This window comes from Anomaloglossus baeobatrachus, chromosome 1 (assembly GCF_048569485.1).
Source record: "Anomaloglossus baeobatrachus isolate aAnoBae1 chromosome 1, aAnoBae1.hap1, whole genome shotgun sequence".
Classification (NCBI taxonomy): Eukaryota; Metazoa; Chordata; class Amphibia; order Anura; family Aromobatidae; genus Anomaloglossus; species Anomaloglossus baeobatrachus.
The window spans coordinates 199,484,731-199,773,088 of NC_134353.1; the positions used below are offsets into that span (position 1 = coordinate 199,484,731).

The 288,358-nt window shown below is 47.0% G+C and overlaps 1 protein-coding gene and 2 long non-coding RNA genes across 4 annotated transcripts; 2 read left to right on the forward strand and 1 right to left on the reverse strand.

Moving 5' to 3' along the window:
* Positions 1–530: 530 nt before the first annotated feature.
* LOC142291136 (uncharacterized) lies at positions 531–43,267 on the forward strand. Its single transcript, XR_012750444.1, has 3 exons — positions 531–566; positions 32,343–32,435; positions 39,960–43,267. It is a non-coding gene; the product is annotated as an uncharacterized LOC142291136 (long non-coding RNA).
* Positions 43,268–82,982: 39,715 nt separating this feature from the next.
* RBM46 (RNA binding motif protein 46) lies at positions 82,983–203,425 on the reverse strand. 2 transcript variants are annotated; one of them, XM_075347653.1, is made up of 5 exons: positions 203,311–203,425; positions 162,415–162,579; positions 160,378–160,845; positions 100,052–100,822; positions 82,983–84,646 (listed from the first exon to the last, which is right to left on the reverse strand). In XM_075347653.1, exons 1-5 carry the CDS (start codon positions 203,336–203,338, stop codon positions 84,456–84,458), a joined length of 1,623 nt encoding a protein of 540 aa, XP_075203768.1. In that variant the 5' UTR covers positions 203,339–203,425; the 3' UTR covers positions 82,983–84,455. The 2 variants fall into 2 exon arrangements, with proteins under 2 accessions (XP_075203768.1, XP_075203774.1); XM_075347659.1 differs by lacking the exon at positions 203,311–203,425 and adding an exon at positions 177,450–177,476.
* Positions 203,426–245,512: 42,087 nt separating this feature from the next.
* LOC142291140 (uncharacterized) lies at positions 245,513–249,345 on the forward strand. The gene is made up of 3 exons (XR_012750445.1): positions 245,513–245,591; positions 248,217–249,035; positions 249,118–249,345. It is a non-coding gene; the product is annotated as an uncharacterized LOC142291140 (long non-coding RNA).
* Positions 249,346–288,358: the final 39,013 nt, after the last annotated feature.

The window sequence follows — 288,358 nt, forward strand, 5'->3', positions numbered from 1 at the left end:
GCTGGAGAAACCATGTGTGCCCGCTGCTTAAAATAAGTGAATATTCATTAGCTGCTCCCCGCCCACCTCTCTCTGCAGTCAGCGGGTGTGAGGAGCAGCTAATGAATACTTGTTTAATGTAAACAACAGACACGTGAGAGCTCCAGACGCCGGCTTCAGGCAGCGGCTGCGGAGACTGTGTGTCAGCTGTTTAGGAGGCAGGAGCACGGTGTCGCTGCAGTTATGTCTGGCCCGGGGGAAGTGCACATCACTGCAGTGTCAGGGCCAGAGCACGGCATACCTTCACAGCACAGCCGCAGTCTCTGTGCTGAGTGCTCACATTAGGCTATGTGCGCACGTTGCGTAAATACATGCATTTACGCTGCGCTTTGTAGCACAGCGTAACTGCATGCGTCCTGCGTCCCCTGCACAGTCTATGGAGATTGTGCAGGGGTCGTGCGCACGTGGCGTCTTGGAGCGCAGCGCTTCGGCTCTTCATTACATCACTGCAGGTCCTTGAGATATGTGAGACTTTGTTTGCAATTCTAGGACCAAACTGAAGCATGGTGAGCAGCACATCAGTACAAGTAAGGCAATAAATAATATAGTATAGGCATTACTGTACACCTGGATGGGGTTGGATCATATATATATTTATACACACACACAGTTTATATCTCTATATATATACACACACACACACAGTATATAACTATATATACACACATACACACACACACACACACAGTATATAACTATATATACACAAGCACACAGTATATACACCTCTATATATACACACACACAGTTTATATCTCTATATATATATACACACACACACACACACACACATATACACACAGTATATAACTCTATATATATACACACACACACACAGTATATAACTATATATACACACACACAGTATATAACTATATATACACAAGCACACAGTATATAACTCTATATATACACACACACACACAATATAACTATATATATACACACACACACACACACAGTTTATATCTCTATATATACACACACACATACACACAGTATATAACTCTATATATATATATATACACACACACACACAGTATATAACTATACATACACAAGCACACAGTATATAACTCTATATATACACACACACAATATAACTATATATACACACACACCAGGTTGGAGGATCACACATATAATGATGGGGAACATACATTTTCCACGATGGGGGCCATATATACCTGGAAGGTACCCAGAATGGGGGATATGAGGACAGAATTTGGGGATATTATTACCTCAATAACACTGTCAGCAGTAAAATAACAGTGTGTTATGACCACATTCTTTTACTTTAATTTTTTTTTTTCTATTTTTTCCTCCTCTAAAACAAGGGTGCGTCTTATAGTCCGAAAAATACGGTAATTATCCACGAAGCAGACAAATGGAGTATTATTGTTGTTTTAAATGCAGGAATTAATCAAAAACTTAAAAGGAGTTGTCCGACATAAACTCAAAAAATTTTGCTAAGCTAATATGTGCTGTATTGTTATATAAAACACCCCTACATTGTTATTTTTTGTTTTCTAATTTTTGTTCCTCTTGAATTATCCCTTTATTCTCTGCAGCTCTTTGTTTACATTCAGCTCCAAACATGATAACTTCCTGTGCTAAACCTCACAGTCAGAGATGGCCCCGCCCCCCGCCCTCTGCACACGCATTCCCTGTCAGTATTCTGCCCCAGCACCTGACCTGTTATTACTACAGCATTGGAAATAACTGCCCACACACACACATAGGGCTATGCACCTCACACCACAAAGGGCTCTGCACCCCCACACACACACATCAGGCTCTGCAACCCCCCACCCCACACACACACATCAGGCTTTGCAATCCCCCACCCCACACACACAAACACACACACACGGTGCTCTGTACCGACCCCCACCACCATCGCTGTGTACCGACCCCTACCCCCATATGGAACACATGTAGGCTACATTCACATGATCGTTCCGTTTTTGCGGTCCACAAAAAACGGTCCATTTTTTTCATGGATGCATCCATGTGGCATCAGTGTGACATCCGTTCCGTTCCGTATACAGTCCATGTGTCATCCGTGTGCCTTCCATTTTTTTTGCGGACCGCAAAAAACGGAAGCAGCAAGAAAGATAAATAGATGAGTAGATATAGAGATGGATAAATAGATATAGACAGAGAGATAGAGGAATGAATGAATGAATAAATAGAGGGATAGATAGATGAGAAAGACATATATAATGTCCTACCCCCCCGCATATTCTAAGCTGGCACCCTTTAGTGACTTTCATGTGGCACTAAAGGGTACTTAGCCTTGTATTTAGCCAAAAACTAAATACATAAATAATTTAAAAAAAACGACGTGGGGTCTCCCATATCTTTTGTAACCAGCTTGGGTAAAGCAGACGGCTGCAGCCTTCAGACCACAGCTGGTAGCTTCACCTTGGCTGGTAATCCAAAACAGAGGGCACCCCACGCTGTTATTTTAAATTAAATAAATAATTTAAAACAAAAAACACGGGGTCCCCCCAATTTGGATCACCAGGCATGGTAAAGCAGACAGCTGTGGTCTGTTATTCTGAGACTAGGCGGTCCACTGTTATTGGACACTCCCCAGCCTAAAAATAGCAGGCTACATCCGCCCCAGAAGTGGCGCATCCATTAGATGTGCCAATCCTGGCGCTTTGACCCAACTCATCCCATTGCCCTGGTGTGGTGGCAAACGGGGTAATATATGGGGGTGATGCCAGATGTGTAATGTCACCTGGCATCAGGCCCTGGGGTTAGTGATGTCAAGCATCTATCAGATACCCGACATCGCAAACCCAAAGTAATATAGTAATAAAAAAAGAAAAAAAATTTGAAAACAAAAAATGTTTTATTTGAAAAAACACTCCCAAACACATTTCCTCTTTCACCAATTTATTGAAAAGAACAATCAAATCCGGGGCTGGCGTAATCCAATAAAGGGGTCCCATGACGATCCATATCATAGTCAATGTCCCAGTCAATGAAGAACAGAATGTTCCCCATTGGCTGAGAGAGCAGTGCAGTGACCTGAGCTAACATCAATAGGTCAGCCCAGGTCACTGCAGGGGATGACGAGCACTGCTGTCAGGAGGTTAGATGAGATCATTACCTGCTGTGATGATCTCCTGCTCTCCTGACGTCAGCGCTGTCACTGACTTCCATTGCCCGCCGCATTCTCAGCAATACCCATGAGCCCGTGACATTACCGCTAGTAACAGTCTCGGGCTGCCCGCGAGACATGCTGTGAGAATGCAGCGGACATAGAAGGCAGTGTCAGCACTGACGTCAGGAGATCATCACAGCAGGTAATAATCTCATCTAACCTCCTGACAGCAGTGCTCGTTATCCCCACGGCTGCTCGCACTGCAGTGTGAGAAGCTGCTGATACTGCAGTGTAGGCAGCCACGGGGCTGGCAGGGAGCGGGACACAGACTGCACGGGCAGTGATGAGAAGCAGAGCTGCGCTCCCTCTCATCAGTGCTTTCTAATGTGTTGGCATCTGTGATGCCGATACATTTGAATGTGCGATCCTGAGCAGGGGGCCCGGTGCTGGCGGTGACACCGTGGGCAGCCGCCGCCAGGCCCCTCCCCTTAGCTCACGGGTCCCAAAGCAGTGCCGGGGGAGGTTGCGGGGACACTACAAGTCGGGGGAATGTGTGGGAGGGTGCAGGGAAGGGGGCGGGGACTCACGCACTGTACCCGCCCAGCAGGACGGCAACATGCTGTTCCCAGATTTGCATGTCAACATGGTCCTGCCCATGTTAACATGAAATGACCGGAAGCAGCAAAATCACGGCAGGATCGGTCACATGCCCGCTCTGAGCCAGGGGAGAGGGGCTGACAGCAGGGCAGGTAGGTAGTTACTATCTTCTTAATCACCAAAGTCCACTTACTTATATACACTTCAATAGAGTCTGACTAAACACAAGCTTGACGCCGGATTACCGGCCAAGAATGAAGTGAATTAATACAATATTATTATGAAATATTTTATTATCAATAAACTCACAAATATACACTTTCAAACAAGAGAGCCACCTGGGGGCACATGGTTCCAGAATATCTGCATATCAACTCCATCCTATATGTAATGTATCAACATTAAATCTAAACACAGGGTAATTACATCCAGTATTTATAGATAGACACTAATCAGATCAAAATTAATTACATCCAGTGTCTATTCACATTATGACATACGGTGTATGACCTCATAATAATTCCGCATCAGCATCTAATCATAAATAAATGCCCAAGAGAGCAACCCTTAATTAGTCATCCAGACATACAAGGTTAATCTCAATGGGCATATCACTGCTTCTGCCCAATATGTCGCCACCTACTCCCTTTTCTTTGCCTTCATCAGCGCGGTATATTAAAGTGGACATATATATGGTCCAATAACCTTTTAATCATTCACTGGTATGCTGAGGCAGATCACACGCACGGCTAAATCAATTTACCATCTATTAATATATCTTTCAGCAACTGCTAATTTACATATGTGATAAGACACAATTCAGCCACTGAGTGCGCCACCCCACCACCACCTGCTGACGACTAGTCCCCATACACCACACTGATAGCGCAACAAAGGGTATTCAATGCCTGAATATACATGATATAGAATACACGTTTAGGAATTAGATGTTAGAATGGATACTCACATTGTTAACTGACTCGTCTGGCCATGCGTCCCACCACCCCTGACGTACGTTTCGCCGCTGCTTTATCAAAAGGGGCGCCCCCTAAACGTGTATTCTAAATACTTTATCTGTAACGCATATCTCTGCTGTATTGCCCTATCTTTACATCATGTATATTCAGGCATTGAATACCCTTTGTTGCGTTATCAGTGTGGTGTATGGGGACTAGTCGTCAGCAGGTGGTGGTGGGGTGGCGTACGGAGTGGCTGAATCGTGTCTTATCACATATGTAAATCAGCAGTTGCTGAAAGATATATTAATAGATGGTAAATTGATTTAGCCGTGCGTGTGATCTGCCTCAGCATACCAGTGAATGATTAAAAGGTTATTGGACCATATATATGTCCACTTTAATATATCGCGCTGATGAAGGCAAAGAAAAGGGAGTAGGTGGCGACATATTGGGCAGAAGCAGTGATATGCCCATTGAGATTAACCTTGTATGTCTGGATGACTAATTAAGGGTTGCTCTCTTGGGCATTTATTTATGATTAGATGCTGATGCGGAATTATTATGAGGTCATACACCATATGTCATAATGTGAATAGACACTGGATGTAATTAATTTTGATCTGATTAGTGTCTATCTATAAATACTGGATGTAATTACCCTGTGTTTAGATTTAATGTTGATACATTACATATAGGATGGAGTTGATATGCAGATACTCTGGAACCATGTGCCCCCCAGGTGGCTCTCTTGTTTGAAAGTGTATATTTGTGAGTTTATTGATAATAAAATAATATTTCATAATAATATTGTATTAATTCACTTCATTCTTGGCCGGTAATCCGGCGTCAAGCTTGTGTTTAGTTACTATCTTCTTACCTGTCCCAATGGGAAATAATAAAAAAAAGTCAAAATAAGCCGGTTAACCCCTTTAATTTATATTATTTAGAAAATAATATAGTGGATACTTATGTTAAATTACATAAAGATCATACAAAAGAATTCAATAATAAACCTAAATCATTGCTACAGGAGTTTCTACACACAGGAGTTGACCATCCCATAATATCAGTTTACCAGTAATTGCCAAAACATACATAACTGTATCTTTCCAACCCCTGCAGATGCATAGTGGTGAGGATTGGTTATTTGGAAGTTAAATTAGAATAAAGGGCGCTTTACACGCTACAATATATCTTACAATGTGTTGGCGGGGTCACGTCAAAAGTGACGCACATCCGACATCGTAAGTTACATTGTAGTATTTAACAGCAACGTGCGATTGCAATTGAATGGTAAAACGTTCATCGCATGCACGTCGTTCAATTCCTAAAAATTGAACGTCAGGTTGTTCATCGTACCCGGGGTAGCACACATCGCAGTGTGTGACACCCCGGGAACGATGAACAGATCTTACCTACGTCCTGCGGCTCCCGCCAGCAATGCAGAAGGAGGTGGGCGGGATGTTTACATCCCGCTCATCTCCGCCCCTCCGCTTCTATTGGCCGGCTGCCGCGTGACGTCGATGTGACGCCGAACATCCCTCCCACTCCAGGAAGTGGATGTTCGCCGCCCACATCGAGGTCGTATGGACGGTTAAGTACGTGTGACGGGGGGTTATTCGTTTGTGCGACACGTTCAACAAATTGAACGTGCCGCACATACCATGGGGGCAGGTATGATCGCATACGATATCGTATGCTGGATCGTATGGTGTAAAGCAGGCTTTAGTCGACCACTGTTTACAGAAATTGGTTCAAAAAAAGTGATGGGTGAACCCGGACTGTAAAATTCAAGATCTGTACCGGATGCCTAGTATCCATGCACTGACCCCATACACTGAGTTCTTAGGCAAAAAAAAAAAAAATAGAGAATAAAATGACTTCTGTATGTAGCAAAGCCGGAATCGTCGTAGGACCTTGTATGGATTATGTTGCAACTGTGTGTTTGGGTTTAATAAATTGGAGAGTGTTTTTTTGTATTTTATTTCAAATAAAGGATTTTTTCAGGGACTGTGTTTATTTCTTTTCACTTATAGATTAGTTTTGGAGGGCTGGTGTTTCATCTTGGGCTTAGTGGCAGATGTGATGTCATTAACGCCTAAAGCCTGCCTTACACGGGACGACTGATTGTGCGTTTTCACAATCGATCGTACCCGCCCCCATCGTTTTTGTGTCACGGGCAAATCGTAAAGCGCACAAACTCGTTTAACCTCCGTCACACGCACTTACTTTCTGGACAACCTCGCTGTGGGCGACGAAGTCCACTTCCTGAAGTGGGAGGGACGTTCGGCGTCACAGCGACGTCACACAGCCGCCGGCCAATAGAAGCGGAGAGGCGGAGATGAGCGGGACGTAAACATCCCGCCCACCTCCTTCCTTCCTCATAGCCGGCGGGTGCCGAAGGAGGTAAGCTGCTGTTCATCGTTCCCGGGGTGTCACACGGAGCGGCGTGTGCTACCCCGGGAACGATGAGCAACCGGCGCCATTTTAATTAAATGAGATTATGAAACCGAGCGACGAGTACACGACTCACAATTTGTGAGCAATACTGCGTTGCTCGGAGGTGTCACACAGCCCGACGTCGCAAGCGATGCCGGATGTGCGTCACAAAACCGTGACCCCGACAATCTATCGCACGATAGATCGTCTCGTGTAAAGCAAACTTTATATTACCCTGATTGTCACCGTACAAGGAAAATCGAGATGAGCTGAGTAAAGCGCCAGGATTGTCGCATCTAATGGATATCATTGAGGCGTGAAAAGTAAAAAAAATAATTTTTACCAAATAAAATGTTGCTTTAAACTGAAATCTTTCATTTTCACAAGGGTAACGAGAGAAAATGCACCATATAATTTGTTGTGCAATTTCTCCTGGCAATACCCTATATGTGGTAGAAAACTACTGTTTGGGCATATGGCAAAGCTCGGAAGGGAAAGAGCACCATATGACTTTTTTGAATTCAAAATTGGATATAATCATTAGTGGATGCCATGTTGCATTTGGAGAGCTGCTAATGTGCCTAAGTAGTAGAAAATGTAACCTCAAATCTTTCATTTTGACAAGGGTAAAGGGCCCGTTACGTGCGTCGATTTATTGTGCGTTCGCATGAGCGATCACACCCGCCCCCATCGTTTATGCGTTACGGGCAATTTGTTGCCCGTGTCGCACAAAGTCGGTAACCCCCGTCACACGTACTTACCTCCCGAACGACCTCGCTGTGGGCGGCGAACATCCTCTTCCTGAAGGGGGAAGAACGTTCGGCGTCACAGCAGTGGACACAGAAGTGGACGGGCGGAGATGAGCGGTACGTACCATCCCGCCGACCTCCTTCCTTCCGCATTGCCGGCGGGACGCAAGTAAGCTGCAGTTCATCATTCCCGGGTTGTCACACGGAGCAATGTGTGCTGCCTTGGGAACAATGAACAACCGGCGCAGAAGGACGATCGATTTTTTGAAAATGAGCGACATGTCAACGAGCAACGATAAGGTGATTATTTTTGCTCGCTCACAGTCGCTCGTAGCTGTCACACGCCACGATATGTCAAACGATGCCAGATGTGCATCACTAACAACGTGACCCCGACGACATATCGTTAGATATATCGTAGCGTGTAACGGGCCCTTTACAGGAGAAAATGAACTGTACAATTTGAGTACACTGATACTCCATATATGATGGAAAAACTACTTTTGAGGCACAGCACAAAGTGAAGAAGGGTAGAGTCTCCATATTTGATTTCAGATTTTGTTGGACTGGTTTGCGGGTGCCGTGTCAAATTGGCAAAGCCCCTGAGGAACTTACACAGTGGAAACCACTACAATTGACCTTATTTTGGAAATTAGACCTCTCAAGGAATTACCTGGATGATTGGTGAGTACCTTGAGCCCCCAGCTGCTTCCCAGAATTTTATAACGTTGAGCAGTAAAAATTAAAAAATGAACTTTTAACCACAAAAATGTTGCTTAACTCCAAAATGTTCATTTTCACTAGGGCAACAGGGGATAGTGAACCATACAATTTGTTGTGAAATTTCTGCTCAGTATGCCATTACCAAAATGTGGTTGAAAACTACTTTTGTGGCACAGTACAGGGTGGGCCATTTATATGAATACACCTAAATAAAATGGCAATGGTTTGTGATATCCACTTCCTGTTTGTGGCTCATTAGTATATGATAGGGGGGGAAACTTTTTAAAATGGGTGGTGACCATGGCGGCCATTTTGAAGTCGGCCATTTTGGATCCAACTTTATTTTTTTCAATGGGAAGAGGGTCGTGTAACACATCAAACTTATTGAGAATTTCACAAGAGAAGGGATGGTGTGCTTGGTTTTAACGTAACTTTATTCATTCATTAGTTATTTACAATTTTATTACCACTTATAAAATGTGTTCAAAGTGCTGCCCATTGTGTTGGATTGTCAATGCAACCCTCTTCTCCCACTCTTAACACACTGATAGCAGCACTGCAGAAGAAATGTTAGCACAGGCTTCCAGTATCCGTTGTTTCAGATGCTGCACATCTTGCATCTTCACAGCATAGACAATTGCCTTCAGATGACCCCAAAGATAGAAGTCTAAGGGGGTAAGATCGGGAGACCTTGGTGGCCATTCAACTGGCCCACAATGACCAATCCACTTTCCGGGACACTGATCGTGTAGGAATGCTCAAAGCTGACACCCATAATGTGATGGTGCACCACCACAGTACTTTTTGGCAACACAGAAGGGCTGGGGAGGGAAGGAGCGCCATTTGATTTTTGGAGCACGGATTTTCCTAGAATACTTTGTGGACTCCATCTGCAGAGCCCCTAAGTACCAGGACAGCAGAAACACCATCAAGTGACCACATTTTAGAAATTACACCACACTTGGCATTCACCTACTGGTGTAGTGATGATTTAGTCTCTGGAAAACAAAACACGTGTGGAGTCAAAAGCAATAAATGTTACAGAATTAAAAATTGAAAATAATCCCTTAAAAAAATTGTTTAAAAGAACTGAGAGTCCTCATTGGTTGATACCTTTTAATGGCTAACTGAAAAGATGGCAGTATATAGCAAGCTTTTGAGACTAGTTTTGAAAGCTTGCTATATACAGTCAGGGCCAGAAATATTTGGACAGTGACACAAGTTTTGTTATTTTAGCTGTTTACAAAAACATGTTCAGAAATACAATTATATATATAATATGGGCTGAAAGTGCACACTCCCAGCTGCAATATGAGAGTTTTCACATCCAAATCGGAGAAAGGGTTTAGGAATCATAGCTCTGTAATGCATAGCCTCCTCTTATTCAAGGGACCAAAAGTAATTGGACAAGGGACTCTAAGGGCTGCAATTAACTCTGAAGGCGTCTCCCTCGTTAACCTGTAATCAATGAAGTAGTTAAAAGGTCTGGGGTTGATTACAGGTGTCTGGTTTTGCATTTGGAAGCTGTTGCTGTGACCAGACAACATGCGGTCTAAGGAACTCTCAACTGAGGTGAAGCAGAACATCCTGAGGCTGAAAAAAAAGAAAAAATCCATCAGAGAGATAGCAGACATGCTTGGAGTAGCAAAATCAACAGTCGGGTACATTCTGAGAAAAAAGGAATTGACTGGTGAGCTTGGGAACTCAAAAAGGCCTGGGCGTCCACGGATGACAACAGTGGTGGATGATCGCCGCATACTTTCTTTGGTGAAGAAGAACCCGTTTACAACATCAACTGAAGTCCAGAACACTCTCAGTGAAGTAGGTGTATCTGTCTCTAAGTCAACAGTAAAGAGAAGACTCCATGAAAGTAAATACAAAGGGTTCACATCTAGATGCAAACCATTCATCAATTCCAAAAATAGACAGGCCAGAGTTAAATTTGCTGAAAAACACCTCATGAAGCCAGCTCAGTTCTGGAAAAGTATTCTATGGACAGATGAGACAAAGATCAACCTGTACCAGAATGATGGGAAGAAAAAAGTTTGGAGAAGAAAGGGAACGGCACATGATCCAAGGCACACCACATCCTCTGTAAAACATGGTGGAGGCAACGTGATGGCATGGGCATGCATGGCTTTCAATGGCACTGGGTCACTTGTGTTTATTGATGACATAACAGCAGACAAGAGTAGCCGGATGAATTCTGAAGTGTACCGGGATATACTTTCAGCCCAGATTCAGCCAAATGCCGCAAAGTTGATCGGACGGTGCTTCATAGTACAGATGGACAATGACCCCAAGCGTACAGCCAAAGCTACCCAGGAGTTCATGAGTGCAAAAAAGTGGAACATTCTGCAATGGCCAAGTCAATCACCAGATCTTAACCCAATTGAGCATGCATTTCACTTGCTCAAATCCAGACTTAAGACGGAAAGACCCACAAACAAGCAAGACCTGAAGGCTGCGGCTGTAAAGGCCTGGCAAAGCATTAAGAAGGAGGAAACCCAGCGTTTGGTGATGTCCATGGGTTCCAGACTTAAGGCAGTGATTGCCTCCAAAGGATTCGCAACAAAATATTGAAAATAAAAATATTTTGTTTGGGTTTGGTTTATTTGTCCAATTACTTTTGACCTCCTAAAATGTGGAGTGTTTGTAAAGAAATGTGTACAATTCCTACAATTTCTATCAGATATTTTTGTTCAAACCTTCAAATTAAACGTTACAATCTGCACTTGAATTCTGTTGTAGAGGTTTCATTTCAAATCCAATGTGGTGGCATGCAGAGCCCAACTCGCGAAAATTGTGTCACTGTCCAAATATTTCTGAACCTAACTGTATTACCATCTTTCAGTTCTTTTAAACAATTTTTTATCTCTACTGGCTAACACGGTACAAAGATATATTTTACCTGTATCAAATAAGCCCTTATCATTCCCAGTACATTGTCGTTCCCGTACATTGTGCCCAGCTCGTGCTTGAGGAGACACGCACCCTGTAAATTAAGTGGGTTCTCCTCACTACAATACCAAACATGTGGATATTAAATGTGGGAGGTTTTTTTTGGGGGGGGGAGGGGAAGCCATAGCATTTTCCTTTGTGCTACCAGTAACATGGAAACTACCAATATTTGTGTTAAGAGACATTAGGGTTTTCATCTACATCTCCGAAACCCTGATGGATCAATTCACTATAATGAGGCAGCAGAGTTACACAAGACTCCGTTTGGCCTCTGTTCATGTTCAGCAGTGTCCATGTTTTCAAAGGTGAACAGAACTGTTGATGATCACACTTTTGTGCATGCCTTAAAAGGACATATAAAAAGATGGACACCGCTGGACCACATGCCAGATAGGAGTTCAAAGTGACTTCCACTGCCTCATTACAGTGAATTTTCCATTTGGAATTTTGTCTGAATCATGTTTTTGATTTACATGTAATCCCTGGTATAAGCACTCAGCGTAGAGTGCAGGATAAATGTGCGCTGAGCCTTAAGGGGGCTTTACATGCAGCGACATCGCTAGCGATGTCGCTGGTGAAAGCACCCGCCCCTGTCGGTTGTGCATCATGGGCAAATTGCTGCCCGTGGCACACAGCATCGCTTGGACCCGTCACACATACTTACCTGCCTAGCAACGTCGCTGTGGCCGGCAAACCGCCTCCTTTCTAAGGGGGCGGTTTGTGCGGCGTCACAGCGATGTCACACGGCAGCCGTCCAATCCAAGCGGAGGGGCGGAGAGCAGCCAAAAGAAAGTGACGCCCATTTCGTTGGCGGAGGACGCAGGTACAGTGTTGTTCGTCGTTCCTGTGGTGTCACACGTAGCGATGTGTGCTGCCTCAGGAATGCCGAACAACCTGCGTCCTGTAACAGCAACAATATTTGGGATTAGAACGACATTTCAACAATCAACGATTAGGTGAGTAATTTTGATGGTTAGCGGTCGTTCGTATGTTTCACACGCAACGTCGTCGCTAACGAGGTCGGATGTGCGTCACGAATTCCGTGACCCCCAACGACATCTCGTTAGCGATGTCGTTGCGTGTAAAGCCCCCTTTACTGTGATCTTTGGGAGGCAGAAGGAAAACAACAACAGCTGAAAAATTGGCTTTATTTATTTTTTTAGGTATGAGTGATTAGGTAGCTTTATTCTTCTGGTAAGTACAATTACAGCAATACCACATTTATATAGCTTTTTATATGTTTTGATACTTATATAGCTTTTTGTTTCTGTTTTTTATACAAAAAAATAACATTTTGCATTCTTGTGTTCTGAGAGGTCTAGCTTTTTTATTTTTTGTTGACGGAGCTGTATGGCGGCTTGTTTTTGCAGGACAAGATAACGTTTTCAGTGGTACTATATTAATTTTTTTATCGCGTTTTATTCTACTATTTCGTCTGCTATATGATGAACAGATAGCTTTTGCCACTTTTTTATTTAACGTATTTTTTGTTTTATTAGACACACCGGATTACAAGACACACCCCAAATTTAGAGATAAGAAAAGGTAAAAAAAAAATTAAAAATGGGCTCCGTCTTATACTCCGGTGTTGTCTTACCGGAGCGGGGCGGCAGCAGTGGGGGAGCGGGGTCACAGGAGGCAGAGACTGTGTTGGCAGCAACGTCGGGTCAGTGGTGTCAGCGGCGGGTCAGTGACAGCAGCAGGTCAGTGACAGCGGCGGGTCAGTGACAGCGGCGGCTCAGTGACAGTGGCAGCGGCGGGTGGGCGGGTGGCTGTGCGGTAAGTGTCCCAGTCTGTCCGTGGTCCCGGTTTCAAATGATGGCGCCCGGAGCGGCGCGTGCGCAGATTGAGCTCTCATCCAGGAGCTCCATTTGCGCACACACTGACTCCTGGCGCCATCATTTGAAACTGGAACCACGGACACTCACCGCACAGCCACCGGCCCACCCGCACAGAGTGGCAGCCAGCAGGCTGCCCACCCGCACAGAATGGCAGCCGGGACAGAGAGGCACCTGGCGGCCGTCACCGACAGGTGCCCGGCCGCCCTCACGCAGCAACACGCACCAGTCCACCCGAACACAGAGACATGCACCCGGCCACCCACACACAGCGACACGCACCTGGCCGCCACATGCAGCGACACGCACTTGGACTCCGCAAGCAGCGACACACACCTGGCCGACGCACGCACGCACACGGCTGCCCGCACACAGAGCTGCACAGACAGCTTCCCCCCGGTAAGGTATATTCAGATTTTAAGATGCATCACTCCAAATCACCCATCCAATCTTCTACTGTCCACTTTGAAAACTCAAGCCGATGAATCTTATGACAATATTGAAGTCAAGGCTTCTTCACCTTTTTTCAGGCCACCATTCCAGATTTGTGTAATGTGCATTACATGGTGCTTGCATGGACAACTTTGATCTCAGTATTACGAACCATACAAGCCACCTCCACTGCCGTGTTTGCCACACCAGAACTGATAGACCTTGTAATGAATCGACTTATTTACTCAGATATTTTTTTTTCCTGGACGTCTACCTCTTGGCTTTGAGTAGATGGACAGACTTTATTTCATATTCTTCCAATTGTCATGGCACTCTCATGAGTTCTTGGCTGAGAGATCGCTATTGATGAACTGGATGATGAAGTTTCTTTTTTCTTGGGAAACCTTCTTCATAGCTGCTCCTTGATTCAAACCAGTGATTTTTTTTTTTGATAATCAACCTAATAAAACACTGAACAATTAGAGAATGTGAGAACAGCTTGTAATTTGTAGTATACAGGAAGATTTTTTTTAAAAAAACACCAGGAGCAAAACAGTAACAATGCAGTAACAGGACAAGAATCTGCATAACTAATCTTATGCTAAATAGTTGCAAGTCAAATTTGAGTATTAGATAGCAAAGATAATTAGCTATAAATTGAAGGCAGACTCACACTCATAGATGTAGTGGATGGTAAGACACGGAGCCTGAAAGTCAAAAGTTCAAAACATTTTTAACGTTTTGCTTGTCACAGTATATACAACATATAGGAGACGCTGTGACTGCTGCATACATCTCACAGGTAACAGAGTGCTAACTCTACCCACAAGCATACTAATGTTGGAAATGGCAAGATTTGGACGTAATTCAGCATTAGTGAACACTATTTGACTAGGGACTGTATGCTATCATGTCCCTAATTTGACCCAAATTGAATTTGGAAAGTAGAATCATTCCAGGAGGTCTCCACTGTCCAAAGTCTAAACATTGAGCAGTAGTTCTCCACTCTATAGTCTCGATGAACCAGTTTGCGGATCTTGGATTCTGGAGAACCCTCAGGCAATGAAAATGCCAAAGCCTGAATATCTCCACGAAGCAAGGACAAAACAATGCCCACCCGTTGATTCTCACCCGCAGAAGAGACAGGATGGAGGTGAAAATATTACATGTGGCAAAAAAAAAATTGAGAACTTACTTCTATCTCCATCAAATCAATCCAGTAATTTTACCTTGGGTTCCACTGTGCCAATAGGATTAGCTAGTATTTGACGCCTGATGTCCGCAATTTCCAAGGACAAAGTTTGAATTTGTGCTGGCAAAACGTTCATGGAGGCCATGATGATGCCTCAGCACAAACTATGGTGTGTGGGGTGGGCTGGCTTTAGTGTTATGCACATACGTAATCCAAAAGAAATAAAAGGCAAAAAAAAGTCTATCTCACTGCTGACGCACCTGCGCCCTACTGGTTCCTGTACAGCATCCCTAGCTGCGCAGCACCCTAATGGTTCCTACACAGAATGGAATATCCCTAGCCGCACAACTAGAAAATCACAAAGTGGACCTGGTTGCCTGAAAGGCCATCGAGTTGTCTCATGTACCTCCTGAAGAACGATAGGGAAGTATGCAAAGCATTTCAAACAACGATAAGGCAAGCATGCAGAAATGGGTAAAGGAGAAATAATGAATACAAACAATGGTAAACTCCTAACACCCTAACAGAAAACAACAGGTGGGTGTAGCAGAGGCAAAACAGAATACACAGAAAAAACAACATTTGTCTCTGGCTAAATCCCTTAGCTGTAGGGCCAAAACTCGATAGCAGATATCCACAAGGAAATGTAGCCAGCTGAAATAGGAGAGTATAAATACCCAGGATGTGATAGGACACAAACAAATAAGCACGTAAGAACAGCTACGGCCCACCATGAAAGGAAACTGACTACACAGCAAAAGGTCCCAAGATCAAGTCCTGAGGCATGAAAGTAACTCAGTGGTTAGCACTGTTACTTTGCTTCACTGTCTCCTGGATTCACTTATTGCTGCACAAAGGGGGTCAAAACTAATAACGAAAGTACGGGTTCACATACTTTGTGCTCACATACATGATATTGGATCATTTCGATCAATCAGAAAATCCATCTGTTTGATTTGTTTCTTTGTAATTATTAAGACTTTTGTGATCTAGTTTTAAGTCAAAGTTACGCAGAAATATGAAACATTTTGAAGGGTCCACAAACTTTCAAGCACCGCTGTATATATGGAGTGAAATTGACCGATTTTCCTTTTAATTTCTTGTAACTACCTAAAATGTCTTATTCTTGCAACGTTTTCTTCTTCTACAAACAAGCAAATATAAAAGCTTTTTACCTTGTGTTGTTAGTGTCCTTTATAAATGTTAGAACACTTCTCCACATATATTTAGTTTATGTACTTGTACTTGACTAGTACAGTAGCCACAGTAGAATACGTACAATGAAATGGAAATAGCAAACTTTTACTAAAAGCTATTAGTGCTACTCTATTATATATGTCACAATAAGCAAATTACACATGGTTCATAAAAAAAGTGAATTCACCCAGTGTGATATATGTCAAATTCCATTATGCTGTACATTTTCTCAGTATAAGTCGAGATTTTTTTTCACGTTTTTGTGCAAATACTGAAAAGGAAAATCAACAGTGCTGTGAATAACTTAAAATGATGTACAACGCATAATAAAATGTTGGAAATTAAGTACAAAACAGTGTGAGATGCATTCATTTTATACGATAAAGAAAAACTATTATAACTTTACCTGTCTTCTGTTCCACTAACAGTCCATTACAACTTTTTAATGGACCGAAACAAGATTATGTTGGTTGTGCTTTTTTTTGCTGTAATATGTTTTATTTTAATCGCTATTCTAGTCGTAAGGAGAAATGGTGGACTTTTTGCTGACTGAGGCCTGAAACACACATCCGTGAAACACGTGCGTGTTTGGTCCGTTTCCGTGTATACTGGAGACACGGCCAAACGTGCACCAATGTTATTGTATGATAAAAAAAGCTCCATGTGCGTTTTTGAGGCATGTCCGTTTGTCCGTGTCCGTGACCCGTACCTGTGTGCGTTTTGCATGGAAGCATGGCCGTTTTCTGCACGCAACACGCAGCACGGACCCAATGAAAGTCAATGGGTCTGTGTTACGAGGGGGACCCGGGGAAGCGTGCCAAGATGGGAAATGGACTGCTTCCGCCGGTCAAGGTCCACTGTGCGGTGTAAGGGACCGCCGCTATGGTGGGTGAAGAGTGAGCGGGTTGCTGCTAGCGATCGTCTGGAATGTCACAGACGATCTATGTACACCGATCTGCCCTAACCCGTGAGGGTTGTATGGCACAGATCTCACGGCTCGGTGTACCTGTTGCACGGGGAAGCACAGAGGTGCCCACGCACGTGTGCCAGTGGAAGTCACGAGAATATGGCACGAGGGTAGCACAGAGGTGCCCACGCACGTGTGCTTTCAATAACCAGGTGAGTCCAATGGAGACTTGAGGAGCTCACCTGGGACAGGAACACGGCCTGTTGACGGGGGTACTGCCGGAGCAGCAAGGCAGGAACACAGCCTGCAAACGAGGTACTGCCGGAGCAGCAAGGGCCAAGCCCACAAGAGACAGTAATGCCTGAGCAGTGGCGTGGCAGCACGCTGCCAGACATCCAAACATAGAAGGACGGTCGCGCGCCGCCATGATGGCAGGGGGAGCTTTTAAGGAGGTGCAGCTCCACCCGAGGGCGGGCGCGAGGCGGAGATGACGGACTTGACCCAATCAGGGTCCACGACGTCCCAGCCTGGCCAGTCAGGATTCACCACGTCACCAGCCTTGTCATCAAGCCGTATGACGTCAGTGAGCGAATCAGGACCCACCACGCATTGCACATGCTCACCCTCCTGCCTCTGGGAAATAGATGCGGGATCCTCGGTCTCACAATGTGCAGAGATAACGGGAATCTCACTGCTTCCCTGAGCAGTAAACCTCTGCACATTGCGCAGCCTCGCAGACCTTCGGGGCCGCTGAGCAGGAGAGTCTGCGGCAGGCCAGGAATGGGAGACCGCTTCACTCCTTGTAACAGGAGAACCACTAGGTGTCACCCTTCTGCTGCCTCTCTGAGAAGGTATCTCCAGCGCAGTCTGGCAGACCTTCGGTGCTGCTGAGCAGGAATGCTCGTGGCAGGCAAGGAATGGGAGACTGCCTCAGTCCTTGCCTCAGGAGAGCCACGAGATGTAACATTAACCCCCCCGTCTAGGCCCCCCCCCCTGTCCGTGCTCGAAGGCCGCTATCAAACCCGGGGCGCGGATATGATCCTCCAACTCCCAGGATCTATGCTCCGGACCACGGCCGGCCCACTCCACGAGGTAGTACCTCTTGCTCTGTATGACTTTTGTCTCCACAAGTTTTGCCACCTCAGGGTCGTCGGACGGGGAGTCGGTTTGAGCCGGCAGGGACCCCGAGAATTTATTAAGTCCTACGGGTTTCAGGAGGGACACGTGAAAGGTGTTGGCTATAGCCCAGCGTGGAGGGAGCTGGAGTCGATATGCCACTGGGTTTACCTGCTGTAGTACTTTAAACGGACCCAGATACCTAGGGGCGAATTTGGCTGCCTGTACCCGTAGGTTAACATTCTTAGAGGACAGCCATACTAGGTCACCAGGGGTGAAGGATGGTGCAGGGCGGCGGCGAACATCAGCCGTTGTCACCATCCGGTCTTTAGCCCTTTTAAGAGCCTCTTGGGTGTCATCCCAGATCTCCCGGGCCTTGGTCGCCCAATCCTCCACTCTAGTATCGGGTGACGTAATGGGCATCGGAACCGGGATTCTGGGATGTTGTCCGTTATTGAGTAGGAACGGAGTCTGGCCAGAGGATTCATGGACCGAATTGTTAATGGCAAATTCGGCCCAAGGAAGGAGGTTAGCCCAGTTGTCGTGGTGCGCGGATATAAAATGGCGGAGGTAAGTTACCAAGGTCTGATTAGTCCTCTCCACTAGTCCATTGGTCTCGGGATGGTATGCGGAGATGTTCAGCTCTATCTGCAGGAGCTTACAGAGCTCTCTCCAGAAGCGAGACGCGAACTGGGGACCCCGGTCGCTCACCACCTTGTCAGGCATGCCATGCAACCTAAATACATGCCGAATGAACAAGGTGGCGAGAGCACGTGACGTCGGGAGTCGTGGGAGAGGCACCAAGTGGACCATTTTAGAGAAGTGGTCCGTGATGACCCATACGACCCTGTGCCCTGCTGACTTGGGCAGATCTCCCAGGAAGTCCATCCCTACCACTTCCCAGGGACGATCCGGCACTGGCAGTGGGTGAAGAAGACCTGCCGGTCTCTGCCGGGATGGCTTATTCCGAGCACACGACATACAGGCTCCCACATATTCCTGTATGTCCTGGGGTAGTCTCGGCCACCAATAATGCCTGGTCACCAGGTCTCTGGTCCTTTTGACCCCGAAGTGACCCCCGACCTTGGAGGCATGGGCCCACGATAGCACCTCGTTCCGTAGTTCAGGGGGAACGAGGGTTTTGCCAGGTCGCACCTGGTCCAAAGAAGTGGGAGTGACCATCCTCAAGCTGTCCGGGGGTAGTATAAGATGAGGCTCCTCCTCGTCCTCCTCCAACACAAGCATACAACGTGACAAGGCATCGGCCCATACGTTCTTCTCACCGGCCAGGTGGCGGATAATAAAGCGGAACCGGGAGAAGAATAAAGACCAACGGGCCTGCCTTGGGTTCAGGCGTTGTGCTGTCTGGAGGTATGTGAGGTTTTTGTGGTCAGAAAAAACCTCAAATGGATGCTTCGCACCCTCCAGGAGATGCCGCCATTCCTGGAATGCTAGTTTCATCGCCAGTACCTCCCTATCCCCTATGGAGTAGTTCCTCTCGGCCGGAGAAAAGGTCTTGGAGAAAAAAAACACACGGATGTTTCCTTCCTCGTTCGTTTTTCTGGTACAGGACTGCACCTGCACCGACCGAAGAGGCGTCTACCTCCAGTAGGAAGGGTTTGGAGATGTCTGGACGATGAAGGATGGGAGCTCTGGAGAAGTGAGTTTTGAGAGTGTGAAATGCCTCTACCGTTTCCCGTGTCCATGCTTTGGGATTAGCGCCCTTGCGGGTAAGGGCAATGATGGGTGCTGCCACCGTCGAGAAGTTGGGAATGAACTGGCGATAATAATTGATAAACCCCAAGAATCGCTGGATCGCCTTCAGCGAGCGGGGCTCAGGCCAGTTCATCACTGTCTCCAACTTCCCCGGATCCATTGCTAACCCCTGACTGGACACTATGTACCCCAGGAACGGCAAGGATTCCTGTTCAAAAACGCACTTTTCCAGCTTAGCATATAACGAATGGGTGCGGAGCCTCTTAAGTACTCGGATGACATCCCTCCGATGGGTGGTAAGATCGGGGGAGAAGATAAGAATGTCATCCAGGTATGCAACCACGGAAAGATACAAATCCCGGAAAATGTCATTCACAAAGTCTTGAAATACGGCGGGGGCATTGCAGAGTCCGAAGGGCATTACTAGATACTCGTAGTGACCGTCCCTGGTGTTAAAGGCGGTCTTCCACTCATCGCCCTTTCGGACTCGCACTAGATTATACGCCCCGCGTAGATCCAGCTTTGTGAAGACTTTTGCCCCGCGGAATCGATCAAATAGCTCAGTAATGAGGGGCAAAGGGTATTTGTTCTTGATTGTGATTGCATTTAATCCCCTGTAATCGATACAGGGGTGCAGATCCCCTTCCTTCTTCTGCACAAAAAAGAACCCTGCACCAGCCGGTGAAATAGACTTGCGAATGAACCCCTTCGCCAGGCTGTCCTGAATATATTTGGACATAGCCTCCGTCTCTGGAGCAGAGAGTGGATACACTCTGCCCCTGGGGGGCTCGGAGCCTGGCTTCAGGTCTATTCGGGAATCATATGGCCGGTGTGGAGGAAGAGTATCTGCGACCCTTTTGGAAAAGACATCCCTGTAGGCCTCATAAGGTGTCGGTAAACCCGGCCCCTCAGTATTCCCTGAGGACCCAACCGACCTAATGGTAGCGGGTGGTTCGGTAGTCACGAGGTGCTCTCTACAGGATCCTGCCCAGGATGAGATCTCCCCTGTTGCCCAGTTGAGTATAGGAGCATGCTGTCTCAACCAGGGAAGGCCCAGTAGGATCTCATCCGTCCCCCCTGGAAGCACCAGGAAGGACACCTGCTCATGGTGTCCCGGTGGTACATCCATCCTGAGAGGGATGGTGATCTGGGTGATAGGATCGAGTAGTATGGACCCGTCGACTACCCGGACCCTGAGTGGCTTGGGCAACAGAACCAGGGGAACTGAGTATCGGGTTGCCAGGGAGGTCGAGATGAAATTGCCTTCAGCGCCTGAGTCCAAGCAAGCCAGGGCAGAGAAGAGAGTAGTGCCGAACTGCAACTGGGCGCTGATAGTCAACCTAGAGGGAGAAGTAACGTCTAGAGTCCCCCCTCTGATAGAAACTAGACGCTGTCTTTTCCCGACGGTTTGGGACATCGGGTAGCTATGTGTCCCCTCTGCCCACAGGAAAAGCAGATGACACAAGACCGAGAACCTGGGGCAGAGGAGACCACCTTGGACACCTCCATTGACTCCACGGAGTCGCCTACAGGACTGGCTGGGGGACCTGTCTGATGGAAGACGGGAGTCAGACGCTTTTTAGGCCGAGAAGACGTGGGTGCTGAAGAGACCTCGAGCCTTCGCTCCGCCTGGCGGATGTCTATGCGAGAGGCAACCTGAATCAAGGACTCTAAAGTGGCAGGCACCTCACGTGTGGCCAGTGCATCTTTGACAAACCCTGCCAGGCCCTCCCAAAACACAGGGACAAGGACCTTATCCGGCCAGTCCAGCTCTGCGGCCAGTGTCCTAAAGTGTACAGCAAAGTCCCCGACTGAAGCAGACCCTTGCCGAAGTCGTAGGAGGCGCAGCGCGGAATCGTGGGTGACTTGAGGCCCGAGGAACACCATTCTCATGGCCCCAAGATAAGCTGCTAAGTTATTCACCACACGATCTCCGCGCTCCCACAACGGCGTGGACCACTTCAGCGCTCTCCCTGTGAACAGGGACTGGACGAAGGCTACCTTCGCCTTCTCGGTAGCGTAAAGAGTCGCGGACAGCTCTAAGTAGGTGGTAACCTGGTTTATAAAACCACGGCACTCAGAGCTGTTGCCGCTAAAGCGCTCTGGAAGCGCAAGGCGAGGAGACCTTCCGTCCAATAGCACAGCCTGGGTAGCCGCCTGGGTGGCGACTGTCGTCAGAGTAGTCTTATCGGAGGAAGACTGCTCCACTGCTGCCAATCGTGACTCCAACTGCTGCACATAACGCAGCAACTGCTGCTGCTCTTCAGCCATAGCCAGACCTTTGGCGCGACCGTAATGTTACGAGGGGGACCCGGGGAAGCGTGCCAAGATGGGAAATGGACTGCTTCCGCCGGTCAAGGTCCACTGTGCGGTGTAAGGGACCGCCGCTATGGTGGGTGAAGAGTGAGCGGGTTGATGCTAGCGATCGTCTGGAATGTCACAGACGATCTATGTACACCGATCTGCGCTAACCCGTGAGGGTTGTATGGCACAGATCTCATGGCTCGGTGTACCTGTTGCACGGGGAAGCACAGAGGTGCCCACGCACGTGTGCCAGTGGAAGTCACGAGAATATGGCACGAGAGTAGCACAGAGGTGCCCACGCACGTGTGCTTTCAATAACCAGGTGAGTCCAATGGAGACTTGAGGAGCTCACCTGGGACAGGAACACTGCCTGTTGACGGGGGTACTGCCGGAGCAGCAAGGCAGGAACACGGCCTGCAAACGAGGTACTGCCGGAGCAGCAAGGGCCAAGCCCACAAGAGACAGTAATGCCTGAGCAGTGGCGTGGCAGCACGCTGCCAGACATCCAAACATAGAAGGACGGTCGCGCGCCACCATGATGGCAGGGGGAGCTTTTAAGGAGGTGCAGCTCCACCCGAGGGCGGGCGCGAGGCGGAGATGACGGACTTGACCCAATCAGGGTCCACGACGTCCCAGCCTGGCCAGTCAGGATTCACCACGTCACCAGCCTTGTCATCAAGCCGTGTGACGTCAGTGAGCGAATCAGGACCCACCACGCATTGCACATGCTCACCCTCCTGCCTCTGGGAAATAGATGCGGGATCCTCGGTCTCACAATGTGCAGAGATAACGGGAATCTCACTGCTTCCCTGAGCAGTAAACCTCTGCACATTGCGCAGCCTCGCAGACCTTCGGGGCCGCTGAGCAGGAGAGTCTGCGGCAGGCCAGGAATGGGAGACCGCTTCACTCCTTGTAACAGGAGAACCACTAGGTGTCACCCTTCTGCTGCCTCTCTGAGAAGGTATCTCCGGCACACTGCGCAGTCTGGCAGACCTTTGGCGCTGCTGAGCAGGAATGCTCGTGGCAGGCAAGGAATGGGAGACTGCCTCAGTCCTTGCCTCAGGAGAGCCACGAGATGTAACAGGTCTGTGCGCACGTCCGAGTGACACGGACACATCTGTTTGCTCCCTGTACGTTTTGTGCTTTTTTCATGTGATGTCGGTCTTCTTTTTTCTTTTTCTGTTTCGTTCTCTCCTTCAGTCCGTCGGTCGGTCTCTCTGTCTTATCTGTCCCTCTCACTGTCTGTCGGTCAGTTCCCCCCCTCTCTCATACTTACCGTTCCCCGATCTCCGGCGCGGCGCTTAACGGCTGTTATAAAAACTCCGGCGGCTTTTACTATTTTGAAAAAGCCGGCCGCCCATTAATCAATCTCGTATTCCCTGCTTTACCCGCCCACCGGCGCCTGTGATTGGTTGCAGTCACTGCACCCAATCACAGCAGCCGGTGGGCGTGTCTATATTGTGCAGTAAAATAAATAAATAATTAAAAAAAACGGCGTGCGGTCCCCCCCATTTTAATACCAGCCAGATAAAGCCATACGGCTGAATGCTGGTATTCTCAGGATGGGGAGCTCCACGTTATGGGGAGCCCCCCAGCCTAACAATATCAGTCAGCAGCCGCCCAGAATTGCCACATACATTATATGCGACAGTTCTGGGACTGTACCCGGCTCTTCCCGATTTGCCCTGGTGCGTTGGCAAATCGGGGTAATAAGGAGTTATTGGCAGCCCATAGCTGCCAATAAGTCCTAGATTAATCATGTCAGGCGTCTCCCCGAGATACCTTCCATGATTAATCTGTAAGTGACAGTTAAAAAACACACACACACACACCCGAAAAAATAATTTATTAGAAATAAAAAACACTAACAAAGTCCCTCATCACCAATTTATTAACCCCGACAAAGCCCTCCATGTCCGGCGTAATCCACGGACCTCCAGCGTCGCTTCCAGCTCTGCTGCATGCAGGTGACAGGAGCAGCAGAATACACCGCCGCTCTTGTCACCTCCACACAGCAACTGAGTTGAGTAGCGCGATCCATAACGTGGAGCTCCCCATCCTGAGAATACCAGCCTTCAGCCGTATGGCTTTATCTGGCTGGTATTAAAATGGGGGGGGACCGCACGCCGGTTTTTTTAATTATTTATTTATTTCTATACTCCATAGTGGCACGCCCACCGGCTGCTGTGATTGGGTGCAGTGAGACACCTGTCACTCAGCGTGGGGGCGTGTCTCACTGCAACCAATCATAGGCGCGGTGGGGGGAGAAAGCAGGGAATACGAGATTGTTTAATGAGCGGCCGGCTTTTTCAAATTAGAAAAAGCCACCGGAGCAGTGTGAACGCCGTGCAGCGCCGGTGATCGGGGATCGGTGAGTATGAGAGAGGGGGGGACACTTCAGTCACTCGGGGGATTAGCGGTCAACGGTGAATCCTTCACAGGTGACCGCTAATCAGTACACGGCACACAGACAGAGCCGCAGCATGACAATGAAGTCGGGTGAAGTTCACCCGAGTTCATTCTCATCCCGCTACTCTGTCTTCCGACATGTAGTAACAACATTTTGCATCACACACGTACATTTCACACGGACAACACACACACGTCAGTTATTTCACTCACGCACACACGGACATTCCACACGCACATACGGCTAGCATACGGGATACACATGCAGGCCACACATACCATATAAACGGACCTAAAAAAACGGAAAACGGACCCGAAAAACAGCCCGTATCACACGTGCATGGTTTTCACGGATGTGTGTTTTAGGCCTAAGGAAGGCTAAAAAGGATCTGCTATACTGTAAAGTCTAAAAATAACCTCCTATGGTGGGGTAAATTGTCTCACTTCTGTGAAAGCTATTCTTCTGAAATGTCAACCAAAAATTCTGACATTTCAATAGAAATAGTGGGCCTATGAAAACACTGTTTTGTCATTGATTTCTTTAAATTAAACTATACTATGGAGGGTTTATTTGGAAAAAATGTAAAGAAAATTAATTATTGCATTGGAGTAGTGCATCGACAGGGGTGCAACTTGCTATTGGGCAAATTGACAACTGATTTGATTTCTTGTTGAGCGTCTACATTTCATTGTGAATAAACATGTTGCGTGACTTTATAAATGTGTCAATGGCCCCTTTCACACGTTAGTGAAAAACCCACACTTTTTCACTGACGTGTTAAAGGTACGTTATGTCCCTCCATTTGCCGTGATTTTGGCACACGTGTGATCTCTGTGTGCTATCTGTGATAATACACGGAGATCAGGCAATTATACTCACCTATTCACGCCTCTGCTCTCCGTGGTGCTGAAATCTCCCGCAATGCTGTGTCCGGCCGCCGCTGTTTCCCCTCTGCAGCTACTTCCAGGTCGGCTGTGCAGTGCATATGTATAGCCAGCCTGGAAGCAGAGACAGCAGCGCCAAAGAGAGCAGCGCTGGAGACGAGTGAGTTTAAAAAACTTTTTATTTTAAATGTACGTGTTTTTCTGGTACGTGTTTCATGGACCACACCATTATGTGGTCCGTGGGACATGAGTGATGCAAGGAAAATTCGACTTATTTCCATGCGGAGCACATGGACACGCGTGTATGCTGCAATGAAACACGTCATTAAGAAATCACTGATGTGTGCAGACCCGTTGATTTTAATGGGTCTTTGTATGTCCGTGATTCTGGTACGTATAAAAACAGTAACATACGTACCAGAATCACTGATGTGTGAAAAGGGCCTAAAACGTGAAAATCCACCAAAAGTCTGGGGCAAGACATATAAAAATTCCCCCCAATTGTGTATGTTACACAATATGTATCAAACTCCAAAGTTATTTCAGGATATCAATGGATTGGGTACATGATGTGATATTATAAGACTTTACTATTTAGGTTGAAGTATTTATCTTAAAAAAAGACTAGGGGTGACAAGATAAGTTTTTTTTATCCTATTCTCACCTGTAAATTAAAGTGCTATGATATTTAACGTGATGTATCCAATTTTTATTTAGATAAGTGCTTATTAAAAATGAAGGGTACAAAGCTTATGCCACAAAGCAAAGCAAAATTTGTATGACAATGACAATTAAAAAGAACGTGTCAGATCATTTTTCTATAGCAAACTGCCCTCAATGTCTTGTAGCGTTTCAGTCACGGTCAGTCCCAATGAATGCATAGATGAAATGAAGCTGGGGACATGCACCCAGATTTGGTACACATGCCCAGGGTTATGATAGTCCGTGCGCAGGCATGGGATTTACTAGGCAATTGTCATGACGTCAGGCAATTAATCAGACTGCGATGGGTGTATAATTTGAAGAGGACCGTGACTGAAAAGCTAAAACACGCCACCCTAATGACTGAAAGTGAAGGTCTCTGATGCCTTCACCTAATGATAAAAAGTGGGGGCGTTTAGATAAATTCTGGGACCTTTTGTTTGAGAGCAGCATGTAGTGATGCATAATTCATCACTAGCAAGACATTGGGGCAGTTTAATATAGAAAAATAATGTGACACGTTCTCTTTAAATATAAAGAGATTACCGCACTCTAAAAGAATTTCATGCAATGGAGTTAGTTTATTTATATAGACAGATGGTGGTCAGTTGAGGGTATAGGGAATAGTAACACAGGGACGCTTCGACCTGTTCGGTCTTTTTCAAAAACGTCGCTCTATTGTGTTGTAGCAAGGGCGCTCCCGTGCCTGTGTCCCAGCTTATCTGTCAGTGACACAAATACAGAAACCACCCAAAATGGAACCAAATACTACAAACATATATTTTCTATTACATTAACCACTGTGAAAATAGGGGCCAATGGCCGAAGAAAGAATTCATGAGTCTTTTAAGAAATGTAACTAATGATGAAGCTTCTCTCTAGGTTAGTTTGGCCTACTGACACCAAGACCTCTCTCCAATACACAAGGGCCCCTTTTTGTTATTATTCATGATGTAGCATTCTAAATCCACAAAACGTTACAAAAGCCAGTTAGAGATTGAAATTTAAATGTAGCAGAAAATCTTATGTAAAGTATGTCTAAAGTGATAATAAATTAGCCTAAAAACATGAATGTACAGTGGAACCTTGCTTAACGGGAACAATCCGTTCTGGGACTGTGCTTGTTAATCAAGGTACTCGTTCAGCAGAGCAAGATTTCCCATAGGAAATCATTGCAATGCTGACGATCCGTTCCACAACTTCTAAAATGTCCCATCCTGGTCCCCTATTCTATCATTCCACACATGCACAAACATGCACAACCACACACACAAACACACACAAACTCACACAAACACACATGCACGCATGCACACACACATATTATATGCTCACCTTACCTTCCGTTCCATCACCGGTCTGCTGGGACTTGCTGTTCTCTGGTACCGGGCCGGGGTGTGTAATGCGTTACCATAACGACGAGGCAGGAACTTCCCGGCCAGAGCGCTGACGTCAAAGGCAGAGCCGCTTGCCTCTGATTGGCCAGCGCTCTGCCTTTCATTAGCGGTGACAGGAAGTTCCTCCCTCGTCGCTATGGATGCAGATACACAGCGTGGACTGGAGCGCAGCAGCGCACTACAGCACCCAGGAGGCCGGCGATGAAACAAAAGGTAAACATATTATGTTATATTATATGCTCCAGTACACTAATTGGACAAACCGTCCCAGGAATATTATTAAATAGTAATTAGTTCAATTATTCCAATTTTTTAAGATTTTTATTTTGTATAAATCAAGACTACATACCACCAACGTGCAGATATATCCATAAGTACTAGACCAGTGGTCGCATATATAAAATACACAGACAATATGTACAATAACCATATACAGTTGTCAAAAAAGTGAAGGTTCACAGAAAATGGGAATAGAGTCAGAGCCCAACTTATCCTTGGGACCATACAGACTGGTTCAGGCAGCGCCACATAGTATGGAAGTAAGGAAGATTTCAATCCTTATAAGTCCAAGGAAGTATATGGGGGAACTCTCCAGCAATTTCCTTTGTATTAATAGAGGTGAGCCTTCAATTTCATAGATTGGATAATCTCCACCTCAAACAGGTTATCTCCACCTCAACGCGTTTCCCCATACAGCACAAACGTATGGTTCATCAGGAGGCTACAAGATAAACACACTAAATCAGCAACCAAGACTTACAATAAGACAGACATTCATTAAACATAAACACCACATGTGGTATGGAGCGTTTGATAGAGTATAATAAAGTACTTGCCCAACGAGATATAGTTGTTAGATATGCAGGTTCATGGCGCCATCAGCAGGGATCCATAGTAGACAGACAATGCTGAAGATGTAACACTACCATAGTCCATAAACATGTGGTGTTTATGTTTAATGAATGTCTGTCTTATTGTAAGTCTTGGTTGCTGATTTAGTGTGTTTATCTTGTAGCCTCCTGATGAACCATACGTTTGTGCTGTATGGGGAAACGCGTTGAGGTGGAGATAACCTGTTTGAGGTGGAGATTATCCAATCTATGAAATTGAAGGCTCACCTCTATTAATACAAAGGAAATTGCTGGAGAGTTCCCCCATATACTTCCTTGGACTTATAAGGATTGAAATCTTCCTTACTTCCATACTATGTGGCGCTGCCTGAACCAGTCTGTATGGTCCCAAGGATAAGTTGGGCTCTGACTCTATTCCCATTTTCTGTGAACCTTCACTTTTTTGACAACTGTATATGGTTATTGTACATATTGTCTGTGTATTTTATATATGCGACCACTGGTCTAGTACTTATGGATATATCTGCACGTTGGTGGTATGTAGTCTTGATTTATACAAAATAAAAATCTTAAAAAATTGGAATAATTGAACTAATTACTATATTATATGCTCACCTTACCTTCCGTTCCATCGCAGGCCTCCTGGGTCTTGTAGTTGGCCGCGAGGACGTCGCGATGTACCCGGGAACTACAAGAACCATGAGGCCGGCGGTGGAACGGAAGGTAAGGTGAGCATAATACTGTATGTGCGTGCGTGTGTGTTTGTGCGTACATGTGTGTGTTTGTGTGGACTGCAAGAGCGGGTAGGAGTGTGGTGGATGGACGAAACCGGAAGTGTGTGCGGTGAGAATTTCGCTCGTACAGCAAAGCTTTCTCGTAAACCGGGTTACAAATTTACAGAAAGCTTTGCTTGTTAAGCGAAATTCTCGTTAAGAGGGTTACTCGTTAAGCGAGGTACCACTGTATTATATATCTGGTTTATAGTTTCTCTTTCTTTTATAATTTCTCTGTCAATATCAGCCAAACCATTAAAACACCTACAAATTACAAATTCAGAAGCTTTTATGACATCTCATTATCTCATTCTAATTCCATACACATTAACCCCTTCAACCCTGGGCAATTTTCTGTTTTGTTTTTTATTCCTTTCTTCCAAGAACCATAACTTTTTTACTTTTCCGTCAATATTGCCATATGAGGGCTTGTTTTTACCCCACAATTTGTGCTTTTGAATTTTACCATGTAATGTACTGGAAAACAGGAAAAACAATTCTGACTGCGGTGAAACTGCAAAAAAAAGTGCAATTCCATAACAGTTTTTTATTTACCATGTTCACGATATGGTTAAACCAACCTGGCATACCGACCTGGCATTATGACTCCCCAGGTCAGTACTATTTCGCAGATACCAAACATGTATAGTTTTATTTTTAAGTGGTAAAAAGAATTCAGAAATTTAAAAAAATAAATAAATAATTTACTTATGACGCCATTTTCCAAGCCCCATAGCGTTCTCATTTTTCAGGATCTGGGGCTCAGTGATGGCTTATTTTTTGCGTCTTGAGTTGGCGGTTTCAGGAAATGTTTTGGTGGCCTGTTAATGCATTTTAATGCAATGTTGTGGCAACCAAAGAAACCCATATTTTTTTCCTTTACTGATCAGATTGATTTAATATTTTGATAGATCGGGCATTTCTGAATGCGACGATACCAAATATGTGTATATTTTTTTTAATTGTTTTATTTTCAATGGGGCAAAAGGGGGGTGATGTGAACTTTTAGATTTTTTTTCCCCATATTTCTAAAATTTTTTTTACATTTTTTATTGATTTTATTAGTCCCCTTAGGAGCCTTGAAGCTTGCACTGTCTGATTGCTTCTGCTGTTCAGAGCGATGCTTCAGCAGCCCTCTCAACAGCAGAAATGCTGATGATCTATGAATGCCGGGTGAATCCACCCACACCTGTTAGCGACATGTGTGGGGAATATTGTGCATTATAGGGACAAACACGACCAAGGGATGTATAGGTACATACTTAGGAAGGGAGTAATTTGGAGCTGGTTCTCTATTTACAATTAAAATAGCTTCCACTCTTGTATGAAATCCTTTTACAAGATTTTGGACATTGACTGTGGGAATTTTTTCCTATTTATCTAACAGTACATTTGTGAGGAAAACCAAAGACAAAAATAATATGGACGTATACTCTGCTGTAACTGAATAAAAGCATAGTGCATATAAATAAAATAGGGTACTTAGTAAACACTGTTTTTGATGAAAAAAAGCAAAAAACAGCAACAAGGTGTACCAAGTTGGGACAGTACCTACACTCTCTAATATTAAAACCTTACCATGGGTCAAAGTAGACCACAATGTGAATAAGGGCTGAGAGTGACTGGATCCAGTTCACTTTTTTATTTTTAGTACATTTGTGAGGGTAGACACTGATATTGAATAAAAGGACCTGGCTCGTAATCTCTGTTCTAGTTCATCCAAAATGTTTTTGATGGTTTTCATGTGAAGTTATTTCACACCAAACTCAACCAACCATGCCGTTATGTACTGAGAACAGTAGTGTAGCAACCGGGGCTACTGAGTGGGTAGTCGCCCCTGGCCCACTTACACTGTGGTGCCCACCCGGAATAACAGCCACTCTTACCTGTATCAGTATGCACAGAAAGCAGATACGGTTAAATTCTGCAGTAGAACATGGAACCATGTCCATCATACTGTGTCAGGGATCTCTGGGGGCATCATACTGTATGGGGGGGGGAGCACTCAGGATAAAATTAAATGTTAAATGGCACTTAAATGCATTATTACATTACATATATTCAGTGTATTGTAAATGTCAAAGGGGCATATGATGAAATATTACTTTCTAGAGAGCAAAATGTGAGTAGTATTACTTTCTACGCCACTTTCTTCAGGCATTATTATCTTCTATGGGGCAAATTTAACATCTAGGGTATTTAAAAGGGGAATTTTATTATGTAATGAGCATTATTACCATGCTATTTCTAGCAGCAGGTCCAGTTATAGGGACAAACCTGGCAAAAGCAGGCTCAGCACTGGTGTGACAGTAAGATGAGTTTTTGTTGGTTGCAAATAGATGGGGACGGTGCTGGAAATGTGAGAAGTCAAATGTGCCTTAGTTGTAAACTGCAGAAAAGTCATGGCTGGAAATGTTGTCACAATGGTCTGGGCTTGACAGAAAAGACGGCAAATGAACAACCTCATTAGAATGAACGTCACCTGGGGGTATACACGTTTATGGGTTGCTTTAATTTTTATAAAAATAAATAACTGTGTAATTGACTTGCTTTTTTCTGAGAACTTTAATCTCAGTCATGCAGGAACAGAAAAGGGACTGCCCCAAACTGTTTCCACATATTCAATTGTCTAAAATGTATTGGTAGGCTAAAACATCTCACTATGACGCCCACAGAGCTGAAAGAAATGAAATGCCCAGTTGAAATGATAAAATCATTTTAAACACATTAAATAGTAATTTTGGTGCAGTGTATCTTCATAATAAAGGGGAAAATATAAACAGAAAACCCCCCAAAACATTTGTATCTGTTATGCACACAAATCAATAGTTGATAAGATCAAAACTTAAATTCCTGAAAGATCTAAGTTCCCTAATAATATTTCTGGGTTCACTTGTGATTGTAGAATAAGGTGAGATAACTTTTCAATGTACAAGAAAACTTTACATATTTACTTTACATATTTTAATAGGTTCAAATTTCCAAAGTAAATGACATGAAATGTTACATAAAATCCCTCTATGTTTACAATGTTCAAGGTTCAAAACTCAAGTACAATTAACTTAGAGCCAATGAAGAATACAGCGCACTCAACATGCTCCTCTATACAAATGGACACCTGATGATTGAAGGTCAGTTCTAATGCACTGTGCTGCTTAGATGACCTCTTGGCTCGTCAATTTATTTTGGACTAATTTAAATGTATGAACAAGAAAGCTGTGGACTATATTTTGAAGGTCAAGATGTATTTTAGTTCATCTCTGACAGTAATAAAACATCCACATTTTAGCTGAAATAATTATGGTTAAAAGCGCACTATATTACATGTACTTAAGAATGAAAAGTAGTACTTACGTATCCACCTATTTGACCTCTGAGACAATTTCATCTAAGTAACTAAAAAGTTTATACGGAATAAAAAAAAACTTTTTTCTGTTAAGTGGATTTTGGAACATAAACATGTCCACTTATGCTATAGTTTAGTATCTCCGGAATAAAAGAAAGGAGGTGGCACTCACCAAGTACAAATCTGCGTTTATTCTTTAAAAAATAGACATTAAAAAGCAGGGAGTCTGGACCCGACGAAGTGGACGTGAGCGCCAAACTGCCGTTGTTGTCTCTGACACCCCCCGCATCCCTCCCTGCTTTTTGATGTCTATTTTTAAAAGAATAAACAAAGATTTTTACTTGATGAGTGCCACCTCCTTTCTTCTTCTATTCCGGAGTTATTACATGTCTTCTAATAGAGTGTTGCATCACAGGTGCTTTTTTTCAGTCTCTATCGTGCCTATTTGTTGCACTGCGTTACTTAAAAATGGATGAGAAGCAGTGAATGTGGTTTTAGTGCCGGACTTTCCTTTCTTTGGATGAACTATAGTTTACGTAGTATACAAATGTCTTACAATTTTCTTGTATTATTAGCATCATAATATCCCACATTGCAATACATAGAAAGTGTATTATTTATGGGACCAGACCACCTTCCTAAATATTCATAGATTTATCTTATAATATAATAATGAACCCCTTTTCATATTTGTGTTTTGTTTTTCCAAGAGCCATAGCTTTTTATTTTTCAGACAATACAGTGGTACAAGGGCTTGCTTTTTTCGGGATGAACTGTAGTTCTGAATAACACCCTTCATTTTACCATATCATGAGCTTAAAAATGGGGGAAAAAAATCCAAGTGGGGTGAAATTGTGAAAAAGAACTGCAATTCTGTCATTGTGAAGAGTGGGGCGGACGCCGGGCCAATGGGACTCCTCCAGAAAGAACGTGAATTTGTGGCCCGCTTCAGACGGGGTGTGCAACACTTACTTGGGTCTTCAGGATAGTGTCCATAACCTCGTATGCTGGTCTTTGTCATAGACGTAGCAAAACCACATGATGTACACAGTCTCTTTACAACATAACAACAAACTCTTTATTTGTTCTTCACCCTTCATGACAGTCATGGCACAGTTCATTTCTGCTTGTTCTCTTCAGGGAGTACTACTTAATGGCCAATCCCTCTACCTGGGACCTAGTCTACCAACTGCCGGGCCTATGTCGCTCTTCTCCGTTCCTTCCTGCTTCCTCGGCAACCCTGGTCCACTCCACTATCTTAAATGGCTTCCAGCCATTCAACCTGTATACGGGCCTGTCAGCGGTACTCTTTACCCCAACGCCCGATGGTTCCTGGACTTTTCCAAGCCCTTTCCGAGGTGAACTGTAGGCTCCGGCCTTCTGGAGTATACCCAGGTTCTGCAACGGACCCTAGTATAGAGCACGTCCTCACTCTAGCAACTCTTCTGCAGAACTCCCTTCCTAGAGACCTGTCTCTAGAACCAACCCTCTGGCCATCTCTTACTTCTCCCTCCTGTGTTCTAAGCTCCCTCTGTAACCTAGAGAACCTAGCTGCACTGTTACATATTTTCACTTACTCTAATACCTATTTTACTAACATTCCTACTTAGTATTCCTCTACTTTACCTTACAATACATCCTATGTCCTAAGCTTGCCTGCCTCATCACACATTGCTAACACATTAATCACACGTAACAGCTTATACTTTACGTTACTATAAAATGCCCATTATCCCTTAGTACCATATAAACATACATTTGTCTTACCAGGCCTCCGCACTAGGTGGCGCCAGGAAAAGAATGGCTACATGATTCTTTAGAGTATGAGCACAGTGATACCGAAGGTTACTAGTTTTTTTATTTTTTTATATATAATATATATATAATAGTGATTTTTTTTTCCTCACAATAGAGCTATGTGAAGATGTTTTATTTTGTATACTGAAATGTAGTTTTCGGTTTTTCCTGCATCGGTTGGGGGACCTGAAGTGACTGAAAAAATGCAAATCTGTTTGTTTGTTTTTTTCATTCAAAGCAGCATTTAAATAGTTAGGGCTGCTTCTCCCTTGCGAATTTCTCGCAGTAGAGCAATGCGAGAAAATCTCGAATTGGAATCGGACACATGTTAGTGAATGATTCAGCTCGCATTTGCGATTTTTTTCTCAGTCCAAATCGGACTGAGAAAAAAATTGCAGCATGTTGCTTTTTTGCGAGTTTCTACTGCGAGTCTCTCCAATGCAAGTCTATGGGAGCGTGTAAATAATCGGATGTCACGGGACGGCACTCACACCATCCTAGTGACATCCGATTTTCTAAATACATTTCTCGCATGTTTCCTAAAACACTGGAAACGAGTGAGGTCTCACAATGTCTGTCAATCACTATTCTCTGTCAGTCGGTCTCTCCATCTCGGTCTCTCTCTCTCTGTCGGTCAGTCTCTCTCTCTGTTGGTCTCTCTCTCTCTGTCCATGTCAGTCTATCCCTCTCCCCCCCCTCTCTCATACTCACCGATCCCCAATCACCAGCGCGGCGCTGCACGGCGTTCACACTGCTCCGGCGGCTTCTCCTCTTTTGAAAAAGCCGGCCGCTCATTATTCAATCTCGTATTCCCTGCTTTACCCGCCCACCGGCACCTATGATTAGTTGCAGTCAGACACACCCCCACGCTGAGTGACAGCTGTCTAACTGCAACCAATCACAGCAGCCGGTGGGCGTGTCTATGGTGTGCAGTAAAATAAATAAATAAATAAAAAAAACGGTGTGCGGTTCCCCCAATTTTAATACCAGCCAGATAAAGCGATACGGCTGAAGGCTGGTATTCTCAGGATGGTGACCGCTAATCTCCTAAGTGACTGAAGTTAGCAGCCCTCTCTCATATACTCACCAATCCCCGATCCCCGGCGCTGCACGGCGTTCACACTGCTCCGGCGGCTTTTACTGTTTTGAAAAACACTGCACCCAATCACAGCAGCCGGTGGGCGTGTCTATACTGTGTAGTGAAATAAATAATTAAATAATTAAAAAAAACGGCGTGCGGTCCCCCCCAATTTTAAAACCAGCCAGATAAAGCCATACGGCTGAAGGCTGGTTTTCTCAGGATGGGGAGCTCCACGTTATGGGGAGCCCCCCAGCCTAACAATATCAGCCAGCAGCCGCCCAGAATGGCCGCTTCTATTAGATGCGACTGTTCTGGGACTGTACCCGGCTCTTCCCGATTTGCCCTGGTGCGTTGGCAATCGGGGTAATAAGGAGTTAATTGCAGCCCATAGCTGCCACTAAATCCTAGATTAATCATTGCAGGCATCTATGAGACACCCCCAATGATTAACCTGTAAATTAAAGTTAATAAATACACACAGTGAAAAAATCCTTTATTTGAAATAATAAACAATAACAAAGACCCTCGTTCACCACTTTATTAAGTACGCAAAAAACCCATCCTTGTCCGACGTAATCCACGGAGGTCCTGCGTCGCTTTCAGCTCTGCTACATGAAGGTGACAGGAGCCGCAGAAGACACCGCCGCTCCTGTCAGCTCCACGCAGCAACTGAGGTGAGTAGCGCGATCAGCTGATGATGTCAGTCAGGTAACTCGCGGACACCGCTGGATCCTCCAACTGTGACAGCAAGTCACCCGAGTGACAGAGATGAAGTCACAGGTGAGTTGCAGTCACGGGGGGAGGTTCCAACTGGCCGCGGGTAACCTGAGTGACAGCAGCGCTAATCGCGCTGCTCACTTCAGTCACTCAGGGGATTAGCGGTCACCGGTGAGTCCTTCACGAGTGACCGCTAATCAGTACGCGACACCCAGACAGAGCCGCGGTATGACAATGAAGTCGGGTGAAGTTCACCCGAGTTCATTCTGATCGTGCAGCTCTGTCTGTGTCTGCTGTCAGTGGCCATTGAGCTCTGCTACATGGCTGTCTGTAGCTGCTGTCAGCGGCCATGTAGCAGAACTGAATGGCAGATGACAGCTGCTGAGAAAAAACAGGATCACACACAGATCACACACGCATTGCACACGCACTGCAATCTTGAGAAAAATCTCAGGATCGCAGTGCAGTTGCATTGCACTCTGACCTAACGTGAACTAAAATCAGCCGAGTTTTTTTCAGCCAACTTGGACCGATTTTACTCGCATAGATGTGTTTCCAGCCTTAAAGGGGTATTCCCGTCTCCAAGATCCTATTACAATATATAATAGGTATAATAATAATATTAGCAAATACCGCCAATTAGAACTGTAGTATAGTTCTTTTGATTCACTTTATCGCTTACTTCATGTTCAGGGCATTGCAGGACCTTAGGGATCCATGGTTATGTCCACACATATAGTCACATTTAGTTAGTTAGTTAGTTAGTTGATAGTGGTTGTAACCATGGATACCTAAGGTCCTGCAATGCCTTGAACATGAGGTAAGCGACATAGAAAATCAGAAGAACTATCCTAGATTTCTAATTGGAGGTATTTGCTAATATTATTATTATTATTACACCTGTAAGAAGGGGGCATAGCTTCATATCTCCTAAATATCAAATTATTTCATCTTTTCCTGACAAGGACAATTTTCTTTTTTGAGTTTTCAATTTTCCTCCCTTTCTTGTAAGAGCTATAAGTTTCTTATTTTTCTCTTCTCATAGACGTATGAGGTCTTGTTTTTTGGAGTTGTTATTTTGTAGGACAATGTTTATTTCTTCATGTCATGCATGGGAAAGTGGGGAAAAAATTCCAAGTGCGCCAATGGGGCCCTTGACTATAATGAAACAGAGTCACAATGTTCTGTTGTGCACCATTTTTGCGCACATACACCTACTGAAGGCGGACACCCAGATGCAGTGTACTATGAAGAGATAACCCATTTTTATATATATATATATATATATATATATATATATATATAACTCTTAAGCCCACTTTACACGTTGCAATTAGTTGTACAATCGCATTTGCGATGTGACACACCCAGGTTGCATACGGGATCTTATGAGATTGCACGTAGGTCGTTCATTTGCTGTCACACGTGCGTTAGTAGTCTATGTTAAATTGATCAATTTTGTGTGCGATCCTTTAGATCATGTGTTCTGTGACGTATGCATTGGGAACCTTTTTTTTTTTTTTTTTTTTTAATTGACTTGCCAAGCGTGTGTAATGTGTAGGGATGCGTTTTTACTATGTCATCTGCCATTCAGCTCTGCTACATGGCCGCTGACAGCAGACACAGACAGCCATGCAGCAGAGCTGAATGGCAGATGACAGCAGACACAGACAGAGCCGCACTGTCAGAATGAACTCGGGTGAACTTCACCCGACTTCATGGTCATGCTGCGGCTCTGTCTGTGTCGCGCCCTGATTAGCGGTCACCTGTGAAGGGCTCACCGGTGACCGCTAATCTCCTAAGTGACTGAAGTTAGCAGCCCTCTCTCATATACTCACCAATCCCCGATCCCCGGCGCTGCACGGCGTTCACACTGCTCCGGCGGCTTTTACTGTTTTGAAAAACACTGCACCCAATCACAGCAGCCGGTGGGCGTGTCTATACTGTGTAGTGAAATAAATAATTAAATAATTAAAAAAAACGGCGTGCGGTCCCCCCCAATTTTAAAACCAGCCAGATAAAGCCATACGGCTGAAGGCTGGTATTCTCAGGATGGGGAGCGCCACGTTATGGGGAGCCCCCCAGCCTAACAATATCAGCCAGCAGCCGCCCAGAATGGCCGCTTCTATTAGATGCGACTGTTCTGGGACTGTACCCGGCTCTTCCCGATTTGCCCTGGTGTGTTGGCAATCGGGGTAATAAGGAGTTAATTGCAGCCCATAGCTGCCACTAAATCCTAGATTAATCATTGCAGGCATCTATGAGACACCCCCAATGATTAACCTGTAAATTAAAGTTAATAAATACACACAGTGAAAAAATCCTTTATTTGAAATAATAAACAATAACAAAGACCCTCGTTCACCACTTTATTAAGTACGCAAAAAACCCATCCTTGTCCGACGTAATCCACGGAGGTCCTGCGTCGCTTTCAGCTCTGCTACATGAAGGTGACAGGAGCAGCAGAAGACACCGCCGCTCCTGTCAGCTCCACGCAGCAACTGAGGTGAGTAGCCAGCTCTTTCCGATTTGCCCTGGTGCGTTGGCAAATCGGGGTAATAAGGAGTTATTGGCAGCCTATAGCTGCCAATAACTCCTAGATTAATCATGTCAGGCGTCTATGAGACACCTTCCATGATTAATCTCTAAATTACAGTAAATAAACACACACACGCCCGAAAAAATACTTTATTAGAAATAAAAAACACAAACATATACCCTGGTTAACCACTTTAATCAGCCCCAAAAAGCCCTCCATGTCCGGCGTAATCCAGGATGCTTCAGCGTCGCTTCCAGCGCTGCTGCATGGAGGTGACCGGAGCTGCAGCAGACACAGCCGCTCCGGTCACCTCCACGCAGCTAATGAAGACAGCCGTGCGATCAGCTGAGCTGTCAGTGAGGTTACCCGCTGTCACTGGATCCAGCGGTGGCCGCCCGAGTCGAGGGTTACTCCAAGGCAACGGGCTTACGAGACTGGGGAGAGTGAGCAGCCATCAAGTTTGATGGAAAGGCTTCTTGGAGGAGTTGAGTGAGGAGGAGGAAAGACAATGAACTCTGTTTTGTCCATGTTAAGATTTACATGGTTAAATGAATGGCGGCATTCACAGCTTCATTTTGTGTTGCCAAAAAGAAAGTGCCTTCAAACAACTCTGTAGATGGAAAAATAAAAAACAAAGTTATGGCTCTTAGGGTATATGCACATGCTCAGATTTTGGTGCAGAAATTTTCTGCACCACAAAACGCACCTTGTGGCAGAAAAATGCACCAAAAAATGCATGCCTTTTTTAGTGCATTTTTGTGCCATGTGTTTTTTTTGGTGTGAAATCAATACCTGGAAGGGCTAAAAAAAACGCAACAACAATTGACATGCTGCAGATTTTTTTCTGCACCCAAAACTGAAAGTAAAAATTAAGCATCATGCGTACAGCATCTCAGAATTCTCATTGGTTTTTCTGGCATAAGGATAGACATGCAGATTTGGGCCACAAAATGCACCAAAAAAATTCATCAAAAACGTCACCGTTCGCACAAGGTCTTAAATACAGGGATGAAAAAAAGGCATAAAAACAAAACACTGGCCAGACATGAAGGGGTTATAAATATATGCAGTTTATATTTGGTAACAGATGGCTTTTAATGTGGCGCTGCATTTCTGCACAGGTAAGTCATTTTTGTCATTTACTGTACTTTTTGTTTGTGTCTTTGTATCTTTAGGACATTGGAGAAACAAAAAGTAAAACAGAAACAAAAAAAAACTGGCTTTCAAAATCATGAGTGCCTGTAGCTGGAGGTTACTGCCAAAAAAATGCAAAAGAGGGGGGTGGAGCTAGCCGATGGAGTGATAAGAAGCAGGGAGACAGAGCTCCCACTTACCTGACAAGATAAGGAGACACAGAGACCGACCTTCAGGAGCAGGAGACAGGCGATGGTGCGCAGGAGAGGGCGGACAGCGGAGGCAGCGGCAGCGGAGACAGAAGAAGCGGGAATTCTCCGTTATTTCAGCTCCCAGACTGGCAGACCAGCAGTCACCTAATCAAGATGGCGGCGGCAGGGAGACACACGCGGCTGCAGGAGGATATGGAGGCCTCACAGGACCTGGATGCCAATACTGGTAGGGATACTGTGCCCCCGACCACTGAGCCCCAAATTCACCAAACGGAGACCCACAGGGAGACCAGCAAACAGGCAAGACAAGCTCCACAAAACACTCCAGACAGGGAAGGCCAGATTCCCAGCACAAAGGCCCTAGAGGCTGCAAATGCAGGAGGGGGGGGAGTGTCACTGTCACTGCCACTGCTGCTGCTGTTGCAGAACTTTCTCATAAGCAATCACATAATAGCATGGCACAGCAGAGTCCTGGAGGGGGGCCCCAACCTCAGCGACATGTCAAACGAGGGAATGGGAGCCCAGCTCTGAATGCAACTCAGAGAGAGGATGACCCTTGGGACTGGAAGGAACACATAAGAGCTATACCAACAAGGGGGAGATGGATTCCCTGCTGGGGGAGCTGAAAGCCTCACACAAACAGGATATGTACAAACTGCAGTCAGAAATTAAGCAAGTGGGTCAGAGGATGACTGAAATAGAAGAAGCACAAGAGCAAATATTCTCCCAAATAGACACTCATCACCAAGTGTTGTCCGATCATTCCTTACAAATACAGGACATTCTAACCCACTTGGATGACATAGAAAATCGTCACCGTCGTAACAATCTTCGCATAAGGGGGCTGAAGGAATCCGTGGAAGCAGCACAGCTGGAGGAATGGGCTTAAAAATACTTCAACAATCTCCTCCAGAGAGATCCAGGGCAGCACATTGATATAGACCTGATTCACGGGGCACTGGGCCCTAAACCGTCAGACCCTGCACGCCCAAGAGATGTAATTTGTAGAATCCATTTCTATACAGAGAAAGAAGCTATCCTCAAGAGCTGCAGGGATAATGGGGCGGGCTCATACCAAGGGACTCCCCTGCTGGTTCTCCCAGATCTGGATGCAGAACCTTACAGCTGCACAGGGCCCTGAGACCATTGCTTTCTGCTCTACGAGACAAAGATATCCCATACAGATGGGGGTACCCTTTCCAGTTGTCAGCAAGGAAAAAGGGGGAAACGGCAACTCTCAAGGGCCTAGGAGATCTTCCATTTTTTTTGGGGACTTTTGAGCTGCCCATGATTAATCTACCAGACTGGCCAACACCGAAAACACTGGCACCTCTTCCTCCAAGAGAGCAGTGGAATCAAGTTCAAACCAAGAGAGGCAGAAGATCCTCACAGTCTGGCTATCGCTGATGTGACTTGTGTGGCCAAGTTTGGTTGATGGAGTTGAAAAGGTGGATCAGGGTCATCCCCTTATATTTTTTTTTTCCCGCAATATGCTCACCGATGTTGACCTTACACTTGTTATTTGTCTCTCCAACAGAGAGATAACACTTAATACACTTGTCTTCTCCTGTTTATTGAGAGCTCATATTATATCAGAATTTCGTTCCAATCATTACTTGAGCTCCTATTTTCAAGATGCTGTTTCCTGACTGATATGTTGTTATATAAGGATGTTCTATTAGTCTCTGTGTCCGATATAATTTCAAATTGGGGTGTCTCTGGCCTTCCCATTCACAATGTGCCTGGGTGGGAGGAATTTTAGATACCCCATAGTATGTGCGCTGGTCCGGGAGGCGGGGGCTCCAACCTGTTGCTGGAGGTTTCTCTCACCTCTTCTAGGGTTGCAGCATTTTGCTGTACTTGACAAAAGTCAATATAGTTGTTTGAGAATTTTTTTCTTGAACTAATCCACGGGTTAACATTTCTCTTCCTTTGTTAACCTCTACTTTCTCTTCTTTCACTACCTTTTTTTCTCCTCTTCTTCCTCTTCACACTTTTACTAAATATTCTCTATACCATGGTGTCACACGTAACCTTCTGCACGTATAATGCTAAGGGCTTAAACAAGCCGGAAAAAAGGAGCCAGATCATGTACCGTTTTCATAAACAGAATATTAAAATTGTTATGTTACAGGAGACACACTTCAGATCAGGTGGTGTTCCCAGCTGTAAAACAAAAAAACTATCCAACATGGTTCCATTGCCCCCACCCAGACCGTAAGGCATGTGGGGTCTCGGTGGCTTTCCATTGGTCCTTTCAACCTGAAGTAGTTAATTCTTGCTTCGGCTTGGATGGACGCTATCTCTTACTTAAGATATCTCTTTTAGGCAGTATTTATACCATCGCTAATGTTTATTTTCCAAACCAGGGACAGGTGGCGTTCGCTTTAGAGGTATTTGAGAAACTCTCAGAATTTGCCGGCGGTTCCCGTATCATCCTAGGTGGGGACTTCAACATAATCCTGGACCCAGCAGTGGACTCGTCTTCGGGTAGGTCAGCTGTCCCTCACTCTGCGATACGTAGACTTAAAAAGGAGTTGGTGTCTCTTAGACTGGTAGATCTTTGGAGGATCCTGCACCCTGGAGTCAGGGACTATAGTTTTCATTCACTAGCACATAATAGTTACACGAGAATAGATTATTTATTTATTTCCCATGATCTATTAGACAATACCCCAAAATGTTCATTGGACACCTTTTTGTGGTCAGATCATGCGCCAGTATATGGAGAGGTGGGAATGTTAGATAGAAGTGGTTCGGGATATACTTGGAGACTTAATGACAACTTACTGAAAAATGATGCGTGCCTGGAAGAGATCCACACAGCAATTGCAAACTTCAGGGCCGACCATGCGATGGACCCGACACCTGACCCAATAAAGTGGGAATCCCTGAAGTGTGTAATTAGAGGCATTTGTATCTCTCATGGTTCCAGACTTAAGAGGGAAAGGGCGATAGAGTTAAAGGAATTATTATCACAACTGGGTCTGAAAGAAACATTAAATAAAAATACACCAAATGATGTCCTCAAAGCGGAGATATCTACTTTGCAACACCAAATCCTATACATCTTAGAACAAAAATCCTTGTGCTCCAGAGACAAAGCTCGGAAAAATTTCTTTGAATTTGGAGACAAAAGTGGAAGACTGCTTGCCCAGACTCTATATCCCAGACAGGCTCAGCCTCCAATCCTTACTCTCAACACAAAGTCGGGGACCCAGATCCATTCCACATCTGACATCCTAGATGAATTCAAGAAATACTATGCATCATTATATAACATACCATCACAACATACGTCAGATGCTGTAAATTTTGACCGGGACACGCGAGATTACATACGAGAAAATAACCCAGGTAGGTTAGGGGTGGAAGATGCACAGGAGTTGGATGCTGACTTTACGGAATCCGAACTTAAATAAGTCATCAGTGCTCTCAAAGTAGGGAAGAGTCCAGGTCCAGATGGTCTCACTCCTCAGTTTTATAAACTATGTGGTGAGGCATGTGGATATCTGATGCTGAAAGCCTATAATTCTATATCTAAAACATGTGGCTTTCCTAAACAATCTCTCCAAGCCCGGATATCGGTTATTCCCAAGCCAGGGAGGGATCCCTTAATATGTGCAAACTACAGACCAATATCGCTTATTAACATTGATGTTAAACTATACTGCAAAATGATTACACTTTGCCTACACCCATACATCCCAAAACTAATTCACAAGGATCAGGTGGGTTTTTTCCCCGGGAGGGAGGCTTGGGACAACACCATTAGAACCATGTCTTTGATTTTATGGACTAGAAAGCAAAAAATCCCTGCTTGCCTTTTAACGGTAGATGCTGAAAAAGCATTCGATAGGGTTCGTTGGGGTTTCCTTGATGCCTCACTCCAGGGGATAGGGATTCGCTCTCGGCTGAGAAATTGGATAATGGCACTATACCAAGTTCCCACAGCTCAGGTGAGCATAAATGGTCGCTTGTCCAGCCCACTTGAGATTAGAAACGGCACCAGACAGGGGTGCCCATTGTCCCCATACTTATACATCATAGTGATGGAGTTTTTAGCAAACGCCATTAGGAGAAATCCTTCTATCAGTGGAGTACAAGTGGGTCCCTGTTCCCATAAGATGGCTGTGTTTGCAGACGATCTACTGCTCTATGTTACTCAACCCAGGATAAGCTTACAGGCTGTTCTGGTGGAGTTTGAGAAATTTGGTAGACTATCCAATTTTAAGGTCAACCTCCAGAAAACGGAGATATTAAATGTGTCACTCTCTACTGAAGAAGAGAGAACACTTAAACCTTCCTTCCCATTTAAATGGAGTAGTAGCTTTATTAAATACCTAGGGATTAAAATAGCAGCAGACCCCCAAAACATATATGATCTAAATTTTACAGACCTTTTGCAATCCATCCAGAGGGATCTCACAAATTGGCACAACCTCCCAATCTCTTGGTTCGGTAGAATTAACACTATAAAAATGGATATTTTACCCAGAGTTTTATATTTATTTCAGACGATCCCGTACAATTTGGGAGAGCCCTTCTTCCTTAAATTAAAAAGGATGATACGGCATTTTGCCTGGCAGGTATCAAATCTCGCCTGAAACATTCTCTAGTAATATGCTCCCAGTGGGAGGGAGGGACGGGACTACCTGACTTTAAAGCATACCATGTGGCGGCAGTTGGAAACTGCATTCTAGATCTACTACATAATAAAGAGAATAAACTATGGGTAGAAATGGAACATACTTTGGCTCCAGCTAGCGCATTAGGAATTTATTGGTTGTCCTCCGGTGATCATTTATCGAACATAGAACTGACTCCATTACTCCTCTCCCTAACTTGCGCATGGCGCACCATCAATAGAAGATACGGCTTGACCAAAAATCCGGGACCTCTGACGCCTCTGGTGGGTAATCCTCAGTTCCCCTGTTGGCTGCACGAGCTCCACCCCAGTCAAATTTCTGTTTACAAAATGGGAATTCCCCGTGTTAGAGATGTAGTGTCCTCCACAGCTTGTAGAACATTGAACTCCCTATTGGGCGATAGAAGGACGGAACCGTGACACTGGTTTCTTTATCTTCAACTTCGAATCTACGTGGATTCCTTGACACCGGGGTTGAGATGTGACGAGGAAATGACCCATTTTGAAAGGTTATGTATTGCTCAGGAGACACCAACTCATGTTATCTCTACAATCTATAAAATAGTGTCGCTACAGAGTGGGGGAGGGGGCCTGCCTGGATACGTAGACCAGTGGCATAGAGAGTTGGGTCGTGTTTTACCTGAAAAAATTTGGAACAAAACTTTTACTTTAACACACAAATTAACAGTATCTAGTGGGATACAAGAACTAAATTATAAAATTTTATCCAGATGGTATAGAACGCCAGACAAACTCAATAAGATTTTTCCAGAGGTTGCCGACGAGTGTTGGAGGTGTCGGGGATCATCAGGGACAGTGCTACACATTTGGTGGACATGCATAGTGATTAGAAAACTGTGGGATGGGGGGGCGTGTCCTTGACATGGCGGCGTGAGGACGCTGGTTTACAGAGCTCCTGCGCCCGCAGCTAATCTTCTTCAGATCCCGCTTACCCAGGATGGCCCCTAAGAAGAGACTGGGTGCCGGGCCCGCTCCCGCTCCTTTCCCGGTGGCAAGTCTGAGGCCCCAGGGAAGCTTGACAAAGTTTCTGACGGCGGCGGGACCCGAGCCTCCACTGTCGGCCCGGAGGAAGATGGGCAAGCCCGCAGCGTCCTCCAGCAGGGGATCTCCCAGGAACTGCTCGGCACTCCCCTACAGCTCGCGACGCAGCACGCGAGATCAGCACTGGTGAGCAATGGGGGACAGAGTCGGCGGTGAGACCAGAGGGAGTGGGCCCAGGCATGGAGGGCTGGAGGAGGGGGGGGAACAGCTCAGTCTGCCTCACAGCACGCAGCTGTAGATGAAGCAGGGACCCCGGGCATGGAGGGAGCACTGGACCCGGGTGTGCCTGCCATACTCCGCACGCAGGGGACCCCTCCATCCCCGGGGCACACAGAATCCCTATCCTTATCACATGCCCTGCCCTCGGGCCCTCCACAGGAGGACATACATGCCCTGAGAGAACTCATTCTGGCCCTCCCCAGCAAGAAAGACCTGGAGGAAGTGGTAGCCAGAATTGAATCTTCCCAGCAGATGGCGCTGTCTACCCTAACGGAGGAGATGGGAGTGCTGGAGGACAGAATTGAGGCTACGGAACAGGCTTAGGCGTCCCTGGAGAGTAGAATGGAGAGGATTGAAAGAGACTGTGAATCTTCCAATGCCCGTTTCAGAGATATTGCCTTGCTTCTGGACGATCAGGAGAACAGAAGCAGAAGAAACAATATCAGGCTGAAGGGTATACCTGAGGACTGGCCCCAGGATCTCCTGCGCACTAATGTCCTAACCATCTTCAATCGGGTCACCGATCGACCTCGGGAGGCTACCTACCTCTTTGATAGAATTCACAGAGTCGCAAGGCCGGGCCCCAGATCTGCCTCCTCCTCTAGGGATGTGTTATGTCGCTTGCGTTATTATGGAGACAGAGAAAGGATCCTACAGGGAGCTTGGGCACACGGCCCGGTGGAGCTGGATGGGGTCATGGTGAAGCTTTTTCCAGATGTCTCCAGTCGTACACTATACATGAGACGCCTGCTTCACCCTCTCCTGCTCAGCATCAAAGAAGCACATGCCTCATACAGATGGGGCCACCCCTTTCACTTGATTGTACGCAAGGGGGACTCTGTGTTCTTGTTAAGGAGGCACTCGGAGCTTCCGGATCTCTTTGCCTTCCTGGGAATACCAGACTGATCAATTCCAGATTGGATGGAGTGGGAACCCCAGGCACCCATGGGGCAGCGGAGGAGGAGTGTTGCCCGTTGTACCCAGGGTGGGGAAACTTGAGAGGCAAGGCACACAGCGGGAGTTGCCGGGCTGGAGGCGAGCCTCCGGAGGAGGTGCTGTTGGCGTGAGACGGAGTTAAGGAGCTGGGAGTTGGGAGGTTCGTCCACGCCTCCACGTCCTCGAAGCAAGTGCCCTAGCCATGAAACCAGGTTGTTCGGACATAGTATATTGACTTATATATATGAACACAGTGTATTGCCTTAAGTATATGCCAATTTCATTTTCATGGTAATGGCTTGCAAGAGGTGGGGTGGGGGTAATGCTCCCTTTTATTTTGCTTGTCCTGGGTGGGGGGGTTCGGGGGAGGATAGTTGGTTGACCCTCCCCGGTTGTTGGGGAATGGGGTCACTTAGTATCAATAAGTGGGGCGCGGGCCAGCGCTCTGGCCACGTCAGTTCTTGTCCCTACTTTTTCCTAAGCAGTCCCTGGGCTGGTTCCCGGTATTGCGTGCGGCAGTCTTGCTGTTTTTCCACTTTCTTGTGCTCTTTTCTGAACTTTCTTTTTTCTTTCTCCCTTTCCCCTTCTAAAGGTTCTCCACTTCTCCCCGTCTCTCACATACCTTCTCCCCTCTCTCCCTCCCCACCAACCTCCCCCCAATCTCTCTTTTTCTTTCCCCCTCCCTGATTGGTTCTCTGGGGTCTCACAACGGAGAATGGCGAAGCAGAGGCAGGCTACACTACGGGTGGGCTCCCTAAACGTTAAGGGACTTCATAGTCCGGAGAAACGGTCTATCCTTTTGAACTTACTGTGGAAAAATCGAGTTCAGGTTGCTTTCCTCCAAGAAACACACCACTGTGAAGCCAAACCCTATAAACTCTCGGACAGAAGGTACTCCGTAGTGCATCACTCACCCTCCCCTGATCCTAGATCTCGGGGCACGAGCATCATATTATCTAGCATGCTCCCCTGGGAATTGTTAGATTCTCGGTCAGACGATCAGGGAAGGCTTCTGATGCTCAAGAGTCGTATTGCAACTCAGACATTTACATTTGCGGCAGTCTACTTACCTAATACGGGTCAATGCCCCACCTTGCTGCGATACCTTGAGCAGATAGAGGAATGCACTGAGGGCACTTTGGTTCTCGGGGGGGACTTTAATGTTGCGTTAGAGCCAGCAAGGGACAGTTCAAAAGGGGTGTTCAGCCTGCCACACTTGACGCTGCGGCGGATGAGACGGGGATTACATGATCACCAATTGGTGGACACTTGGCGATTGATGCATCCATTAGATAAAGACTTCTTTTATTCTGCTGTCCATAACTGTTACTCCAGGTTGGACCTCTTTTTTCTCAAACATGGGGACTAAAGGGGGCTTTACATGCTACGATATTGTTAATGTTTTGTCGTCGGGGTCAAGTTGTTAGTGACGCACATCCGGCGTCATTAACGATATCGCAGCGTGTGACACTGACCAGCGACCTTAAGCAACCTCAAAAATGGTGAAAATCGTTCACCATGGAGAGGTCGTCCCAAACTCAAAAATCGGTAAGGGTTGTTTATCCAAGTGGTTCATCGCTCATGCGGCAGCACACATCGCTATGTGTGACACCACAGGAGCGAGGAACGTCTCCTTACCTGCCGCCGGCCACAATGCGGAAGGAAGGAGGTGGGCGGGATGTTACATCCTGCTCATCTCCGCCCCTCAGCTTTGATTGGCCGGCCGCTTAGTGACGTTGCGGTGACGTCGCTGTGATGCCGAACGTCCCTCCCCCTTGAAAGAGGAATTGTTCGGCAGTCACAGCGACGCCGCCGACCAGGTAAGTATGTGTGACGCTGCCGTAGCGATAATGTTCGCTACGGCAGCGATCACAAACAATCGCATGCGCAACGGGGGCGGGTACTTACATGCTCGCTATCGCTACAAATTGCTAGCGATATCGCTACCGTGTAAAGCCCCCTTTACATTCTCTGGTGGATGCTTCAATTGAGTGCATATCATTTTCTGATCACGCCCTGATTACAATCACTCTGTCTCTTGGCTGCCCTATTGAGTGGAAGAGTCAGTGGATTCTGAACACCTCACTACTTAATGAGCCCGTGACAATGCAGAAAGCGAGGGAGGCTTTGACTGAATATTTTGACCGTAAAGGGGGGAGGAGATGTCTTTTAACATTGTGTGGGAAGCTCACAAATGTGTTGTGAGGGGACTGTTCATCAAACATGGGGCCCGGTTGAAAAGGAAACGGGAGGCGGCGGCTACATCTCTCCTGGCAGACATAAGAGAGCTGGAAGCGGTACATAAGGGGTCTCTGGATGGGGAAGTGGGTGTTAACTTGGCTAGGAAGGAGGAATTACGGGCTTTATTATACCATAAGGCTAAAGGAGCACTGGCTAAGTGTAGGCGACACTTTTACGAATTCGGCAATAAAAATGGCAGGACCCTGGCTAGAGCCTTGTGGACACAACGAGCGCGGGGCTATGTCTCTAGAGTACACACTTCTGGGGATAGGTGGGCTACTTTTCCGAAGGATATAGCCTCCGCTTTTAAAGATTTCTATTCCTCCCTCTACTCAATAGATGAGGGGCGGTCTGAGAGGCCCAGGACGGAATTGCGCGAACGGATCCAGAAGTACATTTCGGACTCGGGCTTTAAACATCTCAAACCCGAGGACGCGGCCGCCTTGGAAAGACCTATCTCGGAGGAGGATTATTGGGCAGCAATTAAAAACTCTCCCTCTGGTAAGGCCCCCGGCCCAGATGGGTTCCCCTTGCTTTATTACAAGAAGATGAACTCCCTACTGCTCTCCCCATTTCTTTCAGCCTTTAATAATATCTCACTTTCCGAAAAGGCCCCCTTGCCGAGGGACTCTCTGGCTGCTAACATAGTAGTTATCCACAAAGAGGGTAAAGACCCTACCTCCTGTTCCAGCTACCGACCCATTTCCCTTCTTAACACAGATTTGAAGCTCTTTACCAAAATCCTTTCAGATAGGCTCTCTCCTCTGCTGGGGGGGGATCGTTCACCCTGACCAGGCTGGGTTCATGATGGGAAGGGAAGCGAGAGACAACACTACTAAGGCATTGAACTTAATACACAAGGCTAAATCTGATGGGTTGCCTTTGATGCTCCTGTCGACCGACGCAGAAAAAGCGTTCAACAGAGTTAATTGGGTATTTATGGAAAAGGTTCTGTGGGCGGTGGGACTGGGGAGGATGATGCTCAAGTGGATATGCTCGTTGTACAGTAATCCCTCGCCCGCAGTTAGGGTGAACGGTCTTTCCTCAGATAGCTTCCCCATTCTTAATGGTACCAGGCAGGGTTGCCCTCTCTCGCCCTTGATCTTCATTCTGACTCTGGAACCTCTGCTTATCCGAATTAGAGGTAACATTAACATCTCTGGCCCTAAAGCTGCTGACTCCACCTACAAAATCGCGGCGTATGCTGATGACTTACTTTTCTTTTTAACTAACCCTCGGGTCTCCCTCCCCAATCTTCTGAGAGAACTAGAACATACTCCCTCCTCTCTAATTTTACAATTAACATGTCAAAATCGGAGGCTCTGAATGTATCGCTCCCCCAGGAACAGGTTATCTCGTTGCAATCTGCGTTCGGGTTTAGGTGGGCCAGTCAATCTTTGAAGTACCTAGGGGTCCAGCTGGCCGCGGACAACAGTCAACTATATAAGCTGAACTATCTCCCACTCCTGCAGTCCATTAGAATAGACTGCGCAAATTGGGGCAGGGGCCATGCAGTTAAGGCACTTTATGTGTTCCCTTCCCTGCTTCACTCGGTATGCCGGGCCTCTTACGAGATTCGAGAAGTTGTGTCTGGGGGAGGGGGCCCTGCGGCACTCACTTTCCCTGACGTACAACTTATCGGATCCGGAAACTTGCCCCCCCGGCCTACTTACTGCAGTGGGAAAGGGACCTAGGGATCGCGCTATCTGACTCGCAAAGAAATAACATCTTACTGTTGGCGCATAAAACTTCAATTAGTTCCAGACAGCTGGAGGCCAATTTCAAATTACTGACTAGATGGTACAGAGTCCCGACTAGACATCATAGGATGTTCCCCTCAGTTGACCCCATCTGCTGGAGATGTGGCTCATGGGAGGGTGATTATGTGCACATCTTCTTGTCCTGTCCTTCTCTACAGCGGTTCTGGTCAGAGGTGGGGGATGTCATTGGACTGGTGACCGGCACGAAAGTTACATTGGGCCCGGAATTGATTCTATTACAGTTATCGGAACTTCCGGCCCCTAAGTACAAGCGCTCCTTGCTGAGATTTCTGGTCATGGCTGCCAGGTCTTGCATTCCGCTTGGCTGGAAGTCCACTACCCCCCCCCACACTGACACAGTGGGTCTCTAGGATGAACGATCTCATGCATATGGAGGACCTGACATCCTCTATCAATGACCATCAGGGCAAGTTCCATAGGACTTGGTTTCCCTGGTTGGAGTTCACCTATTCGGCTGATTACACTAGACTGTTCTCTGTTCCGCGGCAGTCGTGAGGCTCCGGAGAAACACTCCCCCCGCCTCCTTTCCCCCCCTTCCTCCCCTCTCCGCAACTCCTTCTACCCCACCCCCTCTTTACTTTTATCCTTTTCCTTCTCTCTTTCTTCGCTTTAAGCTTTTTTCTGGATTTGCTATCTTTTTTCAGCTTGCTAGCTTTTTTCAGCTTGTGTATTCTATCTTCTTTTTGTTGGGTTGGATTATAAAAAGTTTAAAATGGGTCAGACTCGAGCAGGTGCGGAGTAGCGAGTTGTGTTTGCGAGCAGACTGATACTATGCATGTCATTGTTAAATGTTAATTTTTCTATAATGATTATTTGCTGCCCGGTGTGGAGCAGGAGATACTCTGTACTGATTTGAGTTTGGCTTTAAAATAAAGAATTTAAAAAAAAAAAAGAAAACTGTGGGATTAAATTTTCTCCCTATATAACCATCTTACAAACTCGGAAGTGATCCCTACGCCAAAAATAGCATTACTTTCTATGTTTAATGGATCAGTCTCCAAAATACGTAAAGATCTTCTATCTTACTTCGTAATCTCAATGAGACAGATTATTCCCAGACACTGGAGAACATCTTATGAGTTGAAGAGAGTGGATTGGGTTGAAGCTTTAGATACTTTACGTTGTATGGAGGAGCTGAGGGCATCCGACACAAACACAATTCAGGCTTGGTTCACAATCTGGTATCCCTGGATTGAATTCAGAGAATCTCAACAATTTCAGATCTGGCTTACTCAAGGTATTTTAGAATAGAAGGGACTTACGATGAGTGGGTCTTGTGACCGAGGTGACTGGTGGGGTGGCATCATGGTGATATCTTTCTCTTTTCTTCTTTTCTTCTCCTTATTCTCTCTTCATGCTTTACGTCTTACTTCTATCTCTTTTTATTTAATCTTGCTTGTATTCTATCTTAAAGAATCCTAGAGTGGGAATTCCTGAACCTGTCTCTTATAGTTAAGTAGTATAAGACAATCACATGTTATAGTGTATGAACGACAATTAATACGAGGGGCTTTCTTATTGTTGTGTTATGTTTGTTTTTTCTCTTGGAAAAGTGACGTTCCCATAGGGTTTCAGGGATCAGTAAAACATCAATTGGATCCCGATGAGACCCCGAAAACCTTATTTCCTATATGCAGAGGAAGCCATAAGCGTCGAAACTTATTATTGTTGGACTGCCCATCAGTATAAACATACACTAAAAGAGTTGTAACTGTTCATTGGAAATTATACTTTCTGTAACCTTGTTTGACACAAATAGATAATAATAATAATAATAATAAAAAAGATATATTAAACATAAAAAATGCATAAGAGTTGCAATCAGCAGTTTGCAGGCACACTTTGTAACTAGGACAGGGGTGGGGACCTCTTTTCTAGAAGAGGTTGTTTAGATGTTTACAGTATATCCTGACTTGGGGTTGTACAAAACATACTACTTGAAATTTTTCCTGCTATATTTGGTCAAATATTTAATCCCTTCACCCCTGAGCCTGACCAGGTCAATTTTTTCAATTCTGAGCAATGTCACTTTGAGATACTAATTCCGGAACGTTTCAACGGATCTCAGTGACTCTGACATTGTTTTTTCGTTAGTGCTAAATTTAGGACATTTTTTGCATTTATTTGTGAAAATACTGGGAATTTAGCAAACATTTCACAATTGTCAAATTTAATTTTTTATGCTCTTAAACCAGAGTTATGTCACACACAATCTAATATATAAAGCTGAGTGTATGTATGTTTGTATGTATATGTGCCGCCCCCCGTGCCAGCAGCCGACGCTGCTCGGTTCCGGATCCGCGGTGTGGCTCGAGGGGTTCTGTCGGACCCGAGGGTCACGCGGACACTCCGACAAAAAGGGGACGTATTTGTACGGGGATGGAAATAAACTGTTTGTGACGCCACCCACGGTGTGCGGTGAGATGTGGCACCACAGCTGCTGTTGTAGGACACCCAGGGCGATGGGATGGCAGCTTGTTGTTAACCCCTCCGTGGATAGGCATGGTAGCCCCGGGACCCGGTGACTTGGTACAGGGGACGGTGATGGCAGGGACCGGTGCGCTTGGTCAGACCAGGGAGTCTCAGCCTACTCACGATTAAAGAAGTCAGATAAGTCCATTGGTTAACCAAGGTGATGGTGGCCAGCCGCCGCGGCCGGGTGTATTATGGTTCCCCACCCGGGCTGGTGGTCCATATTTCTTCCCTCTGCACTGTGCTGTAATGTTGTGGACTTCCCGGTCTGGAACTCTGGAGTCCGCTCCTGGTAATACTGTTGGGAGCCGTGCCCGCTGACGCTGATCCGTGGGATCTACAGGCTCTGACGGATGCCCTATCCCTCTCTGTGGGTGGTTGTCTCTTTTCGGGACTTAGGTTGGGACAGGACCTGTAATCCTGCCCTCAATCGGTTGATTAGCTAGGCCGTTGGTTCCGGTCCTGGCTTCAGGGTCCGAGTACCCCCTTCTGTGCACGGTTTCCAGTCGGGTCTCCGGTGTCGGTACCAGCGGGCTCCAACCCTGTCCCGGTCCACCTCGGATCTGCCAAGGCCGTCTTCCCGTCTCCTGCTAGCTACAGGCCCACCGTCTGCCACCTAGCCAATGTGTCCGGGCTCCGACCCTGACACCTGTCAGTTCAGCCTCAGGTCTAAAGCAGAGGCCTGGACTCCACTCCTTACTCCTCACTCCACAACTCCCCTTAAAAACAACTGACTCCTTTTTCCTGCCCCGGGCTCTCCAGACCCCTAGGTGGGCGTTTCCTTCCGTCTGGTCCTGCCCACTGGTGTGCCTGTCTTTCCCTGGGGAAGGTGACTAGGGTTTTCTGGTTGACTGTGTGTGACCTAGGTGAGGGAAGGTGTTATGCGGGGGCCTATGTGTGACTACCTGCAGTGTCAGGGCGTCACATATGTATGTGTGTATGTCCGCTAAAGGAATCCGCACCGTCGCATTTACAAACACAAAATTTTGCACAGACACCTCATGTGACTCAGGGAACGTCGTAGACTATGTTTTGAGTAGAAATCTGTGGAAAAGAAGCGCAATAGGGTTTCACCCCAATAACACAGGGGGTAAAGACAGGTAGCAGTAATACTCACCAAATGAAGTTGTGAAAGTCACAACTACTATATAGGCATGGAAAACTGGGATCACGGCAGCAGCAACCCAAACGGCAGATAACAGAGAACAATAGAAGAAAATCGGGTTTTTATCAGACGCGCCAATGATCACTTCTCAGGTATTCAGATTAATGGATCTTTTATTTTGCACAGGTCTACGCGTTCCTGGAGTCTCAGCTCCCTTCCTCAGGACCATCAGGCATAAGAACATATCAAATCTACCATAATGGAGACGAACACAGTTTAAATACATTTGATGACATCACAGGATCGCCCCTGATAGAAAAAAACGGCGGGAAAAGGGTGCATTGCAGTGAAGCATGACACAATACAATTAGTTTCATGAATGATGTGAAAAATAAAGTCAGTTATAGTAGACATGACCCACATCTCAAATCGTGATATAATAAATTAATCGAAAATGAAAAACAATAGAACATATATATGTGTAATCATGATTATCTCTCAAAAAAAAAAATGATATACATCTGTGCAAGAAGGACATATGAAATGAGCCTAGAACTCACTTAAACATGTCAGCGCTGGGAACCACGAAAATATAAAAGATAGGTCAGTGAGAGCATGAAACCACACATCCAGCCAGGTATATAGTGTTTCAGTGTGAAGAAACTCACTGAGAGCAATCAATCACGGTAAAGAAAGAAACTCAAAATCCCCTGAATCAGTGAAAAAATGAACCACAACCAATGTTCCAGATAGAGAATCATAATAAAGATGAGAAATAAAATCCAAGAATCAAGGAACCGCTCAATACCATGATATAGTGAGTGAGTTCAAGAGAGTTCATGAGTGTGGGAAAAAAACCCACTCCGCATGCGTAGAAAGCAAGTGCCAGACCCAGAGAGGGGAAATGAGTTCAGGACCGTGAGAAAAAAAAAGTTACGGCGCTTGCATAATTCAGATACCAAGAGCAAGTGTAGAATATTTGAACCGAGTAAATAAAAAACAGATATATAATGACCAACAGTGAATGTGCATTATCAGACTTTATAAACCTGACCATATATAATAGTCGGGGGAAAAAACATTTTTTAGAAAGGACACCTAAAGAAAGAGCAAAGAGACCTCCTACAGAACGTCAGATCAAAAATAGTATATATTAAAACGTGGGATTAGTGTAGGTGGGAAAGATGGAGACTGGGGAACAGAAAACCCGTATGTCCCGAGGGTAAGGATGCGATCCCCTGTGTAGAAATCCCGGTGACAACGGGGATCAACGAGATGTACCGCTGTCACAAAGAAAAACCGGAGTATAACAAAAATGACAACCAAAGGGTGGGTGATGCAATAATCATACAATCTGTATGCCAATGACATCACAAATGGAAATATATATCAATATTAGAATTTATAATTAAAACAGAGAAGGGGAGGAGGGAAAAGGTATTAAGTGTTTGAGACAATTACTGTTAATCAAAGACCAGATAAATTCTGTGTCCCAGAAAAACTTATAAATATGGTACATGATGATAATAAAAGCATAAAAACAGTATTAGACCTGGCATAAAACATAGCTAAAAACCTATAAAAAAACACAATAGATAAAACTAAACACAATGTTGCAAGAATAATATTAAAAATAATAATAAATAGCATTTAGACACTAAAAACATATATGAATATAAATATAAGAACAACCAGAAACATTTAATAAAATAGATCAGTGACCTCATTGAGGCCACGGGGTTTTAACGTGTTGAGCTTATAAATCCAATAAGTTTCTTTCTTATTGAGAACCTCTATCCGATTTGATATGTATGGGGGTATATGTTCAATAGGAGTGACCTTTAATTTAATTTTTTTGTCATGATATAGAGTAGTGTGTCGGGATAGTCCATGAAGCATAAAACCCACTTTAATATTGTGTCTGTGGGAGTTGATCCTATTATGTAGTGCCTGGGTGGTTCTCCCAATATAACGCTTATCACAATCACACTCTATCAGGTAAATAACAAAATCGGATTGGCAAGTGAGGTGTCCTTTTATCAAAAAATACCCCCCACCAGGGGCAAAACCGAAACTGACCCTCTCATGCTGGATGGTTTTACAACACAGGCAGTTTTTAGCATAACATTTATAGGAACCCATAGGTTTATTCGGAATGGAGGGCTTAAAGACGTCCCTAAGCCTGCTGGGGGCCAATTGGTTTTTTAGGCTGGAGGCCCTTCGGTAAGTGATACCTGGATGGGTAGGTAGTACCTCTTTCAAATATGGATCATTGTGGAGTATATTCCAATGTTTCCTTAAGATGCTTTTGATAGTGTCCCCATCACAGCTGAAGGTAGTAAAAAAATGGGCAGAGAACCTATTATTGGAGTCAACCTCATCAGCAAGGGTGTCAAAGTTTTTTTCAGTAGTAAGATCTGTTACGAGGGGGACCCGGGGAAGCGTGCCAAGATGGGGAATGGACAGCTTCCGCCGGTCAAGGTCCACTGTGCGGTGTAAGGGACCGCTGCTATGGTGGGTGAAGAGTGAGCGGGTTGCTGCTAGCGATCGTCTGGAATGTCACAGACGATCTATGTACACCGGTCTGCCCTAACCCGAGTGGGTTGTATGGCAGGGATCACACGGCTCGGTGTACCTGTTGCACGGGGAAGCACAGAGGTGCCCACGCACGTGTGCCAGTGGAAGTCACGAGAATATGGCACGAGGGTAGCACAGAGGTGCCCACGCACGTGTGCTTTTAATAACCAGGTGAGTCCAGTGGAGACTCGAGGAGCTCACCTGGGACAGGAACACGGCCTGTAGAAGGAGCTACTGCCGGAGCAGCAAGGCAGGGACACGGCCTGCAAACCAGGTGCTGCCTAAGCAGCAAGGGCCAAGCCCACAGAAGATAATGCCTGAGCAGTGGCGTGGCAGCACGCTGCCAGACATCCAAACATAGAAGGACGGTCGCGCGCCGCCATGATGGCAGGAGGAGCTTTTAAGGAGGTGTAGCTCCAGCCAAGGGCGGGCGCGAGGCGGAGATGACGGACTTGACCCAATCAGGATCCACGACATCCCAGCCTGGCCAGTCAGGATTCACCACGTCACCAGCCTTGTCATCAAGCCGTGTGACGTCAGTGGGCGAATCAGGATCCACCAAGCATAGCACATGCTCACCCTCCTGCCTCTGGGAAATAGAGGCGGGATCCTCGGTCTCACAATGTGTAGAGATAACGGGAGTCTCACTGCTTCCCTGAGCAGCAAACCTCTGCACATTGCGCAACCTCACAGACCTTCGAGGCTGCTGAGCAGGAGGAGCTGCGGCAGGCAAGGAATGGGAGACCGCCTCATTTCTTGCAACAGGAGTACCACTAGGTGTCACCCTTTTGCTGCCTCTCTGAGGAGGTTTCTCCTGCACTCTGCGCAGTCTGGCAGACCTTCGGCGCTGCTGACCAGGAGCGCTCGTGGCAGGCAAGGAGACTGTCTCATTCCTTGCCACAGGAGAGCCACGAGGTGTAACATTACCCCCCCGTCTAGGCCCCCCCCCCTGCCCATGCTCGAAGGCCGCTATCAAACCCGGGGCGTGGATATGATCCTCCAATTCCCAGGATCTATGCTCCGGACCACGGCCGACCCACTCCACAAGGTAGTACCTCCTGCCCCGTATAACTTTTGTCTCCACAAGCTTCGCCACCTCAGAGTCGTCGGGCGGGGGGTCAGTTTGAGGCGTCAGGGACCCCGAGAACTTATTAAGTCGTACGGGTTTCAGGAGGGACACGTGAAAGGTGTTGGCTATAGCCCAGCGTGGAGGGAGCTGGAGTCGGTATGCCACCGGGTTCACCTGCTCTAGCACTTTAAACGGACCCAGGTACCTAGGGGCGAACTTGGCTGCCTGTACCCGTAGGTTAACATTCTTAGAGGACAGCCACACTAGGTCACCAGGGGCGAAGGATGGTGCAGGGCGGCGGCGCTCATCAGCCGTTGTCACCATCCGGTCTTTAGCCCTCTTAAGGGCCTCTTGGGTGTTATCCCAGATCTACCGGGCCTCGGTCGCCCAATCCTCCACTCTAGGATCGGGTGACGTAATGGGCATCGGAACCGGGATTCTGGGATGTTGTCCGTTATTGAGCAGGAACGGAGTCTGACCAGAGGATTCATGGACCGAATTATTAATGGCAAATTCGGCCCAAGGAAGGAGGTTAGCCCAGTTGTCGTGGTGCGCGGAGATAAAATGGCGGAGGTAAGTTACCAAGGTCTGATTGGTCCTCTCTACCAGTCCATTGGTTTCGGGATGGTATGCGGAGGAGATGTTCAGCTCTATCTGCAGGAGCTTACAGAGCTCTCTCCAGAAGCGAGACGCGAACTGGGGACCCCGGTCGCTCACCACCTTGTCAGGCATGCCATGCAGCCTAAATACATGCCTAATGAATAAGGTGGCGAGAGCACGTGACGTCGGGAGTCGTGGGAGAGGCACCAAGTGGACCATTTTAGAGAAGTGATCCGTGATGACCCATACGACCTTGTGACCTGCTGACTTGGGCAGATCTCCCAGGAAGTCCATTCCCACCACTTCCCAGGGACGATCCGGCACTGGCAGTGGGTGAAGAAGACCTGCCGGTCTTTGCCGGGACGGCTTATTCCGTGCACACGACATACAGGCTCCCACATACTCCTGCATGTCCTGGGGTAGTCTCGGCCACCAATAGTGCCTAGTCACAAGGTCTCTGGTCCTTTTGACCCCAAAGTGACCCCCGACCTTGGAGGCATGGGCCCACGACAGCACCTCATTCCGTAGTTCAGGGGGAACGAGGGTCTTGCCAGGTGGCACCTGGTCCAAAGAAGTGGGAGTGACCATCCTCAAGCTGTCCGGGGGTAGTATAAGACGAGGCTCCTCCTCGTCCTCCTCCAACACAACCATACAACGTGACAAGGCTTCGGCCCGTACGTTCTTCTCACCGGCCAGGTGGCGGATAATAAAGCGGAACCGGGAGAAGAACAAGGACCAACGGGCCTGCCTTGGGTTCAGGCGTTGTGCTGTCTGGAGGTATGTGAGATTTTTATGGTCGGAAAATACTTCAAATGGATGCTTCGCACCATCCAGGAGATGCCGCCATTCCTGGAATGCTAGTTTCATCGCCAGTAACTCCCTATCCTCTATGGAGTAGTTCCTCTCGGCCGGAGAAAAGGTTTTGGAAAAAAAGAAACATGGATGCTTCCTTCCTCGTTCGTCTTTCTGGTACAGGACTGCACCAGCACCGACCGAAGAGGCGTCTACCTCTAGTAGAAAGGGTTTGGAGATGTCTGGACGATGAAGGATGGGAGCTCTGGAGAAGTAAGTTTTGAGAGTGTGAAATGCCTCTACCGTTTCCCGTGTCCATGCTTTGGGATTAGCGCCCTTGCGGGTAAGGGCAATGATGGGTGCTGCCACCGTCGAGAAGTTGGGAATGAACTGGCGATAATAATTGATAAACCCCAAGAATCGCTGGATCGCTTTCAGCGAGCGGGGCTCAGGCCATTTCATCACTGTCTCCAACTTCCCCGGATCCATTGCTAACCCCTGACTGGACACGATATACCCCAGGAACGGCAAGGATTCACGTTCAAAAACGCACTTTTCTAGCTTAGCATATAACGAATGAGTGCGGAGCCTCTTAAGTACTCGGATGACATCCCTCCGATGGGTGGCAAGATCGGGGGAGAAGATAAGGATATCATCCAGGTATGCAACCACGGAAAGATATAAATCCCGGAAAACATCATTCACAAAGTCTTGAAATACGGCGGGGGCATTGCAGAGTCCGAAGGGCATTACTAGATACTCGTAGTGACCGTCCCTGGTGTTGAAGGCGGTCTTCCACTCATCGCCCTCTCGGACTCGCACTAGATTATACGCCCCGCGTAGATCCAGCTTCGTGAAGATCTTTGCCCCGCGGAATCGATCAAATAACTCCGTAATGAGGGGCAAAGGGTATTTGTTTTTGATCGTGATTGCATTTAATCCCCTGTAATCGATACAGGGGCGTAGATCCCCTTCCTTCTTTTGCACGAAGAAGAACCCCGCACCGGCCGGTGAAATAGACTTGTGAATGAACCCTTTTGCCAGGCTGTCCTGAATATATTTGGACATAGCCTCCGTCTCTGGAGCAGAGAGGGGATACACTCTGCCCCTAGGGGGCTCGGAGCCTGGCTTCAGGTCTATTCGGCAATCGTATGGCCGGTGGGGAGGAAGGGTATCTGCGGCCCTCTTGGAGAAGACGTCCCTGTAGGCCTCATAAGGTGTCGGTAAACCTGGCTCCCCTGTATTCCCTGAGGACCCAACCGACCTAATGTTAGCGGGTGGTTCGGTAGTCATGAGGTGCTCCCTACAGGATCCTGCCCATGATGAGATCTCCCCTGTTGCCCAGTTGAGTATAGGAGCATGCTGTCTCAACCAGGGGAGGCCCAGTAGGATCTCATCCGTCCCCCCTGGAAGCACCAGGAAGGACACCTGCTCATGGTGTCCTGGTGGTACTTCCATCCTGAGAGGGATGGTGATCTGGGTGATGGGATCGACTAGTAGGGACCCGTTGACTACCCGAACCCTGAGTGGCTTGGGCAAGAGAACCAGGGGAACTGAGTATCGGGTTGCCAGGGAGGTCGAAATGAAATTGCCATCAGCGCCTGAGTCCAGGCAGGCCAGAGCAGAGAAGAGAGTAGTGCCAAACTGCAACTGGGCGCTGATAGTCAACCTAGAGGGAGAAGCAGCGTCTAGGAACCCCCCTCTGATGGAAACTAGACGCTGTCTTTTCCCGACGGTTTGGGACATCGGGTAGCTATGTGTCCCCTCTGCCCACAGGAAAAGCAGATGACACCAGACCGAGAACCTGGGGTAGAGGAGACCGCTTTGGACACCTCCATTGACTCCACGGAGTCGCCTACAGAGCTGGCTGGGAGACCTGTCTGGTGGAAGACGGGAGCCAGACGCTTTTTAGGCCGTGAGGACGTGGGTGCTGAAGAGACCTCGAGCCTCCGCTCCGCCTGGCGGATGTCTATGCGAGAGGCAACCACAATCAAGGACTCTAAAGTAGCAGGCACCTCACGCGTGGCCAGTGCGTCTTTGACGAACCCTGCCAGGCCCTACCAGAACACAGGGACAAGGACCTTATCGGGCCAGTCCAGCTCTGCGGCAAGTGTCCTAAAGTGTACGGCAAAGTCCCCGACTGAAGCGGACCCTTGCCAAAGTCGTAGGAGGCGCAGCGCGGAGTCGTGGGTGACTTGAGGCCCGAGGAACACCATTCTCATGGCCCCAAGATAAGATGCTAAGATATTCACCACCCGATCTCCGCGCTCCCACAACGGCGTAGACCACTTCAGCGCTCTCCCTGTGAGCAGGGACTGGACGAAGGCTACCTTCGCCTTCTCGGTAGCGTAAAGAGTCGCGGACAGCTCTAAGTAGGTGATAACTTGGTTTATAAACCCACGGCACTCGGAGCTGTCCCCGCTAAAGCGCTCTGGAAGCGCAAGGCGAGGAGACCTTCCGCCCAATAGCACAGCCTGGGTAGCCGCCTGGGTGGCGACTGTCGTCAGAGCAGTCTTGTCGGAGGAAGACTGCTCCACTGCTGCCAAACGTGATTCCAACTGCTGCACATAACGCAACTGCTGCTGCTCTTCAGCCATAGCCAGACCTTTGGCGCGACCGTAATGTTACGAGGGGGACCCGGGGAAGCGTGCCAAGATGGGGAATGGACAGCTTCCGCCGGTCAAGGTCCACTGTGCGGTGTAAGGGACCGCTGCTATGGTGGGTGAAGAGTGAGCGGGTTGCTGCTAGCGATCGTCTGGAATGTCACAGACGATCTATGTACACCGGTCTGCCCTAACCCGTGTGGGTTGTATGGCAGGGATCACACGGCTCGGTGTACCTGTTGCACGTGGAAGCACAGAGGTGCCCACGCATGTGTGCCAGTGGAAGTCACGAGAATATGGCACGAGGGTAGCACAGAGGTGCCCACGCACGTGTGCTTTTAATAACCAGGTGAGTCCAGTGGAGACTCGAGGAGCTCACCTGGGACAGGAACACGGCCTGTAGAAGGAGCTACTGCCGGAGCAGCAAGGCAGGGACACGGCCTGCAAACCAGGTGCTGCCTAAGCAGCAAGGGCCAAGCCCACAGAAGATAATGCCTGAGCAGTGGCGTGGCAGCACGCTGCCAGACATCCAAACATAGAAGGACGGTCGCGCGCCGCCATGATGGCAGGAGGAGCTTTTAAGGAGGTGTAGCTCCAGCCAAGGGCGGGCGCGAGGCGGAGATGACGGACTTGACCCAATAAGGATCCACGACATCCCAGCCTGGCCAGTCAGGATTCACCACGTCACCAGCCTTGTCATCAAGCCGTGTGACGTCAGTGGGCGAATCAGGATCCACCAAGCATAGCACATGCTCACCCTCCTGCCTCTGGGAAATAGAGGCGGGATCCTCGGTCTCACAATGTGTAGAGATAACGGGAGTCTCACTGCTTCCCTGAGCAGCAAACCTCTGCACATTGCGCAACATCACAGACCTTCGAGGCTGCTGAGCAGGAGGAGCTGCGGCAGGCAAGGAATGGGAGACCGCCTCATTTCTTGCAACAGGAGTACCACTAGGTGTCACCCTTGTGCTGCCTCTCTGAGGAGGTTTCTCCTGCACTCTGCGCAGTCTGGCAGACCTTCGGCGCTGCTGACCAGGAGCGCTTGTGGCAGGCAAGGAGACTGTCTCATTCCTTGCCACAGGAGAGCCACGAGGTGTAACAAAGATCAATTTGTTTCAGACCCCTAGTGGCCTGATACGCCCTCTTAATAGTGGTGAGGGGATAATTTTTATCCAAAAAACTCTCATTTAGGATTGAGGCCTGATCCTCAAAATCCTTGTCCAATGTACAATTTTTCCTGATCCTCTGAAACTGGTTTCTCGGTACATTCAGCAACCATTTGTCATAGTGGTTACTAGATGCAAGTGCCAAGACTGAACTTAAAGTACAATTTGAAGGCCAATCTGTTAAACACAATTTCAATCCTAAGTACTTAGGTGTAACCCTTGATGGAAGTCTAACTTTTAAATCCCATCTGGATAAATTGGCACAGAAACTGAAAGCACGTAATAATATTATTCAGAAACTTTGTGGATCCTCATGGGGCTCGGCAACATCTGTTTTGAGAACATCTACTCTTGCCCTGGTGTACTCTGCTGCAGAATACTGTGCTCCAGCATGGTTAAATAGCTGTCATGTAAACTTAATTGACACTCAGCTGAACAACTCTTTGCGTATAATATCTGGTGCTATTAGACCTACACCTGTTCACTGGTTACCTGTGCTGGGTCATATCGCACCCGCAAATCTAAGAAGACAAAAGCTCCTACTTAAAGAGTACACTAAAGTAGTGAATAATGAAAAACTTCTAATACACCAAAATATCAGAGATGTTACAATACAACAATTGAAATCAAGACATCCACCCATCCGAACTGCAATCACCTTGCATGAACAAAACTTCAATTTAGAAGAGAAATGGCGAGAACTTTGGGTCAATGTAGTAGAAGGTGATCCCCAAATGTTCCCTAATTTACAAAACCCTCCACCAGGCTTCAATCTACCAAGGAAAACATGGGTTACTCTAAATCGTATCAGAACAAACTTTGGCGTCTGTGCAGATTTTATGTATAAGTGGGGAAAATATGACTCTCCGACCTGTGACTGTGGAGCAGATCGTCAAACTATCCAGCACATTGTTGAGGAGTGCCCCCTGAGATCCTACCATGGTGACAAGAAGGATTTCTATATTGTAACTGATAACGCTATTGCATATATAGAAAATCTTGATATTCAAATTTGATTTTTATCCTTTTGATATTTTTCAATCACTGTCTATTGTCTGGTGTTTATTTTTATATGATGGTAAGATATACGTTCATACGATTAAATAAAAGTGGTTACTAGAGAAATCAATATATCCATTGCTGTCCACTTTCTTAAAAAAGGTTTTAGTGTGGATTGTACCATTCAAGTGCGTGATGGTTAAGTCCAGGAAGTCAATGGATAAATTAGACACAGTGGGTGAAAATGTTAAGCCCCAATTGTTCTTATCTATATCCCCCAAAAAGGAGGAATAGTTGCTATCAACATCATCCCAAATAATGAAAAGGTCATCGATGTATCTCTTATACACAATGACATGCTTGAATAATTCAGAGAAATAAATAAATTGTAGTTCAAACAACCACATCACCAGATTTGCAAAAGTTGGTGCTACCTTCGAGCCCATGGCAACACCACAGCATTGAAGATATAAAACTTCCTGGAAAGTGAAAAAATTGTTGTTTAAAATGAACCCCATACCCTCAAGAATGAAGTCTTTTTGTAGTGTAGGTAGACGATCATCAATCTCAAGATATTGTTTGAAACATTCAAGACCTAACATGTGTGAGATATTGGTATATAGTGAGGCAATATCTAAGGTGATAAAAATAAAGGAATCTTTCCATACAATGTCTTTCAGGATATTAATGAGATGCGTGGAGTCCCTTAAATAGCTCTTGAGGTTGGTAACGTGTACCCTCATGATGTGATCAACATAGGCTGCCAAATTTTCAGTTAGAGACCCAATTCCAGAGATAATGGGTCTTCCGGGGGGGTTTGAGAGACACTTGTGTATTTTGGGAAGGTGATAGTAAAAAGCTAATTTGGGATTCTTAATGTCTAGACACACGACACACTACTCTATATCATGACAAAAAAATTAAATTAAAGGTCACCCCTATTGAACATATACCCCCATACATATCAAATCGGATAGAGGTTCTCAATAAGAAAGAAAATTATTGGATTTATAAGCTCAACACGTTAAAGCCCCATGGCCTCAATGAGGTCACTGATCTATTTTATTAAATGTTTCTGGTTGTTCTTATATTTATATTCATATATGTTTTTAGTGTCTAAATGCTATTTATTATTATTTTTAATATTATTCCTGCAACATTGTGTTTAGTTTTATCTATTGTGTTTTTTTATAGGTTTTTAGCTATGTTTTATGCCAGGTCTACTACTGTTTTTATGCTTTTATTATCATCATGTATCATATTTATAAGTTTTTCTGGGACACAGAATTTATCTGGTCTTTGATTAACAGTAATTGTCTTGAACACTTAATACCTGTTCCTTCCTCCCCTTCTCTGTTTTAATTATAAATTCTAATATTGATATATATTTTCATTTGTGATGTCATTGGCATACAGATTGTATGGTTATTGCATCACCCACCCTTTGGTTGTCCTTTTTGTTATACTCCGGTTTTTCTTTGTGACGGCAGTACATCTCCTTGATCCCCGTTGTCACCAGGATTTCTACACGGGGGATCGCATCCTTACCCTCGGGACATACGGGTTTTCTGTTCCCCAGTCTCCATCTTTCCCACCTACACTAATCCCACGTTTTAATATATACTATTTTTGATCTGACGTTCTGTAGGAGGTCTCTTTGCTTTCTTTAGGTGTCCTTTCTAAAAAATGTTTTTTCCCCCGACTATTATATATGGTCAGGTTTATAAAGTCTGATAATGCACATTCACTGTTGGTCGTTATATATCTGTTTTTTTTACTCGGTTCAAATATTCTAAACTTGCTCTTGGTCTCTGAATAACGCAAGCGCCGTAACTTTTTTTTTTTTTCTCACGGTCCTGAACTCATTTCACCTCTCTGGGTCTGGCACTTGCATTCTACGCATGCGGAGTGGTTTTTATTCCCACGCTCATGAACTCTCTTGAACTCACTCACTATATCATGGTATTGAGCGGTTCCTTGATTCTTGGATTTTATTTCTCATCTTTATTATGATTCTCTATCTGGAACATTGGTTGTGGTTCATTTTTTCAATGATTCAGGGGATTTTGAGTTTCTTTCTTCACCCTAAAACACTATACACCTGGCTGGATGTGTGATTTCATGCTCTCACTGACCTATCTTATATTTTCGTGGTTCCCAGCGCTGACATGTTTAAGTGAGTTCTAGGCTCATTTCATATGTCCTTCTTGCACAGATGTATATCATTTTTTTTTTTTTTGAGAGATAATCATGATTACACATATATATGTTCTATGGTTTTTCATTTTTGATTAATTTATTACATCACGATTTGAGATGTGGGTCATGTCTACTATAATTGACTTTATTTTTCACATCATTCATGAAACTAATTGTATTGTGTCATGCTTCACTGCAATGCACCCTTTTCCCGCCGGTTTTTTCTATCAGGGGCGGTCCTGTGATGTCATCAAATGTATTTAAACTGTGTTCGTCTCCATTATGGTAGATTTGATGTGTTCTTATGCCTGATGGTCCTGAGGAAGGGAGCTGAGACTCCAGAAAAGCGTAGACCTGTGCAAAATAAAAGATCCATTAATCTGAATACCTGAGAAGTGATCATTGGCGCGGCTGATAAAAACCCGATTTTCTTCTATTGTTCTCTGTAGACTATGTTTTGACAGGAAAATTTAACCCCGCGCTTTACAGTTACTCTCCAAAAAACCTGCCTCCATTAAACTGAATGGAGGTGGGAGCTGCAAGTTATTAATAGCAGCTGTGATTGGTTGTTATAACAACAAAGGACAAAGGACATTCATAGTATAAGAAGCTTATGTGTGAGGTAATATGATGTCAGTGGGGAGACGGATAGAGACAGATAGGCATAGACAGACAGAGAAAGAGACAGATAGAGGCAGACAGGGAAAGAGACAGACAGAGATAGACAGGGAAAAAAGGCAGACAGAGACAGACAAACAGAGAAAGAGACAGATAGGGAAATAGACAGAGACAAACATACAGAGACAGAGAGACAGCCACAAAGAAAGAGAGACAGACAGACATAGAGATACAGACACAGAGATAGAGAGACAAAGACACAGACAGAGATAGAGAGACAGACACAGACAGACAGACATGGATAGAGACAGAGACACACAAAGACAGAGACAGACAGACAGAGACAGAGACTGGGAGAGAGACAGAAGCATAAATCCCTAACTAAAACTTAAGGTGGTGTCACACATAGCGACGACGACAACGACGTCGCTGCTAAGTCACCATTTTCTGTGACGTAGCAGCGACGTCCCGTCGCGGTGTGTGACATCCAGCAATGACCTGGCCCCTGCTGTGAGGTCGCCGGTCGTTGCTAAATGTTCTGCTTCATCTTTTGGACGTTGCGCTCCCGCTGTGAAGCACACATCGCTGTGTGTGACAGCGACGAACTTAAGCGAGCAGGGAGCCGGCGTCTGGCAGCCTGCGGTAAGCTGTAACCACGGCAAACACCGGGTAACCAAGAAGCCCTTTCCTTGGTTACCCGATATTTACCTTAGTTACTAGCGTCCGCCGCTCTCACGCTGCCAGTGCCGGCTCCCTGCTCCCTGCATACGTAGCTGGAGTACACATCGGGTAATTAACACGATGTGTACTCTGGCTAGGAGTGCAGGGAGCCAGCGCTAAGCGGTGTGCTCTCACGCTGCCAGTGCCGGCTCCCTGCACACGTATCTGGAGTACACATCGGGTAATTAACCCGATGTGTACTCTGGCTAGGAGTGCAGGGAACTAGGCGCCGGCACTGGCAGTGTGAGAGCGGCGGACGCTAGTAACTAAGGTAAATATCGGGTAACCAAGAGAAGTGCTTTCCTTGGTTACCCGATATTTACGCTTCCACACGTCGCTGCTAGCTGGGGGCTGGTTACTGGTGAGATCTGCCTGTTTGACAGCTCACCAGCAACCATGTAACGATGCAGCAGCGATCCTGATAAGGTCAGATCGCTGGTCGTGATCGCTGCTGCATCGCTATGTGTGACACCACCTTTAACATTTAATGATAGTTTTAAAAGGTAAAAAAACACAAATCATGTAAATAGAATGACTCTCTTCTGTGCACCAAGTCATTCTATTTAAATGATTTGTGGTTTTTTACCTTTTAAAACTATCATTAAATGTTACGTTTTAGTTAGGGATTTATGCTTTTGTGATTACATACCTATTAACTAGTGAGATATTAGAGAGACAGACACAGAGAGAGACAGACAGACACAGGGAGAGACACAGAGACAGACAGAAAGAGACTAGTTGAGAGACAGACAGAGACAGACAGACAGAGACTGGGAGAGAGACAGTTACTATCCTGGGCAACGCCCGGGTACTACAGCTAGTAGTTAATAAATAGCATTTCCCACATGTGTGCTTTACACCAGCGCAATTTTTGAAGCATCATTTTTTTTCATGAGGAAGTTAAAAGGGTTCAAAGTTTATCAGCAATTTCTAATTTTTCCAAGAAAATTTACAAAACCATTTCTTTAGGGACATCACATTTGAAGTGACTTTGAGAGGCCTAGGTGACAGAAACCAATAATGACACCATTCTAAAAACTTCACCCCTCACACTGCTCAAAACCAGATCCAAGAAGTTTATTAATGCTTTAGGTGCTTCTAAGAAACTAAAGCAATGTGGAAGGAAAAACTGAAAATGTTACTTTTTTTCACTAACATATTAGTTCAACCCTAAATTTTGCATTTTCACATCATAAGTAACAGTAAAGAACTGGACTGTACAATTTGTTCTGCAATTTCTCCTGAGTACACTGATACCCCTTAGATAGTGCAAAACTACTATTTGGGCACACAGCAGGGCACGGAAGGGAAGGAGTGCCACTCAGCTTTTGGAGTGCAAAATTGGCTGAAATAGATATTGGCCATGTCGCATTTACAGAGCCCCCAATGTGCCTAAACTGTGGAAACCTCCTACTAGTGACCCCATTTTGGAAACCAGACGCCTCAAGAAATTTATCTATAGTTATGGTGAGCATCTTGAACCCGCAGGTGCTTCACATAATTTTAAACAATGAGCTGTGAAAATAAGATATATTTTTCAAACAAAAATGTTTCTTTAGCCCACAAATTTTTATTTTCACAAAGATAACAGGAGAAAATGCACCATACAATTTGTTGTGCAATTTCTCTTGCGTACACGATACCCCATATGTGGTGGAAAACTACTGATTTCATATACATCACATGAGGGGCTGAGGACATATACATCACAGGAGGGGCTGGGGGAATATACATCACAGGGGAGGTCTAGGAGTAATATGCATCACTGGGGAGGCTGCAGGGCATAGACATGACTAGGGAGGCTGGGGGCATAGACAACAAAGGAGACATTGGGGCTGGGAGAAATATACATCACTAGGGAAGAAGGGGGGGGCATATACATAGCTGTGTTGCATAGACATCACTGAGGCTATATACATCAATGGGGGGCACACATCATTAGGGGGTGTATGCATCACTGGGGGCACAGACATAGCTTTGGGGCACATACATCACTGGCGTACAGAGACATGACTGGAGAGCATGACAGCTGGGGGCACAAACATCGCTGGGAGGTATATACATCGCTGGAGGGCACATACATCACTGGGGGCACAGATATCACTCGGGAGCATAAACATCACTGGGAGGGCACATACATCAATGGGCGAGGCACATACCTCACTGGAGGTACATACATAGCTTGAGTTAAAAACATCGTTGGGGGGCACAGACAGCCATGGGGATGCTGGGGAGCACAAACAGACCTAAGAATGCTGGGGGCACAGACAGCCCTGCGGATCCTGAGGGGGTTCATACAGCCCAAGGGACGCTGGGTGGGCAGAGACAGACCTGCAAACGCTGGGAGGCACAGACACACCTGGGGGGGCACATAAAGCCCTGGGGTCACAAACAGTATTGTAATACTAATGCTAATATGTAATCAGGAACTACTTTTTAGGCACAGTGGAAAGCTCAATAGCAGTTATGGTTTGCAGGTGCCATGTCACATTGACAGAAACCTTGATGTGCCAGAACATCAGAATCCCCATAAGTGACCATATTTTACAATTTACACCTCTCAAATTCTTCTAGCGGTGGAGTGATCATATTGTCACCACAGGTATGTCATAGAATTTTATACCATTGGGTGGTGAAGAAAATATTAATATTTTTACCACGAAAATGTTTTAGCCCCAGGATTTACATTTTCCTACAGGAACATGGGTAAAGACTCAACTAAAATTTGTTACACAATTTCGGTCAAACATTGCAATGCCCCACATAAAGCTGTACAGTACTGCTTAGCCACACAGCGAGACTAGAGAAGGAGCGCTATTTGACTCTTGGAGAACACATTTTCGTAGACTTGTTTGCGGACTCCATATACAGAGCCACTAGGTGCCAGAAGAGCAGAATTCCATCAAGTGACCCCATTTTGGAAATTACACCCTCTGCAAATTTATCTACAGGTGTAGAGACGATTTTTAATCCAAGAGCGTTTTCCAGAAACAAGGAGCAATGGATGTTGCTAAGCGAAAATTGCAAATCTCACATTGTAGTGCCCAGTACGATGTGCCCAGCTTGAGCTTCAGGAGACAACCATCCTGTAAATTAAGTGGGTTCTCATCACTGTAAAAACGCCAGACATGTGAACGAAATGTGGTGCAGTGCCTTGCGAAAGTATTCGGCCCCCTTGCATTTTTCAACCTTTTCCCACATTTCAGGCTTCAAACATAAAGATAAAAATTTTAATATTATGGTGAAGAATCAAGTGGGACACAATTGTGAAGTTGAACGAAATTTATTGCTTATTTTAAACTTTTGTAAAAAAGAATAAAACTGAAAATTGGGGCGTGCAATACTATTCGTCCCTTTTACTTTCAGTGTAGCAAACTCACTCCAGAAGTTCATTGAGGATCTCTGAATGATCTAATGTTGTCCTAAATGACTGATGATGATAAATATAAGCCATCTATGTGTAATCAAGTCTCCGTATAAATGCACCTGCTGTGATAGTCTCGGTGTTCTGTTTAAAGCGCAGATAGCATCATGAAGACCAAGGAACACAACAGGCAGGTCTGTGATACTGTTGTGGAGAAGTTTAAAGCTGGATTTGGTTACAAAAAGATTTCCACAACTTTAAACATCCCAAGAAGCACTGTGCAAGCGATCATATTGAAATGGAAGGAGTATCATACCACTGCAAATATACCAAGACCCGACCGTCCCTCAAAACTCTCATGTCAAACAAGGAAAAGACTGATCAGAGATGCAGCCAAAAGGCCCATAATCACTCTGGATGAACTGCAGAGATCTACAGCTGAGGTGGGAGAGTGTCCATAGGACAACAATCAGTTGTAAACTGCACAAATCTGGCCTTTATAGAAGAGTGGCAAGAAGAAAGCCATTTCTCAAAGATATCCATAAAAAGTGTTGTTTAAAGTTTGCCACAAGCCACCTGGGAGATGCACCAAACATGTGGAAGGTGCACTGGTCAGATGAAACCAAAATCGAACTTTTTGGGAACAATGCCAAACGATATGTTTGGCGGAAAAGCAACACAGCTCATCCTGAACACACCATCCCCACTGTCAAACATGGTGGGGGCAGCATCATGGTTTGGGCCTGCTTTTCTTCTGCAGGGACAGGGAAGATGGTTAAAATTGATGGGAAGATGGATGGAGCCAAATACAGGACCATTCTTGAAGAAAACCTGTTGGAGTCTGCAAAAGACCTGAGACTGGGACGGAGATTTGTCTTTCAACAAGACAATGATCCAAAACATAAAGCAAAGTCTACAATGGAATGGTTCAGAAATAAACGTATCCAGGTGTTATGCGGGCTTTACACGAGACGAGCTATCGTGCGATGCATTGTCGGGGTCACGGTTTTCATGACGCACATCCGGCATCGTTCACGACGTCGTCTCGTGTGACACCTCCGAGCGACGCACAATCGCTCACAAATCATAAGTCATGTACTCGTCGCTAAGTTTTAAAAAATTGTTTATTTAACATGGCACCGGTTGATCATCGTACCCGGGGTAGCACACATTGCTCCATGTGACACCCCGGGAACGATGAACACAGCTTACCTGCGTCCCGCAGCTCCCGCCGGCTATGCGGAAGGAAGGAGGTAGGCGGGATGTTTACGTCCCGCTCATCTCCATCCCTCCGTTTCTATTGGCCGGTGGCCGTGTTACGTCACTGTGATGCCGAACGTCCCTCCCCCGTCAGGCAGAGGATGTTCGCCGCCCAAAGCGAAGTCGCTCAGCAGGTAAGTACGCGTGACGGCGGTTTAACGACTTTGTGCGACACGGGCAGCGATTTTCACATGACGCACAAACGACGGGGGCGGGTATGATCGCTCGTGCAATCGCACGATAGATAGTAACGTGTAAAGCCCGCATTAGAATGGTCAAGTCAAAGTCCAGACCTGAATCCAATCGAGAATCTGTGGAAAGAGCTGAAAACTGCTGTTCACAAACGCTCTCCATCCAACCTCACTCAGCTCGAGCTGTTTGCAAAGTCTCTCGATGTGCAAAACTGATAGAGACATACCCTAAGCGACTTGCAGCTGTAATCGCAGCAAAAGGTGGCGCTACAAAGTATAAACTTAAAGGGGCCCCATAATATTTCACGCCCCAATTTTCAGTTTATTTTTTATAAAAGTTTAAAATAAGCAATACATTTCGTTCAACTTCACAATTGTGTCCCACTTGTCGTTGATTCATCCCCATAAAATTTAAATTTTTATCTTTAAGCTTGAAATGTGGGAAAAGGTTGAAAAATTCAAAGGAGCCGAATACTTTCGCAAGGCACTGTATATACACAAAGTGGAGCTCAGAAGGGAGGGGGGCATGAGGATTTGGGAGCACAGATTTTTCTGGATTTCTTTTTGGAGGGAGCCATAGAGCTTTTCTAGAGCCTTTGTGCTACCAGTAATGTGGAATCCCCCTATATTTCCATTGACATATGATGGACCCAAATGGGGACTTTTTTTGTGAATTGTGTTGAGCTTCATTGGGAAAATTTTACATAAAATTTTGAATCACATTTATCCTGTGGTCTACACTGAGCACTTACATTGGGGCTTTCCATCTTAATCTTCCAATGACATGATGAAACCCCCAATGGATCCATTCACCATAATGTGGCAGCAAAGTTACTCTAGACCAGAGGTCTCAAACACCTGGCCCGAAGGCTGCATGCGGCCCCTGAGGCTGCTTTTTGCGGCCCGCAGACCCCGTCACGATCGAGGCTTGATGCCGAGAACTGGCAAATAGGGTTTTACTACAGTTAAATCATTCGCTGTATGACGTCACCTCCTTGCATCTGATTGGCCGGTGGTAGCCATTGGTATAGCGCTCAGAGCTCCTTTGCACGCCATCGCAAATGATTCAACTGTAGTAAAACCATGCCTGCCGGTGCTGGCATAGAGCTGCGATCGTCACGGGGTCTGCGGCCGCAAAAAGCAGGTATGTGCCCACGATCAGGACCCGTTGTGTCCTGGACGCGGCGGGTCCTGACTTCGGGGCCGTGAGTCCCCTCCGCTGGAGAATGCAGGAGACCGCAGCTGCTTGTGCTCACGATCTGGGTTTGGGCCGCTGCAGTCTTCTAAGTACAGAGGAAACTTGTGACTCTGAAAGCCGCACCGCAGGTTAGTGTTTGCTGCGGGCCGCACGCGCACAGTGGATGGGTTTTCTAGAAATCCCATCCACTCTGCTTGTACTGTACAACCCAGCATTCTGGACGCAGGTGAAACATGATGCCTTCAAAATGCTGCAAACACTGATCAGCACGCAGCCCTGAGGGAACGGAGGAAAGGTGAGAAGAATTGCTAGAAGGATGGGCACAACGCTAGAAGGATGGGCACAATACTAGAAGGATTGGCACAATACTAGAAGGATGGGCACAATACTAGAAGAATAGGGACAATACTACAAGGATGGGCACAATGCTACAAGGATGAGCACAATATTACTGGGCACAATACTACAAGGATGGGAACAATACTACAAGGATGGACACAGTACTACAATGATAAGCACAATACTACAAGGATAGGCATATTACTACAAGGATAGGCACGAGAATGGACACACTACAACAAGAATGGGCACAGTACTACAAGGCACAAGGATAGACAATACTACAAGGATGGGCACAATACTACAAGGATGGGCACAATACTACAAGGGTGGGCACAATACTACAGGGCACAAAGATGAGCACAATACTACAGGGCACAAGTATGGACAATAGTACAAGGATGGGCACAATACTACAGAGCACAAGGATGGGACACATTACTACAGGGTACAAAGATGGGCACATTACTACTGGGCACAAAGATGGGCACATTACTCAGGGTACAAGGAAGAGGCACATTACTATAAGGCACAAAGATGGGAGACATTACTACATAGGACAAGGATGGGGGACAGTACTACAGTATGGGGGACATAACTACAGGACTCAAGGATGTGCATATTATACAGGACACAAGGGGGACATCACTACAGGATGGGGGACATTAGTACAAGATGTTGGCTAAGATGACTGTATGATACTGCTAATTGTAAAACAATATTAGAAGGGGATAAAATGTAAAGAAAAAAATTCAAAATAAAGCATGACTTTTTTGGCCATTAAAAATGATAATATATATATATAAACTTAACTAAACAAAAAAGTGCAGGTTTGGTATAATCAAGCAAAAAATGTTCAAAATAGTGATTCAAAGGTATATAGAAAATAAAAAACATGGAATAATTAAAAATGTCACTTTGTAATGCAAAGAATTCGGCCCCTCTCAATTTTATTTTTCTACGTGCGGCCCATTCCTCCAGCTGAGTTTGAGACCCCTGCTCTAGACTCTGTCTGACCTCTGTTCAGCGGTGTCCGTCTTTTCAGAAGTGCACAAAACTAGGGTTGACAGTGCTTTTATGCACATTTAAAAAGATGGACACAGCGAGATCATTGGATAGATTGAGTCCAAAACGACTCCACCTGCCTCATTATAGGGAATTTCATCAGAGGCATAACACTTAGGCGGGCTTTACACGTTGCGACATCGTGGCCGATATATCGTCAGGGTCACATCGTTAGTGACGCACATCCGGCGCCAGCAGTGACATGGCAACGTGTAAATCCTACCTGCGACGATGAACGAGCGCAAGTGACAAAAATCGCTGATCTGTGTCACGTCGCTCATTTCCATAATGTCGCTCCTGCTGCTGATACAATGTTGTTTGTCGTTCCTGCAGCAACACACATCGCTGTGTGTGAAGCCGCAGGAACGACAAACATCTCCTTACCTGCGTCCAGCGGCAATGCGGAAGGAAGGAGGTGGGCGGGATGTTATGTCCCGCTCATCTCCGCCCCTCCACTTCTATTGGCCGGCCGCTTAGTGACGTCGCGGTGACACCGAACGCACCTCTCCCTTGAAGGAGGGATTGTTCGGCGGTCACAGCGACGTCACCGACCAGGTATGTGCGTGTGAAGCTGCCGTAGCGATAATGTTCGCTACGGCAGCAAGCACAAGATATCGCATGTACGACGGGGGCGGGTGCTATCGCGCTCGACATCGCTAGCGATGTCGCAGCGTGTAAAGTACCCCTTAGGGGTATTCCCATCTCCAAGATTATATGCTATGATAATAAGATTATTAGCAAATAACTCCAATTATAAATGCAGTCTAGTTTTCCTGATAAGCTGTCTCTTACCTCATGTGCAGGTGTGGCAGTAACTTAGGTATCCATATTTCCAACCACGAGCAACAAACTATCCCTATGTTCATGACTTTACCCTTGGATACCTAAGCTACTATAATGTCCTGCATACAAGATAACTGACATAGCTTTTCAGAAGAACTAAACTATTTTTCTAATTGGATCTATTTGCTAATATTCTTATTATTACACCTACTACATATTGGGATAGGATCTTGGAGATGGAAATACCCCTTTAATATTTAATTGCTCATTATAAAAGTTCTAGGAATTAAACTGGCAATGCAATAAGAACAAGTGTAGGTGGTGGACCTTCGTCTTTAAATGACTTATTCATGGTCTCAGGGACGATGAATAAGGCTTCTTGTCGAAACGCATAGGTACGCTGCCTATACCTGTTCTTATTGCATTGCCAGTCTAATTCCTAGAGCTTTTTTTAATATGCAATTAAATGATAAATGTTATGTGCCTGGGATTTCTGATTCTACCCTGGATCTTCTGTTGCCTTTCTATTAACTCCATCCACTTTGCTGGAACTGTAGCCTCAAAAATTGCACTCTCAAAAACTCATTGTGGGAAATTAACCTATGACTGTAAGACAGCAGTTGCAGAGAATATATACAGTGTGTCCACCCATATCATGTCCACCGCCATTAACTTAAGAACGGTGGCAGCTATAGGCATAGAAGTGGTGTCTAGGTAAAGTAGCCATGCGCTACGCAATGAAACCACCTATAGCGCCACCTGGTGGAAAACAATGGTGTTAGCATTTTTATCTCGAAAATGGAACGAGATAGAGAAAAAAAATGAATTAAAGTTGTAGGGAATCATCAATTTAATACGAATCGACACCAGGATAGGATATGGGTGGACACACTGTATGTTCATGATCACTCTATTGCAGTATATTTTCACTATTAGTAAGCCATCAGTGAACTATTTTCATTGTGTGCATTATGATTTTTACTGTTTGCATTGTTTTGCATTAGTTCTGTTCTTAAAGGGACTGTCAGAGAGGGGCCAAATATTTAAGTGCACCTTCCCATCTGCTTGCTTTTCACCTATCTCTGCCTTTCTCTAGCTCTATGAAGCTACTGGCATCAATCAAAGAAGAGGGGAGAGTAGAGATATATGGAAAACAAGCAGGTGGGAAGATGCACTAAACTATTTAGCCACGCCATGATGCACCAAACACACGTGCTTGGTTTGAAGTCATTCTTTGCTGACAAAATTTCATGTAAGTCTATAAGTGCCTCATCTGAGTCTCAGACTTACATTAAGAAAGTGGTTTCCAGTTAACAAAGAAACACTATCGTGAGCCCTCTGGTCAGTGTGGTCCCATGATTCACAGGAGGTTAGGAGCACAATTAAAAACGGCAGATGGAAGCGAGCAGCAAGGCTATGTTCACACGTGGTATCTATTTTCTGAGTGCATCTTGACTGCATCTTTTTCCTGTGGTCTTAGAAAATGCAGCTTGTGGCCCAAAATATGCATGATGTTTTGCCGCGTTTTTGTTAATGCGTTTTTTAAAGGAGAAACAAAACATGATAGGATAATTAGAATAGATAGCTAGAATAGATAGCTAATAGATAGATAATAGACTGATAACAGATAGATAATAGAAAGAACATATAGAATAGATAGAAAGAAATAACAGAATCTAATATATAAAGCTGAATGTGTGTATGTATGTATGTGTGTGTATGTCCGGGATTGGCATCTGTACCGTCGCAGCTACAGCCACAAAATTTTGCACACTCACACGTCTGGACCCCGAGAGCGTCATAGGCTACGTTGTGAGGCAAATTTTTAACCCCGCGCGTTCCAATTTACCAATCAATTTTGCCCCTATCTACATAATGGGGAAAAAGTGAAACGAAAAGTGTATCCGCACCGTCGCATTTACAATCACGACATTTTGCACAGACAACTCATGTGACCCAGGGAACGTCGTAGACTATGTTTTGACAGGAAAATGTAACCCCGCGCTTTACAGTTACGCTCCAAAAACATGGCTTCATTAAAGTAAATGGAGCCTGGAACTACAGGTTATTAGTAGGAGCTGTGATTGGTTGCTATAGGAACAAAAGACATTCATAGTATAAGAAGCTTATATGTGAGCTAATAAGATGTCGGTGCGGAGACGGATAGAGAGAGACAGACAGAGAGACAGAAAGAGATACAGACAGAGAGACAGACAGGGAAAGAGACAGAGAGATAGAGACAGACAGGGAAAGAGACAGACAGAGACAAACGGTGAAAGAGACAGAGACAGATGGTGAAAGAGACAGACGGTGAAAGAGACAGACAAAGACAGATGGTGAAAGAGACAGACAGAGACTGACCTGGAAAGAGACTGACCTGGAAAAAAACAGATGGGGAAAGAGACAGATGGAGAAAGAGACAGATGGAGAAAGAGACAGAGACAGACGGTGAAAGAGACAAAGACAGACTGTGAAAGAGACAGAGACAGACGGGGAAGGAGACAGACCTGGAAAGAGACAGAGACAGACCTTGAAAGAAACAGAACTTGAAAGAGACTGACCTGGAAAGAAACTGACCTGGAAAGAAACTGACCTGGAAAAAGACAGACGGGGAAAGAGACAGACGGGGAAAGAGACAGATGGGGAAAGAGACAGACAGACATGCAGACAGGGACAGAGACAGGCAGACAGGGAAGGAGGAGACCGCCAGAGAGACAGACAAAGATAGACGGGGAAAGACACAGACCTTGATCGAGACAGACGGGGAAAGAGACAGAGAAATAGAGACAGACAAGGAAAGAGACAGACAGAGACCGGCAGACAGACAAAGAGACGGGGAGACAGACGGGGAAAGAGACAGACCTGGGAAAGAGACAGACCTAGAAAGAGACAGATGGGGAAAGAAACAGAGAGATAGAGACAGACAAAATAAAGAGACTGGCAGACGGGGAAAGAGACAGACCTGGAAAGAGGCAGATGGCGCACATTACTTGGCCAATTTAGTTAAATCTGTGTGGAATATCTGTGGTGTTGAAATATATGTTGTGAAATGCTTCTATTAGCTTAGTTTTTGCCTTTTAATAATTACATTTCTATTTGTTTTGTGTTTTTTGTGTGCACAAATTTTTGTTAATACTTTCTATTTTGTTAACAACAGTTATTAACCCGGGCGAAAACGGATAGTACAGCTAGAAGCTTAATAGAGGGATAGCTAGCTTTCACAGGTGTTTTTTAAGTGGGTTTTTTTTTTTTGTTAAAAAAATAACGTGGGGTCCTCCATATTTTTCAGATCTAGTACTTGAACAGCAGCAGCTGCAGACTGCAACCCTCAGCTGTGGGCTGTACCTTGGCTGGTTATGAAAACATGAGGCGATACCATGTTTCTTTTTAAATTGATTTATTTAAAAAGAAAATGATGTGGGGTCCCTCCCATTTTTTTTAAAACCAGCCAAGGTACAGCAGATAACTGGGACCTGATATTATTAGGGTGGAAACGGCTAACGTTATTTGGTCTTTTCCAGCCTAACAATAGCAAGCCACAGCCGCTCCAGAAGAGGCGCATCCATAACATTCGCCAATTCTGGTACTGGCCTGGCTCTTCCAGTTGCCCTGGTGCGGTAGCAATCGTGGTAATAAGGAGTTAATAACAACCCACAGCTGCTACCAAAACGTAGCTTAGTGTTGGCAGGCATCTATGAGACACCCCCCATCAATAATCTGTAAGTGAAAGTAAATAAACACAAACGGCCAAAAAATCCGTTATTTCAAATAAAAGACAAAAAAGCACGCTCTTTCACCACCTTATTAACCCCCAAATACCCTTCCAGGTCCGACGTACTCCACATGACGTCCCACGACGCTTCCAGCTCTGCCACATCTAACAATCACAGCGAGCGACCATAGAATAAGACTGCCCACTGTGAGCTCCACGCACCAACTGAAGAGAGCAGCACGATAAGCTGTGACGTCACGCAGGTTACCCGCGGCCACAGCGTGAGTCCTTCACCTGTGACAACAAATCACCCGAGTCACTGAAGTGAGCGCGCGCGTGTGTGTGTATTTATCTTATATATATATATATATATATATATATATATATATATATTTATATATATATACAGTTGAAACAAGAAATTTACATACACTATATCACTATATTACGTGCACAATAAAAATGACTTTTGGCATTTGGCAAATATAAATAATATTGCTTCCTAATTGACCTAAAACGGGAAAGGTTTATTCTGATTTCATGACATATAGTGAGAAAAACCTGCAGATGTGTCTGTTTAGATAGTGTGTGTAAACTTGGTTTCAACTGTGTGCGTGTATATATATATAAATAAATATAATCAACAAGAAATGAACATACAAGGATATTGTCCTCACCATGTGAATTAAATAAAATATATGGAGGCATTTCTTTCTTATGTATGTGGTCTATAGGTTTAGACAGAAGTATACAAAATGGTCTGAGAAAGGAGATACTTCACTGACTGTTGCCATTGACAAGGTGTCCTTCTAGCACATACCAACATGGTGACATCAAACGTGGTATTACAGACCTGTGTCCGGTATGCAGTGTACAGTGATTGACAGGATATGTTTGTGTTGAGGTTAAAAAAAATCCAATGATAGTAACAATTCTTCTCACTCTTTATTCCAACTATACTTAACACATGATTTAACACAAACCAAGAAGGAAACTGTTTTCCTCTAATGTTAATATTTCACAAAGTGAGAACTCTATGCCCAATATAATAGGATGGTATCTGGATACAATTTTACATATTTGTTTAATAGTAACCTGAAATTTAAAAAATAATCTTTAAATGCATTTTTCCCCCCAAGGTAAAATCCACGCAATGCAATCTCCTGACAGCAGTGGAGAAGACGAACCGGTACTAAAAATGAGTAGATTTCCAATACTGTAAGATCTCTCACACGGTCTTAACAAAGGCTAATCAAGTAATTATATTGTAGCTCATGTCCAGTGGTTGTTAAGGGGTTAAAACTCACCTGTTCAGTTTTCCACTCTAGAAAACTAAAAGCTAAAACATCAGCAATTGACACTGCAAGGCTAAATAAACATGGCTGGCACATAAGAGCAAACGATATGGTCTAGCACCAGCCCTTTTTACATATTCCAAGCAGTGCCCTTATTTTCAGAAGAAATGGGTCTATGCTATTGATAAGTCAGCATAGATCACACAATGCACACCTTCTATAATCTGGATATACTAGCTATCAGCAGGACTACACTATTACTTTGCTGAGAAGCAGTTGCAGATTGCCAAGTGCCAGAAAGCCATTGTCTAGTTAAATTTGCTGCCACTCTCTGGGCACTGCTATTCATACAAATGAGAGCTCCTAGTGCCTGATTGCCTCACTAAAAATACTCTGGGTCCTGGCAGAAATTAAACAGTTTGCTAGTATGGGGAAAACATGCAAAATGATATGTTATTTTCCATACTACCAAACTAACTTCTGGTGTATAGAATTTGCCACCTTGCCACTTTTATTACAATAATATGAAGAGTTACAGGGGTATCTGGCAAAATACAGGAGGACTGGATGAGTAAAGATAAACTCATTAATACCCGCCTGGATCCAGTAAAGGATGCTCCGTGCTCAACGCTGCACAGGAGGATAAGACACCACCGGTCCACCGTCTCTGGATGTCTGCGGATGCAGTGGTCAGACGATTTGGCAGCAGGTAATAGGTATTAATGAGTTTGTTATTTTACACGTCCAGTCCCCGGGGGAAGCTATTATTTGTAAGAATATTCATAGTGGTGCAGTTGTACTTAAACTCAGTGACAAAACTCATGGAGTGATACGTGAAGCTGGGTTTTTTTTTCTCTAAGTGGCTTAACTACTTGCTATTCTGCACAACATCTTTAGGTCCTCTTTTTTATACTTTCACCCTATAGAATAGGACGTTATTTTATGGATACAATGCAGGAGCTGAATGACAAATGAATCTGTAGTTATGTATTAATAAGTGCTATTTTAATCTCATTTGTCATATGTACAGTATATATTAATAAATGCTACTTTAAGCTTGTTTGCCATATTTATGTATTTAATCACACATTAAAGAGGACCTGTCACTAGATTTGGTGACTATACGCTGCGGCCACCACCACTGACAATGCTGTATATAAGAGCCCAGGCCACGCTGTATACACACTTTTATAACACTCACCTGGGGGGGCAGTCCGGTCCAATGGGTGTTGGTACTTTCTGGTCCGGCGCCTCCTCTCTCCTGCATTCTCTGGCCCCTTCTTCCCAGCCCAGTATGGATGACGCGTCTACGTCATCCACACAGGCCGACATTGTGGTCCTGGGCAGACGCATTTTGATCTGCCTGCTGAGGGCAAATCAAAGTACAGTAATGCGCAGACGCGAGGAAAGGTTAAAGACCACCAGCGCATGCACAGTACAATACTTTGATCTGCCCTCAGCAGGTGAGATCAAAGTGCGCCTGCCCAGAACCACGATGCCGGCTAGTGTGGATGACGTAGGACGTGTCGTACAGACAGGCCTCAGAAGAAGGAGGACAGCGATTGCCGCAGAGCGGAGGCGAAGGACTGAAGAGAAGAGGCACCGGACCGGAGAGCAACGACACCCATCGTACTGGACCACCCCCCACCCCAGGTGAGTATTATAAAAGTGCTTTCTACGTTATACAGCGCAGCCTGGGCACTTATATACAGTATTGTGGAATGCTGTATATAAGAGCTCACTGGTGGTGAGCGCAGCTTATAGTCGCCAAATCTACTGACAGGACCTCTTTAATGTGTGATTAAATACATAAATATGGCAAACAAGCTTAAAATAGCATTTATTAATATATACTGTATATATGACAAATATATATATAGTTGCCAAATCTGGTGACATTAGGTCAAAAGAGAAACGTTTGCTTTTTATTCCTGTTACTCCCCAGAGCATTGATTCTATTTTTTTTCTTTTTAATCCGCCATACAGTTTCAGATATATGAGCCTTTATACTAACCTAGTAATAGCCTTTGTACTAACTTTAGGGGGAATCTTTACCAAAGGGGCGTGGCACACAGTATTCTCGAGGGGTGTGGCTTCTGACTTTTCTCTATTATTACCCTGCAAACCACGCTACCTTAGTAAAGACAAGAAAAACTAGAACAAAATAAAAGACCCAGAGGTCTGAATCATATAAAAAGGAAGACTCAGGGGAGCACTGGGGAGAAAAAAAATAGCAAAAACGTGTCCCTTCACTTGGTGGTGACAGGTAACCTTTAAGGAAGTATTTACGTCTTCAGTTTATTTTTTGCCTTCTTCAAAAGCATTACTGGAAAGTTCCCGGAAAATGTAAGGCTGTGTGCCCTAGAATCAGTGTTTTGGACGCAGCATGCATCAGCTGCGTCCAAAACGCTGCGTTCTACAGTATAAGCATAGTGGACGGGATTTCTAGAAATCCCGTGCCGACTGTGCTTATTTTTTCTGCAGCAACACGGACCTGCGGCATGTCTTTCTAGACTGCAGCATGTCAATTGTTTGCTGCTGAATCGCATGTGTCCTCCGTAGGGATGACACAAGTAAGAGACCGCAGTGCACTGAACCCTGATTGTGGGTACAGCAACTGCGGTCTCCTGCGTTTTCCTGCGGAGGAGACTTGCGGCAACGCAGGTCAGGACCTGGTGCTTCCAGGACACAGTGAGTCCTGATTGTGGGCACATACCCTTAATATACTTCCATTATGAAGGTCTCAAAATGTTTTAGAGAGTCTTAACTTTTCCAATCTCATCTGCTCGGCCCATTCACATCTTTTGATATACAGTAGTAACTGTTCTGCATGTAGAGCACAAGCCCATATTTATAAAAGCATAAAAAAACATGAAATATTAGTTTAAGAATTCCCAGAAAATGTACAATAAAATATGTATATTAGAAAACCTGCTCTTAAATTGTTGACAATTTATTCAACCCGGCAGTCAAAATAGTATTGTGTGCTGCACTTTTCTGCACCCTAAAAAGAAGTAAAAAATGAATAAAAAAAACTAAAACTGAAACTTGACAAACATCCGTTAGGATTTCTTACAAAACAGTCCTGTCCTATATACCAAGGATCCTTTAAACACTGAATCCATGATACCAACATGAATAAAGCCATAAAACACAAATCTGGAGGTCTTGTAGCATTATCCTACACAAGCATGAAGACAGTGTAATTATGACCATCCAAAGCTAAAACAATGCAGATGAATACAAGTTAAAATAACCCCAAAAATATTATATAAACAAAGACATGAAAACAAAAGAAGTGCATAACTGATCTAGAAATAGGAAGGCTGGTTAGGGAGAAAAAGTCCTTGCTCCAAGTGGTTTCCATTTGTGATGGCCAATGTGGGTGACACTGAGTAGCTGGGGTAGGAATAAGGCCTAGATGTGAATGATGACACACTTGCTGGTACAGGTGACTGAGCATCGCTAGCAGACATCAGAGAATTACGATGAAAGCTGTAGCCTGAAACCAAGAAAAAAAAATCATATATAAAGAAAGTATCTCTAAAACATAAGGTGAACCATACAGATGAGTTTTATCATGCTTTTTATGTAGAACTAGAAGGTGGCCCGATTCTAACGCATCGGGTATTCTAGAATTTATTGTGTAGTTAATGTATGATTATTATTATATATACAGATGTTGTTGTGTGTAGTTGCCAAGTGTTTGTGTAGGGCGCTGTAAATGTTCTGGGTGCTGTCTGGGTGGGGGGGTGTGTGAGAGTGGTGTTGTTTGTGTGTTGCGTTGTGTGTGGAGAATTTTGTGTCTGCAGCGTTGTGTGTGTGTGGTGCTGTGTGTGTTGCGCAGTTTGTGTTGGTGTGGGTGTGGGGTGTGTGTGTGTTTTGAGGGGAGGCATGTTTTGTGCAGTGTGTGTGTTGGAGGAGTAGTCGTGGGGAGAGAGGAGTATAATAGGTAGAGTAGTCCTGGGGAGAGAGGAGTATAATAGGTGGAGTATTCCTGGGGAGAGGAGTATAATAGGAGGAGGAGTCCTGGGGGGAGAGGAGGATAATAGGAGAAGTAGTCCTGGGGGGAGAGGAGGATAATAGGAGGAGTCCTGGGGGGGAGGAGTATAATAGGAGGAGTCCTGGGGGAGAGGCATATAATAGGAGGAGGAGTCCTGGGGAGAGAGAAGGGTAATAGGAGGAGTAGTCCTGGGGGGAGAGGAGGATAATAGGAGGAGTAGTCCTGGGGGGGAGGAGTATAATAGGAGGAGTAGTCCTGGGGGAAGAGGAGTATAATAGGAGGAGTAGTCCTGGGGGGAGGAGGATAATAGGAGGAGGAGTCCTCAGGTGAGGAGGATAATAGGAGGAGGAGTCCTGGGGAGAGAGGAGGATAATAGGAGGAGTAGTCCTGGGGGGAGAGGAGGATAATAGGAGGCCCGGGGGAGAGGAGTATAATAGGAGGAGTAGTCCTGGGGGGAGAGAAGGATAATAGGAGGAGTAGTCCTGGGGGAAGAGGAGGATAATAGGAGGAGTAGTCCTGGGAGAGAGGAGTATAATAGGAGGAGTAGTCCTGGGGGGAGAGGAGTATAATAGGAGGAGTAGTCCTGGGGGGAGAGAAGGATAATAGGAGGAGTAGTCCTGGGGGAAGAGGAGGATAATAGGAGGAGTAGTCCTGGGGAGAGAGGAGGATAATAGGAGGAGTAGTCCTGGGGTGAGAGGAGTATAATAGGAGTAGTCCTGGGGGGAGATGAGTATAATAGGAGGAGTAGTCCTGGGGGGAGAGGAGGATAATAGGAGGAGTAGTCCTGGGGAGAGAGGAGTCTAATAGGAGTAGTAGTCCTGGGGGGAGAGGAGGATAATAGGAGTAGTCCTGGGGAGAGAGGAGTCTAATAGTAGGAGTAGTCCTGGGGAGAGAGGAGTATAATAGGAGGAGTAGTCCTGGGGAGAGAGGAGTATAATAGGAGGAGTAGTCCTGGGGGGAGAGGAGTATAATAGGAGGAGTAGTCCTGGGGAGAGAGGAGTCTAATAGGAGGAGTAGTCCTGGGGGGAGAGGAGTATAATAGGAGGAGTAGTCCTGGGGGGAGAGGAGTATAATAGGAGGAGTAGTCCTGGGGGGAGAGGAGGATAATAGGAGGAGTAGTCCTGGGGAGAGAGGAGTATAATAGGAGGAGTAGTCCTGGGGAGAGAGGAGGATAATAGGAGGAGTAGTCATGGGGGAGAGGAGTATAATAGGAGGAGTAGTCCTGGGGGGAGAGGAGGAAAATAGGAGGAGTAGTCCTGGGGGGAGAGGAGTATAATAGGAGGAGTAGTCCTGGGGAGAGAGGAGTATAATAGGAGGAGTAGTCCTGGGGGGAGAGGAGGATAATAGAAGTAGTCCTGGGGGGAGAGGAGGATAATAGGAGGAGTAGTCCTGGGGGAGAGGCGTATAATAGGAGGAGGAGTCCTGGGGAGAGAGGAGGATAATAGGAGAAGTAGTCCTGGGGGGAGAGGAGGATAATAGGAGGAGTATTCCTGGGGGGAGGAGTATAATAGGAGTAGTCCTGTGGAGAGGAGGATAATAGGAGGAGTAGTCCTGGGGGGGGAGGAGGATAATAGGAGGAGGAGTCCTGGGGAGAGGAGGATAATAGGAGGAGGAGTCCTGGGGAGAGAGGAGGATAATAGGAGGAGTAGTCCTGGGGAGAGAGGAAGATAATAGGAGGAGTAGTCCTGGGGGGAGAGGAGGATAATAGGAGGCCCGGGGGAGAGGAGTATAATAGGAGTAGTCCTGGGGGGAGAGGAGGATAATGGGAGGAGTAGTCCTGGGGGAAGAGGAGGATAATAGGAGGAGTAGTCCTGGGAGAGATTAGTATAATAGGAGGAGTAGTCCTGGGGAGAGAGGAGGATAATAGGAGGAGTAGTCCTGGGGGGAGAGGAGGATAATAGAAGTAGTCCTGGGGGGAGAGGAGGATAATAGGAGGAGTAGTCCTGGGAGAGATTAGTATAATAGGAGGAGTAGTCCTGGGGGGAGAGGAGTATAATAGGAGTAGTCCTGGGGGAAGAGGAGTATAATAGGAGGAGTAGTCCTGGGGGGAGAGAAGTATAACAGGAGGAGTAGTCCTGGGGGGAGAGGAGGATAATAGGAGTAGTCCTGGGGGGGGAGGAGGATAATAGGAGGAGGAGTCCTGGGGAGAGGAGGATAATAGGAGGAGGAGTCCTGGAGAGAGAGGAAGATAATAGGAGGAGTAGTCCTGGGGGGAGAGGAGGATAATAGGAGTAGTCCTGGGGAGAGAGGAGTCTAATAGGAGTAGTAGTCCTGAGGGGAGAGGAGTATAATAGGAGGAGTAGTCCTGGGGGGAGAGGAGGATAATAGGAGGAGTAGTCCTGGTGGGAGAGGAGTATAATAGGAGGAGTAGGCCTGGGGGGAGAGGAGGATAATAGGAGGAGTAGTCCTGGGGGGAGAGGAGTATAATAGGAGGAGTAGTCCTGGGGGGAGAGGAGGATAATAGGAGGAGTAGTCCTGGGGGGAGAGGAGTATAATAGGAGGAGTAGTCCTGGGGGGAGAGGAGGATAATAGGAGTAGTCCTGGGGGGAGAGGAGGATAATAGGAGGAGTAGTCCTGGGGGGAGAGGAGGATAATAGGAGGAGTAGTCCTGGGGGGAGAGGAGGATAATAGGAGGAGTAGTCCTGGGGGGAGAGGAGTAGAATAGGAGGAGTAGTCCTGGGGTGAGAGGAGTATAACAGGAGGAGGAGTCCTGGGGAGATAGGAGTATAATAGGAGGAGTAGTCCTGGGGGGAGAAGAGTATAATAGGAGGAGTAGTCCTGGGGGAGAGGAGGATAATAGGAGGAGTAGTCCTGGGGGGAGAGGAGTATAATAGGAGGAGTAGTCCTGGGGGGAGAGGAGGATAATAGGAGGAGTAGTCCTGGGGGGAGAGGAGTATAATAGGAGGAGTAGTCCTGGGGGGAGAGGAGGATAATAGGAGTAGTCCTGGAGAGACAGGAGGAAAATAGGAGGAGTAGTCCTGGGGGGAGAGGAGTATAATAGGAGGAGTAGTCCTGGGGGGAGAGGAGTATAATAGGAGGAGTAGTCCTGGGGGGAGAGGAGGATAATAGGAGTAGTAGTCCTGGAGGGAGAGGAGTCTAATAGGAGGAGTAGTCCTGGGAGGAGAGGAGTATAGGTGCCCAATGTGTGCGGGGCGTGGCCGAATGGGCAAAGTGTGCGGGGGCATGGCCAAGCGGGCAAAGTGTGCGGGGGCGTGGCCAAGCAGGCAAACTGTGCGGGGGCGTGGCCGAGGGGCAAAGCGTGCGGGGGGCGTTGCCGAGCGGGCACAGTGTGCGGGTGGGCGTTGCCGAGCCGGCACAGTGTGCGGGGGGCGTGGCTGAGCCGGCACAGTGTGCGGGGGGCGTGGCCGAGCGGGCACAGTGTGCGGGGGGCGTGGCCGAGCGGGCACAGTGTGCAGGGGGCGTGGTTGAGCGGGCACAGTGTGCGGGGGGTGTGGTCGAGCGGGCACAGTGCGCGGGGGCGTGGCCGAGCGGGCAGTGTGCGGGGGGCGTGGCCGAGCGAGCACAGTGCGCGGGGGCCGTGGCCGAGCGAACAAAGTGTGCGTGGCCGAGCGGGCACAGTGTTCGGGGGGGCATGGCCAAGCGGGCACAGTGTGCGGGGGGCGTGGCCGGGCCGAGCGGGCAAAGTGTGCAGGGGGACGTGGCCAAGCGGGCAAAGTGTTCGGGGGGTGTGGACGGGCCGAGCCGAGTGGCCAATGCGTGCGGGGGGCGTGGCCGGGCCAAGCGGCCAATGCGTGCAGGGGGCGTGGCCCGGCCGAGTCGAGCGGCCAATGCGACGGTTGTTACTGTAATGACTTCATTTTGGAGCAAGACAGACAGACAGACAGAATAAGTCAATTATATATATAGATAAGAAACCAGTGATATATTAGATGCGTCTATAACAGGGGTCTCAAACATACAGCAAGCGAGCTGTATGCAGCCCACAAGGCTCTTCATGAGGCTCACAGGTAGATGAGCTCAGCTCCTGTAACGATGTGGCCTGGTCCACGTGGCTGCCGACAGCGGGGCTTCTTTTCAACCTAATGTGCATCCCTGCACCTAATACCAATAACAGCCACCGGCAAATAAGAGGCCAGCAGCCGACATTGGCAGCATATGACGACATTGCCATACACTGCCCTGGTCGTGGAAGAGAAGAGAACACCGTTAGCAGAGGGAGCAAAGGCCAGGTGAGGATTTTTTTTTTTTTATTTTTATTTTAGGAATATGTGAAGAGCAGCACAAAGGGGGACATTACTACAAGATAGGACCAGGATGGGAGGAGATTACTGCAATATGAGTACAAGGATTGAGACATTACAACACGATGGGGACCAGGATCGGAGACATTATTACAAGATGGGACCAGGAGGGGAGAAGATTACTGCAATATGAGGACCAGGATTGAGACATTACAACACGATGGAGAACAGGATGGGAGACATCATTACAAGATGGGCAACATTACTATACGATGGCGATATTATCATTACTGAAATATAGGAACCAGGATGGGGGACATTACTAGAAGATAGGGACCAGGATGGGAGGACATTACTGCAATATGGGACCTGGATGGGGGACATTACTACAAGATGGGTACCAGGATGGGGGGACATTACTAAATGATGGAGACCAGGATTGGAGACATTACTACACAACAAAGCCATTACTGCAATATGGGAATATTACTGCAATATTGGGACCTGGATGGGGCACATTACTACAAGATAGGGATTATGATGGTGGACATTACTACACGATGAGGACCAGGATATGAGACATTACTACATGATGGGGACATTATCATTACTGAAATACAGTAACCAGGATGGGTACTACAATATGGGGACCAGAATGGGAGGGCATTACTGCAATATGGGGACATAACTGGAATATGGGACCAGGATGAAAGACATTATTACACGATAGGGAAATTACTGCAATATGAGGATATTACTGCAATATGGGGACCAGGATGGTAGACTTTACTACACGATGGAGACCAGCATGGGGGACATTACTACACGATGGGGTCATTAACGCAATATGGGGACCTGGATGAAGACATTCTCGCCAGATGAGGACGAGGATGGGGGGACATTACTGCAATATAGGGACAAGGATCGAAACATTACTACACGATGGGGGCCCATGATGAAGACATTACTCCATAACGGGGACATTACTGAAATATGGGGATCACCATGGATTACTATTTGGTGCTAATTGTAAGACAATATTACTGTATGAAGCCAATGGGTGACCAAAGGAAAAAAATAAAACTAAAGTATGAAAAAATATTGTGCCACAAAAATGCTGTTTTATCTACAAGCTAAAGTAAACAAAAAAAGCTACATGTTTGTTATCGCTTCATATACACTAGCTATAAAACTACTACAACCCATAAGATTAACGCATGAACGTTGTTTTAATTTTTATTTTATAAATCAATAGTACACATGAAAATAAGCAACGTTCTAATATATCCTATCAGAAAAAATGTGCTTCTCTCTGCCAGGATTGATCAGTCATTAAAATTCTCAATTCTGAGGTTAAATCTGTATTCAGTGAAGACTTTCCCATTAGTGAGATAGGAGATGGCGGCTGTTACTGCTGAGATTCTATGAAGACGGTTACACTTTAATGCCATTTAAAAAATAAATACATAAATAAATAAGCCAAAAATTCAAAAAATGATCAACTGTTGTATAGAACAAAAACAAATTATATCACTAATAAAATAATCCTGCAAAGAATGTGGCTTGTCAAACTGACATTTTTTCTATTTGTGGCCCACATACCCAGCCGAGTTAGAGACCTCCTGGTCTATACATTGACAAATGAACAGTTATAAAACTTCCTGACTATACAAACCGAGTGTTGTGTGCAGATTTGATTTTCTAGACTATTCTTGCTAATAAAAAATGATGGGGTAAAACCTATCATAAGCAAGAGGCAGGGCTGAAAGACTGATGCAGCATTACATGAAGCAACAATGAGACTGTGGTGAGTAAGGCTAAGTACACATTTCCGCTAAAATGTATCAGTCACAATCCGCTGCTCTTGTAAACAACGGAATCCGTTTAGCGGATTCTGTTGCTCCCATAGACTTGTATGAGCAGCGGATTGTGACTGATGATGCTGCGTTGCACCCTCCGCCCGACTGATCAGTCGTGGAACGACTGACCGCCGGGCGGGAGGAACGCAGCTTGTAACGTTTTTTGAGCAGCGCGATCCGTCGGATTTCGCTGCGCATGCTCTCTGGCTCCCTGCACACGTCACCAGCTTTGGTTGGTTACCCGATATTTACCCTGGTTACGGTGCAAGGAGCCAGCGCTAAGCGGTATAGGCCCGTAACCAAGGTAAATATCGGGTAACCAAGGTAAAAATCAGGTGCTTTGCTACCCGATATTTAGTCTGGTTACGTGTGCAGGGAGGCCGACACTTCCCCGCTCGGCCCCGCCCCCTCCCGCACTCCGCACATGTGTGTACACACACACACACTCACACATACACTCACCTGTCCCCAGCCATGCAGACCGCAGCACTGCCACTGACATCCTCAGCGCCTGGCCCCGCCCCCCGCTCGGCTCCGCCCCCTCCCGCATTCAGCATGTGTATACATACACACACACACACACACACACACTCACCTGTCCTGCAGTCCCTGCGGCACTGACGTCCTCAGTGCCACGGCCCCGCTCGGCTCCCCCCCCCCCACGAACTCCACCCCCCGCACACAACGGAATCCGACAAAGAATTCTGTTCTTTGTCATCCGTTGTACAGCGTTGAACAGCGCATCAGTCACATGCGTCAAGCGACGCATGTGACTGATACAAAACAACGGAAATGTGAACTTAGCCTTAGGAGGCAGCCCAATTCTCTCAATGATAAATCACTTGGACCATGTATGGACCATGTTCTCAGTGTCTCCTACGTGATGTATGGACAATAGCTTCAGTGTCTCCTATGTGACATATGGATAATAGCCTCAGTGTCTCCTATGTGATGTATGGACAATAGCTTCAGTGTCTCATGTGATGTATGGACAATACCTTCAGTGTCTCATATGTGGTGTATAGACAACAGCAGCTTCAGTGTCTCCTATGTGATATATGGACAATAGCCTCAGTGTCTCCTATGTGATATATGGACAATAGCCTCAGTGTCTCCTATGTGATGTATGGACAATAGCCTCAGTGTCTCCTATGTGATGTATTAACAATAACTTCAGTGTCTTATATGTGGTGTATGGACAACAGCTTCAGTGTCTCCTATGTGATGTATGGACAATAGCTTCAGTGTCTCCTATGTGATGTATGGACAATAGCCTGTGTCTCCTATGTGATGTATGGACAATAGCCTCACTGTCTTCTATGTGATGTATCGACAATAGCTTCAGTGTCTCATATATGTGTCACGCTCCCCGTGTCCCAGCACCACTCCTTACCCACTGATCCAGTCCATGCGTCCACCGGTCACGCCTGCCATCCCCGCTCATGCTCCCCAGAGTCCTGTTCCTGGTCTCAGGAGTCTGATTCTGACTAATGTTCTGTATAGGACCAGGCCGCGCCCACTCACCTGGTCTTATAGCCCCAGCACTGCTGCAACAGGAAATGACCTGAGGCTGTGCTGGGTATATAAGACTGGCCTCTCCATGTGGGCGGCGCCTGATCATCGCTTGTGTTTCTATGCCTTGTCTTGTGAGCTAAGTGCTCAGGTCTTTGTTCCTGTTTCCTATTACTGCCTTAAAGTACGCTGTGACCTTAGTGACCTGGTCCTGTCTTTGCTTCCTGATACCTGCACCCGTTCCTGCCACGTTAGTGCTCCAGCTACCGTGTACCCTGCCCTCCAGGTGGGGTGCTCGGTCCAGTGGATCCACCTCCTGGGCCTACCAGTCCTCCCCGGCCCTCACAATATGATGAATGGACAATATTTTCAGTGTCTACTATGTGATGTATGGACAATAGCTTCAGTGTCTCCTATGTGATGTATAAACAGTAGCTTCAGTGTCTCCTATTGGTGAATGGACAACAACCTCAGTATCTCCTATGTGATGTATGCATAACAGCCTGTGTCTCCTATGTGATCTATATACACCAAGGAGGAAAAGAGTAACAGTTTTGAACTTTTGACTTTCAGTCTCCATATCTCACTATCCACTACACCTTCCAGCTTGAGGCTACCTTCATTTAAACAATCATCTTGGCTATCTCATACATAAATTTGACTTGCAAATTTTTACCTTTTTACCATATGATAGTTGAGGAGTGCCCCCTTAGATCCTACCATGGTGACAAGAATGATTTCTATACTGTAAATGATAATGCCATTGCATACATAGAAAACCTTGATATTCGACTTTTTTATTTTTATCCTTTTGATATTTTTCAATCATTGTCTATTGCCTTGTGTTTATTTTATATGATGGTAAGATATACGTTCATATGATTAATTAATACCATATGATTAGTTATGCAGATTCTTGTCATGTCCCTGTATTGTTGCTGTTTTACTCATAAAAACATTTTTATTTTTTCATTATGTTGTAAATCCACCTTTGGCTTTCAACACTGCCTGAAAACATCTGGGCTTGTAATATGGTCAATGGTAAAATCCTAGAGGGAAGATATGTTTCGCTGAGACTGTTAGCCTCAGTTATGTGAACCCGGATGTATGTTAAAATTTGCTAGGTACTAAGAGGGTTAAACGGCTACAACAGGGCAGAGTTACATGTAACACTCGCAGCTAGAGATGGTGCTGTGGTGAGTTGAAGTGGGCCCACTGGACCACAGGGAGGACCCGGGCTTACCCTTACGTAGAGTGGAGGCCAGGACTGTGGCAGCTGACCCCCAGGACAGGGGCGGACACAGGAGCAGACAGGACAGAGTCTCAAGTGCAGACAGAGACTACTAGGGCGGCTCAAGGTAGGACAGACAAACAACTCTAGCACCAGCAGGGCAGGACGGAAAGGCAAAGTCACCAGCAAAGCAAATGGCAGGGCCAGGATGGACAGGCAGCAGGTACGAGCGGGACAGGACTGGAACCAGGCGCCAACAGGCAGGACGGGCTGGTCGCTAGGTACTGCTGGGACAGAACTGAAACCAGGTGCCAACAGGCAGGACGGGCTGGTAGCCAGGTATAGGCAGGACAGGACTGGAACCAGGTGCCAAAAGGGACAACAAGCTGGTAGCCAGGTACGGGCAGGACAGGACTCAAACCAAGTGTTAACAGGCAGGACAGGTTGGTAGCCAGGAACGGGCAGGACAGAACTGGAACCATGTGCCAACGGGCAGGACGGGCTGGGACCAGGTATAGGACGGGACCAAGTACAAGCAGAAACAAGACGGGACGGGACCAGATGGGACTGGGTGACCTGATAACTGATAGTGTTGAACAGGCAACTCTCCTAGTGGGAAATTGCCTTAAATACCCAGTGCCTCTCAGAGATAGGCTGAGAGTCACTTCCTAGGAGTTGCGCCCTGGCCCTTTAAGAGGGGCAGCAGGGCACGTGTACTCCTTAGGAGCGCTCCCAGGAGTCCTGTGACTCGCGCAGACTCCAGGAGGTGGGAGAAGCCCACATGGAGGAGCGTGGAATGACCCGGCCACGGCAGTGAGTCAGAGCGCGTCCCTACAGGAGATCAAGGAGTGCAGGGACACGTTACACTAAAGAGATGGGTGGCACAGGTGTTCAACATATCTCCTCCGTGGGTGTGGTCCAGCACGTAAAGTGAAGGCGTCTGAATTCACTCTGTGTTTTATGTATGGAGGTAGCAGACCTCCAAACATGCTCTTGTGGTAAAGAGCAGAATAAGTACTTGAGCAGGTGGACACCACAGCTAAATGGACTATTTGGCCATGTGCCCATGGGACAACGTACCTGCGGATTTTGCTGCAGAAAACCCACGGTTTATCTGGATTTCCCAGATAAATCCGCAGGTTTACGCAAGTACAGACACTCCCCATGTTATCCTATGGGATTTGGGGAGTGATGTATCAATGATGCGGTATGTGCGGCTGCGGAATTTGCTGCGGATGTCTCGCAGCCATACGTAACTGCATGTCAATTATCAATGCGGAAATATCTGAAGATGTCTAGCCTTTCCACTATGGAGATAGAGGGCAGAACTTCCGCAGGTATTTCCGCACTTGTCCCGCAGGTTTACCGCAACAAAATTGGTCGAATCCCGCAGCAATGGATAGCTGCAGATTCCGGGGAGCAGCTGCGGGAAACCTGCGGACAAACCTGCGCCAAAGTCTGCGGGTACATTGTCCCATGGGCACATAGCCTTTGTATGCTGTTGTTTTGCTTTGTTTGAGCTAGTTTATGAAGTTGCAATAAACCAACTGAAAATTTAAACGGAAAGCATTCCTGTGTCTACCTTGAACTGGAGCTGATTTAGCAAATCCGTACAGCATGCTCTTGATCAATGCAAGCATGTCTCAATTGAAATCTAATTCTAAGTCTCTTCCACATGTTCCCAATGTTGGTGCATACTGGTCGACTCATTTGGGTATGTATACAGCTTTTTCTTCAACTCTACCCACAACTGTTTGATTGGGTTGAGGTCTGGGGACTCTTGGGGCCAATCTAGCACCTCTACTTCATTGTCACTGAACCATTTCTTCGCCAATCTTGACATATGCTTCAGGTCGTTGTCCCGCTGGAACACTACATTGTCATTTTCATACCCATAGTACTCGAGTGTACAAAGTAATTCGTCTTGCAGGATACTGAGATCAACATTGAGACCACCATCGATCCTGGTCAAATATCCAATAATGATGGCTGTGAAACAACCCCATATCATAAGGCTTCCTTCACCGAACGTGACAGTTCCTTCAATTTCTCGATCCATTAGCCCCTTTTCCTTATTGCTCCAAATCACCTGTTTCCAATATTCTATTGTCCACTATTCATACTTTTTTGCAAATTCGAGCAGATGATTCTTATCCAAAATATCCAAAAAAGTGTAACGTGCGTCGAACGGTAATTGCATGGACGTCTGTGATCTCATTATTACAAAGCATTTCAGCAACCTTCACCACCGTCTTTGTCGTGCCAGAACCAATAGACCTTATTATGATGAGCTGACTTGTTGAATTCGATATTTTGGCTGAAATTCTACCTCTTGGTTTCTGAATGGATGGACGGATTTCATTTTGTATTCTGCTAACTGTCATGCCATTCACATGATGCAGTTTGGCAATTTTCTTGGCCGAGAGACTGCTATCAATGAGCTGGATGATGCAGTATCATTTTTCTTGGGAAATATTCTTCATGGCTGCGCCTCAATTTGAACCATTGACATTTCACTTGGGAATCAACCTAATAATACACTGAGCTATTAGGGAATGTGAGAACAGGTTGTAATTTGTAGTATACAGGAAGAAAAAAAAATCCACCACCAGGAGCAAAACAGAAACAATGCAGTTACAAGACAAGAATCTGTATAACTAATCATATGCTAAATAGTTGAAAGTGAAATTCACGTATGATTGTCTATAAAATGAAGGTAGTCTCACGTGTGAAGCTGTAGTGGATGATGAGATATGGAGCCAGAAAGTCAAAACTTCAAAACATTATTACCCTTTTGCTTGTCAGTGTCTCTTGTGTGCTGCATGTATAGCAGCCTGTCTCCTATGTGTGTGTATACCAGTTTTGGGTTGATGGTTGACAGAGGCTTAACACGTTGCATAGGAATACAGTGGAACCTTGGTTAACGAGAACAATCCGTTCTGGGAGTGTGCTTGTTAACCAAGTTACTCGTTCAGCAAAGCAAGATTTCCCATAGGAAATCATTGCAATGCAGACAATTCGTTCCACAACTTGTTAAATCTCCCATCCTGGTCCCCTATTGTGTCATTCCACACATGCACAAACACGTACAAACACACACAAACTTACACAAACACACAAGCATGCACACACACATATTATGCTCACCTTACCTTCCGTTCCATCGCTGGTCTCCTGGGACTTGCTGTTCGCTAGTACGGGCTGTGTATCGGATAACCATCACGACAAGGGAGGAACCTCCACACCCAGAGCGCTGTCGTCAAAAGCAGGAGCCGCTTGACTCTGATTGGTCAGCGCGCTGGCTTTGAGTAACGGTGACAGAGGAATTTCATGCTTCGTCGCGATGCCTGCCGATACACAGCCTATACAGGCGAACTACAAGACCCAGGAGGCCGGCCATGGAACGGAAGGTACACATATTATGCTCACCTTACCTTCCGTTCCATTGCCGGCCTCCTGGATCTTGTAGTTTGCCGAGAGGATTCCTCCCTCGCCGCGATATACCAGCGAACTACAAGAACCATGAGGCCGGTGATGGAACGGAAGTGTGTGTTTGTGTGGACTGCAAGAGTGGGTTAGAGCGCGGTGGATGTACGGAACCGGAAGTGCGTGCGGTGAGTATTTTGCTCGTACAGCAAAGCTTTCTCATAAACCGAGTTACAAATTTGCAGAAAGCTTTGCTTGTTAAGTCAAATTCTCGTTAACTGGGTTACTTGTTAAGTGAGGTTCCACTGTACCTCTTGTTAAATCTTTTGGATGGGTGTGGTCAAAAACCAGTGTAGCACAGCAGGTGAGTGACAACACAGAAAAATTCTAGTTACTCCCAGTCCAACAGCTTGTCATAAAAACACAATTTTAGTGGAAAAACATGTTAAAAAATAGAAGACCCACGGCCTGAGGTACACCTGATGCGTTTCTGCTGCTTAAAGATGACTTTACTCATAGGAAATATAAAAGGGAACAGACATTTATAACAGTCAAACAAATCAATGGAAAGCATTTTCCCCTGAACATGAGCAACCTGGCATGTAAAGGGATACTACATGATACCAATAACACTAATAAATAGTACCTTTATTACAGTAAAATACATATATGCCTCAATATCCAGTGGGGAAAATAAGTATTTGACACACTGCCGATTTTGCAAGTTTTCGGACCTACAAATAATGGACAGGTCTGTAATTGTGTAGGTACACTTCAACTGTGACATTCAGAACTCCCCCCCCCCCCCCCGAAAATGTGATTTTCAAATAATTAATTTAATGGAAATCTGAGACTGTGATCCCAGCTCTCTTCAGGTCATTGACCAGATCCTTCCGTGTAGCTCTGGGCTGATTCCTGATCTTTCTCAGAATCATCCTTACCCCAAGAGATGAGAACTTGCATGGAGCCCCAGATCGACAGTCATCTTGTGTTTCTTCCATTTCCTAATACTTGCGCCTACTGTTGCCCATTGTCCTGTAGCCCATTCCTACCTTGAGCAGGTCTACAATTTTGTCCCCCGTCTTCTTAGACAGCTCTTTGGTCTTGGCCAAGGTAGAGAGACTGGAGTGTGATTGATTGTGTCTTTTATACAGGTAACGTCTTCAAACAGGTGCACAATCTCGCGTTTGCGCAGAGAGCTCACAGGTTCAAGCAAGCGCACCTATGTTTTAGGCTCTGCTCGCAATGGGTCAGAGCGAAGTGAGCCTGCGTGAGCCGGGAATAACTGCACGAGCGCGAAATTCAGCCCAGCTACGGGAATGACGACGGAGGCGTCAGACACGTCAATCATCAAAGGAGGACGGTAAAGAGCGGCAGGAGGGGGGGGCAGGAGCCGAAAAAGAGCATGCCCATCCGACCAGAACAGGTAATTTGCATACATGGCGGTCAGATTTTATAACGTTATTTCTGAGGTCTGCAAGGGGACTCAGGAACAAGGTGCACCTTCATAGAATGCTGCCCAGGAGCTGCAGAAGGTGACAGTTTTGGGTCAATACTGAAAAAACTGGTGACAGGTTACCTTTAAAATGCCAGGAGTTTGTCATGTAAAAAAACAAGGAGAATCATTGTTTCAGAGCTTTTATTAATTTTATGTCACCCAACATCTGTACAAATCCATTGAGAAACAAACTGAAATAATTTTGGAGGGGGAAACCTGAGGTAACAAAACTAAAATAGCGTGGTTGCCACTGTATACGTGTCTAGAGTATATGTGGGGAATCAGACAGTTTTATTGGTCCTGGTGGCATGATCGATTATGGTGTAAAGGTTACTTTACACACAACGCTATCGCTAACGATATATCGTCAGGGTCCCGTGATTAGTGACGCATATCTGGCGCCGTTAGCGTCATCGCAGCGTGTGACACGTAGGAGCGACAATCAACGTCAAAAATCATTGATCGTTGACACGTCGCTCTTTTTCATAATATCGTTGGTGGTGCATGCCGCTGGTTGTTTGTCGTTCCTGCGGCATCACACATCGCTGTGTGACACCGCAGGAACGACGAACATCTCCTTACCTACGTCCACCGGCAATGAGGAAGGAAGGAGGTGGGCGGCATGTTCCGCCCGCTCATCTCCGCCCCTCCGCTTCTATTGGACGGCTGCCGTGTGACGTCGCTGTGACGCTGCGCGAACCGCCCCCTTAGAAAGGAGGCGGTTCGCCGCCCACAGCGACGTCGCAGGGAAGGCAAGTCCGTGTGACACGTGTAAGCGATGTTGTGTGCCACGGGCAGTGATTTGCCCGTGACGCACAACCGACGGGGGCGGGTACGCTCGCTAATGATCTTGCTAGCGAGATTGCAGCGTGTAAAGCACCCTTTAGTCGAGCGCACGGAAGTGTTACCCTAGTATTGTACAATGCTCTGGAAAATAGTATTACTATATAGGTAAATGATGGTGGATATTAAGCTACATCAGTGAGAACTCTGCTATTATAAAAGTCAGGTTACAAACCAGGATGCTCAGGAATTTATTAATACCCGACTGTATTGCAATCTGATTTTCCTGAAAAAGTATACCATAACAAGCAGCTATACTTAGAAATGCTATAATACATAATAGGAGTAATTCAAGGGAAAAAAACAAAACAAGAATGTTTTTTTTCTACTCACCTAAATGCATCAATGTAAATTGTGCTGCCAACTCCTTGGCATCTTCCAAAGTTGTGCACAACTTGTCAGGCATGAAGTAACTATAGCAGAGATTTCCAAATGATGGAAGAATAACCTTATATATGAGAAGTGCTTTTCCATCCTGGCTGGTAGTTGAATACAAATAGTATTCAGGAAGCTCTATATTATTTTTGTGACAGTAATACTCTAAATGCATGACAGCGGAGTGGAACTGATTTGGCTTTAATGAAAGCATGTTTATTTGCGTAAGCTTTGTTCCAGGGTAGAAAGGGTAAGAGTGCCTTTCAGAATTCGAAGTGGTCGGACTGTACGGACCACCAAGAACTGCAGGAGAGCTTGAACATCTTCCCATGGATTTGCGACATCCTCCCTCATCAGTTACATAGGTAAGCAGGTTCTCAGCATTGCAGCCCATTTGTTGTCTTAAGTTAGAATCCTTATTCACAGGTTTAGCCAATGTCACCTCAATGTTGGCTCCGTCAATGCATCTGCCATTCATTACAGACATTGCTGTAACTGCATCTTCTCTATGAAAAAAATGAACAAAAGCATAATCCCGCAATTTCTTTACACGATCAACAGCTCCAACCTTGAATTTGTTGAATTCCGTTTTAATAGTTTCCTCAGTTGTCGATATCATCAAATTCCTAATATACAATACTTTCACTCTCTGCATTGTTTCTTCATCAACTTCTTTCTCGGGGTCAGCCCAGTCAACCTGGATAGTATGGCCCCATAATTGGAAAGTTCCTGGAATAGAATGGAATAGAAGTTTCAAATAACGGATACTGAAATTATGTGCAAGCAAATTAGCCTAATAGAAAAACACTCACTGTACTACCTTAACCCCTTCACCCCCGGCCACTAAAACACCCTAATGACCGGGCCATTTTTTGCAATTCTGACCAGTGTGACTTTGACAGGTTATAACTCTGGAACGCTCCAACAGATCCTGGCGATTCTGAGATTGTTTTTTCGTGACATATTGTACTTCATGTCAGTGGTAAATTTAGGCCGACATTTTTTACGTTTATTTGTGAAAATTTCAGAAATTTTGCGAAAATTTCGCAATTTTCAAACTTTGAAAATTTATGCCCATAAATCTGGGAGATATGTCACACAAATAAATAAATGAATAAATAAGTTACTAAATAAAATTTCCCACTTGTCTACTTTACATCAGCGCAATTTTCGAAACAAATTTTTTTTTCGTTAGGAAGTTAGAAGGGGTCAAAGTTCATCAGCAATTTCTCATTTTTCCAACAAAATTTACAAAATAATTTTTTTAGGGACCACATCACATTTGAAGTGACTTTGAGAGGCCGAGGTGACAGAAAATACCCAAAAGTGACCCCATTCTAAAAACTGCACCCCTCACACTGCTCAAAACCACATCCAAGAAGTTTATTAACCCTTTAGGTGCTTCACAGGAACTAAAGCAATGTGGAAGGAAAAAATTAAAATTTTACTTTTTAAACACAAAAATGTTACTTTAGCCATAACATTTTCATTTTCACAAGGGAGAAAAGAGAAAGTGCACCCTACAATTTATTGTGCATTTTCTCCTGAGTACGCTGATACCCCATATGTGGTAAAAATCAATTGTTTGGGCACACGGCAGAGGTCGAAAGGGAAGGAGCGCCATTTGAATTTTTGAACACAAAATTAGCTGGACTCATTAGCGGACGCCATGTCGGGTTTGAAGACCCCCTGAGGTGCCTAAACAATGGAGCTCCCCCACAAGTGACCCCATTTTGGAAACTAGAGCCCTCAAATAATTTTTCTAGATGTTTGGTGAGCACTTTGAACCCCTGGGGGCTTTACAGAAGTTTATAACGTTGAGCCGTGAAAAGAAAAAAAAATGTTTTTACCACAAAACTGTTGCTTCAACTAGGTAGCTTTTTTTTCACAAGGATATCTGGAAAAAATCCACCATAAAATGTATTGTGCATTTTCTCCTGAGTACGCAGATACCTCATATGTGGTGGAAATCAAATGTTTGGGCATACGGCAGGGCTCGGAAGGCAAGGAGCGCCATTTGAATTTTTGAGTGCAAAATTAGCTGCACTCATTAGCGGACGCCATGTCGGGTTTGAAGACCTCCTGAGGTACCTAAACAATGGAGCTCCCCCACAAGTGACCTCATTTTGGAAACTAGAGCCATCAAATAATTTTTCTAGATGTTTGGTGAGCACTTTGAACACCTGGGGGCTTCACAGAAGTTTATAATGGTTGAGCCGTAAAAAGAAAAAAAATTTTTTTTTACCACAAAACTGTTGCTTTAACTAGGTAGCTTTTTTTTCACAAGGGTATCAGGAAAAAATGCACCATCAAATTTATAGTGCATTTTTTCCTGAGTACGACAATACCTCATATGTGGTGGAAAGTAATTGTTTGGGCGCATGGCGGGGCTCAGAAGAGAAGGAGCACCATTTGACAGCAAAATTGGTTGGAATCATTAGCTGACGTAATGTTGCATTTGGAGACCCCCTGAGGTGCCTAAACAATGGAGCTCCCCCACAAGTGACCCCATTTTGGAAACGAGACCCCTCAAGGAGTTTATCTAGATGTTTGGTGAGCCCCTTCTAACCCCAGGGGCTCCACAGAAGTTGATAACGTTGAACCGTGAAAATTATTATTTTTTTTCTACCACAAAATTTTTGCATCAATCAGGTAGCTTTTTTTTTTTTACAACGGTATCCGGAAAAACTGCACCACAAAACATATCGTGCAATTTTTCCTGAATACGTAGATACCTCATATGTGGTGGAAATAAATTGTTTGGGCGCATGGCGGGGCTCAGAAGAGAAGGAACGTCATTTGACTTTTCAAACGCACAGACGCGGTGACTGATTGGCCGCTGCAGGATGCACGGTCGGAAACGATACAAAAAGAGTCGGGGATACGGAAAAAAAGTCACGACAAAAATTGACCATGGATGCAGATACGTTATGTGCATCCCTGATCAGCGCTTGGCGGGACGCACGGACGGATGCGATACAAAAAGCGTCGGGGATGCAGAAAAAAAAAAAGTCACGCCAAAAATTGAGCAGGGATGCAGATACGTTATGTGCATCCCTGATCAGCGCTTGGCGGGACGCACGGACGGATGCGATACAAAAAGCGTCGGGGATACGGAAAAAAAAAAGTCACGCCAAAAATTGAGCAGGGATGCAGATACGTTATGTGCATCCCTGATCAGCGCTTGGCGGGACGCACAGACAGATGAGGTGTAAAAATGAACAGGGGATACAGAAAGAAAAAAAAAAAAAAAGTTATACTCACAGTACCCAAAGGATTGGCAAGAGGATCACTGACCAGAAGAACTGCAGGAGGAACAGAAGGCAAGCGAGATGGACGGCTTTACAGGAGCAGCAGGCAGGACGTTGGACAGATCAGCAGAATACCCAGGAAGGACCCAGCGATGGAGGCAGATGTGATCGGACCAGTGAAGACCTCGGACGACCCGGTGAAGACAGGTAAGAGGACGTCGGGGGAGAGCAGAGGGGGAGAGGGGGAGGGGAATACCGGAGGAGCTGCAGAAGCAGAATAGAGATAATGGGGGAGGCAGTCAGATCGCGGGGGGAGCACATCGGGATGTCGAGGGGCAGATCGGGGCGTGGGGGGGCAGATCGCAGGGGAGCACGGGCAGGGGCCATCACGGGAGCGCGCAGGGGCACCGCGGGAGCGCGCAGGGGCATCGCGGGAGCGCGCACGGGCTGCAAGGTGAGCACAGTACTCACGTGCAGCAGGAGCGGTGACCTCAGCGGCAGCAGCAGCAGCGATGGCGTGGTACCACAAGTACCAGCCAGTGCACGCTGCAGACATGTTGGGGGAGGGCTTCCCAGACCAGCACAGGCCTGGGGAGGGCGGCCACCTGCAGATCAGACCGCCCCACTGCACACTGATTGGAGCGATTGCGCGTCATAGCACGATCGCTCCAATCAGTGCTGCAGGGGCTGGGGGGCGACATGTTAGAGCTCCAGCTATGATGTGGTGAAGCTGAGTCAGCCCCTCATAGCCGGATCTCACAGTATCGCACTAATTCAGGTATTATTTTTGCCGAAATTAGTGCGAACGATGTGGTTTGCGGTTCAGATTTGAACAGCCAATCACATCGATAGTCGATGGGGGGTGGCGATGCCACCCCCCCTGGGGTCAGGCAAAGGTCCCCTGCTGTAAGAAACAGCAGGGGACATCATTTGAAAGCCGTTGCTATGGCCACGGCAATCAAATGAACTTTAGGCCGTAAAATTACGTCCCTGGTCGTTAAGTCACGTTAAAATAGGACGTAATTTTACTGCCCACGGTCGTGAAGGGTTTAAAGGGAATTTGTCTGCAAGTTTTTACTAACTCATCTAAGAGCAGCATGATGTAGGCAAAGAGATTCTGAATCTAACGATGTATCACTTAAATTACTGGGTGCAGCCATTCTGACACAGTGAAAGATTTTATTATTTTTTGTATGTAGAGGAGCTCTGGGAGCTGCCCCCACCCACACCAGAAGCTGCTAATCACAGAAGGGGGCGGTCTCGGACTACAACTCTTCTCAGACCCACTAATGATAAAGCTAAAAGGCTTAATCTAACATTGCAGGTAAACAAACAGAGGGCTGGCTGTAAACTGCATGTTAACTCTAAAAGCCCCGTTACACATAGCGATGTCGTTAGCGAGATCGCTGAAACGTCACAGGTTTTGTGACGCAACAGCGACCTCGCTACATGTGACACATAGCAGCGACCGGCCCCCCGCTGCGATATCGCTGATCGTACTTAACCTCATAACGACGGCCGTACGACTTAAAGCGGCGGCAAAACAGGGTACTTATTCTGTTCCGCCGCTTTAAAGCGGCGGCCCGAAAAAACCCTGTAGCGCCCCCCAGCGACCGAAAATCTCGGGGGTTTCAGCTACCGGGGGTAGCTGAGACCCCCCAGATTATGAATCGGGGTGTTTTTTTTGGACCCCGATCATGTGATCGGCGGTATACACTGTATACCGACGAACACATGAAAAAAAAAGAAATGGCCGGTAAAACTGATTTCTTTTCCATCTGACATGATCAAACATGTCAGATGAGAAAGAAATCTAAACCCCCAGTGCCCCCAAAGCCCCTGGTACCGGAGAGTCCCCCCACCACCCCTCCGAGGCACTCAAAATGGCGCCGAAGCGCACAGAAAACTGCCGCCGGCGCCGGCCCTGCATTCATTTCCCTCCGATCTGAAATGATCAAACATTTCAGATCGGAGGGAAATGTCCTCCCCCTGACCCCTCCTATGGTCCACCGGAGCCCTCCGGTCACCGGAGCCCCCTCCGGTTCTCCAGAACCACCCCCCCTCCCCCCTCCGGAACGTGGAAGATGGCGGCGCGCAGCGCACAGCCACATTCATTCTGCTGCTTCTGCCGCATGTGACACGTCACATGCGACAGAAAGGTGTCCCCAGGTCCCGCTAGGTCACCCCCCCCACCCCCGGTCTTACGTTACCTGTCTGGTGATCCGTCCCGCGATCACGCCGCCTCCTTCTTGAATGCTGGCGGCGCATGCGCAGACAGCGGCTGTCAGCTGGATCCCTGCAAGCAGGGACGCTGAAGTCGCTGCTGCACAGGCTGCTCCACTGTGGACCGGGGGAGAGTGAGTGCAGTAATCTGCAGCCACACTCCTCACATAGAGAGACTGCTGTTCCAGAAAATGGGGGGTACGTTCTGTGAGCGTGCCCCTCATATTCTGGAATGAGGTTACTGCAGGTCACTCTGCCCAAAGTTGGACCGGGGCAGTGTGAGTGCAGTATTCTCAGATTACTGCACCCACACTGCTCATGGAGAGCTTGCTCTTCCAGAAAATGGGGGATACGTTCCCTGAACGTGCCCCCCATATTCTAGAAGATCCAGAGTCGGCGTGGGACCTCCAAAATGGATTACAGCGACCGGAATTTCTTTATTTTCAATAAATTGGGGAAAGAGGAATGTTTCGGGGAGTGTTTTTTCAAATAAATTTTTTTTTTGTCTTTATTTTTTTCTATTACTGACTGGGTTAGTGATGTCGGGTATCTGTTCAGATGCCGTGACATCACTAACCCCAGGGCTTGATGCTAGGTGACATTACAGCTGGTATCAACCCCATATATTACCCCGTCTGCCACCGCACCAGGGCGCGGGATGAGCTGGGGCGAAGCGCCAGGATTGGCGCATCTAATGGATGCGCCACTTCTGGGGCGGCTGCGGCCTGCTATTTTTAGGCTGGGAAGAGTGCAATAACCATGGCTCTTCCCACCCTGAGAATACCAGACCCCAGCTGTCCGCTTCACCTTGGCTGGTGATCTAATTTGGGGGGAACACCACGTTTTTGTTTTTTTTTTTAAAAAACCGCCTGGGGAGCCCTCCAAATTGATCACCAGACAAGGTGAAGCTGTCAGCTGTGGTTTGCAGGCTACAGCTGTCTGCTTTACCCTAGCTGGCTATCAAAAATAGGGGGGACCCCACGTCGTTTATTTTAATTATTAATTTTTTGGGGGGCTAAATACAAGGCTAGGCACACTTTAGTGCCACATGAAAGGCACTAAAGGGCGCCAGCTTAGAATATGCAGGGGGTGGGACGTTATATATGTTTGACATCTATCCATTCATCCATTGTAGCATTTTAGGCTCTGCGCCCATAATCGGGATTTGCAGCGTTTTGGGCGCAGAGTGTGTCCATAGTGTGTCCCTGTGTCCATAGCGCTGCGTTGTGCAGTAGAAGCACAGTGGAAGGATTTTTAGAAATCCCATGCCCAATGTGCTTGCCCAATGTGCTTCTTTTCTCCGCAGCATAAACTGACCTGTGGCGCAGCTTCCCGAGCCTCAGCATGTCAATTTATGCTGCGGAGATGAGTGTTCTCTGCAGATAGCATAGAGCTCCACAGCGGCCTGAACCCAAATCGTGGGCATGGGCAGCTGCGTTCTCCCGTGGACAACACTCACATCTCTGCAGGAGGCTGACACTGTGTACTGGACGCCGTGTCGCTGGATCATGGCCACATAGCCTAAAAGTGAGACATTTGTTGCTACAGCAACATTTTTGTGAAGTACCTGTGGATTCAAAATGCTTACTATACTCCTGAATAAAATCCAGTTTCCAAAATGGAGTCACTTGTGGGGGGTTTCTAATGTATAGGTACCCAAGGGGCCCTGCAAATGTGACATGGTGCCCGCAATTTATTTCAACTTTTCCAGAATTCACATGGTGCTCCTTCCATTCCAAGCCCTCCCATTTATCCAAACAGAGGTTTTTGGCCACATGTGGGGTATCCCTGTGCTCATAAGACATTGAATAACAACCTGTTGGGTCCACGGTTTGTTGTTGTCTCTTGAAAAAGTGAGAAATTTGATGCTGAAGCAACATTTTTGTGAAAAAAATGAAAATTTTCAATATGGCAACCTAAGCTTATCAAATTCTGTGAAGTATTCGTGGATTCAAACTGCTCACTATACACCTAGATAAAAGCCTTGAGGTGTCTTGTTTCCAGAATGGAGTCACTTGTGGGGGACCGCCACTGTTTAGGCACCTCAGGGGCTCTCCAAATGCAACCTGGCGTCCGCTATTGATTCCAGCCAATTTTGCAGTCAAATGGCACTCCTTCCCTTCCGAGCCCTGCCATGCGCCCAAACAGTTGATTTCCACCACATATAAGGTATCGCCAAACTCAGGAGAAATTGCACAATAAATGTTATGCTGAATTTTTTCCTTTTTCCTCTTGTAAAAAAAAAGCTACCTGGTTGAAATAACAATTTGTGGTAAAATTTTATTTTTTTTTTTTCATGGCTCAACGTTATAAAATTCTGTGAAGCACCTGGGGGTTCAGGGTACTCACCAAACATCTAGATAAATTCCTTGAGGGGCCAAGTTTCCAAAATGGGGTCACTTGTGCGGGGTTTCTGCTGTTTAGGTACCTTAGGGGTCCTCCAAATGTGACATGGTGCCCGCAATCTTTTTCAGCCAAATTTCCTTTCCAAAATTCAAATATTGCTCCTTTCGTTCCAAGCCCTCCCATTTGTCCAAACAAAGGTTTCAGACCACATGTGGGGTATCACCGCGCTCATAAAAAAGTGGTTAACAAACCTTGAGGTCAAATTTTTGGAATTACCTCTTGAAAAAGTGAGAAAATTGATGCTAAAGCAACATTTTTGAGAAAATTATTAAAATTTTCAATATGACAACGTAACGTTAACAAGATCTGTGAAGTACCTGTGGATCTAAAATGCTCACTATACCCCTAGATAGAAGCCTTGAGGGGTCTAGTTTCCAAAATGGTGTCACTTGTGAGGGGTTTCTTCTGTTTAGGTACCTTAGCGGACCTGTAAATGCAACATGGTGCCCGCAATCTATTTCAGCCAAATTTGCTTTCCAAAATTCAAATATTGCTCCTTCTGTTCCGAGCTCTCCCATTTGTCCAAACAGAGGTTTCTGACCACATGTGGGGTATCGGCGCACTCATAAGAAAGTGGGGAACAAGTTTTGGGGTCCATTTTGTTGTGTTATTTCTTCTAAAAGTGAATAAATTTGGGTTAGAGCAACATTTTTAGGTAAAATTTAATTTTTGCTTTTTTTCATTCCACATTGCTTTTGTTCATGTGAAGCACCTGAAGGGTTAATAAACTTCTTGAATGTGGTTTTGAGTACTTTGGGGGGTGCAGTTTTTAGAATGGTGTCACTTTTGGGTATTTTCTGTCATCTAGGCCTATTGAAGTCACTGCAAATGTGATGTGGTCCCTAAAAAAATGGTTTTGTAAATTTTGATGTAAAAATGAGAAATCGCTGATAAACTTTGAACCCCTCTAACTTCCTAACAAAAAAATATTTTGTTTCCAAAATTGTGCTGATGTAAAGTAGACAAGTGGGAAATGTTATTTATTAACTATTTTGTGTCACAGAAATCTCTGGTTTAACGGTATAAAAATTCAAAAGTTGAAAATTGCTAAATTTTCAAAATTTTTGCCAATATTCAATTTTTTTCATAAATAAACGCAAAAAATATTGTCCTAAATTTGGTACTAACATGAAGTCCAATATGTGACAAAAAAACAATCTCAGAATCACCGGGATCCGTTGAAGCGTTCCAGAGTTATAACCTCATGAAGTGACACTGGTCAGAATTGCAAAATTTGGTCTGGTCATTAAGGTGAAAATTAGCTCCGTCACTAAAGGGTTAAAAGTCCTGGCTCATTTTTTTGATCGTTGGTATCCCGCTGGGCAGCATGCATCGCTGTGTTTGATGCCATAACAACAACGAGAAAAAGAAGGGAATTTTGTTTACTTACCGTAAATTCCTTTTCTTCTAGCTCCAATTGGGAGACCCAGACAATTGGGTGTATAGGCTATGCCTCCGGAGGCCGCACAAAGTATTACACTAAAAGTGTAAAGCCCCTCCCCTTCTGCCTATACACCCCCCGTGCTCCCACGGGCTCCTCAGTTTTGGTGCAAAAGCAAGAAGGAGGAAAAAAAATTATAAACTGGTTTAAGGAAATTCAATCCGAAGGAATATCGGAGAACTGAAACCATTCAACATGAACAACATGTGTACACAAAAAAACAGGGGCGGGTGCTGGGTCTCCCAATTGGAGCTAGAAGAAAAGGAATTTACGGTAAGTAAACAAAATTCCCTTCTTCTTTGTCGCTCCATTGGGAGACCCAGACAATTGGGACGTCCAAAAGCAGTCCCTGGGTGGGTAAATAATACCTCATAATAGAGCCGTAATGGCTCCGACCTACAGGTGGGCAACCGCCGCCTGAAGGACTCGCCTACCTAGGCTGGCATCCGCCGAAGCATAGGTATGCACCTGATAGTGTTTCGTGAAAGTGTGCAGGCTCGACCAGGTAGCCGCCTGACACACCTGCTGAGCCGTAGCCTGGTGCCTCAAAGCCCAGGACGCACCCACGGCTCTGGTAGAATGGGCCTTCAGCCCTGAGGGAACCGGAAGCCCAGCTGAACGGTAAGCTTCGAGAATCGGTTCCTTGATCCACCGAGCTAGGGTTGATTTGGAAGCCTGTGAGCCTTTACGCTGGCCAGCGACAAGGACAAAGAGTGCATCCGAGCGGCGCAGGGGCGCCGTACGAGAAATGTAGAGTCTGAGTGCTCTCACCAGATCTAACAAGTGCAAATCCTTTTCACATTGGTGAATTGGATGAGGGCAAAAAGAGGGTAAGGAGATATCCTGATTGAGATGAAAAGGGGATACCACCTTAGGAAGAAATTCCGGAACCGGACGCAGAACCACCTTGTCCTGGTGAAACACCAGGAAAGGGGCTTTGCATGACAATGCTGCTAGCTCAGACACTCTCCGAAGTGAAGTGACTGCTACTAGGAAAACCACTTTCTGCGAAAGGCGTGCGAGAGAAATATCCCTCATTGGCTCGAACGGTGGTTTCTGAAGAACCATCAGCACCCTGTTCAGATCCCAGGGTTCCAACGGACGTTTGTAAGGAGGGGCGATGTGACAAACCCCCTGCAGGAACGTGCGTACCTGTAGAAGTCTGGCCAAGCGCTTCTGAAAAAAGACAGAGAGCGCAGAGACTTGTCCCTTAAGGGAGCCAAGCGACAAACCCTTTTCCAATCCGGACTGAAGAAAGGACAGAAAAGTGGGCAAGGCAAATGGCCAGGGAGAAAAACCCTGATCAGAGCACCACGACAGGAATATTTTCCACGTCCTGTGGTAGATCTTGGCGGACGTTGGTTTCCTAGCCTGTCTCATAGTGGCAATGACCTCTTGAGATAATCCTGAAGACGCTAGGATCCAGGACTCAATGGCCACACAGTCAGGTTGAGGGCCGCAGAATTCAGATGGAAAAACGGCCCTTGAGACAGCAAGTCTGGTCGGTCTGGTAGTGCCCACGGTTGGCCGACCGTGAGATGCCACAGATCCGGGTACCACGACCTCCTCGGCCAGTCTGGAGCGACGAGGATGGCGTGGCGGCAGTCGGCCCTGATCTTGCGTAACACTCTGGGCAACAGTGCCAGCGGAGGAAACACATAAGGGAGTTGAAACTGCGACCAATCTTGAACTAAGGCGTCTGCCGCCAGAGCTCTGTGATCGTGAGAACGTGCCATGAATGCCGTGACCTTGTTGTTGTGCCGGGACGCCATGAGGTCGACGTCTGGCACCCCCCAGCGGCAACAGATCTCCTGAAACACGTCCGGGTGAAGGGACCATTCCCCTGCAACCATGCCCTGGCGACTGAGATAATCTGCTTCCCAGTTTTCCACGCCTGGTATGTGAACTGCAGAGATGGTGGAGGCCGTGGCTTCCACCCACATCAAAATCCGCCGGACTTCCTGGAACGCTTGCCGACTGCGTGTGCCGCCTTGGTGGTTGATGTATGCCACCGCTGTGGAATTGTCCGACTGAATTCGGATCTGCTTGCCTTCCAGCCACTGCTGGAACGCTTTCAGGGCAAGATACACTGCCCGTATCTCCAGAACATTGATCTGAAGTGAGGACTCTTGCTGGGTCCACGTACCCTGAGCCCTGTGGTGGAGAAAAACCGCTCCCCACCCTGACAGACTCGCGTCCGTCGTGACCACCGCCCAGGATGGGGGTAGGAAGGATTTCCCCTTCGATAATGAAGTGGGAAGAAGCCACCACCGAAGGGAAGCTTTGGTCGCCTGAGAGAGGGAGACGTTCCTGTCGAGGGACGTCGGCTTCCTGTCCCATTTGCGTAGGATGTCCCATTGAAGAGGACGCAGGTGAAACTGCGCGAAAGGGACTGCCTCCATTGCTGCCACCATCTTCCCCAGGAAGTGCATGAGGCGCCTCAAGGGGTGTGCTTGACCTTGAAGGAGAGATTGCACCCCTGTCTGTAGTGAACGCTGCTTGATCAGCGGAAGCTTCACTATCGCTGAGAGGGTATGAAACTCCATGCCAAGATATGTCAGCGATTGGGCCGGTGTCAGATTTGACTTTGGAAAATTGATGATCCACCCGAAACTCTGGAGAGTCTCCAGAGTAGCGTCGAGGCTGTGTTGGCATGCCTCTTGAGAGGGTGCCTTGATCAGCAGATCGTCCAAGTAAGGGATCACCGAGTGACCCTGAGAGTGGAGGACCGCTACTACAGTAGCCATAACCTTGGTGAAAACCCGTGGGGCTGTTGCCAGGCCGAACGGCAGTGCCACGAACTGCAGGTGTTCGTCTCCTATGGCGAAGCGCAAGAAGCGCTGGTGCTCTGGAGCAATTGGTACGTGGAGATAAGCATCTTTGATATCGATCGATGCCAGGAAATCTCCTTGGGACATTGAGGCGATGACGGAGCGGAGGGATTCCATCCGGAACCGCCTGGTCTTTACGTGTTTGTTGAGCAGTTTCAGGTCCAGGACAGGACGGAAAGACCCGTCCTTCTTTGGGACCACAAACAGGTTGGAGTAAAAACCGTGACCCTGTTGCTGAAGAGGAACAGGGACCACCACTCCTTCTGCCTTCAGAGTGCCCAGCGCCTGCAGAAGAGCCTCGGCTCGCTCGGGAGGCGGGGATGACCTGAAGAATCGAGTCGGGGGACGAGAGGTGAACTCTATCTTGTAACCGTGAGACAGAATGTCTCGCACCCAACGGTCTTTTACCCGTGGCAGCCAGGTGTCGCAAAAGCAGGAGAGCCTGCCACCGACCGAGGATGCGGATTGAGGAGGCTGAAAGTCATGAGGAAGCCGCTTTGGTAGCGGCACCTCCGGTGGTCTTTTTAGGACGTGACTTAGACCGCCATGAATCAGAGTTCCTTTGATCTTTCTGAGGCCTTTTGGACGAGGAGAATTGGGACCTGCCCGCGCCCCGAAAGGACCGAAACCTCGACTGCCCCCTCCTCTGTTGGGGTATGTTCGGTTTGGGCTGGGGTAAGGATGTATCCTTTCCCTTGGATTGTTTGATGATTTCATCCAAACGCTCGCCAAACAATCGGTCGCCAGAAATTGGCAAACTGGTTAAGCGCTTTTTGGAAGCAGAATCTGCCTTCCATTCCCGTAGCCACAAGGCCCTGCGGAGTACCACCGAATTGGCGGATGCAACCGCCGTACGGCTCGCAGAGTCCAGGACAGCATTAATAGCGTAAGACGCAAATGCCGACGTCTGAGAGGTTATGGACGCCACCTGCGGCGCGGACGTGCGTGTGGCTGCGTCAATTTGCACTTGACCTGCTGAGATAGCATGTAGCGCCCATACGGCTGCGAATGCTGGGGCAAAAGAAGCGCCGATAGCTTCATAGATGGATTTCAACCAGAGCTCCATCTGCCTGTCAGTGGCATCTTTGAGTGAAGCCCCATCTTCCACTGCAAGTATTGATCTAGCCGCCAGTCTGGAGATTGGAGGATCCACCTTGGGACACTGAGTCCAACCTTTGACCACGTCAGGGGGAAAGGGATAACGTGTATCCTTAAGGCGCTTAGAAAAACGCTTATCTGGACAAGCATGGTGATTCTGGACTGCCTCTCTGAAATCAGAGTGGTCCAGAAACATACTCGGTGTACGCTTGGGGAACCTGAAACGGAATTTCTCCTGCTGAGAAGCTGACTCCTCCACCGGAGGAGCTGAGGGAGAAATATCTAACATTTGATTGATGGACGCAATAAGATCGTTCACTATGGCGTCCCCATCAGGAGTATCAAGATTGAGAGCGGCCTCAGGATCAGAATCCTGATCAGCTGTCTCCGCTTCATCATCCAGAGATTCCCCCCGCTGGGACCCTGAACAATATGATGATGTCGAGGGAATTTCCAAGCGAGCTCGCTTAGTCGGTCTGGGGCTGGGGTCTGTGTCAGAGCCCTCAGCCTGGGATCTATGAGACACCCCGGGGGGACAGTGCTGGTCCAACTGAGGGGGGCCAGGGAGCAATGATTCAACAGTGTCCCTGTGCTGATATACCGGTCTGGACTGCAAGGCTTCTAGTATCTTAGCCATAGTCTCAGAGAGTTTATCCTTAAAGACTGCAAACTCCGTCCCCGTCACCTGGACAGTGTCAGCAGGTGGTTCCCCCTGGGCCCCCCTTAGCAGAGGCTCCGGCTGAGTAAGTGCTGCAGGGGCCGAGCAGCGCACACAATGAGGGTCAGTGGAACCTGCCGGTAGCGGTGTCGTACATGCGGCGCAGGCAGCATAGTAAGCCTGTGTTTTGGCACCCCTGCCTTTTGTGGGCGCCATGCTATTGTCTTCCCTGAGCAACACAATAGGGTATATAGCCAGAAATCAACTGTGCACCATACAGTGTGAAGGATATACCATAAACATATAATTTATAATTACACTTCTGCACAATGGGGCTAGCACCACAGGTGCTGCTTACCACCCGCTTAAAGTGGTTGTGAGGCCACCAGAATCCCTGCCTGGGTCTCCCAGAATTTGTCCCCCTCTGCAGCGTCCGAGGAGCTGACAGGAATGGCTGCCGGCGTCCTGAGGAGAGGAGGGAGCCGTGGGCGTGACCCAGAAAGTGCGGGAACTGGTGCCCCACTGTGCACAGTGAGGGGGGTGGAGTATGCAAAGCATGCTCCAGCCCTTGTTGCTGCTCGTCCTGTGCAGCGTCCCGCCCTTCCTCTGCCTGTCAGAGCTGGGGGCGGGCGGAAAAAAGACTAGGCCGCAAAAGCCGGGGACTCAAGTAATAAGCACGGCCGCCGTATAAGCGCGGCCGGCGCGGAAGTCCCCGGCGCACTACAAGTCCCAGCCGCGCCGCAGTGTTAAGCATGGCAGCGGCGGTCTGCGGTAGTCCCCATACATAAACACACTCAGCGACGCTGCAGTGTGTAATGGCACATTTAACCCGGTCAGCGCCGCGGTCCCCGGTGCACTAGCACACCCAGCAATGCTGGAGTGTTGCTGTGCGCGGTCCCCACGGGGACACAGAGTACCTCCAAGTAGCAGGGCCATGTCCCTGAACGAAACTCGGCTCCTATCCAGCAGAGTCCTCAGGAGCTGTGGATGGAGCACGGCCTCAGTGACTGGAGACCGATGGGATCCCACTTCACCCAGAGCCCCAAGGGGAATGGGGAAGGAAAACAGCATGTGGGCTCCAGCCTCCGTACCCGCAATGGATACCTCAACCTTAACAACACCGCCGACAAGAGTGGGGTGAGAAGGGAGCATGCTGGGGGCCTAGTATGGGCCCTCTTTTCTTCCATCCGACATAGGCAGCAGCTGCTGCTGACTAATCTGTGGAGCTGTGCGTGCATGACTGCCTCCTTCGCACAAAGCAAAAAAACTGAGGAGCCCGTGGGAGCACGGGGGGTGTATAGGCAGAAGGGGAGGGGCTTTACACTTTTAGTGTAATACTTTGTGCGGCCTCCGGAGGCATAGCCTATACACCCAATTGTCTGGGTCTCCCAATGGAGCGACAAAGAAAAAGCACTTATTCACAACCAATAGGTTTAATAGAACATGATTCCAACATGTATCTTAGATCCAAAATAGCAACTTGTGATCTTAAAACGTAACCTTTAATTGGGGTTCTTCTAAAATAGACAACAAACCTAGTGATCCAACACCCATTTAAAAACCTATAATTGGTTCGGAAATCAACAGTATTTGTTTATCAACAAGGCACCTCCAATTTCAAAAATGTGAGGGGATTGTCTGTCCGCTCAAAAGGCAACAGAGCGCAAGAAAGCGATGAGATATAAAAAAGTATAAACAATCAGGCACTATGGCTATTCGATTAGATCGATCACTCCAAAATTATACTAATGTATATAGTGTATTTTTTTTCAAATAATGTCACTTATTTTTAAGTAACTAAGGGTACCTTAGACATCAATGGATGAATCAGTACACATCTACAAAAAAATGTCCTAACATTACATGGTTAATGTAGGCACAACGGGTGCCACACTAAACCACCTTATAAAGTGACTTGTGCCCTATAATTATAAATTCTCCTAAATAGTAGCAATGCCCATCAGCATAAAGCATATCATGTGTGATATAATAATAGCTGTACAAAATACCCACACAAAAGTGGAATGATCTCACCGATCTTCTCATCTCAAGTAGTGGATCGGACTTCTCCTGCATTCTTTGGTCCAAATACCGGCATGGCGGGGGTGGAGGTCTGGTCACTAACCCTGTCAGGGACTAAACTGACCCTTCTACTCCCCACAGACTCCCGCCCTTACAAGGGCAGTCCACAACTGGCCCTGTTGTGACTGACCCTTGTCTTCAAACCAGGTGCCTCCCGACGCATTTCGCTTCACCTGCTCATCAGGGGAAAAAAATTACAGCACCTATACTGGCAAAGGTGGCTCAAATCGGAGCTCATCCCTATCCAGCCTGGTATCCAAGCTGATACCAGGCTAAATAGGGATGAGCTCCGTTTTGAGCCACCGTTGCTAGTACAGGTGCTGTAATTTGATAAACAAATACTGTGGATGGCCGAACCAATTTCAGGTTTTTAAATGGGTGTTGGATGACTATGTTTGTTTGTTTTCTATTTTAGAAGAACCCCAATTAAAGGTTACAGTTTAAAATCACATGTTGCTATTTCGGGCATAACAACGACGAGCGACCTCGTTGGTACGCCTGAGTGGAAACACTACGCCTCTATCGAGGTCTGAGTCGTCAGAATAGCTGCTATGTGACAGTGTCCCAACGACCGCCAAAGGTTGTTATACGGATCACTGTATCGTTGCTGCGTTAATTAGATCTGTCTGTTTGCCAGCTCACTAGCGACCATGTAGCGATGTACCAGCTATCATGATGAGGTCGTATCGTTGTCGGGATCGCTGGAACGTCGCTACGTGTAACGGGACCCTAACAGCATGCTGGCTTCAGATTACTTAGATACATATTAGCAGATTTCTATATTTTCTCCACCATGATTTTAAAGATACTTTAACTCAAAGGAATACATGTCATCAACAAACAAACAGAAATCAGAGTATATTGTATCAAAATAATTTTATTTTGCAAAAAATATTTTTTTTAAATTTTTTTTATTTATTCCAAATCACTAAAAACATCACAACATCAAGAAAAACATCACCAGAAAAAACACATAAACAAAGGGATCTTTGACCTAAAAAAATATTATTGGTGAGGAGAGCAGAAGGAGGTTATACTTTGTTCATAACGAAAATATATCAGAGTTTATATCATTAAAACATCACCTCTGCCCTTTCACCAATATTAGAAACAGCACTGATACATATATTAAATTACTAAATATTACATCAATAAATACATATAATAGCCTCTGTATATAAATATACAATCCCCAAAGGAACAAATTCAACTCTCATATAAATCTATAAAACCTATATAGGAGGGATCTCATCTACATACATATAGATTCCCCCTTAGAAATGATATTAGATTATAGCTATGGAGTTTATAAGGAGTACAAGGGGTTAATAAGGAGGAAAAGCACAGCCCATTCACTGACTTGTCTACTCGGGTTGGATGTGAATATCCACTACCCCCAAACACGACTAAATCAATCGCCTTATAACAGAGGCTCTTAGTTAAATGTAGCATAAATTACTGTACCATACTTGCCTAGTATAAGTTCAAAGAAACCCTCAGAACCTCGACGCAGGACCTGATGAAAAGGTTTGTCTTGAAACGTGCGTCGAGGTTCTGAGGGTTTCTTTGACCTTATACTAGGCAAGTATGGTACAGTAATTTATGCTACATTTAACTAAGAGCCTCTGTTATAAGGCGATTGATTTAGTCGTGTTTGGGGGTAGTGGATATTCACATCCAGCCCGAGTAGACAAGTCAGTGAATGGGCTGTGCTTTTCCTCCTTATTAACCCCTTGTACTCCTTATAAACTCCATAGCTATAATCTAATATCATTTCTAAGGGGGAATCTATATGTATGTAGATGAGATCCCTCCTATATAGGTTTTATAGATTTATATGAGAGTTGAATTTGTTCCTTTGGGGATTGAATATTTATATACAGAGGCTATTATATGTATTTATTGATGTAATATTTATTAATTTAATATATGTATCAGTGCTGTTTCTAATATTGGTGAAAGGGCAGAGGTGATGTTTTAATGATATAAACTCTGATATATTTTCGTTATGAACAAAGTATAACCTCCTTCTGCTCTCCTCACCAATAATATTTTTTTAGGTCAAAGATCCCTTTGTTTATGTGTTTTTTTCTGGTGATGTTTTTCTTGATGTTGTGATGTTTTTAGTGATTTGGAATAAATAAAAAAAAATTTAAAAAAATATTTTGATACAATATACTCTGATTTCTGTTTGTTTGTTGATGGCTTCAGATTACATAGCAAAAACGTCCTGACAAAGTCCCTTTAAAGAGGACGTTTCGGCCCTCCTGAAATGTCTGCTATAGTAAAATTACCATTAAGTAAAGAGCATATTTTCATAACACTGACTTGTGCTATTCCTCTGTTACTCCTTGAAATTTACTAACAACCCAATAATGTTTTCCTCTTATTAAGGGGGCGTCTCTCTGCAGTCTGCCATTGTCAGCACTGATTACAGTATCAGTGTGTGGAGACTCACTCCCAACATTCATTTTTTTACTCATTTTCTAGGAGGAATGGCACAACTATTTTTTTTATGAAAAGATGATTTAGAATTCACTTCATGTGGCATTCAGATCCTGATATTATAGTGAGGTACATCTGCAGGGGACAATTTGTTGGAGCTATTATGCAATCAGGTCTATGATTCACCAATAAGATTTAACCCTCCCCCCAGCTGCCCTTCTCTATTACAATGGGATCGGTGTGGGTCCGACCAATGGGATCCGAATCAATCAGTAGAATTATGATATTTTTATATCAGAAAAATATTTTTTTACCCCGTTACAAAATAGAGCAACAGTTCAGACACACGAATGCTGCTCCATTCATTAACTTTGGAGCTGACGGAAAAAAACGAGCAGAGAGCTCATCAGTCCCATAAGGAATGAATTGAGCAGCGGTCAGACATCCGATGGCAGCTACAGTCAAACAGTCATAAAGGTTTTGCCGATCAGTGTCAGTCACATCAGGACCCCAACCAATCAAAAGTTATCACTATTTTGAGGAAAGGTGACGTGTTTTCTCCTTACAAACCCAATTAAAATGTATGTACCGTAGTATTAGGAATAAAAAGGTTTTGTACAAAAAGAAGATTTTGGGTACTCACCAAGAAATTTCTCAGAGCCTTCACTGGGGGACACAGAAAACTATGGTATATGCTGCTGCCACTAGGAGGCTGACACTAAGCTATAAAAAAGTTAGCTTCTCCTCGGTAGTATACACCCACCAACCAGAGACAAGCTGATCAGTTAGCGTGAAAGCAGTAGCAGAAGCAACCTGAAATAAAATACAGACTGGCCCAACAGAAAACATTTTATATACAGCAGGTGCTGTGTCCCCCAATGAAGGCTCTGAGAAAGATTTTACGTTAAGTACCCAAAATCTTCTTTTCTCTATCACTTAATTGGGGGACACAAGAAACCATGGAACATCCCAAATCAGTGCCCAAGGGAGGACAGAGAAGGACTAAAAACAATAGAACCAGACAAAGAAGGGAATTTTGTTACTTACCGTAAATTCCTTTTCTTCTAGCTCTTATTGGGAGACCCAGACGATTGGGGTATAGCTACTGCCCTCTGGAGGCCACACAAAGCACTACATTAAAAGTGCAAGGCCCCTCCTCCTCTGGCTATACCCCCCCGTGGTATCACGGGTTCTCCAGTTTTAGTGCCAAAGCAAGAAGGAGGAAGCCAATAACTGGTTTAAACAAATTAACTCCGAATAACATCGGAGAACTGAAAAACCGTTCAACATGAACAACATGTGTACCCGCAAACAACAAAAAAACATCCCGAAGGACAACAGGGCGGGTGCTGGGTCTCCCAATAAGAGCTAGAAGAAAAGGAATTTACGGTAAGTAACAAAATTCCCTTCTTCTTCAGCGCTCTATTGGGAGACCCAGACGATTGGGACGTCCAAAAGCTGTCCCTGGGTGGGTAAATAAATACCTCATGTTAGAGCTGCAAAACAGCCCTCCCCTATGGGGGTGTCACTGCCGCCTGCAGGACTCTTCTACCTAAGCTGGCATCCGCCGAAGCATAGGTATGCACCTGATAATGCTTGGTGAAAGTGTGCAGACTGGACCAGGTAGCTGCCTGGCACACCTGTTGAGCCGAAGCCTGGTGACGTAATGCCCAGGACGCACCCACGGCTCTGGTGGAGTGGGCTTTTAGCCCTGAAGGAACCGGAAGCCCCGCAGAACGGTAGGCCTCTAGAATTGGTTCTTTGATCCATCGAGCCAGGGTGGCTTTAGAAGCCTGCAACCCCTTGCGCGGACCAGCGACAAGGACGAAAAGTGCATCGGCACGGCGTATGGGCGCCGTGCGGGAAATGTAGATTCTGAGTGCTCTCACCAGATCTAGCAAACGTAAGGCCTTTTCATACCGGTGAACCGGATGAGGGCAAAAAGAAGGCAAGGAAATATCCTGATTAAGATGAAAAGAGGATACGACCTTAGGGAGAAACTCCGGAATGGGGCGCAGCACAACCTTGTCCTGGTGGAACACCAGGAAGGGAGCCTTAGATGACAGAGCTGCCAGCTCAGACACTCGCCGAAGCGATGTGATTGCAACAAGAAACGCCACTTTCTGCGACAGCCGAGAAAAGGAAACTTCCTTCAGAGGCTCGAAGGGCGGCTTCTGGAGAGCAACTAGTACCCTGTTCAGATCCCATGGATCTAACGGTCGCTTGTACGGGGGCACAATATGACAGACCCCCTGCAGGAACGTGCGCACCTTAGGAAGACGTGCTAGACGCTTCTGAAAAAACACGGATAGTGCCGAAACTTGCCCTTTAAGGGAGCTGAGCGACAAGCCCTTTTCTAACCCCGATTGCAGGAAGGAAAGAAACTTGGGCAATGCAAATGGCCAGGGAGACACTCCCTGAGCAGAGCACCAGGACAAGAAAATCTTCCACGTTCTGTGGTAGATCTTAGCCGAATTCGACTTTCTAGCTTGTCTCATTGTGGCAATGACTCCCTGAGATAATCCAGCAGATGCTAGGATCCAGGACTCAATGGCCACACAGTCAGGTTCAGGGCCGCAGAATTCTGATGGAAAAACGGCCCTTGGAACAGTAAGTCTGGTCGGTCTGGTAGTGACCACGGTCGACCGATCGTGAGATGCCACAGATCCGGATACCACGACCTCCTCGGCCAGTCTGGAGCGACGAGTATGACGCGGCTGCACTCGGATCTGATCTTGCGTAGCACTCTGGGCAAGAGCGCCAGAGGCGGAAACACGTATGGGAGCTGAAACTGCGACCAATCTTGAACCAAGGCGTCTGCCGCCAGAGCTCTTTGATCGCGCGACCTCGCCATGAATGCCGGGACCTTGTTGTTGTGCCGGGATGCCATTAGGTCGACGTCCGGCACTCCCCAGCGGCGACAGATTTCCTGAAACACGTCCGGGTGAAGGGACCATTCCCCTGCGTCCATGCCCTGGCGACTGAGGAAGTCTGCTTCCCAGTTTTCTACGCCTGGGATGTGAACCGCGGATATGGTGGATGCTCTGTCCTCCACCCACATTAGAATGCGCCGGACTTCTTGGAAGGCTTGCCGACTGCGCGTCCCTCCTTGGTGGTTGATGTATGCCACCGCTGTGGAGTTGTCCGATTGGATTCGGATCTGCTTTCCTTCCAGCCACTGTTGGAAGGCCAGTAGAGCAAGATACACTGCTCTGATCTCCAGAACATTGATCTGAAGGGTGGACTCCTGCGGAGTCCACGTCCCCTGAGCCCTGTGGTGGAGAAATACTGCTCCCCACCCTGACAGACTCGCATCTGTCGTGACTACTGCCCAGGATGGGGGCAGGAAGGATCTTCCCTGAGACAATGATGTGGGAAGGAGCCACCATCGTAGAGAGTCTTTGGCCGTCTGGGAAAGCAAGACTTTCCTGTCCAGGGACGTTGACTTCCCGTCCCATTGGCGGAGAATGTCCCATTGAAGTGGGCGCAGATGAAACTGCGCAAAGGGAACTGCTTCCATGGCTGCCACCATCTTCCCTAGGAAATGCATGAGGCGCCGCAAGGGATGCAACTGGCCCTGCAGAAGAGATTGCACCCCTGTCTGTAGTGACCGCTGCTTGTCCAGCGGAAGCTTCACTATCGCTGCTAGAGTATGAAACTCCATGCCAAGATACGTTAGTGACTGAGTCGGTGATAGGATCGACTTTGGAAAGTTGATGATCCATCCGAAAGACTGTAGAGTCTCCAGCGTAGCATTCAGGCTGAGTTGGCATGCCTCCTGAGAGGGAGCTTTGACCAATAAGTCGTCTAGGTAAGGAATCACCGAGTGTCCCTGAGAGTGCAAGACTGCTACCACCGCCGCCATGACCTTGGTGAAGACCCGTGGGGCTGTCGCCAGACCAAATGGAAGAGCTACGAACTGAAAATGGTCGTCTCCTATCACAAAACGTAGAAAACGTTGATGTTCTGTAGCAATTGGCACGTGGAGATAAGCATCTTTGATGTCTATTGAGGCAAGGAAGTCTCCTCTGGACATTGAGGCAATGACAGAGCGGAGGGTTTCCATCCGGAACCTCCTGGCGTGCACATGTTTGTTGAGCCGTTTTAGGTCCAGAACAGGACGGAACGAGCCGTCCTTTTTTGGAACCACAAAGAGATTGGAGTAAAACCCTTGCCCTTGTTCCTGAGGAGGGACTGGGATAACCACTCCTTCCGCTTTTAGGGAATCCACCGCCTGCAGCAGAGCATCTGCTCGGTCTGGACGTGGGGAGGTTCTGAAGAACCGAGCTGGAGGACGAGAATTGAACTCGATTCTGTACCCGCGAGACAAAATGTCCGTCACCCACCGGTCTTTGACCTGTGACATCCAAATGCCGGAAAAGCGGGAGAGCCTGCCCCCGACCGGCGATGCGGAGGGGGGGGGCTGGAAGTCATGAGGTAGCCGCTTTGGAAGCGGTACCTCCATTTGCTTTCTTGGGGCGTGTGTGAGTCCGCCACGAATCTGAGTTTCTTTGCGTCCTCTGAGTCCCTTTGGACGAGGTAAATGGTGTCTTGCCCGAACCTCGAAAGGACTGAAACCTCTGCTGCCACTTTTTCTGCTGAGGTTTGGGTGTTCTGGGTTGTGGTAAAGAGGAGTCTTTACCCTTGGACTGCTTAATGATGTCAGCCAATGGCTCGCCAAACAGTCTCTCTCTAGACAAAGGCAAACTGGTTAAACATTTTTTGGAACCAGCATCTGCTTTCCAGTCCTTTAACCACAAGGCTCTGCGCAAAACTACCGAATTGGCGGACGCCATTGAGGTGCGACTGGTAGATTCTAGGACCGCATTGATAGCGTAAGACGCAAACGCCGACATCTGCGTGGTAAGGTGCGCCACTTGCGGCACTGCTGGATGCATGATAGCATCCACTTTTGCTAAGCCAGCTGAAATAGCCTGGAGTGCCCATACGGCTGCGAATGCCGGAGCAAACGACGCGCCTATAGCTTCATAGACAGATTTTAACCAAAGGTCCATCTGTCTGTCATTGGCATCTTTAAGTGAAGCGCCATCCTCCACTGCAACTATGGATCTAGCTGCAAGTTTGGAAATCGGGGGGTCTACCTTTGGACACTGTGTCCAGCGCTTGACCACCTCAGGGGGGAAAGGGAAACGCGTATCTTTAGATCGTTTAGAGAAACGCCTTTCTGGGTGAGCGTCGTGCTTCTGGATTGATTCTCTGAAGTCAGAGTGATCTAACAAAGCACTCAATTTACGCTTGGGATAAAGGAAACGAAACTTTTCCTGCTCCGCAGCCGCCTCTTCTGCTGAAGGGGCTGGGGGAGAAATATCCAACAGCCTATTGATGGCTGAGATAAGGTCGTCTACCATGGCATCCCCATCCGGGGTATCCAGGTTGAGAGGGGTTCCAGGAGTGGATTCCTGATCACTCTCATCAGACACACCACAGGGAGACTGATTGCGCTGAGACCCTGAGCAGTGTGAAGACGTCGAGGGTCTTTCCCAGCGAGCTCGCTTAGGGTGGCTGGGGCCATCATCTGAGTCATAATCCTCGGCCTGTGAAGCCGGGGACCCCCCTATGGGCTGGATACATTCCAAGTAAGGGGGACCTGAGGACAGAGGCCTCGCCGTGCCCAGAGACTGAGCCCCATGCATAGATTGCAAGGTCTCAAGGATTTTTGCCATAGATACAGACATATTATCTGCAAAAACTGCAAAGTCCGTCCCTGTCACCGGGGCAGAACTTACAAGCGTCTCAGCCTGGGTCGCTACCTCTCCTGACTCCGGCTGGCGAAGCAGCACCGGGTCGGAGCATTGCACACAATGGGGGTCATCAGAGCCTGCTGGTAGATTAGCCCCACATGCAGCACACGCAGTATACACAGCCCTTTTTGCCTTGGCCGCCTTGCGTTTTGAGGATGACATGTTGCTGCTTCCACAGAGCGATCTGGGATATGCAGCCAGAAGCGCACCTCACAGTGCAAGAAATACAATATCTATCTATCTGTACACAGTACACCGATACACCGTGAGGCACTAGAGGGACCAGCACAGAAAAATCGCTTACCGCCCGCTTAAAAAGCGGGTGTGTGGTCGCCAGATAGCCCCTAGTCCAGGTCTCCCAGAGCCTTGCGTCCTTCCTCCAGCCAGGCATGCATGTAATGGCTGCCGGCGTCTCGAGAGAGGAAGGGGGGCGGGCCCTGGGCGTTCCTGGCCAAGAGCGGGAAGCCTGCTTCCCTCTGTGCCAAGTGAGAGGGCTGGAGCATGTAAATCAGGCTCCAGCCCTCGTCGCTGCTTGCGAACAGCGTCTCTCCCCTACCCTGAATGACAGGGTGGGGGCGGGAACGAGACGGAGCTGCCGGCGTCCTAGGCCCAAAAAGCCGGGGACTAAAGTTATAACCGCCGCCGCCGTAAAAGCGCGGACGGCGGATCCCCGGCGCACCACAAGTCACAGCAGCGCCGCCCGGTCCAGAGGGGGTCGGCGCTGCGTTCCCAAACACAAACAATCCCCCAGTAATCTGTAGGGACACCAACTCCACGTTGCGGTCCCCGGCGCACTATAACACCCAGCCAGCCCGGAGTGTGTCTGTGCCTGCCGGGGACACAGAGTACCTGTAAGATGCAGGGCCCTGTCCCTGATCGTACTCCTGCTCCGAATCCATCAGGTTCTAATGGGTCTGTGGATGGAGCCCGGCATCAGAGCTGAGAGGCCGGCAGGATCCCACTTCCACAGAGCCCTACAAGGGGATGTGGAAGGAAAACAGCATGTCAGGCTCCAGCCCTGTACCAGCAATAGGTACCTCAACCTTACAACACCATCCAGGGGTGAGAAGGGAGCATGCTGGGGACACTATATGTGTCCTCTTTTCTTCCATCCGACATAGTCAGCAGCTACTGCTGACTAAAATCTGTGGAGCTATGCATGGAATGTCTGACCTCCTTCGCACACAAAGCTAAAACTGGAGAACCCGTGATACCACGGGGGGGTATAGCCAGAGGAGGAGGGGCCTTGCACTTTTAATGTAGTGCTTTGTGTGGCCTCCAGAGGGCAGTAGCTATACCCCAATCGTCTGGGTCTCCCAATAGAGCGCTGAAGAAATTCTCAGGATGGAACATGTTGCAAAAAATTGTAAAAGAAGAAACTCTTCAGACTAGGTCTGAACTGCCAAAGGTAAGAGGATGAGTCTTTAGTAGAACCTGGAAGAGAGACTGCAGGTATCTGGAGGCAACGCAGAAGTTGGCGATGGGAGTCCGATGGCTATGGTCGAGGAAAACCCAGACCTAGAAGAAGAGAGCCGGTGCACCAGAGAATGCGCTCTAATCTTTGACAAATATGCATCCAAAAAGCAGACTAAATCTAGATCAGAGGACCTTAACGATGTCTCTTCAGAACATGAGAGAATAACTCAAGTATCTACACAGACTCTTCTAGACAGATCTTGACCTGGAGCTGCACATTAACTAGACTCAATATATCGTGGAGACCAGACTCGACGAGAAGAACGAGAAAAGATCAGGACCGCCATGTACAGTATATAGGAGATGAAGAAGAAAGGGCGACTGATAGAGCCTTCAATATTGAGCATGGTCCAAGAAGTGATCTTTGGCTGAAAACACTTTAAAAAAGCAAGAAGAGAGGATGGATAAGGGGAGGCAAAAGAGCGTTAAACCCCATAAAAGGGCCCAGGGACCCCTGGATGGCAATAAAAATTTCGATAAGTGTGCCCACCCCACAGGGGAAAGCCTAATCTGTGACTGGATGCTAGATTCTCTTGAAAAGGCCTAAGGGCAGAGATATGACCCAGAGAGAACTGAGAAACAAACTGAAGTTAGCGTATGACAACGAAAGGGGGGCATCCCTGCCTAGATAATACTGAAAAATAGAGCTCCTGAGAAAAACTCTGGACATGGCAGGGCCTGTATACCAACAAGGAAGCTTATTAAAACACTCTAAATGTCGTCAGTCTAGGATCAGGGGTGCTTTACAGAAAAACAAACCTGGATTAGAGTGATCGCATAGACCACCATCTTCTGTCAAGATGAGGGTGAGATGCGAAAGCGACTAGCTCTGAGTTTCACATGAGGAAGGGGAGGTTTACTAACCCTATATGCAATCCTAAAATTCTGGGTGCTGGAATAAGCTCTACAAATGAGGAAAACTGGGGCCCATTTGCACATAACTTCAAAGAGCAAATACCGTAGTTTCGGACTATAAGACGCACTTTTTCCCCCCCAAATGTTGGGGGAAAGTGGGGGGTGCATCTTATAGTCTAAATGTAGGGCTGCGGGGAATGAGGGTGCTGCGGTGGAGCGGGTCATCGGGGGCACGAGCAGGCTGCAGCAGCGCCTGCCGTGATCTAGTGTACCCGCTCTATACATATGCACGCCCATCCTCCCGCCCATCTCTCAGCGCTGAAGCCAGCGCTGATAGGTGGGCAGGGTGATGGGCGGGGGGTGCGCGCATACTAAACAGCCAGACCGAATGATCACCCCTGGCAACTACAGCCTGGAGTGATCATGTGCAGCTGTATTCACTGCTCCCCGCGCATCATCATCAGTGCAGGGTGCAGTGAATCAGTATACTCACCGTTCCCCTGCAGCATCGCGATGTCCTCCTGTCTGCCGGCTGCGTGGAGACTAGCAGTGCTCACAGCGATGAAGTCATCGCTGTGCGCACGTGTCCACACAGCCGCGCCGGCACAGCTAGGAGGACATCGCTATGCTGCAGGGATCGTGGCCGGCTCCACACAGCGCTGCCGGCACAAACGGAGGAGGAGCGACACTGCGTGGAGCGAGGAAAGGTGAATATAAATGTTTATTTATTTTTTTCTGTGTGTGCCACAGGATGCAGGACATATAGCAGGATGGGGGTATATGAGCAGGATGATGGCATATGAGCAGGATGATGGCATATGAGCAGGATGGGGGTATATGAGCAGGATGGGGGTATATGAGCAGGATGATGGCATATATAGCAGGATGATGGCATATAGCAGGATGATGGCATATAGCAGAATGATGGCAGATGAGCAGGATGATGGCATATATAGCAGCATGATGGCGTATATAGCAGGATGATGGCGTATATAGCAGGATGATGGCGTATATAGCAGGATGATGGCGTATATAGCAGGATGGGGGTATATAGCAGGATGGGAGCACATACCAGGATGGGGGTATATAGCAGGATGCGGCCATATGCAAGGATGGGGTATATAGCAGGACAGGATGCGGCCATATGCCAGGATGAGGTATATAGCATGATGCGGCCATATACCAGGATGAGGTACATAGCAGGATGGGAGTACATACCAGGATGGCAGTATATAGCAAGATAGGGCTATACCAGGATAAGGGACATATATATATATATATATATATATATACAAGGCAGGAGGATCATATTACCAGGATGGGGTACCTTAGTAGAGAATTTGGGGACATTACCCCCATAATAGTGTCAGCAGCAGATCCTCGCCCCATAACAGTGTGTCATGACCACATTTTTTGCTTAAAATTTTATTATTATAAAACCAAGGTGTGTCTTATAGTCCGAAAAATACGGTAGATGGAAAACTAGAGGATAGGTAAGGAAACTTCTTTAACGAAAGAAGAATTCCTGCACATGTGAATAAAGACATATTCCAGGCTACTAAGTCCTGGGTTGAAAGAAGACTACCTTGATCAGTAGAGACCAAATACAAGAGGAAAGACTACTGTAAGAGCCTAGAAGAGTCTCGCAGCGATTAGGATACGAACACTAGGAACCCTCTATAGCATTTGCTGGTTATGTCCCTGACATGAACCTCATCAGGCACTGGAAAAGGAACTTAGCCAAGGAAGGTCATGGAACTGACAGAAAGACACAAGGCTTCCTGTTGGTCCTGGAAGTGGGGAAGCGAAGGTATCTTTAAGACTGTGGGGCAGAGACTGCCGTGGGTTACCAGTGGTTAATCTTGATAGTGGAGAACCCATCATGGAAGCAGTAGAGGGATACAGCAGTATAGGATCAGGTGGAACCAGCTTGGTCTTGGAAGGAATGTAAATGAAAAAACCTGAGAGGCCTCCCAAAGGGAAGAATGTCTAATGTAACATAGTGGGAGTTGGACGGTAATAATGAGAACCCTCATCAGTTTCAAATTTAGATTGGCGAAGTCCCTGAAAAGAGAGAAGGCAATAGATCTTCTGAATGTCGAACTCTCTTTTCTGGTAGGATCCGCAGAGCAACGCATTAACACTATGATGCATAGACAATATCCACAGCTGTAAGGAGAGAAACAAGAGACCGATTTGCATAACTGTGTGATCTGCGTCAAGAGGTCCAGCAACTCAGACAGGAGCCCGAAGGAAAGGTGGAGATGGTTTTATTGTCACGAACAGCCAGGAAAGACTGGGTATGAGGGCTGACCCTGTGAGGCGGGTTACGTAGGGAGTCCACATACTAGTATGAGCAATCCAGATAATACCACTTTGAAAATGTTGCAAAAGGATTTGGATTCTTGTATAAGCTGGTCCTCTCTCATGATGATCGGGAACTGGCTCCAGTCAGGAAAAAAATAGTCGGAGCTTTGTCTGAAGTCTGCAAAGGACATAAAGTAATCAAATCTCTATAAGAGAGAAAAAGTAAGTACTGACCAACAGACAAAAAAGCTGAAGCAATGTGTAACGTACTGGAGGTGGATTCACGGGACTGTGCACCGGACTCCCCCAGCGAGGCAACCAGGAGCTAACCCCTATACAGGGACTGTCTGGTCACCCCACCAGAGGGCCTAGATGCACGGTAGCCGGAACACTAGGGGTACGGGGTCTGAGTCCTTCAAAGATCTGCACAGGGAAAGTCTATTAGTCGACAGGGAACCGTAGACAGGATGGATATCCGGAACCAAGGTTCAGGTGATGAGAAGGAACAGCCGACGGGGTCCAGATCCAGCGAGAATAGCAAGCTGAGGTTACCAGGTGGAATCAGGGACCGGTGACGCGATCAGGCTGAGGGAAGATGGTGGGATCCACATCAGACAGTTACCAGGACGCTTCCTGGAGGATCAGCAATCTGGACCAGGTCAGGACGGCAGACGAGAAGAGATAGCGTTATACAGGAGACAAGGCACAGAAAGACCTGAACACCTAGCTATGGAAACACGTTGATCAGGCACCGCCCATAAGTTACAGGAAGTTTTTTATACCCTGCACCTGCAATCAGCCACATTCTGTTCCAGGGATGCTGGCCCTATAAGACCAGGTGACTGTTCGCGCCCGCGCGCTAATGCGCATGCGTGAAACACGGGAGCCAGAGGCAAACACAGAAGGCCGGGGACAGGGCGCAGAGGAACCGGGGACACAGAGACCGGATCAGTGGGTACGGAGCGGTGATGGGACACAGAGACCGGATCAGTGGGTATGGAGCGATGCCGGGACACAGAGACCGGATCAGTGGGTAAAGAGCAGTGCCGGGACACCGGAAGCGTGACACAATGGCATCGCTACAGGCTGCTGGGACCACACTGTGATCCGCTATATGTTTCACAGGATAAGGTAGGTCTGAAATCTTAGGTAGTAGGTGGTGGGCCTGACTCACAGGAGAGTGAAAGCAGCGAACGTAGGCCTCTGCCAGAATTGAGCATGTGTGTCATGGTAGATGTCAGAATGACTCACCGTATGGTGGTCAGAAATTTTTGACTACTGCCGTGAACCACACTGTGGTTCCCACGGCGGGAGGTGGAACTGACTGAATAGTGGACATAGTACCTGGACCTCTTTTGTGAACCACCATAAGGATAGTAGCAGGTAGTAAAACTAACTGATTAGATAGTGGACAGATCCTCTGGACTGTTATTGTGATCAACCTTGTGCATCTTGGTAGGTGGTGAAAATGATAGTGGCCTATGGAAGGCAAAGAAAATAACTTACCAGATAGTGGTCAGCACATTTAGCTTGTTGTTGCATCAGGCATGTGGTTAGTGGTAGATGGTGGGTCTGACTCACTGGATAGTTGTCAGAGCTATAAGCCTGCTGTTATCTTCACCATGAGGTACGTGGTACATGGCACATTTTCCTCACTAGATGGTGGATGGTGCCCTGGACCCCCTGCTATATCCAATATGTAGTATGTGGTTTATCGTGATTCTGACTCATTGAATAGTGGCCAGAGCACTAAGCCTGCTGCTGCCTCAGGCAGGTTCGTGGAAGAACTGACTCACAGGATAGTGGACAGAGCGCTAGAGGCACTGTGTAATCAGGCCTGTGGTACGTGGCAGATAGAGGTTCCCACTGACTGGGTAGTGGAGAGAGCACTAGTATATCTGGCATGTAGTATGTGGTAAAACGTGGTTCCAACTTTCGTAATAGTGGACGGAGCACTAGGCCCGCTGCTGTATCAGGAAGGTGGTTGTAGTAGAATGAGTCACAAGGTGGAGAAAAGAGCCCTAAGGGTGCTGTAATATTAGATGGTGGCTTTGACTAACTGGATGGTAGCCAGAGCACTAGGGGCGCTGTGGTATCAGACATGTGGTTTGTGGTAGATAGTGATTCCAATTCACTGAATAGTGGGGAGAGAACTAGGAGCACTGTAATATCGGATATATGGTACGAGGTAGATGGTAGCTCTGACTCAGTGGACAGTGAATAAAGCACTAAGAGCAGTGTAGTATCAGGCACCTGGTATGTGGTAATTGGTTGTCGTGACTCACTGGATAGTGGACAGAGCAGTAGGAGCACTGAAGTATCAGGAATATTGTACATGGTAACTGGTGGCTCTGATTCACTGGATAGAGGACAGAGCAGTAGGAGCACTGAAGTATCAGCATATGGTACATGGTAATGATGGCTCTGACTTACTGGATAGTGGACAGAGCACTTGGAGCACTAAGGGATCAGGCATGTGGATTGTGGTAGATGGGGGCTCTGACTAGCATAGTGGACAGAGCAGTAGGAACGCTGAAGTATCAGGCATGTGGCACATGGTAATTCCTAATTCTGACTCGTTGAATAGTGGACAGAGACAGAGTCCAAAAAGATTGCACTGGACCAACTAGCCCTCTATTATCCATCCAGGGAGGGAAACATTGTGCCTTTATTTATAGGGCTCATGGGGTGATTCTAAAGGGTACTTTACACGCTGCGACATCGCTAGCAATTGCTAGCGATGTCGCATGGGACAGCTCCCGCCCCCGTCGGTGGCACGATATGTGGTGATCGCTGCCGTAGCGAACATTATCGCTACGGCAGCGTCACACGCACATACCTGCTCTGCGATGTCGCTGTGACCGGCGAACCGCCTCCTTTCTAAGGGGGCGGTTCGTTCAGTGTCACAGCAGTGTGACTGAACCGCCGCCCAATAGAAAAGGAGGGGAGGAGATGAGCGTCCGGAACATGCCGCCCACATCCTTCCTTCCTCCTTTTCCGGTGGACGCAGGTAAGGAGATGTTTGCCGTTCCAGCGGCGTCACACGTAGCAATGTGTGCTGCCACAGGAACGACAAACAACATCATACCTGCAGCAGCAACAATGATATGGAAATAAACGACGTGTCAACGAGCAACGATTTTGCACGTTTTTGCGCTCGCTGATCGTCGCTCATTTGTGTCACACGCTGCGATGTCTCTACCGGCGCCGGATGTGCGTCACTAACGACGTGACCCCGACGATATATCGTCAGCGATGTCGCAGCGTGTAAAGCACCCCTAAGAGTCAGGGGAAGAGAGCTGCCTTCCCTGGTTGTAGAGCCTGTGTCTCTGAAGGCCTGCCAGGTAGAAAAAACAGAAGTTGAGTTGCCGTGCGACTGAAGGGAGAGTGGAGGAGCCATGAATGACAAAGCAAAGTGCCTGGGTAGTGTCTGGCTGGAAGAGTAGGCCTTGGCCCAAGCCGGACACTAAATTAATAGTTTTACCCATCGATGGGACCAGGGTGATGTGGAGTTAGTGACTGAACCTGGGAACATGTGGAAAAGGTCAAGAAAGGGCCTAAGAAACCCTGCTGGGAAGTCATGACTGTCTCTGTTACTAAAGACCTGAAATAAATGAGTAAATAATTCCTTTTTTTCTTATTTTCTTTTTCTGAAGGCTGCAGTGAGCTGGGATCTTGGGACAGACGAGACATACCTGTCCTCAAGGCCCCGAAAACCATCTCCGCAGTATAATGTTGAAGACTATCGTCAGCCATTCCAGACATTGTCTGTCGAGCGACTGGAAGGTACCCTGTTCATCCTTGGTACCATCTTCGTCTTCCCTCCCGTGCACATCAGGCTCTGGGGGGCGAGCGTGCAGGGGGAATGGGAGGTAAGGACTATCAGCCTGACCCTCTGTGCGGATGCCCCAAACACTCAAGATGTGTTGGGGGGGAGGTCCTGCCAGACAGACACACGAGACAACAGTAAGTGGAGCACCCCACACTGTGCACCCGCTCTCTAGGTGGGAAAGCAGAATGACCAATTACACCGTGTTGCCCAAAGTCACAAGATGTATCTGAAAAACAAAGGGAAACCATAAACAAATACAAACCTGAGTGGAGCCCCGTGTCTGCCTCCTAAAGACACTAAGCTTAACCCCTTAACGACCGCGTCTACCTGCTGCGAGGTGCAGGCGGGGATCCGTGCACGTCAGCTGATTTATACAGCTTACATGTGTGCCTAGCAGGTACGAGTAGAATCGCTATCCACCCATACCTGTTAACCCCTTAAATGGCGTTGTCAAGATGTGATAGCGCCATATTAACGGCGATCACTGTAGATCTGTACTTACAGGTCGAAACCGGAAGTCACGTGACGGGATCACGTGGATCCGGTGGTTGTCATGGTAGCACGGGGTCATGTGATGACTCAAGTAGCTCACATGACTAAGGTCCTGTAAGAAGCAGCCAAGTACTGCAGCTTACAGGAGATGATCATTTCTCCCAGTCTGAGCGATGCTGCTCTGATCGGGAAAAATGAATGAGTGATCAGACTGCTGATCCATATAGTCCCCTAGGGGTACTAGTAAAATAAAAAAGTTTAAAAAAAAGTTTTGAAAAATTAAAAAAAATAAATAAAAGTTTAAATCACCCCTCTTTCGCCACATTGAAAATAAAAGGGTTAACAAAAATAAATTAAATAAAAAAATACACACACTTGGTATCACCGAGTTCAGAAATGTCCGATCTATCAAAATATCAAATCAATTAATCTGATCAATAAACAGCGTAGCGGCACAAAAATTCCAAATGCCAAAATTATGTTTTTGGTCACCGCATATTTTGCGCAAAATGCAATAAGAGGTGATCAAAACGTAGCATCTGCACAAAAATTGTACGGTTAAAAACGTCAGCTTGAGACGTCCCTGACCACAGACCCTGAAAAATGAGAACGCTACGGGTTGCGGAAAATGGCGCAAAACGTGTACCACTTTTTTCTAACAAACTTCAGATTTTTTTTTAACCCCTTAGATAAAAGTAAACCTATACATGTTTGGTGCCTAACTCGCACCGACCTCAAGCATCACAACAACAGATCAGTTTTACCATATAGTGAACACGGTGAATAAAATATCCCAAAAACAATAGTGCAATCGCACTTTTATTTGCAATTTTTCCGCATTTGGAATTGTTTTGCCATGTTCCAGTACACTATATGGTAAAACTCTTGGTTTCATTTAAAAGTACAGCTCATTCTGCAAAAAAAAAGCCCTCACATGACCAGATTGACTGAAAATAAAAAAAGTTACGTCTCTTGGAAAAATGTCGAAGAAAATAAATGGAAAGCGCAAAATTTAGCCAGTCGTGAAGGGGTTAAACTGACCAGCTTGTCTCTGGTTGGTGGGTGAATACTATTGAGGAGGAGCTAACGTTTTTATAGCATAGTGTCAGCCTCCAAGTGGCAGCAGCATATACCCATGGTTTCCTGTGTCACCTAATGAAGCTGTAGAGAAAAAATGTTGATAACACTGTTGAACTACAGCTTCTAAATTAAATCTATATATATAATTGCCTTATTCTGTCTGTCTTGCTCCAAAATTGTGTCCTTACCGTGACATGTCCTTACGGTGATAAACAGCGGATTGGCCGCTGTGCTCGCCATGGCCCCGCCCCCCGCACGGATTGGCCGCTCGCCTCGTCTCCTCCCCCCCGCACGGATTGGCCGCTCGCCTCGGGTCCGCCCCCCCCCCCCGCACGGATTGGCCATGTCCTTACGGTGACAAACAGCGGATTGGCCGCTGGGCTCGCCATGGCCCCGCGCCCCCGCACGGATTGGCCGCTCGGCTTCACGGATTCGCCATGGCCCCGCCCCCCCGCACGGATTGGCCGCTCGGCCTCACTGATTGGCCGCTCGCCTCGGCTCCTCCCCCCGCACGGATTGGCCGCTCGCCTCACCTCGGCTCCGCCCCCCGCACGAATTGGCCGCTCGCCCAGGCTCCGCCCCCCACACGGAATGGAGCGCATCAAGGTCCTGCAGCGGTGGAACACACACACACGCACACACATAAGAACAGACACACACACACATCAGATCACACTCACTCTCACCTCACACACACATCAGATCGCATCCACATACAACATATTGTGATATCGCTTGCTTCTCAGCGGCGATACTGTGCAGTGACCTTCCAGGACCTGCCGGAGGATCACATGGCCGAAAGCATGTGGTATCTCCGGATGTTGTGATTGTGTCAGCGCGTATGTGCGATATCGTCAGTGTGTGTGTGCGTGTATGCGATCGGATGTGCGTGAGTGTGTTCTGATGTGTGAGTGTGTGTGTGTGTGTGTGAGCGTGTGTGTGTGAGTGTATGCGATCGGATCTGTGAGTGTCGGCAGAGGAGCACAGCTGCTAGGACCGCCCACCGGTGGGCACAGGGAGAAGTGGGGTGTGTGTGTGTGTGTATGCGATCAGATGTGTGCGTGTTTACTGTCTGATGTGTGACTGTGGAGCACGATGGGGGGTGCGCAGCATGGGGGATGGAGCACGATGGGGGGTGCGCAGCATGGGGGATGGAGCACGATGGGGAGTGCGCAGCATGGGGGATGGAGCACGATGGGGGGTGCGCAGCATGGGGGATGGAGCACGATGGGGGGTGCGCAGCATGGGGGATGGAGCACGATGGGGAGTGTGCAGCATGGGGGATGGAGCACGATGGGGGGTGCGCAGCATGGGTGATGGAGCACGATGGGGGGTGCGCAGCATGGGGGATGGAGCACGATGGGGAGTGTGCAGCATGGGGGATGGAGCACGATGGGGGGTGCGCAGCATGGGTGATGGAGCACGTTTGGGAGTGCGCAGCATGGGGGATAGAGCACGATGGGGAGTGCGCAGCATGGGGGATGGAGCACGATGGGGAGTGCGCATGGGGGATGGAGCACGATGGGGGGTGCGCAGCATGGGGGATGGAGCACGATTGGGAGTGTGCAGCATGGGGGATGGAGCACGATGGGGAGTGCGCAGCATGGGGGATGGAGCACGATGGGGGGTGCGCAGCATGAGGGATGGAGCACGATGGGGGGTGCGCAGCATGGGGGATGAGCACGATGGGGAGTGTGCAGCATGGGGGATGGAGCACGATGGGGGGTGCGCAGCATGGGGGATGGAGCACGATGGGGAGTGTGCAGCATGGGGGATGGAGCACGATGGTGAGTGCGCAGCATGGGGGATAGAGCACGATGGGGAGTGCGCAGCATGGGGGATGGAGCACGTTTGGGAGTGCGCAGCATGGGGGATGGAGCACGATGGGGAATGCGCAGCATGGGGGATGGAGCACAATGGGGAGTGCGCAGCATGGGGGATGGAGCACGATGGGGGGTGCGCAGCATGGGGGATGGAGCATGATGGGGGGTGCGCAGCATGGGGGATGGAGCACGTTTGGGAGTGCGCAGCTTGGGAGATAGAGCATGATGGGGAGTGCGCAGCATGGGGGATGGAGCACGATGGGGAGTGCGCAGCATGGGGGATGGAGCACGTTTGGGAGTGCGCAGCATGGGGGATGGAGCACGATGGGGAATGCGCAGCATGGGGGATGGAGCACGATGGGGAGTACGCAGCATGGGGGATGGAGCACAATGGGGAGTGGGAATGGAGCACGATGGGGGGTGCACAGCATGGGGGATGGAGCACGATGGGGGATGCGCAGCATGGGGGATGGAGCACGATGGGGGGTGCACACCTCCCCCCAAAACACACACACACTGCCACACACGCACTGCACAAAACACCACACACACACTGGGAACCACAAACACTGCCCTACACAGACACCCACACACAGACAACGCCGTATACACACAACACCCAACACACAAACACCGCGGCACACACAAATATACGCACATACCGCACAACACACACATTGCACAAAATATACCTCCCCCCAAAACACACACACACACCCCACACCCACACAAACCGCGCAACACACATACACAACGATACAGACACACAGCGCTCCACAAATAACGACACACAACGCAACACACAAACAACACCGCTCTCACCCCCCGCCACACGCAGACAACACCCAGAACATGTACAGCCCCTACACAAACACTTGGTAACTACAGACAACAACATCTATATAACAAAAATCATACATTAACTACACAATACGTAAATTCTAGAATACCCGATGCGTAGAATCGGGCCACCTTCTAGTGAATAAATAAAAGTCCTTGAAGGTGTTCATATACTTTAATGAGTTTGTCCACTGGCTCTGTCCATATATTCACCTTCTGCATGGGTGCTGTTATAGCGATGTCGGTATCGGGGCTCTCGTGACAATGCCATTCCACATTCAGCAACTGCTATTCGGCTATAACACACTTGTTGTTTCAGACAAACCTTGGACAAGCAGAAATAGTGAAAGTGTAGCAGCCGAACAGCGGCCGTTGGTTGGCTGCAGGGTTCACATGGCATAACAATGTACCGTGAACCTGAGAGACCTGCCGCTAACATCACTGGAACAACACTGGTGCAAAAGGTGAGTATATTTTTGTTTCACAAAATGGGCTATCCAGTTAGTGGACTACCCCTTTAAGTCCCCTTCACACGTCAGTGATTCTGGTACGTTTGTGCTTTTTTTTATACGTACCAGAATCACTGACATACGCAGACCCATTATAATCAATGGGTCTGCTCACACATCAGTGATTTTTCACTGAACGTGTCTCCGTGCAGCAAGCACGCGTGGCCATGATTCTGCACGGAGACAAGTCAGTTTTTTTCTGGCATCACTGATGACCCACGTACCACACTATGGTGTGATCCATGTGTGATCAGTGAAACACATACCAGACAATCACGGACATATTAAATATTAAATATTTTTAACTTACCTTGCCTGCGATTCGCTCTGGAGCCTCTGCTCTCGGCAGTTTCTGCCTGGCTCATGAATATTCATGGGAGCAGGAAAACCCGACCAGGAAGTAGGTGCAGAGAGCGGTGGGCGGACACTGGAGAGCTGGAGACTTCAGCACCATGGACAGCAGGAGCGAAGGCAGGTGAGTAATGTCCATATGCAATCACGGATTGCACATGGACAACCCACGTATGCCGTGAATCACGGAACACGGAGGGACATGTGCGTGTTTTACACGTCAGTGAAGAACGTCTGTGTTTAAACGGGCCTTAAGGTGTGAAAATAATGCTGGGTCCTTCAGAATAAAAAATGCTTATTGTTGCTGTTATCTGATGTAGCTTGTAAATGAAGGTCTCAAACAAAAAAAAAACACTTCATTAAAGGGAACTTGTAACTAGACTTGTGCTGTCCGAACCATGAGTGGAATGAATCAGACACAGGCTATGTGAGTGCGGTTTTGATTTTTTTTTTTTTTTTTTTTTTCAATTTCTCCAATAGAATGAACAGCCTAACTGATTAATTTAAAAGGGTGGTTCACCCATATTTTTTATTGTCTGGATCGATATTATATTGAGAAACAATGTTTCTCTCAAATACCTTATGTTAGCAATAGTGCCTGTGAGAGGCGCTATTGCAGACCGCTGTTCCCCGCTCCGTGACCCCCGGGCTCCATGACCTCGGGGATCTGGTGACGTCACGTCAAGTTCCGGACACGTCACATCCCTGCGGCCTGTCCTAGTCTTCCTGACTCACTGGACAGTGGGCGGTGTTTCACCACTTATCACAGCCCAGCGTGTCTCCTGCTTGCAGCGCTTTGCTGTGAAGGAGGAGGGAGCTGATGGGCTCTGACGAGCGGTGACAACCGCCCACAGCCCATCACTCACGGACACTGCAGTCGGTTGCGGTGTCAGAAACTTGATGTGACATCACCAGATCCCCAAGGTCAAGGAGCCCGGGGGTCACGGAGCGGGGAGCAGCGGTCTGCAATAGCGTCTCTCACAGGCACTATTGCCAGCATAAGGTATTTGAGAGAAATATTGTTTCTCAATATAATGGCGATCTAGCCAATAAAAAATATGGGTGAACCACCCCTAAAAACAAGTGGAGGAGGCTGATGGACACGTCTGGTCACTGCTCCTCCACCAGCAGCCATTGTATGGACAGAAGTGCTGGTCAGTGTGTGAGTAAGACTGCACTAAAAAAAGAAAAGAAAGTGGTCAAATGATCAACCCGTTTAATGTGGCTCTAAAACGATGAAATAAAAACCTGGAAATACTTACCTTTTATAAGCAAAAATGAACATAAAAAAAAGTTATGTCCCACAAATGATGCAGACGATGACTGCGATCTGTCTAAGAAAACCCCAATAAAATATAACTTTTAATCTTAACCCCTTCACCCCCGGCCACTAAAACACCCTAATGACCGGGCCATTTTTTGCAATTCTGACCAGCGTCACTTTGACAGGTTATAACTCTGGAACGCTTCAACGGATCCTGGCGATTCTGAGATTGTTTTTTCGTGACATATTGTACTTCATGTCAGTGGTAAATTTAGGCCGATATTTTTTGCGTTTATTTGTGAAAATTTAGGAAATTTGGCGAAAATTTTGAAAATTTCGCAATTTTCAAACTTTGAAAATTTATGCCCATAAATCTGAGAGATATGTCACACAAAATAGTTACTAAATAACATTTCCCACTTGTCTACTTTACATCAGCGCAATTTTCGAAACAAATTTTTTTTTCCGTTAGGAAGTTAGAAGGGGTCAAAGGTCATCAGCAATTTCTCATTTTTCCAACAAAATTTACAAAATAATTTTTTTTAGGGACCACATCACATTTGAGGTGACTTTGAGAGGCCTAGGTGACAGAAAATACCCAAAAGTGACCCCATTCTAAAAACTACACCCCTCACACTGCTCAAAACCACATCCAATAAGTTTATTAACCCTTTAGGTGCTTCACAGGAACCAAAGCAATGTGGAAGGAAAAAATGAAAATTTTACTTTTTAACACAAAAATGTTACTTTAGCCATAAAATTTTCATTTTTACAAGGGAGAAAAGAGAAAGTACACAATACAATTTATTGTGCATGTTCTCCTGAGTACGCTGATACCCCATATGTGGTAAAAATCAATTGTTTGGGCGCACGGAAGAGATCGGAAGGGAAGGAGCGCCATTTGAATTTTTGAACGCAAAATTAGCTGCACTCATTAGCGGACGCCATGTCGGGTTTGAAGACCCCCTGAGGTGCCTAACCAATAGAGCTCCCCCACAAGTGACCCCATTTTGGAAACTAGAGCCCTCAAATAATTTTTCTAGATGTTTGGTGAGCACTTTGAACCCCTGGGGGCTTCACTGAAGTTTATAGCGTTGAGCCGTGAAAAGAAAAAAAAACTTTTTTTACCACAAAAAAGAGAATTTTGTTTACTTACCGTAAATTCTTTTTCTTATAGTTCCGACATGGGAGACCCAGACCATGGGTGTATAGCTACTGCCTCCGGAGGACACACAAAGTACTACACTTAAAACGTGTAGCTCCTCCCTCCGGGCTATATACACCCCCTGGATGACAATCTAACCAGTTCAGTGCAAAAGCTGAAGGAGGACATCCACCCATAAGTAGAGATAGAGTAAAACTCGGAAAAACCGGAACTCTGTCTACAACAACAGCCCGTGAAAACACACGGAACAAAAACTGCCAACAGGCAACAGGGAGGGTGCTGGGTCTCCCATGTCGGAACTATAAGAAAAAGAATTTACGGTAAGTAAACAAAATTCTCTTTTTCTTCATCGTTCCTTCCATGGGAGACCCAGACCATGGGACGTTCCAAAGCAGTCCATGGGTGGGAAATAAACCAAACTGAGAAGTAGGCAAAACCTAACTTCACAAATGGGCGACAGCCGCCTGAAGGATGCGTCTGCCCAAGCTCGCATCTGCCGAAGCATGAGCATGCACTTGGTAGTGCTTCGAAAAAGTGTGCAGACTGGACCAAGTGGCAGCCTGACAAACCTGCTGAGCCGTAGCCTGGTGCCTGAAAGCCCAGGAGGCACCGACAGCTCTGGTCGAGTGCGCCTTAATCCCCGGCGGGGGAGGCACCTGAGAACACTGGTAGGCATCGGCGATAGCCGACCTAATCCAACGAGCTAGGGTCGGTTTAGAAGCAGAGAGACCCTTGCGCTGACCCGTGGTTAGCACAAAAAGTGAGGTGCACCGCCTAAAAGCGGCGGTGCGTGACACATAGATTCGGAGCGCTCGCACCAAATCCAAGGTGTGCAACGCCTTCTCAAAGCGATGCACAGGGGCCGGACAAAGAGAGGGCAAAGAAATGTCCTGGTTAAGGTGGAAGGAAGACACCACCTTAGGGAGAAAATCCGGAGTCGGACGAAGAACCACCTTCTCTTGGTGAAACACCAAAAAGGGGGATTCCGAAGAGAGCGCAGCCAAATCAGAAACTCTCCTGAGAGAAGTTATGGCTACTAGAAAAACAACTTTCTGGGAAAGTCTAAACAAGGGAACCTCCCTAAGAGGCTCAAAGGGGGGTTTCTGTAAGGCCGTGAGGACCAGATTAACCTTTTCGCACCAGAGCCTGTTTTTGCCTTCGTGACCGGACCAATTTTTTTATTTCTGACCAGTGTCACTTTGACAGGTTATAACTCTAAAACGCTTCAATGGATCCCGTCAATTCTGAGATTGTTTTTTATGACATATTGTACTTCAAGATAGTGGAAAAATTAAGACGATATATTTTGTGTTTTTTTGTGACAATATCGAAAATTTGGTAAAAAGTTAGAAAATTTTGCAATTTTCAATTTTTTTATTTTTATGCCCTTAATCCAGAGGGTTATGTCCCACAAAATAGTTAATAAAAAACATTTCCCACATGCCTACTTTACATCCGCGCAATTTTGGAAACATAACTTTTTTTTGTTAGGAAGTTATAAGGGGTCAAAGTTCATCAGCAATTTCTCATTTTTCCAACAAAATTTCCCAAATAATTTTTTTAGGGACCATACCCTATTTTTAGTGACTTTGAGGGGCCTAAGTGACAGAAAATACCAAAAAGTGACACCATTCTGAAAACTACACCCCTCACACTGGTCAAAATCATATCCAAGAAGTTTATTAACCCTTCCAGTTCTTAACAGGAACTAAAGCAATATGGAAGGGAAAAATGAAAATTTTACTTTTTCCCACAAAAATGTAACTTTTGCCACAAATCTTTAATTTTTACAAGGGTAAAAGGAAAAATTTAACCATATAGTTTGTTGTACAATTTCTCCTGAATTCGTTGATACCCTATATGTGCTGGAAAACTACTCTATGGATGCATGGCAGGGCTCAGAAGGCAAGGAGCGTCATTTGGTTTTTGGAATGCAAAACTGTCTGGAATGGATTGCGGACGCCATGTCTCATTTGGAGTCCCCCTGATGTGCCTAAACAGTGGAGCTCCCCCACATGTCACCCCATTTTGTAAACTAGACCCCTTAAGGAATGTATATTGATGTATAATGAGCACTTTAAACCTACAGGTGCTTCACAGAATGTAATAACACTAAACCGTGAAAATTAAAAAATGAAATTTTCCCATAAAAATGTAACTTTAGCCACAAATCTTTAATTTTTACAAGGGTAAAAGGAAAAATTGAACCATATAGTTTGTTGTACAATTTCTCCTGAATGCGTTGATACCCTATATGTGCTGGAAAACTACTCTATGGATGCATGGCAGGGCTCGGAAGGCAAGGAGCGCCATTTGACTTTTGGAGCATGTGTATTCCTAGACTAGTTTGAGGACTCCATTTGCAGAGCTGCTAATTGCAATAACAGCAGAATCCCCTCTGAAGTGACCCCTTTGTGGAAATTACACCCCACTGGAAATTCATATTTAGGTTTAATGACAAGTTTCACTCCATCAATTATTTCCAGAAACAAGCACGCAGTAGATGTTTTTAGTGCAAAATTTGCAAATATGCCATAGTAGTGCTCAATATATTGTACCGTGTATAATTTACTATTTCCATGTATTTGAATGATAAAAGGGGATACTTTTATACTATTTAAAAACGTGCTTCTGTGTGGAAGATTTTAAAGCATTCAGTGAGGCATAAGGCTGGTAATGAAGGGCATTGTGGGCAATAATAGCGGGTATCATGTCTCACTCCTCTCTTGGTACATACACGACATCTTCTCTGGGGATTCCTTTTGGTTGCTGATGGTGGAATGAGTGCTATAAAATGTCGCTCAGTCAGTCTTTTGACATTTTCAGATTCTAATGGATAAGTGGGGCCAAAATTTGCAAAAAGTAAATTTTCGATTACCTTTTCTTGATAATCAATGAAAGTTTCTGAATGTCCTGCTTTTTTATATAACACAAAAGAATTGTATGTGGCAACCTGAAACAAGTGAATGACTAACTTTTTGTACCAGGTGTAGGATTTTCTTGATACCTGGTATGGCTGTAGAACCTGGTCTGCAAGGTCCACACCCCCCATGTATTTGCTGTATTCAATGATTGACACTGGCTTTAGCTTTGGAGTAGTGGACCTTTCTTCAACAGCCGTTGTGGCATCTGTGTGGATTGAGGTGAGGATAAAAATATCTTTTTTATCCCTATACTTGAGGGCAAGCAGCTTTCCACTGCGAACAGCTCCTGACTGCCCCTTTTGGAACTTTTCGTTCACCAAAGATTGCGGAAACCCCTGACGGTTTTTACGAATGGTCCCACAAGCCCCTATGTTGCATTCAACCAGGCTTTTAAATAGTGGTATGCTGGAGTAGTAATTGTCCACATATAGATTATAGCCTTTTTGTAAAAATGGACTAATCAGTTCCCAAACAATTTTTCCAGATGTCCCCAAATAAGTAGGGCATCCTTGTGGGTTTAGCTGGCTGTCTTTCCCCTCATAAATGCGAAAAGCTGATGTGTATCCAGTTGAGCTCTCGCACATTTTATATAGCTTTATTCCAAACCTTGCCCTCTTAGATGGAATAAATTGTTTGAGGTGCAGTCTTCCTTTGAATTTTACAAGGGACTCATCGATGGAAATGTTTTGTGTTGGGGTGTAGAGCCGTAAGAAGGTTTCTGTGAACTCTTCGATGATGGGTCTGAGTTTATATAGTCGGTCATGTTCTGGGGCATTTCTAGGCAGACATTGACTATTGTCATTAAAATGCCAAAATCTCATCAGAATTTCATAGCGACTCCTAGGAATAACGGCAGGAAACATTGGGGTGGCGTAAACAGGGCTGTTGGACCAGTAAGACCGAATACTTGGTTTTTTAACAAGTCCCATGGCAAATGTAAGCCCTAAAAATGTTCTCATTTCAGCACAATTTGTTGGCCTCCATGAATTTGATCTGGCATAATAGGATTGAGGATTCTTGGTGATAAATTGGGAAGCGTATAAGTTTGTTTGCAGGACAATATGCTCTAGCAACCTATCTGTCACAAACAAATTAAAAAAATTAACTGGCCCAAAACCTTCCACCTCCACATTTATACCAGGGTTAGCAGTAAAATCAGGGATGAAAGGGGTAGCTGAATCTGGAGCTTCCCATCTGGGAAATGCTACATCAAAAGGCAAAGCATTTTGTACATTGGCATCCGCCAATTCACTCGTACTAGGGACCTCGCTTGTACTGGCCATCGTTCCCTGATTTGGAGCCGTTTCTCCAGTAGCGCTATTTGCCTCTCTTGTACTGGTTCTGGTCGTTTTTGAGGATGGACCAGACTGACTGCTCATTTCTGAGCCATCACTGGCGCTGCCACTAAAGCCCTCAAAATCCTCATCACTACCTGACTGAACACTTTCGTCACTGTCAGAGCATAAAAGGGCATACACCTGCTCTGCAGTATAAAACCGACGAGCCATTTTATTACTTTTTAGATTTTTATATATATAATGTACTCAACAGTACGCTACTAACTGATTGACGCTACTGACAGATTAACACTACTGATTGATAAAAATTTATTTTTGATCAATTTTTAATCTTTATATATTACTAAATTATTTATCTAACTTATCTAATCAACTTATATTATACTAAACTATACTTTATTCTATACTACACTATACTGTATTCTATACTATACTATACTGTATTCTATACTGTATTATATACTACACTATACTATATTCTATACTATACTGTATTCTTACTATACTATACTGTATTCTATAATGTATTCTATACTATACTGTATTATATACTGTATTCTATACTACACTATACTGTATTCTATACTATACTGTAATCTATACTGTATTCTATACTATACTGTATTATATACTGTATTATATACTACACTATACTGTATTCTATACTATACTACACTATACTGTATTCTATACTATACTGTATTCTATTCTATACTATACTACACTATACTGTATTCTATACTATACTGTATTCTATTCTATACTATACTACACTATACTGTATTCTATGCTATACTATACTGAACATCTACCCTATCTAACCCTATATGCTGCCTAACTGGGAAAAGGGGGAATTGATTTATATAGATGTAATATGTGGGTTTTTTTACTGTGTGAAAAATCGCTGACTGACAGAGCTCCTGTCAGCAGCACTTGTCACACTGTTTCTCCTCAGATCAGTCACACACGGAGGATCTGAGGTGAAGCAGTGTTTTATACCGGCAGATCGCCCAGGCAAGTTTGTAACTACAACAAACTTTCCCAGCGATCGTTTTCATTGGTTAGCGCGGCGCTGACGTCACCAGGACCTGAACCAATCAGATCCTGGTGAGGTCAGGGGTCGCAGCTAGCGTCCTGCACCGGAATCCTGGCGCTTACAGGTACCATACGGTCACGATCGCTGCAAAACCGCGGACCGTTCATAAACGTTGGCGCTGCACAAAGTCCAGCAAGCGCCGACGTTTATATACCGTCCGCGGTCGGGAAGAGGTTAAGGTCCCATGGATCCAAAGGCCGCCGGTAAGGAGGAATGATGTGAGCTGCGCCCTGCATGAAGGTGCGCACCTGAGCCAGTCGGGCGATACGCCGCTGGAATAATACCGACAGAGCCGACACCTGTCCTTTGAGGGAATTGAGGGACAGTCCTAGCTGTAGACCAGACTGTAGAAAAGACAGGATGGTCGACAAGGAGAACGGCCAAGGAGCATGGTCGGAAGAGCGACACCAGGATAGGAAGATCCTCCAAGTCCTGTGATAAATCTTGGCCGAAGAAGACTTCCGAGCCTGAGTCATAGTGGAGAGGACCTCAGAGGGAATACCTGAAGCCGTCAGGATCCAGGACTCAAGAGCCACGCCGTCAATCTGAGAGCCGCAGAATTCTGGCAGAAAAACGGACCTTGAGAGAGAAGGTCTGGGCGGTCTGGGAGATGCCACGGCACCTCTACAGACAGGCGGAGCAGGTCTGGGTACCAAGCTCGCCTGGGCCAGTCCGGGGCAATGAGTATGACCCGACGGCCCCCCATTCTGATCTTGCGCAGAACCCTGGCCAAGAGAGCTAGCGGGGGAAACACGTACGCCAGACGGAACTGTGACCAATCCTGAACCAGCGCATCCGCTGCGAAGGCCTGAGGATCGTGGGAGCGAGCCACGTAAACCGGAACCTTGTTGTTGTGCCGGGATGCCATTAGATCCACTTCCGGAGTACCCCACTTGCGGCAGATTGACCTGAAGACTGCCGGGTGTAGGGCCCACTCGCCGCTGTCCACGGTTTGACGGCTGAGATAATCGGCCTCCCAGTTTTCTACGCCTGGGATGTGGACTGCTGATATGGTGGACTTGGAGTCCTCCGTCCACTGGAGGATTCGTTGAACCTCCAACATCGCCAGGCGGCTGCGAGTCCCGCCCTGGTGATTGATGTAGGCAACCGTTGTCCGACTGGACTCGAATGTGCCTGCCCGCCAACAGGTGGTGCAAAGCTAGGAGAGCTAGAAACACAGCTCTGATCTCCAGCACATTGATCGGGAGGGCTGATTCGGACGGAGTCCAAGTGCCCTGTGCTCGGTGATGGAGAAAAACTGCTCCCCAACCGGAGAGGCTGGCATCTGTGGTGAGAATCACCCAGGACGGAGTCAGGAAGGAGCGTCCCTGTGACAGAGAGAGGGGTCGAAGCCACCACTGAAGAGAGCTCCTGGTCTGTGGCGACAGAGACACTAGCTTGTGCAGGGAAGAGGTCCGCTTGTTCCAACAGCGGAGAATGTCCAACTGCAGGGGACGCAGATGGAACTGTGCAAATGGAACCGCTTCCATTGACGCCACTATCTGACCCAGCACCTGCATGAGGTGTCTGATGGAATGACGGCGGTGCCTCAGCAGAGAGCGCACCGCTAGCTGAAGGGACTGCTGTTTGACCAAGGGCAACTTCACAAGTGCCGGCAGAGTCTGGAATTGCATCCCTAGGTACAGAAGCCCCTGGGTCGGGGTCAGAGTGGACTTGGGCAGGTTGACAAGCCACCCGAACTGAACAAGCGTGGCGAGAGTGAGCGAGACACTCCGCTGGCAGTCTGCCCTGGATGAGGCCTTGACTAGAAGATCGTCCAGGTAGGGGATTACTGCCAACCCCTGAAGGTGCAGAACCGCAACCACTGCTGCCATAACCTTGGTGAAAACATGAGGGGCCGTGGCTAACCCGAAGGGGAGAGCCACGAATTGGAAATGTTCCTCTCCGATTGCAAAGCGGAGCCAACGCTGGTGTGAAACCGCGATAGGCACGTGTAGATAGGCATCCCTGATGTCGATGGATGCCAGAAAATCTCCTTGGGTCATTGATGCAATGACCGATCTCAGAGACTCCATGCGAAAACGCCGCACCTGAACATGCTTGTTGAGAAGCTTGAGATCCAGGATGGGCCGGAAGGAACCGTCCTTCTTGGGGACTAGAAAGAGGCTGGAGTAGAAACCTCTGAACCGTTCCCGAGCGGGAACCGGAACAACAACCCCGTTGGCCTGCAGGGATGCCACGGCCTGAGAGAAGGCGGCGGCCTTGGAGCAGGGAGGGGTGGACAGAAAAAATCTGTTTGGCGGGCTGGAGGAAAATTCTATCCTGTAGCCGTGGGAGATGATATCCCGCACCCACTGATCGGAGACGTGTTGAAACCACACGTCGCCAAAGCGGGAGAGCCTGCCACCGACTAAGGACGTTGCTGGCGCAGCCAGATAGTCAAGAGGGGGCTGCCTTAGTGGCAGCGGCTCCTCCGGACTTCTGAGGACGCGGCTTTGCGCGCCAGATGGGTTTACGATCCTTGGCTGCGGTAGTGGACGAGGCTGAGGGCTTAGAGGCTGACCAGTTAGAGGAACGAAAGGAACGAAACCTCGATTGGTTCCTGCCCTGGACAGGTCTCTTGGCTTTAGCTTGTGGCAAGGAAGTACTCTTCCCTCCAGTCGCTTCCTTAGTTATTTCATCCAGTTGTTCACCAAACAGCCGGGACCCAGCAAAGGGGAGGCCCGCAAGATACTTCTTAGAAGAAGCGTCTGCCTTCCACTCTCGAAGCCACAAAATCCTGCGGATCGCGAGAGAGTTAGCGGAGGCCACCGCCGTGCGGTGAGAAGCCTCCAGAATGGCAGACATGGCGTAGGATGAAAAAGACGAAGCCTGAGAAATTAAGGCCTCCATCTCAGGCATAGAGTCCCTGGTGAGGGAATGTATCTCCGCCAGAGAGGCAGAGACTGCCTTAAGAGCCCACACTGCCGCAAAAGACAGGGAGAAGGAGGCTCCTGCCGCCTCATATACAGACTTGGCCAGAAGGTCAACCTGTCGGTCAGTGGGATCCTTAAGAGAGGTGCCATCAGCCACCGCTACGACTGTGCGGGCTGAGATTCTAGACACCGGAGGGTCTACCTTTGGGGACTGAGCCCACTCCTTTACCACATCTGGTGGAAAGGGAAAACGGTCATCAGAACTACGCTTTGGAAAGCGTTTGTCCGGACAGGCCCTGGGTTTGGTGACAGTGGCCTGAAAACTGGAGTGGTTAAAAAACGTACTCCGAGCCATCCTAGGTGAGGCAAACTGATGTATCTCCACCAGAGAGGCTGGTTCCTCTGACACTGGTGGCGTGAGGTTCAGAACGGAGTTAATGGACGCAATCAAGTCACTAACGTCCGCATCATCCTCAGACAAGGCAATGGGGTACCTAGAGCTAGCGTCTGAACCCACAGTAAAAGTATCCTCCTCGCCCTGCACCTCGGCCCGAGAATCAGAGCCGTGGGACGAGGAAGGAGAAGGGTCCCTGCGTCTCCGTTTAGGAGGACGGGGTCCTAAAACATGCTCTGAGGGCTCTGCAGAGCTCGGAGCAACAGAGGCATCCTGAGAAGGAGGCTGATGCATGGTCTGCAGTGTCCGGGACAGTTGTCCCATAGAGTCGGCAAAAGACTGGGAAATAGCTCTGGAAAAAGATGCTACCCAGGCCGGGGGATCAGCCACCGGGGCTGGAGTGGCCGGAGGAACCCCTGAGGAGGCTCCAGGCTGAGGGACCACCATGTTAGAGCAGGCATCACAATGTGGGTATGTGCTTGGCTCTGGCAGAATGAGCTTACAAGCAGTGCATATAGCGTACAGCTTTGCAGCCTTGCTCCTAGTGACAGACATGCTGCTGAGGTGGAGGCTCTGCAGCAAGAATACACTCCTGTAGAATGCCCTGAGAGTGTATAATAAAAAGCCCACAACCAGAGGTTGTGGCTTACCAGACCGCTCTCTGTGTGCCCTCCGGATTCCACAGCTCAGACCCCCAGTGAAGCGTCAGCCCTCTCCAAAAGCAGCAGCTGCAGCATCCAGCGCCGATCAGTGTAAGAACGCTGAGAAAATGGCGCTGGAAGGAGGAGGGGGGCGGGGAGAAGCCCAAGAGCGGGAAACCGGAGGCCCAAGGAGAGATACAGGGGAGGGCACATCTCCACAGAAAGGAGTGTCCTCCCCTCTGCTAGCCGGCCGGTGGGCGGCGCCACCTATGCATCTGCATGAGTGACATGCAGGGACGCTGAAACCGAAACTAGGCCCAAACTGAAGCCGGGGCCTAGATTAGTAGCGTGCGGCCGACGAGCAGGCACCCCGGCGCGGTTCTCCGGAAAAACACCGAGAACCGGACGGAATTACAGTAAAAGACAAATAACATACTCTCCCCTCAATAAAAGTACCCGGGACCCCTGAAAAACGTCTCAATACTTAGCTTTTGAGACGCAGGGCCATGTCCCTGAGGGAAGGTGAAATGCTCCGTCCAGCAGGAACCTGACAGGGCTGCGGATGGAGACCGGTCTCCTGCACAGCAGAGAGGACAGAGATGGCTCCCACTTCAAACCAGAGCCTGAAAAGGATGTTGAAGGAGCGCGGCATGTGAAGGCTCCAGCCTTGCAAAGTCAACCTTAACAGCACCGCCGACACAGTGGGGTGTGAAGGGACATGCCGGGAGTCCAGGTTGGACCCGCTTTTGGGTCTTCCAAATCTTTAAAAATAAAAACTTAAAAATGAAAAAAATCAGAGAATGCATGTGTGTGTGTGACCTCCTGAAACACAAAGCATTGAACTGGTTAGATTGTCATCCAGGGGGTGTATATAGCCCGGAGGGAGGAGCTACACGTTTTAAGTGTAGTACTTTGAGTGTCCTCCGGAGGCAGTAGCTATACACCCATGGTCTGGGTCTCCCATGGAAGGAACGATGAAGAAACGGTTGCTTCAACTAGGTAGCTTTTTTTTTCACAAGGGTAACAGGAAAAAATGCACCATAAAGAAGGGAATTTTGTTTACTTACCGTAAATTCCTTTTCTTCTAGCTCCAATTGGGAGACCCAGACAATTGGGTGTATAGCTTCTGCCTCCGGAGGCCACACAAAGTATTACACTTAAAAGTGTAAAGCCCCTCCCCTCTGCCTATACACCCTCCCGTGCATCACGGGCACCTCAGTTTTGGTGCAAAAGCAAGAAGGAGGAAACTTATAAATTGGTCTAAAGCAAATTCAATCCGAAGGATGTTCGGAGAACTGAAAACCATAAACCAAGAACAATTCAACATGAACAACATGTGTACACAAAGAACAACAGCCCGAAGGGAACAGGGGCGGGTGCTGGGTCTCCCAATTGGAGCTAGAAGAAAAGGAATTTACGGTAAGTAAACAAAATTCCCTTCTTCTTTGTCGCTCCATTGGGAGACCCAGACAATTGGGACGTCCAAAAGCAGTCCCTGGGTGGGTAAAAGAATACCTCGGTAAAAGAGCCGTAAAACGGCCCCTTCCTACAGGTGGGCAACCGCCGCCTGAAGGACTCGCCTACCTAGGCTGGCATCTGCTGAAGCGTAGGTATGCACTTGATAGTGTTTCGTGAAAGTGTGCAGACTCGACCAGGTAGCCGCCTGACACACCTGCTGAGCCGTAGCCTGGTGCCGCAAAGCCCAGGACGCACCCACGGCTCTGGTAGAATGGGCCTTCAGCCCTGAAGGAACCGGAAGCCCAGAAGAACGGTAGGCTTCAAGAATTGGTTCCTTGATCCACCGAGCCAAGGTTGACTTAGAAGCCTGCGACCCTTTACGCTGGCCAGCGACAAGGACGAAGAGCGCATCCGAGCAGCGCAGGGGCGCCGTACGAGAAATGTAGAGTCTGAGTGCTCTCACCAGATCTAACAAGTGCAAATCCTTTTCCCATTGGTGAACTGGATGAGGACAAAAAGAAGGTAAGGAGATATCCTGATTGAGATGAAAAGGGGATACCACCTTTGGGAGAAACTCCGGAACCGGACGCAGAACCACCTTGTCCTGGTGAAATACCAGGAAGGGGGCTTTGCATGAGAGCGCTGCTAGCTCAGACACTCTCCGAAGCGATGTGACTGCCACTAGGAAGACCACCTTCTGCGAAAGGCGTGAAAGAGAAATATCTCTCATTGGCTCGAAAGGTGGTTTCTGAAGAGCCGTTAGCACCCTGTTCAGATCCCAGGGTTCTAGCGGACGCTTGTAAGGAGGGACTATGTGGCAAACCCCCTGCAGGAACGTGCGTACCTGTGGAAGCCTGGCTAGACGCTTTTGAAAAAACACCGAGAGCGCCGAGACTTGTCCCTTAAGTGAGCCGAGAGACAACCCCTTTTCCATTCCGGATTGCAGGAAGGACAGAAAAGTGGGCAAGGCGAATGGCCAGGGAGTAAAACCCTGATCAGAGCACCAGGATAAGAAGATCTTCCACGTCCTGTGGTAGATCTTAGCGGATGTTGGTTTCCTGGCCTGTCTCATAGTGGCAATGACCTCTTGAGATAACCCTGAAGACGCTAGGATCCAGGACTCAATGGCCACACAGTCAGGTTGAGGGCCGCAGAATTCAGATGGAAAAATGGCCCTTGAGACAGCAAGTCTGGTCGGTCTGGTAGTGCCCACGGTTGGCCTACTGTGAGATGCCACAGATCCGGGTACCACGACCTCCTCGGCCAGTCTGGAGCGACGAGGATGGCGCGGCGGCAGTCGGACCTGATCTTGCGTAACACTCTGGGCAGCAGAGCCAGAGGAGGAAATACATAAGGCAGTCGAAACTGCGACCAATCCTGAACTAACGCGTCTGCCGCCAGAGCTCTGTGATCTTGAGAACGTGCCATGAATGCCGGGACCTTGTTGTTGTGCCGGGACGCCATAAGGTCGACGTCCGGCTTCCCCCAGAGGCAACAGATCTCTTGAAACACGTCCGGGTGAAGAGACCATTCCCCTGCGTCCATGCCCTGGCGACTGAGAAAGTCTGCTTCCCAGTTTTCTACGCCCGGGATGTGAACTGCGGAGATGGTGGAGGCTGTGGCTTCCACCCACAGCAGAATCCGCCGAACTTCCTGGAAGGCTTGCCGACTGCGTGTGCCGCCTTGGTGGTTGATGTATGCCACCGCCGTGGCATTGTCCGACTGAATTCGGATCTGCCTGCCTTCCAGCCACGGCTGGAACGCCTTTAGGGCTAGATACACTGCCCTTATCTCCAGAACATTGATCTGAAGGGAGGACTCTGGCTGAGTCCAGGTACCCTGAGCCCTGTGGTGGAGAAAGACAGCTCCCCACCCCGACAGACTCGCGTCCGTCGTGACCACAGCCCAGGATGGGGGCAGGAAGGATTTCCCCTTCGACAAAGAAGTGGGAAGAAGCCACCACTGAAGGGAGGCCTTGGCCGCCCGAGAAAGGGAGACGTTCCTGTCGAGGGACGTCGACTTCCTGTCCCATTTGCGGAGAATGTCCCATTGAAGTGGATGCAGATGAAACTGCGCAAAAGGAACTGCCTCCATTGCTGCCACCATCTTCCCTAGGAAGTGCATGAGGCGCCTCAAGGGGTGCGACTGGGCTTGAAGGAGCGATTGCACCCCTGTCTGTAGTGACCGCTGTTTGTCCAGCGGAAGCTTTACTATCGGTGAGAGAATATGAAACTCCATGCCGAGATATGTCAGTGATTGGGCCGGTGTCAATTTTGACTTTGGGAAATTGATGATCCACCCGAATCTCTGGAGAGTCTCCAGAGCAATGTTCAGGCTGTGTTGGCATGCCACCCGAGAGGGGGCCTTGACAAGCAGATCGTCTAAGTAAGGGATCACCGAGTGTCCCTGAGAGTGTAGGACTGCTACCACTGTTGCCATGACTTTGGTGAAGACCCGTGGGGCTGTCGCCAGGCCAAAAGGCAGTGCCACGAACTGAAGGTGTTCGTCTCCTATGGCGAAGCGCAGGAAGCGCTGATGCTCTGGTGCAATCGGCACGTGGAGATAAGCATCCCTGATGTCGATTGATGCTAGGAAGTCTCCTTGGGACATTGAGGCGATGACGGAGCGGAGAGACTCCATCCGGAACCGCCTGGTTTTCACGTGTCTGTTGAGCAGTTTTAGGTCCAGAACGGGACGGAAAGATCCGTCCTTTTTTGGCACCACAAACAAGTTGGAGTAAAACCCGTGGCCCCATTGTTGAAGGGGAACAGGGATCACCACTCCTTCTGCCTTCAGAGTGCTCACCGCCTGAAGAAGAGCATCGGCTCGCTCGGGGGGTGGAGATGTTCTGAAGAAACGAGTCGGAGGACGAGAGCTCAACTCTATCCTGTAACCGTGAGACAGAATGTCTCTCACCCATCGGTCTTGGACATGTGGCAACCAGGCGTCGGAAAAGCGGGAGAGCCTGCCACCGACCGAGGATGCGGTTTGGGGAGGCTGAAAGTCATGAGGAGGCCGCTTTGGGAGCGGTTCCTCCGGCGTTCTTCTTAGGACGTGACTTAGACCGCCATGAATCGGAGTTCCTCTGACCCTTCTGTGGCCTGTTGGACGAGGAGAATTGAGACCTGGCTGAGGCCCGAAAGGACCGAAACCTCGATTGAACCTTCCTTTGTGGAGGTCTGCTTGGTTTGGACTGGGGTAAGGACGAGTCCTTTCCCTTGGATTGTTTAATGATTTCATCCAATCGCTCGCCAAACAGGCGGTCGCCAGAAAATGGCAACCCGGTTAAGAACTTTTTGGAAGCAGAGTCTGCCTTCCATTCACGTAGCCACATGGCCCTGCGTACTGCCACCGAATTGGCGGATGCTACCGCCGTACGGCTCGCAGAGTCCAGGACAGCATTCATGGCGTAGGACGCAAACGCCGACGCCTGAGATGTTAAGGACACAACCTGTGGAGTAGAGGCACGTGTGACTGCATTAATCTCAGACTGACAAGCTGAGATAGCTTGGAGTGCCCATACGGCTGCGAATGCCGGAGCAAAGGACGCGCCGATAGCTTCATAGATGGATTTCATCAGGAGCTCTATCTGCCTGTCAGTGGCATCCTTGAGTGATGCACCATCTTCCACTGCGACTATGGATCTAGCCGCCAGTCTAGAAACCGGCGGATCCACCTTGGAACACTGAGCCCAACCCTTGACTACGTCAGCGGGGAAGGGGTAACGTGTGTCATTAAGGCGCTTAGTAAAGCGCTTATCCGGAAAAGCTCGGTGTTTCTGGACTGCATCCCTGAAGTCGGAGTGATCAAGAAACGCACTCCGTGTACGTTTGGGAAACCTAAAACGGAATTGCTCCTGCTGAGAAGCTGACTCCTCAATCGGAGGAGCTGGAGGAGAAAGATTCAACACCTGATTGATGGACGCTATAAGGTCGTTTACTATGGCGTCCCCCTCAGGTGTATCAAGGTTGAGAGCGGCGTCAGTATCAGAGCCCTGATCTGCCACCTCCGCTTCATCCTCCAGAGAGTCCTCATGCTGAGACCCTGAACAGTGTGATGAAGTCGAGGGAAGCTCCCAGCGAGCCCGTTTAGCCGGTCTGAGACTGCGGTCTGTGTCGGAGTCCTCACCGTGAGACCTATGAGTCGCCCCAGGAGCACTTTGCTGCTCCAACCGAGGGGGGCCTGGGGTCAATGATTCAACAGTGGCCGGGGCCTGTGTTACCGGTCTGGACTGCAAAGCTTCTAGTATCTTAGCAGACCATTTATCCATAGACTCAGCAAGTTTGTCAGCGAATACTGCAAACTCTGTCCCTGTCACCTGGACAGTGGCAGCAGGTAGTCCCACCGGGGACGAGGGTCCCGACAGTGGCAGAGGCTCCGGCTGAGTGAGTGTCACAGGGGCCGAGCATTGCACACAATGAGGGTAGGTGGAACCTGCAGGAAGCACAGCCGCACATGAGGTACAGGTAGCAAAGTAAGCCTGTGCCTTGGCACCCTTGCTTTTTGCGGACGACATGCTGTAGTCTCCTTTTTGAGCAATCAAAGAGGGTGATATAGCCGGAGCAATAGTGCGGCCGTACAGAGTAAATGTATACAATATAAGCATATAAATATACGCTACGGCACCCAGGGGGGCCAGCACCTAGTAACAGGTGCGGCTTACCGACCGCCCGCAGCGGTTGTGTGACCACCAGATTCCCTGCCTGGGCCTCCCAGAGCTGTGGAGCTCAGTGTTGTCTCCCCTCTGAAGTTCTCCAGCGTCAGAAGTGCTGATAGCAATGGCTGCCAGCGTTCAGAGAGGAGGAGGGAGCCGTGGGCGTGCCTGTAAAAGTGCGGGAATCTGGTGCCCCACGGTGCTCAGTGAGGGGGGAGGAGGATACTAAGTATGCTCCAGCCCTCAGCGCTGACGTCCAGTGCAGCGTCCCGCCCTTACCCCTGACTGGCAGGCCCGGGGGCGGGAATATGCGGTACTAGGCCGCAAAAGCCGGGGAGTAAAGTTATAAGCGCGGCCGGCAAACAAGCGCGGTCAGCGCGGTAGTCCCGGCGCACCAACACACCCAGCAGCTGCTGCAGCGTCCATACACAGGCGCTCTATGCGCCGTCCCCAAGGGGACACAGAGTACCTCAGAGGAGCAGGGCCTGTCCCTGACGATACCCGGTCTCCTGTCCAGCAGATTCCCCCAGGGGCTGCGGAGGGAGCACGGTCCCAGTGCCTGGTGACCGGTTAGGATCCCACTTCACCCAGAGCCCCTAAGGGATGGGGAAGGAAAACAGCATGTGGCTCCTGCCTATGTACCCGCAATGGGTACCTCAACCTTAACAGCACCGCCGACCAGAGTGGGGTGAGAAGGGAGCATGCCGGGAGCCCTGTTAGGGGCCCTCTTTTCTTCCATCCGAAATAGTCAGCAGCTGCTGCTGACTAAATTGTGGAGCTTGCGTGGATGTGTGCCTCCTTCGCACAAAGCATAAAAACTGAGGTGCCCGTGATGCACGGGAGGGTGTATAGGCAGAGGGGAGGGGCTTTACACTTTTAAGTGTAATACTTTGTGTGGCCTCCGGAGGCAGAAGCTATACACCCAATTGTCTGGGTCTCCCAATGGAGCGACAAAGAAATGTATTGTGCATTTTCTCCTGAGTACGCAGATACCTCATATGTGGTGGAAATCAAATGTTTGGACACACAGCAGTGCTCGGAAGGCAAGGAGCGCCATTTGAATTTTGAGTGCAAAATTAGCTGCACCTGTTAGCGGACGCCATGTCGGGTTTGAAGACCCCCTGAGGTGCCTAAACAATGGAGCTCCCCCACAAGTGACCCCATTTTGGAAACTAGAGCCCTCAAATAATTGTTCTAGATGTTTGGTGAGCACTTTGAACACCTGGGGGCTTCACAGAAGTTTTTAGCGTTGAGCCGTGAAAAGAAAAAACACTTTTTTTACAACAAAACGGTTGCTTCAACTAGGTAGCTTTTTTTTTCACAAGGGTAACAGGAAAAAATGCACCATAAAATGTATTGTGCATTTTCTCCAGAATACGCAGATACCTCATATGTGGTGGAAATCAAATCTTTGGACACACGGCTGTGCTCGGAAGGCAAGGAGCGCCATTTGAATTTTTGAGTGCAAAATTAGCTGCACTCATTAGCGGACGCCATGTCACGTTTGGAGACCCCCTATGGTGCCTAAACAGTGGAGCTCCCCCACAAGTGACACCATTTTGGAAACTAGAGCCCTCAAATAATTTTTCTAGATGTTTGGTGAGCACTTTGAACACCTGGGGGCTTCACAGAAGTTTATAGCGTTGAGCCGTGAAAAGAAGAAAATTTTTTTTTACCACAAAACGGTTGCTTCAACTAGGTAGCTTTTTTTTTCACAAGGCTATCAGAAAAAATGCACCATAAAATGTATTGTGCATTTTCTCCTGAGTACGCAGATACCTCATATGTGGTGGAAAGTAATTGTTTGGGTGCATGGCGGGGCTCAGAAGAGAAGGAGCGCCATTTGACAGCAAAATTGGTTGGAATCATTAGCGGACGCCATGTCACGTTTGCAGACCCCCTATGGTGCCTAAACAGTGGAGATCCCCCACAAGTGACACCATTTTGGAAACTAAAGCCCTCAAATAATTGTTCTAGATGTTTGGTGAGCACTTTGAACACCTGGGGGCTTCACAGAAGTTTATAGCGTTGAGCCGTGAAAAGAAAAAATTTTTTTTTTTTTTACCACAAAACGGTTGCTTCAACTAGGTAGCTTTTTTTTTCACAAGGGTAACAGGAAAAAATGCACCATAAAACGTATTGTGCAATTTCTCCTGAGTACACAGACACCTCATATGTGGTGGAAAGTAATTGTTTGGGCGCATGGCGGGGCTCAGAAGAGAAGGAGCGCCATTTGACTTTTCAAACGCACAGACGCACAGATGCACTGATCGGCCGCTGCAGGACGCACGGTCGGATGCGATAAAAAAAAGCGTCGGGGATACGTAAAAAAAAAAGTAACGCCAAAAATTGACCATGGATGCAGATACGTTATGTGCATCCCTGATCAGCGCTTGGCGGGATGCACGGACGGATGCGATACAAAAAGCGTCGCAAATACGGAAAAAAGTCACGCCAAAAATTGAGCAGGGATGCCGATCCGTTATCTGCATCCCTAATCAGCGCTCGGCGGGACGCATGGACGGATGTGATACAAAAAGCGTCGTGAATACGGAAAAAAGTCACGCCAAAAACTGACCACGGATGCAGATCCGTTATCTGCATCCCTGATCAGCGCTCGGCGGGACGCACGGACGGATGCGATACAAAAAGCGTCGTGAATACGGAAAAAAGTCACGCCAAAAATTGACCATGGATGCCGATCCGTTATGTGCATCCCTGATCAGCGCTTGGCGGGACGCACGGACGGATGAGGTGTAAAAATGGACAGGGGATACGGGAAAAAAAAAAAAAAGTTATACTCACAGTACCCAGAGGACTAGCAGGAGGATCACTGACCAGAAGAGCTGCAGAGGAACAGATGGCAGAGAGATGGACAGCTTTACAGGAGCAGCAGGCAGATCAGCAGAATGCCCAGGAAGGACCCAGCGATGGACGCAGATGTGATCAGGCCGGTGAAGACAGGTAAGAGGACGTCGGGGGAGAGCAGAGGGGGAGTGAGAGCAGAGGGGGGGGGAGAGCAGAGGGGGAGAGGGGGGGGGTGAGAGCAGAGGGGGGGAGAGCAGAGGGGGAGACCGGAGAGGGAGCTGCAGAAGCAGAATAGAGATAATGGGGGAGGCAGTCAGATCGCGGGGGGAGCAGATCGGGATGTCGGGGGGGTGGGGGGTTGGGGGGAGCAGATCGGGATGTCGGGGGGGGCACGGCAGGGGCTATCACGGCAGCGCGCAGGGGCACCACGGGAGCTGCAAAGTGAGCACAGTACTCACGTGCAGCAGCAGCGGTGACCTCAGCTACGGCGGCGGCGGCAGCAGCAGCGGTGGCGTGGTACCACAAGTACCAGCCACTGCACGCTGCAGACATGTTGGGGGAGGGCTCGCAGGCCAGCACAGGCCTGGGGAGGACGGCCACCGGCAGATCAGACCGCCCCACTGCACACTGATTGGAGCGATTGCGCGTCATAGCACGATCGCTCCAATCAGTGCTGCAGGGGCTGGGGGCGGCATGTTTGAGGTCCACCTATGATATGCTGCAGCAGCTGCGGCATCTCATAGCTGGATCTCACAGGATCGCACCAATTCGGGCATTATTTTTGCCGAAATTAGTGCGATCGATGTGGTTGGCGGTTCAGATTTGAACAGCCAATCACATCGCTCGTCGATAGGGGGTGGTGATGCCGCCCCCCCTGGGGTCAAGCAAAGGTCCCCTGCTGTAAGAAACAGCAGGGGACATCATTTGAAAGCCGTTGCTATGGCCACGGCAATCAAATGAAGTTTAGGCAGTAAAATTACGTCCCTGGTCGTTAAGTCACGTTAAAATAGGACGTAATTTTACTACCCGCGGTCGTGAAGGGGTTAATACTAAAAGGTCAGAGACCAGATTCACAAACAAACATGAATAAATAATGTGCAAAAAGTGTAATAACAAATGCTAGGAGGGTGAATGATCACACAGACTGGCCCTAAATCAGCCCTAGTCAGCCTCTCCCTACCTAGCAATAGAGGGTATGACGCCCTAGGGTTATGGCGCCCCCATTCACCAACGGGGAAACCGTGCCTGACCCTAATAGGCCCTGCACAGCACATACAAACACCACTTAATAATTAAAGAGACTCTGGTGCCAGGCAATGATTAGGGGACAGTGTAGAATTTTATTGGGGTTTCCTTTTCTTGTTTTTGAAACCTATTCCCCTATTTTTTCTTATAGGCTGCGGCCTGGTTATTCAATGATCTGTCTAAGAACCAGCCATCAAAACCCACATGTAGCTTCCAAACACGTTCAGCAAAGACCATGGGGCCGATTCATCAAGACTGGAGAAGTGTACACAAAAGGCAGCAAACTTATTAAGAGGCGCACATCACTTTGACAATGACTTCGGGACATCTGAGTGGCATGCGCAGCGCCAGCAATGCTACTCCAGCGGCACAATTGATGAGTTTGATAAGTGACCGTGCCCATGTCCTGCCTCCTGACATTTCGGCATATCTAATTCAAATTGGAGTGACAAAAGGCGCAATATTTTTGTGCAACAATTTTGTGTGTTTTCAAATCTTTTATGCCTCTTTTCTGGCATAAAAGCTTTGATGAATCGGCCATTATTTTTATATGCTTCACTTGTACTATGCATAAAACTAGAGAAATCTGTGGAAACCCACGTGTGGCTTTTCATGTGCTGTTATCAGACATACTGCAGCTCAGCCATATGTTGTTCAGTTACCTAAGAAAAGAGAAGGATCACAGAAGAAAGTAATCACCTGGAATCAGTTTCCTTCTAGCCATGGCAGCCGCTCTGTGAGATTCAAATTCCACAAAAGCAAATCCTCGGTTCTTAGTTTTGTCAATGGCACTTGGGTACACAATGACATCCACGACTCCTTCGGTCACTTTCCTCATTTCTTCCAATATTTCCTCTTTCTTCTTTTCCTTTGGAATGGCACCGATAAAGAGTCTGCAGTTGTCTAAACTCACACAGACTCCAATGAACTTGCCGGGACGGATCTCGTAATTATTCAGCATTCTAATAGCTAGCAAGGCATCGTCTTTATTTGTATACATGACGAACGCATACCCTCGATTCTCCCCACTAAATTCCATCATTAGCCGAAATTCGTAGATTATTCCGGCTCTTTCAAATACTGGGACAAGTTCATCTTCATACATGTCACGGGGTATTTTTCCAACAAACACTTCACAGCCCCGAGGTGGAGGAGGACCTTCCCAGCCTAAGAGATAAAGAGGATTTCACACTGTAAACATCAGTCAACTTCAAAATGATTATCATTTCTCTAGGTTTTTGTCATATCAGGTTGGTATACAGTACTTTTATTAAAAGGTACTCGCTTCTTACATCTGACATATCCACAGGATATGCTAGAAACTCGATACAGATCTACCAAAAGTTAAATTGACCCAAATAACACAGCACTGGTATATCAAGGCACAAAATAAGCAATTCAACATCTAACTTGGCATTGATCAAAGGCGATTTTGTCTTAATTTCCTTAAGTAAGGTAAGAAAAGTTATCAAGATGGTGCATTGGGAGTCATGCTAGGAATATTTTTATAACCATATGTAAATGGGGTTTTTCTCTAGAAAATAATCAAGCTTCTACAGTCTGTACACTCAATTCAGTCCCTGGACCAATCTAATTTAATACAATTGTTGTCCATAAACATTAGATTATTGTCAGACAAACCCAGTATCCATTTAATGTTTATGGAGGCTCGATCCGTCAGATGAGCTACCGTGGTTCCCCGAAAGTAAGGCCCTGTCTTACATTAATTTTACCCCCAAAAGTCCCACCCTGCCTTACTTTCGGGGGAGGCCTTACATTGGGAAAAAAAAAAAATTTTCAACAACATCCCCTGCAGCCTCCCCATTGTTTCACAGTCCGGCATCCACCCCATCCTCCCCCCTGCAGCCTCCCCATTGTTTCACAGTCCGGCATCCACCCCATCCTCCCCCCTGCAGCCTCCCCATTGTTTGAGAGTCCGGCATCCACCCCATCCTCCCCCCTGCAGCCTCCCCATTGTTTCACAGTCCGGCATCCACCACATCCTCCCCCCTGCAGCCTCCCCATTGTTTGAGAGTCCGGGATCCATCCCATCCTCCCCCCTGCAGCCTCCCCATACAGTGGTTCTGCCCCCCACTCTGCCACCACACACACTGACACATACGGTACCGGTACAGCCCCACACGGCACCCACACACATATCGTACCGGTACCGTACACACACACACACACTGACACATACAGCCCCATACGGCACCCATACACATACCGTACACATACCGTACGTACACACACACACACACACACACACACAGAGAGTTTCGGAACTTACCGTTACTTTCCTTCTGTTTCGATCTCCTCTGCGGTGCCGGGCTGACGATTTGGATGCCGGGGACGCTGGACCAATCGGAGCAAGCCTGCAGGCGGTGACGTCGCGGCTGATTCGGCCAATCAGCTGCGAGCCGGCTGACTGGCCAATCACAGCTCGAGCTGATGGCCAGCAGGGAGCCTGTGACGAACAGGCTGATCGGCCAATCAGCATCGAGCAGGAAGGATGGAGCGAGGGAACAGCGGCAGCGGTAAGTAACACCGCGACCACCACCCATAGGCGGCCTTACATTCCCCGGGCCCCCCCGCTACCCTGCCTTACAATTGGGGGGTGCCCTACATTGGCGGACCCCCCCGAAACCCCCACCCTGCCTTACTTTCGGGGAGGTCCTACTTTCGGGGAAACACGGTATATACAGGTTTAGATTTAGGGAGACAGTAAACACATACCTGGAGGAGGACCACCAAACTTGCGCTGTCCATTCTCTTGTACCATATTGTAGCCAGTCCTTTCCATTAATGCAAGCAAAGCAGCTTCATTCTGAGTCCCATTGTTAACTGTGCCACATCCATTAAGAATATCTGAGCATTCTTCACTCATAGCTGCAAAGTCATCTAGAAAAGAGAAAAACTATTAATGTACAGAAATGTATATGCAGCTAAGTAACCACTAAATCGGCCTCATGGAATACACTTGCTTTGAGCGCAACGGACACAGTCGAAGGGCTCATGTTCACTTGCTATTTTCATGCGCGAGTGCGATCCGATAAAAAAATCGGATTGCACTCGCACCAGTGTTAATCTATGGGACAGTGTCCTCTTGCTTAATTTTCTACAGAAAAAATCGTGCTCTCGGTGCAATCGCAGCACGCTGCGTTTTGCAGCATGTTTTGGCTCACGAACCCCCATACAACCATATGACAGTGTGTGACAGTGGAGGAGATGGGTAGAAAGTGGGTAGAGATGGGTAGAAAGTGTTCCTTTCATCTTCTCCGCACCTGTGATATGATCGCAAGATCGCATCACAGTCGCATTGCAAGCTATCCACAAGTGGACAAGAGCCCATATTATCAGATTCTAACCAGGAGTATTTTGTTTATGTAGTAAAGACCTGGTGACAGGTTTTACCCCTTTATGACCAATGACGTATATAGCACATCATGACCAAGTGTCAGTTCCCGTATCATGACGTACCATTTAGGTCATGGGTGAAAAATGTCACTCTGTGAAAAACACAGTGCTCTGTGCGGAAAGCGGTCACTGACAGCTGAGCGGCATGGGAAGAAATGCGGGGACCAATTACAGTGTTCCTCACCTTTCTGATCGCTGTGATAGGTCAGTCAATCAGCACTTCCCCGCACGATCAACGCCGGAACTCGGCTTAGGCTATGTTCACATTTCCGTTGTTTTGCATCAGTCACATGCGTTGCTTGACGCTTGTGAGTGATGCGTTGTACAACGGGTGACAAGAATTGTCATGAGAAAAAGCCGGAGGCCAGCTATTGTGAACGATCAGCTGATCTCCCGGCGGCTGGCTTTTGATAGCGATCAACTGATCTCCCGGCGGCCGGCTTTTGATAGCGATCAGCTGATCTCCCGGCGGCCGGCTTTTGATAGCGATCAGCTAATCTCCTGGCAGCCGGCTTTTATGAGAGCGATCGTTCACAATAGCCGGCTGCCGAGCGATCAGCTGATCGGTCCCAGAAGCCGGCTGCCGGGCGATCAGCTGATCGTCTGGCCGCCGAGAGAGACATTGATTTGAATGATTAAACACAAAATCTGAGCATGCGCAGTGAAAACAAAAGGATTCCTCTGCTCAAAAAGCGTTACATGCTGCGTTCCTGCCGCCCGATGGTCAGTCGTTCCACGAGTCGGGCGTCGGATGCAACACAAGGGCATCAGTCGCAATCCACCGCTCATACAAGCCTATGGGAACAACGGAATCCGCTAAATGGATTGCGTTGTTTATCAGAGCGGCGGATTGTGACTGATAATAAACAACGGAAATGTGAAAAAGGACATTTTTGTGTACTTACCGTAAAATGTCTTTCTTGGAGCCTTTCATTGGGGGACACAGACAGTGGGTTATATGTTGTCTCCAGGGGAGGCTTGACACTAGGTTTAAAAAAGAATTAGCTCTTCCTCCCACAGCATATAACCCCAGCTAGGCGGGAACTAGCTCAGTTTGGTGTAAAAGCAGTAGGAAAAGGACAACCAAAACCACAAGGGCGGGAGCTGTGTCCCAGAATGAAAGGCTCCAAGAAAGACATTTTACAGTGAGTACACAAAAATGTCCTTTCCTTTCTCGCCTTTTCATTGGGGGACACAGACAGTGGGACGTCCCAAAGCAGTCCCTGGGTGGGAACTGAACTATTAACAGTGTATAACATCAGCCTAAGAGCTGACTAACAACTGCAACTGCAGTGAACACATATCAAAACACTATCAAGAACCGAGCAGTGGCCACTTATAAATGGGCCACTGCCGCCTGAAGGACTTGTCTTCCAAGAGCAGCATCCGCGGATGCTGTTAGGGCCAGGTGGACGGGCGGACCCAGGAGGTGGATCCACTGGGCCGAACACCTTACTGAAGGCAAGGGGTCCGGTAGCCGGAGCACTACGGGTAGCAGGACAGTCCGTTAGAAAGAGTGGAACGTAGAAGTCCCTGGGACCACGGAGTCACTGATCGTAGTCCGGGTGACGGAGCTCAGGTTCGGAGGCCGAGATGTTGTCAGGCGGAGTCCGGAACCGATGGAGCGAGAGGACGGGTCACCACAGGGATCAGAGATGGTACGGACTGACGGGATGGCAGATAGTCAGCGTTCGGGGTTCGGGAATCGGCAGGACCGAATGGCGAGGCAGGAGCGGCTCTAGAAGAGAGATAGGTAAGTATACCAGCAGACACAAGGAGACCTCACTCCTAGCTTAGGAAACACGAAGAACAGGCCCCGCCCACTTGGACATTAAACCCCTTTATACCCTGTACCTGTGTGTTCAATATCCTGTCCGTGGACGCTGGCCCTTTAAGAAAGGGTCAATGACCGCGCGCGCGCCCTAATGCGCATGCGCGAGGCCCGGGTGCCAGAAGCCAGGGCAGGGAGCGGCGAACAGGAGGCAGGGGAGCCGGGCTGGAGCGAAGCTGCCGGCGGATGCTGGGAGCGGGGACCGGGACGCCTGGGGATCATAGGTGAGGGGGCCTGGAGGCTGTGGAGCGGGGGACGCCAGACAGAGGAGCCGGGAGGCGAGCCAGGGAAGCCGGGGAGCGTGGCAGGGGAGCCGGGGAGCTGGGCAGGGGACCCGGGGAGCGTGACAGATGCATGCGTATGCACTCTGTAGAATTTTGTGAACGTGTGCACACTGGACCAGGTAGCGACCTTGCAAAGTTGGGCCGCCGAAGCCTGATGGCGGATCGCCCAGGAGGCACCCACTGCTCGTGTAGAGTGGGCCCGCACAGATTGAGGGGGAACGGCACCTCGTGCTTTGTATGCCTCACAGATGGCAGTCCTGATCCATCGAGAAATCGTGCATTTAGATGCCGGGTTGCCCTTTTTGTGTCCCACTGGGAGAACAAAGAGGGCATCGGACTTGCGCAACAGCGCTGTTCTGGAGATGTAGATCTGCAGAGCCCTGACAAGATCGAGAGTGTGAAGGGCTTTCTCAAAAGAGTGGACCGGGGCCGGGCAGAATGACGGCAACACAATGTCCTCGTTCAGGTGGAAAGAGGATACGACCTTCGGAAGGAAGGCGGGGGAAGGCCACCTTATCATGATGGAATATCAGGTAAGGTAAGCGACAGGAAAGAGCTGCCAGTTCGGACACTCGCCTGATAGAGGTAATAGCGACTAAAAAGGCAACTTTCCAAGACAGTCGTTGAAGAGAGATTTCTCTCAGAGGTTCGAAAGGAGGAAGTTGAAGGACTCCCAGAACCAGATTCAGATCCCAGGGATCTAAGGGGTGGCGATAAGGAGGGACCAAATGCACTACCCCTTGAAGAAAGGTACGGACCTGAGGGTGAGAAGCCAGCTGCTTCTGGAAAAAAAATCGACAAGGCAGAAACTTGTCCTTTAAGGGTACTGAGAGCAAGACCTGAGTCCAGACCGTCTTGCAGAAAAGTAAGAACATTAGGTATTGAAAAGGTCAGGAGCGACCGATTATGACGGTCACACCAGGAAAGATAGGTCTTCCAGGTTCTGTGGTAAATGCTGGCGGGCTTCCGAGCATTAAGCATGGTATGAACTACCCTGGAAGAAAAACCCGATTTGGCTAGAATCAGGGATTCAAGCGCCATGCCGTCAAATGCAGCTGTGCTGTATTTTGGTGGAATAATGGACCTTGCGACAGAAGATCCGGGCGGTCGGGAAGATGCCAGGGAGAGTCACTGAGAAGTTGGAGGAGCTCTGGATACCAGGCTCTCCTGGGCCAGTTCGGGGCCACGAGGATCACCGGGATTCCCTCCGCTTTGATTTTCTTGATTACTCTCGGAATGAGAGGAAACGGAGGGAAGATGTAGAGCAGGCGAAACTGCGACCATGGAAAGACTAGGGCGTCGGAGCCGAGCGCTAGCGGGTCTCTCGACCGAGATATGAAGGGACGTATTTTGGCATTCATTCGAGACGCCATGAGGTCCACATCCGGGAGTCCCCAACGAAGAGTGATCTGATGGAACACTTCGTCGTGGAGGGACCATTCCCCTGCCGCTAGACCTTGCCTGCTGAGAAAGTCTGCGGCCCAGTTGTCTACCCCTGGGATATGGACAGCTGAAATAATGGGGATGTGCTTCTCTGCCCAAAGCAGAATCCTGGATACTTCCTTCATCGCTGCCTTGCTGCAAGTTCCTCCCTGACAGTTGATGTAAGCCACGGCCGTGGCATTGTCTGACTGGATCCGAACAGGGAGGCCCAATAGTAAGGGTTGAAAATTCTGAAGGGCCAAAAATATGGCTCTGATCTCCAGAACATTGATGTGCAGAGAGAGCTCAGAAGGAGACCAGCGTCCCTGAACAGTGTGGTGGAGAAATACCGCCCCCCAGCTTATCAGGCTGGCATCCATCGTGACTACCTGCCAGTGGACCGGGCGGAAGGACTTCCCTTGAGATAGTGATGAGGCTTGAGTCCACCAGACGAGGGAGCTGAGCGCAGACCGATATAGGCGGACTGACCGGTCCAGGGAAGCTGGATTCTTGTCCCAGGAGGATAGAAGATCCAGTTGTAGAGGGCGCAGATGGAATTGGGCAAAGGACACGGCTTCTATGACCGCCACCATCTTGCCTAACACTCTCATTCCATTCCGAAGGGATGTGTGACGGCGAGAGCGGAGGGATTGGGCGGCCCGGATCAGGGAAGACCTCTTGTCCTATGGAAGAAAAACCAGGGACTGAGCCGTGTCTATCAGCATACCTAGAAAGGTGATGCGCTGATGAGGAATGAGGGATGACTTGTTGGAAGTTGCTAAGCCACCCTAGCCTTGACAGCGTGTCTAGGCAAATCTGCACGCTTTCTGAGCAAACGTGAAGAGAGCTCCCTTTGACAAGAAGGTCGTCCAAATAGGGAACGACCAGGATGCCTCTGGGGTGTAAAATGGACATGACGGCCGCCATGACCTTTGTGAAGACCCGAGGCGCAGTAGCCAGCCCAAAGGGGAGGGCCCTGAATTGGAAATGACGGTGTCCTACGGCAAAGCGAAGGAACCGTTGATGAGAGACACATATGGGAATGTGTAAATAAGCATCTTAAACGTCTATGGAAGCTAGGAATTCTCCTGGTTCCATGGCGGCTAGTACTGCTCTCAATGATTCCATTCGGAAAGTTCGAATCCGTACGAATTTGTTCAGCCGTTTGAGGTCCAAGATAGGGCGGACAGAGCCATCTTTTTTTGGAACGACAAAAAGATTTGAATAGAAACCTTTGCCGCGCTGTTCCAGGGGCACTGGAATGATGACGTTTGCTTTCTGTAAAGAGGCTATGGCCTGAAATAAGGCCTGGCTTTGCGTTTTGGACTTTGGAAGACGAGAACGCAGAAACCTGTTGGCCGGCAGGGAATGGAAATCGATCTTGTAACCTGAGGTGACGATTTCTCGAACCCAAGCATCGTGAGTGTGGTCTAGCCAGATATCCCGAAAAAGCAGAAGCCGCCCTCCCACAGGAGTCGGATCTGCGGGATACCTGGCGTCATGCTGAGGGGGCCTGTACAGAGCGAGGTCCTTTGGGTTTAGGTTGCTTGGAGTGGGAACGCCAAGAAGAGTCCCTTGAGGGACCGGATCCTCGATCTGAGCATTGGGACGGTCCTTGGGCCGATGGTTTTTGGGTGGGCAGGCCGAAAGAACTGCCTGCGCCAAGAAGATTTTTTTAGTATAAAGCTGTGGAAAAAGAAGAACAGATAGGGTATTACCCCAATAATATGGGGGGAAGGGGGGGAGTATTACTCACCAGATGAAGTTGTGCAAGTCACAACTCCTTTACTCGCATATAAAATGTGATTAAGGCTGCAGCCCCCCGAAGGCAAATTACAGAAAACAGTAGAGAGGGGTAGTAATGCTGCGCCAAAAATCACTTATGAGAATCAGATTAACGTGTCTTTATTATTGGCATAGGTCTACGCGTTTCAGGAGCTCTGCTCCCTTCCTCAGGACCGACAAGCAAGAAAGAAACATCAAATCATTGATTGATTTGATGTTTCTTTCTTGCTTGTCGGTCCTGAGGAAGGGAGCAGAGCTCCTGAAACGCGTAGACCTATGCCAATAATAAAGACACGTTAATCTGATTCTCATGAGTGATTTTTGGCGCAGCATTACTACCCCTCTCTACTGTTTTCTAAGAAGATCTTTTTAAATTTCTGGCTACAGGCCGCTTTTGTGGTAGAATGGTACTTTTACCACCCGTCGCCTCAGATATGAGTTTGTCCAGGGATTCACCAAACAGACGAAGACCCTGGAAGGGAAGTGTGGACAGGGACTTCTTGGAGGCACTGTCCGCATTCCATATTTTTAGCCACAGAACCCTGCGGGCGAAGACAGCATTGGCTGCCGTTAGGGCTGACCAGCTAGCTGCATCTAGGGAGCCGTGAAGAAAATAATTAGAGGCAAGAGAGAACAAATCAAGAATCTCAAGAGCCTCTGGAGGAATATTGCAAGGGCGAAGCAACTTGCGCAGGTTCCTACTCCACACGCTCATAGCTCTTGCCACCCATGTCATGGCAAACAGGGGGCGCAGAGAGGAGCCCGAAGCCTGGAAAAAAGATTTGAACGCAGCCTCAACTGCGCGGTCGGACGAGTCCTTGAGAGACGCGTTGTCTGAAACAGACATAACTGTGTGTTTAGCCAGTCTGGATACTGGCGGATCCACAACGGGGGGTACCGACCAGGGCTTAACCATTTCCGGGGGAAAGGGATAAGCGAATTAAGAGGAGGATTTTTTATTAAACCTCCTATCAGGGTGATCCCACCGTTTAAATATTTGATGAAAAATCGGATCCTGGGCAAAGAACTTAGGAGGCTTCTTGGCTCGCTTGATTGCCGACTGAGAAGTCGGGTCCGAGGGCTGATCAGAAATCGACAGAGTGATTGACAGCCGCTATTAAAGTGTCTTCCATATGCCTAGACTTAGAAGGGACATCTGAATCAAAGTCAGAGTCTCGGGAATCGTGACTACTAAAGGTCACGGAGCCTGAGTTAGACTGACCATCGTGTGAGTCAGACGAGGCGGAGCAGTCGCAATGGCGCCTTTTGGAGACAGCCTTTTTACGTACTGGGGATGATACACCAGACGACGGCGGGCTCCTCTGAGGGAGCTGAGCCGGGGGGAGGTTGCGGGAGCCTGTGGAAGGCTGGGATATCTGAGCGGCCAGGTCATCTAACCTTTTAGACATCAGAAGAGCCCATGCAGGGATAGCCTCATCAGATGGGGGGTGCTGCCTGAATGGTGGCCGGGGCCGAACCCACAGATTGCACGACCCCCTGGTCCGGCAACACCTGTTGTGACACTAGTAGGGGCATCGCAGCCCCGGCAGAGTGGATAGCTTCGACCATTGGGAAACGAGCTTCCACAGGTGGTACAAGCATAGCACAGGTCCATAGAGGATGCCTGGGAAGCTTTATCACCCTTGCGGTTTTTACGCATGTCAGCAACAAACGTACAATTAGTACTGTGAGCCTCTAGCAGTATTACACAACTGTGGGTGAGGAGCTACTAGCAGTATTAGAAAGGGACTACTATACAGAGCTGATATATACCAATAGTAAAGTGGCATACACTGCCAAACAGTCGGTATATACCTGCAGACACAGTCAGTATATACCGCTAAAAGCTGATATACACCGCCAGCCAGCAGGCACACACCGCTAGAAAGACAGCGATATACCGCTGAATAGAGCGGTATATAGTGCTGCAGAGTTGCAGAGCCAAGGAGGCGATCTCACCCGTGTCTGCTCCCCGCTTGTAATGGCGTCCAGCGTTCTCTGGCAGCATGGAGGGGAGAGACGGCCCACTAGAGGGAGCGGCTTTTGGAGCAGTGCAGGGTGCGTTGCTAAGAATGCAGGCCGACACTGGGAGCTAAATTTATGATGCTTCCCCGGGAACACGGCCTGCATCGCCCCACCGGCGCCTCCTCAGGCGGCGGTTGGATGCAGGGGACGGGTACACGTTGTCTCCCTACCTGCTCTTGCTCCGTCTGAAGACACGTCGGTCCTGGGATGCGGAGATCTCGGGGAGGCATCTTTGGCTCAAGGCTAGCAGGTGCTCGGCTCTGCTTAGCCCTCTGGAGCTACCTTTGTGAGGTGCTTCCAGGGAGCCTGGAGGGGTACGCAGACCCGACCACTTGGGCGCGAGGGAAGACTGGCGGCTTTTGCACGCCAGGTTTCCTCTGCCCGTAAGCGGGGCGAACGAGGGTGAGTACACCTTGGTATTGCCCCATAGTCAAAAATAGAATAAAATCACAAAGAAAAAGAAATAAATAAACAGTGTTTATTTTAGTGCCTCCCTGCTGACACTAAAAAGAACTGAGCTAGTTCCCGCCTAGCTGGGGTTATATGCTGTGGGAGGAGGAGCTAAATCTATTTTAAACCTAGTGTCAAGCCTCCCCTGGAGACAACATATAACCCACTGTCTGTGTCCCCCAATGAAAAGGCGAGAAAGGAATAGACTTAGCTGGAAGCGGAGCTCTTGCAGTAACGGAGTGCACACCGCCCCTGGCTGATTAACCCTCTAGATGCCTCAAGCAGTAGCGGCATTTAAAAGGTTGTGAGAGGTAGAGAGGTCCCTCTCACATCCATATCTGCATCCCCATGACAAAATCACAGGGAGGCAGTGGCTGTCATGGCACCCAGAGGTTAAACAATGACCTCCTGGTGTGCCAGGTATGGTGGCCTGTTAGCTCAAGCCATAATTATGATGCATTGCAACACCTTATACCTGCGATCAGGAGAATAAAAATTAAAAGTCCCATAGGTGGACTAAGTAAAAAAGTTGAAAAAAAACCCCCCACAAAATAAAAACAAAAAATATTACACCAATATAAAAATGAATTTAAAAACAAAGTTAGGCTATGTGCGCATGTTGCATTCTATTCCGCAGCGTGTAAGTCACTGCCTGTGCGTCTCAGAACGTAGCCGAAAAAGCTGCGTTCTGAGACGCATTCGGCAGAACGCAACGTGCGCACATTCCTGCAGAATTCATGCGTTCTGGATGCTTTCTCTGCCATAGACAGAGTGGGAAAAGCATCCAGAACGCACATTTTTCAGTGCGGTCCCACTCAGCTCTGCAGCATCCCCATAGACTTGCAGCGCAAAGCCGAGTGGGACCGCACTGTCAAAAACAGCATGGCTGGCTGCGAGACAGAGCCGCGCGATCAGAATGAACTCGAATGAACTTCACCGAACTTCATTGTAATCGCGCGGCTCTGTGCATGTGCCGCGGCCTGATTTGCGGTCACCCGTGAAGGACTCACCTGTGATCGCAAATCCCCTGAATGACTGCAGTGAGCCGCGTGATCAGCTGTGCTTTCACTCAGAATACTCGCGGCCACAGCTGCAGTCCTCCACCTGAGAGCGGTGGCCGTGAGTAACCTCAGTGACAGCACAGCGGATCGCGCGACTCACTTCAGTTGCTGCATGGAGCTCACAGGAGCGGTGTTTTTCTACTGCGCTCCTGTCAGCTTCCGATGTAGCAGAGCTGAAAACGTCGTGGGACCTTGCGTGGATTACGTCGGACCTGGAGTTGTTTTTGAGGGGTTAATAAAGTGATGAAAGAGGGTGATTTTTTTGTCTTTCATTCCAAATAAAGAATTTTTTGGATGTGTGTGTTTATTTTCTTTAACTTACAGGTTAATCATGGAAGGTATCTCGGGGAGATGCCTGCCATGACTAACCTAGGACTTAGTGGCAGCTATGGGCTGCTGCCAGTAACTCCTTATTACCCCGTTTGCCACCGCACGAGGGCAATTCGGGATGAGCCGGGTAAAGTCCCGGGACTGTCGCATCTAATGGAATGCGGTAATTCCGGGCGGCTGCTGGCTGATATTGTTAAGCTGGGGGGCTCCCCATAATGTGGATCTCCCCATCCTGAGAATACCAGCCTTCAGCCATGTGGCTTCACCCTGGCTGGTATCGAAATTGGGGGGACCACACGTCGTTTATTTTTCAATCATTTATTTATTTATTTTTTTACTGCTCGATATAGACACGCCCACCGGCGTCTGTGATTGGTTACAGTGAGACAGCTGTCACTCAGCGTGGGGGCGTGTCTGACTGCAACCAATCATAGGCACCGGTGGGCGGGGTAAGCAGGGAATACGTGATGGATTAATGAGCAGCCGGCATTTTCAAAAGCGAAGCCGCCACACTGTGAACGCCATGCAGCACCGCGCCGGTGATCGTGGATTGATGAGTATGAGAGAGGGGGTGAGAGGGAGAGACCGACATGGACAGCGAGAGATATAGAGACATAGAGAGAAGGAGACTGACCGACAGACAGAGAGAGAAAGACGAAAGACCTGCCTTTCTTATGTTAAAAAAAACATGCGGATCGCAACAACAACAATAATGCAATGCAAACGCATTGCTTAACATTTTGGCAGTGTTTTTCTGCAACTCATTGATTTCAATGGGTGTAGAACACAGCCAAAATGGCAAAAACAATTGACATGTTGCTTCTTCAAACACAGAGATTTTGACAAATTTTTGACAATCAAAACGCTGCGTTTCAAAAAGCATCTTGCACACAGATTTTGCATGATTCTCATAGACTTTTCTGGGGAATCAGAACGCATGCATTTTGTCAATGACACAGTGCAGTTGTAAACGCAGCCAAAACGCCGAAAAAAAAACGCAACGTGCGCATACAGCCTTAAACTAAAAAAGTACACATATGTGCGTCCAGAACGACACAATCTATAAAATAGTTACACCACTTAACCCCTTCAGTGAACACTGTTTTTAAATAAAAGTAAACAGAAATAAGCACTTGAAATAGATCCCTCTGTTTGTAATGATTCTATAATATATGTTTCCTTTTTTGTATTGAATTACTGAAATAAATTCAGTTTTTGATGATATTATAATTTATTAAGATTTAAGTGCTCAGCTTATAGCAAGGGATAAATGTGAACTAATCCAAAATGTTCTATACCCCAAAATGCCACCAATAAAAGCTTCAACTCAACCCCCATAAAAAACAAGTTCCCACTCAGGGTTGTCATATGTTAACGGAAATATAGGGGCTTCCACGTTACTTGTAGAACAAAGGCTCTAGACATGCACAAAAAAATCCAGCAAAATCTGCGCTCCCCCTCCGTTCTGACCCCCACAGTGTGCCAAAAGTAAGGCTATGTGCGCACTTACCGGATTTTGCCGCGGAGTTTTTGCGGTTTTGCTGCATGTTTCGCTGCAGAAAATGTTCATAACATCTCTGCAGTGAATCACCAGCAAAACCTATGGGCAAAATAAATCCTGTGCGCACTAGGCGGAATTTGACAGCTGCATGTTTTGCTGCGCGATTCCCGCAGCAAAAACAATTTCATGTCAATTCTTTTCCGCACATCGCTGCGGGATTTCACTCCATTGACTCCATTGTTAATCGTGAAATCCCGCAGGGAATAACGCAGGAAGCAAATTCTGTGCGGTTCACTGCGTTTTCCTGCGTTATTCCCTGCGGTATTTCGCGGTTTACCTCTGGTAATGTACATCGCCTGTCTGCGGTTTTGCAGGGAAGTGATGTCATTACAGGAAGAGGAAGCAAAGCAGAGAGTAAACACACAGATCACAGACACAGACACATCACAGACATAGAACAGAGACACAGACACATAGAACACACATAGAATGCAAACGGAAATATAGAAAAAAAAGAACGTGGGCTCCGCTGCATATTTACCGTCCAGCCGAGGTAAGCACACAGCGGCGGCCCGGTATTCTCAGGCTGGGGAGGGAGAGGGGCAGGGTTAATGTCCCCCGCCTCACTCCCACCTCCCGCAGCTGAGAATATCAGCCGCAGCTGCCCCGGGACTGTCGCATGCATTATGCGGCAGCACCAGCGTGTCCCCGGCTCTTCCTGCCGCCGTGTAGCAGTGGCGGTCAGGGTAATACAAGGGGTTAATGGTGATGGATCACCGCCATTAACTCCAGGCTTGATCATGGCAGCGTCTATGTGACAGCTGACATGATCAACCCGTAAGTAAAGTGAAAAAACACAGACACCGAAAAATCCTTTATTTTAAATAAAACAAACAAGCCTCGTTCACCATTTTATTAACCCCTCCCGCACCAAAGCTCCGGCGTAATCCACAGGTCCTGCGCTGCTTACATCCAGCCGCGACTGTCACAGACACAGTGCTGAATGAATGCAGCAGACAGCAGAGATAATTACCGGTCATTTCCCACGGCCGGTAATGTGAACTCACTGCCGACCGTGGGAAATGCAGCGATCTGTCCTCTATCTATCTGTCTATCCCTTTATCTGTCTGTCTATCTATCTATCCCTCTATCTATTCTTCTGTCTATCTATCTACTATCTCAGAATTAAATGACTTTTTTTTTTTTTTTTCAATGTGCTTTATTGCATTGAATGCAATAAAGCACATCCCAACCCGCACGCGGCAAAACCGCGGCAATACCGCGAACAATACCGCGGTGAAACCGCAGCATACCGCGGCAAACCGCATGCGGTTTTTGGGTGCGGTTTGCTGCGGTTTTTTACCGCGGGTGCGGTAATCTTTGAGAGCATGCGGAATTTTCTCAAGAAAATTCCATTTCCCAGTGCGCACATAGCCTAATAATTCATATGTTTCTGTAGTGAAGAAAACATGTTTAATTTACAGGGTGCAGGTCTCCAGAACCTCAAGTTGGGCACAGTGTATGGGCACTACAATGTACGGGCAATACAATAGCAGATTTCCAATTTCATTCTGCAACATTCATTGCTGCTTGTTTCTGAAAAACACCCACTAAGGCCCTGTGCACACACTGCGTTTTTACCCACGGTTTTACCCACGGTTTTGCTGCGTAAATTTCTTGAGAAATGTTTGAAATCTTTCTGCAGACATTTCCCAGCAAAACCTATGGGTTAAAAAATAGCTGTGCGCACACTGCGTTTTTTTCTCAAGAAAATTCTTTGAGCAGAATTTCTTGAGAAAATTTCTTGAGAAAATGTGCATATCACTTCTTTTCCGCAGGTAGCTGCGGTATTTCACTCCATTCACTGTAATGTAATCGCAAAATACCGGTGGTATACCGCAGCTAGCAAATGATGTGTTGTATACTTTCGGTATAGCCGTGATTTACCTGCGGTAATGCACATCGCTGCCTGCGGTTTTGCAGGAAGTGATGTCATTATGACAGAAGAGGAAGCGGAGCAGAGTAAACACACACGTCACACTCCCTGGACGCCGCACAGAAGCACTTCCGTGTGACCTCCGGCAGGTTCCCGTGCAGTCTGTGACCCACTCCAGCCCCGCCGCTGCCAGCACAGCAGTGTCAGTGTCTGCCCGCAGTATCAGCAGCTTGTCACGCTGCAGTGCTGTCAGCCGCGGGGATGACTAGCGCTGCTGTCAGGAGGATAGATGAGATCATTACCTGCTGTGACAATCTCCTGCCTCCTGACGTCAGCGCTGTCACTGCCGTCTATGCCCTTCTCGCAGGCGGCCCGAGGCTGTCACTAGTGGTGACGTCACGGGCTCTCGCGAAACTGCTGAGAACGCGGCGGGCATAGAAGTCAGTGACAGCGCTGACTTCAGCAGTGGAGGAGATCGTCACTGCAGGTAATGATCTCATCTAACCTCCTGATGGCAGCGCTCGACATACCCTGCAGTGACCTGGGCTGACCTATTGATGTTAGCTCAGGTCACTGCATTGCTCTCCCAGCCAATGGGGAACATTCTGTTCTTCATTGACGTGGACAGTGACTATGGTATGGATCGTCGTGGGACCCCCTTATTGGATTACGCTGGACGTGGAATTGATTGTTCTTTTCAATATATTGGTGAAAGAGGGAATGTTTTGGGGAGTGTTTTTTCAAATAAAACTTTTTTTGTTGTCTATTTTTTATTTCTTACTGACTGGGTTGGTGATGTCGGGTATCTGATAGACGCGTGACATCACTAACCCGAGGACTTGATGCCAGGTGACATTACACATCTGACATCAACCCCATATATTACCCCGTTTGCCACCGCACCAAGGCAACGGGATGAGTTGGGGCGAAGCGCCAGTATTGGCACGTCTAATGGATGTGCCACTTCTGGGGCGGCTGCGGCCTGCTATTTTTAGGCTGGGGAGTGTCTAATAACAGTGGACCTCCCTAGTCTGAGAATACCAGACCACAGCTGTCCACTTTACCTTGGCTGGTGATCCAATTTGAGGGGGACCCCACGTTTTTTGTTTAAAATTATTTATTTAATGTAAAATAACAGCGTGGGGTGCCCTCAGTTTTGGATTACCAGCCAAGGTGAAGCTGCCAGCTGTGGTCTGCAGGCTGCAGCCGTCTGCTTTACCATAGCTGGCTACAAAAGATGGGGGGATCCCACGTCATTTTTTTTTAAATTATTTATTTATTTTTTGGCTAAATACAAGGCTAAGCACTCTTTAGTGCCACATGAAAGTCACTAAAGGGTGCCAGCTTAGAATATGCAGGGAGGTGGGACATTATATAGGTCTTTCTCATCTATCTCTCTATCTATTCATCTTTCCCTCTATCCATTATCTGTCTGTCTATCTATCGATTATCTATCTATTATCTATATTATTTATTGCAGTTACAGCATAAAAAACCGCAGGGACCAACCTACGGAAAAACCGCGGCAAAACCGCGGCAAAAACGCATGCAGTTTTCCCGCGGTTTTGGTGCGGTTTTTTACCGCAGGTGCGGTAATCTTCAACTCCCAGAAGTTTCTCAAGAAATTTTGAGAAAAATCACTTTTCTAGTGCGCACATAGCCTAAGTCCAAATTATCACTAAACCCGTAGATGAATTCCCAGAGGGGTGTAATTCCAAATTGGGGTTACCTGAGTGAGGTTTCTGTTCTTCTGGCACTTAGGGACTCAGTATATGGAGTCCGCAATGTATTGTGGGAAACTCTGCACTCCAGAAGTCAAATAGTGCTCCTTCCCTCCCGAGTCTCGCTGTGTGGCCAAACAGTAAAATACAGTCACATGTGAGGCATTGCTACGTTCATGAGAAATTGTGTGATAATTTTATCTATTTCCCTTTGTGAAAATGTAAAATCTGGGGCTAAAACATTTAAGTGGTAAAAATTTAATTGTATTTTTCCCTGACCAATGGTATAACATTTTATGAAACATACAGTGGGGAAAATAAGTTTTTTATATACTGCCGAATTTGCAAGTTTTCCCATCTACAAAGAATGGAGAGGTCTGTAATTTTTATCATAGGTACACTTCAACTGTAAAAAAAAATCCAGAAAATCACATTGTATGATTTTTAAATAATTAATATGCATTTTATTGCATGAAATAAGTATTTGATCACCCACCAACCAGCAAGACTTCTGCCTCTCACAGACCTGTTAAGTTGTTTTTTTTTAAGAAGCCCTCCTACTCTGCACTTATTACCTGTATTAATTGCATCTGTTTTACCTGTATAAAAGACTCCTGTCCACACACTCAATCAATCACACTCCAGCCTCTTCACCATAGCCTACATAAAAGAGCTGTGTAAGAACACGGGGGCCAAAATTGTAGATCAGCACAAAGCTGGGATGGTCTACAGGAAAATAGGCAAGCAGCTTGGTGAGAAGTCAATAACTGTTGTTGCAATTATTAGAAAATGGAAGAAATGCAAGATGACTATCATTCTTACTCGGTCTGGGGCTCCATGTAAGATCTCTCCTCCTGAGGTAAGGATGATTGTGAGAAAGGTCAGGAATCAGCCGAGAACTACAAGGGAGGACCCAGCCAGGTATGCTGCTCCATTATATAATCTTAAGGCTGGAAACACATCTATGTGAGTAAAATCGGTCCGAGTTGGCTGAAAAAAACTCGGCTGATTTTAATTCACGTTAGGTCAGAGTGCAATGCAACTGCACTGCGATCCTGAGATTTTTCTCATGATTGCAGTGCGTGTGCAATGCGTGTGTGATCCGTGTGTGATCTTTTTTTTTCTCAGCAGCTGTCATCTGCCATTCAGCTCTGCTACATGGCCGCTGACAGCACAGCCATGTAGCAGAGCTGAATGGCAGATGACAGCAGACACAGACAGAGCCACACGATCAGAATGAACTCGGGTGAACTTCACCCGACTTCATTGTCATACCGCAGCTCTGTCTGTGTCGCGTCCTGATTAGCGGTCACCCGTGAAGGATTCACCGGTGACCGCTAATCTCCTGAATGAATGAAGTGAGCAGTGCGATTAGCGCTGCTGTCACTCAGGTTACCCGCGGCTAGCTGGATCCTCCCCCCGTGACCGCAACTCACCTGTGACTTCATCGCTGTCACTCGGGCGACTTGCTGTCACTGTTGAAGGATCCAGCGGTGGCCACGAGTTACCTGACTGACATCAGCTGATCGCGCTTCTCACCTAAGTTGCTGCATGGAGCTGACAGGAGCGGCGGTGTCTTCTGCAGCTCCTGTCACCTTCATGTAGCAGAGCTGGAAGCCACACTGGACCTCTGTGGATTACGTCGGACATGGATGGGTTTTTTGGGTACTTAATAAAGTGGTGAATGAGGGTCTTTGTTATTGTTTATTATTTCAAATAAAGGATTTTTTCACTGTGTGTGTTTATTAACTTTAATTTACAGGTTAATCATTGGGGGTGTCTCATAGACACCTGCAATGATTAAAGGAGTTATCCGACATACACTCCAAAAAAAATTGTAAGCTAATCTGTGCTGTATTGTCATATAAATCACCCCTACATTGTTATTTTCTGTTTTCTAACTTTTGTTTCTCTTGAATTCACACTTTATTCCCTGCAGCTCTTGTTTACATTTAGCTCCAACAAACATGACAATTTCCTGTATTCTTGGTTGCCAAACCTCAGTCAGAGCTGTCACCGCCCAGCCTCAGTGTACAGGAACACCCCCTGCCTGGCCTCAGTGTACAGGAACACCCCCTGCCCTCCCTCTGCACATTCAAAGGCTGTCAGTATTCTGCCCAGCACCTGACCTCTCAGCATGTGACAGAGCAGAGATCCAGCTTCTCTCATCTGTGACACAGCAATCACATCCCATCCACAATGGTAACAGAAAGAGTTGTTACATGTTCCTCACCCCTTATAGATAAATGAATACTGTGTAAGGCAGACTATATATAGCACCCAATGTGAGTCTATAGTAGATATATACGCCATGTATGTACGGTACATGTGTGTGTGTGTGCGTGGTTTGTGTCATATAGTTATGTGTATACAATATAATGAGAGCGGATTCCTTTAGCGGACATACACACACACACGGTGGATGCAGCGGTGGCCGCGGGTAACCTCAGTGACAGCTCAGCTGATCGCGATACTCACCTCATTTGCTGTGTGGAGCTGACAGGAGCGGCGGCTGAGTAGCGCGATCAGCTGGACTGTCACTGAGGTTACCCGCGGCCACCGCTGCATCCAGGTAACCTCAGTGACAGCTCAGCCGATCGCGCGGCTGTCTTCATTAGCTGCGTGGAGGTGACCGTAGCGGCGGTGTATTATGCAGCTCCTGTCACCTGCATGCAGCAGAGCTGGATGCGACGCTGGAGGAACGTGGATTACGCCGGACAAGGAGGGCTTTGTTGTGGGTAATAAATTGGTAATGAGGGAATTTGTTAGTGTTTTTTATTTCTAATAAAGGATTTTTCGGGTGTGTGTGTTTTTTAACTGTAATTTACAGATTAATCATGGAAGGTATCTCGGTCAGACACCTGACATGATTAATCTAGGACTTATTGGCAGCTATGGGCTGCCAATAAGTCCTTATTACCCCGATTTGCCAATGCAACAGGGCAAATCGGGAATAGCCGGGTACAGTCCCAGAACTGTCGCATCTAATGTATGCGGCAATTCTGAGCGGCGCTGGCTGATATTGTTAGGCTGGGGGGCTCCCCATAACGTGGGGCTACCCATCCTGAGAATACCAGCCTTCAGCCTTATGGCTTTATCTGGCTGGTATTAAAATAGGGGGGACCTCACGCCGGATTTTTTAATTATTTATTTATTTATTTTACTGCACAGTATAGACACGCCCACCGGCTGCTGTGATTGGGTGCAGTGAGACACCTGTCACTCAGCGTGGGGGCGTGTCTCACTGCAACCAATCATAGGCGCCTGTGGGTGGGGAAAGCAGGGAATACGAGATTGTTTAATGAGCGGTCGGCTTTTTCAAAAAAGGAAAAGCCGCTGGAGCAGTGTGAACGCCATGCAGCATCGGGGATCGTTGAGTATGAGAGAGGGGGGGAAACTTCAGTCACTCGGGGGATTAGCGGTCACCGGTGAATCCTTCACAGGTGACCGCTAATCATGACGCTACACAGACAGAGCCGCGTGGTCGCTGTAAAGTCCCCTTTACACACTGAGACTTTGCTGCACAGCGGGAAACAAAAGGAACAAAGAATGGTCCTGAACGATTTCTAGCGATCACAACTTCACAGCAGAGGCCAGGTCGCTGATGTGTTTCACACACTGCAATGTCGCTGGGGAGGTCGCTGTAACGTCCCAAAACCGGTGACGTTACAGCGATGTCGTTTGCGATGTTGCAGTGTGTAAAGCCACCTTTAGTGCCTTTCATGTGGCACTAAGGGGTGCTTAGCCTTGTATTTAGCCAATAAATAAAGAATTAATAAAAAAAAAAAAACGACGTGAGGTCCCCCTTATCTTTTGTAGCCAGCTAGGGTAAAGCAGACGGCTGCAGCCTGCAGACCACAGCTGGCAGCTTCACCTTGGCTGGTAATCCAAAACAGAGGGCACCCCACGCTGTTATTTAAAATTAAATAAATAATTAAAAACAAAAAACGTGGGGTCCCCCCCAAATTGGATCACCAGCCAAGGTAAAGCGGACAGCTGTGGTCTGTTATTCTCAGACTAGGGAGGTCCACCGTTATTGGACACTCCCCAGCCTAAAAATAGCAGGCTACAGCTGCCCCAGAAGTGGCGCATCCATTGGACGTGCCAATCCTGGCGCTTTGCCCCAGCTCATCCCGCGCCCTGGTGCGTTGGCAAACGGGGTAATATATGGGGTTGATGCCAGATGTGTAATGTCACCTGGCATCAAGCCCTGGGGTTGGTGAGGTCAGGCGTCTATCAGATACCCGACATCACCAACCCAGTCAGTAAGAAATAAAAAATAGACAACCAAAAAATTTTTATTTGAAAAAACACTCCCCACATTCCCTCTTTCAACAATTTATTGACAAGAACAATCAAATCCGGGTCCGGCGTAATCCAATAACGGTGTCGCACGGCGATCCATACCATAGTCAATGAGACTCCCAGTCAATGAAGAACAAAATGTTCCCCATTGGCTGGGAGAGCCGTGCAGTGACCTGAGCTAACATCAATAGGTCAGCCCAGGTCACTGCAGGGGATGCCGAGCGCTGCCGTCAGGAGGTTAGATGAGTTCATTACCTGCAGTAACGATCTCATGCTCTCCTGACGTCAGCGCTGTCACTGACTTCTATGCCCGCCGCGTTCTACGCAGTATCGCGAGAGCCCGTGACGTCACTGCTAGTGACAGTCTCGGGCCGCCCGCGAGACGGGCAGAGAAGGCAGTGACCGCGGTGATGTCAGGAGGCAGGAGATCGTTACTGCAGGTAATTATGTCATCTAATCTAACCTGCAGCTACATCTGCAGAGAGCAGGGAGCCGCGCACACTGGGCGCTGGCTCCCTGCTCTCCTAGCTACAGTACACATCGGGTTAATTAACCCGATGTGTACTGCAGCTACATGTGCACAGAGCAGGAGCCGGCGCTGGCAGCGAGAGCGGCGGAGGCTGGTAACTAAGGTAAATATCGGGTAACCACCTTGGTTACCCGATGTTTACCTTGGTGACAGCTTTCCGCAGCTGCCTGATGCCGGCTCCTGCTGGCTTCATTTCGTCGCTCTCTCGCTGTCACACACAGCGATCTGTGCGTCACAGCGGGAGAGCGTCAGTGTCCCGCTCCCTGCCAGCCCCACGGCGTGAGAAGCTGCAGATACTGCGGGCAGACACTGACATTGCAGTGCGGGCAGCTGCGGGGCTGGCAGGGAGCGGGACACAGACTGCACGGGCAGTGAAGCAGCGCTCGTCATCCCCGCGGATGCACGCAATGCAGGCTGAGAATGAGAGGCAGCTTATACTGCAGAGGGGGGCAAACACTGACAGGGGGGGGGGGGGGGTTGGTGAAATGGGGGGGGGAACAGTTCCCAGGGCGTCAGGCAGTAAACATAATAAAGCGCTGGGGACACAGCGCTGGCAGTGTATCGGACAACAAGTGTTCCTTGCCTTATTGAACTGGACACTGACTCGGCTGCAATTCAGGGCGCACGTAGCTGGGCACAGGAGGCGGAGGAGGGAGACTACGGAGTGTGTGGGAGGTTGTGGGCAGAGTACGGGGTGCGGGGGGAATGTGTGGGAGGGGGCAGGGAACGGGGGCGTTTACTCCAAACACTGTACAGCCCAGCAGGGAGGTGACATGCTGTTCCAGATTTGCATGTCAACATGGCCCTGCCCATGTAGACGTGCAAAGGCCGGAAGCAGCAAAATCGCGGCAGGAGGGGTCACATGACCGCTCTGAGCCGGGGGAGAGGGGCTGACAGCGGGGCAGGTAAGTGGTCTCTATCTACTTACCTGCGCCAATGTAGCCCAATAGTGTAATAATGAAAAAAAGTCAAAAGAAGCCGGATAACCTTTTTAAAGGGGTTGTCCGAAATAACAAAAATTTTTGAGTTTAAGCTAATCTGTGCTGTATTGTCATATAAAACACCCCTACATTGTTATTTTTTGTTTTCTAACTTTTCTTCCTCTTGAATTCACCCTTTATTCTCTGCAGCTCTCTGTTTACATTCAGCTCCAGCAAACTGACCACTTCCTGTGCAAAACCTCCCAGTCAGAGCTGGCACCGCCTGGCTTCAGTGTCTAGCCCCTCCCCAGTGTCCAGCCCTGCCCCCTGCCCGCCCCCTGCCCGCCCCCTGCACACACATTCCCTGTCAGTACATTCTGTCCCAGCACCTGACCTGTTATCACTACAGCATTGCAAATAACAGCCCCACATCAGGCTCTGCACCCCCCACCACATCAGACCCTGCTCCGCATACACACATCAGGCTCTGCACCGCATACACACATCAGGCTCTGCACCGCATACACACATCAGGCTCTGCACCGCATACACACATCAGGCTCTGCACCAGATACACACATCAGGCTCTGTACCGCATACACACATCAGGCTCTGCACCGCATACACACATCAGGCTCTGCACCGCATACACACATCAGGCTCTGCACCGCATACACACATCAGGCTCTGCACCGCATACACATTGGGCTCTGCACTGCACGCACACACGGCGCTCTGCACCGACCCCCCCCCCTACCCCCATAGGGAACACATGTAGGGAGTACATACTCACCCGTCCTCGGTCCCCGCCGCTCCTGCACGTCCGCGCGCTGTCTGTGCTCTGGCCATATCAGCACAGTAGTGACGTCACCGCTGTCCTGAAGAGAGCACAGACAGCGGGGCAGTGATGAGAAGCAGCGCTGCGCTCCTTCTCATCAGCGCTTTCAAATGTACCGGCATCTGTGATGTGTGATGCCGGTACATTTGAATGTGTGATCCTGAGCAGGGGGCCCGGTGCTGGCGGTGACACCACGGCAGCCACCGCCAGGCCCCGCCTCCAGGTCACGGGTCCCACAGAAGTGCAGGGGGAGGTTGTGGGCAGAGTACGGGGTGCGGGGCAATGTGTGGGAGGGTGCAGGGAAGGGGGTGGGAACTCCACGCACAGTACCCGCCCAGCAGGGCGGCGACATGCTGTTTCCAGATTTGCATGTCAACATGGCCCTGCCCACGTTGACATGAAATGGCTGAAAGCAGCAAAATCGCGGCAGGAGCGGTCACATGACCACTCTGAGTCGGGGGAGAGGGGCTGACAGCAGGGCAGGTAAGTGGTCTCTATCTACTTACCTGCCCCAATGTAGCCCAATAGGGTAATAATGAAAAAAACTCAAAATAAGCCGGATAACCCCTTTAATCTAGGATTTAGTGGCAGCTTTGGGCTGCCATTAACTCCTTATTACCCCGATTGCCAACGCACCAGGGCAAATCGGGAAGAGCCGGGTACAGTCCCAGAACAGTCGCATCTAATAGAAGTGGCCATTCTGCGCGGCTGCTGGCTGATATTGTTAGGCTGGGGATCTCCCCATAACGTGGAGCTCCCCATCCTGAGAATACCAGCCTTCAGCCGTATGGCTTTATCTGGCTGGTATTAAAATTGAAGGGGACCGCACGCCGTTTTTTTTAATTATTTATTTATTTATTTTACTGCACAGCATAGACACGCCCAACGGCTGCTGTGATTGGGTGCAATGAGACACCTGTCACTCAGCGTGGAAGCGTGTCTCACTGCAACCAATCATAGGCGCCTGTGGGCGGATAAAGCAGGGAATACGAGATTGAATAATGAGCGGCCGGCTTTTTTAAAAGAGAAGCCGCCGGAGCAGTGTGAACGCCGTGCAGCGCCGCGCTGGTGATCGGGGATCGGTGAGTATGAGAGAGGGGGGGGAGATGGATAGACCGACATGGACAGAGAGTGAGGGACAGAGATAGTGACCGACCGACAGACTGACCGACAGAGAGAGAATAGAGACCGAGAGGGAGAGACCGACTGACAGAGAATAGTGATTGACAGACATTGTGAGACATCACTCGTTTCCAGTGTTTTAGGAAACATGCGAGAAATATATTTAGAAAATCGGATGTCACTAGGATGGTGTAAGTGCCGTCCCGTGACATCCGATTTTTTTACACGCTCCCATAGACTTGCACTGGAGAGACTCGCAGTAGAAACTCGCAAAAAAGCAGCATGCTGCGATTTTTTTTCTCAGTCCGATTTAGACTGAGAAAAAAAATCGCAAATGCGAGCTGAATCATTCACTAACATGTGTCCGATTCCAATTCGAGATTTTCTCGCATTGCTCTACTGCGAGAAACTCGCAAGTGAGAAGCAGCCCTATGGCCCCGTTACACGCTACGATTTATCTGATGATGTCGTCAGGGTCACGGTTTTCGTGACGCATTTCCGTCGTCGTTAGCGACGTCGTTGCGTCTGACACCTACGAACTCCGTTACTCCGAACGATCGTTAAACTAGCGAAAATCGTTGATCGTTGTTCATTTTCAAAATATTGTTCGTTGTTTCGAACGCAGCAGACATATTGCTATGTTTGACACCCTGCCAACGACGAACAACATCGTTAGTGCGTCCTTCATCAACGACGCGGGCGTGTTGTTACAAGCAATGCTCCACGCCTCCTCCGCTCTGATTGGTGCTACGCCAGGTGTCACGTCATGCTATGGACAATTATACGCCTTTGTTGTTGCCGGAATCGTTGGGAGGAATGCTGTGTGACGGTGTCCACACGACCGCCTTGGTCAAACAATATATCGCTGAACGATGTAGCATTGTTTGTGAGATGGGTACGTGTGACCGCTACCAAACAACCAATGAGCGACCTCGGCAAATCATAGCAACGATCTGGACGTGTCACATCGCTAGCGATCTCGCTGAGTGTAAAGCGGCCTATAGGAATAAAAATCCCAGTTTTGATGATCGATTTGGGTTCCAGCAGATAGACCACTTCTGATCAAGTCACTATTTGGAATGTAACACATAATACGGTAGTGGCAAAAAAACTATCCGACCCAACAAATATATGCCCTTAGGTAGATGAAAGTACAAAGTCTGTTCCATACACGGAGGGTGCTGCTGCCTTATACAGCCGTCACATGCCTGTAACAGCAGCGATTGCAGCTAGCTCCAATCACTGGTATTTAGCCAATGCAGAGTTTCAGCCCCCTGGAAGTCACTTGAATAAGCACCAGCACACGATTTAAAAATTAAATCGTAAAGTTTATCTTCATAATCCTCACAGTTTTGTAAATGAAACAAACACAAAAGAGCTTTCTCCATAAGTAGTTATTAAAAAAACAGTCCTTTCCTTTGCCCGTAAAGGTAATATAAATTTAACGGTGTCACTGACTTGGTAACACTGGATGGACAGTCCAGGCCTGTCTCTCTTCAGGCCCAGCACACAACTACTCCTTCAGTTTCCTCAGCAATAATGAGCATGCACACTACAGTTAGGCCCGTTTCACACGTCAGTGAAAAACACAGACGTTTTTCACTGGCGTGTAAAACACGCACATGTCCCTCCTTGTGCCGAAAATCACGGCACACGTGGGTTGTCTAAGAGCAATTCGGGCTCCGTTCTCCGTGGCCCGTGATTGCACTTAGAGATTCACTCACCTGTGCGTGCTCCCGCTGTCCATGGTGCTGATCGCTCCCGCGACGCAGCATCTGGCCGGCGGTGACCCCTGCAGCAGCTGCTTCCGGGTCGGCTGTGTCGCGCATAATGAATATGCGCGACAGTAATCAGCCGGCACAGAAGGAGCAGGGAGAACGGGCTGCAGAGGACATCGCTGGACGCCGGGTGAGTTAAAATGTTTTTTATTTTAAAAACACGTTTTTTTCTGGCACGTGTTTCACGGACCACACCACTGCGTGGTCCGTGGAACATCAGTGATGCCAGAAAAAAATGGACATGTCTCCGTGCAGCAATCACGCACAAGTGGGTACGCTGCACGGAGACACGTGCAGTGAAAAATCACTGACGTGTGAGCAGACCCATTCATTATAATGGGTCTGCGTATGTCAGTGATTCTGGGACGTTTAAAAAAAAGCACAAACGTCCCAGAATCACTGACGTGTGAAAGGGGCCTTAGGCTGCTTTCACACATCCGTTTTTTGCAGTACGGCACAATGCAGCTCAAAAACCTATGCAACGGATGCGGTGGAAAAAAACGGATCCGTTGCATAAGTTTTTCCAGGCGGCCCGTCCGTTTTTTGACGGATACGGCTTGAAATTGAGCATGCGCAGTTCAAAAAAACGCATCCGGCGTCCATAGGCTTGCATTGTAAATCGCGCCGCATCGCGCCGGATCCGACGCGATGCGTTTTTTTTCGCCGCAGACAAAAACGTTTACTTGAACTAAATATGCCGCGTCCGTCAAAAAACGGACGCAACGCAAGGCCATGCGGCACAATCCGGCGCTAATAAAAGTTTATGTGGAAAAAACGCACCCGGCGGCAAAAAAAACGGATGCGGTTTTCCCACAAAGCGCCGTATTGTGCCGCACAGCAAAAACCGAATGTGTGAAAGCAGCCTTAGCAGGTTAAGGCCCCGTCACACTAAGCAACATCGCTAGCAACATCGCTGCTAACGAACAACTTTTGTGACGTTGCTAGCGATGTTGCTGTGTGTGACATCCAGCAACAACCTGGCCCCTGCTGTGAGGTCGTTGGTTGTTGCTGAATGTCCTGGGCCATTTTTTAGTTGTTGCTGTCCTGCTGTGAAGCGCAGATCGCTGTGTGTGACAGCGAGACAGCAACAACTAAATGTGCAGGCAGCAGGAGCCGGCTTCTGCGGAGGCTGGTAACCAATGTAAACATCGGGTAACCAAGAAGCCCTGTCCTTGGTTACCCGATATTTACCTTCGTTACCAGCATCCGCCCTCTCACTGTCAGTGCCGGCTCCTGCTCTGTGCACATGTAGCTGCAGGACACATCGGGTTAATTAACCCGATGTGTGCTGTAACTAGGAGAGCAAGGAGCCAGCGCTAAGCATTGTGCGCTGCTCCCTGCTCTGTGCACATTTAGCTGCAGCACACATCGGGTAATTAACCTGATGTGTGCTGTAACTAGGAGAGCAGGGAGCCAGCGCTAAGCATTGTGCGCTGCTCCCTGCTCTGTGCACATTTAGCTGCAGCACACATCGGGTAATTAACCCGATGTGTGCTGTACTAGGAGAGCAGGGAGCCAGCGCTAAGCATTGTGCGCTGCTCCCTGCTCTGTGCACATTTAGCTGCAGCACACATCGGGTAATTAACCCGATGTGTGCTGTACTAGGAGAGCAAGGAGCCAGCGCTCAGTGTGCGCTGCTCCCTGCTCTCTGCACGTGTAGCTGCGTGAGCTGGTAACCAAGGTAAATATCGGGTTGGTTTCTCGATATTTACCTTAGTTACCAAGCGCAGCATCTTCCACGCGGCGCTGGGGGCTGGACACTGGTTGCTGGTGAGCTCACCAGCAACTCGTGTAGCCACGCTCCAGCGATCCCTGCCAGGTCAGGTTGCTGGTGGGATCGCTGGAGCGTCGCAGTGTGACATCTCACCAGCAACCTCCTAGCAACTTACCAGCGATCCCTATCGTTGTTGGGATCGCTGGTAAGTTGCTTAGTGTGACGGGGCCTTTAGACACACCTAAGCTACTTCAGCTGCCTTTTTAGGACCTGAAAGCCCAAACTGGAGATAAGGGAGCAGCCATTCCCCACCAGAGCTCTTTGGCAGCTCCTAAAACTTGGACCCACAATCCAGTCCCATTAAAAAAAAACCTCTCAGCAACCTATTTTTGCTGGACCATTCTTTCCAGGACTTGCATCATCGAGGTTAGCCACCTCAGAAATACTTACCTCCTGTCCAGGACTTGCCCACTTGCTTTCCTACATCACTTACATCAGGGGCCATACTGCACCAATCCCAAGGGCCACAAAAATTTTAAAGAGGTACTTTCATGAATACATCACCAGAGCCACATCAGTACATTAAGGCTATGTGCACACGTAGCGTTTGTCCCTGCAGAAATTTCTGCAGTGATTTGAACAGCACATGTGCGCTTCAAATCGCTGCAGAAAGAGTCCGTGATGAAAAAAAAAAAGCCGATTTAATGCGCTCTGAGTGCAGCCCCTTCCATAGACAGAGCGGGGGATGCAGGCAGAGCGCAGGAAAGAAGTGACATGTCACTTCTTAGAACGCGCGCTTCGGGCAGCAGCCGAAGCGCTGCACTCTAATACGCCATGTGCGCACGTCTCCTGCATAATCTTCATAGATTATGCTGGGGACACCGGACGCATGCAGTTACGCTGTGGTGCAGATCGCAGCGTAACTGCATGCAAATACGCAACGTGCGCACATAGCCTTATGCATCACCAGAAGCAAGTTTTGAGTTTTTTTACGAGGATTTGGAGTTTCTGCTCCATAAAAAAACGAATGTGAACACACGCTAACTTAGGCCCCATTCACACATCTGTGTTTTCAGTACGTCTGGTGTCCATTTTCACACGGACTGGAGACACGTTCACAACATGCTCATTAAAATCTGTGCTAATTTACATACCTCTGTGTTTTGACACGGACCATGTTTCTGGGTGAATCACACGTGTGTCTGTGTGATCTACATGGAGACATATCCTATGTTTTTATCATCAGCGTGGATGACAAAGGTCAATAGAAGTCTATTGGTCCGTTAAAAACACGTACAGCACATTGATGACATCCATGTGATATTCATGTGTCGTCCGTGTGACATGAATTAAATGCATTCAAAAAATTAACAATTTTTATGTGTTAAGGATATGCAACAATGATAAACAGGTTTTACAGCTATTAAGGCCCCGTCACACGCAGCGACGTATCTAACGATATATCGCCGGGGTCACGGATTCCGTGACGCACATCCGGCATTGTTAGCGACGTCGTTGCGTGTGACAGCAGGGAACGACCGTTAACAATGGAAAAATCTTAATTACTTACCGGTAATGTGATTTTCAGTAGCCCATGACAGCCCCACCTGAGAGATAGGTTCCGCCCACATCAGGACAGGAAACCCACTGATAAAAAGGCGGCACCTCTCCTCCACATCAGTAGGTTTACAGAGCCAGAGAGGACCAACAAAACAAAACCAGAAACGTTAATCACACCACCACCAGGAATACACCATTAACGGTAACACTCCCCGAAGTGTGCCCAGAACCAGTGAAAAGGGGGGGGAACTAAGGGTGCTGTCATGGGCTACTGAAAATCACATTACCGGTAAGTAATTAAGATTTTTTCCCCTTCGCCCATGACAGCACCACCTGAGAGATTCTATAGACCAATCACCTTAGGGAGGGACCACCGCTTGGAGAACCCGTCTACCAAAAGAAAGGTCAGCCGTGGAGGATAAGTCAAGTCTATAGTGACGAAAAAACGTAGAATCAGAGGCCCAAGTGGCGGCCCTGCAAATCTGTTCAACAGAGACCTCACCCCTTTCAGCCCATGAAGTGGAGACTGACCTAGTAGAGTGAGCTCTAATACGAAGGGGAGCAGGGACACCCTTGGCCGAGTAAGCTAGGGAGATGGCGTCCCGAAGCCAACGTGCCACTTTAGCCTTAGACACCTGGCAACCCTTAGTACTGCCCTGAAATGCCACGAACAGGGCCTGGGACTTCCGCCAGTCCCTAGTCCTATCCAGGTAGGTAAGAAGGGCCCTTCTCACATCCAATCTATGAAGCCTGGCTTCCTTGTCATTTGAAGGGGGGGTCACAAAAGAAAGGCAAAATAATCTCCTGTGACCTGTGAAAGGGCTTAACCACCTTAGGGAGGTAGGAAGGGTCCGTGCGCAATACCACTCTGTCTGCCAGAACCTGGGTATATGGATGGACAATCGAGAGAGCCTATAAATCCCCCACCCTCCTAGCGGACGTCAGTGCAATGAGGAGTGCCACCTTTAGGGACAGGATTTTAAGGGGAACTTCCGAGAGAGGCTCAAAAGGAGTGTCTACAAGAGCATCCAGGACAAGATTCAAATTCCAGGGGGGCATACGAGGAATGGGAACCGGGGCAGATCTAGCACATGACCTAATAAAGCGGCTAATCCAGGGATTCCCAGCCAGGTTCTGATTATAAAGGGCACCAAGGGCTGAAACCTGGACTTTAAGGGTGTTAGTGGCCAGGCCCAGTACCACTCCCTTCTGGCCGAGATAGCAGGAGGACCCATCACCAGTGCACCGGAAACATGCAGGAACTTTTGCCAGACCCTGCCATAAATACCCGTGGTAACCGCCTTCCTACTCTTAAGGAGGGTAGACACCACGACTTTCGAGAAGCCTCTGGGTAAGAGGACCTGCCGCTCAAATGCCAGGCTGTCAGGTGGAGGGCAGGATCCATGGGGTGGCAGACTGGGCCCTGCACGAGAAGGTCCGAGTCCTCTGGAAGGACCCAAGGTTCCGATATTGCCAGCTTCTGAAGCCAGAAAAACCAGGCCCTCTTGGGCCAGAATGGAGCAATGAGAATTACATGAGCCTGGTCCTCCCGGATCTTCCTGAGTACTGCCGGGAGAAGGATCAAGGGAGGGAAGGCATACAGAAGACCCTGGGACCAGGATACCTGCATTGCGTCTATCGCCCAGGGACGATCCCTGGGATTGAGAGAGCAGAATCTTTCCAGCTGCCTGTTGGCCCTGGTTGCAAACAGGTCTAAAACCGGCACTCCCCAAAGAGCGACGATCAACTGAAAGACTCGGGGGTTCAGGGCCCATTCCCCCTGATGGAGATGATGCCTGCTCAGGAAGTCCGCCTCTATGTTGTCCTTCCCAGGAATATGAAGGGCCCGAAGGTGGAGACGGTGGGATTCCAGAAGATGAAAGATCCGGATAGTGAGGGCAAGGAGTCGTGAGGACCTGTTGCCTCCCTGACGGTTCAGATAGGCCACCACCACCCTGTTGTCCGAAAGGATCTGAACACTCCGACCTGAGAGGCAATGGAGGAAGCCCTGAAGGGCTAGATTCACCGCCATGAGCTCCCTGAAGTTGGAAGACTGATGTCGCAGCTGAGCGTCCCAAACACCCTGTAGCTTCCGAGAACCCAAGTGGGCCCCCCAGCCCAGGTGACTGGCATCGGTGGTGATAACATCTGTGACCCTGGGACACCATGCAACCCCTGCAGACAGATGCGCTAGGTCCTGCCACCAGGACAGGGAAGGAAGGACTTCGGGATCTAACCGGATCAGGCGGTCCAAACAGCCTCCTGACCGCAGCTGCCAGCCCAGGACCTCCATCTGAAGGGAGCGCATATGTATCTGAGCCCAAGGGACCGCGGGGATGCAGGCTGAAAGGGACTCGACCAGGGACATTGCTTGACGGAGGGACATGACCGGATTGTGAATTGCCGAGGTGACCAGGGAACGAATCCTGAGCTGTTTCTCCTCTGGGAGAAAGGACATCTGTGTGGTCGAGTCCAGGATGAGACCCAGAAAGGCCTGACGTTGCAGAGGATGGAGTCTGGACTTCTCCCGGTTTATAATCCAACCAAGGCCCTGAAGGTTGGAGATTACCATCGCCACATGTATTCTGCAGAGGGACTCGGACGGACTTGCTACCAACAGGTCGTCCAAGTAAGGGACGATGAGGATCCGGTGAGACCTGATGTGCGCCATTACCTCTGCCAGCAGCTTTGTGAAGACCCTTGGGGCCATGGAGACACCGAAGGGGAGTGCCCTGAACTGATAGTGAAGCACTGATCCGTCCTTGTGATGGGCGAATCTGAGGAACCACCGAGACGCCGGGTGAACCGGGACGTGATAATATGCGTCCTTTAAATCGAGGACTGCCATAAAACAGCCGGGATATAACAGCTTGATTGTAGACCGGACCGTCTCCATCTTGAAAGGGTGTTGTATCAGATACTGATTGAGGACCCTTAGATTTATTATCGTCCGAAAGGATTGGTCCGGCTTGCGGACTAGGAACAGAGGGGAATACACACCCTGACCTCTTTCCCACCTGGGAACCTGCTGTATGACCCTTTTCAAAAGGAGAGATTGGATCTCGTCCTCCAATGCCCTCGCTATCTCGATCTGAGGCATGGATGTAACAACGAAGCACTCAAGAGGGGGCGAACTGAGTTCCAAGGAGAGACCGTCCGAGATGACTCGCAGAATCCATTGGCTGGAAGAGATCCGTTCCCATGCGGGGAGGAAGAGAGAGAGCCTCCCTTCCACCGGGATGCTGGCGTCATTGGGGACCCTTGGACTTCGAGGAGGAGGAATGGGCAAACATAAATCCAGACGTCTTTCGTCGTTTCTCCCGCCACGAGTCCTGTTCCTTGGGGGGGCTTCTTATGAAAAAACTGCCGTCTCCGAAAACGTCTATCACGTGGAAACTGCTGTTGCACAGTCTGAAAGCCCTGCTTCCTGTCCGATGCCTTGGAGAGGAGATCATCTAGTTGTGAGCCAAAGAGGAAGTCACCCTCACAGGGCATACTGCATAGACGGCCCTTGGATTGGACATCTGCCTTGCAAGATTTCAGCTAAAGGGCCCGTCTGGCAGAATTGGAAAGGGCCGCAGCTTTAGCTGACAACTTCAAGGAGTCAATGGAAGCATCTGCAAGAAACGCCGCTGCCCCTTGGATGCGAGGTATGGAGGAGAGGATCTCCTTTCGGGGTGTGTCATCCTTAAGCCGGTCCTCCAGCTGTTGGACCCAGACCATGAGGGAACGTGCGACACAGGTCCCCGCCACCGCAGGTCTTAGAGCTCCCGTGGTAGCCTCCCAAGTGCTACGGAGAAACCCATCCGACTTCCGGTCCAGCTAATCAGGGAACCGAAATCCTCAAAGGGGAGGGTCGTGGATTTGGATGCCTTCGCCACTGCCACATCGATCCTAGGAGTTTTGTCCCATGATGTGGTAGCGGCTTCATCAAAGGGATACTTTCTCTTCAAAGCAGAGGAAATCGGCATTCTCTTTTCAGGCTTCTGCCACTGATCCCTTATCACTTCCTGGATCTTGTGGTGGATTGGAAAGACCTTCTTCTTTCTACTTTCCAGGCCACCGAACATAAGGTCCTGTGTAGATTCCTGACTCTTATCGTCCACCAGCCCCATAGTAGCGCGGACCACCTTAACCAGGGATGCTACCTCTGAGGGAGGAAAACACGGCCTCCCACCTTCATCCGAAGAAGAGGACGAGTCAGAGTCTGATGAAAAGGCCGGGGAAGAAAAACCAGAGCCCTTGTCAGAGCTATCGGACTTAGTGAATGATCCAGCCCGCTTCCTAGCTGTCTTCTTATGCTTCTTTGGAGCTAAGTCGGACCTTGAGCCCATAGAATTCCTCACTTTGGCTCTAATAATGTTCCGTAACTCCGCCATAAAACTCAGTGCTTCGGTACACAGGACTTTCTTAATACAGGTGGAACAAAGGTCTTTCCGGTAGTCAGAAGCCAGAGTCTCCTTGCACACCCCACATGATCTATAGTTCTTTTCTGAGGTATGCTTTTTGGGCACCTGAGAAACAATGGAACAGAAGGAAACATAAGGAAGCAATAAGCCAGCAGGCACTCACCCCCCAAGATAACGGTTAAATACCGTTTTAGGTGGAGATTTACGATTTCCAGACCTCCTGGAATCAGAGTGACGACCTGCCGGACTGGAGGGGCTTGCTCTGGCAGGGGGGCGGTCCCCCTTCTGCTGAGGGTGGATAGCCTGAGAGTCCTTCTGTCTGTCTGGGACCTCCTTCCCTGATGGGGAGCTGTCAGCCACCCTAACGGAGGAGATCTACTCACCATAGCCCCGCGAGCGCCATCTCTTTATCTCTCACCATTTCAAATCTGCCGCCTGAATCTCGTTCCTGGGCGCCGCCATCTTGGCCGACCCTGCGCATGCGCAGTGGAAGCATTTCCGGGTGTCGAGTCACATCCTCTTCACCCCCGGCGTGTACAGCAGCAGCAGGGCGCCCAGCTTACAGGCTCCATGTGCGGACATCGCCGGGGGCGACGCAGAGCCGAGCTCCCGCTCCAGGCCCGCGCCCCACCACCGCATAAGCATGAAGCCCTGGGGAGGTGCTTCCAGGCCTGAATGCCGGCTTTTGGTAAGTACCAAGCTTGCACACCGGGTCGGACCTGGGAGAATCCGTGGGTTCGTCCCGTCAGGACAGGAAACCGAACTGATGTGGAGGAGAGGTGCCGCCTTTTTATCAGTGGGTTTCCTGTCCTGATGTGGGCGGAACCTATCTCTCAGGTGGTGCTGTCATGGGCGAAGGGGAAAATACTCACCTTATCGTCCATCGTTGACACGTTCCTTTTTAAAAAATCGTTGATTGTTGAGGACGCAGGTTGTTCGTCGTTCCCAAGGCAGCACACATCGCTACGTGTGACACCTCGGGAACGGCGAACTGCAGCTTATCTGCAGCCCCCAGCAATGAGGAATGAAGGAGGTGGGCGGGATGTTACGTCCCGCTCATCTCCGCCCCTCCGCTTCTATTGGGCGGCCGCTTAGTGGCGCCACTGTGACGCCGCACGAACCGCCCCCTTAGAAAGGAGGCGGTTTGCCGGCAACAGCGACGTCGCTAGGCAGGTAAGTCCCTGTGACTGCTCCTAACGATATTGTGCGCCACGGGCAGCGATTTGCCCGTGACGCACAAACGACGGAGGCGGGTGCTTTCACCAGCGATATCGCTAGCGATATCGCTGCGTGTAACACCCCCTTTAGCCAAAAGATAAATAATTAATTGCAAAAAAAGAAAAAAATGACACAGGGTCACCCTCGTTTTTGATAACCAGCAAAGGTAAAGCAGACATCTGCGGGCTGATGTTATCAGGCTGTGAAGGTCCATGGTTATTGAGCCCTTCCCAGCCTAAAATAAAAAGACCGCCCCAAAAGTGGCGCATCACATTACATGTGCCAATTCTGGGGCTTCACCTCACTCTTCCTGAGTGCCCTGGTGCGGTGGCAATCAGGGGCTATGGTTTATGAGATTAATGAAAGCTGGGAAGTGTCAGCTAGCATCAAGCCCTTGTGTTAGCAATGAAGAGGTGACTATCAATCACCCCTATTACTAACCCAGTAATAACAAAAAAAAAAAAAAACACACAAAAAAAAAATTTCAATATACACTCCCTGACACTTGCATCATTTTATTTAAAAAAGACAAACAAACATGCATCTCCACTATAGTCCATTCTGACATTCCATAGACTTTGATTTCAGCCAATTCTGGGTCAGTTTAAAGCCTCCTTCACATGTACATTTAAAAAACGCACATGTGGCACGTTTTCGTTTTTACCATATATGTGCTGTCTGTATGTATGTGTGTGAAGTCTGTGTGACACGTACCTGAAATGATCGCATGACACTGAATGAATGTTTGTTTTTTTTTATGTGTTAAAGATGTGCAAAGATTGGACGAGGGAAGCTGGTTGCATCACCACAAAATATTACTTTGGGAATCCCTATTTAGGCCTGTTTCACACGTCAGTGATTCTGGTACGTTTGTGCTTTTTTTTTCTACGTACCAGAATCACTGACATACGCAGACACATTATAATCAATGGGTCTGCTCACACATCAGTGATTTTTCACTGATCGTGTCTCTGTGCGGCGTACCCGCGTGTCCGTGATTGCCGCACGGAGACATGTTCATTTTTTACTGGCATCACTGATGTCCCACGGACCACGCAGTGGTGTGATCCATAAAAAACGTGGATATAAAAATAATTTTTACTCACCTGGCTCCAGCCGCGCTCTCTGCAGCCTGCTGCTTCTGAGCCGGCTCATTACTGTCGTGCATATTCATGAATGCACGACACAGCCGACCTGGAAGCAGCTGCTGCGGGGGTCAGCGCCGGCCGGATGCTGCACCGTGGGAGCATTCAGCACCAAGGAGAGCGGGAGTGGGCACAGGTGAGTTAATCTCTATGTGCAATCACGAACCACGGAGAACGCAGCCTGGATTGCACTTAGACAACCCACGTGTGCCGTGAATCACGGCACACGGAGGGACATGTGCGTGTTTTACACGTCAGTGAAGAACATCTGTGTTTTTCACTGACATGTGAAACGGGCCTTATGGAAAGGAAACTTATTGCCCTGCAATGGATGAGCAATTCTCCCCCGACGGTGCATGCATGGGTGGAGCTAGTAAATGCGGTGCTCCCCTATGAACAGACTGTATATCAAAATAGAGGTTACCCTGAAAAATATAATAAGGTCTGGGTGATGTGAAATTCCTCTTCTCTGACGCTACTCGCCTAAGTGTAATAACTGACTGGATTGCCTGTTCGCACTTATATTGCAGTAAATATATTATGGTCTAGTATTGATTTTGAATGTTCCTTGGTTGGCGCCTATGGAAGAAACGGTCACTGTGATGTTGGTACTCTGTTTTCTTCTTTGTTCTTTGTGTCTCATTAAGGTGCATATGCACCCCAGGTACCTGAAATATGTGTATCTTCGTATAGAAGCCTTCCACAGTTTCACATTTAAGCATTGTACATGTCCTTATCTGTACCTGGTTGATCTGTTATTTAATAAACGAATTTAAAAAAAAAAAAGATGTGCAAAGATAGATAGATAGATATCCAACCATCCAACCAACTATCATCTTTGCACACCTTTAGGCTATGTGCGCACTTACCGGATTTTGCCGCGGATTTGCTGCATGTTTCGCTGCAGAAAATGTTCATAACATCTCTGCAGTGAATCACCAGCAAATCCTATGGAGAAAAAAAATCCTGTGCGCACTGGGCGGAATTTGACAGCTGCATGTTTTGCTGCGGGAATCCCGCAGCAAAAACAAGTGCATGTCAATTCTTTTCCGCACATCGCTGCGGGATTTCACTCCATTGACTCAATGTTAATCATGAAATCCCGCAGGGAATAACGCAGGCAGCAAATTCTGTGCGGTTCACTGCGTTTTCCTGCGTTATTCCCTGCGGTATTTCGCGGTTTACCTCCGGTAATGTGCATCGCTTGTCTGCGGTTTTGCAGGGAAGTGATGTCATTACAGGAAGAGGAAGCCGTGCAGAGAGTAAACACAAACAGATCACACACACACAGACATCACAGACACATAGATACAGAAACATAGAACACACATAGAAAGAAAACGGAAATATAGAAAAAAAAGAACGTGGGCTCCGCTGCATATTTACCGTCCAGCCGAGGTAAGCACACAGCGGTGGCCCGGTATTCTCAGGCTGGGGAGGGAGAGGGGCAGGGTTAATGTCCCCCGCCTCACTCCCCCTCCCGCAGCCGAGAATATCAGCCGCAGCTGCCCCGGCACTGTCGCATCCATTATGCGACAATACCGGCGTGTCCTCGGCTCTTCTTGCCACCGTGTAGCAGTGGTGGCAAGGTAATACAAGGGGTTAATGGTGATGGGGGACCACCGCCATTAACTCCAGGCTTGATCATGGCAGCGTCTATGTGACAGCTGACATGATCAACCCGTAAGTAAAGTGAATAAAACACAGACACAGAAAAATCCTTTATTTTAAATAAAACCAACAAGCCTCGTTCACCATTTTATTAACCCCCCAAACAAAGCTCCGGCGTAGTCCACAGCTCCGGCGTCCTGCACTGCTGACATCCAGCCGCGACTGTCAAGACACAGGCTGAATGCAGCAGACAGCAGAGGTAATTACCGGTCATTTCCCACGGCCGGTAATGTGAACTCACTGCCGACCGTGGGAAATGCAGCGATCTGTCATCTATCCCTCTGTCTGTCTATCTATCTATCCCTCTATCTATTCTTCTGTCTATCCACTATCAGAATTAAATGTATTTTTTTTTTCTTCAATGTGCTTTATTGCATTGAATGCAATAAAGCACATCCCAACCCGCACGCGGCAAAACCGCGGCAATACCGCGAACAATACCGCGGTAAAACCGCAGCAAACCGCGGCAAACCGCATGCGGTTTTCCACGGTTTTTTACCGCGGGTGCGGTAATCTTTGAGGACATGCGGAATTTTCTCAAGAAAATTCCATTTCCCAGTGCGCACAGAGCCTTAAAGGGAACCTGTCAGCAGAAATTTCGCCCAAAACCTAAAAGATTCCCCCTCTGCAGCTCCTGGGCTGCATTCTAGAAAGGTCCCTGTTATTATTGTGCCCCCTGTGAGACCAAAATAAAGACTTTATAAAGTGGTACCTTTTTTGTATTCAGATTCTGTAAATGTGACACGGGGGCGGGCTGCCTGATGGCCGTTAGTCTGCCTCCTGCCGCTTTAGGCCGTCCCTCATCGCTGATTTCCATAGCTGTGGACGCCCCCCAGTGCTCCACAGGTCCCCGCGCATGCCCAGTGCTCATCTCTCGTGGATGAGCACTGTGCCCAGAGTCACCGCTGGTGACGTGCGCGCAGGCTTTAGATTATGGGCGGTGCTGTGATGTTTATTACCAAACAACCGCCCATAATCGCGGGACCGCGCTTTCCCCCTCGGCGTCCTTCGTTGTGCGCAAGCGCGGTGCTGCTGACCCCACGTCACCTCCTTCCCATCTTGCCCTGAGGCAGGAAATAGATAGAAGGAGGTGACGTGGGGTCAGCAGCACCGCGCTTGCGCAGAACGAAGGACGCCGAGGGGGAAAGCGCGGTCCCGCGATTATGGGCGGTTGCTTGGTAATAAACATCACAGCACCACCCATAATCTAAAGCCTGCGCGCACGTCACCAGCGGTGACACTGGGCACAGTGCTCATCCACGAGAGATGAGCACTGGGCATGCGCGGGGACCTGTGGAGCACTGGGCGGCGTCCACAGCTATGGAAATCAGCGATGAGGGACGGCCTAAAGCGGCAGGAGGCAGACTAACGGCCATCAGGCAGCCCGCCCCCGTGTCACATTTACAGAATCTGAATACAAAAAGGTACCACTTTATAAAGTCTTTATTTTGGTCTCACAGGGGGCACAATAATAACAGGGACCTTTCTAGAATGCAGCCCAGGAGCTGCAGACGGGGAATCTTTTAGGTTTTGGGCCAAATTTCTGCTCACAGGTTCCCTTTAACACATAAAAAGCTTTAATTTCTTGAATACACTTAATTCTGGTCCGTGTCATGTCGTGCGGACGGCACACGGATGCCATCCGTGTGCTGTATGTGTTTTTTACAGACCCATAGACTTTTATTTGCAACATTACTGAAACCTGAATGTTGCTAGGGGATTAAAGGTAGTTTTCCTCCTGGCAGCGGGGTTCAATGTCCAGGTTTTAAACCTACCAGCATTAGAACCAGAGAATGCAGAGAGGGCGGTTACAGCTGCCGCTCTCCACCATATGGTAAAATGAATGGTTTTATTCAAAAGTACAACTCGTCCTGCAAAAAATAAGCCCTCATATGGCATGATTGATGGAAAAATAAAAAAAGTTAAGACTCTCAGAAAAAGGCGAGCAAAAAAAAAAGTAAAAATGGAAAATCGCCCGGGGGAGAAGGGATCAACCTGCAGATTAACACCATATCAGCAGGGTATAGCTTTTTTACATTTACACCTGACAGGTTCCCTTTAACCCCTTAACGACCCATGACGTACTGGGTACGTCATGGATCATGTGAGGATAATCCCCGCCCCCTGCCGTGGGCAGGTCGCGGCGATCCGTGCACATATCAGTTGTTTTCAACAGCTGACATGTGTGCCTGCTAGTTTCGGGTGGAATCGCTTCCACCCACGATCATTAACCCCTTACATCTCACTGCCAAAATCTGGCAGAGAGATGTATATGCATGCCGCCATGACAGTGACTTACCCCACCCCCATCGGAAGTCACGTGACTTTCGGTGGTTGCCATGGTAGCACAGGGTCATGTGATGACGCCTGTAGCTAACATGAGTCACTTCCTTTCAATGCTGGAATACTGCCGGCATTGAAAGTAAAGCACCAAATCTGCAGTTCTCAGATCTGTAGCTGTGATCTGCAGATAGTGCAGAGCGATCGGATTGCTGATCGCCATAGCCCCCTAGGGGGACTAGGAAAATAAAAAAAAAAAGTAAAAAAAAAAAAGTTTTAAAAAATTAAAAAAAAATAAAAAAAAAAATAAAAGTTCAAATCATCCCCCTTTCCCCCATTATAAAATTAAAGGGTTAAAAAAATATATTTATACACATATTTGGTATCGCCGCGTTCAGAAATGCCCGATCTATCAAAATATAATATCAATTAATCTGATCAGTAAACGGCATAGCGTCAAAAAAATTCCAAACGCCGCAAATTTTGCGCAAAATGCAATAACAGGCGAACAAAACGTAGCATCTGCGCAAAATGGTACCGTTAAAAACATCAGCTCGAGACGCGAAAAATAAGCTGTCACCAAGCCTCAGATCCCGAAAAATGAGAACGCTATGGGTTTTGGAAAATGGCGCAAAACGTGCGCCACTTTTTTTGGACAAGCTTGTGAATTTTTTTTAACCCCTTAAATACAAGTAAACCTATTCATGTTTGGTGTCTACAAACTTGCACTGACCTCACAATGACACATCAGTTTTACCATATAGTGAACACATACAGCCAAGGCACGGGAGCGTCGGCGTTCACACAGGCTCAGATTACATGCCTCAGGCATTCAGGATACAATATCTATAATTTTCAACAAAACCTATAGCCACAGCTACTTCTCTGGAATTCTGAACCATCCTGGGCAGCAAACTCTGTGAATAAGGCCGTTGGCTGAAACGTCAGAGATTACATATCTGCCTCTATGAGTTCACTTCCTTTGCTTGGCTTTTTTGAATCTAAATAAATTCATTATTTATATGCTACTTGAATGTGCAGTGTAACCTTTATACTTATACGAGTGGGGCCTCCCCAATCACTAGGACCTCACCCTCAATCTAGTGTGCACACCTTTTTTCTATTATTGACAGTACAGTTTGAAACGTGACCAAAAGGCATAAAAAACGTGAAGTGCACATGCAGCCTTAGTCTGGGGCCACACAGGGATCTACTGCGATCCTCGCATGACACCCGGCTGACGCTGGCAGTACAGCAGAGCCGAGTGTCACTGCAGCTGAGGTCCGATCATGAAATCAGACCTCAGCTGCGGGGGGCGGGCCGGCGCTGAGGAGGGGCAGGCTGGCTCTGAGGGGCGGGAGGGATTTATCTCCCTCTCTCCTCCGTAGCCGGCTATTTCCATTCTCGCCCTACACTTGCAGTACACCAGTGTAATGCGAGTGCAGTGCGATTTTTCTCTCGCCCCATAGACTTGAATGGGTGCGAGAGAAACGAGGATCGCATTTACACCTGCAGCATGCTGCGATTGTTTTCTCGGTCCAGTTAGGGCTGAGAAAATAATCGCTCGTGGGTGCTGGCACACAGGCTAATATTGGTCAGAGTGGAATGCGATGTTTTACCGCATTCCACTCGCTCCGATTTTCATGTCGTGTGTCTTATGCCTTATTCGGTGAGGCTCATCGGCTGTACAGACCAGTGGAGACTAGTAATGGACTGGTGGGCTCAGCGATGAGTACTGGAATCAGTGTGGCTCATTGGTACTGGTATCTGTGCGGCTAGTATCAGTGAGGTTCATCAGCTGTAGAGAACAGTGGTGACCAGTAACTGACTGGTGGGTTCAGCTATCAGTACTAGTACCAGTGAAGTTCATCATCTCTAGAGTCCAGTGAAGGACTGGTATGCTCAGCAATGACTACTGGTATCAGTGTAGCCTATTGGCTGTAAAAACCAGTAACATACTGGTGGGCTCAGTGATGGGTACTGGTATCTGTGCAACTCATTGGCTGTGGAGGCCAGTAACAGGCAGGAGGGCTTAGCAATACTGGGCCAGCAATGAATACAGGTATCAGTGCGGGCCATCGGCTGTAGAGACCAGTAACTGACTGTTGGCTCAGTGATGAGTACTGCTAGCTGTGCAGCTAATAGGCTGTAGAGACCAGTAATGTCAGCTCCTAACTATTGGCCACAGTGGAGGCCAGTATTGGACTGCTGGGCTCCTAACACACTGAGGGCTAGGCCTGGAGCCAGCTCTTATTAGTCACTAGTGGAGAAGATGCGGCCATGCTGGGATCACAGGCTCAGGCACTGACTAGAATATAACTACACAGGCCTCACCGACATTTCAACCATGAGGGAAACCATCGGTGTTATCTCCACTGACCTAGTGCGTGTCTCCGCCTGAGGCTCATCACGGCGCCGGCTCCGCGGACACAGGAGATAATGGCGGACGTAAGACTGTGCCAGCGCTTCACCCAATAACCGCCAAAACTGCGCAGTGACTCCGCCCACTTGTCGCCTGTCTCTGCCGACGGGAACACCGCATCCCAGAAGTCAGCGCGGCAGTGCAGAGCTGAGGCGGGAATTTCCACCAATCACAGCGCGCGGAGCTGCACAGTGCGGCCGGGGCACGGCCCAGTGCCATGTCTGCTCCTGTAGTCACAGGGCTGCGCCTTGACGTCAGGCACCGCCGAGTACTAGTCTGAGGAGAGCGGAGGGTCTGTCACTGTGTGTGACCGCAGCCTTGTGACAGCCCCACAGCGGATGTAAGTGGCCGCTTTATAACAAAAGAGCTGCTTATTAAAGGGGCGTGGCCTTGTTTTGGGGTATTTTTTTCAGTGCAAGTATTTGGGGAATAAAAATATTTTTTCTTTAGGCTAGGTTCACATTTCCGTTGTTTATTATCAGTCACAATCCGCCGCTCTGATAACGTAATCCGTTTGGCGGAATCCTTTGTTTCCCATAGACTTATATGAGCGGCAGATTGTGACTGATGCCCTTGCGTTGCATCCTCCGCCCGTGGAACGACTGACCGTCGGGCGGCAGGAACGCAGAGAGTAACGTTTTTTTGAGCAGCAGAATCCTTATGATTTTGCTGCACATGTTCTCTCTCGGCAGACGAATGATCAGCTGATCGCCCGGCAGCCGCCTTCTGTGAGCGATCAGCTGATCACCCGGCAGCCGCCTTCTGTGAGCGATCAGCTGATCACCCGGCAGCCGCCTTCTGTGAGCGATCAGCTAATTGGACGGCTTCTGTGAGCGATCAGCTGATCTCCCGGCAGCCACCTTCTGTGAGCGATCAGCTGATTGGATGGCTTCTGTGAGTGATCAGCTGATCACCCGGCGGCTGGCTTCTGTGAGCGATCAGCTGATCAGCCGGCTTCTGTGAGCAATCAGCTGATCACCCGGTGGCTGGCGTCTGTGAGCGATCAGCTGATCGTTCTCTCACGTTTTTACAACGGAATCCGCTTTCTAATTCCAATTCTTGTCATCCGTTGTACAACGCATCAGTCACAAGCGTCAAGCAACGCATGTGACTGATGCAAAACAACGGAAATGTGAACCTAGTCTTAATTGGGATTAATTTTACACCAGGGTGGGAGACATTTACCAGAATGGGGGTCCTATTTACCAGGCAGGGGCCCAAGATCATATATATATATATATATATATATATAGGATTGGGACATATATACCGGGATTGTGGACACATGTACCAAGACTGTGCACATATATACCAAGATTGTGGACATATATACCAAGATTGTGGGCATATATACCAGGATTCTTGAGACATGTATCAAGATTGTGGACATATATACTGTACCAGGATTGTGGACATATATACCAGGGTTGTGGACACATGACATGTACCAAGATTGGGGACATATATACCAGGATTGTGGACACATGTGCCAGGATTGTGGACACATGTACCAAGATTGTGGACATATCTACCAGGATTTGGGACATATATACCAGGATTGGGGACATATATACCAGGATTGTGGACACATGTGTCAGGATTGTGGACACGTGTCAGGATTGTGGACACATGTACCAGGTTTGGGGACATATATACCAGGATTGGGGACATATATACCAGGATTGGGGACATATATACCAGGATTGTGGACACATGACATGTACCAAGATTGGGGACATATATACCAGGATTGTGGACACGTACCAGGATTGAGGACACATGTACCAAGATTGTGGACATATCTACCAGGATTGGGGACATATATATACCAGGATTGTGGACACATGTGTCAGGATTGGGGACATATATACCAGGATTGGGGACATACAGTGCCTACAAGTAGTATTCAACCCCCTGCAGATTTAGCAGGTTTGATAAGATGCAAATAAGTTAGAGCCTGCAAACTTCAAACAAGAGCAGGATTTATTAACAGATGCATAAATCTTACAAGCCAACAAGTTATGTTGCTCAGTTAAATTTTAATAAATTTTCAACATAAAAGTGTGGGTCAATTATTATTCAACCCCTAGGTTTAATATTTTGTGGAATAACCCTTGTTTGCAATTACAGCTAATAATCGTCTTTTATAAGACCTGATCAGGCCGGCACAGGTCTCTGGAGTTATCTTGGCCCACTCCTCCAAGCAGATCTTCTCCAAGTTATCTAGGTTCTTTGGGTGTCTCATGTGGACTTTAATTTGAAGCTCCTTCCACAAGTTTTCAATTGGGTTAAGGTCAGGAGACTGACTGGGCCACTGCAACACCTTGATTTTTTTCCCTCTTGAACCAGGCCTTGGTTTTCTTGGCTGTGTGCTTTGGGTCGTTGTCTTGTTGGAAGATGAAATGACGACCCATCTTAAGATCCTTGATGGAGGAGCGGAGGTTCTTGGCCAAAATCTCCAGGTAGGCCGTGCTATTCATCTTCCCATGGATGCGGACCAGATGGCCAGGCCCCTTGGCTGAGAAACAGCCCCACAGCATGATGCTGCCACCACCATGCTTGACTGTAGGGATGGTATTCTTGGGGTCGTATGCAGTGCCATCCAGTCTCCAAACGTCACGTGTGTGGTTGGCACCAAAGATCTCGATCTTGGTCTCATCAGACCAGAGAACCTTGAACCAGTCTGTCTCAGAGTCCTCCAAGTGATCATGAGCAAACTGTAGACGAGCCTTGACATGACGCTTTGAAAATAAAGGTACCTTACGGGCTCGTCTGGAACGGAGACCATTGCGGTGGAGTACGTTACTTATGGTATTGACTGAAACCAATGTCCCCACTGCCATGAGATCTTCCCGGAGCTCCTTTCTTGTTGTCCTTGGGTTAGCCTTAACTCTTCGGACAAGCCTGGCCTTGGCACGGGTGGAAACATTCAAAGGCTGTCCAGGCCGTGGACGGCTAACAGTAGTTCCATAAGCCTTCCACTTCCGGATGATGCTCCCAACAGTGGAGACAGGTAGGCCCAACTCCTTGGAAAGGGTTTTGTACCCCTTGCCAGCCTTATGACCCTCCACGATCTTGTCTCTGATGGCCTTGGAATGCTCCTTTGTCTTTCCCATGTTGACCAAGTATGAGTGCTGTTCACAAGTTTGGGGAGGGTCTTAATTAGTCAGAAAAGGCTGGAAAAAGAGATAATTAATCCAAACATGTGAAGCTCATTGTTCTTTGTGCCTGAAATACTTCTTAATACTTTAGGGGAACCAAACAGAATTCTGGTGGATTGAGGGGTTGAATAATAAATGACCCTCTGAATAAACTTTTCACAATTTAAAAAAAAAATAAAAAACGAAATAACATTCTTTTTTGCTGCAGTGCATTTCACACTTCCAGGCTGATCTACAGTCCAAATGTCACAATGCCAAGTTAATTCTGAATGTGTAAACCTGCTAAATCTGCAGGGGGTTGAATACTACTTGTAGGCACTGTATATACCAGGATTGGGGACATATATACCGGGATTGTGGACATATATAGTGTTTCCTATGTGATGTATACAGCAGTCTTGGTATCTCTTGTGTGATGTAAACCTCAGACTTCCCACTTCTTGACATCTATAAATGTAATGTCAGCAGTTATGAATTTCAACTGTAAGGCGACATTTAGCCTATTATGTACTGTATGTGTGTTCAGAACTTAGTGGTGCGAGTTCTTTTCAAAATTCATGCCAAATAGTCGACTGCACCCTAGACCGACAGAAATCTGGAAAAACAGTAATATCAATACTACCTAACATCACGTCACACCAAACAAAAGCAGTTCCAGCCGTTACATTTGGAGGGATTTTAATTAAATATTTGATGAAATATAGCAGGATAAATTTCAAATTGATAATTTTATATGGCCCTTGAAAGGTATTTTAAATATCCAAATGGCCTCTGGCAGAAAAAAAGGTTCCCCACCCCTAATATACTGCAACGCAATAGTACAGTAGAACATAGTAAAATTCACAGTCTCCTAAGAAACTCAGCGTATAGCTGATCTCAGAGGAGGACCATGATGGCAGTGACTGGGTGCCTTCAGTGTTCCCCACAGCTGCCAAGTGGCCAATCAGCACCCTGGCATTATGACACATCGGCACCAACATGTCCATTTCGGCAATGAAAGTCTATAGGTCCATGAAAAATAAACAGACAACATTCGGCTGCCACTGTAGCTGTTCATTTTTCTGACTGACTGATAGGAGAAGGTGGAGAAACTTTTTTTTCCTCATCAATGTAAAAAAAACTGATGAAGCCTGATCTGTATTTCTCGTACGTCAAAATACTTGACGTGTGAAGGAGTCCTCCTCCTCACCCTTTAGGAGTCCCATGCCGACTTCCACTTTAAAGACTTTTTCTAAGAATCACAACTTCTCTAAACTTCCTGCCCTCTGATAATCCGACTTTGAGATTTAAAAGTACAAGATTCATTTCATAATTATTTGAGATGGGAAAGAGAAGAAGGATTGTCAAAGTGGAACAATAGAAACAGTGTTGTAAAGTGAAGCAAATTAGGAACGCTGTGATTTTTATTCCCAAAGCAGATTAGACTGCTGGGAATTTACAACAATAAAAATAAGAATGGACAATCCTTTACAATTATAAGTAACCGTAACACATGATCTGTTGAACCAGTGCCTCTATCGTTCTCTAATCTAACCAGGAGTTTTATAATCACTGTGAAACTGAGATGTAGAAGTTTTATTTGCAAGAATGTATTGGAATATAAAAGGTAGTAAAACACAACATTATGCTACAACCTATGTAAATCGAAGATACCTCTGTGCTGGGGCTTCCCAGGAATCACCACAAAAGGTGTACTGATCCCAAAGGTTTGAAGGCAATGTTTATATTCAGATCCTATGGGACTAACGGTAGCCGAGTGGCTCTGTCAGTCATATAGTCATGAATGGAGCTGCAATGATTAAGTGCAACTACACCTGTATATACGTTATAAATGTCTTTTGTGGGAAAGCCCATTCACAGTAAATCTGAGGCTATGTTGAGATGTGTCCACACTTAATCATTCTTGATTTGCAGTGTTAGGCTATGTGCGCACATTGCGTAATTATTACATGCAGTTACGCTGCGCTTTGTAGCGCAGCGTAACTGCATGCGTCCTGCGTCCCCTGCACAATATATGGAGATTGTACATAATCCAAGCGCACGTTGCGTTTTAGAACGCAGCGATTTGCATGCAGAAATTTACATCCAAATCGATGCGTAAAAAAAAGCAACATGTCACTTCTTTTGTGCGCTTTGGTCCCATTGAAATGAATGAAGGGTGTTCAAAGCGCAACGAAAATGCATCGCTGTGCGCTTGCACTGCATTTTTGTTACGTTCTGAATGATACAGAATGCATGCAGTTTGCCCTGGAAGTGAGGTCAAGAGTTTGGTTTCCTGTTGACCTCACATCCTGGCAAAGTACAGTCATCTTTCCTGTATTTTTGGAGAGAGGCGGGCGTGTTTTTTTTTCCCTACCCAGGTTCGGAGCAGTTATTTGGAGCATATACCATGGCGTGGTATAATCGTTTAAAAATAGATGTTCCGAAGATGATCAGCCTGGTGAGTATAGTCAATGTTTTATTTTTTGTCCCGTAGTTTAGCCCCTGTGACCTGGTGCTGGCCCGTCCCGTAGTTTAGCCCCCGTGACCTGGTGCTGGCCCGCCCCGTAGTTTAGCCCCTGTGATCTGGTCCTGGCCCATCCCGTAGTTTAGCCCCTGTGATCTGGTCCTGGCCCGTCCCGTAGTTTAGCCCCCGTGACCTGGTGCTGGCCCGTCCCCTAGTTTAGCCCCCGTGATCTGGTGCTGGCCCATCCCGTAGTTTAGCCCCTGTTATCTGGTGCTGGCCCGTCCCGTAGTTTAGCCCCTGTGACCTGGTGCTGGCCCGTCCCGTAGTTTAGCCCCTGTGACCTGGTCCTGGCCCGTCCCATAGTTTAGCCCCTGTGATCTGGTCCTGGCCCGTCCCGTAGTTTAGCCCCTGTGATCTGGTCCTGGCCCGTCCCTTAGTTTAGCCCCTGTGATCTGGTCCTGGCCCGTCCCGTGATGCGGCCCCGTCACCTGGTGCTGTCCGGTCCCGTGATGCGGCCCCGTCACCTGGTGCTGTCCGGTCCCGTGATGCATCCCCGTCCCGTGATGCGGCCCCATCACCTGGTGCTGTCGGGTCTTGTGATGCGGCCCCATAACCTGGTGCTGTCCGGTGCCGTGGTGCTGACCCGTCCAGTGTTGATGTCCCATCCGCTCCTGCTCCCCCGTCCACTCCTGCTTGAATGACATATTTCTTCATGAGGTGAGGTGACGTCACCCAAGCCGTGGGAAATGTCCTCAAGTTACCCTATTCTCCCCAGCTGAGGTGATGTGCTCTAGTCACCCGGTGTGATAAAATGTAAAAAATTGAAATAAATTTTGTGATCTTATCTTACCGATCGATTCTTTCTTTTTATGTATATTTTCTATCTTTCTATGTGTTTGTTCTATCTTTCCATGTATCCATCTTTCTATGTGTTTGTTCTATCTTTCCATGCATCCATCTTTCTATGTGTTTTTTCTATCTTTCCATGTATCCATCTTTCTATGTATATTTTCTATCTTTCCATGTACCCATCTTTCTATGTTTGTTCTATCTTTCCATGTATCCATCTTTCTATGTGTTTGTTCTATCTTTCCATGATTATAGATTATAAAATTATACCATTTTACATAATACCAGTTCAGTACAGTCTTCTTTCATCTGTTAAAGGAAAAGTATAAAACATTTACCCTAATAGCGGCCCGTGTTTCCATGTGGTTGATATTAAATTACACTTTTTTATTACAGGCGATGCTATGGGTGAAAGATGTTGAGTGTATGGCAGTCTTTAAAGGCCTTCATCACAGCCAGGCTTCCACTGGTCCATTTTCTTCTTTGGGATGAAAGAAGACTCCATCTCATCACATTCAAAGCAGGCAGTGATTAGTGTATGCACTAAAAAAGAACACAGTATATTTTTTTCACAATTGCACTGTATGTGTTTGAAGGGAATCAGTCACTAGGGTTTTGCCACATAATCTGAAAGCTGCATAATTTAAGGACAGAGACCCTAGTTTCACTTACTGGGCTGCTTGCTGTAGTTTTAATAAAATCACTTTTTTAGCAACAGGAAATTATAACTACAGGACTAGTAAACCTGCACCATATTTATGAGCTCTGCATAACCCCTCACCTTCCACCTATTGGCAAATTTCTGCATATGTTCTATATGCACTATGTGCATAAAGCTGTCAGTTATTCAGAAAATTGGTAATTCTGCAGCAGATAAAACAGGTTTTTTATAAAAAAAAAAAATACAATATTTACCAAGGGGTGTGTTACGAACCGGCGCCGCCATAGCCGCAAGCAGCCTGCTGCGGTTCCTGTTGCGCCCAGGCGCCGGCTGCCGTTCTTGGCCGTGCCTCGGGTCGTCCAGTTGGCTGTTCCTTCCACCACGTCTAAGTGTGGAGAGGTGGCTAGTGCGCATGCGTGCGCCGATTTACCCCAGCCAGAGTTTAAGTCCGGTGTTTTGCCTAGTGAGCATGCTCAGCCTGATTGTGTTATGTCTGAGACTAAGTCCTCAGTTCAGGCTACTGAGCATGCTCCCACAATTAACCCTAACAGCCTCTTTGCACAGGTACTTGGACTTCGTGCTGTGTCTAAGTGCTGGGATGTGCCTACTGAGCATGCTCAAACTGATAGTCTGCTTTCTGAGCCTGTTGCTCAGGCTACTGGGCATGCTCAGGCACTTAGTGCACCAGAGGCTAGGTCCGGTAAGGATCTCACTGAGCATGTCTGTGAGGTGGCAGGCCCTGATAGGGCAGAGGGTGTCAGGTGTCCTGATGACGTGGCAACTCCGGACTGGCTCGCAGAGGCCCGCCCCTATGATCTGGCACCTCAGTATTGGTCGTCAGACGATGACTGGTGAAGTGTTTGGGGCATGGCTGCCATGAGGTCATCAATGACGTGGCGGTTCCGGATAGGTCGCATGTGACGTCACTGATGACATGGCACTCTGCTATTGGACCTTGGTGGTTCCACCCTGGGTTTGGGGCGGACCCAGGTTATAAAAGGGGCTGGAGACAACATGGAGGTGCGCAGTCTTCACTTTTGCTCAGTCAGAGCACACCTCCATGTTAGAGCCTCATTGCGGCATAAGCCTATGTTGGGAAGCAGTAGGTAGGGTTAGGCGAACGGTGCCTGTCACGCCAAGATTCGTGGCTCGGCACATCAGGGTCAGGCGCCGTGCTTCCCTCCTGCCGTTCTAGTCTTGCTATAGCAGCCCAGTGGCGTTAACTGGGCTGCGGCTGCTCTGCTACCTGTTCGATTGTGCCCCCTACGCACACGGACAACGCACCTGCTGCGCCACCTGTCCGATTGTGCCCCCTACGCACACGGACATCGCACCTGCTGCGCCACCTGTCCGATTGTGCCCCCTACGCACACGGACAACGCACCTGCTGCGCCACCTGTCCGATTGTGCCTCCTACACACACGGACAACGCACCTGCTGCGCCACCTGTCCGGTTGTGCCCCCTACGCGCACGGACAGCGTACCCCAGGACCCCTGTGGAGTTAACAGGGTGTTCCTTATCCTCCTCGGCTTCCCGGTCAACGCTACTGGTGTACCCATCTGGCCTGACGTGTCCTACACACACGTGGCCAGTCGAGAGGTGGCCAGAAACGCTAATCGGAGGACTGCTCGGCCTGACGTGTCCTACACACGTGGCCGACAGGACGCTTTCGTGGCGGTCTTCCGGTCAACGCTACCTGGTTACCACCCGGCCTGACGTGTTTCCTGCACATGTGGTTGGTGTAGCGCTAGGTGCACCAAAACGCTAATCGGGTTGTCGTCCGGTCTGACGTGTCCCAACACACGTGACCGGTTCCCAGAGTTCCTGGGTTATCTCAGAGCCATCCAGCTTTATAGTCTCCGCCTAACCCTCAGGTGCCAGCAGCTCCTTTGTCATCTGGAGCACGGTGGGCCCCGACTGGCGATTAGGATATATACCCCCTGGTCCTAATCTGCCGGTCCCCCCGTAACAGGGTGGTTGTTTAATAGCTTGTTACACAGGCAGACCAAACTTGATTTACAATGAACAGTCTGTCAAGAACAAGACGCTGCAGGTCATGGTAGTACATTAAGCCCACCCAGGCTGCACACAGAAGCACAAACTACATGCAACCTGGTGGGTTGAAAAATGGTTTATTGTCATGTCTCGAGTTCGGGACTCGAACCGGTGACCTTGTACAGTGTGGACAGTTGTTTTTTTTCCATGCTGAGCCACAGCCTGGTTAGTTTCTTTCTAAATGCTGATGCTATTTTATTTTTGCTTCTATCCTTTTGATTTGTGGTTATAAGGTGTTTTCACTTGCTCATTTCTTCTGTCCTATCACATCCTGGGTGGGGCTATTTATGCTCTCCATATACCAGTATTCTCTACTGGCTATATTTCTATGTGGATGACTGCTATGGAGTTTCAGCCCCGCAGTTAAGGGATTTAGGCAATGATTGGTATTGTTATCTTTTTGTATTCTCTTTTGCCTTTCCTACACCTACTTTTTGTTTTCTGTCAGGTTGTTAGGAGTTTACTCTTGCTTGCATTTATTATTTCTCCTTTGTCCATTTGTGCACAGATTTTGTTTCCACACCTTGGGTCCTTGTCTAGCTTTGCACGTTTACCCTATCTTGATTTATAGTGTTAGTTATCTCCTCTACGGTTCCTCAGGAGGTTCAGGAGACAACTCAATGGCCTTTCAGGCAGACAGGTCTGTGCAAGAACCATTGGGGTGCTGGGCAGCAGGGGCACTAGTGTGTACAGAAACCAGCAGGGTGCAGGTGTGAGTACAGTGAGATAGTTTATATTACCTCTATACTCATGTTGGAATACGTATGTGCATGCGTATGCATACCCATGTTTGAATACAAACGTATGTGCATAACACTTCTCTAATGATCTATGATTTACATAATTCCACAACTTTTTCTCCTGTTGTAATTCCAATGTTGAGCAGCGTAAATTAGGTGCTATTGCTTTTATCCTAGAAATCAGTGCACACCTCCCACCCATATTATACCTGGAGCTTTATAATTTGGAATTTACACCTCTTTTAGACAAATAGATATATATACACACACTAAAGTTCAAAAGTTCAGGGTCTTTTAGATATTTCCTTATTTTTGAAAGAAAAGCACATTTTTTTTAATGAAGCTAACATTAAATTAAACAGAAATACACTCTATAAATTGTTAATGTGGTAAATGACTATTCTAGCTGCAAACATTTGGTTTTGAATGCAATATCTACATAGGTGTATACAGGCTCATTTCCAACAACCACCACTCCAGTGTCCTAATGGTACATTGTGTATAAAATAAAAACAGGAGAAACACGAGTATAATGCTTGAAAAATGATTTTATTGATAACAGTGGCAATTAAAAAACCCCCCAAGCGGGGTAGGGAAATGAGAAAAAGAGTGAAAAAGAGAGGACCAGGAAAAATGGTTTAGAAGCCAATCAGGGGTAACGGTATGTCCGGCAAATACAGGGACAATAATTACAATAAATACAATTAATTGCACAATGCCCAAGTACAAGATTAAAAAAGGACGGACACACGTTGAAATAAATAACAAATATAATATATATAAAGTGCCTAAGTGTAAGAATATGTAAACATAGACTGAATGTGCGTGCCGGAGCTAAAGTGCTAATAGTATATCCGGCGCCTCCAAATAAGGTGCACACTTCAATAATCCAAACCAGTCTCACAAGGCACAAAAAATCATGAAAAAAGATCAGCAAACCATAAGTCCTGGATCCAAGAGAAAACACCTACGTACGTTTCACAAGAGTGAGGTAACCACCAGCTTCATCAGGGTGAGAAAGAAAACTGTGTTAGAAGGCTAATGGATGTTTAGAAATCCCTTTAAAACCCTTGTGCAAGTATCTTAGCACAGCTGAAAACAGTTTTGCTGATTTGAGAAGCTATAAAACTGACCTTCCTTTGAGCTAGTTGAGAATCTGGCTGATTACATTTGTTGGTTCCATTAAACTTTCAAAATGGCCAGAAAAAGAGAACTTTCATATGAAACTCGACAGTTTATTCTTGTTCTTAGAAATGAAGGATATTCTATGTGAGAAATTGCCAAGAAACTGAAGATTTCCTACAACGGTGTGTACTACTCCCTTCAGAGGAGAGCACAAACAGGCTCTAACCAGAGTAGAAAGAGAAGTGGGAGGCCCGCTGCACAACTGAGCAACAAGACAAGTACATTAGAGTCTCTAGTTTGACAAATGGATGCCTCACAGGTCCTCAACTGGCAGCTTCTTTACATAGTACCCGCAAAACACCAGTGTCAACGTCTACAGTGAAGAGGCGACTCCGGGATGCTGGCCTTCAGGGCAGAATGGCAAAAAAAAGCCATATCTGAGATTGGCTAATAAAAGGAAAAGATTAATATGGGCAAAAGAACACAGACATTGGACAGAGTAAGATTAGAAGAAAGTGTTATGTACAGATGAATCAAAGCTTGAGGTGTTTGGATCACACAGAAGAACATTTATGAGATGCAGAACTACTGAAAAGATGCTGGAAGAGTGCCTGACGCCATCTGTCAAGCATAGTGGAGGTAATGTGATGGTGTGAGGTTGCTTCGGTGCTGGTAATGTGGGAGATTTGTACAATGTAAAAGGGATTTTGAATAAGGAAGGCTATCATTCCATTTTGCAACGCCACTGTGGACAGCGCTTGATTGGAGCCAATTTCATCCTACAACAGGACAATGACCCAAAGCACACCTCCAAATTATGCATGAACTATTTAGGGAAGAAGCAGGCAGCTGGTATTCTATCTGTAATGGAGTGGCCAGCCCAGTCACCAGATGTCAACCCTATTGAGCTGTTGTGGGAGCAGCTTGACTGTATGGTGCGCAAAAAGTGCCCATCAAGCCAATCCAACTTGTGGGAGGGAGGAAAGCATGGGGTGAAATATCTCCAGATTACCTCAGCAAATTAACAGCTAGAATGCCAAAGTTCTGCAAAGCTGGAATTGGTGCAAATGGAGCATCTGTGACGAAAGCAAAGTTTGATGGAGAAAATTTATTATTTGAAGTAAAAAATCATTATTTCTAACCTAGTCAATGTCTGGCCTATATTTTTTATTCAATATGCAACTCATTTGATGAATAAAAGTATGATTTTTCATGGAAAAGGCAAAATTGTCTGGGTGACCCCAAACTTTTGAACTGTAGTGTATATATATATATATATATATATATATATATATATATATAGTATATATATACACACCGTATTTTTCGCTTTATAAGACGCACCTGATTATAAGACGCACCCCCAAATTTGGTGAAGGAATAGAGAATTTTTTAATAAATGGGGTCCGTCTTATAATGCCAGTGTCCGTCTAACAAATCATATAGGGTATATGTCCCTCATAGCCCCCCCATCCTAAAATTAGCCCCCTTAATCTGGATATGGCCACCTTATATTGAATATAGCCCCCTTGTGCTGACACACGTTCCCCAGTGATGCCACATGTCCCCTATGGCTGGCCCACATCCTCTATGGCTGGCCCACGGCCCACTGTGGCTGGCCCACGGCCCACTGTGGCTCGCACACGGCCCACTGTGGCTGGCACACGGCCCACTGTGGATGCACATGGCCCCCTGTGGCTGGCACACGGCCCACTGTGGCTGCACATGGCACCCTGTGGCTGCACATGGCCCACTGTGGCTGGCACACAGCCCACTGTGGATGCACATGGCCCCCTGTGCCTGGCACACGCCCCCCTGTGGCTGCACATGGCCCCCTGTGGCTGGCACATGGCCCCCTGTGGCTGCACATGGCCCCCTGTGGATGCACATGGCCCCCTGTGGCTTGCACACAGCACCCTGTGTTAGATATCGCTCCCATGGTGCTGCTTTTAGTAAAATAAACTTTCCTTAAGGTACCGTCACACATAACGAGATCGCTAGCGAGATCGCAGCTGAGTCACAGTTTCCGTGACGCAGTAACGATCCCATTAGCGATCTTGTTATGTGTGACACCTACCAGCGATCAAGCCCCTGCTCTGAGATCTCTAGTCATTTCAGAATGGTACAGTGACTGCTGACATCGTTATATAGGTTGCTACTGCGACCTGTATTGTTCCTGCATCGCTGGTAAGATCTGACTGTGTGACATCTCACCTGCGACCTCCCAGCGACTTACCTGCGATCCCTATCAGGTCGCATCGTTTTCGGGATCGCTGGTAAGTCGTTGTGTGTGACTGGGCCTTTACCTTCTCCAGCACTGTCTTGTCTCGTGACTCCCTCCTTGGGGTTGAGCTCCGGCCTCCTGAATTTCCTGGTTCTCGGCCGGTCATGTGATCGGCACGGCAGAGTGATATCATCTCTGCGTGCATGATCACAGCGGCAGGAGGGAGACCGGGGAGAGACGCAGGAGGAGGTAAGTAAAGAGTGTTTTATTTTACTATGGGCAGCAGTATGGGGGCCATATCTAACACAGTGGTGCATGTGCGATCAAAAGGAGCACAGGCAGATATAATATGCGCCGCTGCCCCAGCCCATCGCCGCGGTGCGGTTTCAGCACCACGGTGATGGACAGCGGCTGTGCATATTATTTGAGCGGGAGCAGGAGATCATACGCTGCGCCGCAGCTATCACCAGCCCCCAGCAGAGCTCCCGAGCTGCCCCCACCTCCCCTGGACTCTGTAGTGTGTGTATGTGTATATATATATATATATATATATATATATATATATATATATATATATGTATATATATATACACCCCTCCCCGTATATTCGGATTATAAGACGCACCCCCTACTTTACCCAAATTTGGGGGAACAAAAGTGCGTCCTATAAAGCGAAAAATACGGTGTGTGTATGTGTATATATATATATATATATATATATATATATATATATATATAAATTAGCTGCAGTAGTCGGGAGTGGCCTGGGATAGTAACTGTCTCTCTGTCTCTCCCAAGCTCTGTCTGTTTGTCTCTGTCTGTCTCTGTTTGTGTGTCTGTCTCTCTCTGTCTGTCTGTCTGTCTCTGTCTATGTCTGGCTCTGTGTCTGTCTCTGTCTTCCCCTGACTGTCTCTGTGTCTGTCTCTGTCTGTCTCTGTGTGTCTGGCTATCTATCTCTTTCCGTGTCTGTCTCTGTGTATGTGTCTTTCTGTCTGTCTCTTTCCCTGTCTGTCTCTTTCTCGGTCTTTCTCATTCCCTATCTGTCTTATTCCCTGTCTGTCTCATTCCCGGTCTGTCTCATTCCCGGTCTGTCTCATTCCCAGTCTGGCTCATTCCCAGTCTGGCTCATTCCCAGTCTGGCTCATTCCCAGTCTGTTTCATTCCCGGTCTGTCTCTTTCCCGGTCTGTCTCTTTCCCGGTCTGTCTCATTCCCGGTCTGTCTCATTCCCTATCTGTCTCATTCCCTATCTGTCTTATTCCCGGTCTGTCTTATTCCCGGTCTGTCTTATTCCCGGTCTGTCTTATTCCCGGTCTGTCTCATTCCCGGTCTGTCTCATTCCCGGTCTGTCTCATTCCCGGTCTGTCTCATTCCCGGTCTGTCTCATTCCCAGTCTGTTTCATTCCCGGTCTGTCTCTTTCCCGGTCTGTCTCTTTCCCGGTCTGTCTCATTCCCGGTCTGTCTCATTCCCTATCTGTCTCATTCCCTATCTGTCTTATTCCCGGTCTGTCTTATTCCCGGTCTGTCTTATTCCCGGTCTGTCTTATTCCCGGTCTGTCTCATTCCCGGTCTGTCTCATTCCCGGTCTGTCTCATTCCCTATCTGTCTCATTCCCTATCTGTCTTATTCCCGGTCTGTCTTATTCCCGGTCTGTCTTATTCCCGGTCTGTCTTATTCCCGGTCTGTCTCATTCCCGGTCTGTCTCATTCCCAGTCTGGCTCATTCCCGGTCTGGCTCATTCCCGGTCTGTCTCTTTCCCCGTCTGTCTCTTTCCCCGTCTGTCTCTGTCTCTTTCCCTGTCGCTTTCCTTGTCTCTGTCTCTTTCCCTGTCTGCCTGGCTCTTTCCCTGTCTGTGTCTGTCTACCTCTGTCTCTTTGACTGTCTGTCTCTCTCTGTGTCTTTCCCTGTCTGTCTGTCTCTGTCTCTCTGTCTCTTTCCCTGTCTCTTCCCTGTCTGTCTGCCTTTGTCTATCTCTTTGACTCTCTGTCTCTGTCTCTTTCCCTGTCTGTCTCTCTCTGTTTGTCTGTCTCTGTCTGTCTGCCTCTTACTCTGTCTGTTCTTATGTCTGTCTGTCTCTTTCTGTCTCGCTCTATCCGTCTTCCTACCAACATCTTATTACCTCACACATAAGCTTCTGATACTAAATTTATTTTGTTCCTATAGCAACCAATCACAGCTCCTATTAATAACCTATAGCTCGCAGCTCCCTTCACTTTAATGGAGGCAGGTTTTTTGGAGAGTGACTGTAAAGTGCGGGGTTAAATTTTCCTGTCAAAACATAGTCTATGACGTTCCCTGATTCACATGGGGTGTCTGTGCAATATTTTGTGATTGTAAATGCGACGGTACTGCTTGACAAAAGTCACTTGTGACTGAAATGTTGCAGTATCCTATGGGCCAATAAAAGACATTTTTTTCTCATCTTAGGCTGCGTGCTGCCTTCATTTTCTTCTACGACTGATTGGAAGGATTTTTCACCAAAACTGGTGCTGCTCCAATTTTTGGATTCTTATATATATAGATAGATAGATATATATATATATATATATATATATATATATCTATACTAGCTGTAGTACCCGGGCGTTGCCCGGGATAGTAACTGTCTTTCTGTCTCTCTCCCGTCTCTGTCTGTGCGTCGCTGTCTGTCTGTCTGTCTCTCTGTCTGTGTTTTTCTTTGTCTGTCTGTGTCTATGTCTCTGTCTGTATTTGTATCAGTCTATCTGTCTCCATCTCTGTGTCTGTCTCTATGTGTGTGTCTGTCTGTCTCTTTCCCCGTCTGTCTCTTTGTATCTTTGTCCGACTGTCTCTTTGCCCGTCTATCTCTTTGCCGGTCTGTCTCTTTCCAGGGGTGTCTCTTTGCCCGTCTGTCTCTTTGCCCATCTGTCTCTTTGCCCGTCTGTCTCTTTGCCCGCTGTCTTTTTGCCCGGCTGTCTCTTAGCCCGGCTGTCTCTTTCCAGAGCTCTCTCTTTCCAGGGCTGTCTCTTTCCAGAGCTGTCTCTTTAACCATGTATCTCTTTCTAGGGCTGTCTCTTTGCCCATCTGTCTCTTTCCAGGGCTGTCTCTTTGCCGATCTGTCTCTTTCCAGGGCTGTCTCTTTCCAGGGCTGTCTCTTTTACCGTCTGTCTCTTTCCCCGTCTGTCTCTTTGCCCGGCTGTCTCTTTGCCCGGCTGTCTCTTCCAGGGCTGTCTCTTTCCAGGGCTGTCTCTTTGCCCGGCTGTCTTTGTCCGGCTGTCTCTTTGCCCAGATGTCTCTTTGCCCGGCTGTCTCTTTCCCCATCTGTCTCTTTCCAGGTCTGTCTCTTTCCAGGGCTGTCTCTTTGCCCGGCTGTCTCTTTGCAGGGCTGTCTCTTTCCCCGTCTGTCTCTTTCCCCGTCTGTCTCTTTGCCCGTCTGTCTCTTTGCCCGTCTGTCTCTTTCCAGGGCTGTCTCTTTGCCCGGCTGTCTCTTTGCCCGTCTATCTCTTTGCCGGTCTGTCTCTTTCCAGGGGTGTCTCTTTGCCCGTCTGTCTCTTTGCCCATCTGTCTCTTTGCCCGTCTGTCTCTTTGCCCGCTGTCTTTTTGCCCGGCTGTCTCTTAGCCCGGCTGTCTCTTTCCAGAGCTCTCTCTTTCCAGGGCTGTCTCTTTCCAGAGCTGTCTCTTTAACCGTCTGTCTCTTTCTAGGGCTGTCTCTTTGCCCGTCTGTCTCTTTGCCCGTCTGTCTCTTTGCCCGTCTGTCTCTTTGCCCGCTGTCTTTTTGCCCGGCTGTCTCTTAGCCCGGCTGTCTCGTTCCAGAGCTCTCTCTTTCCAGGGCTGTCTCTTTCCAGAGCTGTCTCTTTAACCGTGTATCTCTTTCTAGGGCTGTCTCTTTGCCCATCTGTCTCTTCCAGGGCTGTCTCTTTGCCCGTCTGTCTCTTTCCAGGGCTGTCTCTTTCCAGGGCTGTCTCTTTTACCGTCTGTCTCTTTCCCCGTCTGTCTCTTTGCCCGGCTGTCTCTTTGCCCGGCTGTCTCTTTGCCCGGCTGTCTCTTCCAGGGCTGTCTCTTTCCAGGGCTGTCTCTTTGCCCGGCTGTCTTTGTCCGGCTGTCTCTTTGCCCAGATGTCTCTTTGCCCGGCTGTCTCTTTCCAGGGCTGTCTCTTTCCCCATCTGTCTCTTTCCAGGTCTGTCTCTTTCCAGGGCTGTCTCTTTGCCCGGCTGTCTCTTTGCAGGGCTGTCTCTTTCCCCGTCTGTCTCTTTCCCCGTCTGTCTCTTTGCCCGTCTGTCTCTTTCCAGGGCTGTCTCCAGGGCTGTCTCTAGGGCTGTCTCTTTGCCCGGCTGTCTCTTTGCCCGGCTGTCTCTTTGCCCGGCTGTGTGATCTGCTGTGTATATCTGCGATCTGCTGTGTGTGTGTGATCTGCTCTGTGTGTGTGTGTTCTGCTCTGTGTGTGTGTGTGTTCTGCTGTGTTTTTGTGTGTGATCTGCTGTGTTTGTGTGTGTGATCTGTGTGTGTGTGGGCCTGTGATCGGCTGTGTGAGTGTGTGATCTGCTGTGTGTGTGATCGGCTGTGTGTGCCTGCGATCTGCTGTGTGTGATCTGCTGTGTATATCTGCGATCTGCTGTGTGTGTGATCTGCTCTGTGTGTGTGTGTGTGTGTGTGTGTGTGTGTGTGTGTGTGTGTGTGTGTGATCTGCTGTGTGTGTCTGCGATCGAGCTGTGTGTGTTAGTGTGTCAGCTAGCAGCAGGGGAGAACGGCGTGCAGCACCGACCGGAGATCACAGGAGGACCTGGGAACCACGCAGACATCCTGGTCTGGTGAGTATGAGTCTCCTGGGAAGTGGGGGGGGTCCTGCTTTTTTGGGGGATAAACTTACCCCCCACCGTGTTTCTCCAAGAATAAGACCTCCTCCAAAAATAAGCCCTAGTGCTTTTTTGGGGGGCAAAAAAAATATAAGACAGTGTCTTATTTTTGGAAAAACACGGTATTAATAGCCTGTAGCTCCCACCTCCATTCAGTTTAATAGAGGCAGGATTTTGGAGAGTAACTATAAAGCGCGGGGTTACATTTTCCTGTCCAAACATAGTCTATGAAGCTCCCTGAGTCACATGGGGTGTCTGTGCAAAATTTCGTGATTGTAAATGCGACAGTGCAGATTGCTTTAGCGTACACACACACACACACACACACACACACACACATACACTCAGCTTTATATATTAGATGCTGTGTAACCTCAGCATATCAAGTGTAGAATCAACCAGCATCTTGGTATCTGGATCCACCTTAGGAAAAACTCAAAATCTGCATTAGCAATGGACTCATCTGAGACATGTTCAAACCCTGCCATTTCTTGTTACATCAGAGCAATCATGAGATATACAGTATGTACAGTATGTCTGCTGTATCCTCCATTAGAGATACAAATATAAAGAAAACTTAAAAGAAAAACTCAATCGGTGAACACATTAAAAACTTAAAATAGGTGACTTGACCTTCTACATCATCTATACCCCCGTTTTGAATCCATTATTCAAAGCATAACTGGATTCAAAACTGTGTGGCACTAGAGTACTACATTTAAGATATAAGAAAGTCACATTGTGTCTAGATTGTAATTAAGGACACCATAAATATTGTGTTATGTGTAACTATATAATGGACAAAACCATTTCTGTAGTATTTTGAACCTTAGCTTGAACCACAGAAATGACTCTGATATAAAAGATGTAGACCTGGCGATAGGTCTAGACTACCTGGATAATAAACCACAGGTCTCTGCTATAAATCATTATTTTGGACTAATTTTAGGCTTTTGTATTTTAATCTTTCTTTCTACAAAAAGAAAATAGATGATTCAAGACATTAAATATCATGAAGACAGAATGCCATAAATTATCCACATACTTTAAACTATATTATTAAAATTATTAATAAACAAGATTATTTTAACTAAAGCAACATAACAAATGAATACTGGATGTCTGGGAACAGATGTATAGAATAAAAAAAGGAATTTTCAAAGTAAATCACCATGAAATGTAAAAATAATTTACAATGAATTGTTAAATTTAGGAAAAATTGCTATTTAAAAGGGTGCCTTTTTATTTTTTTTCTTTGCAGTGCTATAATTTATAGCAAACAATAGGACCATGTGGCTACAGCCATTTTGGTGAGGTTAAAGAAAAAACTTTACTGGTTTTTGTTCTATAAATTTAAATCCTGCCCCACAAGTTTGGGAAATTTGAACCTTGCTCCTCCCCCTGTAGCCAAAAGCAAAACTAAGGCTATGTGCGCATGTTGCGTAAATACATGCAGTTACGCTGCGCTTTGTAGCGCAGCGTAACTGCATGCGTCCTGCGTCCCCTGCACAGTCTATGGAGATTGTACAGGGGCCGTGCGCACGTGGCGTTTTAGAGCGCAGCGCTTCGGCTACTGCCGAAGCGCTGCGTAAAAAGAAGTGACATGTCACTTCTTCCGTGCGCTTTGCCGGCAGCTCCTGCTCTGTCTATGGGAGGAGCTGCAGGCAGAGCGCATGGAATCGGCTTCACTACGAACATTTCTGCAGCGATTTAAAGTGCACATGTGCTCTTCAGATCGCTGCAGAAATTTCTGCAGTGAACTGTACGCAACGTGCGCACATAGCCTTAGACACAAGCCAAGTCCTATTTTACAACATGCATCTTGCAGGTCCATTCACTTTATCCACAAATGGAAAAAGATATTTTTTTTTATCATCACATCCTCCTCAAAGGTATGTTATTTAACCCCTTCACGAGCATGGACGGATATATCCGTCATGGAGCGTGTCCCGTTAAGCCCTGCCCCCTGCCGCGGGCAGGCGGCGGCGATCGGCACACATCAGCTGTTTTCAACAGCTGACATGTGTGCCTCCAAGCCGCGGGTGGAATCGCTTCCTTCCGTGGCCATTAACCCCTTAAATCTTGCTGCCAAAGTCTGGCAGCAAGATCTAAATGCGCGCGGCCATGTTTTTTACTTACCGCCTCCCCCACCGGAAGTCACGTGCGTGATCACGTGACTATCGGTGGTTGCCATCGTAGCACAGGGTCACGTGATGACGCCTGCAGCTATGATGTTTCACTTTCGTTTTCCCTCGGCACGGAACAGAGGGAAAAAGAAAGTGACTGTATCTGCTGTTTACAGCTGTATAGCTGTGATCAGCAGACAGATAATAGCGATCGGATTGCTGATCGCTATAGCCCCCTAGGGGGACTAGTAAAATAAAAAAAAAAAGTAAAAAAAAAAAAACCTAAAAGTTCAAATCACCGCCTTTCCCCCCATTGAAAATTAAAGGGTTAAAAAATAAATAAATATACACATATTTGGTATCGCCGCGTTCAGAAATGCCCGATCTATCAAAATATAAAATCAATTAATCTGATTGGTAAACGGCGTAGTGGCAAAAAAATTCCAAACGCCAAAATTACGTTTTTTGGTCGCCGCAAGTTTTACGCAAAATGCAATAACAGGCGATCAAAACGTAGCATCTGCGCAAAAATGGTACCATTAGAAACGTCAGCTCGAGACGCAAAAAATAAGCTGTCACTGAGCCATAGATCCCAGGAAAATGGCGCAAAACGTGCGCCACTTTTATTGGACAAAGTTGTGAATTTTTTTTAACCCCTTAGATACAAGTAAACCTATACATGTTTGGAGTCTACAAACTCGCACCGACCTCAGCCCACACATCAGTTTAACCATATAGTGAACACCGTGAATAAAACATCCAAAAAACTATTGTGCCATCACACTTTTTTTGCAATTTTTCCGCATTTGGAATTTTTTTGCTGTTTTCCAGTACACCATATGGTAAAACTTATAGTTTCATTTAAAAGTACAACTTGTCCCGCAAAAAACAAGCCCTCATATGGCAAGATTGACGGGAAAATAAAAAGGTTACGGCTCTCGGAAGAAGGGGAGCAAAAAACAAAAACGCAAAAACGGAAAGTGCCCTGGGGCTGAAGGGGTTAAGGTTATCTTTTTATTGCTCTCTTTAATCTATCATCTCCAATGGACTTTAACATATTGATCTAAGAGTCACACATCTGCAAATACTCATTTTTTTTCTAATTTCCTATTAATTAGAAATTCTTTTTATGACTGTTCCGACTCCCAAATAATACCTTATTAATATGTGCAGTCACCTTTTAGTCATCTATTTCACCTTAAATTTTCAAATTCCTCCATTTTCAATTTAACCTGCATATTGGATTTGTTTAGTATAGTTCCAGTATAATTACTTAATCATTTAATATTCAATCTTTTAGTACTACAAACTTTTACTAATACTTTACGTGTTATTCAGTGGGTGCAGTTTTCACTACAAGTCTACAGGACGGATGGTGTATTGCCCTCTACAGCCACCTCATGTTTCTTTGTTAGGGGACTGCAGGAGCATGTGGGAGTAGGGGGGGACTGGCCTTACATCATATATTCTGTAGTTTATACTAATATATATATATATATATATATATATATATATATATATATATATATATATATATATATATAGATCCTGGTCCAATTAGGGATAAAAAACACCAGTATGTACTGATCTATCCAGTCCATTGTTCAAACATTCACACAACCTGTGGTCTTCTGGTTACCTCACACATCCCCCACTCACTTTCTGAATTACATACCTTGTGTTCTTAGTCTGTACTACATACTTTGGCCCCATCTTGGATTTGAACACATCATGCTTTGGCCACCATTTGAACACAACATGCTTGGGCACCATTTTGGATTTGAACACACCATGATTTGGCCACCATTTTAGATTTGAATACAACACGATTTGGCCACCATTTTGGATTTGAACACACCATGCTTTGGCCACCATTTTGGATTTGAACACACCATGCTTTAGCAGCCATTTTAAGTGTACACCTACATTCTTTAGCAATCAATTTCGTCACATTATCTGAAAAATAAACAAAAGGACAGGGGAGATGACTCTCAACTGGGATACTAAGTAAAGTTTTGTTAAGTCTTCAGCAGGCGCCTTGCCACAGGGTCCCTGCCCAGTTCCTACGCGGTTCGTAATTTACAAAGACACCAATAGTGAAGTGCCCGTACCAGCCATTCATACCCAGCGCTCTCTCTAGACCTCAAGATACCTCTGTTGTGAATGTCAGTTATGCTTTTGCTGCTGTGAGGCTCCTTCTTGTGGCCAGGAATGGTTTGGACAGAGACCAGGTGTGTTGAGCAATGGGCGTTTCCATTGCTAACACTCTGCCTATTTAAACCCTGGTCTGCTGGCAGTCTATGCCATCTACCCCAGATAAGTGCTTGTCTCTTTATTTGTTGTTTTGTTCTTTTTGCTCTTATCTGAGTTTGTCATTTACTGTGGTTATTGTCAGTTTATTTGCATGCAGGAATCTTCCCTCTCAGTTGGTTAGCTGGGAAGCTCCCTGCAGCTATGTTTGGAGTATTGCTCCTATATGTCCATGTGTTTGTTGCTTCTTGAATTTGTAATGGTTCCTGCTTTCTGTTCATTGGTATAACAAGAGCCTGGCATAGGACGGAGTTCAGATCTAGCTATCTGAGGGCTTTTTGTACTATCAGGTTTTTGGAATTTTGTAGGGTTTTTCTCTGGCCACCATCAGTCCCTTTCCTATCCTGTCCTATTTAGTCAGTAGGGCCTCACCTTTTGCTAATCATATCATCTATCTGTGTATTGTGTTTTCCTATATCACCGCAGTCTTTGAATGTGGGGGTCTTGCTATTCTTTGGCAATCTATTTTCTGAGGCAGACAGTTATTCATCTTTCCTTCTTTCCTTCCTTTAGGATAGCTAGTTCTCCAGCTGGCGTCGCGTTGCACAGGATGTTAGTTCACCCCTCGGCTACTTCTAGTGTTGATGGTTAGTAAGGGGATGGCGGCCAGATTAGTTGCCAATGCTCTTGTCACCTTTTACCAATGATTTATGGTGGTCTTCCATGGTTCCGGCTCATAACACACCTCGTACCACTTGTATCACCCAAGCTTGTGGTAAGCCCCAAGTGGTATCTGTACCAGCCACTTTACGCCCAGCATTAGGCCCAAAGACTACCACGTACGAGCCACACCACGCAACTTAAACACTATGCCCTAATGTTATCCATACCGGCTGTTCCATGCTAGACTGCACTAGGCCCCAAAATTACTACATACCAGCTGTCCCACGTATCTCCTCACAGAACCGCAAACCGTACCACGGGCGACAACTGTAAACTGTACCACAGAAAATATCCTTTACATATTTACTACGTCTCCAAACACCACTCAAATCCCACTTGCTTTATTAATTACCAGTCAATCTCCCCTCGAGACAACACATAACAGGCAGGAGGCAACTGAACACATTACGGTTATTCCGCAATCAGTATGGTCAACAGCGGCAAGTCCCTTCTGCCATCTACAGATACTGTGAAGCCCCCGCACAACCCCAACAGATGGGTCAATATAATCCTCTGGAGAGATTCCTAGATATCCTCTCACCAGCGCAGGGTCCAGGGAGGCTTGATTGCAGATGTCTTGGCGATTCCTCACTCAGCAGCTGTCCTCCTTCACCGTGGATCCCGTGCTCAGTAGCAGACGGCAATAGCTACTATTAGTTTAACTCATTAACCTCAAGGCAGCTCCTGCCAAAATTCCCTCAGAGGGAACATATACAATGGAGACAATAGATATCGGTCTCATGGAGCGACAGATCAAAGAGGAAATGAATTTATATTGAGAAATTAGACTTTTTTATTAGAAATGATAATATTTATAAATTATAATCATTTATAATAAAAAAAAGTTTAATTTCTTAATATAAATTAATTACCTCTTTGATCTGGCGCTCCATGAGACCGATATCTATTGTCTCCACTTGATCAGAGAATGGCACAGCTTCAACTACATTTATTTTAACAGAGCCCCTGCTTATATAAACAAGGAAAAAGGGCTTAGTTAGCTCTACAGTGAGCATGTTCAAATATTTCCACTAGCAGTGGGTTGGTCCATGAGGTCATCAGTGGGTTCGTCCATGAGGTCATCTTTAGATTTGTGTCACATCTATGATCTGAACAGGCTTATGTAAGGTGAAATAAGACACTTCATCGGTCATTTCCCACAATCCCTTATGGCTCAAGTTTAATTAACTATTTGATCAGGACTATCTATAGATAGTCCTCCTTAACAGTGGAACCCCGCTACACGACGGCTGTCTTTTTCCCTTCTGATTAGAACCCACCAATGCTAATTACACTTCTCAGGTGAACCTATTGTGACTTTCTCTAAATGTTTGCATGCACATGTCCATCTGTTCAATATTTCAGTACTTTTTTGCACAACTTGCTGTTCTCTAACAAGACGATTAATGCTAAAATTCACAACAGGTGTTTGATCCATGAATCGCCCAATACATTTTGGGATTCAATTACAATTAGTATTTAATCAGTTCTCCTCATCATGCTGTTCACATTTTGACATCATGAGACCAAGACGACAACTAACAATTGATGAACGGTACCTTGTCATTGCGATTCTTCAAGCAGAATGTTCTCAGACCGAAGTGGCTACTGAACTTAGAGTGTCAGAGTGTCATCAGCAGGTTGCAGCAGAGATACAGAGAGACTGGAAGAGTCACAGAAAGGCATAGAAGTGGATGTTCTTTTGCCACATCCCAATCTGATGACTGCTTCATTGTTAACAATGCCCTTTGGAACTGGATGATGAATGCCACACAATTCAGGCACATTTAAGAAGCACCCAAGTGTCGTGTCAGAACATTCAGCGTAGTCTGTGTGCTTGACAACCTGTAGGCAAAGGCGTCATCGTCTTGCATGGGCCAGGGAGCATCAATGCTGTAAAAGGGACCAGTGGTTGGTTTTTGTTTCAATAAATTCTTTGAGATGAGGAATCACCATTGCATGCTACTGCTTAAATGCCCTACTTTCTTGATAAAATATCACTGTAGTGTGAACTTTTTCTGTTATCCATAAATTTCACTCAAAAATCAAATAACCCTAACTGTGAGTAGTGTATATACAGTACAGACCAAAAGTTTGGACACACCTCATTCAATGAGTTTTCTTTATTTTCAGGACTCTGAAAATTGTAGATTCACATTGAAGGCATCAAAACTATGAATTAAAACATGTGGAATGAAATACTTAAAAAAGTGTGAACCAACTGACAATATGTCTTATATTCTAGGTTCTTCAAAGTAGCCACCTTTTGCTTTCATTACTACTTTGCACACTCTTGGCATTCTCTTAATGATCTTCAAGAGGTAGTCACCAAAAATGGTTTTCCAATAGTCTTGAAGGAGTTCCCAGAGAAGCTTAGCACTAGAGTTGAGCGCGGTTCGCGGTTCTCCAGTTTGCGGTTCGAGTGATTTTGGGGGGTGTTCTAGATCGAACTAGAACTCGAGCTTTTTGCTAAAGCTCGATAGTTCTAGTTACGTTCGAGAACGGTTCTAGCAGCAAAAAGCAGGGCTTTTTACAGCTACAGTGTGCAGGAGCTATCGCTGGCAGCCTGCCAGAAGCTGGTAACCAAGATAAACATCGGGTATCCAAGCAAAGCGCTTTGGTTAGTAACCCGATATTTATCCTAGTTACGTGCAGGAAGCCCACACTTCCCCGCTCAGCTCACTCCGCCCCCTCCTGCACGCGGCATGTACACACACACACACTCACCTGTCCCCAGCCAAGCAGTCCACGACACTGACGTCCTCAGCGCCACATGACCCCGCTAGGCTCCACCCACTTCGCACTCCGCCGCCAGCACACATGGCTCCGCCCACCTGGCACTCTGCACACATGGTCCCGGTAGGCTCCGCCCACCTGTCACTCTGCACACATGGTCCCGCTAGGCTCCGCCCACCTGGCACTCTGCACACATTGCCCCGCTAGGCTCCGCCCACCTGGCACTCTGCACACATGGTCCCGCTAGGCTCCGCCCACCTGTCACTCTGCACACATTACCCCGCTAGGCTCCGCCCACCCGTCACTCTGCGCACATGGTCCCGCTAGGCTCCACCCACCTGACACTCTGCACACATTACCCCACTAGGCTCCGCCCACCTGTCACTCTGCACACATGGTCCCGCTAGGCTCCACCCACCTGTCACTCTGCACATATGGTCCCGCTAGGCTCCGCCCACCTGGCACTCTGCACACATTTTCCCGCTAGGCTCCGCCCACCTGTCACTCTGCACACATGGTCCCGCTAGGCTCCGCCCACCTGTGACTCTGCACACATGGTCCCGCTAGGCTCCACCCACCTGACACTCTGCACACATTACCCCGCTAGGCTCCGCCCACCTGGCACTCTGCACACATGGTCCCGCTAGGCTCCGCCCACCTGGCACTCTGCACACATGGTCCCGCTAGGCTCCGCCCACCTGGCACTCTGCACACATCGTCCCACTAGGCTCCACCCACCTGACACTCTGCACACATTACCCCGCTAGGCTCCGCCCACCTGTCACTCTGCACACATGGTCCCGGTATGCTCCGCCCACCTGGCACTCTGCACACATTGCCCCGCTAGGCTCCGCCCACCTGGCACTCTGCACACATGGTCCCGCTCGGCTTACCTGCGGTGATGAAGTCCCGACCTCAGCGCTGTCACTGTCCTCCATGGCCGCCGCTTGTCACATCACCTTCTCTCGCTTCCGACCCGAGACTGACTAGCGGTGACGTCACGGGCCGCTCTCGATACTTGGCTGTGAAGATGATTGAAGTCAGTGTGCAGGTAATGTACCTCGCTGACAGCAGCACTTGTCATCCCCTGCAGTGACCTGGGCTGACCCATTGATGTTAGCTCAGGTCACTGCACTGCTCTCCCAGCCAATGGGGAACATCCTGCTCTTCATTGACTGGGACAGTGTGGATCGTCATGGCAACCCCTTGGATTACAGCAGACCTGGATTTGTTTTTCTTTCTAATAAATTGGTTAAAGAGGGAATGTATTGGGGAGTGTTTTTTCAAATAAAAATGTGTTTGTCGTCTATTTTTTTTTATTACTGACTGGGTTGGTGATGTCGGGTATCTGATAGACGCCTGACCTCACCAACCCCAGGGCTTGGTGCCAGGTGACATTTCACATCTGGTATTAACCCCATATATTACCCCGTTTGCCACCGCACCAGGGCACGGGATGAGCTGGGGCGAAGCACCAGGATTGGCGCATCTAATGGATGCGCCACTTCTGGGGCGGCTGCGGCCTGCTATTTTTAGGCTGGGGAGAGTCCAATAACCATGGACCTCCCTAGTCTGAGAATATCAGACCCCAGCTGTCTGCTTTACCTTGGCTGGTGATCCAATTTTGGGGGGACCCCTACGTGTTTTTTTTATTAATTATTTATTTAATTTAAAATAACAGCGTGGGGTGCCCTCAGTTTTGGATTACCAGCCAAGGTGAGGCTGCCAGCTGTGGTCTGCAGGCTGCAGCCGTCTGCTTTACCCTAGCTGGCTACAAAAATAGGGGGAACCCTACGTCATTTTTTTTTTTCATTTTTTTGGCTAAATACAAAGCTAAGCACCCCTTAGTGCCACATGAAAGGCACCAAAGGGTGCAAAATTACAAAATGCAGGAGAGTGGGACATTATGTGTCTTTCTGCCATTATAATGGCAGAAAAGACTGATATGAAGTGTACAAGCAAAAGAAAATCACCAGAGCGCTCTACGCTGTGAAAAGCAGTAGAAAATGGCACTGGAGTGAACATGTGACCGCCTCATGTAGGATGAAGCTATGGATCCTGGGTAAATTTATGTATTTTCCCTCCTTCAGTTTTTTTGCAGTACACAAAAAAAACGGAAGGCACACGGATGACAAACAGATGACATACGGACCGTCTACGGAACGGAAACGGATGCCACACGGATGCACCCGTGAAAAAAAACGGACTGTTTTTTGCAGACCACAAAAATGGATCGGTTGTGTGAATGTAGCCTTATTCTGGTCTGCCGTTTATAAACAGCAGGCAGAAATAAGTGAATAGCGCCCCCCCAGCGTCAGAAAATCTCCGGGGTTTCAGGGCTAGCTGAGACCCTGGAGATCATGATTCAGGACGTTTTTTCCGGTCCCCGCTCACGTGATCACAGGTATACACCGTACACCGATGATCACGTTACAGTAAATGACAGCGCCGGTAAAAAATTATTTATCTCCCATCTGGCATGAACAAACATGATAAATCTCCTACCCGGTCCCCCGGTGTCGCCAAAGTGCCCCCCCTGATGCACTCCCAGAAATCCAAGATGGCCGCGCGCACAGCAGCACGCCGGCCGCATTCACCCTACTCCTCTGATTTCTGTCGCATGTGCCATGTACCAAACTCCTCCCCAGGCCCTGCCAGGTCACCCCCTATAACCCCACTGGTGTTCCCCAGTGTCCCACGGTACCTGTGCAGCGTTGATCCCCCCACGGCCCTCTCCTTCACAATAGACGCTGCCGCATGCACAGAGCGGCTGTCAGCTCAGCTTCCTGTGTTCAGACACAGTGAGTGGTGGTTATGCATCTGTAAGCTAAATGGACGGCACGGTGGCTCAGTGGTTAGCACTGCAGTCTTGCAGCGCTGAGGTTCTGGCTTCAATTCTCACCATGGGCACCATCTGCAAGGAGTTTGTATGTTCTCCCCGTGTTTACGTGAGTTTCCTCCGGGTACTCCGGTTTCCTCCCACACTCCAAAGACATACAGCGCTATGGAATTAATAACGCTATATAAATGAATAAATTATTACTATTACTGCAATGCCCTGCTCATGAGGTAAGGAACATAATTGATCAGGAGAGCTATATACTACATTTCCAAATGGAGGGATTTGCTTTTATAGTTTCCCTGCTGAACGACTACCAAACATGAGAGTCCGTTATACGCCACAAGAAAACACATCTAAATAGCGAGCTCTGTTAAGTATTCATTCAGCTGGATAACTGGACTTAAAGGGGTATTCCATCTCCAAGATCCTATCCCCAATATATAGTAGGTGGAATAGCAATAATATCAGCAAATACCAATATTTGGAAATGTAGAATAGTTCTCCTGAATACCTTATGCCTTAGGCATGCCCTTACCTCATGAGCAGGGCATTGCAGCTTTGGTAGCAACCATTACGACATGGATTCTGCTGCTGTGGACCCGGGGAGAGTGAGTGCAGATTCATTGCACCCACACTCCTCACATGAAGGGTCCGCACTCCTAGAAAATGGGGGATACGTTCCCTGAGTGTCTTACCCCCATATTCTAGACGGTCTAGAGTCGTCGTGGGACCCCTTTATTTTTTTTCTTACAATAAATTGGTGAAAGAGGAAATGTTTTGGGGACTGTTTTTTCAAATAAATTTTTTTTGTCGATTTTTTTTTTTTTGTTAGTACTGACAGTTTATGATGTTGGGTATCTAATAGACGCCATGACATCACAAACTGCTGGGCTTGATCTCAGGTGACTTTACAGCTAGTATCAACCCGATTTATTACCCCGTTTGCCACTGCACCAGGGCACGGGATGAGCTGGGGTGAAGCGCCAGGATTGGCGCATCTAGTGGATGCGCCACGTCTGGGGTGCCTGCGGCCTGCTAATTTTAGGCTGTGAAAGCCCAATAACTATGGACCTTCCCACCCTGAGAATACCAGACCACAGCTGTCCGCTTTACCTTGGCTGGTGATCCAATTTGGGGGGGACCCTACTTTTTTGTGTGTAATTATTAATATTTATAAAATAATTATAAAAAAAGAGCCTGGGGGACCTCCACATTGGATCCCCAACCACGGTAAAGCTGCCAGCTGTGGTTTTCAGGCTACAGCCGTCTGCTTTACACTAGCTGGCTATCAAAAATGAGGGGACCCAACGTCATTTTTTTTTTAACTATTTTTTAAATAGAAAAAATTAATGGGCTTCCCTGTATTTTGATTGCCAACCAAGGTAACGGCAGGCAGATGGGGGTGGCAACCCATAGCTGTCTGCTTTATCTGCGCTGAGAATCAAAAATACCGCGGAGCGCTACGTCATTTTTTTTAAAGATTTATTTTTACAGCACTGTGATGTCCAGCAATCAAAATACAGGGAAGCCCATTTTGTTTTTAGTTATTTAAATAAATAATTAAAAAAAATATATATGGGCTCCCGCTGCATTTTGTGTATTGCTAGCTAAGGGTAATCCAAGCAGCTACTGGCTGCTAACCCCCACTGCTTGGTGTTACCTTCACTGGCAATGGAAAATCCAAGGAAGCATTTTTTATTTTTTTGCCAAAAAACTACAAAAAAAGAACGTGAGCTTCGCCATATTTTTGTATGCTAGCCAGGTATAGCAGGCAGGTGCTGGAAGAGTTGGATACAGCGCCAGAAGATGGCGCTTCTATGAAAGTGCCATTTTCTGAGGCGGCTGCAGACTGCAATTCGCACCAGTGGGGCCCAGAAAGCTCAGGCCAACCTGTGCTGCGGATTCCAATCCCCAGCTGCCTAGTTGTACCTGGCTGGACACAAAAATGGGGCGAAGCCTACGTCATTTGTTTTCTAATTATTTCATGAAATTCATGAAATAATAAAAAAAGGGCTTCCCTTTATTTTTGGTTCCCAGCCGGGTACAAATAGGCAACTGGGGGTTTGGGGGCAGCCGTACCTGCCTGCTGTACCTGGCTAGCATACAAAAATATGGCGAAGCCCACATAATTTTTTCAGGGGGCAAAAAACTTCTGCATACAGTCCTGGATGGAGTATGCTGAGCCTTGTAGTTCTGCAGCTGCTGTCTGTCTGTATGGAGAAGAGCAGACAGCAGCTGCAGAACTACAAGGCTCAGCATACTCCATCCAGGACTGTATGCAGAAGTTTTTTGCCGACCAAAAAAATGACGTGGGCTTCGCCATATTTTTGTATGCTAGCCAGGTACAGCAGGCAGCCACAGGCTGCCTCCAACCCCCAGTTGCTTATTTGTACCCGGCTGGGAACCAAAAATATAGGGAAGCCCGTTTTTTTTAATTATTTCACTTATTTCATGAAATAATTAAAAAACAAATGACGTGGGCTTCGCCCCATTTTTGTGTCCAGCCAGGTACAACTAGGCAGCTGGGGATTGGAATCCTCAGCACAGGTTAGCCCGAGGTTTCTGGGCGCCTCTGCTGCGAATTTTAGTCCGCAGCTGCCCCAGAAAATGGCGCTCTCATAGAAGCGCCATCATCTGGCGCTGTATCCAACTCTTCCAACAGCCCTGGAGCCGGGTGGCTTGTTGGGTAATCATGAGTTAATACTGGCTTTGTTTTACTAGCCAGTATTAAGCCAGAGATTCTTAATGTCAGGCACGTTTGACCCGGCCATTAAGAATCTCCAATAAAGGGTTAAAAAAAAACCACCACACAGAGAAAAAATACTTTAATAGAAATAAATACACAGACACATTAGAGACCCATCTTTATTACACCCTGTCAGCCCTCCACGATCCATGGTCTTCTGTCTTTCTCGTTCAACAAATGCAGCTCTGCTACATCACTGCTGCATGGGGGAAGACGCTGCTTCCCGTGCAGCCTTCACTCCGTGAAGGCTGCACGGCAAGCAGCGTGCAGCCTTCACTCCGTGAGAGATCAGTGCTGCTAGCGGTAACAGCGGTAACGCTGACAGACGCGTTACCATAGCAACAGGGCTCCGATCATGTGATTCCCGGAGCCGCAGTTAGCGGTGACATCACCGCTAACTGCGTTGCTATGGCAACGGTGATCTCCGTTAATGACCGGCTGTGTCAGCCGGTCCCTAACGGAACGGGGAGTCAACCGTGTGCTAAAGCATGTCGCCGGTACACGGCGATACACAAATGTGCACCGTGTACCGGAGAGTGCAATGACAGCTCCTACATGACGCGTCATAGTCATGTGACCAGTCTGTAGCCAATGAGATAATAGCCACGTGACTGGTCACATGGCTATTTTGACGTCACGATAGGTCCTACATCACTGCTGGCAGTGCTGTTTACCGGGAGGATTCAGCGATCATCGGATGGAATAGCGGCAGTAGACAGAGTGCAGGAGGGATCGCGGGGACCGGTAAGTGTTATGGCAATGTTTATTAACTGTATGTGTACATTTATAATGCGTTTTTATGTGTTTGTGATTGCCTCCCATTATTTCCTATTGGTTCGAGTTGGGTTCGTCGAACGTTCGCCGAACTGAACTCGAACGAGACCTCCGTTCGACGAACCGAACTCGAGCCGAACCACGGCTGGTTCGCTCATCTCTACTTAGCACTTGTTGGCCTTTTTGCCTTCACTCTGCGGTCCAGCTCACCCCAAACAATCTCGATTGGGTTCAGGTCTGGTGACTGTTGAGACCAGGTCATCTGGCGTAGCACCCCATCACTCTCCGTCTTAGTCAAATAGCCCTTACACAGCCTGGAGATGTGTTTGGGGTCATTGTCCTGTTAAAAAATAAATGATGGTCCAACTAAACGCAAACCGGATGGAATAGCACGCCGCTGCAAGATGCTGTGGTAGGCATGCTGGTTCTGTATGCCTTAAATTTTGAATAAATCCTCAATAGTATCAGCAGCAAAGCACCCCCACACCATCACACCTCCTTCTCCATGCGTCACGGTGGGAACCAGCCATGTAGAGTCCATCCGTTCACCTTTTCTAAAAAGACACGGTGGTTGGATCCAAAGATCTCAAATTTGGACTCATCAGACCAAAGCACAGATTACCACTGGTCTAATGTCCATTCCTTGTGTTCTTTAGCCCAATCAAGTCTCTTCTGATTGTTGCCTGTCCTTAGCAGTGGTTTCCTAGCAGCTAGGTTACCATGAAGGCATACTGCACAAAGTCTCTTAATAGTTGTTCTAGAGATAATAAGGTGTGTCCAAACTTTTGGACTGTACTATATATGTATATATATATATATATACATATATGTGTCTCTTTGTGCTAAATAGGCAGATGGAATCCACCAGTTTCCATGTAGTAAGATAACGACTGGTAATGTAAGACAAAGGATGTATTGTAATTAAATCATGCCAGTGTAGTTTCATGCAAAACAACAATCAATATCTAATGAAAATTGTGGCCATCATATAAATATGATTAGATAAATCAACATGAGTTGGGTTTGTGTCAGACGAGTCCCGCCCCAGAAGCGGTCGAACCGCTCGGATCCGGGTTTCACTACTCGTGGATCGAGGGTCTCCGTACTCGGGGGCTTTGGGTCACTCCGAAACGTGATGGGGGGTTATTTAAAGGGGAGTTAGATAGTGTGTGATGCCAACCTTGGTGTGCGGTAATAGGGAGTACCGTCGCTGCCGTTGGGAGTTCCCGGGGTGATGTAGTGGGGCAGCCAGATGACTTTACCCTCCACGGGTAGGGAAAGGCCCCGGGACCCTGGATGGTGCGACATATTGCAGGGGAAGAGCATGTTCGCTGGTAGCAGGGGTTAATCAGGTACTCACTCAGAAGGAAAATAGACGCTGACTACGTGGTAAACCAAGTCACTGTCCTCCTGGGGGAGCTCGTCCGGGTTTTTTCCCCTGCAGCACTGCCTGGTGATCCGTGGCCTGCCTCCGTGCACAGAATTTCAGAGTGTCCAGCTGGCCCGTAAGCTTGGAGCTTTCCGGGCCACGCACCCTACTAAGGGTAGCAGAGTAGCTTGCTCTCAGGAGCTCACGCTTGGGATTTCAGTGGGCTGGAAAGCCCTATCCCCTTCGTTGCACTAGTGCAGGGTTCCCCAACTCCAGTCCTCAAGGCCCACCAACAGTGTATGTCTTCAGGATTTCCTTAGCATTGCACTGCTGTTGGAACCAGCACCTGGGCAGGTAATTACATTAACACCTGTGCAACACTGAGGAAATCCCAAAAACCTGCACTGTTGGTCGGCCTTGAGGACTGGAGTTGGCGACCTCGGCACTAGTGCCCCCGATCTCTGAACTTCGTGGGAACAGTCCATAAAGGCCCTGTCCTCCGCAGGTTAATTGCCGGGCTGCTTGAAGCCTCTCCCCGACCTAGGGTCCAGCACCCTGACGTGCTTTCCGGACCGGCTATTGGACTACAGCTGCCGACCATCCTCCTCAACTAAGCCAGCACCCAGTCCCAATCTCCCGCGACCGGCTCTCCAACTCCTCCGGGCCCAGACCACCTTCAACCCAATCTACGTTCCTCTGTGAGCTCCAACTCCCAGCTTCCTCGAGCTCCTCACTGCTCGAGGGCTACTACTGAACTGACTTGTCACCTCCCTGCCTAACCCCTAGGTGGGTGGCCCTATTCCAGCTCAGCAGCCCACTGGTGTGCCTGACAGGTTGTGGTGCAAGGTGTATTTAGGATTTTTAGATGCTGGTGGAGGCAGTACTGCAAGTTGGGAACCCAGAACCATGGGGGTTTGAGTCCTGCACTGGGAGATAAAGAGCGTGTGGTACCTTGTGACGACCTAACTTGTCCAGGGGCGTCACAGGTTACTTTTCTGAACCCCATGTTATGCCTTTCCCCAAAAAGTAAGGTTCATTAGTAGGCTTAATAATGAAAATGTGAGATCGTCATGATGTCCATAGCATAGATTATGTGGTTCTGTTGCAGTCTGAGTGCATGTTAATATACTTCCTATTTTGTTCTTTCCCTGGTGCCTAGAGTGAGATCACTTCCTGTTTAGAGGTCAACAGTTCCACCTCTATCCTACAATTGGAAAATGGCCACAAAGCTCAAAGGGGCCTGCGTGGGTGCCGTGGCTGGTCTCACAGATGGGTAAGCACTAGAGGTCCTTTTAATGCTCACTGCTGGTGAAGGCAGCAAGCGAGAGTGGACCCACAGGGGAGACCCAGGCTTACCCTTTAGTAGGAAGGGCTTAACTAAGTGGCAGGACTCCAGGTGCCACTTTCAGGGCAGTAACCAGGACTGTAACAGGCAAGCGGAGCAGGGAGACAGGTGGACAGATAGGACAGACAAAACAGGGCAGAGCAAGAGGCATGGTCTGGAGAGGAATAAGCATGATGGGTACAGGTATGTACAGAACGTCCGGCACAGGTCATCAGGCTCAGGTCATCAGGCATGGGACATCATGCAGAGGACATCCGACACAGATGTAGCCGGCACAGGACCTTAGGAGGAACTCTGGTCATCAGGGTGCAGCTCATCAGGCATGGATCACCAGGCATGGGACATCGGGCACAGGGTATTGGACACAGATGCAGTTGGGATGGCTGAGACAGAAAGGATGACAGGTGCAGCATGAGGATGACCGTACAGGGGAGAGGAGAGTGCAGGGACAATAGTCCTAGGATGCACAGGAGCGTCGGCTTACTAAGGGACAGGGAAGCTGACACTACAGTCCTCTCCACACACCAGCTGCTTAATAGGCTCCCTGGATAGCACTTCCTGTCAGCGCTGCTTGCACATTTCCCATGACACCATAGTGGCATGTACGCGTGCGCTCAGCAGGCCTCTAGCTTGTGATGGGGAGATGCTATGTTACTGATGTGTGGCGCATGCTCTTTGGATACCTGATGAATTTCAGCTATGTATGTTTGAAGCTGTGGCAGGAAAAGTTGATTTTAACTCAATGCCTGATAGATGGTACTGTATATGTTAACTCTGACACAGCATCTTTTGGCTATCATAGATCTTTGCACAACATCTTTTGGCACAAGCTTAAACAGGACATACAGGAAAAATGTTGAAGGATCGCATATAATAGCAATAAATAATCATAATGGGAACATAGAACTACATTCTTAATATTAATAGATTATTTACTAAATGGATAGAATAATAATTATCAAATTGATAGGACTACTTTACACACAGACCCTATATATATCAGGGGTAGTAAAAGGGATATATTGGTCCCACTGGATGACATGAGCAAATAAAATAAACAATGGTCTTTCTCTTATCACCATATAAATTATATTAAGTCATTTATTTTATTTCTAATTTACACCAATCAAAATTCCATTCAAAGCTTTTGGTGTAACTGTTTGCATTCTTAAAATCCATTGAGTACCTTTTTGCTAAACTAATTTGACCCAATTTCCTTTCCTCCTGTGTTCCCTGACCACTTTCAGGACACAAAATGATAGGCAGTCTCTATTAATCCTGGTGGTATTCCCTGACATGCCATGACAGGGAGGTGTCACATTTGGCATGTTAACTGATGCTTTCCTGAGTTCCCTCCTTATTTTACCAATGTAATTGAGGGGACAGCTGCATGTTGCCATAGAAGATATCACAAAAATGAGTACACCCCCCACATTTTTGTAAATATTTTATTATATCATTCCATGGGACAACACTGAATATTTGACACTATGATGCAAAGTAAAGTAGTCAGTGTACAGCTTGTATAACAGTGTATATTTGGTGTGCACTCTAAATAACTGAACACACAGCCAATAATGTCTAAACCGCTGGCACCAAAAGTGAGTACACTCGTAAGTGAAAATAGCGAAATTGTGCCCAAAGTGTCAATATTTTGCATGGCCACCATTATTTTCAAGCACTGCCTTAACTCTCTTGGGCATGGAGTTCCCTAGAGCTTCACAAGTTGCCACAGGAATCCTCTTTCAATACTCCATGACAACATCATTAAGCTGGTGGATGTTAGAGACCTTGCGCACCATTTGAAGATGCTCCACAGATACTCAATAGGGTTTTGTTCTGGAGACGTCCTTGGCCAGTCAAGCAACTTTACCCTGAATTTCCTTAGCAATGCAGTCGTCATCTTCTAGGTGTGTTTGAGATTGTTATCATGTTAGAATACTTGCAGGCGGCACGGTGGCTCAGTGGTTAGCACTGCAGTCTTGCAGCGCTGGGGTCCTGGGTTCAAATCCCACCAAGGACACTCTGCAAGGTGTTTGTATGTTCTCCCCCTGTTTGCGTGGGTTTCCTCCCACACTCCAAAGACATACAGATAGGGACTCTAGATTGTGAGCCCAAATGGGGACAGTGTTGCCAATGTATGTAAAGCGCTGTGGAATTAATAGCGCTATACAAATGAATAAAATTATTATTATTAATTAATTATTAGTATGTCACAGTAGATGATGGCATTCATGGCTTCCTCAATCAACTGTGGCTCCCCGCAGCCGGCAGCACTTATGCAGCATCAAACCATGACACTCCCACCACCATGCTTGACTGTAGGCAAGACACACTTGTCTTTGTACTCCTCACCTAGTTTCTACCACTCACGCTTGACACTATGTGAACCAAATAAGATTATCTTGGTCTCATCAGACCACAGGACATGGTTCCAGTAATCCATGTGCTTAGTCTGCTTGTCTTACCAAATTGTTTGCGAGCATTCTTGTGCATCATCTTTAGAAGAGGCTTCCTTGAGGGATAACAGCAATGCAGACCAATTTTATGCAGTATGCGGCATATGATCTGAGCACTGACAAGATGACGCTCCACCCCTTTAGCCTCTGCAGCAATGCTGGCAGCATTCAAATGTCTATTTTGAAAAGACATCTGGAAATCATCCTGAGCATGAACACTCAACCTCTTTGGTTGACCATGGCGAGGCCTGTTCTGAGTGAAACCTGTCTTGTTAAACAGCTGTATGGTCTTGGCCATCGTGCTACAGTTCAGTTTTATCAATTCTCTTACAGCCTAAACCATCATGTAAAGCAACAATTATTTTATTCAAATCCTCAGTGAATTCTTTGCCATTAGGTGCCAAACTCAATTTCCAGTGACCAGTATAAGAGAGTGTGTGAGCAATAACACCAAGTTTAGCCACCAGCTTCCCATTCACACTTGGGACCTTGTAACACAAATGAGTCACATGAGAAGGGGAAGGGAAAATGGCTAATTGGGCCATTTTCACTTTGGGGTGTACTCACTTTTACTGTCAGTTGTTTAGACATTAATGGCTGTGTACTAAGTTATTTCGAGGACATGCCAAATTTACACTGTTATAAATGCTGTACACTGACTACTTTACATTGTATCACACTGTCATATCTTCAGTGTTGTCCAGTGTAAAGATATAACAAAATATTTACAAAATGTGAGGGATGTACTCACTTTCATGATATATACTGTATGTCTTTTGTGTGTTCACCATTATCATGATCTTCACATGGGATTCTTGGTTTAAAATTAAGTCCTTACAGAGTTTTTTTTCTTTCTGGGATTACACATTTGCATAATGGATTAGCATTGAACAATTGGACAGTAATGGATCAGTTTCTTCTCAGGCCTTTTCTGATTCTCTTGGGGATGAGTTTATTTGTTAATGTGGCTCACCATTTGTTTTGGTTTAAGAGAAAATCTCAGCTTGTGGTCAATTTAGATGCTAATTGTTTTGTAAAGGTCTATTTGTCCCTCTTGCTGGAAAGACTGCATGTAAATTTGTAAAGTGATCTAAATGAACATTGATGACCCTCTGATAGAACTTGTATTTTTACAGGTGTCATTTGACCAAGGGCTTATCACTGATATAGCTTTAACGCTGCTTTTATACCAGCGAATAACTGTCAGGTCATCTAAATAGCTAGGCTATAACCTGACAAACTAACAAAATGCTTGTTTATCAGGTGCAATTATTTTTTAGCCAGTTTAAACATCATCGCTCTCTGGGGAAACAGAACAATGATATTCTATGCGCTGTGGTAGATCCACTCACTCAGCGGCCATTCAAGGTAGTCACAGGAATGCTTCACGTTTACATTTTCTTCTGGTTTATTAAATTTCATAAACCAGTAAAACAAAAAGAAGAAAAAACACCTTTCTGGCACAAAGTAAACAAAAGAACATAAACACAGTCCATATTACTGCGGGTTCCACCCTCTAAGGTTCGGGGTTCCACTCTGCTCAAACTCCAAGCAGCAGAGAGGAGGACTGTTACCTCCAAACACAGAACACAGAGTGATTTCAGAGGCCTTACTTTTACATCCTAGACCACACCCTAAGGTGGAGATATGGTGAACTACCGTCCCACCGATCTTTTTATCTGTTCACAGAAACCCGGTTCTGTTAACAGCTGTTTATCTCTCAGTATACTGGAGCATTACATCCGGGTTCACATCACTATGTCTAATAATCTCAGCGACACATACCTCCCATCATTTATTTTACCAGTAACCACCTTACAACGCATAGAGCAATTGTAATAACAATCATTCTGTGTGCATAGAAGTGCAGTTGGCCAGTCTAAACAGGTCATTAAATGTTCACAGCTTATCTTGCATGCTGCCCATCATGGTTTGTAACTTGTGTAATCAATATGTGCAAATCTAGAATAAATTCACACAGTGTGTAGTGTCTGCTGTCAACGGTATATGCTCATGACATGTAGCGTCACGGTGTACAAGATGCCATGGCATCCAGCCACCATAAGAACAAATATAACAACTATAACAGCTGAAATAAGTATTGAACCTTTCACCAATTTTCGAATAAATATATTTCTGAAGATGCTATTGACATAAATGTCTCACCAGATGTCGGTAGCAACCTATCCAATCCACACAGGCAAAGAAATCAAACCATGGATGTCAATCAATGTAGTCATGTGTTACAAAGAGAAATCACACAGGGTAAAAGAATTAAAAACAGAGGTGCAAAGCCTAGGAAAGTCATGATATCAGCTGGTATCTATCAGTAATTAGAAAGCAATCCTTACACTTAGTGAAACATAATATATGCTGGGTCAAATGATGACCTATAAAAAAGGTGTCTCATTACCAAAGTGCCATACAACAAACATCTCCTGATGAGTAAAACCAGTCAGTTGTCTCAAGACCTTTGTCAGCTTATTGCTGCAAAACATTCTGAGAGCATTAGTTACAGAAGAATTTCTAAATTTCAAAGTTTTAGTGACCATTGTTGGGGCCATAATCCAGAAAGTGGAAAGAATATAATTTCGCCATCACAACCAGGTGCTCCCTTGCAAGACATCAGACATAGTGAAAAGAATTATCAGCAAAGTTGTCCAAAACCAAGAACCAGCCATGGTGAGCTATAGAAAGACCTGTAATTAGTAGTTTCAAAGAAAACAATTAGTAATGTACTCAACCTCCATGGCCTCTACGCACACTCACCACTTAAGACTCCATTGGTGGACAAAAAGCATGTTTAAGCGTATTTAAAATTTGCTCAACAACATTTAGACAAGACTGTGAAATACTAGGAAATATATTGTGATCAGATGAGACCAAAATTGAACTCTTTTCATGTCATAATGCTCACCATATTTGGAGGTCAAAAGGCACTGCATCTCACCCCCAAAACACCATAGCAACAGTGAAGATTTGAGAAGGGAACATCATTGTGTGGGGCTGTTTTTCAGCATAGGGCACTGGAAAACTTCATATGAGTGAAGGAAGGATGAATGGACAAATGTACAGAAACATTAATGATAAACATTTGCTGCCATCTACCAGGATGATGAAGATGAAACGAGGGTGAACATTTCAGCAAGACAATTATCCCAAACACACAGCCAAGGAAACTCTTAATTGGTTTCAGATAAATAAAACAAAGCAGCAAGAATGGCTCAGTCAATCACCTGACCTGAAACTATAAGAAAATTTATGGATGGAACTAAAGCTCAGATTTCATAGACGGAGCCCACAGAACCTTCAGGATTTGAAGAGTGTGTGGAAGAATGGACCAAAATCCCACCTGAGCAATGTATCAAACTAGTTTCTCCATACAGGAGGCATTTTGAAGCTGTCATCACCAACAAAGGCATTTGTACAGTGTTAAATACATTTCAGAAAGTGTGTTCAGTACGTCTTCCCTGTGTCACTTCTCATTATTACAGGGCACTAAATTTATGGACATCTATGGTTTAATTTCATTGCCTTTGTGGATTGGATGGGTTGTTACCAACATCTGGTGAGAAATTATTGACAATAGCACCTTTAGAAATATATTTACTTAGAAAGTTGGTGAAGTGTTCAATAGTAAAGGGGGTTTACACGCTGCGATATCGTTAATGTTTGGTCGTCGGGGTCAAGTTGTTAGTGACGCACATCCGACGTCATTAACGATATCGCAGCATGTGACACTGACCAGCGACCTTAAGCAACCTCAAAAATGGTGAAAATCGTTCACCATGGAGAGGTCGTCCCAAACTCAAAAATCGGTAAGGGTTGTTTATCCAGGTGGTTCATTGCTCATGCGGCAGCACACATCGCTATGTGTGACACCGCAGGAGCGAGGAACGTCTCCTTACCTGCCGCCGGCCTCATTGCGGAAGCAAGGAGGTGGGCGGGATGTTACGTCCTGCTCATCTCCGCCCCTCCGCTTTGATTGGCCAGCCGCTTAGTGACGTTGCAGTGACGTCGCTGTGATGCCAAACGTCCCTCCCCCTTATCGATTTTTGGTTGTTGCTCCTGCTTTTCCATTACTTTTCTGGATATGTCGTTTTCTACGTTCTCATATAATGACGATGATACTTCCGCTATACTATCTAAAGTGCATGTATCCAATCAATTTCTTATGACTCCAACTGAGGAGATTCGAAACAAGGATTACGAGAAGGAGTTACGCCGACACACCGCCTTGGAACTGCATTATATCACTCTAGCCGAGTATCATAGGGCGAAGAGGATTCCGCGTGGACTTCGCATCCCCCTACGACCGACCCTTTTTTCGGACAATACCTCTTACTGCGATAAATATGAGAGCATTCTAAACAAATGCTCCATGGACCTTATATTACTAACCATAGAATTCTTGGAGAAGGAGATTACGGACATTGGTGCCAACATTACCTCTATTGAGCAACAATTACAGAACACCCTTTCATCCACAGAGTTTTCGTCCATCAAAACTAAAACCGAATCCACGATTCTCGAATTTCGTAAAAACCTGCAAATACGCAAACGAGAGAAATTCCAGCGAGACCAACAAGATTACGCTAAGAACCAAGTGTACACATGGCGTTCATCCACCTATCCAAGACGCTCACCCTACCCTGGACATTACACCTCGTCCAACAGCTCGGACAGCGAGCAAAATCAAGCTCACTCTTCTCTTTTTTTAGGTCAGCGACGACCGCAAAAAGGAAAACGCGGCGGAGCAAGGGAATTCGTCCCAAGAACAGTGACGACACGCTCACAGGTAAGACCAATTTGGTCTTCAACATTTCTTCATACACCCTGTCCCCCACCGAGTCATCAGTCCTCCAGAAGGGCTTATCGTTCTGTCCCACTCCACCCTTCGATTCCTTTACCTTAGACCAAGAGACTAGGAGATTCTTCAGGAACCTCCGTCTCAAGGTGCATTTTGATAATCTACAACCTAGTTCCATGGACACTAGCAGTCCTGTGTCCTCAGACACATTTCATTTGAAGGGTTTGGGTCTACGTATTCCCAGTACTTTTTCTCCACCCAAAAATCATCATCCAGTGGAGACATATATTTCTTTGGTTTCTAACGATATCAATCATCTCGTGGACAGTATACATAGAGGCACATTTCGCCTTAAACACAACTGCACACCTGATGAGACACGTGCAATTTCTAGTCTCAAGAATAATCCACATATTATTGTCAAACCTGCGGATAAGGGCGGGGCCATAGTGGTCTTGGATAAAACCTACTATCTCTCTGAGATTACTCGCCAGCTTAGTGATACCAATACTTACGCTCCGATTTCACGAGATCCCACTTCTAACATATGTAGCATCATCACTAACATAGTCGACTATCATCTTCAGATCGGCACTATAGACAAAAAGCTAGCTGAGTATCTCCATAAGACTAACCCCATTACACCAGTCTTTTATATCTTACCCAAGATCCACAAAAATTTGACCCGCCCCCCTGGACGACCCATTGTTGCATCCACCGATTCCATCCTTTCCCCTCTGGCCATCACCCTTGACAAAATTCTGTCCCCTCTAGTTCCTTCCATCACCTCATATCTCAGGGACACCACAGAATTTTTATCTCATGTGCATACCCTCGGGACATTACCCACCGATTGCCTACTAGTGACTATGGACGTTAACAGCCTCTATACCAGTATTGATCACCACCTAGGTATAGAGGCAGTTAACTGGTTCCTCGAACGATACAGCCCTTTTTCTGAGCAGCAACATACTTTTTGCCAAGACCTCCTACGCATTGTATTGGAACACAATTTTTTTCTATTTGGCGACCAATACTACATTCAGCGGAAAGGTACTGCGATGGGGTCGAATGTGGCACCCCCCTATGCCAACATTTTTATGGCTTGGTTCGAGGATCGCCATGTTTATAACTCTCCATTATTCCAGTCTCACGTACTGACTTGGAAACGCTATATAGACGACGTATTTGTCATCTGGCACGGTGAGCTCCCTGAACTTCTTGCATTTTTTGACTCTCTGAATGGATGTATCCCTACCCTCACCTTTACACTACATCATGACCCCAGATCCATCAATTTCCTGGACACCACTGTAACACTGGACAGAGATGGTCACATACTTACTGACTTATACACCAAGCCCACTGACCGCAATAGCCTCTTACACTACACTAGCAGTCATCCCAAACACATGAAGAATTCCCTACCCCTTTCTCAACACCATAGGATCGCTCGCATTGTATCCGACCCGGAGACTAGAAATACTCGTCATGTTGACATGAGCCTGAAATTTCAGGAACGGGGCTATCCACCGCATATATCCCACCATAAGGTGTTACCTACCGCTAACATTCCTAGAATCCCTATGCCCACGAGGATCCCTTTTGTGTCAACATATCATCCTTTCAAGATACCCATTCGCAATATTATTCGCCAACACTGGCCTTTACTCTCCCGGTCATATCCATCTATTTCGGAATTCTGTCATCCTCCACTCTTCTGTCATAAGAAATCTAAAAATCTAAGAGACCATTTGGTAAGAGCCGACATCGGTTCCTCTAAACCCCTTCACCTTCAGCCCACTCTGACCACACAGAGGAATGGAACCTTTCCCTGTCTAGGCTGTACACAATGCTCTAATGTGACTAAGGGGCATACTTTCACCCATCCTCATACCGGTCAGCAATTTCCCATTAAGGGTCTTTTTACATGCGACTCTTCGTATGTCGTTTATCTCATCAAGTGCCCCTGCGGTCTCGGATATGTTGGGGAGACGACCCAACATATCCGAGACCGAATAAGCAAGCATAAATCCACAATTCGCTGTAAACAAACCTTACTACCTATCCCCTTTCATTTTATTTCACATAACCATTCCATAGCCCAGTTGCGGTATCAGGTGATCGAACATGTCCCCCCCATTCGCAGAGGTGGCAGCCGGATCCAGAGGCTTAAACTACGAGAAGCCTTCTGGATCCACACACTCAAAACCCTGGAGCCCATGGGGCTCAACAGGGAATATGAAATTGTCTGCTAATATTTCTATTTTTCATTGTTTTATGAGGTTCTATAGGAGTCCTTTACGTATCCATGATACCTATCCTTGATGTTACGGTATTCGCTTGTCCTTATATCCTCTACAGCTCTGTATTTTACATTTTATATTATCACATTTTCCTGTTATTTGTATCGATTGTCTCCTCCATGACATACTGTATCATGTTTTGGTACTATTATCATGTGCTTCATATCTCATTAGTTTATATTTCACTAGTTCATAATGTCATTTGAGATAAAGATGTTAGCACTTATTTATCTTATCACTTATGTAATCCCATGTATGTGACTTTACTTTTGGGTTTTAATTGCATATTTTATCCCTTCTTTTTTAGATATCCTAGAACACCCTCCACAAGTCTTATAGCATGCACTCTGGCCGTCTTCGCTCCAGCATGCTCCACAGCTGTCTATCTGTCTCACCTAGGATCTCTCAACCACAAAGAGTTACTTCGGATAACGCTGTCATCACTTATCCCATCGCACGGCGCATGCGCCCGTTCCACGCCGCCCATCCACGCTCCATATACTGGAGCGTGGATTGGGTATTGTGCAACGCGCATGCGCTTGCACGTCATCAGCGCGTCATCACTCCTGACTCATCACACAGTGTGGGCGTTTGCCTGGCACGCGTCCCCCGCCTATACCCCGCCCTCAGGGGCGTGGCGGCCGCCGCGCGTCACGCGTACGCCCTCCTGTCACCTCCTCTCCGTGTGTGCCTGGCGCGAGCCGCCCGCCGATGTCCCGCCCACGGTGGGCGTGGCGGGGGCCGCGCGTCACGCACACGCCTACACATCCACACTGCTACTCCTGTATGGGGGCATCAGCACGCACCGACCGCCTTTACCCCGCCCACTGGTGGGCGTCGGCTGCGTGTCTTGCACGCACTCAGGACTCCCCTCCACACCTGATAGCGGTGACTCACACTCCACCAATGGAGATTCAAGTGCCTGTATATAGAGGCTCACTTCCTACACAGTCCCTGGGCTCCCACCACGTAGTTATTACACTACCATGCCACTCTAGGTAAGACCTTTTTGCTATGATGCTTTACTTTGCTCTACTTCGGTTTCTTTTTTCATGTGACTTACTTTACTCCCTGATACTTTACAGGCCTTTTCTTGGTGCTCTCACCCTTATCCAGAGGCCCCTAGGTATGTTCTTATCCTTTCCTTGCCTCCTCCTTTTTTGCCTTTTACATACCTTGATAGTCATGATCTCCTTTTCTTTCCCTAGTATCACGGATGTCATATTGCCCATCCATTTGTCATATTGCATATGATTGATAATCGCAGCACACATATGACTATGTCCCTTTGGTATGTATCCCCTTCCCTATATTCTACTTTATTCATTATATACACTTTTTACTGATACTGTTCTCCTTTGACAGCATTCACCTTATATCCTATACTACAGTGTGAGCCCCTTCTCATTATATGCCTACCTCACCCTCCCTTTTTGGTATGTATCGTTATATACAACCCCCTCTTGTTTTTCCCCCCCCCCCTCCCCCCTTTTTTTCCCTGTTGTCCCTTTAACTCTTTCTCCACCTATACTAATTATATGTCCTCATATCAGGGTTTTCCTTGCCTACCTTATCGGTAGCAACCAATTCCTCCTGTTGGACTAACCCATCTGCTGACTTTACTAAGTAAGTCAAACATGGTCCTACTACTTTTACCACCTTAGTTACACTTGGTGACATCTTATGCATCTCCCTTTTTTTCCTCCCCTTTTTTTTCCTTACATTTTCCTCTTGCTCATAGGTCCTGCTGTACCTACATGATTCTTCATTATAACCATTATAACCATTTTCACGGGTATGTTTCCCATTTTTTCCTTTACTTCTTGATTATTGCATACTTTTCAGCTTCGCTCTTTTCCCTGTTTCCCTCTCCTTCTCACTATATCTCTTTTTTCCTTTGCATTGTTCTCTTCCTCCTTTCACCCTTCATACTCATAGGATTTCTCCTTTTCTAGCGGTTAGATCCCTTTAGGTTACCCCTCACACTACGACAATGGTTTCCCCCTCTTTTGCATAGTCCCCAATAGGTTACTTACCTTATTACTTGTTTGATGTAATGTTATGATGCATTTTGTAAACACTGTTTCTGTTTGTTTTTCTTTGTATACCATATCTCTTTTTCTTAGTGCTCTTGACCCCTGATGAAGGCTCCTGCGTGAGCCAAAACGTTGGGCGGGCAGTACAATAAATTGTTGAAAAATAAAGAAATTCTGTTCAAGCATACCATACCTGGACTTACCATTTTTTCATATGCTGTGTGCCGGGATTACCCTTCTTGATTAACGATATCGCAGCATGTGACACTGACCAGCGACCTTAAGCAACCTCAAAAATGGTGAAAATCGTTCACCATGGAGAGGTCGTCCCAAACTCAAAAATCGGTAAGGGTTGTTTATCCAGGTGGTTCATTGCTCATGCGGCAGCACACATCGCTATGTGTGACACCGCAGGAGCGAGGAACGTCTCCTTACCTGCCGCCGGCCTCATTGCGGAAGCAAGGAGGTGGGCGGGATGTTACGTCCTGCTCATCTCCGCCCCTCCGCTTTGATTGGCCAGCCGCTTAGTGACGTTGCAGTGACGTCGCTGTGATGCCAAACGTCCCTCCCCCTTGAAGGAGGGATTGTTCGGCAGTCACAGCGACGACGACCAGGTGAGTATGTGTGACGCTGCCGTAGCGATAATGTTCACTACGGCAGCCATCACAAACAATCGCATGCGCAACGGGGCCGGGTACTTACACGCTCGCTATCGCTACAAATTGCTAGCGATATCGCTACCGTGTAAAGCCCCCTTTACTTCACCCTCTGTGGGTATAATATTTTTGGGTGGACCTCTGTACAGGAAATTGCAGTCTGCTTTGTATTTCCTTTATGGTTAAAGCATTCTTTCCATCTAAAGCCATTTCTGACCGAGATGGGAATAATTAATTTTAGTTCCTGGCCACCAGAGGCAGAGTTACGAGTGCAGCTGCACTATGTCGTTTATGTAACTACTATAGAAATGAATGGGAGTTACGGAAACACCATAGCAAAGACAGCTATGCTGTAGGCATAAGCTAGCTGAATTGAGCATAAATCTCTAAAGTGGACCTATCGCCAAATTTCACATTACAAACTATGTACATTGTTAAATAGATTTCATAGACCTGATAAGCCTGGTGTACTTTCTTTGACATTAGAGATCTATTTAGAGATCTGAACAAAAAGAGTTCATTCTGGATAGTATGGAATTTATTTCCAAAAATAATTTTTTCACTTTCCAAGACAGGATCTATCACCAGTGCTGTGGCGTGGCCATGGGCTCAAAAGCAGCACCTACATTTGCGAATCTGTTCATGGGGCTCTTTGAAACATTGTTTATCTATTCTTCTGAACTATTCAAACATGTGGTCGTTTATAAAAGGTATATAGACGATCTATTCATTATTTGGGACAATACTGAGAGCAATCTCGCTCCTTTTCTAGAGGGTATAGAGAAAAATACCTGGGGTATGAGATTCTCACCCACTGTGGATCAGACTTCTATTAATTTTCTGGATCTGACCATTTCTCACACTGAAGACTCCATCCTGACTAAAACCTTTTTTAAGAAAGTAGATTGCAATGGATATATTGATTTTAGCAGTAATCACTATGATAAGTGGTTACTCAACGTTCCTAAAAATCAGTACCAAAGAATCAGAAGAAATTGTACATTAGACAATGATTTCAAGGAGCAATCTTTGGTTCTAAAAGAGAGATTTCTATATAAGAAATACCCTTTGACTGTTTTAAAAAAAGCGTATCAGGTTAATAGACATCAGGTACAGGGTGCCCCTTCCCCTGCAGCTGCTGATTCAGATAGTAAATCCGTCCCCAAAAATAAATTTGCATCCAATTTCTTAACTACGTTCAGTAGTGATGGAGACGCCATCAGAGGGGTATTAAGGAAACATTGGTCTATATTACGCAATGACCCTTTTCTTAAAGACGTTTTACCCACTCATCCTGGAATCACTTTTCGCAGGGCTTCCAACCTAAAGAATCAATTAGCCCCGAGCAGACTGAAGAGTTCCTCCAGCACCATTAGTAATAATATCAATACTAATAAACCTTCTGGGTCGTATAGATGTCTGAGCAAAAATTGTTTGTGCTGCAAATCAATCCAACATGGTAGGGTCTCTTTTGGATCTGACTCGGGGGATATGGATTTTCCGATACAGGGTCATCTGAATTGTCAATCGGACCATGTCATTTATTTGATCGAGTGCGACTGTGGGAAGCGTTATGTAGGGAGAACGATTCAAGCCCTACATAACAGAATTAACTCCCACAGGCACAACATTAAAGTGGGGTACATGCTGCATGGGTTGTCCCGTCATACCACCATTTATCATAATAAAAAAATTAAATTAAAAGTCACCCCTATTGACCAGATACCTGCACATAATCCTAACAGGTTGGAAGTTCTTGGTAGAAAAGAAACCTATTGGATTTATAGGCTTAATACCCTTAAACCTCGGGGCTTAAATGAGGTGACGGATCTATTTCATTGATAATTTTGTTGTGTTTCAGTGTGGTATGAGGAGTACTACCCTTTTTATATTTTTATTGTGGTTCCAGGGGTTTTATGGAAATTCCTACCTCCTCTGGTTTATTGAAACACCTATTTTTATTTTTATATTTTTATGTGGTCACAGCGGTTTTATTGAAATTCCTCCTCCTTTGTTTTATATAAAAATAATAATTTTTTATATATATGTATTTATATATATATATATATTTTTTAAGTGCATATTATTATATTTACATTTTTAGGTTCTACTGTATGTTTTTACTTATTTTGGTCAACCTAATTATTGTATCGCATGTTTTATATGATTTTATTACCAGGTTTTACGGTTTTAGTTTACTTTTTATTTTCTTCCTCTTACCGTCGGTTATTTGAACCTTTGATTTTATCTTTTTCACTTTTACATTGATATATATGTTTACTCCTTTTGTGTTTTCTGATTATGCGTGTATATCCTGTACACGTTTCTTCTTTGTGTGCACGTATAACAATTGGGTTCAATTGTTTTTGGTAGGGTGGTCACTTTCACATGATCGTATTTATATATATATGCTCACATACCTATTATTCTAATTTTAGGTTGTTCTATTGTTGTCGGGTCTATGAGGACCCATTCTCACTCCTTTTTATCCCGCATCTATATATATACATTTTTTTCCTCTCACCATTTGCACTAAAATTCTCCCCCTCCCCCCTTTTTCGGTATAACCGGCATTGATATATATATTTTTTTCCACATGGCTTTTTTGGGTTTTTTGTTCCGCAATTTTTCTTTAATTCCATATATTTTTGTTTATTATAAAGCTTTCTCAGGGGATTATCTGGCCCTGTACGGTTGCTGATTCTTTGCTTTCTCTGCTGTCTCCCCTTTTCTCGCTGTCTTAGGCGAATGCGGGCTGTTTTCGATGATCACGCATGCGCTATGAGTTTTTTTCCCACGGTCTTGAACTTGTTTAACCTTCAGTTCCTAGCATAGACCTGGGACGCATGCGTGGTTCGTTTTTTCCCACGCTATCTGCCCGATAGTAAACTGCGGTCTTGAATCTTGAATCGGGTAGAATCCCTCCTGGGATTTTTTCTTGTCTGCTCGCTTCCATGACATCTCTTGCATTTTGTGCTGTTATAGTGACTCATAACTCCCCTTTTTTTTATTAAAACCGTGTACTCCCGGGTGGCGACACACACTATTACAAGGTTTCCCCCTCGATATTTAACTCTACATACACCTATTAGTATATTCCTTTGCGCCCTCACCTTCCCGGGTTTGATCCCGGTGTATTCCACATCCAGTATTTGTATTATCAATTGTGAATCAACGGATATTCGTACGTTGATGTATACTTTTTCAATGCACGATTAGTGTGCTATATTCTTGTTTTTTTGTGTTTTTTTTTCATTTGTTTCTTTCTATGAGAGTTGTCTATGTTTAAGTTTTCTCTACTGTTTAAAGTGTTTGGTTTTTGTATATATCCACAAAATCTGTTTAACACGTCATAACTGACAACGTGGCACCTCGTTCCCGCCTGTTTTTTTCTTTAGAGGGATGGCCCTATGACGTCACTATGACTATTTATTGTATGTCTGATCCTTTGTGAGACAGATTTGATGTTATTTGTATACTGACGGTCCTGAGGAAGGGAGCAGGTGCTCCTGAAACGCGTAGACCTGGATGAAAATAAAGTGACATTGGTCTGACTATCTGAACTAGTGATCCTTTGGCGCGGCATCAAACACCAACTTCTATTGTCTTCTGTTATCTGCCATTGGGTGGCTGCAGCCGTGGATCGATTATTCATGCTGATATAGTGGTTGTGACTTTCACAACCACATCTGGTGAGTAGTATTACTCCCCTCTCCCCTCCCTACATTTTGTTGGGTAAGACCCTATTGGCGCTTGTTTGTCCACAGCTTTTTTGTTCATTTTGCATTGGAAAGTTTTGTGACTGATGCACTTTAACCCCTTGGTGTTGGAGCCCGTTTGAGTCTTTAGAACACATTTTTTTTGTTCTTTGGAAGAAAAAAAAAAGCTTTTGCCGGTGGGTCACCATATTTAGGGAGGCATAAGTCTCACAATCTTCCGTCAGATTAGTTGTATGAGGGTTTGGTTTTTTTTTATAAGAACTTAGAAAGAAAACAGCAGCAAAACGAAATCCTTAAAATTACAAAACTTTATACAAAATTCACAATTTTTTTGTATGGCAAGCTTTAACCTCATAACGACGGCCGTATGACTTAAAGCAGCGGCAAAACAGGGTACTTATTCCTTTCCGCCGCTTTAAAGCGGCGGGCCGAAAAAAGCCTGTAGCGCCCCCCAGCGACCGAAAATCTCGGGGCTTTCAGCTACCGGGGGTAGCTGAGACCCCCCAGATTATGAATCGGGGTGTTTTTTTGGACCCCGATAATGTGATCGCTGGTATACACCGTATACCGACGAACACATGAAAAAAAAAGAAATGACCGGTAAAACTGATTTCTTTTTCATCTGACGTGATCAAACATGTCAGATGACCGGAGAGTCCCCCTCCCCACCCCTACCCCCCTCCGGAAGTCAAAATGGCGCCGAAGCGCACAGAAAACTGCTGCCGCCGCTGGCTCTGCATTCATTTCCCTCCGATCTGAAATGATCAAACATTTCAGATCGGAGGGAAATGTCCTCCCCCTGACCCCTCCTCCGGTACACCGGAGCCCTCTGGTCCCCCGGAGCACCCTCCGGTTCTCCAAAGAGCCCCCCGTTCCCCCCGCCGGAGCATGCAAGATGGCAGCGCACAGTAGCGCGCGGCCGCATTCATCCTGCTCTTTCTGCTGCATGTGACACGTCACATGCGACAGAAAAGTTGTCGCCAGGTCTCCCGCCGTCAGCCCCCGGTCTTCCCCGTTACCTGGCTTCTGCTCCGTCCCCGCGATCACTCCGTCTCCTTCTAGAAAGCTGGCGGCGCATGTGCAGACAGCGGCTGTCAGCTGGATCCTTGCAAGCAGGGACGCTGACCTCGCTGCTGCACTGTGGACCGGGGGAGAGTGAGTGCAGTAATCTGCAGCCACACCTCACATGGAGAGCCTGTTGTTCTAGAAAATGGGGGGTACGTTCTGTGAGCGTGCCCCTCATATTCTGGAATGAGGTTACTGCAGGTCACTCTGCCCTAGGTTAGACCGAGGCAGTGTGAGTGCAGTATTCTCAGATTACTGCACCCACACTGCTCATGGAGAGCTTGCTCTTCCAGAAAATGGGGGATATGTTCCCTGAACGTGCCCCCCATATTCTAGAAGGTCCAGAGTCGTCGAGGGACCTCCAAAATGGATTACAGCGACCGGAATTTGTTTATTTTCAATAAATTGGTGAAAGAGGAATGTTTCGGGGAGGTTTTTTTTCAAATAATTTTTTTGTTTGTCTTTATTTTTTTCTATTACTGACTGGGTTAGTGATGTCGGGTATCTGTTTAGATGCCGTGACATCACTAACCCCAGGGCTTGATGCCAGGTGACATTACAGCTGGTATCAACCCCGTATATTACCACGTTTGCCACCGCACCAGGGCGCGGGATGAGCTGGGGCGAAGCGCCAGGATTGGCGCACCTAATGGATGCGCCACTTCTGGGGCGGCTGCGGCCTGCTATTTGTAGGCTGGGAAGAGTCCAATAACTATGGCTCTTCCCACCCTGAGAATACCAGACCCCAGCTGTCCGCTTCACCTTGGCTGGTGATCTAATTTGGGGGGGACCCCACGTTTGTTTGTTTTTTTAAAAAAAAACGCCTGGGGAGCCCTCCAAGTTGATCACCAGACAAGGTGAAGCTGTCAGCTGTGGTTTGCAGGCTACAGCTGTCTGCTTTACCCTAGCTGGCTATCAAAAATAGGGGGGACCCCACGTCGTTTATTTTAATTATTAATTTTTTGGGGGGCTAAATACAAGGCTAGGCACCCTTTAGTGCCACATGAAAGGCACTAAAGGGCGCCAGCTTAGAATATGCAGGGGGGTGGGACGTTATATATGTTTGACATCTATCCATTCATCCATTGTAGCATTTTAGGCTGTGTGCCCACAATCAGGGTTTGAAGCGTTTTGGGCGCAGTGTTTTCCCTGCGTCCATAACGCTGCGTTGTGCAGTAGAAGCACAGTGGAAGGATTTTTAGAAATCCCATGCCCACTGTGCTTCTTTTCTCTGCAGCATACACTGACCTGTGGTGCAGCTTCCCGAGCCTCAACATGTCAATTTATGCTGCGGAGACGAGAGTGTTCTCTGCAGGTAGCATAGAGCTCCACAGCACCCTGAACCCAAATCGTGGGCATGGGCAGCTGCGTTCTCCTGTGGACAACACTCACATCTCTGCAGGAAGGCTGACACTGTGTACTAGACGCCGTGTCGCTGGATCATGGCCACATAGCCTTAAAGTGAGAAATTTGTTGCTACAGCAACATTTTTGTGAAGTACCCGTGGATTCAAAATGCTTACTATACTCCTGAATAAAATCCAGTTTCCAAAATGGGGTCACTTGTGGGGGGTTTCTGCTGTATAGGTACCCAAGGGGCCCTGCAAATGTGACATGGTGACCGCAATTTATTTCAACTTTTCCAGAATTCAAATGGTGCTCCTTCCATTCCAAGCCCTCCCATTTATCCAAACAGAGGTTTTTGGCCACATGTGGGGTATCCCTGTGCTCATAAGACATTGGATAACAACCTGTTGGGTCCACGGTTTGTTGTTGCCTCTTGAAAAAGTAAGAAATATGATGCTAAAGCAACATTTTTGTGAAAAAAATGAAAATTTTCAATATGGCAACCTAAGCTTACCAAATTCTGTGAAGTACTCTTGGATTCAAACTGCTCACTATACACCTAGATAAAAGCCTTGAGGTGTCTTGTTTCCAGAATGGGGTCACTTGTGGGAAACCTCCACTGTTTAGGCACCTTAGGGGCTTTCCAAATGCAACATAGCGTCCGCTAATGTTTCCAGCCAATTGTGCAGTCAAATGGCGCTCCTTCCCTTCCGAGCCCTGCTGTGCACCCAAACAGTTGATTCCCACCACACATAAGGAATCAGCATACTCAGGAGAAATTGCACAATAAATTTTATGCTGAATTTTTTCCTTTTACACTTGTAAAAAAAAAGCTACCTGGTTGAAGTAACAATTTTGTTGTAAAAATGTATTTTTTTATTTTCACAGCTCAACATTATAAACTTCTGTGAAGCACCTGAGGGTTCAGGGTACTCACCAAACATCTAGATAAATTCCTTCAGGGGTCTATTTTCCAAAATGTGGCCACATGTTGAGGAGCTTCACTGTATAGACACCTCAGGGGCTCTCCAAATGCAACATGGCGTCCGCTATTGATTCCAGCCAATTTTGCAGTCAAATGGCACTCCTTCCCTTCCGAGCCCCGCCGTGTACCCAAACAGTTGATTTCCACCACATATAAGGTATCGCCAAACTCAGGAGAAATTGCACAATAAATTTCATGGTGATTGTTTTCCTGTTACCCTTGTGAAAAAAAGCTACCTGGTTGAAATAACAATTTTGTGGTAAAATTTTATTATTTTTTTATTTTCATGGCTTTCATGAGTCAGGGTACTCACCAAACATCTAGATAAATTCCTTGAGGGGCCTAGTTTCCAAAATGGGGTCACTTGTGCGGGGTTTCTGCTGTTTAGGTACCTTAGGGGACCTCCAAATGCAACATGGTGCCCGCAATCTTTTTCAGCCAAATTTCCTTTCCAAAATTCAAATATTGCTCCTTTCGTTCCAAGCCCTCCCATTTGTCCAAACAAAGGTTTCAGACCACATGTGAGGTATCACCGCGCTCATAAAAAAGTGGGTAACAAACCTTGAGGTCAAATTTTTGGAATTACCTCTTGAAAAAGTGAGAAAATTGATGCTAAAGCAACATTTTTTAGAAAATTATTAAAATTTTCAATATGACAACTTAACGTTAACAAAATCTGTGAAGTACCTGTGGATCCAAAATGCTCACTATACCCCTAGATAGAAGCCTTGAGGGGTCTAGTTTCCAAAATGGCATCACTTGTGAGGGATTTCTTCTGTTTAGGTACCTTAGCGGACCTGTAAATGCAACATGGTGCCCGCAATCTATTTCAGCCAAATTTGCTTTCCAAAATTCAAATATTGCTCCTTCTGTTCCGAGCCCTCCCATTTTTCCAAACAAAGGTTTCTGACCACATGTGGGGTATCGGTGCGCTCATCAGAAAGTGGGGAACAAGTTTTGGGGTCCATTTTGTTGTGTTATTTCTTCTAAAAGTGAATAAATTTGGGTTAGAGCAACATTTTTAGGTAAAATTAAATTTTTGCTTTTTTTCATTCCACATTGCTTTAGTTCATGTGAAGCACCTGAAGGGTTAATAAACTTCTTGAATGTGGTTTTGAGTACTTTGGGGGGTGCAGTTTTTAGAATGGTGTCACTTTTGGGTATTTTATGTCATATAGGCCTATCGAAGTCACTTCAAATGTGATGTGGTCCCTAAAAAAATGGTTTTGTAAATTTTTATGTAAAAATGAGAAATCACTGAGAAACTTTGAACTCTTCTAACTTCCTAACAAAAAAAAAAAATTGTTTCCAAAATTGTGCTGATTTAAAGTAGACATGTGGGAAATGTTATTTATTAGCTATTTTGTGTCACAGAAATCTCTGTTTTAACGGTATAAAAATTCAAAAGTTGAAAATTGCTAAATTTTCAAAAATTTTGCCAAAATTCAATTTTTTTCATAAATAAACGCAAAAAATATTGTCCTAAATTTGGTACTAACATGAAGTCCAATATGTGACGAAAAAACAATCTCAGAATCACTGGGATCCGTTGAAGCGTTCCAGAGTTATAACCTCATGAAGTGACACTGGTCAGAAATTGCAAAATTTGGTCTGGTCATTAAGGGGAAAATTAGCTCCGTCACTAAGGGGTTAATATTCATTACTGCCATTTTCGTACATGTGACTTTATGATTCCTTTTTATTTACTCTTTGTGAGTAAAAAATAGATTAAAAACAGCAATTCTATTTTTTTGTTATATTTATTTACTGTATACCGTATTTTTCGGACCATAAGACGCACCCTGTTTTCAGAGAAGGAAAATAGGAAAATAAAATTTTAAGCAAAAAATGTGGTCATGACACACTGTAATGGGGCGAGGATCTGCTAATGACACTTTTATCGGGGTAATGTCCCTAAATTCTCTACTAAGGTACCCCATCCTGGTAATGATCCTCTTGACTTGTTTAGGATCCTCCTGCCTTGTATGTATATATATGCGGGCGGCACGGTGGCTCAGTGGGTAGCACTGCAGTCTTGCAGCGCTGGAGTCCTGGGTTCAAATCCCACCAAGGACACCATCTGCAAGGAGTTGTATGTTCTCCCCGTGTTTGCGTGGGTTTCCTCCGGGTACTCCGGTTTCCTCCCACATTCCAAAGACATACAGATAGGGACTCTAGATTGTGAGCCCCAATGGGGACAGTGTTGCCAATGTATGTGAAGCGCTGTGGAATTAATAGCGCTATATAAATGAATAAAATTATTATTATTATTATTATATATATATATATATATGCCCCTCATCCTGGTATAGCCCCCATCCTGCTATATACTGCCATCCTGGTATCTGCTCCCATCCTGCTATATACCCCATCCTGGCATATGGCCGCATCATGCTATATACAGCCATCCTGGCATATGGCCGCATCCTGCTATGTACCCCATCCTGGCATATGGCCGCATCATGCTATATACCCCATCCTGGCATATGGCCGCATCCTGCTATATTCCCCATCCTGGCATATGGCCGTATCCTGCTATATACCCCATCCTGGTGTATGGACGCATCCTGCTATACACCCAATCCTGGTGTATGGCCGCATCCTGTGGCACACAAAAAAAATAAACGTTCATACTCACCTTTCCTCGCTCCACGCAGCATCTCTCCTCCTCCTGTCTGTGCCAGCAGCAGCGCCGCTGACCTGTGTGCAGCTGGCCACGATCCCTGCAGCATTGCTCGTTCTCCTGTCTGTGTCGGCCGCGGCTGTGTGTGGACATGTTCACACAGTGATGACGTCATCGCTGTGCGCACCGCTAGTCTCCACACACAGCTGCGGCCAGCAGACAGGAGGAAATCGCGATCCTGCAGGGATCGTGGACGGTGAGTATACTGATTCACTGCACCCCGCTCTGATGATGATGCATGGGGGGCAGTAAATATAGCCTCACATGATCACTCCAGGCTGTAGTTGCCAGGGGTGATCATGCGGGCCGGCTCTTTACTATGCGCGCATCCCCCGCCCATCATCCCGCCCACCTGTCAATTCCAGCTTCAGCGCTGAGAGATGATAGGGGGAGGATGCATGCATATGAAATAAGCGGGCTCACATGGTCACAGTAGGCGCTGCTGCAGCCCTCTCGTGCCCCTGACGACCTCTCCACCGCAGCATCCTCATTCCCTGCAGCTATGCCCTACATTCAGACTATAAGACGCACCCCCACTTTCCCCCAACATTTGGGGGGAAAAGTGCGTCTTATAGCCCGAAATATACGGTAATTAAGGACCATTCACCTTTCACTGTTCAGTATAAGTGTCACATTATATTTATTCTATGGAGTGTACGATTGCGGCTATGCCAGATTTATATTTTTTTTTATTTTTTTTGCTACTTTTGCACAAGTAAATACTTTGCCCCCAAAAACATTTCGGGTCACAATATTCTGACACCACTAACTTTATTTTTCTGTAGTTAGGCCTGTATAAGGGCTTTATTTTTGTTCGACAAGCGTTAGGTTTAGATGATATTACTTTTTTGTAAGGACCACTTTTTTATTCTCTTCTTTTGTTAGTAGGCATAAACAAAAAACTTTTAATCTGATTTTTTTTTTATTCTATTTATTTAGAGAATTTATTATGCAGCATAAATGACATGTTATTCTATGGATCGATTATATGGATTGATTGGTACCATATTGTAATACATATAATACTTTATCAATTTTTGTTTATTTTTTTTATATCTGAGAAAAACATAAATGGCAATTCTGGCATAGTTTGTCATATTTTTATTATATGCATTCACTTTATGAGATGAAAAAATATCTAGTTTTATAGTACAAATTGTTATGATATGCGGTAGTATGAAATATATTATGTTTTTAACGGGATTGGGTATTTTTAGCAGATTTCATTATAAAAACTGATTTTTATGGTTTTTTTTCGTTTTTTTTTTTAATCATTTTTGCAATATGAGGGAATGTGATAATACAGAGCTCATCCAGGTTTGGTGTAGATCAGAGGCCTAAACAAGTAAATTCTTAGTAAGCCCCTGCACAGGAAAATTCAGTTGTTCTTATGGGCAGCAACAAAGCAGAATGTCATGCCTGATGTCAAAAGAAGAATACTTTTTAGACTAAGTGACTATGTATATAGTAATCTTAGTGTATGCTATTTTTATATATGCAGCATTCTCAGTTTACAGTATACTATGTGATATATACAGCAGTTTACTATGTGATGTACATGGCATTCTCAGTATCTCCTATGTCAGTGATAGCGAACCTATGGCACGCGTGCCAAACTGGGCACGCAGAGCCCTTTTTGCTGGCACGCACGCTGTCACCATATTGAGCGACTTTGAACTGTCGGTGTGATCGCTCCGGCAGTTCAAAATGGTGTTTAGCAGAGGAGACGTTTCTCCTCCCTCTGACACGCCTCCTCTCCTGGGCCGCAGGCCTGTTGCCTAGGAGACGGAGGAGCGTCAGTAGGCGGCGCCGGCTTCTTGTGGCCGCACAGGACCTGAACTGACTGATGTCCCAGCGGCGCGCAGCGGTGGAGCGGTGCTAGAAGGTGAGTTTTTATTTTTAAAAGCTGTGTGCGGCTGTGCTAAGGTGTGGGGGACAGTGCCAGCACGTGGGGAACATGGAGAGCACGGGGCAATCATGGGAGCACGGGGCAAACATGGGAGCACGGGGAAAACAAACAGAGCAGGGGGCAAACAAACAGAGAAGGTGGCAAACAAACAGAGCAGGGGGCAAACACAGCACGGGGCAAACACAGCACGGGGCAAACAAACAGAGCACGGGGCAAACAAACAGAGCACGGGGCAAACAAACAGAGCACGGGGCAAACAAACAGAGCACGGGGCAAACAAACAGAGCACGGGGCAAACAAACAGAGCACAGCGCAAACAAACAGAGCACGGAGCAAACAAACAGAGCACGGGGCATAGAGAGCATGGGGCATACAGAGCACGGGGCAAACAGAGCACGGGGCAAACATGGCTGCAAGGATGGAAGAAACGTGCAAAGATGGGGGAAACGTGCAAAGATGGAGGGAAACATGGCTGCAAGGATGGGGGAACATGCAAGGATGGGGGGAACTTGGCTGCAACGATGGGGAGAAACATGGCTGCAAGGATGGGGGAAACATGGCTGCAAGGATGGGGGAAACATGGCTGCAAGGATGGGGGAACATGCAAGGATGGGGGAGGAACTTGGCTGCAAGGATGGGGAGAAACATGGCTGCAAAGATGGGGGAAACATGCAAGGATAGAGGAAAACATGGCTGCAAGGATGGGGGAAACATGCAAGGATGGGGCGAACTTAGCTGCAAGGATGGGGAGAAACATGGCTGTAAGGATATGGGAAACATGGCTGCAAGGATGGGGAAACATGCAAGAATGGGGGGGAACTTGGCTGCAAGGATGGGGAGAAACATGGCTGCAAGGATGGGGGAAACATGCAAGGATGGGGGGGGAACTTCGCTGCAAAGATGGGGAGAAACATGGCTGCAAGGATGGGGGAAACATGCAAGGATGGGGGGGACTTGGCTGCAAGGATGGGGAGAAACATGGCTGCAAAGATGGGGGAAACATGCCAGGAAGGGGTACATTTACCAGGATGGGGGATACATTTACCAGGATGGGGGGATACATTTACCAGGATGGGGGGAAACAAGCCTGGATGGGGGTACATGAATATGCCAGGGTGAGGAAAAATGCCATGATGGGAAACATTTAGCAGGAAGGGTGACATTTACCAGGATGGGGTACATTTACCAGGATGGGGTACATTTACCAGGAAAGGGGACATTTACCAGGATGTGGGAACATGCCAGGATGGGATACATTTACAATGATGGGGTACATTTACCAGGATGGAGGACATTTACCAGGAATGGGGTACATTTAACAGGACGGGGCCATGATGGGGACAAATATACCAGAATGTGAATATTTGAATATATATATCAGGATGGGGGGGACATGTTTACCAGGGAGTGGCACAGGAAGGGGGACATAACTACACAATGAAGGGGAGGGTAGCAACTCGCACGTCTCTATGGGATTTCAGGATGTTCAGACTTTGAAATGTAGATGTGTATTACAGGGTGACATCTGATTACATTCCATGCTAAAATCTCTGTCTAATATGCTGCAATTTTTTCCAGAAAGATCAATCCAACTGCTGTGTCTGGAAAGGGCTCAGCTTCAATGTGTGGTAAGCATTAATGAGCGTGATGCCCCCTGCTGGAGAGAAGAGAAGACGGCAAAGGTAAGGTTAAAATCAATATTGACATAATAGGATTGGTTGGCACTTCGGAAAAAAAAATGGGTTTAGAGCTACAGTTTGGGCACTCGGCCTGTAAAAGGTTCGCCATGACTGTACTATGTGATGTGTAGACTGCAGACCTCATAATACTTGAGTTCTGTAAATGTAAAATGAGCAGTGATGAATTTCCCACTTTGAGGAGACATACAGTGAACTATACACCTGTGTTCAGAACAACTAACTAATTCAAAGCATTCTATAAAAAAATTATTATCGTAAAGAATCAACTGTGCTCCAGACTGAATCAAACCTTGAAAAGCAGACACGGGTAATAACATCGTCAATAATAGCTAACATCACACACCTCACCGAAAAGAAGCAATTCTAGCCATCACATAAGGGCAGAGTTAATTTTTTGTTTGACCAGAATCATTTTTAAGTTGATAATTTTTTATGGCCTGTGAATACAGTTGTCATTATCCAAATGGCCATTGGCAGAAAAAAGGTTCCTCACCCCTGATGTAGATGGTGCCTTGGTGCCACACAGCAAACTGCATCTATCACAACAGTGAAATTCTGAGGAAATGTCACAGGATCACAAGAAGACCTATGATTCTAAACACTAATGTCAATGTAGAGGTGAGTGTCCTATTAATGTATACTAAAGAGCATTTCTTTTTCTTTCTTTCTTTTCTTTTAGTCATGAGGAGAACAAGGTTTACTTATCTTTCTAACTTCTAAAGAGAGCCGGCATGTACAAATGCTTAGATTATGGATTAACAGTAACCTTTTATCGATCTCTTCAGCACAAGTTTTCCTGTGCAAAAATCCTAGCATATAGAAGATGGAAAAATCTTGTTAAGAAACGAAAGTTATCAATTTTCCCTAAGCTTGTCAGCTAAATAAAGGAAAATGTACTTTGTGTGCTGTGTGACTGTGATTTTCGAGCTCAGGATTAGTACGGAAAGCACAGTACTGTAAGCTTGCATCTTGCACTCTAAATCCTTTGATATGAAAAAAATAAATGTTTTACTGTCCAATAAACACCACATCTAATAAAAAATATTTCTTTCTGACTGTATGGATGGCATTTATGTTATGAAGATGTAGCAGAGCTGACTTTGTCATTTAACTGCTCTTGTGTATTTTGAAGAACAATGAGGATTTTATGCACAGAAATAAATATAGTCAACTTCTAAATTTAGACATCAAGGATGGTTTGAGTCCTTTACTGTATGTGCCCATTCACAAAAATGAATTGATAAATGGAAGCATTCAAGAAAAATTTATAAAAGCAAAATGTTCAGATGAAATCGTACTGGTTAGAATGAGTCAACAAACTGGTAATAATGTTAAAGGGAGTATATCAGCAACATTTGACAAACCCTATCTCCCAAACTATTTATGTACATGTAGCTTTTTAAAAAACAAGTCCAGCAATACCTGTACATGGCCTGTCCATTCCTCCAATACTAAGAAATAAGCATTTGAATTGATATTCAAAGTAGGCTGAAGATTTGAAGTGTTTGTCACTCCAGCTCTGTTCTTCGCACAGTGCTGCGTCTTCCTGCTTGACCGATGGCCTCTATGTTGTGTGACTTCAGGCAAAGGAGATATAAGTCAAGGAACAAGAGGCATTGTTTGGTGGGGTATAGAACTGGGGTGACAGAGGCTTCAAATCTATTTAGCATACAAAAATGGCCATTTCTATATCTGCCCAGTAACCACGACAAGGCAATTTCACATTACTGGGTACTTACAATGAACTGAATTCTATCTGGGTTTAAAAACCTCCATGGGTATGGGCGAGTATCTCAATTTTTTCTTAGATTTCCTTAAGCAGTAATGACTATATTCTTACATTCATGGTTTGCACGCTTTAGCATTTCAGAGTGCAACTGTCTCTTTTTTTGTCATTACGTATGTCATGTTCAGTTATGCACCTGTTCACACTGCATGTTAAGGTGTGCCGTCAGTCTTTTTATCTAGATTATGGGGTTATGCCTTCTGACTGTGCACCCTTCCTCCATTAGCCACACGTGATTTTATTCTCTATTCTCAGTTCAGTGTACGTTCCCAGTAATCTGAGATTGCCTTGACATTGCTACTGGGCAGATACAAAAATAGCCATTTTTGTATGTTAAATATCTGTCCGTACAGTAAATCTTTTTTTGGCTGTGTTTTTGAAGATGCAGCCAAGATGCAGCATGTCAGTTCTTTTTGTGTTTTGTTCCTGCTTTTTGGAGGACTGGAAGATCAATCCCCCGCTGACGCTGACTCGGGGTCGGTGGGGGATTTATCCCTGGTATCTGGCTAGATGCTGCTCCCCATATAAAGTCTATAGAGACCAGAATCCATCACAGAGGAGTAGGAGCAAGCACTTCAAACTTACTGGGTCACCGGTGCAGCTGTCACACTGCTCCCATGGCCAGTCATTCAGTTTTCGGGCCGCTTGTTACCATCATTGAATATGCACTGCTTCCCCTGCCCGCTGGTGTCTGTGATGGGTTGCAGTCAGATGTGCCCCACGCTAAGTGACAGTGTGTCTGACTGCAACCAATCACACATGATGGTGGGCGGGTCTATATCGTACAGTAAAATAATTTAAAAAGAAAAATGGTGTAGGTCCCCCCCATATTATGATACCCAGCACAGATAAAGCCCGACAGCTGGGGGCTGGTATTCTCAGTCTGGGGATACCTATGGTTATTGGGCGCCCCACAGCCTAAAAATATCAGCCAGCAGCTGCCCGGAATTGCCGCATCCATTAGATGAAACAATCCCAGAACTCTTCCCGATTGCCCTGGTGCAGTGGCAATTGGGGTAATAAAGCGTTAATGGCAGCCCACAGCTGCCACTAAGTCCTAAATTACTAATGGCAGGCATCTATGAGACCCTCCATCACTAATCTGTAAGTGAAAGTAAATAAATACAAATGCCGAAATAATGCTTTATTTGGAAAAAAAGACAAAAAAGTAACCCGTTTCACCACTTTATTAACCCCTTCACGACCGCGGGCAGTAAAATTACGTCCTATTTTAACGTGACTTAACGACCAGGGACGTAATTTTATGGCCTAAAGTTCATTTGATTGCCTTGGCCATAGCATGTTTCTCACAGCAGGGGACCTTTGCTTGACCCCAGGGGGGGTGGCATCGCCACCCCCCATCGACGATCAATGTGATTGGCTGTTCAAATCTGAACCGCCAACCACATCATTCCCACTAATTTCGGCAAAAATAATGCCTGAATTAGTGCGATACTGTGAGATCCGGCTATGAGGGGCTGAATCAGTTTCACCACATCACAGCCGGAGCTCTAACATGTTGCCCCCAGCCCCTGCAGCACCGATTGGAGCGATCGTGCTATGACGCGCAATCGCTCCAATCAGTGTGCAGTGGGGCGGTCTGATCTGCAGGTGGCCGCCCTCCCCAGGGCTGTGCTGGTCTGGGGAGCCCTCCCCCAGCATGTCTGCAGCGTGCACTGGCTGGTACTTGTGGTACCACACCATCGCTGCTGCCGCTGACGTCACCGCTCCTGCTGCACGTGAGTACTGTGCTCACCTTGCAGCCCGTGCGCGCTCCCGTGATGGCCCCTGCCCATGCCCCCCTGCGATCTACCCCCCCACGCCCCGATCTGCCCCCCCCGACATCCCGATCTGCTCCCCCCGCCATCTGACTGCCTCCCCCATTATCTCTATTCTGCAGCTCCTTCTCCGGTATCCCCCTCCCCCTCTGCTCTCCCCCTCTCTGCTCTCCCCCCTCCCTCCCTCTCTGCTCTCCCCCGACGTCCTCTTACCTGTCTCCACTGGGTCGTCCGAGGTCTTCACTGGCCCGATCACATCTGCCTCCATCGCTGGGTCCTTCCTGGGTCTTCTGCTAATCTGTCCAACGTCCTGCCTGCTGCTCCTGTAAAGCCGTCCATCTCGCTTGCCTTCTGTTCCTCCTGCAGTTCTTCTGGTCAGTGATCCTCTTGCTAATCCTTTGGGTACTGTGAGTATAACTTTTTTTTAATTTTTTTCTTTCTGTATCCCCTGTCCATTTTTACACCTCATCCGTCCGTGCGTCCCGCTGATCAAGGATGCAGATAACCTATCTGCATCCATGATCCGTTTTCGGCGGGACTTTTTTTCTCGTATCCCCGACGCTTTTTGTATCGTATCTGCCTGTGCGTCCCGCCAAGCGCTGATCAGGGATGCACATAATGTATCTGCATCCATGGTCAGTTTTCGGCGGGACTTTTTTTCCCTATCCCCGACGCTTTTTGTATCGCATCCGACTGTGCATCCTGCATTGGCCGATCAGTGCACCATGTCTGTGCATTTGAAAAGTCAAATGGCGTTCCTATACTTCTGAGCCCCACCATGCGCCCAAACAATTACTTTCCACCACATATGAGGTATCTGCATACTCAGGAAAAATTGCACGATACGTTTTATGGTGCAGTTTTTCCTGGTACCGTTGTAAAAAAAAAAAGCTACCTGATTGATGCAAAAATTTTGTGGTAAAAAAAAAATAATTTTCACGGTTCAATGTTATCAACTTCTGTGGAGCCCCTGGGGGTAGAAGGGGCTCACCAAACATCTAGATAATTCCTTGAGGGGTCTTATTCCAAAATGGGGTTATTTGTGGAGGAGCTCCACTGTTTAGGCACCATAGGGGGTCTCCAAACATGACATGGCGTCCGCTAATGATTCCAACCAATTTTGCTGTCAAATGGTGCTCCTTCTCTTCTGAGCCCCGCCATGCACCCAATCAATTACTTTCCAACACATATGAGGTATTGTCGTACTCAGGAAAAAATGCACTATACATTTCATGGTGCATTTTTTCCTGATACCCTTGTGAAAAAAAACGCTACCTAGTTGAAGCAACAGTTTTGTGGTAAAAAAATATTTTTTTTATGGCTCAACATTATAAACTTCTGTGAAGCCCCCAGGTGTTCAAAGTGCTCACCAAACATCTACAAAAATTATTTGAGGGCTCTAGTTTCCAAAATGGGGTCACTTGTGGGGGAGCTCCATTGTTTAGGCACCTCAGGGGGTCTTCAAACCCGACATGGCGTCCGCTAATGAGTGCAGCTAATTTTGCACTCAAAAATTCAAATGGCGCTCCTTGCCTTCCGAGCCCTGCCGTATGCCCAAACATTTGATTTGCACCACATATGAGGTATCTGCGTACTCAGGAGAAAATGCACAATACATTTTATGGTGCATTTTTTCCAGATACCCTTGTGAAAAAAAGCTACCTAGTTGAAGCAACAGTTTTGTGGTAAAAAAACTTTTTTTTTCTTTTCATGGCTCAACGTTATAAACTTCTGTGAAGCCCCCAGGGGTTCAAAGTGCTCACCAAACATCTAGAAAAATTATTTGAGGGCTCTAGTTTCCAAAATGGGGTCACTTGTGGGGGAGCTCCATTGTTTAGGCACCTCAGGGGGTCTTCAAACCCGACATGGCGTCCGCTAATGAGTGCAGCTAATTTTGCACTCAAAAATTCAAATGGCGCTCCTTGTCTTCCGAGCCCTGCCGTATGCCCAAACAATTGATTTTTACCACATATGAGGTATCATTGTACTCAGGAGAAAATGCACAATAAATGGTATGGTGCACTTTCTATTTTCTCCCTTGTGAAAATGAAAATTGTATGGCTAAAGTAACATTTTTATGTTAAAAAGTAAAATTTTCATTTTTTCCTTCCACATTGCTTTGGTTCCTGTGAAACACCTGAAGGGTTAATAAACTTCTTGGATGTGGTTTTGAGCAGTGTGAGGGGTGCAGATTTTAGAATGGTGTCACTTTTGGGTATTTTCTGTCAGCTAGGTCTCTCAAAGTCACTTCAAATGTGATGTGGTCCCTAAAAAAATTATTTTGTAAATTTTGTTGGAAAAATGAGAAATTGCTGATGAACTTTGACCACTTCTAACTAAAAAAAATTTTGTTTCGAAAATTGCGCTGATGTAAAGTAGACATGTTGGAAATGTTATTTAGTAACTATTTTGTGTGACATATCTCTCAGATTTATGGGCATAAATTTTCAAAGTTTGAAAATTTTCTAAATTTTCGCAAAATTTCCGAAATTTTCACAAATAAACGCAAAAAATATCGGCCTAAATTTACCACTGACATGAAGTACAATATGTCATGAAAAAACAATGTCAGAATCGCCAGGATCCGTTGAAGCGTTCCAGAGTTATAACCTGACAAAGTCACACTGGTCAGAATTGCAAAAAATGGCCCGGTCATTAGGGTGTTTTAGTGGCCGGGGGTGAAGGGGTTAACCCCAAAAACAGACCTGCAGGTCTGACATACTCCACACAAGGTCCCACGACGCTTCCAGCACTGCTACATCTGAAGCTCACAGTGAGCACCATAAAACATGACTGTCCGCTGTGAGCTCCACGCAGCAACTGAAGTGAGCTGCATGATCAGCGGTGTCACTCAGGTTAGCCGCGGCCACAGGTGGATTCCTTCACCATGTTATATATACAAAATAGAGTCATACAATCAGGTAGACAAAATTCACATGATACAATTAATGTATAAGCCATGGGAAAAAAATAACAAAGAATCTGGTCATAGTCATGTTAACATGCAAACAATCACTTAGGGCAAAAATTGATGAAGTTGAATCCTCTGGATAAGGTAGTAATAAGTGATACTTGTGTTCAAAGAACACTAAGCCGTAATAGGATATGCCAAATGGACTCAATGGCAAATACGAGGTCTTTTAATAAACCTGATTCCGTTTTTTTCTTTTTAACAACTTCTATATACATATACTGATATCCTACTTTTTATATATAACCATCAATTTGTATATATTCACTCTATTGTATCTGATTCCTCTATGATATCTACACGCTCAACTTATGTATGTGTGTCGCCAGGGGTTAAGGGGATACCCTGAACCGGGCCAAGGGGTTGCTTCTGGAAAGGGGATCACGGTGTCGTGACCCGGTCTGTGCTCCCTGGTTCCACAATAAAAAGGGGGGTTATGTTCGTGACGCCACCCGTGGAATGTGATCAGAGATGACCACCGCTGCTGCAGAACCTCCGGGGGTGATGGAAGGCAGCTTGAGATGGGACGGCTCCCCACGGGTGCAGAGCCTTTTCCCCGGGCAGTGTGATAGTCTATGGGGGGAGTGCAGGACACGAGCACAATAAACAGGCAGACTCACGGTTTTGCAGTTTCTTTGTCCTTTACTGATGATGGTATTCAGCATAGTACTGTCCACGGATTCTGTGAGGGGTTCAGGGTTTCTCACACCCAGCCGGGCCGTTTTGGCTTCCTTGCCTGCACTGTGTGTCTATGGCCCTGCTGCTGTGTGAACTAGGCAGCCGGCTCTGCTCTGCTCCTAGGTACCGACCTGACAGGCAACTCGAGTCCTTCCTAGTATGTTCCTGAACTCTGCGTTTGTTGCGGTATCCGTGGTACAGATGGAGAATGTGGAATCCTCACTTCTCTGGTGTTAACTGTACAGTATGTAACCTGCAGTCTCGGATCCAACATCCGTTCTGTGTGCTCCACTGGGGTGAGCTCTGCAATGCTCTGTGTTGTGAATGTTAGTTATGTCTTGGCTGCTGGGAGGCTCCCTCTGGTGGCCAGGAAGGGTTTGGATAGAGACCAGGTGTGTTGTGCAGTGGGTGTTTCCTTTCCTAACTCTCTGCCTATTTAAGTCCTGGTCTGATTGCAGGCTGTTGCCGGATGTCAGTTGTTCTTTGTATCTCTAGCCTGCTTAATCCTGCTCTACACTACATCTTCCCCAGATAAGTGCTTGCTCTTTATTTATTGTCTGGTTCTTTGCTTATCTGGGTTTGTCATTTGTTGTGGTTGGTTTCAGTTTATTTCCTTCCAGGGATTTTCCCCCTCAGTGGATTGTTAAGGAACTCCCTGCAGTTCTGTGTGGAGTATAGCTCCTTTTTGGGTCCATGTGTTTGTGGCTTGTTGAATTTGTTATAATTCTTGTTTTCTGTTCATTGCTATGACAAGAGCAAGCACTTATCTGGGGAAGATGTGGTGTAGAGCAGGATTAAGCAGGCTAGAGATACAAAGAACAACTGACATCCGGCAACAGCCTGCAATCAGACCAGGACTTAAATAGGCAGAGAGTTAGGAAATGAAACACCCACTGCACAACACACCTGGTCTCTATCCAAACCCTTCCTGGCCACCAGAGGGAGCCTCCCAGCAGCCAAGACATAACTAACATTCACAACAGTACCCCCCCCTTGAGGAGGGGTCACCGAATCCTCACCCACGCCATCGGGTCGCTCGGGATGAGCATGATGGAAGGCGCGAACCAACCTGTCCGCATGAATGTCAGAAGCCACAACCCAAGAGTTATCCTGCTGCCCATAACCCTTCCATTTTACAAGGTACTGAAGCTGACGCCTACTGCGACGGGAATCCAGAATTTTTTCGACCTCATACTCCAGATCCCCTTGTACCAAAACAGGGTCAGGAGGCGCTGCTACAGGAACTGCCAGCTCCACATGTTTCTTCAACAAGGACTTTGTGACATTGTGAATCTTAAATGACGCAGGCAGAGTCAAACGGAAAGATACAGGATTAATAATCTCCGAAATCTTATAAAGTCCAATAAATCTGGGCTTAAATTTAGGAGACGGAACTCTCATAGGAATATTTTTAGAGGACAACCACACCATGTCCCCTACTTTAAACCGGGGACCAACAGTCCGACGCCGGTTGGCAAACTTTTGGGCAGTTTCTTGGGACTGAAACAATTTATCCACTACCTGCCCCCAAATCTGGTGCATTCTGTTGACCACCGAATCCACCCCCGGACAGTCAGACGCCTCAAGCTGCCCTGAGAGGAACCTAGGGTGATATCCAAAATTGCAGAAAAAGGGGGACACCAACGTGGTAGAGCTAGCTCTATTGTTAAGGGCAAATTCAGCCAAAGGCAAAAACGAAACCCAGTCATCCTGATCCGCAGAAACAAAACACCGTAAATAGGTCTCCAGGGTCTGGTTAGCCCTTTCAGTCTGACCATTGGTCTGAGGATGAAACGCCGAGGAGAAAGACAGCTGAACACCCAATTTGGAGCAAAAAATCCTCCAAAACCTGGATACAAACTGCACCCCTCTGTCAGAAACAATGTTTTCGGGAATACCATGCAAACGGACAACATGTTGCAAAAACAAAGGCACCAACTCTGATGAAGACGGCAACTTAGATAGGGGAACCAAGTGGACCATCTTGGAGAATCTGTCACAGATCACCCAAATCACAGTCATTTTCTGAGAGACGGGAAGCTCTGAAATAAAATCCATAGAGATGTGCGTCCAAGGTTTCTTAGGTACAGGCAAAGGCAATAATAGCCCACTAGAACGTGAACAACAGGGCTTGGACCTAGAACAAACTCCACACGACTGCACAAAACGACGGAGATCTCGGGACAGGGAAGGCCACCAAAAAAAGTGTCTCACAAGATCCCGAGTACCAAAAATGCCAGGATGACTCGCCAAAACAGAGCAATGAACCTCAGAGACAACTCGGTCTCTCCATTGGTCTGGGACAAACAGTTTCCCTGTAGGACATCTCTCAGCTTTGTCCTCCTGAAATTCCGCCAGTGCCAACCGCAGATCAGGCGAAATAGCCGAGAAAACGACACCATCATTCAGGATAGTAGACGGTTCGACAACCTCCAAAGAGTCAGTGCAGAAACTCCTGGAAAGGGCATCGGCCTTAACATTCTTGGTGCCCGGCAAAAAAGAGACCACAAAATTAAACCGGGTAAAAAACAAAGCCCACCTGGCCTGCTGAGGATTCCACCTCTTGGCCGATTCCAGATAGATGAGATTCTTGTGGTCCGTAAGCACCACAACTTGATGCCTAGCCCCCTCCAACCAATGCCTCCACTCTTCAAATGCCCACTTCATAGCCAATAATTCCCGGTTCCCCACATCATAATTCCGTTCAGAAGGAGCAAATTTCCGAGAGAAAAAGGCACAGGGCTTAAGTTTACCCGAAGTAGCGTCTCGTTGAAACAGAACAGCACCTGCTCCGATCTCTGAGACATCAATCTCAACTTGAAATGGGCGAGACACATCAGGTTGCTGCAGAACTGGGGCAGAAGTGAATCGCCTTTTAAGCTCCTGGAAGGCCACAATAGCCTCAGGGGTCCAATGCTCAGCATCAGCTCCCTTCTTTGTCAAATCTGTCAGAGGTTTGACAATGGCAGAAAAATTGGCTATAAATTTACGGTAAAAATTAGCAAACCCCAAAAACCGCTGCAGGGATTTTAGAGAAGTCGGTTGCACCCAGTCGTAAATAGCCTGAACCTTAACCGGGTCCATTTCAATAGCGGAGGGAGACAGGATGAAGCCCAAAAAGGAAATCCTTTGCACCCCAAAGAGGCACTTTGACCCCTTAACGTACAGTGCATTATCCTTAAGTATCTGAAAAACATCCCGTACTTGCCCCACATGAGAGTCCCAATCATCAGAAAAAATCAAGATGTCATCATAGTATCATAGTTTTTAAGGTTGAAGGGAGACTCTAAGTCCATCTAGTTCAACCCGTAGCCTAACATGTTGATCCAGAGGAAGGCAAAAAAACCCCGAATGTGGCAAACAAGTTCCAATGGGGAAAAAAATTCCTTCCTGACTCCACATCCGGCAATCAGACTAGTTCCCTGGATCAATACCCTGTCATAAAATTTAATATACATAACTGGTAATATTAAATTTTTCAAGAAAGGCATCCAGGCTCTGCTTAAATGTTAGTAGTGAATCACTCATTACAACATCATGCGGCAGAGAGTTCCATAGTCTCACTGCTCGTACAGTAAAGAATCCTCGTCTGTGATTATGATTAAACCTTCTTTCCTCAAGACGTAGCGGATGCCCCCGTGTTCCAGTCGCAGGCATAGGTGTAAAAAGATCTTTGGAAAGGTCTCTGTACTGTCCCCTCATATATTTATACATTGTGATTAGATCCCCCCTAAGCCTTCGTTATTCCAAACTAAATAACCCCAAGTTTAATAACCTGTCTTCGTATTGCAGCCCACCCATTCCTCTAATAATCTTGGTCGCTCTTCTCTGCACCCTCTCCAGTTCAGCTATGCCCTTCTTATATATCGGTGACCAGAATTGTACACAGTATTCTAAGTGCGGTCGCACTAGTGACTTGTACAGAGGTAGAACTATATTTTTTTCATGAACACTTATACCTCTTTTAATACATCCCATTATTTTATTAGCCCTGGCAGCAGTTGCCTGACACTCCACTAAAGTGAAGTTTACCATCCACCCATACACCCAAGTCTTTTTCTGTGTCTGTTTTACCCAGTGTTCTACAATTAAGTACATAATCATAAATGTTATTTCCTCTACCCAAGTGCATGACCTTACATTTATCTACATTAAACTTCAATTGCCACTTCTCAGCCCAATCCTCCAATTTACATAAATCTCCCTGTAATATAAAATTATCCTCCTCTGTATTGATTACCCTGCAGAGTTATCCAAATACACAATCAAAAATTTACCAATAAGGTCCCGAAAAATATCATTCATGAAGGCCTGGAAGACGGAGGGTGCATTAGTGAGCCCAAAAGGCATCACTAGGTACTCAAAATGCCCCTCAGGAGTATTAAAAGCCGTCTTCCATTCATCACCCTCCTTAATACGGATGAGATTATACGCACCCTTGAGATCCAGTTTCGTAAACCATTTGGCACTCTGCACTCTAGAGAACAGATCAGACATCAGAGGCAAACGGTACTGATATTTGACCGTAATTTTATTAAGAAGACGGTAATCAATACAAGGCCTCAACGAACCATCTTTCTTAGCAACAAAGAAGAAGCCAGCACCCAAAGGAGAAGAGGAGGGCCGAATGTGCCCCTTCTGCAATGATTCTCTGATGTATGACCGCATGGCATCATGTTCGGGCACAGACAAGTTGAAAATTCGCCCCTTGGAAAATTTACAACCGGTCACCAACTCAATGGCACAGTCACAGTCCCGGTGTGGGGGCAGAGAATCAGATTCCTGGTCAGTAAATAAATCACGGAAATCAGACAAGAAAGCCGGAACATCAACTGCCTGAGCAGACGTGGACGACACGGAAAGGTCCTGATGCAAACCTTGACAACCCCAACTAGTTACCGACAAGGATCTCCAGTCAAGAACCGGATTATGGGTCTGCAACCACGGAAATCCCAGTACCAAAGTGTCCTGTAGATTATGCAATACTAAAAATGTACAAGTTTCCTGATGCACTGGTGCAACTCTCATAGGCACCTGGGTCCAAAATTGGGGTTTATGTTCTGCCAAAGGGGTAGCATCAATGCCTCTTAAAGGAATAGGAGTTTGCAAAGGAACCATGGGAAAACCACAATCCCTAGCAAACCCAAAATCCATCAAATTGAGCGCTGCCCCTGAGTCCACAAAGGCAAATGCAGAAAAGGAAGACAATGAGCAAATCAATGTGACAGACAAAAGAAGCTTTGGTTGCAAAGAACCCACAGTAACAGAAGTAGCCAATCTCCTTTCACGTTTAGGGCAGACAGAGATGTTATGAGAAGCGTCTCCACTAGTGATGAGCGAGTATGCTTGTTACTACTCGGTACTCGCACGAGTATCACTGTACTCGGGCTACTCGGCGGGTACCGAGTAATTTTGCAATACTCGTGCTTTACTCGTGGTCTTCATCCCTGCATGTTGGCGCTCTTTTGAGAGCCAGCCCTCATGCAGGGATTACTAAAAAGGAAAGCTCTGCGTCACTGATTAGTAGGTGCTCTAGGGTAAAATATGTCCATAGAAAGAAGATAACCCCGGCACACTACAACTCCCAGAAAAAGGCAACATGCAAATTTTGTATGCAAAAAAAAATTTTTATTAATACAGTAACCTCTTGGGTGTTATTCGGAAAAAATGAATATGGTCCAACATACATGGACGTTTCGGCCACAGGCCTTCGTCAACATGGACTATTATCGTGCAAACTCAAATGCATGTAGACACTCAATTTTAAGAGGCTAGTAGTATTGGGGATGAATCAAATCTCCTATGTGTTTTACTGAGTAGGTTCATATATCCCCAATCTAGGCAACAATAATCATCAGGTGTACTATTAGCACAGGAATTCTGTGCAGGGTATATTGGTGAATGTGCTATCTAGACAGGCCCTATATGTAAAACGCCAAAAAAGCTGAACAGCGTGCGTTGGGTCAGATAGCACAAGCACGTAATCTTAAGGTAACGTTTGAATTGAATCCTGTCTCCAAATGGATGGAACTGCTAGGAAGCAGAAAAATAAGAAAAAGAAAAATGTAGCCACTATTAAGCGAGCCTGCTCTGTGTCTATTTGATAGTTCTATAATGTCCTGCAAAGTGGGAGGATTGGAACCGGTAGCACCGGAGGTGTAAAATATCAGGACTGAACCGTCGCTGGCGTGCGTTCTGTGTAAGGTGTAAGGACTGCTGCACAGACAACTGTGCAGCAGTCCTTACACAGAACGCACGCCAGCGACGGTTCAGTCCTGATATTTTACACCTCCGGTGCTACCGGTTCCAATCCTCCCACTTTGCAGGACATTATAGAACTATCAAATAGACACAGAGCAGGCTCGCTTAATAGTGGCTACATTTTTCTTTTTCTTATTTTTCTGCTTCCTAGCAGTTCCATCCATTTGGAGACAGGATTCAATTCAAACGTTACCTTAAGATTACGTGCTTGTGCTATCTGACCCAACGCACGCTGTTCAGCTTTTTTGGCGTCTTACATATAGGGCCTGTCTAGATAGCACATTCACCAATATACCCTGCACAGAATTCCTGTGCTAATAGTACACCTGATGATTATTGTTGCCTAGATTGGGGATATATGAACCTACTCAGTAAAACACATAGGAGATTTGATTCATCCCCAATACTACTAGCCTCTTAAAATTGAGTGTCTACATGCATTTGAGTTTGCACGATAATAGTCCATGTTGACGAAGGCCTGTGGCCGAAACGTCCATGTATGTTGGACCATATTCATTTTTTCCGAATAACACCCAAGAGGTTACTGTATTAATAAAAAATTTTTTTTGCATACAAAATTTGCATGTTGCCTTTTTCTGGGAGTTGTAGTGTGCCGGGGTTATCTCATGCAGGGATTGGCTGGCAGACCACTGCAATGCCACAGCCCTGTTAGTTGTGGAATTGCAGTGATTGGCCGGCCTGCACAGCGTGACCGAGCCTTTATACCGGCCGGCGCGCTGTGCTCTGTACACAGCCATCTCATATTCCCTGCTTTCCACGCCCACAGGCGCCTATGATTGGTTGCAGTGAGACACGCCCCCACGCTGAGTGACAGGTGTCACACTGCACCCAATCACAGCAGCCGGTGGGCGGGTCTATACTGTGCAGTAAAATAAATAAATAAATAATTTTAAAAAATGGCGTGCGGTCCCCCCAATTTTAATACCAGCCAGATAAAGCCATACAGCTGAAGGCTGGTATTCTCAGGATGGGGAGCTCCACGTTATGGGGAGCCCCCCACCCTAACAATATCAGTCAGCAGCTGCCCAGAATTGCCGCATACATTATATGCGACAGTTCTGGGGCTGTACCCGGCTCTTCCCGATTTACCCTAGTGCGTTGGCAAATCAGGGTAATAAGGAGTTAATGGCAGCCCATAGCTGCCACTAAATCCTAGATTAATCATGTCAGGCGTCTCCCCGAGATTCCTTCCATGATTAATCTGTAAATTACAGTTAAAAAACACACACACCCGAAAAATCCTTTATTAGAAATAAATAACACTAACAAAGTCCCTCATTACCAATTTATTAACCCCGACAAACCCTCCATGTCCGGCGTACTCCACAGTCCTCCAGCGTCGCGTCCAGCTCTGCTGCATGGAAGTGACAGGAGCTGCAGAAGACACCGCCGCTCCGGTCACCTCCACGCAGCTAATGAAGACAGCCGTGCGATCAGCTGAGCTGTCACTGAGGTTACCCGCTGTCACTGGATCCAGTGACGGCGGGTAACCTCAGTGACAGCTCAGCTGATCGCGCTACTCACCTCATTTGCTGCGTGGAAGTGACCGGAGCGGCGGTGTCTTCTGCAGCTCCGGTCACCTCTATGCAGCAGCGCAGGATGCGACGCTGGAGCATCCTGGATTCCGGCGGACATGGAGGGCTTTTTGGGGCTGATTAAAGTGGTGAACCAGGGTATATGTGTGTGTTTTTTATTTCTAATAAAGGATTTTTCGGGTGTGTGTGTTTATTTACTGTAATTTACAGATTAATCATGGAGGGTGTCTCATAGACGCCTGACATGATTAATCTAGGATTTAGTGGCAGCTATGGGCTGCCATTAACTCCTTATTACCCCGATTTGCCAAAGCACCAGGGCAAATCGGGAAGAGCCGGGTACAGCCCCAGAACTGTCGCATATAATGTATGCGGCAATTCTGGGCGGCTGCTGACTGATATTGTTAGGCTGGGGGGCTCCCCATAACGTGGAGCTCCCCATCCTGAGAATATCAGCCTTCAGCCGTATGGCTTTATCTGGCTGGCATTAAAATGGGGGGGACCGCACGCCGTTTTTTTTTAATTATTTATTAATTTATTTTACTGCACAGTATAGACACGCCCACCGGCTGCTGTGATTGGGTGCAGTGTGACACCTGTCACTCAGCGTGGGGGCGTGTCTCACTGCAACCAATCATAGGCACCGGTGGGCGGGGAAAGCAGGGAATAGGAGATTGTTTAATGAGCGGCCGGCTTTTTCAAAATAGTAAAAGCCGCCGGTCACCTCCACGCAGCTAATGAAGGGAATAGCGCGATCAGCTGCTGTCAGTCAGGTAACTCCCGGCCACCGCTGGATCCAGCGGTGGCCGCGATTAACCTCAGTGACAGCAGCTGATCGCTATACTCACCTCAGTTGGTGCATGGAGCTGACTGGAGCGGCGGTGAGTAGCGCGATCAGCTGAGCTGTCACTGAGGTTACCCGCGGCCACCGCTGCATCCACCGCTGGATCCAGGTAACCTCAGTGACAGCTCAGCTGATCGCTATACTCATCTCATTAGCTGCGTGGAGGTGACCGGAGCGGCGGTGTATTCTGCAGCTCCTGCCACTTCCATGCAGCAGAGCTGGACGCGACGCTGGAGGACTGTGGATTACGCCGGACATGGAGGGTTTGTCGGGGTTAATAAATTGGTAATGAGGGACTTTGTTAGTGTTTTTTATTTCTAATAAAGGATTTTTCGGGTGTGTGTGTTTTTTAACTGTAATTTACAGATTAATCATGGAAGGAATCTCGGGGAGACACCTGACATGATTAATCTAGGATTTAGTGGCAGCTATGGGCTGCCATTAACTCCTTATTACCCCGATTTGCCAACGCACCAGGGTAAATCGGGAAGAGCCGGGTACAGCCCCAGAACTGTCGCATCTAATGTATGCGGCAATTCTGGGCGGCTGCTGACTGATATTGTTAGGGTGGGGGGCTCCCCATAACGTGGAGCTCCCCATCCTGAGAATACCAGCCTTCAGCCGTATGGCTTTATCTGGCTGGTATTAAAATTGGGGGGACCGCACGCCGTTTTTTTTAATTATTTAATTATTTATTTCACTGCACAGTATACACACACCGGCTGCTGTGATTGGTTGCAGTGAGACAGCTGTCACTCAGTGTGGGAGCGTGTCTCACTGCAACCAATCATAGGTGCCGAAAAGCAGGAAAGCAGGGAATAGGAGATTGTTTAATGAGCGGCCGGCTTTTTCAAAAGAGGAAAAGCCACCGGAGTTTGAACAGCTGTGCAGCGCCGCGGCAGTGATCGGGGAACGGTAAGTAAGAGAGAGGGGGGGGAACTGACCGACAGACTGTGAGAGGGGGACAGACAAGACAGAGAGAGACAGACCGACGGACTGAGGGAGATAGAATAAAAAAAAAAAAATGACCGACATCGCTAGTAAAAAGCACAAAACGTGCGTTTTGGACATCGGAGTGCCACACAAGGTTTTCATGTAAAATCTTTCATGTATTAATCTCAAAAAGTAACATACACCAGCTCTATCTCACTATTGGGTATGTGCCCTTAACATTTCCGCCATGAAAATTCATTTTGGTGTCATTTTGGAAGGTTTTCTGGTGAGTCCGTAAAAATGGCGTAAAACTCGGACAAAATTGTTCACATCTGTGACTTTTGAGTGATAAATGCTTCAAGGGGTCTTCCCCATGCTGTTGCCATGTCATTTGAGCACTCTTCTGAGACTTTTGTGACATTTTTAGGGTTTCTACATGCTGCCGGGGGGTCATTTCACAAAAATACTCGGGTCTCCCATAGGATAACATTGGGCTCGGTGCTCGGGCCGAGTACACGAGTATCTTGGGAGGCTCGGCCCGAGCTTCGAGCACCCGAGCTTTTTAGTACTCGCTCATCACTAGTCTCCACAATAGAAGCACAGTCTATCTGGAATCGGCCAAGAGGTTGAATCCTCGGCAGGCCAGGTGGGCTTTGTTTTTTACCCGGTTTAATTTTGTGGTCTCTTTTTTGCCGGGCACCAAGAATGTTAAGGCCGATGCCCTTTCCAGGAGTTTCTGCACTGACTCTTTGGAGGTTGTCGAACCGTCTACTATCCTGAATGATGGTGTAGTTTTCTCGGCTATTTCGCCTGATCTGCGGTTGGCACTGGCGGAATTTCAGGAGGATAAACCTGAGAGATGTCCTACAGTGAAACTGTTTGTCCCAGACCAATGGAGAGACAGAGTTGTCTCTGAGGTTCATTGCTCTGTTTTGGCGGGTCATCCTGGCATTTTTGGTACTCGGGATCTTGTGAGACGCTCTTTTTGGTGGCCTTCCCTGTCCCGAGATGTCCGTCGTTTTGTGCAGTCGTGTGGAGTTTGTTCTAGGTCCAAGCCCTGTTGTTCACGTTCTAGTGGGCTATTATTGCCTTTGCCTGTACCTAAGAAACCTTGGACGCACATCTCTATGGATTTTATTTCAGAGCTTCCCGTCTCTCAGAAAATGACTGTGATTTGGGTGATCTGTGACAGATTCTCCAAGATGGTCCACTTGGTTCCCCTATCTAAGTTGCCGTCTTCATTAGAGTTGGTGCCTTTGTTTTTGCAACATGTTGTCCGTTTGCATGGTATTCCCGAAAACATTGTTTCTGGCAGAGGGGTGCAGTTTGTATCCAGGTTTTGGAGGATTTTTTGCTCCAAATTGGGTGTTCAGCTGTCTTTCTCCTCGGCGTTTCATCCTCAGACCAACGGTCAGACTGAAAGGGCTAACCAGACCCTGGAGACCTATTTACGGTGTTTTGTGTTTCTGCGGATCAGGATGACTGGGTTTCGTTTTTGCCTTTGGCTGAATTTGCCCTTAACAAAAGAGCTAGCTCTACCACGTTGGTGTCCCCCTTTTTCTGCAATTTTGGGTATCACCCTAGGTTCCTCTCAGGGCAGCTTGAGGCGTCTGACTGTCCGGGGGTGGATTCGGTGGTCAACAGAATGCAGCAGATTTGGGGTCAGGTAGTGGATAAATTGTTTCAGTCCCAAGAAACTGCCCAAAAGTTTGCCAACCGGCGTCGGACTGTTGGTCCCCGGTTTAAAGTAGGGGACATGGTGTGGTTGTCCTCTAAAAATATTCCTATGAGAGTTCCGTCTCCTAAATTTAAGCCCAGATTTATTAGACCTTATAAGATTTCGGAGATTATTAATCCTGTATCTTTCCGTTTGACTCTGCCTGCGTCATTTAAGATTCACAATGTCTTCCATAAGTCCTTGTTGAAGAAACATGTGGAGCCGGCAGTTCCTGTAGCAGCGCCTCCTGACCCTGTTTTGGTACAAGGGGATCTGGAGTATGAGGTTGAAAAAATTCTGGATTCCCGTCGCAGTAGGCGTCAGCTTCAGTACCTTGTAAAATGGAAGGGTTATGGGCAGGAGGATATCTCTTGGGTTGTGGCTTCTGACATTCATGCGGACAGGTTGGTTTGCTCCTTCCATCATGCTCATCCCGAGCGACCTGGTGGCGTGGGTGAGGGTTCGGTGACCCCTCCTCAAGGGGGGGGTACTGTTGTGAATGTTAGTTGTTCTTTGTATCTCTAGCCTGCTTAATCCTGCTCTACACCACATCTTCCCCAGATAAGTGCTTGCTCTTTATTTATTGTCTGGTTCTTTGCTTATCTGGGTTTGTCATTTGTTGTGGTTGGTTTCAGTTTATTTTCTTCCAGGGATTTTCCCCCTCAGTGGATTGTTGAGGAACTCCCTGCAGTTCTGTGTGGAGTATAGCTCCTTTTTGGGTCCATGTGTTTGTGGCTTGTTGAATTTGTTATAATTCTTGTTTTCTGTTCATTGGTATGACAAGGGCACCTGGTATAGGACGGAGTTCAGATCGAGCAATCTGAGGGCCTTTTTGTACTATCAGGAAGTTGGTATTTTGCAGGGTTTTTCTCTGGCAACCATCAGTCCCTTTCCTGTCCTTTCCTATTTTAGTCAGCGGGGGCCTCACCTTTTGCTAATCCTGTCATCTACCTGTGTATTGTGTTTTTCCTATATCACCACAGTCTTTGAATGTGGGAGGCTTGCTATTCTTGTCTATTTTCTGAGGCAGAGAGTTATTCATCTTTCCTACCTTTAGGATAGTTAGTTCTCCGGCTGCATGTCCTTGCAGCATGGGAGCGGTTCTGACATTCCCCGGGTAAGTGGTGTTCTTATATGGTCCTGTTCAAGTCATTATATGAGACCTTATGGTACGATATTAATTTATAACATAGTGTAGGGACCCCCCTATAGAGATTTGCCGTGACGGGGCAGGGGTCTCAAATCATTGATCAATAATTTGCAAAAAATCTCATTGAATTGTTACAGTAGGAATGAATTTGTGAATTTTACACTTTTTATTTTTTCATTGTTGCATGCCATTCATGAGCAGTGCTGGCTCCCCTCTTCTTTGAGTTCTCCGGCTGGGTTTGCGATGCACAGGATGTTAGTTCACCCCTCGGCTACTTCTAGTTGTGTTGGTTAGTAAGGGGATGGCGGCCAGATTAGTTGCCAATGCTCTTGTCACCTTTTTGCCAATGATTTGTGATGGTCTTCCATGGTTCCGGATCATAACAGCTCTGTCTCCCAGGAATGTTCCTCTGTGTAATCTGTCTCCTTTCCTCAGGCCCTTGGCTTAGGCCTGGAATTGGTCAGTGGATCCTGAGGTGAGCTAAAGCCAGCTTCCAACCTGCAGAGATCCTTTCTCCTCAGTTCTCTGCACTGAACTGAGCTGAGCTGCAGCTGCACTCTCTGCACAAACAAACAAACTGAAACTACTGACCATTTCCTCCCCCCACCAGAATATACAGGGAAGCAGCTTGGTCTCCCCCTTCTGGCCAGGAGGTCTTGGTGTTGTGTGTGGGGAGTTAACCCTTTGTGTTGTTACTGTGGCAACCCTGTGGTGCCACATTCCCCCTTAGTGAAGAACAGTACTCCGGGACTGTGAAAGACAAACAAGTTATCAACAACAAGTGTATATATAAATACAGAGTCTCAAAAGGAAATAATACAAAAACCTTAAAGTTCAAAAAGAGTCCAAAATGTTCAAAAAGCAGTCTCTCCAGGGCTTAGTCTATTGCCTCTGGGGAAAGGAAATTGTTGAAGAATATGTAAGTGTTCATACAGGATAGTCTCTGTAGGTACTGTGCTTATGGGTCTTAACGTTGCAATTATATAAACATTTCAATAACCAAACGCTTCTTACAGGTGTCTCTACTCTGGTCGTAAGTGCAGTAGACCTCACGGCCCTCGGGCCACCAACAATGTGATCAAGTTGTAACTCTCCGTGCTGCCACCTTACACCACTCTTCTCTCACCTTTTCTGTACACTAAACTGTTATGGTTTCTCATATAAACATTATAACATATGTACATTTTATATGCAATTCCACATTAGTCTTTATATCTTGCTGGTATCTGAGTATCTGTCCCTGAGTACTACGCTGTGACCTGCGTACTGCTGGTGTACTGGGTGTACTTAGCATAATGGTGTGGGTGGAAGTGTACCTATTTGGTGTTTCAGGTAATTGTGAGTATGGGGGACTGACTGTAGGACTGGCAAGCCCACTGGGACCAGGAATCTGTTCTTCCTCTACGGTTTCGACTTCCAGTTCTTCTCGTCTTGGGACTTCTTGTGGTACGAGTTCTGATGGTGGTTCCACCACTTGAGGGAAGGCAATCATTGGGACTACTACTGCTCCATAGTAATTTGGCCATGTTCTTGGGAAATCTCCTAAGACTGTATGGAACACATCTTCTTCCTCTTTGACAGGTTGTACCTGTATGGGTAAGGTGACTTCTGGTGTCTTCAGGGTTTCAGGACACGGTTTGAGGTGATCTCTTGACACAACAGCTGATGTCCTTCCTTCATCCTTACTGATGAGACACACTTTGGGATTATCCATACTGGATGGTAAGACTGTATATGGGGTGGTTTCCCACTGATTATTTGTTCGTGCGTCGCTTCCTCTTGAGAACTTGGTCACCAGGTTGCAATGGGGTTGCTAGAGCATGCTGGTTAAAGGTCCTCTCTTGTCTTCCCTTAGCTTGTTGGAGACTTTTCTCTACGCACTCTTGTACTTGGTGATACTGTTGCCGACGTAGGGTATCCCAATTGGAGTATTGAACTTCTGCATCTGGCTTCAGAATTCCCATATCTAAATCAATTAGCAGTTTACCGGGCCTTGCACGCATAAGGTAAGCGGGGGTGCAGTTTGTAGAACTCACCGGGACATGATTGTACAAGTCCACCATGTCTGGCAATTTCTCTGGCCATTGATTTCTTTCTGACTGTGGTAAGGTCTTCAACAGGTCAATCACAATATGGTTCATCTTCTCGCATAAGCCATTTGTTTGGGGATGGTATGCTGTTGTGCGGCTCTTTTTACAGCCATACATGTTGCAGATTCTTGGAAAATCTGTGATTCAAATGCTGGACCTTGATCTGCAAGGACTTGTTCTGGGTAACCATGGGGTCTGCAAAAGTACGTCTGGAATGCTTTAGCTGCTGTTTTAGCTGTAAGGTCTTTCACGGGTACCACCACTAAGAAGCATGAGTAATGGTCCACGATGGTTAAGGCATAGACATAGCCGGACCGGCTTGGTGACAACTTGACGTGGTCTAATGCGACTAGCTCGAGTGGTTGCTTGGTTACTATGGGCTGGAGTGGAGCTCTCTGGTTCTGTTGATCCTTTCTTCTGAGGTTGCACGGTCCGCATTTTCTACACCAATCTTCAATTGATTTTCTCATGCCAACCCAGTAGAATCTTTCTCTTAGGAGCACTTCTAACTTTTTCCAACCAAAATGACCTGCACCGTCGTGGTAAGCTTCCAGAACCATCTTGACGTCTCTCTTGGGCACTATGATCTGCCAGACCAACTCATGTGTTTTTGGATTGGTGTGCCTTCTACAGAGCTGCCCTTGGTACAGGAACAATTTACCCCTCTCTCTTTCCAGAGATGTTGTGTCTCAGCTGGGGCATTCTGATTAGGGTATGCACCTTGTTGTGTAAGCAGTTCTTTCACTAGCTTCACAGCTGGATCGCTGTCTTGTGTGTCAGCCCATCCGTGGTGTGCTAATGGGTTGAGGTTTGCCTGCTGTTGTTTTTGGTAGACACTCGGTTGATACTGTCCCACCTTAGGACGGTGAAAGGCCGGCAGCTCAATTTCTTACAGCCCCTCTGTTTCTATCTCCAGAGATATGTTAATTTTGTGCCTCATGTCCTGATGAAGGGAGCAGAGCTCCTGAAACGCGTAGACTCAAGCTACAATAAAGGACCATTGAATATCTTCTCATCCTTGTTCCATGGTGAATAGCGCGGCATAAAACCCCTTCTCCATTATTACTCTCTGTAGTTCTAACTTGAAGGAGCTGTAATTCTCTGGGTTTCTTTCTGTAGGCCGGAGCTTCCTGCTTGCAAAGGCAATAACTTTCTCCTTGCCTTCCTGCTTTTGAGACAATACTGCTCCCAGTCCTACGTTGCTGGCATCTGTGTACAAAATGAAGGGTTGATGGTAATCTGGATATGCCAGGATCTCTTCTCCTGTCAGCGCCCACTTTAACTTCCTAAAGGACTCTTCTCTCTCATCACTCCACTGGAAAGGAGGATTCCGGGCTGCAGACTTCTTTGACTGTCCTACCAGAATGTCTTGTAGGGGTGCTGCAAACTTTGTGAACCCTGTTATGAATCTTCTGTAGTAGCCCACCAGTCTCAGGAATTGCCTCACCTCTTTCACGCTGGTGGGTCTCGGCCAATCTCTGATCACGGTAACTTTTTCAGGATCTGGTGCTACCCCTTCTGAGCTCACGACATGTCCCAGGTACTGTACCCTTGGCTTTAGAAGGTGACACTTGGATGGCTTGATTTTCATGCCGTATCCGGATAAGGCTTCAAACACTTCTGCCAGGTCTTGTAGATGCTGTTCATAGGTCTTGGAGTAGACTATGACGTCATCCAGGTACAGGAGGACAGTTTCAAAGTTCTTATGTCCTAGGCAGCACTCCATCAGTCGCTGGAAGGTACCAGGCGCGTTGCAGAGTCCAAACGGCATACAATTGAACTCACAGAGGCCCATCGGCGTGGTGAACACTGTCTTCTCCTTGTCAGTCTCTGCCACAGGAACTTGCCAATACCCACTAGTCAGATCTAGGTTGGAAAAGTAAGTAGCGTATTTTAATGCAGTCAATGACTCTTCTATCCTAGGTAATGGGTATGCATTCTTGTGTGTAATGCGGTTGATCTTTCGGTAGTCTACACACATCCTCATGGTCCCATTTTTTTTCTTAACTAGCACTAGTGGGGCTGCCCAGGGGCTACAACTGTCTCTTATTACCCCTGCTTCTTTCATTTCTTTGAGCATGTCTTTGGCGCATTGGTAGTGAGCCGGTGGTACTGGTCTATACCTCTCCTTTATGGGTGGATGGTTACCTGTGGGTATAGTGTGCTCTACCCCTTTGATCTGCCCAAAGTCTAATGGGTGTTTGCTGAATATTTGTTCATATTCTTTCACTACCCTGTATACTCCATGCTTTTGATGGGAGGGTGTAGAATCGGTACCTACATGTAGCTTTTGGCACCAATCCTCCAGCTTTCCCTCTGAGCCATTGTCTTCCGCCTGACTTGACGGCTTCAAGGTGTAATACTTATATATGTTCTGAGGATTTCGATAGCGTAGGGCAATGACAATCAGAGACGAGTTCTTGGTACAAGATATTTTATAATATGTAACCACGGATACACAACGGAAAACACAGCAGTACAAATACACACAATACTTTCCCAAAACGGAGCGAAGGGAATTCCCGGGGCCACGCACCGGACTCCCCCAGGGAGACCACCAGAGCGAACCCCTATACAGGGACTGTC

What these genes read in the sequence shown, in the direction of transcription:
- RBM46 (XM_075347653.1), bottom strand. Translation starts at nt 203,338, where the DNA reads ATGAGCCTCAGGCGGAGACACGCACTAG. An exon ending in CAGGCGGAGACACGCACTAG is followed by an intron (nt 162,580 to 203,310) that starts GTCAGTGGAGAT and finishes TCTCTTTTCTAG; the next exon opens with ATGACTTTGCAGCTATGAGT. An exon ending in ATTTACATTGATGCATTTAG is followed by an intron (nt 84,647 to 100,051) that starts GTGAGTAGAAAA and finishes TCTTGGTTTCAG; the next exon opens with GCTACAGCTTTCATCGTAAT.